The 243,793-nt window shown below is 39.0% G+C and overlaps 11 protein-coding genes across 16 annotated transcripts; 5 read left to right on the forward strand and 6 right to left on the reverse strand.

Annotated features, from left to right (window-relative positions):
- Positions 1-20,703: 20,703 nt before the first annotated feature.
- Positions 20,704-30,201, reverse strand: chrna9a (cholinergic receptor, nicotinic, alpha 9a). The gene is made up of 6 exons (XM_077203025.1): positions 29,973-30,201; positions 29,152-29,297; positions 26,336-26,490; positions 26,068-26,251; positions 25,085-25,436; positions 20,704-22,267 (listed from the first exon to the last, which is right to left on the reverse strand). The coding sequence occupies exons 1-6, from the start codon at positions 30,016-30,018 to the stop codon at positions 21,402-21,404; spliced, it is 1,749 nt and encodes a 582-aa protein (XP_077059140.1). The 5' UTR covers positions 30,019-30,201; the 3' UTR covers positions 20,704-21,401.
- Positions 30,202-34,607: 4,406 nt separating this feature from the next.
- rhoh (ras homolog family member H) lies at positions 34,608-35,984 on the reverse strand. Its single transcript, XM_077203517.1, has one exon. It carries the CDS (start codon positions 35,832-35,834, stop codon positions 35,247-35,249), a length of 588 nt encoding a protein of 195 aa, XP_077059632.1. The 5' UTR covers positions 35,835-35,984; the 3' UTR covers positions 34,608-35,246.
- A 3,733-nt stretch (positions 35,985-39,717) lies between these two features.
- On the reverse strand, positions 39,718-60,831 carry n4bp2 (NEDD4 binding protein 2). Of its 2 annotated transcripts, XM_077203538.1 has the most exons (17): positions 60,448-60,810; positions 58,316-59,246; positions 55,103-55,227; positions 53,814-53,902; positions 53,439-53,515; positions 53,079-53,231; positions 50,490-52,644; positions 50,231-50,411; positions 49,526-49,611; positions 49,344-49,389; positions 47,740-47,906; positions 47,528-47,652; positions 44,862-44,988; positions 44,590-44,772; positions 43,594-43,762; positions 43,347-43,470; positions 39,718-40,699 (listed from the first exon to the last, which is right to left on the reverse strand). In XM_077203538.1, exons 1-17 carry the CDS (start codon positions 60,719-60,721, stop codon positions 40,654-40,656), a joined length of 5,058 nt encoding a protein of 1,685 aa, XP_077059653.1. In that variant the 5' UTR covers positions 60,722-60,810; the 3' UTR covers positions 39,718-40,653. The 2 variants fall into 2 exon arrangements, with proteins under 2 accessions (XP_077059653.1, XP_077059644.1); XM_077203529.1 differs by having other exon boundaries at positions 50,231-52,644; positions 60,448-60,831.
- Positions 60,832-61,722: 891 nt separating this feature from the next.
- On the forward strand, positions 61,723-107,519 carry pds5a (PDS5 cohesin associated factor A). 2 transcript variants are annotated; one of them, XM_077203549.1, is made up of 34 exons: positions 61,737-61,880; positions 62,612-62,773; positions 86,111-86,314; positions 87,317-87,403; positions 87,609-87,706; positions 87,787-87,913; positions 87,993-88,073; positions 88,213-88,353; positions 88,441-88,556; positions 88,673-88,767; positions 88,884-89,029; positions 89,892-90,043; positions 90,172-90,285; positions 90,456-90,537; positions 92,670-92,718; positions 92,975-93,114; positions 93,275-93,390; positions 95,046-95,151; positions 99,450-99,610; positions 99,774-99,897; positions 100,076-100,234; positions 100,324-100,392; positions 100,480-100,616; positions 100,718-100,841; positions 102,533-102,737; positions 102,856-102,970; positions 103,195-103,327; positions 103,411-103,530; positions 103,612-103,680; positions 104,534-104,685; positions 104,826-104,910; positions 104,996-105,333; positions 106,323-106,557; positions 107,117-107,519. In XM_077203549.1, exons 2-34 carry the CDS (start codon positions 62,648-62,650, stop codon positions 107,156-107,158), a joined length of 4,248 nt encoding a protein of 1,415 aa, XP_077059664.1. In that variant the 5' UTR covers positions 61,737-61,880; positions 62,612-62,647; the 3' UTR covers positions 107,159-107,519. The 2 variants fall into 2 exon arrangements, with proteins under 2 accessions (XP_077059674.1, XP_077059664.1); XM_077203559.1 differs by lacking the exon at positions 106,323-106,557 and having other exon boundaries at positions 61,723-61,880.
- A 366-nt stretch (positions 107,520-107,885) lies between these two features.
- Positions 107,886-116,437, reverse strand: ube2kb (ubiquitin-conjugating enzyme E2Kb (UBC1 homolog, yeast)). The gene is made up of 7 exons (XM_077203572.1): positions 116,009-116,437; positions 115,137-115,230; positions 114,966-115,024; positions 111,338-111,420; positions 111,058-111,157; positions 110,822-110,950; positions 107,886-109,682 (listed from the first exon to the last, which is right to left on the reverse strand). The coding sequence occupies exons 1-7, from the start codon at positions 116,069-116,071 to the stop codon at positions 109,608-109,610; spliced, it is 603 nt and encodes a 200-aa protein (XP_077059687.1). The 5' UTR covers positions 116,072-116,437; the 3' UTR covers positions 107,886-109,607.
- Positions 116,438-127,843: 11,406 nt separating this feature from the next.
- On the forward strand, positions 127,844-134,044 carry smim14 (small integral membrane protein 14). Of its 2 annotated transcripts, none has more exons than XM_077203645.1 (5): positions 127,844-128,151; positions 130,246-130,326; positions 132,038-132,086; positions 132,178-132,326; positions 132,613-134,044. In XM_077203645.1, exons 2-5 carry the CDS (start codon positions 130,252-130,254, stop codon positions 132,649-132,651), a joined length of 312 nt encoding a protein of 103 aa, XP_077059760.1. In that variant the 5' UTR covers positions 127,844-128,151; positions 130,246-130,251; the 3' UTR covers positions 132,652-134,044. The 2 variants fall into 2 exon arrangements, with proteins under 2 accessions (XP_077059760.1, XP_077059769.1); XM_077203654.1 differs by having other exon boundaries at positions 127,948-128,151; positions 130,212-130,326.
- A 445-nt stretch (positions 134,045-134,489) lies between these two features.
- On the forward strand, positions 134,490-145,326 carry ugdh (UDP-glucose 6-dehydrogenase). Its single transcript, XM_077203588.1, has 12 exons — positions 134,490-134,893; positions 136,498-136,659; positions 137,575-137,676; positions 137,771-137,971; positions 138,693-138,890; positions 139,213-139,360; positions 139,498-139,592; positions 142,031-142,161; positions 143,648-143,787; positions 143,964-144,055; positions 144,941-145,051; positions 145,161-145,326. The coding sequence occupies exons 2-12, from the start codon at positions 136,498-136,500 to the stop codon at positions 145,260-145,262; spliced, it is 1,482 nt and encodes a 493-aa protein (XP_077059703.1). The 5' UTR covers positions 134,490-134,893; the 3' UTR covers positions 145,263-145,326.
- A 639-nt stretch (positions 145,327-145,965) lies between these two features.
- Positions 145,966-155,411, reverse strand: lias (lipoic acid synthetase). 2 transcript variants are annotated; one of them, XM_077203610.1, is made up of 12 exons: positions 155,329-155,411; positions 155,057-155,167; positions 154,620-154,792; positions 153,583-153,676; positions 149,760-149,840; positions 149,479-149,635; positions 148,947-149,004; positions 148,729-148,857; positions 148,144-148,289; positions 147,952-148,022; positions 146,987-147,098; positions 145,966-146,458 (listed from the first exon to the last, which is right to left on the reverse strand). In XM_077203610.1, exons 2-12 carry the CDS (start codon positions 155,144-155,146, stop codon positions 146,391-146,393), a joined length of 1,179 nt encoding a protein of 392 aa, XP_077059725.1. In that variant the 5' UTR covers positions 155,147-155,167; positions 155,329-155,411; the 3' UTR covers positions 145,966-146,390. The 2 variants fall into 2 exon arrangements, with proteins under 2 accessions (XP_077059725.1, XP_077059715.1); XM_077203600.1 differs by having other exon boundaries at positions 155,057-155,188; positions 155,329-155,347.
- Positions 155,412-155,413: 2 nt separating this feature from the next.
- On the forward strand, positions 155,414-162,511 carry rpl9 (ribosomal protein L9). 2 transcript variants are annotated; one of them, XM_077203632.1, is made up of 8 exons: positions 155,445-155,474; positions 155,953-155,999; positions 156,131-156,246; positions 157,647-157,742; positions 157,910-158,042; positions 158,586-158,666; positions 161,779-161,897; positions 162,351-162,511. In XM_077203632.1, the coding sequence occupies exons 2-7, from the start codon at positions 155,954-155,956 to the stop codon at positions 161,883-161,885; spliced, it is 579 nt and encodes a 192-aa protein (XP_077059747.1). In that variant the 5' UTR covers positions 155,445-155,474; position 155,953; the 3' UTR covers positions 161,886-161,897; positions 162,351-162,511. The 2 variants fall into 2 exon arrangements, with proteins under 2 accessions (XP_077059738.1, XP_077059747.1); XM_077203623.1 differs by lacking the exon at positions 161,779-161,897 and having other exon boundaries at positions 155,414-155,474.
- A 2,465-nt stretch (positions 162,512-164,976) lies between these two features.
- rfc1 (replication factor C (activator 1) 1) lies at positions 164,977-177,380 on the forward strand. The gene is made up of 24 exons (XM_077203667.1): positions 164,977-165,092; positions 165,669-165,776; positions 165,969-166,035; positions 166,332-166,433; positions 166,558-166,865; positions 166,956-167,030; positions 167,357-167,434; positions 167,692-168,024; positions 168,209-168,316; positions 169,282-169,461; positions 169,611-169,715; positions 170,372-170,759; positions 171,441-171,550; positions 171,752-171,866; positions 171,980-172,068; positions 172,659-172,796; positions 173,227-173,322; positions 173,432-173,530; positions 173,638-173,792; positions 174,341-174,458; positions 174,726-174,871; positions 174,981-175,194; positions 175,405-175,587; positions 176,624-177,380. The coding sequence occupies exons 1-24, from the start codon at positions 165,090-165,092 to the stop codon at positions 176,717-176,719; spliced, it is 3,414 nt and encodes a 1,137-aa protein (XP_077059782.1). The 5' UTR covers positions 164,977-165,089; the 3' UTR covers positions 176,720-177,380.
- A 2,452-nt stretch (positions 177,381-179,832) lies between these two features.
- LOC143711855 (multiple PDZ domain protein) lies at positions 179,833-242,538 on the reverse strand. Its single transcript, XM_077203938.1, is given in 43 exon segments — positions 179,833-180,345; positions 180,549-180,672; positions 181,689-181,798; positions 181,917-182,021; positions 183,257-183,367; positions 183,476-183,519; positions 183,604-183,652; positions 184,944-185,006; positions 185,106-185,253; positions 185,364-185,587; positions 185,878-185,961; positions 188,836-189,195; positions 189,295-189,372; positions 189,692-189,737; positions 190,113-190,204; positions 194,081-194,289; positions 195,760-195,940; positions 197,306-197,365; positions 197,452-197,517; positions 197,637-197,735; positions 200,394-200,571; positions 200,655-200,918; positions 201,001-201,132; positions 202,360-202,558; positions 206,165-206,276; positions 219,689-219,769; positions 220,739-220,948; positions 221,236-221,382; positions 222,005-222,193; positions 223,876-224,022; positions 224,233-224,312; positions 224,897-224,956; positions 225,139-225,406; positions 227,338-227,411; positions 227,508-227,610; positions 228,225-228,416; positions 228,535-228,660; positions 230,471-230,684; positions 230,792-230,928; positions 231,126-231,326; positions 240,535-240,704; positions 240,871-240,923; positions 242,381-242,538. Coding segments are annotated over 43 exon segments (5,913 nt in total). The 3' UTR covers positions 179,833-180,180.
- Between the last annotated feature and the right edge of the window lie 1,255 nt (positions 242,539-243,793).

The raw sequence follows: 243,793 nt of genomic DNA on the forward strand, positions 1-243,793 counted from the left end.
GCAGGTTTTAAAGTTGAGAGCAACGAAATACACTCACACACACATACATATACCGCATATTATATATATATATATATTTATTTGCAACAGTTGTTAACAGCAATAATAAAACATTTCAATTATGTGAACAGCTTATCAGCTGATGAACATCCTGCTGCGTTGTCATGGGAACATCCCAGGTGAAGATAATGAGGAAATTGCGTTGTCTTTCATTGCTCTCTTCGCCAAGTGCGTTTCAAACAGCTACATAATGGCCCGCAAGTACCCCTGCTCACTTCAAAGTCCCCACTTCAAGGGCTCTGCCCTTCGAAGGGAGTAGGGCATTGCGATGCTCACTTCCTTTTGGAATTTGCCCCAACTCAGAGTTCAAGTTTTAACTCCTCCGTATTGAAACGGGCCGCTGTTCAAGTGTTTGCTGTTAGTTTGTAAATTTGTTTAGGTTTTCTCCATCCCTGCCTGTTTGTTTCTGTATATTGATTTGAGTCCTCAGGTATGTTTCGATAATTATCTCGTTAGCTCCTTTGTTTGCCCTTGTATTTAAGCCTTCATTTTCTGTTAATTCCTTGCATTGTTTTATTTTTATGGTTACGTGGTAGTTATTTCTCCAAGTTCTTTCAAGTGAGAGAAATTCCCAAATCTGTTCTAGTGAAACAAATTCCAGAGACCGTTCTAGTGAGTGTAATTCCAGAGTCCATTTCATTTTCATTGAGGAAATTTCCAAAGCTCAACCCAGAGAGTGTTGCACTGTCCTTAATGGCTCTAGCATTTATGTGTGTCTGGGCTACACACAGATTGGCTCCAGCCCCTGAGTCCATTCCAGTGTTGGCTCCAGCCCTTGAGCACAGTCCAGTGTCGCCTCCAACCCCTGAGCACAGACCAGTGTCGGCTCCAGGCCCTGAGTCTGTTGTGCTTCAGGCCACTAACCCGCCCCAGGCTCCCTGAGCTGCCGGTGCCTCCATGGGTCCCTGAGCTGCCAGCACCTCCTTGGCTCCCTGAGATACTGGCACCTCACAGGCTCCCTGTGCTGCCGGCACCTCCATGGCTTCCTGCACTGTTGGCACCTCCCTGATTACAAATTGATTTTGAGTCCTTCACTTAATCACTAAACAGATAACGAGATGGGAGGGGCCGACAATAGACAGAAGAGCACATGGCACAAGGAACAACATAAGAGCCATTTGCTCACAACAGACTAGACAAGACACAAACACACGACAACCCAGAGTGTCACAGCTCTGTCACGAAAACACAAGGAAACCCAGACAAGGAAGACAGAGCTGTGACACTACCCCCTCTCTATGGAGCGGCTACCAGACGCTCCATGCCCCACAAGAAACAAACAAGATAAAAATCCAGGAGTGAAGTTGCAAGGAGGATCAGGGGGAGGGATGGGGGGCCGGGTCCATGAAGAGAAACAGGAACAGGGGTCGACAAACCGGCTCAGGAACAGACACCAGAACAGTAACAACCACAAGGACAGACACATACACAGAAACAAACATTGGTTCAGGAACAGACACTGGCTCTGGCTCAGGAACAGACACTGACACTGGCTCTGGCTCTGGAACAGACACTGACACTGGCTCCGGCTCAGGAACAGACACTGGCTCCGGCTCAGGAACAGACACTGGCTCCGGCTCAGGAACAGACACTGATTCCTGCTCTGGAAAAACAACCACAGGCATGTCCAGGATCCGAGCCAGACGCTCCAAATAGTCCATCAGTTCCCTCGCGACCACGTGAATGGGCATCTCCTGATCCGTCTCTGACCAGGCAGATGTGGCGTGAACAGTCTCAGGCTGAGCAGACATGACATGAACCGTCTCTGACTGGCCAGACGGGACGTGAACACTCTCTGGCTGGGCAGACGTGACCTGAACAGTCTCTGACTGAGCAGACAGGACGTGAACACTCTCTGGCTGGGCAGACGTGACCTGAACAGTCTCTGACTGGGCAGACGGGACGTGAACAGTCTCTGGCTGGGCAGACCTGACCTGAACAGTATCTGACTGGGCAGACGGGACGTGTCTCCTCCTTCTCCGGATAACCGGACTCGGAATCACCAGACTCGGGACCACCGGACTCGGGAACACCGGAACAGGGACCACTGATGAAGTCCGTCTGTCACCTCCTCCCCTACGACCTCTGCGGGTTCCTGAGAACCTGGCCAACCGAGTTCCCTCAAATCGCTGAGTGTCAGCAGGGGTCTTAACATGACTGCCAGTCACAGTCCTGGTCTCACCTCTTCCCAACTGATCACCGGCTGTCGTGATCTCCTCATTCCTCTGCGTGCACATGGCAAAGTATTTGAATAGGGAGATCCCGTTCTCCCTCTCCGCAGGACAAAGTTCACTCCGCTGAATCCACATGTTAGGCTGGTTCGTTCTGTCACGGAATGGTAGACAAGAGACGTGGATTCAGATGCAGAGTGATTTAATTACAAACAGGGTAGGTACAAACTTCAGGACTTAGACACCACGGGAGGAACACGAAGACACGTAACATGTACAACGAACCAGCACTGGACTGCAAACACAAAGGAGACTATATAGGAACCAAACACAGGAGACTAACGAGACAACCCAGGTTAAGAACGTTAATCACTAAACAGATAACGAGATGGGAGGGGCTGACAATAGACAGAAGAGCACATGGCACAAGGAACAACATAACAGCCATTTGCTCACAACAGACTAGACAAGACACAAACACACAACAACCCAGAGTGTCACAGCTCTGTCACGAAACCACAAGGAAACCCAGACAAGGAAGACAGAGCTGTGACATAAACACAATAGAACAAAGATGCTAATTAAATAAACTGTGTTCAGGTTTTTCAGGTAGTTCTAACAGTAGTTAGATACAGATTAGGTAGTGTGGTGATATGTGTAGCGTGGTTTTTTTCCCCAAACCACTTCAGCGGAAATCCCGCCCTGCAGCCGATTGCACAGATCCATATATTGATACTATAACTCATGTGTTTTCTCTCTCGACGGTTTACTTTCACTTAAGACATATGTTTACTAGGATACTCACCAAGACAGGCATTTTGTCATAATTTTGTGTGAAACTGTCCGTTCAAGCACAAGAAGATGTGAACACCTATTGTAGTACTCTGCCACATTTCTCACTGATCTCCCCAACTCGTAAACTCAGGCTTAAAGTAAATCCTGAGCTTCCCAATCGCATTTACGACTTGGTGTTCAACTCCTAAATGTGATATTTCTGACATGACTTGAACGCACCGTTATAGACCCACTACTTTTTAGCGCTGTGCTCATTGGGCCCTATTTTTACAATCCAAGAGCAAGGTCTAAAGCGCAGGGCGCAATTGCACTTAGGGCATGTCCAAATCCACTTTTGCTAGTTTAACGACAGGAAAAATGGTCGGCGCGTGTAGCACATTGTCTAAAAGGGTTGTCTCTATTCTCTTCATGAGTAATGGGTGTGTTTTGGGCGTAACGTGAAATAAACCAACCAGAGTCTCATCTCTCATTCCCTTTAAAAGCCAGTTGCGTTCGTGCCTTGGCAGATTGCTACTTTGTTACGACCTGTGTTTATGTAGCTTATTGTTTTCTCTATTGCTCTGTTCCTCTTCTCTCTTTTTTTTGTTTGTCTGATTTCTAATAGGTTGCCCAATGATTGGGGTGTACGAACGCCATTGGTTGTCCAGTCGGGGCGTGGTCTTTATAAGGACGCTGTTGGCACTGTCTGGGAGCTCATTGTTGGTTCGTCGTACTCGGGTTGAGAGCTCCGGAATCCCTCCTCCGGCCGATGATCAAATTGATTATGTTAAATTAGTTTAAGTGAACGTGCATCTTGGTGTAACATCTGAACCTATCTTCCTTATGTCTAACAACACATCTTTAACAAATGTGGAGCGTAGGGGTGTCCTGCCTTTTTATTTTGAAACTAGTTTGAGCTCTGTTTCTTTGGTAGGGAGTTAGGTAAGCTAAATGCATTTTCTTTTCATATTGGGTTAGGTTACTTATTCTCCACTCTTTTCTTTTTATATCTGTTCTGTTTGTTATTTTGGCATTTGGGACACCCTGAAGAGATGCTCTTTATTCCACTTGTTATCTCTTAAATAAATGTATTATCTTTTCTGCTTAATTTTGTGTAATTTGTTTGATTATCGACCGGAGTGATTCGTTCCTGGGATTCCATACCACAACCCAACATTATTTATAACGCCTCTTAAAGGTTTTCTGATTTCCCCTATCCACGGGGCGTAATAATTGGGGGCATGTCCGTCCAATTTTATTTTTCGTTCGTTCGATCCAAATTGAGAAGTTTGCGACTTTGCCGGTGAGTGCCATTTTAATTTTGTAATGTTTTGATTGGCAGTTTATTCATGTGTGTCGGGGAAGTTGTACGTTGATAAATGGAATTTAGTATTGAGGCATTTAAACAGGCTCCTTCGTGTGAAGTTTTGGAGTCCTGTCGGAAAGTTGATCTATACTTAATCGCTGACTTCTATGATATTGCAATTTTAAAAACTGCTAGAAGCAACTGCGAGACATAATTCAAACTGCATTAATTAGGCAGGGTATTTGAGCTAAGTGATGAAGATAGCGTTGATGTTGCGAGTTCAGATCCCGTGTTGCGCTCACTTAGTGGTGTAAACTCTGAGAATTTAAAACTAGCTATTCAGTTAAAGCAATTAGATCTCGAAATAAAAAGCCAGGAGCACACTATTCAACTGTTACGTTTTAGGCAGTGTGAACTGGAAACGAAGGCTGATGATCGCCGTCCCAGTTCAGTTAAGACTCAATTTGATGTACTCTCCAATAGTGTTGACCATCATTCACCTTCTGTGCCTTTGTCTGGGGCTTCTGGTCATTCTGCTGATTTTGATGTTAGTGGTCATCTAACCCTAGTGCCCGCATTTAGAGATAATGAGGTAGATTCGTATTTTGACGCCTTTGAGCGTATAGCTGCTGTGTTGCGCTGGCCGAGAGAGGTTTGGTCTCTTTTGATACAGTGTAAATTAACTGGGAAAGCCCAGAAGGTTTGTTCGACCTTGTCTGTGGGTGACTGTCTGGACTATGATAAACTGAAAAGTGCGTTACTAAGGGCGTACAAATTAGTGGCAGAGCCATATAGGCAGAAGTTTCGCGCACATGTTAAAACTGCCTCTCAAACTTATGTGGAATATGTATGGGAGAAGACTGTGCTTTTTGATAGATGGTGTCACTCCAGCAGAGTCGCTAACTTTGAAAATCTCCGTGAGTTGATTTTAATTGAAGATTTTAAAAATTCATTGCCAGACAGAGTTGTTGTCTATTTGAACGAAAAGAGAGTTTTGACTCTTGCTGAGGCTGCCGTCTGCGCAGATGAGTTTACTCTTAAAAATGCGTTTGTTGTACATCGTGAATTTTATACTCCGCCCTCAGAGAAAAATGCTAAACCTAAGCAAGTAATACCAGTTGAAGCCCGTGAATGTTTTTACTGCCACGGACTTGGTCATTTGATTGCGAATTGTCCCTCATTGAAAAATAAAAATAAAGGGAAGTCAGCCAAAAGTGTTGGTTTTGTTAAGAAAATTGGCAGTCAACTTAGTTTGAATATTGATGCCGCGTATGATCCTTTTTTGTGTCGGGGGTTATTTCTCTTAGTGGATCTGAGCGAGACTTGGTTCCTGTAACCATGTTGCGGGATACAGGGGCCAATCAGTCGTTTGTGATGACTAGTATGTTGCCATTCTATGAGAAAAGTTATTGTGGATCTGATGTTCTCATTCAAGGGATTGAGTTGGGGGTGTTGAAAGTACCATTACATAATGTGTACATTCGATCCGGTTTAGTAACAGGCTGTGTAAAATTGGCAGTGCGGCACAAGTTACCTGTGAATGGTGTGGGGTTAATTCTAGGTAACGATCTCACTGGAGGGAAAGTAGTCCCATTTCCCGAGGTCATTGAAAACCCAGTGTATGATTCTGTTACTTCCAGTGAGCTAGCATCAGAGTTTCCGTCAGTGTTTGCTGCATGTGTAGTTACGCAGGCTCAAGCGCGTAAATTTGGTGATTCGATTGATATTTCGGATACCTTTTTGGCAGCTAAGGATCAAGTTAAAGGTGAAGTTCGCATTGTACAATCTGAGCTGTCTGATTTTGAGTCGCTGTCTGCGACAAGTAATGCTGAATTAGAATCAGCTGATCTGTCGCTGTCCATTAATAAAGACGTGATTATTGCTGAACAGAAAAAAGACACTACGTTATTGCGTTGCAGGAATGTAGCGTTCAATTTACTGTCACAATCCAGTATACGGGATATCTAACTTTAATTCGCTATATTACTGTTAAATCCTAATCTAATTATGACAAACTATATATCGTTGGAAAGGTCTAAGACTCCTAAATAGGTATTTTAACTGTGTTTATTTCTTACAAATTATGTATGAACAGTAATATATGAATTTATGACAAGAGTGCGCCTCAAAAAATCGATGTCATTACAGGAGTTTCTGACCTTTGTCACAAAAAGTCGACGCACACACTTTTAATAATTGAAACTTTGGTTCTCTTAGGAGAGTATCTCTCGTACTGTGTAGTATCTTACGCTATGGGGAAAACCTCTTTTCCACGAGATATTGAAGCCAAAAATTATCCTTAATTTTGAATTAATGTAAAACGCTGTGCGGCAGCATGCAGACATAGGCAAGACGGCTCGCGCGCCTATTGGCTGCCCTGCGGCAACAGCAGCAGCCTATCGAGAGAGGCCCTGCGTGACACCATATCCAATGGGGGCATTTCGCGCCAATTTCGTCACGTCCCGCCAGAAAGGGCGTGGCCTCATCCTATAAATATAGCTCGATGGGCTGATACAAACTGTTTTTCATCTCTTCAGCGAAGCTCACGCATCGCTGGATCCAGTGTGAGAAGCTGCGCCGTTGACACAAGCCTTCTGCGGGACGAGCCCTTGAACCTGAAGCCGCTGGTCTTCACCTCGCCGCCTTCAGTCGCCGTACCTGCTACACTTTCCGGTGTCAATATCCTTTTACTCTGCTGAGAGTGTGTGTTCGCCGTCGTGACTCACACTCTCTCTCTCTTTATCTAAAAGAGCAGCGTCTTTTTTAAGATGCTTCGTTCCTGTGGCTCGTGCCGAGCTGCACTCAGCGGCGGGCACCGCCATTTCTTCTGCGTTTCCCGCCTGGGTTAGGATCATGCAGCTCTCGTGCTCGCCGACGGCGGCTGCCATCATTGCGAGCTATTGCCAAGGTGACTCTGAAGACTCGCCTGGCATTTTTTCTCCGAGTCTGCACTCCCGCCCGCTGTAGTGCCGCGCCGTAAAGCACCCATACTCAGCGGGTCCCTGAGCCTTCTCCAGCCCGTGAAAGCTCGCCGGTTCGCCCGCCAGCTTCACCGGCTTCAATCGAGTCGCTCACTGACGGACAACGGCCGCCGCGCGCCGCCGCCTCCGCCATGACAGAGATAGCTGCATCTGTAGAGAAGGCCAGCTGCTCTACCCTGGCGTCAGAAATGTCAATATTGCGCCATTGAGCCTGTTGTATAACACGCACGCCTGCAAACAAACGCCAACACACACAAAACTGTGATGACGCTCTCTTATCTGCTCGAGCTAATTTAAGCTTTTGTCGTTTCCCCCTGTGGCTCAATGGCTCAGTACCTCACTCAATGTCCATCTCCGGAGCTGCAGCACCTAAACCTTGAATGTCCTCACCCTGGGCGGCTGCACTGTCCATGCCCTCAGCATCCAAGACTCGCAGTTGCAGAAAGTCACAGTTTTCAAACAGTCAGTTCAACAAGCACCATCCTTTGCGATCTCTTAACATGCAGCAGTCCTAGTGTCCTTGGTCCTACCGCAGCTCCTGTGAGGTTGATACACAATCCTCTGCAGGTCATTTTAGCACTCAGACGCTTCTAACCACAACTGTTGTTTGCACCCTACTACTTTAGCACTGTTTTGACAAAAAGGAACCAACCCCAAACGAAAAACGGCTTCCCACTTCTGACACCAAAATTAGATGTGGTCGTTCAACGTCTTTCTATGTTATGTCAGGGAATAAGACACAGCCATGACATGTAAAGAAAAATTATTATTTTATTCCTGACTGCGCCTCAAATTAGACACAGCATTAATGTATTATTTGTTCAGGGAGAAAAGCAGTTTTGGAAAACAATCTCAAAAATAAATAAAGGTTGTGCAGAAACAACGGTAGGGGCTTGTATGTGCCTAATTAAAGAAATAAAACAGCATACATGAGAATTATGCTCATTTCACCACATGAATACATTACAATTCACAGTTTAACCCCTTTTGTTCAAATCAATCAGTAAGAATCAAGGAAATGGTATACACTTGAAACAGGGTACAAATACTCTTCATGACTTATTATAAACCTTTTAGGAGAATAAAATGAGCAAAACTCACTCTTATTGAAATTCTGAAGCATACAGAAAAGGCTCACGTGGTAGCTGGCACACGTGCGATTTCACGTATTGTTGTTCTCCCCTCTAAAATGGCATAAAGAACAAGAATTATTGGATGTTCCATAAATATATTAAATAAACATGTGGTGGTGATGGCGCAGTGGATAAGACACATGCCTTTGATGTGAGAGACCCGGGTTCGAATCCACTGTGATACACCAATGTGTCCCTGAGCAAGACACTTAACCCCTAGTTGCTCCAGAGGCGTGTGACTTCTGACATATAGCAATTGTAAGTCGCTTTGGATAAAAGCGTCAGATAAATGTAAACAGCGTTATTTAACCTTTTAACAATTGTAATAACATATTTTAGATTAACTCACGCTCAATCTCCGCCAACGTGGCCCAAATTCCCCTCCCCCACTGGAGATCCCTCACATGCAGGAACCACTCGTATGAGCGGCGAAATAAACTATACACTCAGTACAATCACTCAACTGTAATCACCACAGATTAGCAAGTCAATATCAAACTGAAATTGTCCTCTCTTTAACAGTTTATTCAACTATTTCTCCCTCTGTGTAACTGTGCTCTCTTTCAGTCTGACGCACTCTATATCACTTTTGTGCATGCACAAACTATTAAAGGTGACAGCTCACGCAGCTGTGTCAAAGCAAACATAAGGGTGAATCACATGGGAAATTAATCAAATAGCAGGCTATTCCTATAAATAACTGTTTGCAATTACGAGGTTAACCGGTGTTTTTGGGGGAAGATCAATTTCTCTTTCATGACTTCCTGTTCTTGGCCGGGTTACTATAATGGTAAATGGTTTCTCCATGTCATAAACTCTAGGGGCGAGGCTTCTAAACCGTGAATTTTTAGGGGCGTGATATCCAAATGACGATTGTTTTCAGCCGCCACATTTATCAACGTACAATATGAATATTTCATGATAAGCATATGAATCATAATCATATGAATATTTCATGAATTACACGTGAACCCTTTTGTAAGATGATATCTGCGCTCGGATCTGCGCTTGTTTCTAAGTTAGATTGATAAATGAAGCCCACTTAGTGTAGGTCTTTTCAGGGCTTCTGTGAAGTTCAGTCGATTTATTAGAATTTGATTTCAATTTTACTTTAATTTCAATTTTACTTAATCTGACTCCAATTTCAAATGATTATTAAAGTTAGACTGTGTTTTGAATTAGGAACTAAACATAAGTATTGTTTATGTATTACAGTTTTTCTGAACTGATAAAACACTAAATCCCATTCTCTGAACCAAATTCTCAATAACCTAAACCAATTTGGTGAATAAATCACACTTTATGTAAAACATAAGTCCATTCTCACTCACTAAAACACATTTTGCACTGTGATGCATTTATGTTTCCAAACGCTAAACACAGGCAGGCAAAAGTTAAACACAACTACAACACATTTGTCAACGTTTAGAGTGCAAAAACTGACTCAAAATGTTGCACTGAAAGTTGATACCAACAATGGATGGAAACAATATAAGAGGGAGAGGAGGAAAAGTATGTGTAAGTGTTGGTGAACAAAGAGGATGAGGATGAGAAAGAGCAAGAGCAAGATGTAGAGGCTAGTTCTGTCACACCAGAGGGTTTTTCCCTTTGCTGGCATGAAACAACATTGTCTGTGATGTGGCCAGACCGAGCTTGAAGACGTGATGTTGAGGCAGAATGAATCTCTCATTGACCTTGATTTTGCAGTTGCACAACTCTCAGGATCAGAATCTCCGGATAATATTAATAGGGCCAATGGGGAATTATGTGCTTAGGAAAATGAATCCTGGTGGGAGACAAAGAGAAAGAGGAAGAGGAGAGGAAGAGAAAGATAAAGAGGACAGGGTCAAAAGACAGTTGTTCCTGATGAAAAACAAAGCACTATAGTTGACCATGTTCTTTTGCAGGAATGACCATGAGGGAAGTTGATCAACAGGCTCATCTACATGGCTTTTATTACTACTTACACATACAGTATAATTACAGTACACAGTAGCAGTACTTTAGATGGGAGAGCTTTCACTATTCTATGAGAAGTAAATACTGTGGCACATGTTGTACACCCTCAAACTCATAATTGTCAAACTGATTTGTAGCCAAGTACTTCTTACATTTAGTACTATTGCAGAACTGAGAGAAGACTGCCTAAGGGAGAGAGAGAAAGTCTTTTCCCAAAAGACTTACAGAAACTTCTCTAGTATGGCAGATATGGCCATATTCCATTACTGTAATTCAATTTGGCTGAGGATGCTTAATTTAATAATTTATTTATTTTATGTACTGTATTTGACAGTATAATGTATTGTATTGCAATTCCAAGTTCATGTTCAATTCTTTATTTCAACTTTTACTGCTTTTCATCTACTGCAAGATCTCTTTACAGAAGTGTAATGAAAATAAACTTTTCTTAAAGCTAATTGTTGAATTTCACTGTATCTGCACCCCTCTATTTATGTTGGATACTACTGTAATACTGTACTGTAAAAGACATCGAGATGTAAAATGAGACCTGATTGCCAAAAGGAAGTTTTTGTAACAGTGTTTTTAAATGATCTCACTAGTGTGTTAGACTATGTTGTAGTGTGTGTGTCTGTGTGTGTGTGTTTTTGTGGGCAAAGTTGTTTTTTTTCAGCAAGATGAAATGGTTTTGAGTGCAGAGCTTCATTTTGATATGAAAGGGGAACTGGGTGAGAAGTTATGGATTTGTGTTTAGAGTTTCTAGAAAAGGAGGCATAATTTCAAGAAATGTGGTTAATCGAGAAAAACTTGATAACAGAAAGAGTGATTTATTTGACAAATTGGTTTAGGCTATTGAGAATTTGGTTCAGAGAATGAGGTTTAGCTTCTCCTAGGCGTGGAGATCCCATGGTTCCGCCCCCGGCCTCAGATCCCATTGTGTCACCTTGGCCCATCGCCCTGACTCCTCCACCTGCGCTCATTCCTCCCTCAACTCCAACACCAACCATCAAGCTTTCGGCTCCGCCAGAATCCCTTGGACCATCGGCTAATCTTGGCTCAGACATCGCCATCACTTCACCACGGACTTGCAGGCCTTAGCTGCTCTCCGGCCCTCCACCCCTACGGCTCCATTTGGCTCCACATTCGCTCAAGCTACACCTTATCCCTCCTCAGCCCTCTGGTACCCTGTTTCCATTTCAGGTCTTTGCTGAGGCTCCGTTCCAGACTCAGGGACAATCAAGTCAAGTCAAGTCAAGTCATCCTCATTTATATAGCGCTTTTAACAATGTAGATTGTTTCAAAGCAGCTTTACAGAGATAAACATATAATTTAAGGTAACAGAGATTGGTTTGGTTTTATAGTGGCTCTTGAAAAATGTTCAAAAATGGGAGTTTGGGTAAGGCTGTGTCTTATGCTCTTTCTTTGAGATCTTCTCTCCAGATTAGTGAGTTTTCTTGTAGGATGTTAGATTTAATGTTCTATCTTAGCAGGAAACACAGTCTTACAAAACTCCAAAATCTGGTCTGTTTACATCCTTTGCATAATTTGTTTAAGGTTGTGGCCTGAGTGCTTTATCTTCACCTGTATGGACTACCCCCTAAAATGTACATAAAACATGTATTGTAGCGACCAACAACACATTCTCAATAAAGAATCCTGCATGTTGAAGATACAACTGAGTCTCCTGGTCTTCACTTCTGAGTTTCCTCCAATATATTACCTGCTTTATGGGGTCTTCTGAGAGCTATGTAGGAGCTTCGAGTCCTAAGTGAGTCCTCTCTTGCAGATATGGTCAGATCGTTGTCTTCAGTGATTCATATCATTTCATAATGATTCCTAATATTGGCTACAACAGATTAATTATTTCTGCTGATGTTGAAGCTATGCACTGTAGGAATGTAACCCTAGTAAACAAAACATCAATGCCTACTTATCATGACCAGTTAAAAAAAACAAAAAGAAAAACTATTTGATTAGACCAGACAAAACCATAGACTAACTCGATCACAGGATTATTAAATAAAACCATGTTTACACCTACTTTGGTATATATTGTATTTGTATGTCATACCCTTCCTTAAAGTACATGCAGAACACAAGCATGCACATGTAGCAGTCTGTAATTTGCACTAGTTACGCTTGAATCCATACATTATTGCTGTGATGGCTGATGGCTATTGTAACAAATTAGCTCAAAGGGGAAATATTAATAATAAATTATAACTTGTTATGATTAATTATGAATATTTGGATCAATTCATCGGATTAACTTGATGTAGCTAAATTAATATTACAATCAGTTAATCAGTTCGCCCAGCTAACACTTTTGATTAATAATTGATTCTAAGAAAAGGGTATTTTTCATGGCTACAGAAAAATTATTCTTTTTAGCATGTACAGCGCTTAGAGTGTGTCACAAGATCAGAAATCGTTAAATTGACTGTTGCAAGCAGAGAATCAGAGTTAAATATGTATTGTGCACAAGTTTTATTAACTAAATCACAAACACATCTAATCTAAACATACATACACACAATCAGACATACATGGGTAAAATGGTAAGTGACCGAATGAAACCAGAAATGGAACAGGGAATGAAGAGGTTCCACTTCAACGCATAGACATGTCTCGTGGACGATGCTCTAGCGGAAGTGATGGTAGCCGCCACCGCTGGTGGCAGGGTACTCAAACCTGCGTCGTCCCGTCCAGGAGCCACACGTGGAGCCTCCAGAGATCGGGTCGAGGGTGCCAAAGGGTGCCCCGTCTCTGAGAAAGGAGATCCTTCCTCAGAGGAATTGGCCAAGGAGTTGCTGTCGCGAGGAGTACCAGTTCGGAGAACCAGGTCCGGGTGGGCCAATACGGCGCAACCAGAATGAGCTGCTCCTCGTCCTCCTTGATCTTGCACAAGGTCTGTGTGAGAAGGCTCACTGGGGGAAACGCATATTTGCGTAGGCCCCGCGGCCAGCTGTGCGCCAGTGCATCCGTGCCGAGGGAGCCCTCGGTCAGGGAATAGAACAGGGCGCAATGGGTCGAGTCGTGAGAGGCATATGGAGGCGTCGAGCAGACGGGTTCGCTCGGTGTCCCGCATATCAGCCAGGTTCAGCCACAGGTGACGCTCCTGGACCCCAGAGGTGGCAATCACCTGACCCAGGGAGCGTGAGGCCACTTTCGTCGCTCGGAGAGCGAGGTCAGTGGCGGCACGCAGCTCATTGAAGAGCCCTGGGTCAGTCCCCGCCTCGTGCATATCTCTGAGCAGCTGGGCCTGGTAGACCTGCAAGGTGCTCATCGCATGCAGAGCGGCAGCCACCTGTCCTGCAGCTCTGTGAGACCTCGCCACTAGGGTGGACGAAAATCTACAGGCCTTGGACGGGTGCTTAGGATTACCACGAGATGAAGCACTCTGAAGACATAGTTGCATGGCAACAGAGCGTTCAACCGGGGGAATCCCAGTGTACCCATGGGCGGCCGCCCCATCGAGGGGAGGAAAGGCGGAGAAAGCTGACGAACGTACACGGGAGGTCAAGGGAGCCTTCCATGATTTCGTCAACTCCTCATGCACCTCCGGGAAGAATGGCATTGGGGTTGGCTGTGGCCGTGAGGCGGCAGCCGCACCCAAAAACCAATCATCCAACCGCGAGCGCTCAGGGCAGGGCGGAGAGTTCCACTCAAGCCCGATGCTCGCGGCGGCCCGGCAGAGCATGGCAGATCTCGGAATCTGATACGGGCAACCCTGGAGCTCCAGAAAGAGGCAACGCAGCCGCATCGTCACTTCCCGATGACTCTTGCCCGCCTTGTGATGCCGCGATCGACATCGAGTCTTCCTCTGGAGCGCCGAATGAAACACGCGGGGCATCGAAGGATGAACCCGGTAGAATCACCGCAGCACTCGCGGGTTGCAACACTGTAGAGGGGGGCATGGTCCGAGGACGCATCGTCGGATTGTCCCACACCGTCACCCTCAAGTCCCCCTGTCCACCAGCCGAAGTACAGACTCTCGTGGAGGATGTAGATCAAGGTGTGGATGAGGGGACTCTCTCTCGAATGAGATCATTGAGTCTAGACCTCAGTGTTGCGATGGCCATGTTCCCACAGAAGGAACATGAGTCATCCACAAGCGCTGCTTTAGCGTGTTCTAAGCCCAAACACGCAAAGCAGCGATTGTGCCCATCAAAGGAAGACAGGAAACGACCGCACCCAGAAGAACACGGGTGAGACATCTTTAAAAAGACGTGCCACGTGCAGCTCTTTTAGAGAAAAAACTCAGCGATGCTGAGGCGACCAGGGAGAAACACACAGACTGGCAGATCACTGCTCAGATCGCAGGCTATGTGAACTCGCTGGGTACCGCCGTCACACCAACACCGGAGAGTTCGCTCGTCACAGAAGATGAAGTCAGGATTGGCTTGTGGAGAGAAGAGAAGCTCTTGGCTCCGAAGCGAAAACATATCTGCATGTTGCCGAGCGTCCTCCTTTTATACCCACGAGGTGGGGCGGAGTTACGCTATGCAAATTCCGCAGACCCATGGCATTTCATCGCCATTGGCTCGTTTTATAATACACGAAGATGATTGGCTTTCTAGGCGAAACCCCCATTCGTCGTCATCCGATGTAACTCGGAGTGACTACGAAAGGGAACATCAGCTTCCTTCTTTCAAAGCACATCATTAAGAGGCGTCTACCGCTTATTATTTAACCTCTGTTTAAAATGTGCGATACTTGCATCTCCTTTGCAGTGGAAGCAGTGTGTGACATCTTTGAAGAATGAAGCTATGAAGGTACTTCCGTGAGTTGATGGTTGGAGTTGCGATTGACTTCTTCTGCATTGAATGAAGAAATTGTGGCAAACTCCCAATGTTGTCCTTGATTCTGTTGTGGTGGGGAGAGTCCTCTCTCTCCTTAATGAGCATATGGTTGGTTGTAAGTCAAGGCCTGCTGCCCTGGGGCCTGGTGAGGCCACACAGGACAGCGACCCGAAGATACCGAGAAGGGCCAAGGAGGGAAGAGCTTGTGTAGATGGTCTATAAAGCCTGAGAAAAGTCCCACCTCTCAGGGTCAGCTTGACTAATAAGAAAGGTGGAATTTCCAAGGGGGAAAATTCCTCTGTTGGGATGTTTTATGACTCTGTGTCAAGTGCGTGTCCCTTTATACTCAGATTAATTTAACAAACACAAACTGCATTCTATGAGCAGTTGATGTACACTAAAGTGTGAGTCGTTAAATTAGTATTAATTAGATAGGAGACATGATATAGGTGGGGTTACATTAACTAGTAGTTATCTCATAGACCATGCATGAAATAAATACAAATGCATGATAGACTATACAAGACATAATAATATCCAACACACAATGTCCTGGGATGCATGTTCATTTATCAGTTCGTTTATAAATCAATGCCGGAAAGTCTGTTTTAAGGACTATGTGTCTTTCTATTGGCTTCTGTTTTACCACATGACCACATTATTCACAGCAATAAAACCATCTTATCTGATGGTCGCCCTGGTGACTGAGGCCTTATCTGCTCTCGTGTTTCTTTTCGGGGGATGTTTCATTACTAAGAGTGGGCTTTAAAGCTTATTTGTTAAATGTAACAAACAATTATGTGTCTGATTTGTCTCAGGCATGTGTGTTTGTGTTGTCGACTCTGTTTTTTAAAGCGTTAGTTTAAAAGGATATCAAAAACTGTTTTTAAGACCTACGTTGGATTTCTATCTGCATTTCCAAATTTATCACTAATCCATTGCCAAAATGAGGGCATCTACACTTGTTTACCTGCTCGGCTGCTTGATACAGTGGATTCCTATGGACGGCATGCTTAATGCTAATGCTAATGAGGAGAGAAATACACCTGTGTCGTTTCTGTGGATTATTCCGAGTGCTGTGACTTCCCTGGAGCCGGTTGGTGGAGATCCTATTATGAGGCCTTGGGTGTTTGAGAAGTATCTTGTTGGTCGGGCGTCTTTTATTCTGAGGGATGAACTGAGAGGTCTGCGATGCCTGTGGGCCCATAGAAATGGAAAGCTGTCTCCCTATGCGACGTCCATCTGCAGGGACAGCTGGACAGCCGGCTCAGCACGGAGAAGCTGGTTGGTCTTTCTTCTGCTCTTAATATCGGGCAATATCCATCCTAATCCAGGCCCAGAACTTGCGCAGCTTCAAACTCCTGCTGAGTTCAAGTCTAGTAATGGTTTACGTTTTTTTTTTTCACCTTAATGTACGCAGTCTGGTAAACAAAATAGACTTAATAAGAATATGGGCTGATTCAACAAATTCTGACATTATTGTTCTATCGGAGACATGGTTAAATAAGTCAATTCCCAACACCATGATATATATCGAGGGATATCATGTTTTTAGATCGGACTGCACAAAAAAAGGTGGTGGAGTTGCAGTTTATATTAAGTCTAAGCTAAACTGCAGTTGTCACAGTGTCTGGTTTGTGTTCCCCGGGTGTCCACTAGAGGTCTCTTGCCCATACTGTCACCATTCACTCTGGAACTGCATCCCCCACAATCCTTGTCTGTACCAATCACTGTTCATTGCACTCAGCTGTTCCCCGTCATCATTGTACCCAGCTGTTACCTGTTATTCATTGTTAGTTCTTTGTTTTATACCCTGTCTGGGTCAGTGTTTGTAATGGAGTCCTTGTTTGATGTCCGTGCACTTCCATGTTTCCATGCCTGTACTGTTTCGTGTTTTCTGGACTGCCTTTGTTGGATTTTGACCTTTTGCCTGACTTGGATTATGATTACGGATTACCCCAATAAATTGCTATTGGATCTTACATTTCCTGTGTGTGTTCCGTGACAGAAGGACTCCATCATTTATACATCCAGCATTATGGGGTTTCGTATCCTTTCCCCCAACACGGAGAAGGAGAGGAGGGGACGAGTCAAGAATTTGATGACACTACGTCAGCAGGGCCAGACGGTGGGTTGTCTGCATCAGACCTTTTTGACTCTTTCAGGAGGCATGGGATATAATGATGCAGCTTTGAAAGACCTTTTTAATTGCTGCCTTGATGATCCCTTGCCAGCCTGGGAAATGAGGGGACTGGAGATACTGGACTTTGACGGCTTTGTCGGATATCTTCATTCCCGCAGCAGGTGGGATATATCAGTTGGGCTTAGATTTCCAGAAGGAGTGGCCAACTCGTTGCCGGTGTCACCAGACAAGATGGCTTCCAAACTGGAGCTTCCTACCGCCATTCCACCGCCTCACCCTTCACAGCTGGTTCCGGTGGTCCCTAAACGGAGGAGGAAAAGGAGGATTTCCTCCGTGACTGTTCCGGTGGTCCCGAGTCCGGTGGTCCCGAGTCCGGTGGCCCCAGTTCCAGTGGTCCCGAGTCCGGTGGCCCCAGTTCCGGTGGCCCCAGTTCCGGTGGCCCCAGTTCCGGTGGTCCCGAGTCCGGTGGTCCTAGTTCCGGTGGTCCCGAGTCCGGTGGTCCGGAGATGGAGGAGGAGGAGAAAGGTCTCCTCAATGACTTGTCTGGTGGCTCCTAACCCAGAGACCATTCCAGAGGTGACTACCATCCCTGACGCGCCACCCAAGCGTCTCGCCCTGACGGCGCCACCCAAGCGTCTCGCCCTGACGGCGCCACCCAAGCGTCTCGCCCTGACGGCGCCACCCAAGCGCCATGCCCTGACGGCGTCACCCAGACGCCTCGCCTTGCCAGCTCCGCTCAAGCTGCTCGCCAACGCTCTCCCAGAGCCTTCACCGCTGGTCCCGTCTAGCCCAGAGCCTTCACCGCTGGTCCCGTCCAGCCCAGAGCCTTCACCGCTGGTCCCGTCCAGCCCAGAGCCTTCACCGCTGGTCCCGTCCAGCCCAGAGCCTTCACCGCTGGTCCCGTCCAGCCCAGAGCCATCACCGCTGGTCCCGTCCAGCCCAGAGCCTCTACCGCTGGTCCCGTCCAGCCCAGAGCCTTCACCGCTGGTCCCGTCCAGCCCAGAGCCTTCACCGCTGGTCCCGTCCAGCCCAGAGCCTTCACCGCTGGTCCCGTCCAGCCCAGAGCCTTCACCGCTGGTCCCGTCCAGCCCAGAGCCTTCACCGCTGGTCCCGTCCAGCCCAGAGCCTTCACCGCTGGTCCCGTCCAGCCCAGAGAGTTCACCGCTGGTCCCGTCCAGCCCAGAGAGTTCACCGCTGGTCCCGTCCAGCCCAGAGAGTTCACCGCTGGTCCCGTCCAGCCCAGAGAGTTCACCGCTGGTCCCGTCCAGCCCAGAGAGTTCACCGCTGGTCCCGTCCAGCCCAGAGACTTCACCGCTGGTCCCGTCCAGCCCAGAGTCTTCACCGCCCTGGCCGCCCGAGGGGTCTTCACCGCCCTGGCCGCCCGAGGGGTCTTCACCGCCCTGGCCGCCCGAGGGGTCTTCACCGCCCTGGCCGCCCGAGGGGTCTTCACCGCCCTGGCCGCCCGAGGGGTCTTCACCGCCCTGGCCGCCCGAGGGGTCTTCACCGCCCTGGCCGCCCGAGGGGTCTTCACCTCCCTGGCCGCCCGAGGCGTCGTCTGCTTCGCCCTGGCCGCTGGCTAAACCATCACCCCCTGTTTCTGTTCCCTTCCATGGACCTGGCCCCCCATCCCTCCCCCTGATCCTCCACCGTTCCACCTCCCTCCTGGACTCTTGTTTTGTTTGTTCTTTGTGGGTCTTGGAGCGTCTGGTAGCCGCTCCGTAGAGGGGGGGTTATGTCACAGTGTCTGGTTTGTGTTCCCCGGGTGTCCACTAGAGGTCTCTTGCCCATACTGTCACCATTCACTCTGGAACTGCATCCCCCACAATCCTTGTCTGTACCAATCACTGTTCATTGCACTCAGCTGTTCCCCGTCATCATTGTACCCAGCTGTTACCTGTTATTCATTGTTAGTTCTTTGTTTTATACCCTGTCTGGGTCAGTGTTTGTAATGGAGTCCTTGTTTGATGTCCGTGCACTTCCATGTTTCCATGCCTGTACTGTTTCGTGTTTTCTGGACTGCCTTTGTTGGATTTTGACCTTTTGCCTGACTTGGATTATGATTACGGATTACCCCAATAAATTGCTATTGGATCTTACATTTCCTGTGTGTGTTCCGTGACAGCAGTTGTATACTATCCATCAGCAAACCAAACTGTTTTGAACTTTTGGCAATTAAATTTCTTTTTTTAAATGGTCCAGATATCATCGTTGTTGGATGTTATCGTCCCCCTTCGGCTTCAAATGAAGCTATTACTTCACTTACGGACCTTCTTCATAACTGGACTAAATCAGAGCTGATTTTACTCGGTGATTTAAACTGGGATTGGTTATCACAAATGTCTGATCCATTCAAGAGTATTTGTGACTCTCTTTGTTTGGATCAACTGATAAATTTACCCACCCGGTTAAATCATAAAGACCTGGTTAAATCTACGCTACTTGATGTTATTTTAACTAATGCTCCTCATAGATTTTCTGCGGTTGGAGTTTTTTGTAATGATGTTAGTGATCACTGTCTAATGGTATGTGTAAGAAATTGCAGGATTCCAAAGAGTAAACCACGTTTTATCTTGAAACGACAATTTAAACATTGTTTAACATCACCTGGGTCCCAGCACTCTCGAGACCAAGGGTCTCGAAGGTCTTTCCACTGTCCTCTGTGCTTCCAGGGGATGGCAACTCCCATTTTGTGTGTATGAGTGGCACACATCTCTCTCAAGATGGCTGCATCTGTCACGGCCACTGAGGCCATCTCTTAACTCTTTGTACTCCCTGCCACTAAGGCCGAGTTTGAACTCTCTGTGCCCTTTGATCGCCCCTTTATGGCCATGGAGGCCATCTCTGAACTCTGTGCAGCCATAGAGTTCACCCTAGAACTCTCTGTGTGCTCTGTCATGACCATGGAGGCTTGGCCCAAACTTTATGTACACCCTGGCACTACTCTGCCATGGTCCCCTGACTCCTGATGGTCTCCTGCCATGGTGCCCAGCACCACAATGGTGGTCTCCACCTCCAGCGGCACCATTGTGGTGGTCTCCAGCTTCATTAGCTCCACTGTAGTTGTCTCCTGCTCCACCAGCTCCAGCATGGCAGTCTCCTGCTCCGCTAGGGTGGTCGTCTGCTCTGGAAATTGGACACTACTTACGCTCCTATTGTAGTCGTGAACAGCGTGCCCACCCTAATTACCAAAAACGAGCACCAACCAATGCCAACAGACCCCAACAGAGGTAACACGCTGATCCGACAAAACTCAACAAAGTTTCTATTGCCATTGATCGCATCTGTTGGTGCAGTGTAAATTCGCCTTTTGAGTTGCTCTTTTTCATGCAAGGCTTGATTTAATCCTTACTAAGGAATTAAGTCATATCTGCGTATCATTTTACTTGCTCTCTTTTTATTTAACATTTGCCATTTTTGAACAGTAGTCTAAGATTCTAGAATTCTATGATTAATAGTTTTTATTAGTGTAGCACCGTTTGTAAAGAATATTTTAGGCAGAGAACAAAGCAAGGAACAAGTATAGCAAATCAAAGAAATAATTTAACACTAATAAATTTAGAAGTTGCAGAATGTAGATGTTAGCACTGGTCAAGGATGCAAGTTTTGCACTGTGTGTGTATTCGTTCAGCATTCAAGACTGGTCTATTTATGCATTTTTAATGTGCGATAGTGTGGATGTCTGTTCATACGCATGTGCAAGGTTAATTATGCATTATTAATGTGTGTCCATGCCAGACAAAGATTGTGTTACCCTATATACATGTGGGAACACGTCTACACCTGAAATATTAATGCCATTTCTTTAACTGTTACAACCAGATAATCTTCTTGAGTGGAAAAAATTAAGTAAACAATGAAGAAAGCGAGACATTCAAACAACTAACACTCATGGTGCAACTGGAATACACATATTAAATTGAATGTAGAACATGAGCCCATTTACCGAAAAAATACAGGATTATAGGAATTACTGTTTGAAAAAAAAAGAATAATCAGTAACTAAATGGTCTTTTGAAACATAGAGTTACCCATTATATAATCAATTGATTGCATCTTTAATGTGTAAATGGCTCTAGGTTGCCTTGGCCATGACAAGGATACTCATGAGGAATACCATAATGAAAAACACCCACATGAAGAACCTGTCCATCACCTTGGCAACCTTCTTCCACTCTGCCCCTTTTGCTTGGTGTGCCCTCTGCTCTCTGAAACAGTTAGCTATGTAGTCAATGTTTTGCACCACTTTCTGATGTTGGCCACAGATGCATACACATCCTGTGCCAGTGGGGGTCTTACTGTATCTATCTGCTCCAAAGGTTTTGCTGTAGCCATTATCATGGAGATAGCCAACTCCATTGAGATAGCCATTGCCGTGATTGTAGGTGTATCCACAAAGTTTTTCTGGAATTGAGAGTTCGCTATCTTTTAGTTTTTCCTGACTTGTCAGTGGGAGCTTATCGCTTCCATCTCGACCAATGTAGTGTGTGTATTTTGGATGATGGGCACTCTGTCGGATAGGGGAATTTGAAGATGAGCGGGTCCTCCTTTGATGCTGGTGCCTATGTTGCTGATAGTCACTGTTGTTGTGTTGGTACCCATTCCCATGACTGTGGTCTCTGTGATTGTACCCATTAAACTGACCGTGGTTTCTGTCATCATGCTGACCGTCTCCATAAAACCCTTTGTCAAAATACCCATCTCTCTCCAGGCTAGCCAGCGGGTCTTCAGAGAACAATGGGCCTCTGTCGCTTTCAGGTGTGGTGCAGTTTTCCCCAACCTCATACACAAAGAATATCTTTGACATGTAGTCTATTATCAGGACTTTGGCCCAGTGGGGCACAGGTTTTGCTTCCGCTCCACAGAAGTGTATATTCATGATGAAGATAGTCAATGATGTAGAGGCCGTTATCATGGTCATTGTTGCAATGTAGTATTTTCCTATAAGAAAGACACAAACAAGGGATAAATAAGCACTACATTAACACAATAAATGTTTGGGATTGACAACTGTATGTACTATCAGGTGTGACTTAATTGTCCTGTTCATACAACAATTTACAGGAGTGGATTGTATATTGTCTGCATAACAATTTTTAAATGCTGATGACAGGGGTTCTCAACTCTGGCCCTACAAGTCCACCTTCCTTCAGAGTTTTTCCTCCAACCCTAATCAAACACACCTAAACAAGCGAATCAAGGTCTTCAGGAATTCTAGAAAGTTATAAGCAGGTGAGTTTGATGAAGGTTAGAGCTAAACTCTGCTGGAAAGTGTACCTCAAAGGCAGAATTAAGAATATCTAGCTTATGACAATAGATAAACAATAGACCAAAAGTAGGGCTGGGAGATGAATTATCAATGTATCAAATATGATTTTAGGAGCATTATACAATAAATTTCATGAGCATCTCAAATTTTTAAGACACTTTTATTAGGGCAGTAAGGTTTAAATAAACTTAATTTTTCTAACAAGATTGGGAGCAGTAAGATAAGGGGAGGAGTTATTGATAAGTGTACTAAAATGGCTACAGTGGGTGTTTCTCATTTCTTATTTGTGCATCCTCGTTTCCTTTCCTCGTGTCTCAGCTCCAGCCCCTGTAGGATGTGAGGGAAGGCTGCAAGGAAAGAAAATGAGGACGAAGGAATCGAAGGAAAGCTTATTTGTATATTGGAATATTCTTGATCACTCAAGTTTCACTTCAAAGCGTCATCAGCTGTGCTCAAAGAATCTGCCCTTATGTTGTTAAAGTTTGGTTATTTAAGAAATTATTAAATAATAAAGATAAAGCAAGATGTCCTGTTGATATATGTGTGATATATGATTTATTTAAACTGCAAAGGTAAAGCATAAATTAAAATTATAGTAACATCTTAAGGGGGAGGAAAATTTATATGTACGTCAGGTTTCTTGACAAGAAAGACTTTCCCCATAGGATACATCTGTACATCCTCGCTCATAGCTGCCCTGGAAGCTTCCTCATTCCTCGTTCCTCGCCTCCTTGCGGTACAATTAGAGAATTGAGATGTCTTTCAAGATGGCTGAATTCGATCGGTTTCTGGGTCACGGGCTGTAGGACGGAGGCGCGAGGAAAAGAGGAAGCATCAATTTGAGGATTGAGAAGCACCCAGTAGGCCTGGGGAGGGAGGGCATGACATTGTACTATATTTTGCACTTATGAAAATTAATCATGATTTTATAGCAAAAATGTATTAACCATGTTTTTTGGTGAATTGTTCACCACTTCAATAATCATATCTTTACCACAAATACCATTGTTAAACTTTGGTTAGTGTAGCAAAACCATGGTTAATTTGTGCTTACCATGGTTTAACCACTCTAAAAAAATGCTGGGTTATTGTTTAACCCAAATGCTGGGTTCAGCCTGCCGGGTAATTTTTTTTTATTTTTTGTAGTTTTTCTGTAGCTCATCTGCTGGGTCATTTTTACTGTCAATAACCCCCTCACATACCTACGCAGCGCTGGATCAATGGGTCAAAGGGGAAACTTCCTGAATGAAATTAAGGTTGTATTACATTGTATTCATATGAAATTATTACTGTACAATGAGGGAAATGTCTGTAGTCTCACATTTAAAAATTTTTGTTTACATGTACGTCGCAGCTAACGTCTGCTGGGAACACTATCCGAACAGCACACCGATGTCACCATGGAAATTTCACCTCCCGCCAATCGAATGCGCAACCAGGGCTCAAACACGTCAAAGTTACCGTGAGCTCCACTGATAAAAGAAGCGCTGTTGATCTAGTGCGCTAGCGTCGCAGCTGTGTTCACACTATGCGTTTGACTGGTTGAAACTTAAAGCTACAATATGTAAGATTTTTGTAACAAAATATCCAAAAATCACTTGCACAGTGTGATAAATTTCCTGCAGTTGTGTTCTTACAATATCCCAAAAGTTCCCAAAGATTTTTAATTTCAGAGAAATTCCAATTTTAAATAATGCCTAGTCCCTGTTCAATTGTCGCCTGTCAATGACGTAATATCCGCGTTATCCCTGGTTTCCGCTCGTACTGCCATAGTAACCATGGCGACAGACGTGGACAACTGCATTAAGTATAGCGGCACGCTCACGCTGTTGTTGTTTCGTTCAAACATTATGGGATGGGGGGGTTGTAGTAAAACCATGATTAATTTTCGTACAGGATTGTTTGTCCCTGCATGAATATATTGGTAGATTTCAATAAAAATATAATTTAAAAAATGTAAAATAAAATATCTTTTCATCTTTGTCTTTATTTAGTGATTCGCGTCATAGAGATTTGCTTTTTTTTTATTCCTGAATGTATTTGGCAACAATGGTTGTTTGTTTAGTGTATGATTTTTCTGACAGAAAAAAATGCTATATTGTCAAAATTTATACATAGCATTTTGTCTATTGGCTATGTCCAGAAATCATTAATTTCCCATTTGAACTTGTGTGACAATGTAGATGTAATGTATTAAAATTCATTTAAAAAATTAGATATTAGAGATAATTAACTGATAGTTAACTGTTACTGCCACAAGAGGGTCGATTGAGCCACAAGAAAGGTCTGTAATCACAGTGACAGTGACAAAAAGCATACGGTTGTCACACTCATTTATAACCAAATTGTATCAACAGAACCACATTTAACACTCTAACCGGAGCGACAACCATATTCTGTAGCCAGAGAGAAATGGAAAGAAAGAAAAGGAGAGCTTGTTCAAATATTTTCAAAAGTGTGTCAACTATTATGCTCCACTGTAAACTCACCAATTAGTGGAACACTTTCTGAAGGTGGCATACTCTCTGCTACCATCAGTTGAAATACAGTCAGAGCCAGCAGCACCGTAACCCCCAGTGAGACCTTCTCCCCAGAATCAGCAGGCAGATAGAAGCCCAGCGGAGCCAGGAATGAGATGAGGAAACAAGGTAGAAGCAAGTTGAAGATGTAGAAGGATGATCGCCGCTTGAGGAGGACTGTGTAAGTAATGTCAGGGTAAGGGTCTGAGCAGCAGCCATACATAATGACGTTCTTAACAGCTGGCATGCCATGACACTCCCATTCCACGTTTTCCACAAAGTCTGAAAGGTCACCACTCTCCATGCCCATAGTGATATCCACCTGGGGTTAAGTGATAGGAGGTGATAGGATTTTCAGTAAGGGACAGTTCACAATTCTGTCTATATCCTTCTCAACAACTATACCTTCACCCAGAATAAAAAGGTTTCATTTGCATTATATATACATTTGTATGTTTATGTTTAAGAGTAGCAGAAATGAGGTTACAATGCATCAAGACGACACAGAGGCCAAGCCACCATGTATTTTCTATAACTTTTAATATTATTTAATAACATCCTTTCTATGTGTTCATAATCATATATATTCTGATGTCACTTCATAATTTGGGATGCTAAGGATGTACTGACTAAGATTTAGCATTTACAGCTATGTATTCACAGTATAGAGCTTTTTCATTTACCATTACATTTATCTAATCCTTTTATTAACAACTAAACATTTACTGTGTAAATAAGCAAAAACCCAAATGTGTTAAAAAATATCCTTGCTCTGCAGTTAGTGAGTTAGTGGATTACATATCTATTGTTACATAACAGTGTGTATATCTTACTTATGTTCAGATACAAAAAGCTTTTATCCAAAGTAACTAATTAGAATAGCTCAATACAAGAATATATGAATGTCTACTATTGCATTTCCTATGCGTGTACACCTATCAAATACATATTACCTGGTTGCCATTGTAGGTCCAGGAGCCAAAGGTAAGGTTGCACTCTTGACTATCAAAGGGGAAATAAGAGACGTCCACTTTACAGGAACTCTTAGTAATGGCAGGGGAGTCCCAAGTGATCTCACCATTATACCTCAACACCACATTAGTGCCTGGGGGTCCAGAGGAGTCCTCCTCATCTGCACTGAGTAAAAAAGAGATATAGAGGTTAATAATTCTGTGTAACCGACAATCAAAACTGGTAATAAATGTACTGAATGTGTTTTACTTGTTATACAGAACGATGTCTGGTCTCCAAACAAGATCGCTGGGTATTCGAATGACCTCAAGTCCATCATACTCATCTTTATCCCAGCTCAGGTAAGCATCATGCCAGATCTGACGCACCCACAGGTAGGTGGTCAACACCTGGTTCCTTTCATCCTAGCACAAAGAGCCAAGCACAACGGCACAACGTAACTTTTATAAACCTGCTGTAGCCAAATCGATGATTTTGGGCCCTATTTTAATGATTTAAGCACATGATCTAAAGCGCAGGAAAGATGGTCGGCGCGCCGCTTGGTCTAAAACGGTTGTCCCTATCTCTTAATGAGTAATGGGTGTGTTTTGGGTTTGCGTGCGATAAACCAATCAGAGTCCCATCTCCCATTCCCTTTAAATGCCAGTTGCGTTCGCGCCTTTACGGATTCGCAATTTACATGACGGAATTTGAAAGTGGAGACCAACACGCGTCTCCAGACTGCAAATAGATCTGCGGGCAGACCATCTACGGGACAAGCCAGATTCCTCCATATCTTTATGTACACAATAATAATCTTTTTCATTGTAATCCTTTAATGTTTAATATTTGGCATGTTTGTGTGCTGCTGCGCGTCCCCGTGTTTAATAAGCAAAGTGTACGCGTGTTGTGAATCCGCCTAGGCGCACATTACTAACGCACTCTTTAAATAAGAAAAAAAATATTGCACCATTGACTTTAGACCAGGGGTGCTTCTCAATATCCCTCCTGGAACAGGTCGGAAACCAATCAAGCTCAGCCATCTTGAAGCACATCTCAATTATCTAATTGCACTGCAAGGAGTGGAGGAGTGAGAAGGCTTCCAGAGGAGTCATGAGCAAGGATACACGGGCCCTGTCCCACATGTCACACTTCATGCACTTTCGGTCTTGTGGAGCGCGTTTGTCGTTTAAGGTCTCAGAATGGTGCCCGCGAGCGCCCCCTCTGCGGTCGAATGGCACCCTCGATGCGCACTTTTGCCGAGGCTGCACTGATTCAAAATAGCAACGTGCCAACAATGCGCCAGCGCCTGAACAGATCTCGCATTCAGACCAGCGCGCACAGACGGGCGCAAATGCATTTGCTATTTAAACAACGTGGCACATGACGTGAAAATATTTTGCGTCAAGCTAACAAACAAAAAACAATCGCGTCGCGCCTGGCGCTGCATTGCCCCGGGTGTATAGGGCCCTTTATGTTATTGGAGTGATGGCCTTTTTTATTTCACCTGTGTATAGGCTACATGAGTTGATCAATGTTTTGCAAGTGAATAATCACTAAAAGTTTGGTCATACAAACTGATCATAGAACACTTGTATTATGCCACTTGAGTTGTATATAGTTTTGTGCTAACTTTATGTATTTTGGGAGCGTTACTTATAGCTGAAATATCCTTCAAATATATTCTTTTGTGTTCCGTTGGAGAAAGAAAGTCATATGAGGTCAGACTCCTTTGTCAATAAAAATGATTAAAAGATACTGTGCTTACTGTAAACATGTTCAGTGATGTGATAAGGTAAGAATTTTTTTTACAGTTAAAAGTATGGGTTACTTTATATGTTAGTCTTTATATTCAGTCACACATGGTCTTGATCTGCAAGATAAAACCCTGTTGTTCTACATGGAACACTTTCTCACAACAATGAAGAATGAAAGGGAAGAAAGTCTGAACCCTTAGGTTGCACTTAATGCCTTCTACATATCACATCTCATTGGTTAAAAGTACTCCTCAGGTTCAGTAAATTAATATTTGATTGAGTTTGATCAGGGCGGAAATTCAGTGTCTTTTAAATGAGAAATTCATTGTCTCTTTCTGGAACACGAATAAACAATGACCACCAGTGCCTTAGGCTATATTATCATCATCTGAGAGAACACACAAACACTGAATGTAAAATCATACAATTACAATTGGATTTCATCATTTACAGTGACAGTTCCTCTAAAATTAAATTTCTGTCATAATAATAGTTTTGTTTTTTTAAATAAATGAGCATGTTCTAATGTTTCTTGTTTTAAACCAGACAGTACTTTTGCACCAGCAATGAGTAAATAAATAAATAAATGATCTAATTAGAAAAAAAATAGAATAAATAATACAAATCTTATTTTCCAGGTTACTTAAAAACACATATATACTATGACTATAAAACACTTTAAAGTGAGGAGAAAACATGATCCGCAGTGGCACACTAGCTAGGAACAGTTATACATTAGTCACCCTGCTCACACTATACATACACATATAATGTTTACAGTGTCACAGGATACAGAGAGTTAATGAGAAGAGGATCCACACAATAAACATTTGATAACTTCTGACACCGAGTTATCCACTATAACTGCAACTGCAGTGAAGACCGCAGCTGGTAGTCCATTGGCGGCAAGTTTGCCTGGTTGTTTACTATTGGCAATTCTATACATAATTGTTTGGGCAAAAGCATATACTGTATATGCATTTGAGCCATGCATGTATTTCCAGAGGTTAAAAGTTTGGGGCCATTGAGTGATCTGTGCGGCTTCCGTGTTAAGTCGCAAAAGTATGCGCCGAAATCACACAAGCCATGCCACATCAAGGCCAGTTGGACAGTGTGTGGGTTTTTTGTTGGTGTGTTATACAGTATACCTTGATCTCAGAATCAGCGGCTATTTCAGACACACTGTCTCTGCAGTATAGGTCTGATGTGTGTGGCTATTAAACTCATTCTGCTCTATTATTCAGTAAAACATTTAATTCTAATTATAAAATAGGTACCAGATTAAATGTCAATATTCTGTAGACTTGTGCGTGTGTGTTTAGTGCTCACCATATCTTTGATCTGAGAGAGTGTGATCTGTAGAGTAACGTTAAGAGCTTTGTCTGTGTCCTCCACAGGCCGTAAAGCATTAGAATAGTTCTCCATTAGGTCATTCAGCAATTTTTGAGCAAAACGACCCTGAGCAGAGAAAACAACTAGAGAGGAGAACATATTTTATTTATTTAGTTGTTTTTATACAATATATTTGAGCGTAAAAAAGAATATGTTGAAATTGAAAAAATCATCCCAAAATTATCACAGGTAATTATGGTAATTTTGTGGAAACTATGATTGTTGGTGATTTTTTTAAGGCACCAATTAAGATTACAGAAAAAATAGCAAAACATTTTGTTTTAGACATGCATTATATAACATCTCAGTACTTTAATATATTGGCATACTGTTAATTCATTCAGTAACATAATGTTTAACAAAGTATTATATAAATAAATAAAAAAAATGTAGCTGGATGTAAATATAAGAATATTTCTTAATCAGTATTTTCATATTGTTTTGCGAGAAAATATAGTATGTTATTATATATATAGTATATTATATATATATAGTATGTTAAGTAGTATGCTTTTATTTTTAATTTCAGCATAAACTCAAGAAAAAAAATGTAGTATATTTAAAACAAGAAAAGCCCATCTTTAATGAGGTATGAAAATTAGGCTTAATTCAAAATATATTCTCTAAAAATCTATTGTTGTCTGACAATTTTGCTTATAAAATAAATGTATCTTGTTTTAAAGATGTTTTACTGGTAAACAAAACAAAAATGCTGATTAAGAAAATGAACAGCAGTATTAAAAGGAGCATGAACTTACCATGTAGCAACATGCTAATGTGAATCACAAGAAATATGATCTTCATTTTTCATAAGAATGGCAAAAATAAAATGCAATTTGCCAGTTATTATTTGCTGTTGCTCCTCATTTGCTCTTCATTTTGAAATGTTATTATCTGCAGAGGAGGAAAGAGAAATTGCGAGAAGTCCCATAGCGTTCTGAACGTTGAGAGTGATGGTGAACCATGTACAACGCTGAAGGCCTGAATGTCATTCTTACTGCTTCTCTGGAACAAGAGCCGAGGTATCACATAGCATGCACACTAACACACACACACACACACACACACACACACACACACACACACACACACACACACACACACACACACACACACACACACACACACACACACACACACACACACACACACACTTACACTTCATGTCACTGTGGAGATATTCAACTATGAATAAAAAGAATGTGTATTTATAAAACTGGGGATCTTCTGTTCTTTCAAGAGCAGAAACATCTTATGTGTTCTTTTCCAGACTTGTAATGGATTGTTCGTTGTGATTTAGTGTGATTGAATGTGTTTGTCCTGTCAGTCACAGTGAGAGCCGATCTGACAAGGGTGTAGTGCAAACAGGTCAGATGGTTTGAATGTTACACACAATTAATTTTAAAGGAAGAGACAGTCTCCCCTCTTACACACGCACACACTTAATTTCAAGACAGCAGAGATTAACTGGTAAAACATTACAAGGACTAGATAAAACGCACTGACATTCTGATCTATTTTTCAGTCGTGTATTGTATGTGGAAATTAAAAATATGCTTTTTAATCACCTTTTCTTTGTATCTGTGTTCCATATCAACTTTCTTATCTCATTAAAGAGTGAGAACACGTAACATTGTTCCCTGTATTCATTTACTAGTGTATATTCTTTTCTCAATGGCTGAGGCACTGAAATGAAAAGAGTATATCACATTAATACTACGGGTCTGCATTTATTCAGAACAGCGCAGTAATTCTCATTTTACATGAAATAGAGAAGGCTATGAAAGAGTTTATGTATCAGACTTATTTTAGATAAGTTCACTTTTTAGCTTAGCTTAGCTTAGTTAGTTTTCTCAGTTTAGTTTTCTCAACACTATAAACTAATATATATATATATATATATATATATATATATATATATATATATATATATATATAAACTAACGATTGAAAACAGTTAAATAATAGAGCTCTATTTACTGGCAATAGCTTTTAACATAAAAACAAAACTCTTAGGATACTTGGCAAGACATAAACAGAACATATGTGATGATAGCGGAAAAATAAATTAAACAAAGCACAAATACACATTTATAAATACTTATAAATACACTTATAAATACACATAACCTAACAAAATGAACATCAGGTGTAAATCATTGAAAAACCATGGAAACAAACTGAAAGCAAAGAAACTGAACAGCTCCCAGCCCCCCAAACACAGATTTCCCTTAACGGCATTCCAAATTTTCTAGTGCTGGAAAAAAATCCGATTTTTCATATTACATTTTGCATGTAAAACAAATAAGTTAATTAACTACTTCTCTGTAACAAATTTATAGCATTCTAAGTACCTTTGAGGAGCTGTTTGTAACTGAATCTCTTTAGATTGTGTCACACAGCCCCCTCATATTTCCCATCACCTACGCAGGAATACAAGCACATACACACACAAGGACTGTGGGGTCTGAAATGATGAGAGATGAGAGGAATAAGACAGGAAGTGGTTCTTCTCGAGGCGTCTTTATATCTTTCTCTTTCTTTCTCAGGCGTAGGAGAGTTTCATATCCTGTAGTGCACTTCGAACATTATATGCTGCCAAACTACATTACCCATAATGCTCCAGCATAGAAAATTACTCTCAGGGACAACTAAATAAATGTTGCTTAAAAAAAGAAAGTTTTTTTAGATCATTATTCTTTCTTCACCCTGTTTTCTTTCTTAACTGTTTATGTTACACTGCAGCAGAGCAGGTCAGTATCATTAGACAACACTTTAGAGATAAAATGACACAATGAAATGACATAATGACTCAAAATGACTCAAAATGAATGTGTATTTTCTTTGTGCTTTCTGAAATTAAGGTGATTCTTTCAGTATCATTTTCAGGGGTATCTTCCCTGTCCTACACACTCATTCCTCTCTGACTCACCATTGGCCAGATAAACCAAAGAGTGGAAAATCCTAAAGGTTCAACTAATGATTTTTAATATCTCTGACTATTTTTGACTTGGTTTGTTGGTGTTTTAGCATCACCTCAGCAATTGGAACTTAAATGCATATGTAACTTATCTGATGATGCTCAATCTCTTAAGTTTTGGCTTAACTGTCATAAAGAGGTGATTGTGCAAGGCTTTGATGCTTTGGGTGGATTGTCTGTGTATGTGTATCAGAGCGTTCGTGTGGTAAGAGAACGATGCAGGTGTTTCCTGTTGTAGAAAAGAGAACAGACTGTGTGGTAGGGTCGCATAGAACGAATGTGTATATGTCTGAGTGGATTTATTTTGTGTGTTGTGCAGACCACAGCACTCTGTAAATTTACCAAATATGGACAAAGGCATATTAATAATATATATAACATCTCCAGTAATCTGTCTCACCCACATATTACAGTTTCAAGTCTATTACTTTGGTTCACACAAAAAGAAATATTCTGTCATCATTTGCAAATTTTTCCTGAAAATAAAAGAAGATATTTTGTGGAATGTCTCAGCAGTTTTTGTCATTTAAAGCCAGTGAGGTCCAGAAATAACACTGGACCCTGTTGACTTTCATTGCAAGGGGGGAAAAAACAGAGACATTTTTCAAAATATCTTCTTTTGTATTTCACTGAAGAAATAAAAGCATAGTTTTATTTTCTGAAGGAAATTTCATAAATGTAACACAAAACCTTATAACGTTCATTATTACGTCCATTGTTAATATTCAATAATTCAACAATTCATTCATTAAATATTCAAAGATTCAACAATTCAATTCATTGCATAAACCTGTTTGCTTCACATGTACGCTCAACTCGGTGTCGTATTAAATAATCTTTTAAAAAATTAAAACTTTTCACTTCCTCTTTTCTGGTATATTTATTGCAGTTTGAGTACAGTCCTGTTGATCGCATTAGCTAATCCCACTCTTCATTTGATTAAAAGTAATAATAACCCATAAACTACTAAAATAATCTACTAAAATGTTGAAAAAACCCCATTCAAATTGTAACTGTATAAAAATATAGGTAATTTTCACATTTTTTCATTCTTCTCAATAGCAACTTTTCATTGAACTTCTCATTTTGATTTCTAGAATCAGTACTGATCACGTAGGAATACATTTACTTAGAAAACATTTGGAAAGAGATATACATTTCACAATACAATTGCAAAGTTTTTCTATAGAGCCACCAAGCACGTGTATTCAGCAAGTTCAGAGAAAGACGTTCTCCTGCTGGGATGTGGTTTCGGTGTCTGAACTCTTCAGTTCTCCAAAAGCAGCAGCCTACATCACCTCATCTCCATAAACCACATAACATATACTTTTTCTTTATGATGCCCTGTCTACTTCTGCTCCTCTGCCAACTTTTCCTTTTATGTAGTGTGTGTAGTAGCACACCATTTCCTTTGTTTTATTGCCTGTGTATTTGATAATTTTATAAAAACATTCTCCTGCTTAATAACGTATGACATGAAGGTTCAAAATGTCATAGGCTATATTTTGGGAATATTATAAATAACTGTATACTGGACATTTTCCTCTACTCTCTTCAATGCATCAAGCCTTATCCACATGTCGTGTTTTACATTGTGTCCAAACATGTACAGTGCAATCGGTTTTCTGGACAAGCAAATTGTCAGTCCACACAAACACAAAACTGCTGTGTGATGTGATACACTCACAGCCAATCTAAACATATCTGATGTAAAATATATATTCATTGTCAAGGAGGTTTGTAATATCTGGAGTAAGAAAGTATCTGGTAATCTATTAGCATTTTGTATTGTATGGTATTAGTTTCTGTTTAAACTGATGTAGACTTCAGCTCAAATTCATACCATGTGAACTCTGTCTCTGTTGTCTTTATGATTGTTCTCACCAGACACTAATTATATTGACGAAGGCTAGAACCTCAAAACAGAGTGTTTCAGAATGGCTATAAATAATATTTTCTCTTTTTATCCTGAACATTTTAGAAGACATTATGTATTACATATTATCTGAGTGCTCTAGATTTTTCCAAGCAGTGTCATAACATCTTACATTAGGTAAAGATAAAAAAAAAATAAAAAAATTGGTGTGTGTCTGATAAACTGCTCGTATACCCGTTGTTACGTATTGAGTATATGTCTACAGACTGTCTCAGACACCAGATGCAGATTTTTGTTGTATAACGACAGAAGACAATGTTTGTTTGTCAAAGGCTTTGCATGGAATACAGTTCCACTGCAACTGTTTTTACCAAGGCATGTTCAGATTGAGGTCTGGGGGCCTCAAGCAGAGGCTACGCTGTCCACAGAAAATTTCAGCATAATATTGTGTGTAAAGGAGAAAAAAAATATTTTATTAAAAACTTATACATATTTCAAATAGTACTACTACTAATAATAATAAGAATTAAAAATATATATTTATTTATTTTATTTAACACTTTCAATCATTTATTTGTCTTTAGTACGACGATAATAGCTCTGTTCACTGTGCATGACAGACCACACAGATACATAGTACCAGCTTAACTCTTTAATTAATTTTTAATTAAAACAACTTTCATAGTCTTTCATATAGACTATGAAATCAATCTTTTAAGAATAAAAACTTCAGGACTGAAATTCTCATTTTATCTTTTCCTAAGCTCCATTAACGGCATATCACAGGAAAAAAACGTTGTCAGCAAACAAGAAATACATAACCGAAGTGATTTATTTGCCATCTAAAATGAAGATACAGAATGTGATCTCAGTGTTGCATTATGAGCTAATGTGAATCCTTATTTCAAAGGTCTAGGACAGGGACCAGCTGACAAAGAGCAAGTTTTAAGGGTCTATTTCAGTTCCTAAGAAACCATGAAAATAAAGCTAGAAGAATGACACTTAAAATAGATTTCCTGACTAGAGGACTCAAAATCAAATAGTCTTTTAGGTAAACAGTATTAATACATCAGTGTTAAGAAGTCTTTGTTGAGGCTTCAGTTAGTTGGTTTTGTGTGTGAGAAACAATTTTATCTTAGTGATAAGAATTTAATTTCATCCATGTTTTAAAAGCATTCAGGAGACTTTACATGGATTAAAGTCTTGGAGTCTCCGCCTTGTCCGTCTTCGTGCCCGATTAACAGCCGTTCGAACGGCACACTCAAAAACCTGCTGCACGCCACGATTGCTGAGAGCCGAGCATTCCAGATATCCTTTGGCACGGATCTCTTGTGCCACCTGTTTGCCCTCCGAGGCCGTGGTGCAGTTGGCACGATAAGGGCCCATCTCACGATGGTCTGTCTGTGTGGCAACAACCAGCACAGGTACCTTCGGAAGAAATTCCCTCACTTCGGCGATCCATTTGTGCCGCAAATTGTTTAACGAGTTCGGATTTGCTACCGAATAACATAGCAGAACCACATCTGCCTGCTGATAGGACATGGGGCGGATTTGACGGAATGTATCATGTCCTGCTGTATCCCACAGTCCCAAGCTGATCTGGATTCCATCCATGAATACATCAACTCCAGTGTTTTCATAGACAGTGGGTCGATAGCTGTCTGGGAATGTTTCAGAAGTAAACCGCACAAGAAGTGCAGTTTTACCCACTGCACAGTCCCCAACCAGTACGCATTTCACTGAGGTCTCTGTCAGCCCGTTCATCCTTCTGTCTCTGGTGTTGAAGATATTTTAAGGTGCAGTCTAATAGGTCCAAAAAAATTCAATAAAAATTCAGTGGTGTCCAAAAAATGATGAAGTCATCATTGAGAATTTCAAGTTTGCAGATCTATAAAGACCAAGAGTAAAACCCCTGCAATTCACATAGCATTCTGAATTGCTCCTCACGCTCTTCGTCTTGTGACGTGGTGATTTATTCCTCTGTTCTGTAATCCAGTGAAGGTTTAGAAACTGAGGTCATGATGTATCATTAGAGATATTCAAGACGTAGAAATCCAGAAGTGAGAAGTCTTGCAGCAAGCTGTATCTCTTGTTCTCGTTTTACTCTCTCTCTCTCTCGAATCCTGCAATATTCATAAAGAATAAAAAAGTAAAATATCTATTATGCCATCACAAAACACCAATAAATGTATTCATAAAACGAGATTATTTTATACGTAATTTTAAATTTCATTTATATCTAATTTAATTAGTCTTACATTTAAAGAGACTAAAAGTTTAGTTTTTTTTACTCAAAAAACTAAACAAACCAAAAAAAATTGACATTTTCTCATCCTCATGTAGTTCCAAACCTGACTTGACTTACTTTCGTCTGTGGAACACAAACAAATTATTTTGAAATAACATTGTGTGTGTTTGTGTATGTTTTTTTTTGTTGTTGTTTTTTTTGGTCCATACAATGGGGCCTGATGTGGTTTGGACTACAACGTTCTTCGAAATATAATCCTTTGTGTTCCACAGAAGAAAGATAGTCATACAGGTTAGGGTGAGAAAATCATGACCGAATTCTCATTTTTGTGTGAAATATCCTTTCGAAACTATCCTGAACTAAATCTTTAAAATTCCAAAGAAATACTAAAACATCATGCAATGGACTATCACTAATTTTTTCCTTGTGAAATACAATACAATATCTGCTATTCCACAGAGCAGTGGAGAAAATACCTCTCAACACAGGGCCAGGGACAATGCTTCCCATTTTACCCCTGTGATGACGGCCTTGCTATTAATTAAAGTACAAGTCTTTGCTTTGAGTGTTCTGAAAAAAATGTAGTTTAACAGAAATTCAAGAGCTTATTCATTTGTTTATTTAATAACTCTATTGGCTAATGCTGAAAAAGGACATTTTTGACATGTTAAAACTACTTCAAAGATTATTCACGAAATAGCAATGGCTTGCACTTCCTAGGCCTCAATGGCAGTCACGAGAGGAAAGTACGCTGATGATTCAAACAACTGCTCCAGTTAATACCACAAAAGGCCAAATGGTTCTAATATATACTCAGAAAACACTTTTCGATAAAAAAAAACACTTCTCTGGTATGCAAAATAAATAAATAAATAGATAGATATTTTGAACATTGTCACCCAGATCATTCTTGAGAAGTAGGCCTATAATCTGACCAGTATTAGCCTTTATGCTTAAGGTACATTTCTATGCTAATACAGAAGATGCTGTATTATAAAATGACTTTAATGCATCTAACAATTATATCTTCATCAAGTATTGGAAAAATAACCTGAATTTAGAGGGTTACAATTCTTTCGGAGATTGACCCAACACACACAAAAAATGTGTAAATCAAAAAGTATCAAACATTTAACCACTAAAGCCCTTCCTAACCATACAAATTAAAATGATTTTCCTTTTTTAAGACGAAAAAAAAAATCAATAAAATGATTAATTTAAGTTTTAACCGATTAAGAACCTTACAAATAATGAACACTATGCGTATCAAGTTTGGACTGTAGCTCTATTTATTCAGAAATAAGTTTGTAGATAGAAAATATATTTATATAAAAATATATATCCACTGAGATCACGGTTTTAAACTGAGAAACAGTGTAATTCATAGATGTATTACAGAGTATATAAAACGACTCACCTCTTTTGAGCTCTTCAACCATGAGATTGACAGACATGTATAAGGATCAATTTAGCATCTGTTCGTTTGTTTTAATTTAATTAAACATGAAGAAGAATGAGTTCATATCAGACCTCAGGCCAATTCAGCATATTTCTCAAAAGTTCAATTGTTCAACACAGGAAATTCAGGTACTCTTGAGCACAGAGAGATAATATACGTCTTTACAGACAGAGCAGATGTTGTATCCTCTCGTAGAGGGAAGTGAAATGCGAGGCTGGGCTCTTTTCTTTGTAAAATCGTACATCAAATCTCTTCTAAGCTTCCGCTGCGACTGTGTGACGTTCTCACATCTATGGCGTTGAGTCTTGCTTTTGCAGTCAAGTACTCACTGTGCATGAAACGGTCTAATGCAGTAAGCAAAAGAAACAAAGATGCTAACAAGAACAAGATAAAGCCCAATGCTAAACCTGATGTCCTGATGAGATTGACTATTTGTTCTTTACGTTTGGTGTCCCAGAGACCACAAATGATGTCTGTATTAAACGTAAATTTAGCAATTTTGAAATCAATCTTTATTTCCCGTTTAAATTATTTGATCACTGAGTAGACATGCACATTTTATGCAATTCAAGTGCGATAGTATTGTTTTGGACTTTAAATGTATGTTGTTGTTTTTTAAATAAATGCCTGAAATAAGGTCTGTGGACTTTAAATGTATGTTTTTTTTTAAATAAATGCCTGAAATAAGGTCTGTGGTTAACAAGTTCAAGATATTTCAACGTTTTATTCTACAATAAAACACATTAATAATACCCCCTTGTGATTTTTAAAAAAGCTTTCTTAAAAGTGGAACAAGGGACCCTTCTTTACATTTTTGAGTTCTCAGAAGTGGAAGTTGTCATAGTTTGGTAAACTTATATAGCTGTGAATGGGAGACAAATACAAATATAATTTTTGTTTTCATATTTGCTCCAATAGCAAACAACGTTCCAAAAGAAGGGAAAATATATAGAGACTGATTACTGTAGTCAGAAGAGAGAACTATTTCAAATTGGCTGTCACTTCCTCAGCTGTAGTATTAGAAACACCTTGCAGAAGTGTTGATCATTTGTATTTTTGTATGTTCCTGCCAAGGTTATATAACACAGTATAGCATTATAAATCTATATAAAAAACTTTACTAGATTTAATATGTTGATAACTGGAAATGCATTATCATAGTCAGTGAAAAGGGTCCAGTGGCTAAATGGGACTACAGAGGTTGTCGAGGATATTAAACGCCATTATACCAAACAGGAAAACTAATCTACACACTAGACCATTTTTTTTTTCACAATAGCATTGTGTATTTAATAACACTTTAGCAAATTATACTAACTCAAACTTTCAGGGAAATGTTTTTAAATAAATACTAAAAGAGTTGACGGAAGCTTAAAGGAGGCGACGCGAAAGTGCTGTAGTTTGTTTATACCCTAATAAGACTTTTACTTCTGCTAATTGTATTTAGGCTTCATAAAAGCTGTTTTGTGAAGATTATCGTGAAGAACATCATCAACTTTTCTTGGTCACTGAGCTCATTTCTCCAGTAATTAAAAAGCCAATAGAAAAATCCTAATGAGTTTTTTTTTCAAGGGAAACACGGTGTTGCTAACTTCAGGGTTGGCCCTCAAAAATACATCACTGCAGCGCTCTAGTGCCAGGTTGTGTGTAAGAGTGTACACAGCATCGCTCTCTTATGGAAAGGAAGTGCACTGCATTCACTTCAACAGCTGCCACTTTCATCATGGAGAAATCTGACCTTTACTAATTGAAACGTCAGCAACTGAGTGTTCAACATGCTGAGTTATATTTTCCCCCACCAACGGTTTCTACAGATTAAAGGGGAAATGGAGAAACGAGGATGTAGAATATGTTAAGCTGTGTTTGAGCTCCAAGCACATGCTACGCTAAGCCCTTGAGCTGATTACACATTTTCATTTCACCAAAAGAATCAAAACATGCACATGTCAAGTCTTTATTCTTCTCTTCAGTTTTTTTCCCCCAACCATAATTTATAATAACAAAAATAAAAATGTTTTTAGATATAAAATCTTTTGAGGTTCAAAATATACAATATCACAAAAATATGTTTTAGAACAATTCTCACACATAAGAATTGTGATTTGCATAGCAGCATTAAGATGTCTATAAAATATGTCTGGCATCAACATTTTAAACTGGAAATATAAAAAACAAAGCTGAGCTAAAAATTAAATACCAGCAATGCAAAGCGACATAAAATGTATGCGTTCCAATATATCTGTCCAAGCTGCTCACAAACAAACTAAAATTCAAAGCTGATTGAGGATGAGCATTTATATTTCTAGAAACTCCATTCATATATTTCTATATACATTAACACTGAAGAGAATAAGCCATCCTGTGACATCCCCACTACTCTAAACACAACAAGCTAGATCTTATAAAACTTACGTGGCGCTGCACTTATAATGCAAAAAAAATTTAAATAAAATATCAAACATCTTTAGCACCTAAATAATATCCCCCTTTTCTTTTATATGGTCTAACTAGGAAAAATGTGTGGCCATTATCCATTTAGGCAAAAGGCAATTTAAACTTATTACATAAAAATATAGTGATTATGGATCAGTTGAACCTTAATAGCCTCACAAGTGAGCATCAGTAAACTTTCAAAAAAGTATAATATGTACAGGTCAATACAATATAAAACACGGTGTAAATATGTAGTATCTTGATATTTTTATGTCTTAGATAAACTTTTTAACAATTATTGAAAGAAAATAGAGGTGTATGTAGTTGCATACACAAAACAACATTATAATTACTGGCACTATTATTCCCCAGAGAAGACATTTTGAGTTGAGGCACTGGAAAGACAGAAATCTAAAAGTAAATGCCTCATTGTAGCAACTCTTTCAATGAAGTGTGACCAGCACCAATCCGGTCTTAGGCTCAGTATAGCTGTAAGAAAGATAGAAAAAAAAGATGGGGTAAAAAAAAAAAAATTTCATAAAATGTACATGTAATGACAACTGGTTCTACATGTCAAAATATGCCAAATGAAGTACCTAGTATGCTTCAAAAAAGCTTCTGGCTTTTTACTATTTAGATAACATAGTATATACATTTGTTTTTAACTTAAATTAGGGCTTTGTGTTTACATAATATATGTGTGTGCGCTGAGTATAATTATTTTGTATATATATATATATATATATATATATAATACACACACATGCATGTATATATTTAATACATATTTGCATGTATATACTGTATATATATAAAATTTATATTATATATAAATATAAATATTTTATATATAAATAACAATTTTTTCTTAAATGACAACATGCATGTGTGTGTATTTATATATACAAAATAATTATACACAGTGCACACACATATATTATGTAAACACAAACTTTTATTTTGGATGCGATTAATCACGATTAATCTTTTCACAGCCCTACCTTAAATATATATATAAAAAAATATACAGGTCCTTCTCAAAAAATTTGCATATTGTGATAAAGTTCATTATTTTCCATAATGTAATGATAAAAATCAAACTTTCATATATTTTAGATTCATTGCACACCAACTGAAATATTTCAGGTCTTTTATTGTTTTAATACTGATGATTTTGGCATACAGCTCAAGTCAACCTTCAAATAATTATGTTCAGTTATGCACTCAATACTTGGTCGGGAATCCTTTTGCAGAAATGACTGCTTCAATGCGTCGTGGCATGGAGGCAATCAGCCTGTGGCACTGCTGAGGTGTTATGGAGGCCCAGGATGCTTCGATAGCGGCCTTAAGCTCATCCAGAGTGTTGGGTCTTGCGTCTCTCAACTTTCTCTTCACAATATCCCACAGATTCTCTATGGGGTTCAGGTCAGGAGAGTTGGCAGGCCAATTGAGCACAGTGATACCATGGTCAGTAAACTATTTAGCAGTGGTTTTGGCACTGTGAGGAGGTGCCAGGTCGTGCAGAAAAATGAAATCTTCATCTCCATAAAGCTTTTCAGCAGATGGAAGCATGAAGTGCTCCAAAATCTCCTGATAGCTAGCTGCATTGACCCTGCCCTTGATAAAACACAGTGGACCAACACCAGCAGCTGACATGGCACCCCAGACCATCACTGACTGTGGGTACTTGACACTGGACTTTAGGCATTTTGGCATTTCCTTCTCCCCAGTCTTCCTCCAGACTCTGGCACCTTGATTTCCGAATGACATGCAAAATTTGCTTTCATCCGAAAAAAGTACTTTGGACCACTGAGCAACAGTCCAGTGCTGCTTCTCTGTAGCCCAGGTCAGGCGCTTCTGCCGCTGTTTCTGGTTCAAAAGTGACTTGACCTGGGGAATGCGGCACCTGTAGCCCATTTCCTGCACACGCCTGTGCACGGTGGCTCTGGATGTTTCTTCTCCAGACTCAGTCCACTGCTTCCGCAGGTCCCCCAAGGTCTGGAATCGGTCCTTCTCCACAATCTTCCTCAGGGTTCGGTCACCTCTCCTCATTGTGCAACGTTTTTTGCCACACTTTTTCCTTCCCACAGACTTCCCACTGAGGTGCCTTGATACAGCACTCTGGGAACAGCCTATTTGTTCAGAAATTTCTTTGTGTCTTACCCTCTTGCTTGAGGGTGTCAATGATGGCCTTCTGGACAGCAGTCAGGTCGGCAGTCTTACCCATGATTGCGGTTTTGAGTAATGAAAAAGGCTGGGAGTTTTTAAAAGCCTCAGGAATCTTTTGCAGGGGTTTAGAGTTAATTAGTTGATTCAGATGATTAGGTTAATAGCTCGTTTAGAGACCCTTTTCATGATATGCTAATTTTTTGAGATAGGAATTTTGGGTTTTCATGAGCTGTATGCCAAAATCATCAGTATTAAAACAATAAAATACCTGAAATATTTCAGTTGGTGTGCAATGAATCTAAAATATATGAAAGTTTGATTTTTATCATTACATTATGGAAAATAATTAACTTTATCACAATATGCTAATTGTTTGAGAAGGACCTGTTTATAAAAAAAAAAAAAAAAAAAAAAAATATATATATACACATTCTGAATTCTTAAAGTCACCCTGTGGTGAAAATCAAGCTTTTAATGTTGTTTAAATGTCTATTTGGTGTTTTTAATATGCTTTAAGATCAACCATGGGCAAATTCATAAATCAACACCATTGCTGAGTATTTTCTCCTTAAAACTTCAGTGAACCAAAGACAGTTTAAAAAACGTGGTTTGAAATCGCTGGTGTTTCTGACGTCACAAACTACCTTGTAACCAATCACGTCAAGGTGTGATCATCAATGAGTGGATCTCTGAGCTGGTGTGAGTGAGTGGAGGCTAATTTGCATATTCATAGAACCACATACTAAATGAGGCAAGGGTGTAGAGTTACATTCAAGCTTCTTAAGGCATAAAGATGTTTTTCAGGAATTTTTGGTGATAAAATGATTGACTACAGGGGGACTTTAATTGGTAGGACATGGAACTTGTTTACACTAAAAGACGTTTCATGGAATGACAGTTGCATATAGTAAATCTATGTACCATTCAGAAAGACACGTTGCAAGAGCACAGGATTCAGTTAGTATACCTGTAGTGTTGGTTTTTGAGGTAGTCTAGTACAGCAGGCCTGATGCGTGGCACTCCCCCTTGGCTGTGATTGCCTCTTCCCGTGATGATTGACAGCTGAGACCGACACAAACCCTGACGGCATTCTACAAAAGACACATAACATTACAGATAATGCAGACTCTGGAATCTATACAATCCATCTGCAGTCTACATTTGAAAAACTGTTATTTTCAGAAATGTTGTTTGTGTGTTTGTGGTTCACGTACCCAAATTCTTTTCAGTGAGCACCTGACTGAGATGATAAAGGGCCTCATCCACATGCAGTCCATGGAGATCTAGAATATTCTGAGGCAGGAGTGAAGCGTTCACTCGCTGAAATATCTGCATGGCTGCTCGGTGGTTCGCTTCATGCATCTTCTCTCCATGCATGTGACCCTAAGCATTTACACAAATGCATAGAAACTTAGTAAGAGTTCTGATCTAAGAACAGCAATGCACTCTGCATGCATTGTTTAAAAAGGGGTCAGAAAGTGTTCAAGTTTTAAGCTAATTTTAGTTTAAATGAGATGTGACACAAAAATTCTGATTTTACAACATTATTCAAACTGCTTCATGGGAAGAGTAGTTCAATCTGCTAAAATAATCTTTAATGCCCTCCCACTCCCATGAAGAACTGTGAACAGCGTAATTTAGTCAATCTCCCTGTGCTTTCTAACTACTTAAATATTTTCATTTATACACATTTTTGCAAGAAACTTAAATATACTGTTTCTATATCTATAATCACCATGTTTAAATCAACAGTTTTGTATTTCACCAACTTATATTTCTCATCAAAGTACATTAAGTAGAGTGTTGTACCTTTGTATTTTTGTCTGATATTGCTTGAAATCAAAATTTGTAATGCTGTGATACCTTGTATGCTGGTTGATTTGGTTCACGGCTTAGAACTCTTAAAGAAGACTTTAAAAAAATCCCTATGGGAAAAATGAATGGGCCAAAAAATGGGCACTGTTGGACCCATCCACCAGAAAAATCTAATTGGCAATCCTTCTTCCTTGTATATTAAATATATAAAATGTTATTATTGGTGTCATTGTCCACAGCAGTTCAGTGTTTAATTCGGACAGACAAATAGCTTGTCCTCAAAATGATGCTTCGCACCTTAGGACACGGTTAAAAACAAACTTGTTTCTCTCTCAAAACTGCTGTTATTTTTACAACAGCTTTTCAGCACACATCTTAATGTTCATCTCTTTAACCTGTTGTGCGTAGAAACTAGCCACGTCCTTGCGTCCTTGTCGATGGGCTTCAGCAGCCTTGTTAAAACACTCTATCTGCTGACGTCTCTGCAGTGTCGCCTCTGTGCGAAAGTCCTCATATTCCGGATCCTCCGAATCCTGGAATTGAACAGCTTCCACCTCCCCATCTCTCGGTTTCCATCTCTAATTTAATGAGGCAAAAAGTGTCAACAATCAACTCAAGGTTTTTGTTTAATTTCAGTATGCCATATGGTCACATGAAGAGTGCTCACCCGCTCTTTGCTCGATGCTCTATGTGCGCCACTGCGCTGAGGGGCAGGTTCAGGAGCCACTACATTTTTGACTGGCCCGTCATCCAATAGAGCATGCAAAAACTGTTCAGTCTGCTCCAGAGAGTAACTACACAAACACAAATAAATGGTCGAGAGACATTTCCTTTTAAGTTATGTCTGCTTTTTTAATAATTGTTCCTTGTAAAACTGTGCACAATCCTTCAGTTCATATTGTTATAAAGAACAAACAATCAATCTTTTAAAAAAAAAAGCAACACTTTAAATGAACTTTCATGAAGAAATCATTAACATACATTATACTGTATGGCAATATAACGGGCAATATATGAGAAACAGATCATTATTTTTTTTAAATTGAAATGCTTACAAATGTCATTAAACTTTCAATTCATATAATCATGTACCATTCTACATTTTTTCAGACTGAATGAATAATTCAGTTTCACTCTTAATTGCATCACATTATAATCATTAAAAGCATTGTAAATGCCATATCATGTTCCAATAATTAAATTTTATTTATTTATTTTATTTAAATAGTCAAGCAACTTTTTACAGGGTTACAGGGGTTCTCACATAGATGGCTCATGTCTTGCTACCAGCTGGGTTCTCAATTGCCGATTCAAACACCGTTTTCTAGAAAGTGAAACCACAGTGGCCGATGGCTGATATATTGCTGATATATACAAAAGACTTTAGATATACAAAGACTCGTATTACTTCGAATGCGAAAAAGTGCAACATGCAATATGGCGGAAAAAGTCCCGCCCAGTGACGCAGTAAAAGTCACTGCGTCACTGCAGTTGCAGAAGCTCCGGCTGCTATAAAAACAGTCAGTGTTCCGAGATGCTCTTAGGACTGTACGTGCACAATTAATAAATATAAAAAATTTATAAACATTAATTTTTTTGTCATGCTTTGAGCGTTTAGAAACCAAATTTATGGGACAGTTGTCAGCTGATTTCATTGGTGATTTCAAATATGGGATTTAATCGTAAGCTTGGTAAACAGCTTTGGAGAATTTGGTGTTTTCATATTCAAAGAGTTAGGAGCATACCTGTCAAGTTTTGGATTTGAAAATAAGGGAAATTTTCCGGCGCCCACCGCGAGCAGTCCCACCACCCCAACCAAGCTCCAGTCACGTTATCCCTTACATTTTAAGACAAATGTTATAGCTTAAAAGAAAACACAAAAGGGTATATATGAAGAGCATTTATTTTAAAGGATTATTTGCTTGTCTCTACATTTACATTTTATTTTCATTCCACACATTCTTTTAATTTCATATTGCTTTTCTTTTACAGTTTTTCTTTACATGTCACATAACTTTTCTTTACTCTTTTAGTGAGTTATAGTTCAAATTTGTTGCAGACTTTGCATTCTTTAACCTGTTAGGCTGCAACCCCACTTTTGAAAAATCCTCAGAAATGGCATAACCAAACTGAAACAGATAAGCTACAGTTCATAAACACTTTGCACTAAAATCACAAGTATGATCTCATTTGAAAGCTGACACCTGGCAGTTTATTGTAAATGTAGAATTAATTATTGTCATAATGAAAAAATAGTTATTAATAATAGCTACAAAGTTTTGTAAAGTTATTAGAAATTTATTTTGTATGAAATATCTTCAAAGTTTCTGAGAATACAATAGTGGTCAAATACTGAAACTTGAGTGTTATATCTTTTTAATGATGTATAGTTTGTCAAGGTAATAACATTAAATCTGATAGTAACTTTGAACTATTTAAACAAACAAAAAACGCTTCAGTGCGCCGGTGTTGTGCCGAATTCGACCCCCTGCCAAATTATTACCCCCCTCGTTGAAGTCAGTACCTGATTGCCTAATCCTAACCCCACCCCTAATCCTAACCCCTCCCCCACAACTACTCCTAAACCTACCAATGCTAGGGGGGTAGTAATTTGGCGGGGGTCAAAATTCGGCACAACACCGGCGCTCTGGCAACGGTTAACAGGTTTTAAGATGCTAAAGTCGCAGTTACAAAACGCGTGACTGTCCCCTACCCTGCTCCTCTTCAGAAAAGTAAATTCGCTGTCCCATTGATCGCGGTATTTACATGAGGGTTTTGGTTTTGTGGCAGGAGTGCCTTCCGTCTCTGTCGTAGCGTCCATCATCCGTCTCCGATTTTTTTTTCTTTCCCCCCCCCGCGTTGTCACTCATCATCTGACCTCACTCACACACTAACCTCGCGACAACTGTACCTGTAGTAAGCTACTGGAGGTGACAGTAATCGCGTGGCTAGTGACAGAGCTCAGATTGCGAATGTTTTTTTTTTTTTTTATCTGCCCGGGCCATTATTATTTTTTAATAGCGCAGGTTAAAATACGGGAGATTTACGGCAAAATACTAATACGGGATGACGGCGGGAAAGAAGGGATAAATACGGGACTTTCCCGGCCAAAACGGGATACTTGACAGGTTTGGTTAGGAGCTGCATTTGCATAACTGAAATAGCTGCCTGAGTGACGTTTCAAAGATGGCTGCTGAGTGAAATGACTTGCTTGAAAGGGACATTGAGAGAGAGAGAGAGAGAGAGAGAGAGAGAGAGAGAGAGAGAGAGAGAGAGAGAGAGAGAGAGAGAGAGAGAGAGAGAGAGAGATGTCACTATGTATCATATTCTCACTTGTGATCTCTGAAGATATCCCTGAGGAAATGTCGGTCTATGGTGGGGAACGTGGAAAACAGCTGGGTTTCCTTCAGCTTGGCTGCGCCATCTTTCTTATCCAGGTCCCTCAGACTTGACCTGGACTAAAACCCAAATATTGCTCATTTTCACTACTTACTTTTACAGTTCTAGGCAGTGATTGAATGTGAGTGCCTAAGTGTGACTCATACCTTCTCCATGCTGTCTTGCATGACCTGCTCTTCAATCATGATGTTCCTCAGTGAGACAGGAGCAGAGGATGCAGTCCAGTGATCCATAAAAGGAATTTCTTCACGCAAACCAAATTGGTCCCTGAGCCTGGTTTTGTTTCCCTGCGATTCACCCCATTGGACAGGAACTTCGTTACCATGAATATAGAAAGATTGATAAAATAGATAAGAGGAGCAACAGAGAAAATGATTTCCAGTTTGGAGAAGTTTCCACAAATTGGGAACAATTTGGTATCTCATTACATTTTTTTAAATCATCATAGACAAATCAATCCCTTATTTTTTGTTGTGAGAACTATTAAGATGTTAGATAAACTATTATTAACATAAAATAAACACAGCATTGTCTCCCATTTTGGACTTTCCCACCTTAGAGGTTCCCAACAAAATCAAACGACAATGTAAAAATGTTTGACATAATCAGTTCTAGTAAAACTGTTTTTTTTTATCTATTAACAATTTTTTATTAGCAAAAGCATAATTAGTTATTTCCCTAATTTTGTGCACTATAGTGTTGCACCATGGAGGGACCTCTTCTGTCACTTTCACATATCATTATATTTACATTATACCAATTTTGTCTATGTAATTTTGATTTTAATTTAATGTTTAGTAGAAAACAAAATCACACAAATCACTGTTTTAAACTATTTAGAATAAACATTTAATTTGACCTCCTGAGGTTAACTACATTTTGTGTTTGTATTGTGTGTATATAATAAATTTATATATATATATATATATATATATATATATATATATATATATATATATAGAGAGAGAGAGAGAGAGAGAGAGAGAGAGAGAGAGAGAGAGAGAATTCATAAGATGGTTTAAGAGTCTGAAGCAAGAAAGTGACTGTGATTTCAGACTTCGGATTCAGACAGTATTCATACAGACATTAGGTTTGAGTACTAATTTAAGTTTAATTTACTTTGCAAAGCCTACATTAAATTAAAATGTGTGACACAAACTGTTAAGGTTTGTCTGAAATGATTGGGGACATTTCTTTTTTCAAGATTATGTTGTTTAGATGACAGAAAGATGTCAAAATTTGCTATCACTCCCTCGGCCATTGTATGTAATTTAATGTCATGGCAATATAACACAAAATATAGTGTTATAAATTTACATTTAGATTTATTTTTTAAATGAACATAAAAAACTTTGTAAGATATACGATGTTAATAACTGTGGAAACACGTCATAACAGTGTATGATAAGGGTCCATTGATATTCTTCAAAGGAACATGCAGAGATAGGTGCTATTCACAGCCAGGAACACCAAAAGATCGACCAAGCACTGCAAGTATATGATTGTTATGGTATGATTGGCAAAGAAACAAAATCATGGCCGATCATAGCATACCAATCATACCAAAATGGACCTTTAAGATTTCTCTCTGGATGTGATTGGCCAGCAAGGTCACAGCTGGATTGGGAGATTAAAATGGAAGAGATGTAATTTATCTCTTAATGTTTTATTGTATTACTACTGGTTAGGACATGCTGTACATTTACAATCACTTCGTGTTTGTGTGTACTACGAGAATAAGCTGTCTCACTCATGTGCATTTGCTGATAGGACAGAGCTGCCTGCCTGTGCTTCTCCTGCCAAAGACAACAGACACCAGGTAAGTTTTACATCAAGATTCAGAATTAGTCACATTAAAAAACAATTATGCTGTTCGTTTTGTAGGTTCATTTCCAAAAACTGTAAACATAAGATCAAAATATGTGAACTCACTTGAATAGTCTCTTTCCATTTCTGGTGCAGAAGTTTGGCCAAGTTCAGGTCTATTTGCACTGCACAGTCATCTGATGAAAACGCACCTGCAGCCATATGGAGTTCAAAGAGATTTTAATACACTTCAATGAGTGTGAATTGAGGGTTGATGTGGTTACTTCTTTGAAAGTGATAGCTTTTCATAGCAATAACTAGAATTACAGTTATTTTAAACCATTTACACAACTTAGTTAAGTGTGCTGGTTCTCAACTGGTCATGATGACAGTTCTGTTCAGATAGGTTTGTGAACGGCAGGGAAAAACATTGCTAAATGAAAATAATAAAATACAACTAACCATATAATAACACACTTATGAGAGCAAAATAAACGGGCATTAACTTTTAAAGGAGAAAACAATTCTCAATATATTTTGCTGTTTTCATTTAAAAGCCATGGGTCCTGCCATATTTTGTGGTAAATTCATGTTACTTGGTAGAAGCTAGCAAAATTGGACAAATTCCAACATGGGTCGGTCATGTGCCAAGCCGCAATCTTCAAAAAACATTTAAAAATAAATAAATAAATAGACCCACACAATATTAACTACAAGTTAGGGGTTTGGTATTGTGTTGGGATGCCACTTGAGATCACTGGATTTATTGAGTGATACACTGAATGAATAACAGAATTATTTATTTGACGTATTGATTAGATGTTTGATTACCTGGACTGACCCCAACAGGTCCAAAAAGCTCAGTGAGCTGCAATGCAAGTTCAGTTGGAAGTTTAAGCTCCAGGGTTTGTATGTCCATTGAACTTGGCTCTCTTCTTCCCTGTCCAGTTTTCTTTTTCTCATTTTCTAGTTCCTTCCTCTTCTCTTCCTCTTTGCGCTCCATTTCAACAACCTGATACAGTATTAACTGTGTTATGGCATTTACCTCTTCTTTTGTCTCATCATACTCCTTTAATTTCTCTCCTCGTACCTCTTCACTCCATTCCTTCAATGCTCCCTCCAGGCATTGAACAACTTGCACACTTTGTGTCACTAATATCTCTTGCTGCCCTGGACCTTGCGGGCAAGTTTTGTCTGGCTGTTGTGCATTAGCTGCTGGAACCTCCAGTTGTACTTTAGTGTCTTCTGTCGGCTGCTTTAATGATCCAAAGGAAGGTTCAGGCTCACATTTCTCATTTGTCATGCTGGCTTCGTTGGATCCTTCAGCTTCACTTTGTGAACTTTGACCTGGGTTCCAATCATCATCAGCTTGGCTAACGTCACTAAGGTTGGTTTCTTGGGACTTGGGACTGATGCTACTTGCTGAGCTTTTGCTGGAGTCATCAGAGCACACAGCTCTAGCCTGGTCACTTTCTGAGCCCATCATGGTTTCTGACGGTTCTATAGATGGCTCACATGACTCTTTCTCAGGAAGCAAAGACCCCAAAATACCTTTATCATCCTCATCATCTTTATACAGCTGTTCTCCAGAATCTAGCAACAAGTTAGTTGTCCACTCCATATCTTGATGACACTTCTCATAAAGGTCCTCCAGAATATCGATGGAGACACCTCTAAAATGGCAGCTCAGAATCTCAAGGTGTTGTTGTTTAGAGTGGGATTCTCTAAAGTCATTCTCTTCCACCTGAGAACCTTTCTCATGGACCACACGGTACGGAACTCTCTGCTGGCAGGCAGACTCCAATTCATTTGTTTTTGGGGTGAAACGAAAAGAGTTTCCCTCCAAAACAAACATGCTACTACTAGATAAGTCCAAAGCTAATTCAGAACATTTCAGCTGGTCAATTCGCCAAAGCAAAGCAAAGTCCTGAGGGTTTGTTTGGGCTGAGGCACTGGCACATGGTACCATGGGCAATGAAGTTGTTTCCCCCGTAGGTGGAAGATCAGAGGACAGATGTGAAATAACTGGAGATTGTGAGCAGGGTGACGAAGGACTTTGATTGGTGAAGGTAAGTGCCAGTTTACAAGATTTCCCCACTCTTCGGCTAAGACCTCTCCGTCTCTCTAGACTGCTCTCTGAGTCTACGGCAACCTTTGAACACAGAGTTTCTTGGGCATTTGGGCTCATTCTGCATTTCTCCTCTGAGGCAACATTGTCCTCCTGCTCAACCTCTTCCTGTGTGCTCTTCTCAGCAGACACTTGACTAGACTGCTCAATCGTGTCTGCTCTCTGTTTTGATGTACTTGGAGAATTAGAGTAATTCTTTCTTGGGTCAGAGCATTCAGAGAACATCCTTCCCAGCACACAGTCAGGAAGTTCAGGGCAAATCACAGTCTCTGGGTTCAAGTTACCCTGTTTTCCACCAAAGGAAGGGGAATGCAGAGTAGACAGTTTGCTTAGAGTTTGATCTTGGTAAAAACCAGGAGAGTTTCTGCCACCTTGCAGTAGATCTACAAGTTTTTGAAATTCAACTGTATTTTGCTTCTCAGGATCAGAATGTTTCTCTTCATCAGAAGAAGTATTATCTTTGTATTCAACGACACTGGATTCCAAAACAGTGTTCTGAACAGTTTTATTCCTTAAATTCTGATGTCTTCTCTGACGTTGACCTTGAGATTCCAGTGGCCAGTCCCCCAAAAAATCCAAAAGCTCTGGCCTCACTACTTTGTCCTCAGGAAGAGACTCACCTTCAGATCCCTCCTCCTTATCTTGCCCTGGAGAGTCAACACTGGGGTCAAAGTTCACAGGTTCACTTGTTCCAAGGCCATTTCTACAATACACTCTGTCCCTTCTCACACGCTGAGCAATGGACTCTGCAAATGCCACAGGCAGCTCTGAAAACTTCTTGTGTGCTGACTCAACTAATTCTTCAGTTTTCCCACTACTCAAATTTCCAATGTTTTTTTCTGTGTCCAGAAGATCTAGCTCCAAGTCCAACACTTCAGCATCAATCAGATCAGACTGAGGTGTTCCAGACCCATCCAGAATGTTCTCATGCAAAATCACAGACTCCTTGGAACTGTAGGAGACTATTTCACCTTCTTCCTCACCTGCAGAAATGGTACTGCAAGTCTGCCTAACAGAGGACACATCGGGCAGAGAGGAGGAAAGATGTGTGCTCAGTTTGCTCAACCCAGAGTCACCAACAAGATCAGGATGACTGAGGCCAGGGGGTACAGATTGCCTGAAGGAATGTGAAAAAATATATTGTAGTTTAATTACATAGATGTGCATGATACAAATACATAGTTATTTATGGCTTCACACAGTCAGTCTTTTCCTAGTTACTGAAAGGTAAATCTTTACTAACTCTCAAATAGTCCTGTACAGTTGGAGACAATCACTATCTGCAGCTGTGTGAACATGGCCCATAACTTTATTTCAAATTGAAAATACTCAGTAACATGAATATAATGCAGAGGTCTTCAACCTTGCTCCTGGAGGGCCGCTGTCCTGCAGAGTTTAGTTCCAACCCTAATCAAACACACCTGAATCAGCTCTTCAGGATCGCTTGAATATACAAAGGCAGGTGTGCTGAAGCAGGTTGGACTAAGCTCTGAAGGACAGTGGCCCTCCAGGAGCAGGATTGAAGACTTCTGATATAATGCATATACTCACTGTGTTTGCTCAGTCTCAGTTTGGGTCAGTTCCAAAACACTTGGCACTGGTACTGGTCTTTGTGAATTCATGACGCTCTGTACAGAGACAAATCGGTCATACCGTTCTAATATGCGCCGGATCTTCTCTTTTGTTACTTGGTGCCTTGTGCGCCTTCACAGAGAGGATGAATAGAGAGAGGTGGCAAACACTTGTGATTGTGTCATTAAAGCAATCGATCAAATGTGTGATTGTACTTTGTTTATTTAAGACTACCAACAAAACAAGTGTAAAGAGAACTGTTAATAAATTAGTTGAATGGATTTTGTTTAATGTGTATAGAAAGTAGTTATTTCTGGTTTGTGGTTATGTTTAACATACTTCTCCAGCTGTCTAGGTTTAGTTTTCCACCAGGTATCTGGCTCACGAAACAGCACCTTATACCCATGTTTCAGTGCCTAGAAGAAGGAAAAGGAAAAGGAAGCCCTACAATCAGCATAATTTACCTGTATGAATCTGTTTGTGGTTCATGTTTTTGTACACTGTAAAGTGTTGAACATTCTAAAGTTAAAACAATAAAAAAATAAGATCTATAATAATATATACTTGTGTAGCATGATACAAACTTTCAACGTGTCAAATTTAATCTGGTATATTCACAGCAAATTTTAACAATACAAAAACAATATGTTCATTGTCTAATACTGCAAATTAATAACTTATTTCATACTACGTGTTTCAAAATAAATTGCTCACCATGGCAACGTATGGTTTCATCTCCCAACATTGCATATTGGTGTTGTCTATTATGATGGGTGACTGGCGTTTTTCAAAAGCATCTTTTGCTGAAATGTTGATCACCACAAAGACATTGCAGAAAGATTATATAAAGATTAAAGGTGAAGTGTGTAATTTTATGTGGCATCAGTAGCACCAAGCAGAATTGCAAAAATAATGACATGATCGTTTTCAAAACTGTTTTCCAAACAATTCAACTGTCTGCCATTTGTCAGCCAAAGAGGTAAGGCCCCACTATACTAATAAAATGTTATTCTTTGCTTAGGGGTAAAAAGTAGCAAACACGGTTTGCTATACGGTTAGCAAACACCCTGACCCGACCCAGGCTAACCAGGAGCAATGTTTAAATAAATGTGTTGTACTCTTTCTTCTCCATAAATAAATAAGTGTTTATAATAAATAAACACAACAAAAATGACAGTGGTGCAGTTAAGAAAACGGTTAAGAAATCATCTGATCGTTGCAATGTGGATATGTTTGCACAGGCTCCTCTATCGGTACTCTATTCAAGTCATGTTTATTTACTTTATACAATAAATTGCTTTAAATAAAGAAACATTACAGTATTGAACATGAAAAAATGGTGTCAGTATCGTTTCAATTACAAGTAAAGCTTCAATTTCTACTATAAAGCAGCTCTTTAGTGTGTTCATGTTTTTAATCATGTCTGACCGCGGCGGACTGAACAGAAGAATTGAAGATTTTGACAAAGAAGGCAGAGCCGCAAAGCGCACCTTGACATGGAACAATGGTAGTTTTAAGGTGTTTGCAAGACAGAGCAAAAGTTTCCAGAAAGTTTGCTTTGGCAAGCTGTATTGAACTGCCGAAACGAATTCCAAATGAACATTTTTTGACTGATTTTGTTCGAAATGATGTCTCACCATTTCAATTTCGCTTTAAGTATAATGGGGTCTGTTGTCCCACACCAAACTCATGCATGCATTGGTTGCGCCAATGTTGCTATGTCAGGCTCTCAAAAAAATCGAGCAATGTTTTGACAGCGACATGGAGTTGGAAAGTTCATAATTTTTATGGAAATTGGCATACAAATGGCTTATATTTGTTTCAGCATATTAAGCTGGAATATGTAATCAATTTTGAAAAAGATTTCAACAAATGTGCACACATCACCTTTAAGGCCGGTTTGTCTAGTCAAATGGGTAGCAAATAATAAATAAATGGAAATTATTTAATGTACACACCTGAAATTTTGCTTTGGCTTGAGCAAACATGCCTGTAATACTCACCTCTTTGGTGATTCCACTCATGGGCCTCTCCTAGTAAATTTGGTTCAAATTGGTACTGTCCATTTTGAAAGAAATACTCATCAGTGCTCAATACAACTCCTCCAGGATTTTGTGCCACCATAGCACTGGACAGCAAGGAGAGAAAAAAAATGTTATACCTTATACAAAAATATATATACTTTCTCTATAAACATACTCTAAACAGTAAAGCGGTCACCATAATTCTGTTGAGCATGGTTATCTGCCAGTGTTGTTAATCTCAAAACAAAAGTTAATTACGAGCAATATATGTGGTGGTATTCTGTAGTATGGTATACTTTGATAACTATCATGCAAAATTGCTTTCAAGGTCTGGATGCATACTAAAAAGAGCTTTTGCCCTTCTTCTCCACGGGGGGTTCAAATATTTACAACCCCAAATCAGAAAAAGTTGGGACATTTTGTAAAATGCAATACAATCAATAATCTGTGATTTGTTCATTCTATTAAACCTTTTATTAGCTGACAAAAGTACAAAGAAACGTTTTCCAATGTTTTCACTGACCAACATAATTGTATTTTGTAAATATGAACAAATTTTGATGGCTGCAACACACCCCAAAAAAGTTGGGACAGAGACCAAATAAAAGTGAAAAGATTATCCAAATTAAATTATCCAACTATTTTGAAACAGTCCACAATGAACATGTGAATTGGTAATAGTTGAGGGTATCATGTTTGGGATTAAAAGTGCTTCTCAGTATTTTAAAGCAAAGATGGGTCATGCCTCATCACTTTGTGCCAAATATCTTGAGAGAATTGTCAAACAATTAAAAGATCACATTTCTCAATGCAAGATTGCAAAGCATTTATGCCTTTCATCATCTTCCATACATAATATTGTCACAAGATTCAGGGAATCCAGAGAAATCTCAGTCTGTGTTGGGCAAGGCAGTAGACCTCTGTTGAATGTGCGTGACCTTTGAGCCCTCAGATGGCATTGCACAAGAAACCATCATGCAATTCTGTCAAATACAGCCACATGTGCTCAGGAATAATTTGGAAAACCATTTTCACTGAACACAGTCTGACTCTGCATTAAGAAATGCCACTTGAATCTCTGTTACGCAAGGAGAAAGCTTTACATCAGTTCTATGTGGAGATGCCGGCGAGTTCTCTGGGCCTGAGCTCATCTCAGATGGTCTAGAAGAAAGTGGAAAATGTGTGCTGTGGTCTGATGAGTCCATGTTTCAGCTTGTTTTTTGTTTGGGAGAAAATGGACATCGAGTTCTCAGTCCCAAAGACGAAAGGGACCATCCAGACTTTCATCAGCGACAGGTGCAAAAGCAAACATCTGTCCTGGTATTGAGGTGCATCATTAGAAACGGTATGGGTAACTTGCATTATTGTGAAGGTACCATTGACATGGAGGCATATATTTGGATTGTACAGAGACATAAACTGCCATCAAGACGACATCTTTCCTGGGAAGCAAGACGATGCCAGGCCTCATTCTGCACGTGCTACTACTGAGTGGTTTCTAGACTATCTGCACTATAGAAGGGATGTGCCTGCCTGTTTACTGCAGTCCAGATATGTCTCTTATAGAAAATGTATGACCCATCATGAAAAGGAGAATCAGGCAACGATGACCACAGACTGTTGAGCGGCTGTCTTGTATCAGACAAGATTGGGCAAATATTCCACTTGCAAAACTCCAACGATTAGTATCCTCAACTCCCAAATTATTAAAAAGTGTAATTAAAAGGAAAGGTGACGTGACACAGTGGTAAACATGTCTCTGTCCCAACTTTTCTGGGGTGTGTTGCAGCCATCAAAATCAAAATTTGTTCATATTTAAAAAATTATGTTGGTCGGTGAAAACATTGGAAAACTTTTCTTTGTACTTTTGTCAGTTAGAGGAGAACTCTGGCGCAAAATGAACCTGGGGTGTAATAACACATTGGTACCGAGTCGACTGTTCTCTGGGATTTGTTTTCATGATAATCGAGTATAAAGAGTTTTATCTCTAAAAACTGTTTAGCTTATAACACTAGTATATGGGGGCATATAATAAGTAAAAAGAGATCGTTAGTTAATACCACTAACAACAAGGCTTAAAATAGCCCCACACTAACACGGTAGCTTAATGAGGGTCTCAACATTCAAACCGAAGCACTGAGAACTTTGTAAGTGTACAGACAGTTTAATAATAATATACTTTATAAAGACAGTACCATCGCGTATACAGGCAGGAGCCATCTTTGGGAAACAGCCTCGACCAGTCAAACCACGAACGCCGTGCTACGAGCTGAACTGTGACTTGGAATCTCACAGTTCAGCTCGTAGCACGGCGTTCGTGGTTCGATTGGTCGAGACTGTTTCCCAAAGATGGCTCCGCGATGGTACTGTCTTTATAAAGTATATTATTATTAAACTGTCTGTACACTTACAAAGTTCTCAGTGCTTCGGTTTGTATGTAGAGACCCTCATTAAGCTACCGTGTTAGTGTGGGGCTATTTTGAGCCTTGTTAGTGGTATTAACTAGCGATTTCTTTTTACTTATTATATGCCCCATATACTAGCGTTATAGCCTAAGCTAAACAGTTTTTAGAGATAAAACTCTTTACACCCGATTATCATGAAAACAAATCCCAGAGAACAGTTGACTTGGTACCAATGTGTTATTACACCCCAGGTTCATTTTGCGCCAGAGTTCTCCTTTAAAAAAAGGTTAAAAAGAAATGAACAAATAACATATTCTTGATTTTATTGCATTTTACAAAATGTCCCAACTTTTTCTGATTTGGGGTTGTATTTAATTTTTGCTTTAATTTTTGTATTCATTTAAAACTTCATTTACATTTTGAAATGCTCTTCTCAAACTTGTTTTCTATGTGATATTTTCATTAAAAGGCTAAATTGATGTTAAGAAATGTACTACTAATAATAATAATAATAATTAAAAAAAACTTTATCTAAACTATCAAAACATTAAAGTTTGTCTTGCAACCTGTTCATTCCCAAGATAAGTCATTATAACTTCCCCCTAAGGAAAACTATTCTCTTATAAGGGAGTGTTGTACATCATGAACTGCTCTCATGGACTAAGTTGTTTGACGAAAATGAAAAGAACATTATATGCCAACTTAAAACTCCAAAAATAGAAGAGATTTCCTTTGTGCTATTCCACCTGTTTTCAATAAAATGACAGCTATGAGTTTTCTTGCTTACTTGGCAAGGGTGGTTTTGCCTGATCCAGGAGCCCCTCTAAGTAACACCAACACCTGCCCTTCCAATTTGAGTCTGTTCCAAGTGGGCAGAGTCCATGACTTTGGTACAGTTGCAGAAGGCTTCAGAGGTGCTTGTCTGATAGGTCCACGAGCCAACCACTGAGCAGCAGGAAGGGGGTTAGTGCTCCAACGGGTGGGGTTAGGAATGACAGGTGTAATGAAGGACGGCCCCACAGCGTGCGGATGAAACTCAGCAGCCTGGGTGTTCCAGAACATGGCAGGTGTGCTGAGTGCTTCCTGATCCTGCATTGCCACTGTGTGGTTATGTTGGTCAGGTCTACGGTAAACCTGAAAGGCAGAGGGCCGTGGTTCAGTAGAGCTGACCTCCACTGTTAGGTGACTGAAGTCAAGAGATATGTTTTTTGTCTCTGGGATATGGACCCCACCAAAACTCAATTCACTCACGGGTGAACTACCGCCACGGGCCTCACTGAGCCCGGGGTCAGAGAAAGAGGCCGGCTCAGCCTGCCCTGATCTTGTTTGAGGAGCTGGAAGCTGAGTCTGGGATGTAAGAGGCAGCGCAGAGTGAGGGATTGATTGAGAAGGAGGGGGTAGAGAAGAGAGAGGCACGGAGGGCATTACAGGATGGGAGCTAGCTTGTGTCTGCTGTGACGTCAAAGTCTGAAGTTCCTGATCTATAAGAGTGTCAAACTCTTCTGTCAGGTGTGTTTCACCAGGAATGAGCTCTGGCTGAGATGCAGGCTGGTTTGAAAAGGCAAAGCTCTCTGCCGTTCCACTGCGGAGGTCTGTCTGAGTAATGTTAGTACCCAGGAGAGCAGCAGCCTGCTCAAACCCTGAGACAGGAGGAGGGGGTGGGACTATGCCCTCAGCAGCATCTGACAGCTCCAAAAGCGAATCCATCGCATTGTCCACTAATGCAGAGATTAAGAAGAAAGAACATTTATGAATTAAAAAATATCTATCCAAAATAGTAAAAGATTTCTGCATTAAAAAAAAATTAAAAGTAGTGCCTAATCTAGCTAAAATGCAACATACACCACCGGTCCAAAGTTTATTAAGATGTGGTTTAATGTTTTTGAAAGACGTCTCTTATAATCACCAAGGCTAAATTTATTTGTTCAAAAATACAGCAAAAACAACAATACTTTGAAACAGTCTTTATGATTCGGTCACATGATCCTTCAGAAATAAGTCTAATATGCTGATTTGTTGATTAAAAAAAAACTTATTGTTGTCAATGTTGAAAACGATTTTTGCTGCTTAATATTTTTTTGGAAATTGTGATCCCCCAGACTTAATGGTTGTCAAAAAATAGTATACATATATTTTTATTTGGCAAGGCACGCACAACGACACATTTTTTATTTGTTTCAAATAAATGTTCTTTTGAACTTTTTATTAATCAAAGTATCCTGAAAAGTATCAAGGTTTCCACAAAAAAATGAAGAAGCAAAAACTCTCTGCATCATTGATAACCATTATTAATAAATGGGCACCAATAATAATTAATAATAATTGAGCAGCAAATCAGCATACAATGATTTCTGAAGAATGATGTGACTGAAGACTGGAGTAATAGGTGCTGAAATTTCAGCTTTGTCATTGCAGGAATAAATGACATTTTAGAACATATTACAATTGAGAACAGTTTAAAATTCTTGTAATAATATTTCAAAATGTTAGGGTTTGGCCAGTAAAAAACCTTTGAACAGTAGAGCATGTCATCATGTATATTAAGAATCATACAGGGCTCCATGACAACGTCAACTTGAAGCATAATATAATACAATAATAAAAAATAAAAATATATAGAAAATAATCGAGGTGAAGTTGGTAGCTTTTGTTACATGTAACAATTAGCTGGTTTCTAGGAGGTCTAAAATGGTCATTAGGTGGTCCAAGTTTATCTTTAGCCAGCAACAAACCTGCTAACAGTTGGTGTCATACCCGGTTAAGGTGATCGAAGCTGGTTTTAGAACATGGTAGTTGATCAGCCAGATATATGTCTGCTTTCACCAAGTGAAGATCAGCGAGAAACCATCCACCCAGGTCCAAAACAAATCTACCATATTAAGATGGAAAGAGTAACTAACCGTTTAAAATGACCCGTACCTTTAAAATCTGCCTCTGAGAGTACCATGTAAATTACTTCTGGATCCAAATGTGAAAACATCTCCTGCATGCTCTGGATGATTTCGTCTCGTCTTTGAGATTCCAACTGACCACCCCTGGAATGTGTGGAGCCAAAGTTGTTATATATTGAGTCCGCACGGGTCACAAAAGATCCATTTGCTCCGTGCGCTCGAATCTCGGAACCGCTCCCGTACTCAGCCGCCTGCATCGGGCCACGGGAGGGACTCAGTCCGTTTTTCTTTTTCTTTGGCATTCTGTTGTACCCCGTTTAAAAGACACCGACGACAAATCCACTGTTTACAAGTTTTTCCTAGAGGAAGGAAAGTAAAAGAAAACCAGACGAACAACTCTCCACGGAGAAGCAAAAATACTGTAGCGCCTCTAGTGGATGGAAACAACATGACAACAACTTTTGACCTATTGAGTGAAAGTTAAATAGGCAAGAGAAAACTACATGAAAGAATCTGAGGCCTGTTTTCTCCGAAACAGATTAGATTAAACCTAGATTAAGGCTCAGATTAATTAGGACATTTAAGCAGCCTTTATAAACATGCCGTAAAAACATTGCTGGTGTGCATCTTGAGACAACATAATGGCAACTAACAAGATGTCAGTGCAAGTTGCTCTCAGTTAAAACAGCTCAAACATGCATTTTAGTCTGGGACTAGATTTAAACCTTTTCTGTGAAACCGGGTGTGAGATTTACAGTACGTTTACACAAGCATTGTGTGTTGAGTTTTTTCAGATGCCTCAGTTTAAACACAAATATCGGGGAGGCTTCCAGATAAACAAGATAAGCAGAATATGTATGTAAAATAATATATATACAAATACAATTATGCAAGGGAATGTGAATAAGAAAGGGTCTTTAATAAAAAAAGAGGCAGGGGATTGTACCAAACCTAAAAAATAAATATAGGTTACCTCTGAACATTTTTCACAAATGTATCCAAAAATAATGTTATGTTCCATAAACAAATGTAACCTGTTTTGTCCCGTCTCAGTGATAATAATAATAATATTATTATTATTAATAAAAAAAATCACCCTTACATATTTCTCACACTTCAATGTACACTGTTATTTTTCACCCTTTCCAATACATTTGTTATGTATTTTATCTTCGAGTATGGGGCTTTTCTTTTCTAATATTTACGGTAAACCAAGTTCAGTGCCAAGTAAACCACTATTGCAGGCGGTTGTTTTCTAATATATATGGTAACGTTTCTCCCTCCATCGGCGCCCGGCTATACCGTCTTTCAGCCAACGGGGTCGCTGCGCCTCCACTTTCCACGCGAGGACGTACACAGCCCTGAATGAAAAAGACGGAGCTTTGTGCCCGAAACTAAAAAAAACATCCAAACCCGAACCCGAGCCTGACTCATGAATTAAAACAACGACTTGTCTGTGAGGTAATGACCGGGGAATTGTTTGAAAGCGGTTGTGAGGTGGCTGGGGTCGCTCGAGAGAGTTTAATTCACACAGTTTGTGTGGCATGATGAAGTTGGTGGTCGCTGTTTGCCTCGCTGAGTGAACTTATACAGAGAAAACAAGTAAACAATTCAGATTTCCTACCGTCTAAAGTTAGGATAACGGCCGCAATGGAGTAGTGTCGAGTGAGAGATATGGGATAAATGCTTTTGGGGTAGCAGGAACCGGTGGGCTGTGATTGTAATAGGTAAATGTGAGTGTTGGCTGGATGTTTGTTGAATAGTTTGAGGCCTGGAGCTGACGGCTAGGCCATTAGCCGCTCACAGAGGCATTTTACTCTCTGAGGTGCTTTTATACTATACATTACTATCCGAGTTGTGTGGTTATGTCTGGACGTGCATAATATGTGGAGACCCTTATCAGACGAGCTTTAAATGCCTAGATAGTAATGCGTTTTAGAGTAAAAGCGCGGTTGCGGACCTGATCTCGTTAGCTCTCAGGCTAGTGTTGCTATTAGCTTCATTAGCTTCGTGGTTTTATTCAGAATTTTCCCGAAAACTGTCGCCTGTAAGGTTTCCGTGTCATTCCATGGTTATAGGGGGCTTAACTACACGACCAGAGAGCAGGAGGGTGAAGTGCATGAGGTGTATTTTAGTGTTTTTGTAGTGGTGTGGTGGGTTTGTGTGCTGAACTTTAGTGTTGTTGCCTATAGAGGCCAGTAGAGGACCGTCTGTCTGTCTGGAGAAGGATGATGGAGTTCCCGCAACAGCCTCAGCAGCAACGACCAGCGGGGGACGGAAAGATCACCTACCCACTGGGTGTCAAAGAGATAACTGATAAGATCAGCAATGATGAAGTTGTCAAACGACTCAAGGTAAGAGCCAAAGTGGTAACAAATGCAATAAAATCACTTGATTTCATATTTTTCAGTTAATTTTATATTATATTTATTTAAAAAAGCATATTAGATGCTTTATTGGAAAACAGTTGCACATATTTTAACTATTGAGCTGTTAAGTAGTATTTATATAGAATGTTTTACATGTCCCCTACCAAAGAAGACTTGGAATAATTGAGAAGATTGGATTACCATCTCTATACTGTACTGATGTAATTGTAACATGATTTCCTGGCTGTAACATACAGCTGTGAGCCTAGTTTAGTTCTAGTTATATGCTTTTATTCATAAAGGGATGCCTAGGTGAATGTAAGTGTACCGATGTTACTAGTGCTTTAATAATGTTTGCAAAATGCAACCATTATATATTCCTATTGCCCATGCTATGAGATAGAGGCGTGGTAACTTATTTTGCAGTTTAGCGACAGAGAGTAATTGATTTAATGCTGGACTTTTTTGACCCTTTAACCAGAAAGCAGCCACAAATATTCATTAAGAAATGCATCCTTTTTTTAAAGAACTTTTTAATTTAGCAGATTTTATCTGAAACAAAATACTGCACATATGATTTTTACAGAGGCTAGAATGAATGTAATCTTTTTTTTTTGCAATCAAATTGAATGCAGTTAAAGCTGGTTCAATAAAAGTATGTCTTGACATGCTCACATTATGTTTTTTTCAGATATTACCTTTCATGTAGTTTGTAATATAGCTGTTTGTGAATGTAAAAGGTCTGCCTAGTTTCAAAGATTAAAGTGCACAACCATTGAAGTTATGGTCTTGCAAAAGAAAGAACTGAATTTTGAACTGCCCGAAACGAGTCACCAGTAATTCCAGCCTGGAAGAGTTTGGTTTGTGTTGTTGACTAGACATGCTGAGAAGATGCTGTTTTCTGTGCTGCGAAAGCAAATCCATTTTTCATTCGACAAAACTAAACATAAACTTACTATTTTGAAACATCCTGCTCAAGTCCGATGTTTATTGTTGATTGTAGATGTTGATAGACTTGATTGAGTTAGCAATTTTTTGACATATGGGCAGTAACCAGTATGATGCAGCTGCTGAGATAGTTAACTGGACTATAACTTAGTCATTTATTTATATATCCCCAATAAAAAAATAAAATTAAAAAAACAGGATTTGGATAGACCAGCTATTGTTTCTAAGCACATTCAAAATGTTTCAAGAACAAAAACACAGTTAAAAAAATATTAAATTAACATGTAAATGTAACAATATGAAAAAAGTGCATTCTAACATAATACATTTTACACTGCAACTGAGCTAAATTATTCAAGTGTTGCACAAGTTTTTAGCTAAGAACACAAGCCTAGCAGTGGTTTCTGGTTTAAGAGATGCTCTGTGGCATGACCCTTCCCACTGGCATTAAAAGCTCTTTCGGATGGGAATCTAGTTGCTGGAACAATTAAGTACTTTTTTACTAGTTTTGAAGGAGTGTAATTGCCTATTGGTGCCAGTCTTTGGCACATTATTCTTAATTTTCAATTTTAATTTTGCAGGTATCAGAGAGCTGCTATCAGTATGCTTGTTTGCACATGACGTCATTACGTTAGCTAACCTGATCTAATTAAATGCGCCTCTATAGCACACATTGTTTATCATGCAATTTATACGCAAAAATTAGTTATGTTCATATGATACGCACTGTAAACCCCTTGGGTAGGATTAGGGTTTGTGTGTATTATATGTTTGGGTAGGTTTAGTGGTGTAGGTATTACACTCAATAAAGGGCGTATCTTATGCACGTAAAAACAAATTTTCGCGTATAAATTACACGATAAAACACAATACGTGCAAATGTCAGAGGCTGGAGGTAGCTACTACGCATCAGGTATCGCGTAAGGATCAAAGCCACCCTAACGACGATATTTTTTGAAAGTAGTGTTTCATTTCATGGTAATCTAGGTGTGAAATGTTGTCTTTCGTAGCCATTTACTGTATCCATATGAAGCTCTAAATCGTAGCAAGCTAGATAGCTAAGATAGCTAGCTTCCAGTCAACTGGAAAAAGAGCGGATGACGTAAGAGGTCACGTGACTGACATTCATGAATAGATACGCATTTCATAAGGTCTAGCGCAGTATCTAGCACAGTGGTACGGTTCTAAAAGGTGGAGCTAGACTCACTGCAGAACGTTGATTGGTTGACAGAATATCGTTACTTGCGCGTGCTACAAGGGCATTAGAAGCGCCATTTTTTAATATACAGTTGATATATAATACTACTGTTATTGTCACGAAATGTAGTTTTAAGAGTTTTCAGGCGAGAATGTAGTTTTTTAAAGCTCAAATCTGTGGTTTATTTATTGATTTATAATAATTTGACTGAGATCCATTCCAAGCAATCACCGGGCGCTCGGCGCTCATGAACCCTGCCTGGAACAGCCTTTCCTCGGCTAGTCGTTCTGATGTTTGCCGCTGACTCTGACGTCTCTGTAGTGGTTAAACATGAGATATAATTCGTCTTGTATAGACCTAACAGGCGATCTTGTGAATCTATAATTCGTTCCCTGGCCAATAGTTATAGCAGAAGGCTAAGTGAAGTTTCATATATTTCAGCACTGAATTTGTATATTTGACTGAATTGTTTGCTTTATGTTATTAGAGCTTTACTGTATAGCTTTTTGTACCTTTTACTTATACTTTAATAATGGCAATTATTGATAAAACTGAAATTTAACAAAAAGACATAGGGTTGAGTTTTGTCATTTTTTTATTTTATTACCAGATCATCTGTAATGTTGTTTATTGCAACATTTGTACCAATGCACATATTGCCTGGAATAGGTTTAATATTTTTTAATTTAAACGAAAAGAGGCAGGGTTGTGTTTTATATTTAGTTTTGTTATAAATATAGGCTACCGTATACATGCAGTCAATATATCCTAATCAATAGGCTATGCGTTGCCTAAACCACATTTGTGTGCTTTTGTTTAAAATGTATTTAAATGAAATCGAAAAGCAGCAGAGTGGTGTTTTATAACATATTTCGTTTTATTGTTGCCTAAAATGTACATACAGAGATAACCAGAGTAGTAGAGCGAGCTGAGTGGCGCTTTAAAGAACGCGCTGTTCCATTAGCAGAATTACTGGACTCGCGTCCTCGAGAGTCATTCTCCTGAGTCGGACTTTGCGTAGGCTACTTGGTATTGAGAAACGCCTAATGCCGGCGCTTGTTTCTTGTGACAAACATGCCGAGAAGCAAGAACAAGATCTGCTGTATGTCATCTATTTTTGTTTACTATGTCGCTTTTTTCTTCGCGCGAAAATGACGTCAATCGCTTCTTTCCGGCAAACACCACGCCTATCAAGTAAGGGTACTGTTGGTGGGTGGTAACGCTAGCCGGATCATGGTTTACCGAACCGTACTGTACTGTACCGTACCGCACCGCTCAGTGGAAACGAGCCACAAATGTATGCTCACTCCATGTATGTTTTAACAATGGGGTTATTTTGTTGCGCATGAGTTTACACACAGGACTCAGCTTGAGTTCAATGTTGAACTTGAACAATGTTGAACAGAATAAACAAGAACAAATAAATTAAAAGCAGACGCATAAATAAACACAATAAAATAAGAATACAAATGTAATGCAGAGTGCTTTAAGGTTTTCAGGTAGGTCTAACAGAATTCAGGTACGGGAATACTGTAGAAATTGAATAAATCGAATGTTTCATAGTATAAATTAAATAATAATAATAATAATAATAATAAAAATTTATTTCTTCAGCACATTTAAACACAACACGAGTTGACCAAAGTGCTTTACAGATTCCACATTTCAAAAAACATAAAAAGGACAGACATAAAAAGGATACAAATCATTCCGAGCCACAAAGACTAAAAGCAATTAAACGCCACAGTAAATAGATAAGTCTTCAACGCAGACTTAAAAGCTTCAATGGAATCGTAAGCCTTGATGTAAGCAGGGAGACCATTCCAAAGCCTCGGTGCAGCCACCGAGAAGGCTCGGTCTCCCTTCGTTTTCAGGCGAGATTTTGGAACCTTTAGCAGTGAGCTTTGCGATGATCTTAATGGTCTAGAGGTGCAGTGATGCTGCAATAGCTCAGAGATATAAGCAGGGGCTTGTCCATGTAGACCCTTATACACCATTAAAAGGACCTTAAATTGCACCCTAAACTCCACCGGGAGCCAGTGTAAGGAGGCCAGAACTGGAGTGATGCAAGAATATTTACTGGTCCCAGTCAGCAATCTGGCCGCTGCGTTCTGCACTAGTTGCAGACGCGCCAGAGATTTTTTGGACACACCAACATACAGGGAATTGCAATAATCTAATCTGGACGAGATAAAAGCATGGATAACAATTTCCATATCTTTAGTAGACAGAAAACCTTTCATTCTGGCAATCCCTCTAAGCTGAAAGAAGCTGCCCTTCACCACTGCATTTATCTGTTTGTCGAATTTTAATTCGGCGTCAAAGATCACTCCGAGGTTTCTAGCATGAGTCGTGACCTTTGAGCCAAGAGTACCAAGCTCCACTGAAATCTGTTCAGCTCGCTTCGGTGGGCCAAACACCATCACTTCAAATTTTGATTCGTTCAGCTGAAGGAAGCTATCTGCCATCCATTGTTTTATCTCATCCAAGCAATTCAACAACGATGACCCTCTAGCCTTATCCTCAACATTCAAAGGAAAATACAACTGGGTATCGTCAGCGTAACAGTGGTATGCCACTCCATGTTTCTGACAGATCAGGCCCAGGGGGAGCATATATAGTGAGAATAGGACTGGACCAAGGCATGAGCCTTGAGGTACCCCACAAACAACAGGGCAGACAGAAGAGGTAGAGGTCCCTATTTCCACCGCAGCGGTCCTCCCCTGAAGATATGAGGCAAACCAGGATAACACAGTCCCCCCAATACCCACCCACTTACTCAATCGTTCAAGAAGAATCCCATGGTCCACTGTGTCAAAGGCCGCGCTAAGATCCAGTAATACTAGCGCTGTGCAATTCCCTGCATCCACTGATAACAACAGGTCATTCGATACTCTAAGAAGGGCAGTTTCTGTGCTATGTTGCGATCTAAAACCTGACTGAAAAGTGTCAAAAATGTTATGTTTGTTTAAAAAAATAGTGAGTTGCTTAAGTACCACCTTCTCCAGCAATTTAGATAAGAAAGGTACCTTAGAAATAGGTCTGTAATTGCTTAGCACCGTAGGGTCTAAACTCGATTTCTTTAAAAACGGTTGAACAAGAGCATGTTTGTAATAAGATGGCACCATCCCCTCTGTTAGACTCTGGTTAACTAGGACTGTAATAGTGTGCCCCACCGCACCCCAAGCCTGAGTCAACAAACGAGGTGGTAAAATGTCCAAAGAACAAAAAGCTGGCTTCAGGTGTAGGGCAATATCTAGCAATTCGTCCCCGGAAACAGACTCAAATGTGGTCATCACACCCCGAGCACACACATCATGTGAAGGATCCAGACTGCTTTGGGCACTGACAGAGTGCACAATGCTGGCTCTGATCATTGTGATCTTGTCCATAAAATACTGAGCGAACTTTTCACTGGCTCTCCCCTCGTGATCAAAAACAAAGGGGCTAGCAGGACTCATCACCGAATTAATCACACGGAATAAAATTCTTGGGCTGTGTTGATTTTTAGAGATTAAGTCCGAGAAATGTTTCTCCTTAGCCACTTTTACAAACTTTTGATAAGAAAGCATACGCTCTCTAAGGATCTCATATGAGACCTGCAGTTTGTCCTTCAACCATTTCCTCTCTGCCTGCCTCCATGATTGCCTCAACAATCGACTCTCATTGTTAAGCCAGGGCTGGTTTACAGTTCTTGCTTTAACCTGTCTCCAGGGGGCAATACAATCCAATATATTGTTGCATTCTGAATTAAAATCTAAAACACGATCCTCTACACTCTGGTTTACATCATGGAGATTCATTGTTGACTTGTGAATATTATATAGTTCTGAGAACCTAAGAGCTGATGCAGTATTTATTGCCCGGGCACGACGACCCACTGTTCCTGGAGCCGCAATCCGCCTGGCAATAGTGACATTAAATGAAATGACAAAGTAATCAGACAACCCCAAGTTCTCTATAGTCAGATCCCCCACCGGGACACCCCAGGACAAAACTAAATCCAGAGTGTGCCCCTGTTTATGTGTTGCACCGGTCACCGATTGCGTAAGGTTAAAGGAATCGAGTAATAACAGAAAATCTTGAACTAAGGGCTTCTCAGGGCAGCAGATATGAATATTGAAATCGCCTAAAATGACAAGATTGTCATCACAAGTCATCATACATGATAAGAACTCTGAGAACTCTCTTATAAACTCCGTGTTAACACTGGGAGGTCTATAGATTATTGCAAATGTGACTGGCTTAATCAAATCGACTATAAAAACATGTACTTCGAAACTAACATAATTATCAACTGACACCAGCCGACATTTCATAGAATTCTTAAAAATAGACGCAATCCCCCCTCCCCGTCCCCCCGTCCTTGGAGAGTTCAAAGCATTATAGTCATTAGGTGAAGCTTCAGCGAGGGAGCCACGATTGTGATCACTGAGCCATGTTTCAGTCATTAAAAATAAATCCAAGTCACGAGAGGAGATGAGATCGTTAATTAAAAATGTTTTGTTATTAAGAGATCTTAAGTTCAACAGGGCGATCTTAATGATTGTACCTTGGGTTGATTGATTATCAGGGATGGGAGCATATTCCAGGCACCGGAGATTCTCGGGGATACTCGCTCTCTTCCTGAAACGCCGCTGCGAGTCTTTAATCCCCGCTGACCGCGCCCGGCGCCGCGGGTAAACCTCCACCAGGCAAGAGACCCTTTCGTCCCGATAACCCCACGAGAGATGCCGGGGAGAGGAGTCGATGAAATCAATGAACTCCACCGCTGGGCCCGTAAACACACAAGGACGCGCCGCTGATGCACGCGCTATCGCACGCGCCCGTCTCCGAGTCACAGCCGCACCCGCCCGCTTGCCTCGTCTCCTGTTCCGTTTCCTTCTGTTGCGACGGAGTTCAGATAGTCCACACAGGTGCGCCGAAGCTCGAACAGATGATGGGGGGTTACAGGACCACTGACCACCTGAAGAGCCTTTGCAAACATCCACCGCCGACTCTCGCAGGCTCAAAAGAAAGTTTCGCTCATATACAAGAAGAGAGCTAGCTCTCTGAACCAGCAGTACTAAGAGGAGAATTAACATATAGAGGAAAAAACAAAGACCGACGGCATGCCGAGCGAATCACAGGCGCCATCTTTACCAAAAAGAAAGAAAATGCAGATTAATTCTCTCTATCTTTTGTTCTTTGATTAACATTATAAGGTATATTCATATCACAGGTATATTAAGCTGCTGTCACTTTAAGAGCTAATGCATGGATTCACTTAAGACATCATTGACTGTGTTGATGTGAATACTCTCCAAGACGGGCATTTTGACAATTTTTTGCATTTCTGAACATTTAAGCGCAATAAGCTGTGAAAAAGCACTCAGTTTGGTACTCGTGAGCTGTTTGAGAGGCAGCTTTATGTGTGCGTGCTCTGGGTATGAGCGTGCAGAGAATTGTCTCTCAGAGAGCGAGTACTACTGAATGCTTTAAAATTGTTGAATGTTTTAATTGACGAGTCGTGCATATGATACATTTTTGTAACAATGCAACACTGGCCTGTTTAGGCAAGTGACAATTCTGTCCCGAAACACGAGCAAAGTCTTGTATCGCAGCATGCAGCTTGCTTGTACAGACTCTGTGGTGATGTGAAGCCATGTGTGCATTGTGAAAGAGAGGGAGAAGACTCAGTAGCGCTGAATCACTCTCTCTGTTTGTCAAATTATATCTCACAGAAAGTTTTTAAATGACTAATTTGATCTGATAATCTGTGTGCATTAATTTGTATAGACATTTAAACAACATTTAAAAACTTGATTTTAACTACTGGGCGTCTGTAAAAAAATGTAATTAAAGGTACAATATGTAAGAATTTTGTATCGAAATATCCAAAAACCACTTGCACAGTGTTATATATTTCTTTCAATTATGTACTAACATTATCCTAAATGTTTCCAAGAATTTGTCAATTCAGAGAAATTCACAATTTTAAAAAGTGCCCGTCACTTGCCGCCTGTCAATGATGTAATATCCTTGTTATCCCTTGTTTCCGCTCGTATTGCCATAGTAACCATGGTGACAGATGTGGACAGCTGCGTTATGTTTTGTGGCACCCTGTTGTTGTTTCGCTCAAACATTATGGATCATGACAGGCAGACTTTGGGACAAAAGGAGAACTATAACAAGGATCAATGTCGGATCAATGTTTTCGAGATGCTGAGTTTCGCGGCAAACTTCGACTTGACAGAGATGCCGCTCTTGCATGTACTTTTTTAGACAGGTGAGCAAATGTACGTTATATAGCTCAACTTGATGAATTGTTAGAATATGATCAGTATGTTATTCTAATGTTGATCTAGCTTACTTCTAGTCTCATATAACCAACAAACTAACACACATAATAACATAACATTCAACACACTCAAAAGCTGTTTATGATAGTGTAACGTTAGACCAAGTGAAACAACGAGCAGCACTCGTGTTTGGTGCTGATATCTTGTCTTTCATTAGCAATCGCGACCTGCTTTATACCAGTCATGTTAAAAACATGAATGTTTTCATTCATCCATAAACATTATTAGATCCATCAGCATGACGGCAAGTTCCATGATTCTGCTTATCACTGCGTCATCAACCTACGCCTTCATTATTGTAAGAGGTTGGTGAAAAATATTACATATTGTAGCTTTAAAACAGAAATTTGAGTTTAAATCTCACACAATTTTAAGTTAAGGTAATGATGAGCATTAAGTCTTGCATTAAAATTGAGCATTAAAATTGACAACATTATGTCAACAGAACTAGGCCTGTTGCCTTGAGGCAATTTTTCCTTACGGTGATTTTTAATGGCAAAATAGACACTGAATTCAGTCAAAATGTGTCATTGGAGGAGCATTAATGAAAAGTCTATTAATCGTTTCGGTCACTGATTTCGTCCCTCCAAAACCATTTTGGCCCGAAGCCGAAACAGCTATTTTCGTTTGAATTTTTGGTAGCCTAATTTTCTGTGCATCCCTGGTAACAGGTTCCCTGAATTACTTTTTTTAGAGTGTAGATGTAAAGTGGAAATCTGGAATCGAACACACCTACTTGAAGTATGACATTCAAGCCTGCGCTGCAGTTAAGGCAGTTGCATTCCGATCTGCCTACATTCTAGTATACAATGTTCACTTCGCAATCCAATCAACAACTGATGGATTGATGTTTTTCTTATGTTTGATAAGTTGTTTCACTCATAAAATGCCACAATACAGAAGGAAAAATTTACTGCCAAGTGCCAACCTTTAGTACACATCATTTTGAGTCTTCTGCTTTTTTTCAAAAAAAGAAAAGAGAAATCAGCATATCACACACTCATTTGTTGAGCCATTATTCAGGACGGAAGGAAAAAAAACTGGATAATTTTTGATGGTATCTCAGTCTCTGCTCTGCATATTACATTTTTAACATTGAAAAATTACGCACTTAAGCTCTGTTTTATCCAACTAAAGTTCAGCATATGTGAGACAAGGCACTTCATTCAGTGTGGAAAAAATAGTGGAGATTCACATGCATTGTTTTCTGGACAACAGATTTGAAAGACAATTTTCTGTCTTCATCTGTGTGGTTTATTAATTCTCATCTATATGTTAGAGCAAATACATGTGTCTGTGTGTGAGTTTTCCTGCATTGTTTGAATTAGAAAGGAAAATGTAATGCAGTGTAATAGCATTGTTGTGCTTCCTCATCCTTAAATTCTGGGAAGAGTTTGGGTGCATTAGATTTCAGTGTTAAATTCATTTCAATTCAAGTGCAACAAAGCCTCCTCTTGTAGAGACTGTCTCTAATGGCTCGTTTCCACTGTAAGCCCGGCTCGATCGGCCCAAAGAAGGTTTTCCGATCAGCGGGTGAAGGTCTCTGGGCGTTACCATCTTTCTGCGTGGCAAAGTAATTAGATTAAATGAAATATATATATTCTCATATGTATAACTCGTTATATCATCTGACTCCATAAACGAAAAAGGTTTTAATGATATCTGTCATTGATCATTAAGTGTGAGCGAATGTTTGACTATTATTTTTAACTCTTTACTGAAAGTAATGTCAGAGTCGATTAGAATGAAATCAAATGTTTACAATTTATTATGTCAGGTAAATGTATCACGCCAATTGCATAATCAGTTCAAAGATAATAGATACAAACATCAAATGCTCTGGAATAAAGAGAGATTCAATACCTTGACATTATAAAATACATGATGCAAACTTGCAAAGTGTTTTCCTTACCAGTCGCACTGAGATATTTCAAATGATATCAATCATGTAATACCATATGATAATTATTCACATAAACCCATAGAGATTTTTGGGTGAATTTCAAGTGATCTCAGCATGATAGCACAAGAGAAATTCAAATGTTGATTTCCTTTGTTCTCCCAGAGAGTTGCGCTCTCTTCCAGTTTCTCCAGTCTTTCACCACCGAGCGGAACGGTACAGTATAGTACAGTATGGTACGCAATAATTTCTGTTTCCACTGTCAAAAGTTGTGAAAGGTACCAAAATGCCGAACTATACTACTTTTTCAGTACCCTTCCGTGGAGGTACCTAGCACAGTGGTACCTAAATGGTGGAGCTAGACTCAATGCAGAACACTGATTGGTTGACAGAGAATCAGTGATAAATAAAGATTTATGAAAATTTGATCCAGGTTGTGAGCTCCATTTCAGGTGATCACCGGGTGCTCGCCGCTCATGTATCCCGCCTGGAACAACCTTTTCTAGGTTAGTCGTTCTGACGTTTGCCGCTGACTCTGACGTCTCTGTAGTGGTTAAACATGAAATTTGTCTCGTGTAGACGTAACGGGCGATCTTTGGTTTTGTGATTGTTTTTTTTTTTCCCTGGCCAATTGTTTTGGCTGAGGGCTAAGTGAAGTTTCATAACTTTATATATTTAGGCTATTTAACTTTACCGTTGTGACATTAGACTAGAGCGCCGACTTTGTATGTTTGACTGAATTTTTTGCTTTCTTATTGTATAGCTTGTACCTTTTATTTATACTTATATAATGGCTATTATTGATTAAAACTAAAATTGAACAAAGAGACAGGGTTGAGTTGTCATATTTAATTTATTACAGTAAAGATGATCAGAGTACAAATGACCATATTAATATGTTAATTATTTTTTAAATTTAACTAAAAGAGGCAGGGTTGTGTTTTATGTTTAGTTTTGTTATAAATACGTTATACAGTGAATATAATCAATACGCGTTGCCTGAACCACATTTGTGTGGCTATAATGTTTAAGATTTCTTTAAGGTTATGTTTACACTGAAACGATCCGAAGAGAAAACGCAAAAGTGGCGTTGCGATATCACTTTTTATTCTGCGTTTAGACCAGCGTTATCGGGGGGAAATCTGCGTGCAAATGGTGACGCAAAAGTGTGTGAAGTTCAATGTAGTATGCACTCCAGGCGGCTAGGTGGCAATGTGAAGCGCTGCCACACAACAACACCAAGTCTGCGTACAATCTTCGTACAACCTTCCTTCTACTTCTCAAAGAAGTTAGTGGAGCGTTTTTAAGATTTCCACTCTGGAGGGTGGTTTAACTTTTTTGGGTTTTTAAGCCGAACTTTGCATACTTGGAATTGAGAAACGCCGAATGTCGTTGCTTGTCGTCTTGTGATAAACAGCCACATGCCGAGAAGCAAGAACAAGATCTGCTGTATGTCATCCATTGTTGTTTACTATGTCGCTTTCTTCTTCGCGCGAAAATGACGTCTATCGCTTCTTTCCGGCATAGGCTACACCACGCCTATCAAGCAAGGGTACTGTTGACGGTGGAAACGCAAGCCAGATCAGAGTTTACCGTCCTGAATCAGACTGTACTGTACCGTACCGTACCACTCGTTGGAAACGAGCCATAAAATGCATTTCAACTTGTTATTTTCTCTTAATGTGTTGTATTATTACATAACCATTATGGCAGTGAGAATGGTTGGTGTATATATGGATACATTTTCAACCCATCAGTTTGATTTAGGCCATTAACTAATACTCTTCAAGCTCTCCACTCTACTAACAAAGATTTTGTGGAAAATAACACTGTACCCTCATAGAGGTTTTCCTGTTCATTAAGTAAACATGAAATAGCTCCCCAAAAAATTCACTGACAGGGTAAATAAATGGGAAATCCCTCACACACCCCCCCCCCCCACCACCAAACACACACCAAAAAAATATTGTGCTTACTACTTACATTTGCCAAATCAAAAACACAGCTTCATGAAGCAGAAAGACAAATCCACATGTAGATATACGTTACTACATGTATTTACTATTGTAATGACAGTAAATTATGCATAATTACAAGTAACTAACCCTAACCATAGCTCTATAGTGATTACATGTAGTTAATTAATATTAAAGTTGAGAGTAACCCTTTTTCTTTTTCTCATGTCCCTGAAGAACTAACTAAAGAACTATATAATAATAATAATTTGTTACATTTATAAAGCGCTTTTCTGGGTACTCAAAGCGTTTTACATAGAACGGGGAAATCTCCTCAAGCACCACCAATGTGCAGAATCCACCTGGATGATTTGCAGGCTCTTTGTGAAAATCATCTCATACACATTTCCTGAGATTCTTTTACTCTAACTTTGCATAATATTCACTTAATAAATGTGCAAAAATTGTGCAACTTGTGATTGTTGGGGAGAGTTTGAGAGTCTTTTGGAGGGAATTGGAGTGACTGCTGGGCTTCCTGGTTTTGCCACTGTGCTGTTTTGAGTCTGAAGCTCAACTCAGCACTGGCTGACCATCCCCCACTCCACCAAGCACACACTCTCTCTCACACACAGGCACCAGAGAGAGGTAGAAAGTAGGGAAAGTAATTTCTCCTGGGTCCTAGACCTAGAAGTGTTTAGTGCTGCTTATGAAAGATGATATCTGCAGGGAAGAGTGCAAGCATGTGGAAAGTCACTGGCTATCTATTTTCCTACAGATTAGCATTAGGGGTTGACTGATATGTGATTTTCAGGGCCGATACCGATTATGACAGATCAAGTAGACCGATAACCGATATTTTGAACCGATATATAGCCTATGCCTGGTGTAAAAATGTAAGTTAATGTCAAAATTAAGAATAACAAAGGGTTTTGACAAATACTTTCTTTAAATGATTTTTAAACGTATCTTTAAATCTGATAGCTGTTAATAAACACATTATTAAGTGCAGGGAGCACCCATCAGCATTCTCTAAACATTTTGTAAAAATTAAAGACTATTTTAATGGTTAAAATTTAGTAATCAAAAAGCAATTCTAATTAATTTAAGTCATCAAACTTATTCAATTTATTTACAGTTTAACAATAAAATTTTTAGGGCCCTATGAAAACCCGAACTTTTTATTTTGACGGGTTGCCGTGGAGATATTTGAGTTTCTGTGTGTTTATGATATGACGATAACTTTTCTTAGTTGATGTGTTTAAAAGCTAATGAAGTAACTAAGCAGCTTTGGAGATGATGTTTATGCAATCATGTCCTCATATAATGATACGGCTGAGGCTGAAAACAGTGCGTGTGTGGGTGTTAAATGAAATCACGCGTCTGCGCCATTCATTAAGAGACACGCAAGATTCATATTTAAATAGTCTTTTTGCGATCTGAAATTCGATTTGATTTGTACAGACCTGCTTTTTATTAATTCATCAAAAAGTTGACAAATTCAGTGACATTCCGCTTTATACAGTTAAATTCCTTTTTATGACTGGATTCCGCGATTCCGTCCGTGTTTTCTGCATCACTGAAATCAAAGGGCCCTATTATATTGAGGTGTTTTGCAACTTCAGTGTAGTAATTTATTGCTACTTCAGCAAAGTCTGCTGCTGCCTTAACTTTGTAAGACAACTGATGCGTGATCAGTGAAGCAGCTCCAGTTAGCAAGTGCTTTCTGTGTGAGCGCAAAACTTTCAGTGCCTTCAGCTTTCTGCGTTGATTGGCCGGACTCGTGACTCCCAACAAATCAAATGGGCGGGGACATTGGTCTAGTCTACAGAGTGGTGAGTTCCGACAGAGGTGGCTGCGTCAGAGCCAAATATAGCGCATTTCAAAATCAAATTCTTATATCTGCAAATCGGTTTTGAAAATGATCAATACCGATAACCATAAAAAGGTTTAATATCGGCGGCGATAATCAGTGGACCCCTAATTAGCATAATTATCTGTAGCAAAGTATGACTATTACTGTTATGAACTGGTAATAAATAGAGTAACTTGTGTGTATGGGGGAAAAATGACTAGTCAGTTTGTATGTTTTCTTAGTTGCTATTTATTTTCAAACTTAATGATAATAGGCTTAATTAAAAGCGAGTCTTGCTGCTCCCTCCCCGTTCTGTGACTGCTCCCCTCGCTGAGGCGAAAATCTGGTACATGGAATCCAGGCTGCTTAGCAGCGTGAATAAAATCGCACTGCGCGCAAGGCAGCAAGGGGAAACCCAGGCTAGGACAATGGCCGCTTGTCGCCAGTCTCGCACAGACAGGCAACAGAGACGCAGCGTGCATTGATTGATTATAATATTTTAACATTTAAAATTGTCATTCTTTAATAAATCAACAATTACATACACTCACCTAAATGATTATTAGGAACACCTGTTCAATTTCTCATTAATGAAATTATCTAATCAACCAATCACATGGCAGTTGCTTCAATGCATTTAGGGGTGTGGTCCTGATCAAGACAATCTCCTGAACTCCAAACCGAATGTCAGAATGGGAAAGAAAGGTGATTTAAGCAATTTTGACCGTGGCATGGTTGTTGGTGGCAGACGGGCCGGTCTGAGTATTTCACAATCTGCTCAGTTACTGGGATTTTCACGCACAACCATTTCTAGGGTTTACAAAGAATGGTGTGAAAAGGCAAAAACATTCTGTATGCGGCAGTCCTGTGGGCGAAAATGCCTTGTTGATGCTAGAGGTCAGAGGAGAACGGGCCGACTGATTCAAGCTAATAGAAGAGCAACTTTGACTGAAATAACCACTCGTTACAACCGAGGTATGCAGCAAAGCATTTGTGAAGCCACAACAAGCACAACCTTGAGGCGGATGGGCTACAACAGCAGAAGACCCCACCGGGTACCACTCATCTCCACTACAAATAGGAAAAAGAGGCTACAATTTGCAAGAGCTCACCAAAATTGGACAGTTGAAGACTGGAAAAATGTTGCCTGGTCTGATGAGTCTGGATTTCTGTTGAGACATTCAGATGGTAGAGTCAGAATTTGGCGTAAACAGAATGAGAACATGGATCCATCATTCTTTGTTACCAATGTGCAGCCTGCTGGTGGTGGTGTAATGGTGTGGGGGATGTTTTCTTGGCACACTTTAGGCCCTTAGTGCCAATTGGGCATCGTTTAAATGCCACGGCCTACCTGAGCATTGTTTCTGACCATGTCCATCCCTTTATGGCCACCATGTACCCATCCTCTGATGGCTACTTCCAGCAGGATAATGCACCATGTCACAAAGCTCGAATCATTTCAAATTGGTTTCTTGAACATGACAATGAGTTCACTGTACTAAAATGGCCCCCACAGTCACCAGATCTCAACCCAATAGAGCATCTTTGGGATGTGGTGGAACGGGAGCTTCGTGCCCTGGATGTGCATCCCATAAATCTCCATCAACTGCAAGATGCTATCCTATCAATATGGGCCAACATTTCTAAAGAATGCTTACAGCACCTTGTTGAATCAATGCCACGTAGAATTAAGGCAGTTCTGAAGGCGAAAGGGGATCAACCACAGTATTAGTATGGTGTTCCTAATAATCCTTTAGGCGAGTGTATATATATTACTATATTATATCACAAATTATAATTTTTGTAGTTGAAATCAAAGTATGCGCTCTGTACGGAACACCGTTAACGTCTGTGAGCATCCGAACTAGGGTTGGGCGGTATTTCGGTAATATCGTATACCGCGGGGTCTTAAAATAGCAACGGTATCAGTTTCAATACCGTCATTACCGGCACTTATATATAATAAATAAATATAATTTATTCAATGCCTAAAAATGCTTATGTAGTTGTCATCAAGTGACAGTGTGGAGGAGAAAGAGAGAGAGAGAGAGAAGGGAGAGGCGGTAAATACTGACGAGGCAATTTGTAAATGTTGCAATAAAAAAGGTGACTGCGAGAGATGGAAACACCTCTAACCTAATGTCGCATCTCCGAAACAACCACCCACTCACTGCTGCGAGGATGCATTTTGCCCCGAGTTCATTAAATAAGCGCATTAGTTTATATTTGTTAAAATATTATAATGTTATTTTTTTTACGTTGATAATGAAAACTGAAGAGCACTAGTAAGATGGGATGCATCGGGAGTCAGACATTGACCAATTAATTAAGTTTCATTTTGTAAAAGGCCTTTCTTTAAAGTGAATTTCGTTTTGTATAAATTGTATCCTAATTTTTTTTTTTTTATCAACCAATAATAAATAAGAATCAAATATATCAGACAACATAATCATGACTTGATCATGCGCTGGCGCGCCGCGGTCACTTGCATTGAAATCTCATTATAAATTAACCGAAACTCAGTGTATGTCTCACAGACATGACAGATATCTAAATAAAGCTTGAAATTTCATTAAACGAAACAATTCAAAACGAAAAGAAATAGGCCACTCGCTGATTATTTAATCCATGATGTGCATTTCTCTCTATGCGCGTTCATACGGAAATGGCGATCATCAAATTAAACGAAACTATTCCAAACGAAAAGAAATAGGCTAGCCTACTCTCTGATTATGTAATCCATGATGTGCATTTCTCTCTATCGTTCACTATGGAGATGGCGATTCATCAATGTCTTTAAACTAAACAATTCAAAAGGAAAAGAAATATAGGCAGCATAGGCTACTCTCTGATTAATCCATGATGTGCATTTCTCTCTATAGGCGCGTTCACTACGGAGATATCAATCGTCAATTTCTTTAAACGAAACAATTCAAAAGGAAAAGAAAAAGGCTAGCCTATACCTTCTGATTATGTAATCCAAGATTTGCATTTCTCTCTATATATGCGCGTTCACTAGGTGATGGCGATCGTCAGCTTAATCTTTGCAGCACTGACAGAAAAGTTGTATTAATAAAAATCAATGGACGCGTGTCACCGGATTTACAAATGCACTTGTTGCTTGTTGCTTGTTAATTTAATTTAAATGAATTAATAAAATGAATACAATTGTCATAATTAAAATAATTAAATATTATTAATTGTCCCATTTTTGCTCATTTATAAATAGTATTTATATCTACCACCCCCTCAGCATCTGGGTTAAACAATTATTTGGCGCCACCATATTATAACGGCCCACATATTAAAAATAGTCGAGTCTAAATAGGGCTACGGCTCATATTACATTTAATGCCGTCAACAGGGATCAGACACAACGTGCAAGGGTTGGCCTTGATTTTTTTTGTTGTGTTTTTTATGCCCGATCTGGTATTCAGTTTCTGAACGGTGTAGACACAAGCCAACAGTTTGGTGACGCTGTCTGAGCCTTATGTCATAATTTTTAATTAGTCACGGTAATACCGTATACCCCGGTAAAATGGGGAGGAGGTTTGACGGTATCAAAATTTGGATACCGCCCAAGCCTAATCCGAACCCAGGCGAAGAAGGTACTTTACCCCACTTTTCTCAAATTCTATTGGTCCAAAAGACATCAATCAAATAATAGATCCTCCGATGGGATATTCCCCAGAGAATGAGCACTCACACCAGCTTGTCTGGCTCTCAGCAACAGAGTGGCGGCCGTTGACATGTGGGGAAAGGCAAAAAGTGTATGGAACATGGTTAGTCTACGTTACTGGTTAGCTTTGATTTAAATCATTTTACTGACTCATGTCAAAATGAACAAATCTTTCTTCGAGTTATTTCGTTCATTTAAGTGGCTTTAAATGTTATACTCTTAACAGCCAAATTCCCTGAACACGTCCACCTACTAGGGCTGGGACGGTTACCGCATTACCGGGGTACCGCGGTCACGTGACTCCAACCACGGGTCTGAGCTCGTTACCGTCATTACCGCAAAAAAAAAAAAAAAACATTGGCCTGCACACGTGTGCATGTTGTGTCTAATGACATGGATTCATTGATTCTAATGACATGGATTATGTCTAATGATATTGTGTCTTACATGGATTCAAGGTTTTCTAAACAAAACTTATCATCAAAAGATGGAGCAAATCCGACCTTTCGCGAGTTGGGGAGCGCAATGTTCCATCACACATAATAACATTACATTCGTATTAGAGATGCGCTGATGGGCTATTATCATTTCATCCGCAACCGCATCACAAAACTCATCATCTGTCCGCACCAACGTTTTTTTATCAATTTTCGCTGACTGTTGTCGATGCAAGGCGCTGCTGCCACGAGGCTAGATCTTGGCTGTTCTAGAAAGGAGACTGATCCAATGCAGCAAGGATATTTAAAGGCTGAAGTCCCTAGTATAGCCTATTGGCTATGTAGTATTCCCAGAATATCAGCAGTGAACTCCAATCGGCGCACAGGGATAAAAATAAATAAGAAATAGCCTATAACGCACATCGGCAAACCTGACCTTACTTGACTAGGCTACTGTAGCCTAAAATTTTATCATTTCGTTTTGAATTTTGTTTAAAAGTAGACATTTTAAACTTTCTAATTATTTCTAATGTCTGTGAGGCAAGTAGGCCTATAGGCTACGCTGAGTTTCGGTTCATTTATGAGACGAGCTCCAGTTCACGCGCAAGAGATCGCACCGGCGATTCCACGTCCTCCTGATTATATGTCTGCTATATTTGCTTATTATTTGTTAATTCTAGGCAATTAGTTAATGAAACAGTGATTAAAATTAAGATACGATTTATGCAAAACAAAATTTAATTCAAAGAAAGGCTTTCTACAAAACAAAACTTAATAAAGTGGTCAAAATCATGTCTGACCCATCTTATGATTCTATCTTACTCATGCTGTTCACTTTTCATATAATCGACATAGATTAAATAAAAAATAACATTATATTATCCAAACATAAATATGGAATATAATTATTGTAATTTAGACATGCTGGAAAAGGTGTTCATCTTTCATTTCCAATGTGAACATCATAATGTATTTAAAGCGGTTTACCGCTATACCGCAGGAATATCTTGCTTTTCAACCGTGGATAGAAAAAATCCATAATGCCCAAGCCCTACCACCTATGCAATCTTGATCATATTCTGAATTAAGAAATCATAATGCAGTCAAAAATAATTTACAGGGAACATAAAAAATTACTTTACCTTTCGAGTCTTTCGTTCATTTGTCACGTGACCGACACAATGAACGGATCGTTCATGAATGACCCATTACTACTGTGGGCTGGGATAAATACGCTCATTGTGTGTAGCATTCATATGATGGTATTTTGACCAGTTTAGAACTCGTGAAGAGCATTTAAAATGTGTAAAGGAGTCAAAACATCAGCAGGAATCCCTCTGTCAGACTTGCGCACACACAAACGATCTGCTGCGAGGAGACAAGGTTCTGATACCTGTACTGATCTGTGATGGGCAACATCACGGTTATGACGAGAAATAACAGGTATGCTTGAGCATTCTGTCCTTTTTAGGATTGTAAGGCCGTCTAACTCGATCCAATGGCGGTATTCGAATTAGCGGTGAAGGTCTCTGCGTGTTACTGTCTTTTCTCGTGGCAAAGTATTTTTGGTTAAATGCAATACATTTTCTCATATGTATTTACTCGTTACTTCATCTGACTCCATAAATGAAAGGATTTAATAATATCTGTGCCTCACTAAAAGTGAGCGAATGTTTGACTATTCCGTTTAACTCTTCAATGAAAAACAATGTCAGAGTCAGTTAAAATAATCAAATGTAACAATTTATTATGTCAGGTAAATGTATCATGCCAATTTCATAATCAATTCAAAGATAATCGATACAAAACATCAAATGCTCTGGAATAGAGAGAAGATGCAAACCCGACTTTAAGAAATACATGAGGCTGAGAGGTCTTCCTCTCAGCCTCACGGACCGATCTGAAGTACAGAAAAGGCCCTGAGCTCTCGCTGCGTTTCATTATATACCCAGACCTCATTTCAAATCTAAACATCATTCACAGTGGAAATTTACCTGTAAGTCACCATTTGCTAGCAGTGGAAAATTAGCATTCAGTCAAATGGTCGAAGGAGTTAACTCAAAGAAACACCCTCCAGTATTGGAGGGTGTGGAAGATATTTCTTAACTTCCTAAGAACTTAATTACCTTTTGGGTTTACTTCTTTGGGAATGAGACATTTTTACCAGTCGTACCGAGACATTTCAAATAATACCAAATATGTATAAAACTAGATTATAATCATTCACATTAAACCATTTAGATTCTTGTGTGAGTTTGGGAGATCTCTGCCAGGATGAAGAATGGGGGACAGAAATGTAGATTAGGATGAGGGAGGTGAGACCTTCGTCTCAATAGTGCATGAGGGGGAGTTCAAATGTTAATTTCCTTTGTTTTCTCAGAGAGTGGCCCTCTCTTAAAGTCCTTCAAGTTTTTCCAGTCTTACAGGATCACATCTTCCTGTTTTTAGTTAGTTTACATGGCTTTGGTGCATGTTGTTCATATATCATTTCGAACTGCACCAGAGTTCGTTTGGAAGTGGACCAAGACCCATCTTTTCAGCTGTCTTGGTCCGCTGGTTTGGTGCGAACCAAGTTTCGGATGGCAGTGTTTACACTTAGGGGGCTTTCACACGGGCAGTTTAGTTCGGAACGGGCACGGTTCACATGAAAAATCGCAAATGTGAACCTTGTCATGGGACACGGGTGCGCACTGGGGTATCGAACTCGAGACTACCTGGAGGAGGTGGTCTGAGTTCACTTGCTCCCGAAACCGTGCTGCGTGTTCGCGTGTATGTGAAAGCAACACGGACTCAGGTGCGCAATTGTTCAGGAAGTGAAGTATTCTGCGCATGCGTTTTAGCCGATTATGATGTATTTAGTTAAATAAAATGCACGTAAGGTATGAAGATTTACCTTGGACACGAGAAAGAGTGAGTCTGCAGTGTATTCGCGCATAGTGCGTGCAATCAGGGCAACACATTTATTAATGGAAATCCACTGTCTCCTCAAAAGAGTCCATTTGCAAGCAGCAGAAAGACAGCTTATGTGACACACACACACACACAGTAAACCTGTGTTGTTTACTCTGCTAACATTATGCATAATAGCACCAAATTAATAAAAAACACAATATATTGACCCCCGTGTTCGTGTTTTCTATCATGCGTCGTGCATGTTTGCAATGAGTTAAGATGCAGGCAAACACACCAGAGTTCGATGGAATCAAGTTGAGTGTGAAACCAGACCAACGTTGCGGGGGGCGCCGGGAACAATGGCCCTGTCCCAAATGGCACACTCCGGACTTGTGGACTTCCTCAGAGTCCACACTTTCGGTGACGTCATGTAGTGAAGACCTATAGGGCCCTTAGCGTGAGGGCGCATTGAGAGGTATTTTTGGGTCAGACTCGATCGTCACGCCGGAAACAGGAAGAAGGTCTCAGCTCAGACGTCGAAGCTGAATAAACTTAAAGGTCATCTCATCAGTCCCTTTATTAGAAAAATATCACAAATATCATTAAAAAAAATTACAGTCTTTAGCATCGAGAACAGGATTTATTTTATTTTCCCAAATCTTATGTCCATGTGAACTACACAGCCTGCTTTTACAGTTCTATAATTGTATATGCCACCTGGGCATTAGAATAGATGTCATGGTTATGTAAATGATCAATACAGTTGTACATAATACATAATGTTCAATTTCAACACAAAATTAAAATGTAAATGAGTTTAAGAAAAATGTATAGGTTTCAATATTCATACTACGTTTATATGACTCAGTAAAGCCATGACATTCGGTTCTATTTATGTAATGAATCATAATGCGATCGAATTATTTAACACACTATTATTATGTTTGAGATATCAACCACTGGTCGATAATGTTTGTATAAAACTGTAAATAACAACTGGTAAAATGTACGCCTATATCATAAAGCCATGTTAACAGTCCGTCAGCGAAATCTCCTCCCATCCGTTTTCTGATTGGCATTTCGCAAGGATTCCTGGGTAGTTAAAGTGCGTGGAGCCTGCATCTATGCGGGCTTCGCGGAAGACCGCTTCATGGGTACAAAGGGGGCGCTGCTGAGCACACTTCAGAGCGTTAAAATGCTAAATGGGACGGCCTACGGACTCGTAGACTCGCCGAGCACGCGCATTTTAAGTCCACGAGACCGAAAGTCACAAATGATAATGTTATACATCTGATACACAGATACATCGAGTGTTTTAGCCTGTAGCCTTTACTTTTCGCAAACCTTGTGAGCACGCGAACCCAAACGCTGTGACCTCGCGCCAAATGTTTTTATTGGTTTATTACGTACAAACAGGCCAGTTATGAAAAATTGAGTGTGAGGGATTTGTTCACTTCACACAAAAATATCTTAGAATGAGATGGCTAACGGTAGTAGCGTTTAGTCCACTGTCTATAATAGCCTAATTTAGAGATCACTTTTTTTTTTTTTTTTTACCGACAACTTTGATCGGTTAACGTTGATGCGGTCAACCATCGGTCAAACGGTCATCGGTTAGCACTGAGTGTAAAATGCACTCATCAACTATTTCAGCAAGCCTAGTGTCTTCCTCTCTGTCATAGTCCTGTTTGAGAGTAGTCATCTCCTGGCACAATGGTGTGTGATGAATCAGCTGCAAAGTTGCATATGTCTGAAAAATGCAGTAAAACAATTTGTGCTCTAAAGTATTTCGTTTATTATAACTATAATAAATAATATAATATTCTTTGTTTTACAAATAAGGTAGATGCTTTACCTTCACAGGAGCTGCTGTATGTCTGAATAGTGGCTATTTGTCTTAAAATGTTTTTTTTTTGGTTAAACTCATACAGTGTGTCTTTTGAGGTTTTTAGTGTTTAAAATTGTGCTAAAAAGATATGCAATGTGTAAAAGATGATGATTTTTTAAAGTTTAGAGGAATTTACCTTTTAGAATATGTTTAATTTTACAAAATGATTATTAAATGGTTTGTGATTTTACTTGTGTATAAGAGAAACTACAAACACCTGTCTGTCTAATAGCTGGTGGTCAAGACATATATGGACATGGATCAAGACTCGGAGGAGGAAAAGCAGCAGTATTTGGCTCTGGCTCTTCACTTGGCCTCTGAGTTCTTCCTGCGAAACCCCAACAAGGATGTACGGTTACTCGTGGCCTGCTGTCTCGCTGACATCTTCAGGATCTACGCTCCGGAGGCCCCATACACCTCACATGACAAGCTCAAGGTATGAAATGTACTCCTGAAAAGATCAACATCTCATATATGAATTTCTTGATAAACTGAACTCCTGCTTATAGGGGCTTTTGCATCGGAAGAACCTTTTCATAGTTCCTAGAACTATTGGTGGAAGTTCCCGGATTTTGGCGCATTCACATCGCAGGAACTAGGAACGATTTTAGTTCTAGGAACTCTTTTGGAGGAACTAATTTAGCTCCTACTTCAGAGTAGGGTCTAAACCAGCACTATAGGAACGTTAGTGTACGCTGTTTGGCCAAACGCACGCGAAACACCAGCACCCGCCATTTTTAGAAAGGCTGTGTAAACCATAGACTGTAAACACACAGATTATAGCCTTTATATTTATTTCAATAAGTAACTTTACGAACATGGAAAACAGTGATAGATGGGCCTCTTAACCTTCATGCTGAGGAGAAAATCCCACACAACTTTGAGAGGACCAGGAGAAACATGATTATGTATTTCTGCTCAGCTAGCAATACTGGACATCAACCACACGGCATACGCTACTAACTTTTCATTACTGTCTACTTACTACGTATAATAGTTCTGTCTTATAACATATTAGACAGGACTGTCAGACAGATCGTAAACTAATGAACACGGAGAATGCGAGCACTGTTTGTTTGCTCAGGCTCTGCCGTCAAAATAAAGGCCCGCCGCCAAAATAAAAGTCGCATAAATAAAAGCGCGGCTTACGTCACTTCAGAGTTCCTACTGGTGGTGCGAATGCAACCAGAAAATGTTCCTGGGGAACCATTAGTTTTCGGGGAACCACCCTGGTGATTAGTTCCTAGAACTATCTGGTGCGAAAGCCCCTTTTGAAACGCACTAAACGTGTATGACTTTAAAACTGATCACAAACTTGCACCTTATGTCAAGCTGACTTTTTTTTTATCCTGCACATAACCCCATCACCTATCTGAGATAAGCTTTATACCTCAGGCACACCAATGTCATTAATTTTCACTTTTTTCCCCACATCTAGGAAATTTTTCTCTTCATTACACGGCAGTTGAAGGGATTAGAGGACACTAAGAGCCCTCAGTTTAACAGATATTTTTACTTGCTAGAGGTGAGATTCAATCAATCAGTTCATTTATTTATCTTTTTAATTCTGCATTTTGAAATCTTTTTGTGTATGGATGTTTTAAATAAAAATGTCATGCTCAGTTTTTTATCAGCAACATAGCAGCAATAATTACAAGTTTGTTTTTCATTTAATATTTAGCATGTAGTCTGATTGTCATAGCTGAAAATTTTAACTTTGATCTGCACAGAACCTGGCATGGGTGAAGTCTTACAACATCTGTTTTGAATTGGAGGACTGTAATGAGATCTTCATCCAGCTCTTCAAAACCCTCTTTTCTGTCATCAAGTAAGTTTAATTTAAGTGAGTTTAATCATATCTTCTGTTACGCAACTGGGCTCTTTTTAATCAGGACTTCTCTCTTTCAGTAACAGCCATAATCAGAAGGTGCAGATGCACATGTTGGACCTGATGAGTTCCATCATCATGGAGGGAGATGGAGTGACGCAGGAGCTACTAGACACAATCCTCATCAACCTCATCCCTGCTCACAAAGTAGGCAAATGACTTCTTACATCTTATTTCCAAGTTCAGTCCCAGATAGTGTGTGATTCGACCTCTTTCTGTGCTTTAGAACTTGAATAAGCAGGCATATGACCTGGCCAAGACTCTTCTGAAGAGAACAGTTCAGACCATCGAAACCTGCATCGCCTCAGTGAGTCACAAAATCATCTGTTTGTATTTTGTCTTTTCTGAATTTAATACAGTTCAGTGTTATAATGTTCAATTCCCATTATAAAAAGACAAAATACTATTTCAGATGTTGTATTAACTTAAAATCTCTTTCTCTGTAGTTTTTTAATCAGGTGTTGGTGATGGGAAAGTCCTCCGTGAGTGATCTGTCTGAGCATGTATTTGACCTCATTCAGGAGCTCTTTGCAATTGACCCACTGCTCCTTGTCTCTGTGATGCCACAACTTGAGTTCAAATTGAAGGTGACTAAATGCACATATACTTGTGCACTTGCTTGCATACAAACATATTTAGATCAAGAATAAATCTGTTTGTTGTTGTTTGTATAGAGTAATGATGGAGAGGAGAGGTTGGCTGTGGTGAAACTGTTGGCTAAACTCTTTGGAGCAAAAGACTCAGAACTGGCCACTCAGAATCGCCCACTCTGGCAGTGTTTTCTTGGCAGGTGAGGCTATCCTACCATTAATAAAATTGGACTGGAAAACTGATTTGGAATATTTATAATTTGAGCGTTTATTGAATTCAGATTTCCTTTTTTTTCTCTCTCTCTCTTTCTAAAAGGTTCAATGACATTCATGTTCCTGTGAGACTGGAATGTGTGAAGTTTGCCAGCCACTGCCTAATGAACCACCCAGATCTTGCCAAGGATCTTACAGGTGTGTTCAGGTTAAATGTGATTTTTGCTGTTTTTCCATCATTTTTCCATTTTAAGCATCACTTGACTCGTAAGCATCTTGTGTAGTAACTTGTGATGTGCTATTTGTCACATCAGATTTTCTAAAGGTCAGGTCACATGACCCGGAGGAGGCAATCAGACATGATGTCATTGTTACCATCATCAATGCAGGGAAGAAAGACCTGAACCTGGTGAATGATCAACTGTTGGGGTTCGTCAGAGAGAGGATGTTGGACAAGAGGGTGAGACAGATACAGAGTTACTCTGAAGTACACAAAAAATAGATCTGTGCTCAAATCAAGTTAGGTCTGCATGATACTGGAAAAAAACTGACATTGCGATATTTTGTTTTTCCGCAATCTACATTGCAATATGACAAAAAATACAGGATTTTTTAATAGAACACTTAAATAGCTATATTTGGAAAGAGTGAATCATTCTAGAACGATTACTTGGGTGATTTATATTAGGGACTGCATCTGCATAGAACATTAATTTTAAAAAGCTGAAAAATTACTTTTTACTCTGAATAATTTTTTTGTCTCAACCATCCTTTTAGGACTAAACAATTCTGAAAAACTTGAAATAACTTTGGGTGTTGACACTTGGGTATACTCTGTACAAGAAAAAACTCTTTCATAGGCTAAATTCCCACTATATGTGACCCATTTATGACTATAAAATAATTCATATTTTATTGTGATTATTATTATATAATATTAAGCCAAATAAACTATTGTATTGTAAAATAAAAAAAATCTATTCATTAATAATTGTATAATAATTAATAAATTTTTAAATTATCTAATTTTGGCGGCTTGGTAATATCTTGGTGGACTGAGATGCAGAAACACTGTATCATGAGCTGCACATTTAAAACCTGCATATATTTATTTAAATTAAATCCAATCCAATCATGCATTTGATAATTGCACTCAGCCACATTGCAGTATCAGATTTGTTTTGATATTTCGTGGAGCCCCAATTCAAATCCTGCTAGAATGTAAACGCAAAGAGAACTGAGAAAACATGTAGAACCCCACATATCCCTCAATTTTAAGCCCTCAGTTTTTTAAAAAAGTAAATTTGGATGTTTTGTTTCAGTGGCGTGTCCGTAAAGAAGGAATGATGGGTTTGGCTCAACTGTATAAGAAGTACTGTCTGCACCATGAGGCCGGGAAGGAGACCGCTTTGAAAATCAGCTGGATCAAAGACAAACTCTTACACATCTACTACCAGAACAGCATAGATGACAAGTAGGAACCACACACGCATGTACACACAAATGATTTCATGCGATTCATTAAAAAATGTATTTTCATTAAAACAGTGCAGCATGTCTAAAATGGAAACTTCAGATTCTTAAAGTGTGTTTGTGTATTAGGTTGCTGGTGGAGAAGATCTTTGCACAGTACATGGTTCCTCACAGTCTGGAGACTGAAGAGAAGATGAAGTGTCTGTACTACCTTTATGCCTGTCTGGACACTAACGCAGTCAAGTGAGTCTTAATCGACTGATTCCCGTTTTTCAAAAGCCTTCATCAGATTGCCAAGAGATTCTCTGGTTCTCATCAGATAATTTTGGCCAGTATCACAGTACTTCTATTAACAGCAATCATCCTACTGATGTGTTCAGTTATATCAAGAAGAGTGTCTTTTTGTTTTTTAGAGCATTGAACGAAATGTGGAAGTGTCAGAATATGCTGAGAGGGCTGGTTCGAGAACTGCTGGACTTACACAAACTGCCTACAGTAAGTCACACAAAAACACTACGGGCCGTTCACACAGAATGTTTTATTCCATTACACTGCATTTTTTTCCCCCATTGGTTTTCTATGTAAACACGAGCTAGAAGGAAATATTTGACCATTGTGCTTGCGTCTTCCGTCTTTTGTGCTTTTAAAAACGTGGAACTCAAGTTAAAAGAACTTTAACTTAAAGGGAAAAAAAAGTCTCTCAAGATCGTTTTTTTTTCTTTCTCCAATCCGATGACTCGTGTTTTGTGTGAACTGTCCCTGATACTGTCACCTACATATGTGAATCTATTATTAGAACATGCACACAAAAACACACAAGTGTTTCCCATTAATTACCTAGACCCTAGTCGGGGTTTAATGGTTCTCGGTAAATATTGACCCATACCGTTCTCCACCCGTGATTTGTGGTGCATCTATAATATGGTTTGTTTAAAAAAAAAAAGGCGTGAAACAAACAGAATCCTGCCGATGGTTTTTTGTTTTGTTTTTTGTTTTGTCGATGGATACGCTCCGCATGCATTTAAGACAGAAACAGCACACATTGCCTTCTGTGTTTAAAAAGGCACTAACTGCGCTAATTCAGACAGGCACAAAACGATAACGCTGGGCAGGGATCGACAACAAGGACTGCCTGATGGCATGGGGCCTGCGTGAAAGATGCTTGGGCCAGTGCTGCATCATCACGAAAGTTTATCATTTGCATGTTAAGCCTTGCCAATTTAAACATTCAAGTGCAAGAAACTTGAAAAAATGCATGTGCTGTGTGAAGTTTTGTGTGTGCACATCTTAAGCGCACACACAGAAAGCCGCATCTAAAGCCTGGAACACACCAAACCGACGCCGACCAATTAGCGCTGATGAAAGCCGACTGTGTTATCGCCTCGTGTTGGGGTAAAAAGCTGCACTTGAACACACCGAGAGAACTACAGCCGACTGTCAGCTAGCATGTGTTCTTCTTTCGCCTGCGTGTAAATGAGAAAACTGTCTATTTTTGCAGATATATGCGTCTATATTCGTCATTCAAAAAGGGAAACCGAAGCTGCAGATACACATACCGTAAACAAAACAGTGTATGCTTGCCGTTCTGAATATCAATCCTGCTAAACACTTCCTTTATTCCACTCCGCTCATGTTAATATTTAAATATTTGCCAAGGAACACTAGGTAAGATGATGTAACACAAGAATAGCCTTTTATCTGTAGCGTTTTGACTTCTTTGCTCGCCGTTTTGCTGTTATTCTCGTGCACTGACTCCTTCACTAAGCTGAACAGCCAATCAGAGTTCCCTCTTTCACCGACGGCCCGACGCCAAAAGGCGAGCCGACGAGGACCAATTTCAGCCGACAGTGCGGAACACTGAGAAAACTTAGTCGGCCGTCGCACATAAACTGCCCGAATGCAATAGTGCTAGCAATTATTATTATATTAATAATAATATATATTATAATTATAATATTATAATTTTACTACTGTTAAAGTACAAGAATATACTTATTATAAAATATTCATTTTACAGTGTAGTTGAATTATTTACAATAGTAATGTATTATTATAATTATTATCAAATCTCACTCAGAGGTATCAGGCCTGAGAAATTTTTGTTGAAAGAACTGTGACTATGGCCAAAAGTAAATTAACTTACTGTTAAAATTTTATGCTGTTAATATTGTGTCAGTTTTTCCCAGTGGTATAAAATGTGGTATTGAATATTGATATTTTCACAATCAAGGTATTGTAACTAAGTATAAATCAAGCTGTTTTTGCGTGTAGATGTCAGCCATGTCCACAGCAGGTCCTATTATACTGGATATTCATTTATATGAAAAATATTCTTGAAGACATGAAAGTGCATTATTATATTTACATCACTTTTACATGCCATAGCATATAAATGACAGATACAGTGACAGACAAAAATATGTAATGGTACAACACTGGCTTATAATAGCAACTTGTACTAATGTTAAAAATATACTAGTCAAACAAATGTTCAGCTAAAAACTATTGAAAGAGACAATTGTGGTGGTGATCAAAGCAGCAATTTGTTCTTATTTTGTGACTGTGTACAATGCACATATGAATCTTGCTGCTGTGGAGGAATGACTGTTGTTTTTCTCTTCCTGCAGTCTGAAGCAAACACCACAGGCATGTTTGGGAAACTTATGAACATCGCTAGTAAGTACACACTATAAATATATATATATATATATATATATATATATATATATATATATATATATATATATATATATATATATATATATATATAATTTTTTTTATTTTTATAAATTAATATTTATTGAAACCAACAGGTTTTACAATGTGTGCTTTTGTCACTCTCTCTCTCTCTCTCTCTCTCTCTCTCTCTCTCTCTCTCTCTCTCTCTCTCTCTCTCTTTCTCTCTGTCTCTCTCTCTCTTTCTCTTTCTCAGAGAATCTCCCAGACCCGGGCAAAGCTCAGGACTTTATGAAGAAGTTTAATCAGGCTCTGGGTGAAGATGAGAAACTACGTCTTCAGCTTGAGCAGCTTATCAGCCCGACCTGCTCATGTAAACAGGCTGAACAGTGTGTGGTGAGTTTAAAGCAATACCGCTCACATTATAACTGATTATAAGCTTGCTGTATAAAATGTATATGATAAAGACATGATTCAGCCAACACTTTAACAAGCTATCTAGGTGTATTTAATATTATAAAGATACAAGTTATCTGAGAGTGGAGTTTCCTTTCAGAGGGAAATCACACGGAAGCTGACATTCCCCAAGCAACCCACAAACCCATTCCTGGAGATGGTGAAATTTCTGCTGGAGAGAATCGCACCAGTTCACATTGACTCTGAGGCCATCAGGTAGGGAATGAGGTCAAATGGCAGAGGAGAATTTTTTGGGGGGGTTAATTACAATCGGGGTTTCAGATTAACAGGCTTTGTTGACACTGGCACCCCAGGTATCTGGCTGAATCTGTTTTGTTTTGTAGCAACAAAAAAATTTACATTCATGCATTGAAGATTTATAACTAAATATTTTTTATTTATTTACGAGGAATAGGTCAATGATCTTGAGCATAAATTGTTTTGGACATAAAGAAATATAACTTGAATAATATTTTACTATATTTATTTCTATTTTATTATATTTACTATCCACAGTATGGGTGAATTATGGGTGTAACTTCCGTTAAGCTGTAAACAATCAGTGAAAGACTAGCTCTATGTACGCAATAATATATATATTTTTAAACCGTGTACGATGACATTACATTATTCTCCTCGCCCTTCAACAATTGAACATTAAAAGGAAATTTAAAAGTGTAAAAGCATCAACAAGGTACTTTCAACAGACCATGAATAATCCCAAAAGCATCTTTCCACAGCAAAATCGATCGGTTAAATATCACTGTGGTAATCTGTATTATGTAACATACATTGCCTTAATAATAGAAAAATGTTTTACTTCAGCATTGCGTGTTACTATTTTAAAGTGATTTCAGTCATTTTGACAGATGATAAATTATTATTGTATTTACCTGTGAAACCAAACCTGGAAAGAGACGTGAGGATTTGGGGAGGAAAAAAAAGAGATTCTTTGTGCATTCCAGTGAATTATTAATGGTATACATTGTAAATTAAATCGGGTGAACAGACCACAAATGTGCAGTATATGTTGACCTTTATCATACCATTACAGCGGAATTCAAAAGGAAAAAAGAAAAGAATCATGAGGAAAAGAATGCAGAGTAGTATTATGTTTCTTTGTATTTGTATATGTCCACTGGAAGCCTCAGTACCAAAACAAATTCCTTGTGTGTGCAAGCACACTCGGCAATAAAGCTCTTTCTGATTCTGATTCTGATTCAGAGCTCTTACTGTAGATATTCTTGTTATAACATGGCACGTTAAAATACCAAGTGTTACGTTATTCTCATGTTATTCTTAGATGAAACATGAAAGAAAACTGATAGCTCATTAAGTCAAACTGACGGATCAGCTTTATTTGTAGGGCAACCTTATGATTTTAAATGATTCGTTTCAGTCTTTTTGAATGGAAGTTCCCCAAACCGGAAGTGCCACCCATAATTCAAAACGCAGTAAACTCGTCAGGAATAAGGTGGGTAACAACTATGTGGACTACAATCCCGAAATAAAATCTAATTTGAGCACTTGCAAAATAACTGTGCAGACAGTTAGTCCTAAAAATCGTAAATGCTGTGCAGGGTGAAGCACAAAGAATGTATTCTCTTTTTTTTAAACAAAAGTATCCGATACAGACTGTCAGTGCACCTGCAGATGTAAAGGGAGAACATGAATAAGAGAGAAAGAGAAACTGACTGAGTGGGAGAGAGATAAGCGCAATATGGGCCATGTGCTTGCCCCCCCCCTTAACGGTTGTGTAACCGTCTGAATAGCTTTTTAACAGTGAGACATCTTGTGGGGAAGAAGTGTAACTGCAGGTATTGTGCAGACTTTTTGGATCAATAATAATTTGTTTGTTTGTGTATATACAGTGCCCTGGTTAAGCTGTTAAATAAGTCAATTGAGGGCACTGCTGATGATGAAGATGAGGGAGTTACTCCTGATACTGCCATCCGCGCTGGACTTGAGCTGCTCAAGGTACTGTTCGTAATTACAATGTACTAGTTTAAAGTTTTCAATATAAGGGAAAACAGGATTTCTAGCTCTTTTGAAATAAATTTTAAGTACTATTTAGACATACAATCACATTTAAAATTAATATAAATAAAAGTAAATTGCTACAAAACTTAGGCTATTGTTCCATTTAATACCAAGTGTCTTTGACTCATTTAGTAATTTTCTTAAATAATTTAGGGTGTGTTCACACTTTGCATGTTTGGTTAGATCAGTGGTAGGCAAGTTCGGTCCTAGAGAGCCGCTTTCCTGCAGAGTTTGGCTCCAACACTGAAAAAAACCTCACCTGCCTATAGTCTAACCCCTAAAATCCACTGGATCGGTCTACGGCGCGGAACGGCAGCGCCACGTTTTTGATGCGTCCCTAGCTCGTCGTCAAAGTCCACTGGAAGCGTCTCAGACACGTTTCAGCAGCAGAGCGTTGGTCTCCACAGGTTGTTTTATTTTGAAAATCGACCGGATCCTCTATGCCGTTCTGTGTCTGACTTCCTGCCCGGTACGATGTATTCTGTGGCGAAAATAGACCTGCTACCTATTCTCTGCGGAGCGGAGAGACGCTTCTGGGACGCTTCTGAGACGCGCTGCGTCCGCAGCTGGTGGACTTAAGAGCATTGACTATTGGCGCTTTTCCACTGGATGGTACGGCTCAGTACGGTTCGGCTCGGCGCGGTTCGGCTCGCTTTGCTTTTCCACTGCGTGGTACGACTCGGTGCGGCACGGCTTGGTTCGCTTTAGCTCGGTTGCTTTTCCACTGCAGTTAGTACCGCTTCAAAGTGGGTGGGATTATGACTGATCGTTATAGTTTATCCGCTCCTCGGCAACTAACAAGAGGAACGTCTGCGGTTCTCGTCCACTGACCACGATTCAGCCATTTCTTTTTTGGAAGGTTTTTTTTTCTTCAAGTCAAGCAAGTAGTTTTAAAACATTGGAGGCTGTTACTGGCTATTTAAATCTAGCGGGTTGGATGTCTCGCTAGGGCTGTCGTGATAACCGCAATATTGCAGTACCGCGCTACTGACAGGCCAACCGCAGAGGAATGCAAGTATCCGCAGCAACCGCGAACCGCGTTTTCTTTTTTCATAAGGCCACCTTTCGTGGTTCGTACCATGTGTATTGAATGTTAAATAAGTAAATAATGATAACAAGTAGGGATGCACCGATCCACATTTTTTCACTTCCGATCCGATCCCGATACCTGAATTTGGATATCGGCCGATACCGATACTATTCCGATACCAGAGCTGTGTTTGCTTTAATATTATTATTATTATTGTTGATTTTATATGATGCTGCAATAAACTTGTCTCTTCAGGCAAGTATGATATGTATGCATGTATGTCCCAAAAGGCAACTTGAGGTAAGTATAAGGTTAGAAACAAATAAGAGACAATAAGTGTAGGCACCAGCACCAAATCTGGTAAAACGTTACACATTGCTGTTTGTATTGTTGTAAAATACATTCATAAAAAACAAGATAACAAAAATCAAAAAGATAAATTATTTTATATATAGTCTAGCTACTATAAAATTAAGACATTTTTTTAATGTATAGCACAGCTGTTTATTGAGGCAGCAACATATGATAGATGGGACATTTAATAATCTTTCATTGCGCAAAAGTATTATGATATGATTATGAAAGACAATACAGTGCGGCACGAAGCGCTTATGCGCATCCCGAGCGCAGAATGATGCGCTTGAAGCAACATGGAGTCACAGCGCGCAGCGCGTCGAGTCCGCATTGAAAAGTTCAACGCACAAAGGAAAGACATATTGATGCGTAGTGTATTGTACAGTATCTATCTATGCAATAGTTTATTCAGCCTTTTCTTTTAACAGTTTTAAATTTCAGTTACTGTGTGCTTGAAGAACAATTATAGTGCTCTCCAGTGTTGTGATCTAACAGACACGCGTTAAAAAGTAACATGATTAAGGTACAGCAAGTCCAGCAAGATAATCATTTTATCCGAAACCATAGAGCATTATCTACAGATCAAGTATAATAATAGTAATTGAATCATCTTGGAGAGTTTCATCGAGTTGACTGTCATAACCGAACGCGACGCGCTGTTGAATGCTGAATGAAGAATGATTGACAGCCTCGGCGGAGGGAACAGTTTACGTGATCTTGAATTTAATGACTTAAATATTCATTTCTATCTCACATTATACTATAGAATGGCTTCAGAACACTTATAATATAGTGCACGAACACTTAATGGTGCTTTATAATACTTTTGTGGGGCTTAACAATAACACAATAGTAAACACACAATATCGGATTTAGATCGGCCTCGTCTGACCGATACCCGATCCGGCAAAAATGGCTGTATCGGAGCCGATACCGATACTGGATCGGATCGGCCCCATCCCTAATAACAAGACTGTTTATCATGGTGATTTGTACAGAGGATTCGTGGATTTGGACTTAAGCCTAAACAGACAGTGAATGTGTTCGACTGAGCTCGTGAGATTACCTGCGTCTGTTTTTGAAGTCAAGTCATGTATATTCGTGAAAAGGTTGCCGTTTCCAAGGAACGCAAAATATTTGTCGTAGGCTATTATCCTTTTAACGTGTAAGGGTATTTACCATGAATGGTGTCAGCGCTGGTCAGCATTACACAGCGCGAGGAAGCCGTGGGGGGAAAGCAGCGAGTCACGCATTGAATCAATGCCATTGGTCTCTATAAAAAAATAAAAATAAAAATTTAAATATTAAGTGAAGCATTGCTTCAGCTTTGCCCAAAAGTGAAGCATTGCTGCCCAGCTGAGCCTTGAAAAGTGGAGCTCAAAGTTAAACAATAATTAGCACCTTGTTTCATTACATCCATCATTTAGGGATTAGCTTTTTTGAAAGTTTTCGTTGAATGAACGGTTTAATGACTCACTCAGAGACAGTCCGTTGGCGTAACAACTGCGCGCTGATTGACAGCCTTTCAATGCGCGGAGACGCTGTTTAGTTTCGGTTACATTGGTTACATTGTTTTTTTGTATGCTGACCACATCATAACACGTATTTATATAGCAACAAATAAATATAAATAAATAAATGGCGGTAAAACCGCATATCGCACTATTGAGTAACCCACAATTACCGCAAAGGAAATTCCTTCACCGCGACAGCCCTATGTCTCGCAAATACAGTGACGCTGGTAGTGACGATTCTGTCTGTCTGACCAATCAGTGATCTACAGTGCTTCCACGTCACATTTTAGTATCGGTACGGTACGCTTGGAACCTCAACAGAGGTGGTACCATTTAAAGCGAGCCATACCGTACCGTACCATGCAGTGGAAAAGCGCCACAAGTGAGCCGAGCCGAGCCGTACCGTACCATGCAGTGGCAAAGCGCCAAAGCGTGCCGTACCGAACCGAACCGTACCATGCAGTGGAAAAACACCATATAATGGCCGCGATTAGCTCCGGCATCCGCGACGCTAACGTTCCGCGACGTAGACGGATCCAGTGGATTTTAGGGGTTAGTAATCCTGAAAACATTGATTAACTTGTTCAGGTGTGTTTGATTAGCGTTGGAACTAAATTCTGCAGGACAGCGGCTCTCTAGGACCGAACTTGCCTACCCCTGGGTTAGATTAAAAGGAAACCTGGTGCGATTGCTCTGTTAGTGCGGTTCATTTGAATAAGTGTAAAAGCTGCCATCCGAACCTTGGTGCGCAGACCGAGACAGCTCGAAATATGGGTCTGCTTCCAAACGGACTCTGGTGCGGTTCGAATGAAATATGAACACAACATGTTCCAAAGACATGTAAACGAACCAAAAATAGGACATGATGTCACAAGTTGCAACCCTAAAAAGGACAGAATGCTCAAGCATAGCTGTTTTTTCTCGTCATAGTCGCGATGTTGCCCATCACAGTTCGGTACAGGCATCAGAACCGCATCTCCTCACAGCAGATCGTCATTTGTGTGTGTGTGACGGAGGAATTCCTGCCGCCGTTTTTAGACCATTAAACCTTTTATAAGCTCTTCATGTGTTGTCAGCACCATCATATAACATCAATTGTATGCACTTGCAGAGAGCGCATTTGGCCAAGCACACAGCATTGTTTTGGATGTTCGACAATTTCCGTCACAAAATATATCATAAAATCCTCTCTTTTTTTTTATTCTTCTTCTTTAGGTTCCCTGTTAAAAATGACAGTGTGAACACTAAGCGAACCAGGACTGAATGTATTTTCTTTCTTGTTTTTTGTCCGGACCAAAAAAAGTTCTAAGTTTGCTGTTCTGTTTTCCCTACCTCAGGTTTTGTCATTTACTCACCCCACTGCATTCCACTCAGCTGAGACTTATGAGTCTTTGCTGCAGTGTCTGAAGATGGAGGACGACAAAGTGGCGGAAGCAGCAATACAGATCTTCAGAAACACAGGACAAAAGATTGAGACAGAACTGCCACAAATCCGCTCGTATGAACACCTCCTAAATGCATACACGCAACTGTTTGGAGCCAGTAACATCTTAAACTCATTATATACTTAAAGATACAAACTCTTCAGTCTCATCAACTTTATTAATACCAAATTCAAAAGTAAAAATATGTAGTTAAATGTTCTCTAAATCTGTGTACAGGACTCTAATTCCCATACTACATCAGAAGGCAAAACGAGGCACCCCCCACCAGGCCAAACAGGCGGTCAACTGCATCCATGCCATCTTTCACAACAAAGAGGTCCAGTTAGCACAAATATTTGAGGTAAATCTATGTGCATAAAAGCATTTTCACAAATGCAGTCTTTGCTTAAAATGCCACCAAATGTATTACACATTACGTTTTTTGACCGCCAAATCCTGTGAATGTTGCGATACTGAAAGAAATTGAGTTTTTACTGCATGCAAGTTTTTCAAATACCTTTTTGTCTCGGTCTCTTTAGCCATTGTCTCGCAGTCTGAATGCAGATGTGCCTGAACAGCTGATCACTCCACTCGTGTCTCTTGGACACATCTCCATGCTGGCCCCGGATCAATTTGCATCACCCATGAAGTCAATCGTAGCCAATTTTATCGTGAAGGACCTTCTGATGAATGACAGAGTGAGCATATTGATGTATTATTTCTGTTTTAGGCATGTAGGAATTATTTTTTTGCCTTGCATGGTAAACTAACCCTCTTTCCCTGTCAGTCTGTGGGAAACAAGAATGGGCGGCTCTGGACAGCTGATGATGAGGTTTCCCCTGAAGTGCTGGCTAAGGTAAATGTCTTTGAGTAATTAAGTTGAAAACAACATATCTTGTTGATTTGTGTGTGTATACATGTGCATGTCTGTCTGTGTTTCCAGGTGCAAGCCATTAAGCTGTTGGTGCGCTGGTTGCTGGGAATGAGGAATAATCAGTCTAAATCTGCTAACTCTACTCTCAGACTCCTCTCAGCCATGCTGGTCAGTGAGGGAGACCTCACAGAGCAGAAGAAAATCAGGTATAAACTGGGTGTCAAGACTCCCCCAAGTAATTTTCTGCAATTATGAAAGCGGCCCTAGTCTTGTAGAAGGCCTCTAACCTGTGTGTTTCTGGACACAGCAAGTCTGACATGTCTCGACTGAGGCTTGCAGCGGGGAGCGCTATCATGAAACTGGCACAAGAGCCTTGTTACCATGACATCATCACTCCAGAACAGTTCCAGCTCTGTGGACTCGTCATTAATGTGAGTTCTGCACAAGACTACATGGACACGTATGGAACACATTAAAAAAAACTTTTTAGGGATGTGCTGATTAAAGTTATTAAATTATATTAAAATTACAATTTTGTTTTAATGGCTTAAAATTCTATACTGTCTAAATAAAAATGATCTATAAATCAGTTTAAATGCTACAAGTGAGTTTAACATTATTATATGCAGTCATAATTTAATTTGTGTTACCTCGAATACAGTGAAACTTTAGATGAAAGAGTCTTGCAAATGCATAATTGTAAAGTCATTTTATATATAAAGGTCTTAAAAGTACAAGAGCAAAAACAGTTGAAAAATAGCTGAGAGCCTAAATTACAACAGTTGGTACATGAAACATTGACTAACATAAGTGGATATTAGCGCATGCCAGAGATGTGGGACTCGAGTCACATGACTTGACTCGAGTCTGACTCGAGTCGCAAATTTAAGGACTTGAGACTTGCTTGACTAAATTAAGAAAATGACTTGACTTTGACTTGAGATCCAATGACTCGAGACTTGACTTGAACTGTATGACTCGAGAATGACTTTATATAAATGTTGATATAAATTATCCCATTCGCAACATCAATTGATGAACAAAATGAAAGCAACGGAACCATTGACGCCAGTCATCAGATTCTGCGCGATTGCGTGACGCAGCAGAAGCCCAGAAAAAACACATCGTGAATTGACATTTTAGATGTAATATTGTAAATATTCTCTGTTTTTGCTCTATTTCTCCAATGACAATAGTTCCAAACTAAATCCGGGTTTTTTGTGATTCAGTGACCTAGTTGCTTAGTTCCAGAATGAATCTGCCGTTTTGAACGAATCAGTTGAATGAATGCTTCTATGACTCGTACATTAAGACGGGGATTTGGCGCCACCTATTGGTGGTTTTAATTTTATAATTAAAAATATATAATTTATTATATTTTTATATTATATTTTATAAAATTATCTTATTTTTTCTATATTAAAATGATTATATTTAAATCATTAATCTCATAAAAAATGTTAATGGTGTTGTAATTGCAGTGTAAATGCATGGTTAGAACATCGTTAGAAAAAAATGCCCCTGGATATCAATTTATGGGGTCAAATATTGGCTCTAAATGGGAAAGTTAATAAAGTCGGCCGATGATATTCCTTAAAAAAAAATACGAAGTTAAACATATGACATTTGCTATGAAACCAATATAATTAATGCATCACACTTGTGAATTTACCTACAAATGTTTTATCTTCTACATTTTTCGTATAATTATAATAATAATTCCAAATTTTGATAATCATGAATGCATGCTATAATAAATTATGAATATTATTACTATTATTAAAATTTAAATGTATAAGAAAGGTAATCATTTCTGAGAGAAAAATATATATGGTTGAGGCCAATATAAACTCTACTTTTTCGTCTTTGGTATTGTAACTTGACTTGACCCTTAGCAGGACTCGACTTGACTTGCTTGAAGTAAACCACTGACTTGACTTGACTTGGTTGTGTGTACTGCGACTTAGACTTGCTTGAGACTTGATGGTAGGGACTTGAGACTTACTTGTGACTTGGACATGTGTGACTCCCACCTCAGGCGCATGCTACAAAATCATATATTAGCCGTACTTTCAACTTTGCATTTTTTCAGAATTTCCTTCCCTTTCCCCTCTCTTCATAGGATGAGTGCTATCAGGTGCGGCAGATCTTTGCTCAGAAGTTACATGTTGCTCTGGTGAAGTTGTTGTTGCCACTGGAGTACATGGCTGTGTTTGCTTTGTGTGCTAAAGACCCAGTGAAAGAGCGACGTGCTCATGCCCGACAGTGCCTACTCAAGAACATCAGTGTCCGCAGAGAGTACATCAAACAGAATCCCATGGCCCATGGTAGATAACATTTCTGTTTTTTGGTATAACACTTGAGGCAGTAACTATTTTCTGCAGGATTGCATGAATGACAAAGACCTAAATATCCTGCCTGTTCTCTTATTATTATTTTTTTCAGAAAAGCTGCTGTCTCTCCTGCCAGAATATGTGGTTCCGTACATGATCCATCTTCTAGCTCACGATCCAGACCTTACCAAGCCACAGGATTTGGAGCAGATCAGAGACGTCAAAGAGTATGTGTTAAACACATTCACACACTTTTGCAGTTTCCACCTTCTACACACAGATAGCTACATGATCTGACCAATGCTCTCAAATTGTATTATTAAACCTTCTCTTTTTATTTCTGTGAGTAGTCGATAGTAGTAGAGTGAGTAGGTGCAGACACTAAGGTTCTCACAGGATGTTTGTTTGAAAACTTTTTTTAAATAATTCAAATGAAAATGTATTTTACCAGGTGCTTGTGGTTCATGCTGGAGGTGTTGATGACAAAGAATGAGAATAACAGCCACTCATTCCTGAGGAAGATGGTAGAGAACATCAAACAAACGAAAGATGCACAGGCCCCAGATGACCCAAAGGCAAACGAGGTCCGTATCATTAACGAATTATGTATAGTGTTTATGTATTTCTGAATCCCAGTGTGTTTTACTCTATTTCCATGCATTTACAGAAACTTTACATTGTGTGTGATGTGGCATTATTTGTAATCGCAAACAAGAGCACTTCATGTCATCTGGACTCTCCAAAAGATCCTGTGCTGCCTAGCAAGTTCTTTACCCCACCTGATAAGGTAACAACCACTCTGACTATCATAATTACGCTTTACATGTGTACTGACTACAAAACTCATTCCATCTATTCCTATGTACAGGATTTTGTCAATGATAAGGAATATCTCTCACCAGAGGCAAAAATAGTTCTGCAGACAGGGAAAATCCAGGTAGGTTTTGTCACCTCTGTAATTATATGTGAATGATACCCGGATGACACGTTTGTCTAAACATTCATTAACGGCAAAGGCATGATTGCTCAGGTTTTAAAAATAAACTTTAAAATGTTTTTGGTTGACAAGTTTCTTGTTTGTTTGTTTTTGTTGTTGTTGTTCATAAAGAAATGAATATATTTAGCAAGGACACATTAAAATGATCATAGTGACAGTAAAGTCTTACATTGTTTCAAAAGTTTTCTATTTACAATAAATGCTGTTTTGAGGGGGGAAAAATGTATGGTTTCTATAAAGCAGTACATCTGTTCTCAACATTGATTTTAAAAAGAAATGTTTCTTGAGCACCAAATCCACTTATTAGAATGATTTCTGAAGGATCATGTGACACTGAAGACTGGCTGCTGAAAATTCAGCTTTGCCATCTCAGGAATAAATTACATTTTAAAATATATTAAAATAGAAAATAGTTCATTTAAACTGTAAACATATCACACAATATTGTTTTTAGTGTATTTTGAACAAATAAATTTAAATGTAAAACTAAATATTAATATAGAAATTCATTTTAAATTGTAATATTTCACAATATTACAGTTAATACTAGTGCATGCATATATATTTCACTACATTAGAACATTACTTATAATCTCCAAGTAAATGTATTTTAGGTTCAGCAGACAAAAAGTTTAGGAACTCCTAGTTTGTTGGGAGTTATTTTGCACGCAGGGATAGATCAGTGACACTGTGTTCTTTTAGGAAAGTTGTATTGAAATGATGCAACTACCAATTGAATTCCTTGACTGCATTACATAGCTCATTTGTTACTTAACACATTAATATTTTTCAGCAACCACCAAAGCAGACAGGTGTTTTGGGGGCAGTGAACAAACCTTTAACGGTAACCGCTCGGCGACCGTTCATTAAAACCACCACCTCCGACACAGGGAGCAACGCAAGCACTAACTCCCAACCCAGCTCGCCTGCAACAAATAAGAGCAGGTTTGTGCTTATCACAATTGATTTATTTTTACTTTTCATTCACTATGATGTGGAATTTATCCAGCGTTGATTAATCTTTACTGCAGGAAGTGTGTCATCCTTATCAAGAATTTACAACTTTCTCTTTCTCTGTCATAAAGGGATGCGAGTTCTGAGGTTTCAGAGACGGGGGCAAGAGAGAATGAAGAGAATCCAGTGATTACAAAAGCAGGAGGTGTAAAGAAGGTCAGAAATATCCCATGTAAACACTGAATGAGGGACAACAGAAGTGTGAAAGTCCAACATTTTCAGTATTTTTGCTCTCTTTTAGGAAGAGGCTGCTCAGCCCAGTGGGAAGAAACGTGCTGCACCTGCAAGTGACGGCACAGAAAACAGCGTGTCTTCAAACCCCTCTGCAGTGTCAGTTCCCCCCGCCAATAAACCACGACGTGGCCGACCCCCTAAAAACCCTGCGGGTGTTGCCACACCAGATAAAGAGGCTGGAGCTACGACAGGGGGAGGGTCTGGGCGGGGCCGTAAGAGAGCAGCACCTGCTCAGGATCCCGTCACCACAGCGTCAGCTGATTCAATCAGTGTCAAGACACCAAAACAGCAGAAAGAAGCAGAGCCCAAAAGAGCGGGGCCGCAGAGACAGATTGACCTGCAAAGGTAACAAAGGAGTGACTTTTCTGTACATTATGCATAGTATGATATAAATCACTTGTAGTTTTACTGGAAATTAATCTAGAATTTCCACTTTACCACTAGGCCTGCATTTGATGATCTATGAATGCTTTCACACCATTTCCGAAGATTAATTTGTATTTATTATTTTGTTTTCCTGCATGCTGAAAAGAACTCAAAAGCTGTGATATTTCATTTTTGGTACCATGAGTGCAAGCAATTATATAATAACTCTGGCAGAGCTGGTTACAGAATAGTGATGTGCTATCGAATGGGGAAGTTTGGCCTTGGTTTCTAATTGGTAAACGCAGTGTTCCAGCCAGGCTAAGATACATGATATACAGTTCCACCTATCATCGCACAGAACCCATTTATTAACCTTTGTATGTCAGGGACTTTTTCTAGCAGGAGGATGGCATCTAATGAATTTGCTTTCTAAAACAATCATTCAATGTAAATAATAAAAGTATCTTGTAAGTTTAAATGTGCAGTATACATTTCTAGCACCACATTGTTGTTTATAAGTAGTAGAGGTACTGTATGTGGTTGTTTTATGAGCATAAGTATAATTAAAATTACTTAGTACTGTTATTAGCAAGCAGCCTGTTACTCACAGGATACTATAATTTTCATTTATACTTTTTTGTACACTACAATTCAAAAGTTTGGGTTCATTAAGATTTTTTTAATGAATACTTTTATTCAGCAAATGGGTCTAAAATAACAGTAAAGTTCTAAAAACTGTTTAAACAGTGTATTAAGGTTTCCACACAAAAAAATCAACCACTTTCAACATTTATAATAGCTGCTTAAAAATCAGCTTTGCAATCACAGGAATTAATGAAAGATCATTTGAAAACTTGTATGCGACATTCTGGCATCGGACTTGGTGTGAACAAGCCATAGCTTTGTCACCTTTAGCAGTTATTGAATTCTTTTATGTGGAGTTGAGGCAGGTGTTTCTTTTGTTTAAGATCAGTGAGGGTAGCACAGCGAGAACAGCATGTGTACCAAGACACCCGCCTGTCTCAGAAGACTTATGGGAGTGAAGGGGAGACAGAGAGAGAATTTGAGTCCAGCCCAGAGTATGTACTCTCACTCACACAGCTACAGGAGCAGCAGGAAGAAGCCATTCTCGAACAGCTCAGGGGTGCAGCAGGCCCCAAACTGAGAGAATCCACCTATGCAGCAGAGCAGGGGGAGCTGTCAGTGAGTGTCTGAGGGAGAGCTTCATTTAGCACTGATGTCATGCTGTAACCTGGAGCACTTAAACAGTTCATGTTTCTTGTAGCTTTTGGCATGAAAATTGTCATTTACTTTACCCTAATGTTGTTCCAAACTGTATTCAATGTTGTCATTTTTCATTGAATAGGAATACTATGATAAAGTTTGAAGAATGTGATCAAGCAACATTTCTTCTTTATCAATGTAGAAAACAGAAGTGATGCTTAATTTTTTGTTAAATCTTTTGTAACATTTTAAGCTACTTTTGATCAATGTAATGCATCCTTACTGATGAAGCAATTCATTTCTTTACTTACCCTATCTGTTCTAAATTTCTACTTTTATGTTTCATGGAAAATTGTAAAAACAAAAAAACGGTTCACTGGTTTGCAATGACATAGGGATAAGTAAATATTGACAATTCTTTCTAAGGTTTCCTCAGGCCCACATGGAATCTCACCTGGCCTAGATATCAGTAATTGTCTTACTTTGTCATAATCTGCTATCATGCAAATTGTTGATTTATGTTTTGTTTCTGTTTCAGGTAAAGCGTCGGTTCGTGAAGACAAGGACGGTCAGGCAGTAAATGTTTGAATGACCGAACGAAGAGACACATCTACTTAAACATCAAATGCTCTTCACAAACCTGAACTGTCTTTACCCCACACCTCAGATGAATGAGGAATGAATTCTTTAGATTCAGATGTTCAAACTTGTATGTAGAAACACAGATCTGTTTCTCTTCATTAGTTTTCTTTTGTTTTCTGTTGAAATTGTTGCGCTCTTCCTCTGTCCGGAGCCATTTTTAAAAACAAACATTTGAAAGAAAAAAAAGTTGTTTTAATCTGCTCTAAGGTTGCTTATTAAATACATGGAAAGATTTTTTTTACTGTTTTATCTCCCTCTCCTCTTTTAACCCTCTATTAAATCCAAATATTGTCATCAGATTTCTTTGATTGCAAGGTTTCATTGAGGCTCCTTTCCTGCATTCATTTAGTTTACCTCTACGTTTACAGTGCAAGGACTGTAAGACTTTGATTAGTAATGATGCTATTTATTCTGTTGGGTGTATGAGCATAAATTCCTCATTTGGACACCCTGCATTTGCTACATGAGATTTGTGTTTGGATTAATTCCAAATATTGTTCCAATATTCAAATTGGATATATCAAAAAGGCTATTCCATTTAATTCACACACACACACTTTTAACCGTTACAAAGCTGTTTTTTCACAATTACATTCATAGAATATGCATTTGACATCTACTGACATAATGTAATAACTTGCACAGAACAAAGATTCACAGATAAGTTAATTTTTCACTTTTTTAATTCAAAAGAATGACAGTTTCACAATAAATAACCATGCTTGTACGGCTCGAGTAGGGTTTTTTCTGTCTCATTTTGTGAAGGAGCTTAAAGTGACTAAAGCCAGAGCCTATGACCTGCATTTCTCCTTTGACAGAAGTTTTTGTCCTTTTATTCACTTCGTGCAATATTGAACCAGGTGATCACTACAGGAAGACAGTCCTTTTTGTTTTTGTTTCATTTTTGTTTTTCATACAAAATATAAATCCAGCCATCGATGGTGCATTCTAGAGATGAACAGTTCTTTATCCCCCCCAAAAAATGTGCTATATGTACATGAGAAAGGTGTATGAAAGCAACTAGTTGTGAAAGTGGGGGCATTATGAAAACGGATGGTATGTGGGAATGCTAGCAAATAGAGGGAGGTCAAGTAACAAAGGGAGAAATAAACCTTTTAACAATTCACCCCTGCAAGAAAAGAACACTAGGTAAAAAAACAGGTTCACAAAGCATTGTGTGGCAGTACTTGCTCTTGGCCCGTTTGCTTTGAAGCATCTTTGTAGAATAGAAAACTCTAGCTGTTTGATTCATGCTTGCAACGTCAGTTTGAAACGTGTGAAAAATGAAATAATATCAGCAGCCTCAGGTGGAAAAAAACACACCCCACCTCACACACAGAGACTTTTAAACCTCTACACCAACTAGTTCTGTGCCTTAACAGTTTTTGATGCACCTCACCATCTTGATTGTTCCACAAAGAAAAAGCCAATCATTATTAGAGGAGAAACTCTTGGGTCTTCACTTTCTCATCTCTGCATGTACAAACTTTTTATACTTCAATGCAAGTTTTATACAATACATTCTTCAAAAAAAAAAATTCGAGGCAACTCGAGGTATATCTGTCCGTGATCAAGTCGCACCCCTACAGCTGCCTTGAAAAGAAGTAGAGAAAGGATTTGTGGTCACCAATACCACATCGACCCCTTTGTCAAAAAGAGGAAAAGTAAGAAGGGGCATCTTCCTTTGATTTAAAAAAAATTAACACTTCACCCAGTACGTTTGAAACCATGTCTGCACTCACAACGTAACACCATGTCATCTGGCCATTTCAACTACTATACAGACTGATTAGTGCAAAGGAAAGCCAAAAGAAACGTTAAAAGAATCAAATGAGCAAATAAAACACACATTTGTTCATTGTAAGAGCGTCAAATAGAAAGGGACTAATTAATCTCAAAATTTTTGTTTTTATATACTAAATATCCCATTCAAATAAGCATATCCCAAAACAATTTTATAGTGTACAGATAGAAGAAAAAAAAACATTCCTGCCAATTTTCCTTTTTAAAAGTACACAACCTTAAATATACTAATTTACATGTTCTAACACTGTTTCACAGATGCAAGTGGGAGTTTCTTTTAGTGTGAAATGACAGTGATGCAGGCTTCGTCTTTGTTGGGTTCCTTTAAAAGGGAAGTGACGTCTTAATTTTAAGAGGGAAAATTAGTGAAAATGATGGGAGGAAAAAGACAAGACACGTGAACATTTGCTAGAGATAGAAGATGACTAATTGTCTTGCGGTCTAACTGCTGATCTTACCCAAACATTCACTCTGAACACAAACCAAGATGGCTGATGCACGTGTGGATGGTTGGGTGGGAGTGAACGGGTCATGAAGCAGGAGGGGTTTGAGGGAAACATGGCCTGATGAAAACAACTGGATGATCAGTTGCTTAGTAGCAGTTCTGTCGCTGTCTCCACATCCCATGATTTTGATGACAAGGCTACTATTACTGCATTCTGTTTGGGAGAGAAAGACTGAATGTTACACTCCATTTCTAAGCAACAGTAAATTTGTTAGCTAATGCTAACAGTTCACTTACTTGACTGAACAATATCACACTGAAATTACAGCCAGACTGACTTAATCAGAACATCATAAAGAGCTATTCCACAAGTCAACTGAACATACAAATGCCAAATTTCATTCTTTCCAATAGTGCCTACAAACATCACAAGAAAAAAAATCATTTTAAACTATATTAAAGTAGAAAACACACATATACACACACATATATATATATATAGAGATAGAGAGAGAGAGAGAGAGAGAGAGAGAAAGCTGTCAATTGATTAAAAACATTAATCACACATTTTCTGCAATTGATCGCACATAAGCTTTTAAAATATTTTTATATTGTAATAATTGTACCGATACCAATACTGCTACTGATCTCTGAAATGTATTTATTTTTCTCAATTTAAGCCATTATAACCATTCAGCATTACACTAATTAAAAGTTATCGATTTTAGCATTTATTAGGCTTTAAAAAAATTACAACATATTCTAATTTAAGTGAACTTAAAACAATCTTCACATAAACCTATTTTAATAAATGCCAAAATGTAAAATAAATTTTACCTGTGCCCTTCAATATATCAGGGCTCATTTTTTTCTATTGGCCACAGTCAGATTTTTACTGGCCCTGTCAAAATGCACAAAAAGTTATTGTTTTCGTCGTTGTTTTTTTGGTTTTTTACCCATGTAACCTTGTAAACAGTGCTTTGAGATTTTCAGGTAGGTCTAACAGGTAGGATATATACAGAAATTGAATAAAATTATCATACACTTCATAGTCTACACTACATAAATTATAAATTAAATATAGATGAATCCTTATTAAAGACACAAAAGTGATTCAGCCAAGAGCAGTGAGTGATTTTCTTTTTTTCTTTTGTTCTTTGACTATCGTACATTGTGTTTATGCACAGACACATTTCAGTAGGTTCACATTGTTTCCACGCATTCAGGATAATGTTTTGATTTGTCTTGCCGTGTGCCGATAGTGCCACGCGCCCCTAAGGTTGCCAACCCCTGCTGAAGTATGTGCATCTCTAAATTTAACCACACTAGCAGCTGTCCATTTTCAGTACTTACTTTGTCAAAGCCCATTGCACAAAGTTTGTCTATTTTGCGTGTGTACTCAGGACTGGAAACGGGAGCACCAGCGTAAACGTGAGACCAGAGACGAGCAGTTTGTTTGAACATTTCTGGATTCTGCTTATACTGCAAAAAACCACAACAGTGATGTACTTGAAAAGTTTGCAATGCTTTGTTATTGCACATTCTCAGACAGACACACTGACAGCTGCATGTTTTACACACATGTGTACCTGATTGGCTACCACAGCGTCTTGAGGATCATCTGGCTCTGCTGCAGCTAACAGAGCCTGTAGTGACAGCAGGACTGTTCGCAAAGTCATAGCAGCAGCCCTGTAACAGGAAGTCAGTAGTAGTTGAAGAATAAGTATGAGTACAGAATCTTTTAAAAAAGGAACAGGAAAGAGACAGTACAATAGTTTAGAGTACAGTGTCAAAAGCATTAGATGATGCAGGATATGCTAGAGGACAATAAACTAGACATATCATACTCATTAATTAATAAGCACCCACCATTGGTCTTTTAAAATGTCCAAACATATCGCTCCCGTAACTGAACTTATATTGGGATGCCAGATTTTAGTAATAAACCGCACCTGAAAAAGATGAAAAAAAAATCATGTTTTAACTTCAACATCCTTTGATCTCTCAATAAAAGTCAAGAATAAATCATAATCGACCACATCTTCTGTGTTAGTACACGTTCCGGCTCTTCTTGTGCACGATTCATCAGTGCTAGAATTAAGGGGGAATTGGGGAGACCGGGGGGGTCTTTAATAAGTTAAATTAAAAATAGAAAAATTAAACTCTTGTATTGGAACTAAAATATTTAAGTTGAATTATTACACTGATATAACAAGACTTTAATAATTTGTGATTACAAATTTCTGTTGTCATCTCTGTGTTTACAGTCCCATTTAGAACATACAAGCAGGTATTTTTATATAATATCAGGAGTAGTAATTATCGCATGAATAGGTTTAGCTGCCACAGAAAATACGGAGTTCTTCACTGCTTAGTTAATCAAGTCAAGTGTTAGTCAATTTAAGGCTGGAAGACTGGTTAAATCTATAGACTGTCTTTGAATTTTTGCAACAAGTGTTGACTCCTCTTGACTGTAAAGGCCTGTTCACACCCAGGATGATTACTATAATGATAAAGAAAGAGTTGCATAACAGTAGACTCCACATCACAACAATAATGATAACGGCCCAAAGAAACAATGTCATTCTAATCACTTTCAAAACTATTTTTCCAGCTAATGAACAATAAAAACAATGACAGCCCATAAGAATACATCCAGCTTTAAGAGCTTGAGCATTAAAGTGGCAGATCAAAGAAAAGTTGGTAAATTAGTTTATTCCATGGAAACTTAATAATACTTCTCACTCTGTAACTTTCAAATGGTGCAGAAGATGCTAACAATTTAGTAAGTTTTTACTATTTAATATCAAGTGAACATGGGTGTGTGTCTTAACTGTCACCCCCCCTTTTGATAATGGACAATAAAATGCACTATACAAACTGAAATGATTGTAATTCAAGAATGCTTTGGAATATAGACCTAAGTGTGGTCTTGTTTTAAAGAAAACACTCAGCAGATTATTGCTGAAATGAAAGTATGAAAAAGTTATGGAAGTTTAAATTTACAGTAAATCAAATATACTGTATTAATATTTTTTCTTTTATATAAAATAAATATTTTACAAAATATTTTTTACTATAAAATTACTATAAAATGAAAGCCATATATCTAACCAAGTTGTGTTCCAAATTTAAAGTTGATGATATCACAAAAATTGAAGTTCCCACGAGATTTTGTTTATGCCTGGCTCACACTACAGGAGTTTTAGGCCGATTTCTGCCCGATTTCCCCCTACTGAGAATCTGAGAAAATATCTTGTCGAGGACCTTGATCGGTTCCGATATTTGGCGCAGATTATCTGGTAATGTGAGGCGTTCACAGATCGAATCTTGCACCTCCCGATCTGCCCTCACACAAATCGGGCTCGCCCCGATCATATCAAACATGTTTGATATTTATCGGGATGAGCAAGATTGTGATTACGTCAGTACTGTCACAATAGCCAATAAGAAACAAGTAGGGCTGTCGTGGTGAAGTAATGAAACCGAAACAAAAGAAAGTGGAGTAAACAGAAGATACAGTGTCAAAATAAGGGTCCACATAGTATAACAGAACATAAACCTGACACAAGCTTGTTAGATCATTGTTATACAACAGTTAGTTACGATCCTGTAATCTCACAAACGAGAGGCTCGTCTCTGCGTGTTATAGACAGGCTGTCACTCAGTCCAGTTACACAGTTAGGCCACTAGGTGGCGGCAAGAGACTGCCTTTGAGTGAGTCATACATTTCCGTTGAATTAAAAAGAAATTCGGATTCATTCTAATATATATGTAATGAAACAAGCTGTTAATTATTTTAACATTTAATTTTAACTTTGAGCTCCACTTTATAAGGCTCAGCTGCCCATTCCGGCGCATGGGCAAGGCAACGCTGGAGCTGACACGTCACCTCATAGAGATGACGCCATTCATTAGAAATATCCTTAAATGTTAAAAGGATGATTTTTTTTTTAAAGATTTCACTTTCCTTGGTCACTGCATATTTTTCAAATATGACTTGATCTGAAGGACAGATATTTAGTTTACATCCACTTTTCCGCTTCCGATCTGTTGCGTGAGATCACGTGATCATGGTGGAATCATATCTGGCATGATAATCTTATTAACATTTTGTAGTGTGTGATGCGCCACGATTTTCAAATCTTGTAGTGTGAGCATGTTTAAGATTTGAGGGAAGAAAATCTGCAAAGATTCTCCTTAAGTGTGAGGTGCAACCAGATTTCAAAATCGGTTAGGATTTTAAAACTCCTGTAGTGTGAGCCAGGCATTAGGCGTAATACCAGAAATTGCCACCGGGTGACATACATTCCATTGAATTTAATTGTATGCATTCTGCCGTAACAAATTAATAAATTTCTATCCAAATACCACTTCTGTCACTTGTGGTGCGTTCACGTGCTATGGAAAATATGATATTTTCCACTTGTGAACTGGTATTTACCAGTGTGTTGCGTTCAAGTGCTTTTGTTGTCGTAATGTGTTAAAAAGATGGAGATCCAGACCTGTTATTTAGCTAAAACTATTTTAGATTGCTTAAGTCATCTGCTACAGCAAGAAGATGATTTATCAAAACTCAAACGGTAAATAATATGCTGTATATTTTCTAGATCATGAATAGTACATATTTTTACCATTCACGACTCTCGCGTTGCTCTCCGCCATTTTGAAAAGGTCAAAGGTCAATCTCATCTCGGCAACTCGTGCATCAAAATATTCTACGAGCTGCCCAGTGGAAATACCACATGAGGGGGTGTTCATGTGCATTTTCCAGGTCGGCTTTTGGTATTTACCATAGCACGTGAACGCACCATAAATATCGAACCTTGAGACTCAGACCTTTCTGACAATTTGTGTTTTGTCAAGATTAGAAAAGGTTTTGATAATAAATTATGAAACATAACACATGAAACATAAAACATATATATATTACACTTTTTAGAGGATAATTTTATTTTATAATTTTTTATTGACAATTTCTAGATTATGTTTTATTATGAACTTTTAGCATTAAAAAACAAAGTTTCAATTATTAATAAGTGTGTTCGACTTTGCGTCGACTTTTGTGACAAAGGTCAGAAACACCTGTAATGATGTAGATTTTTTGAGGTGCACTCTTGTTATAAATTCACATAATTTGTAATAAAAAAACAGAGCTAAAATATCTATTTAGGAGTCTTAGACCTTTCCAGCGATATATAGTTTGTCATGATTAAATTAGGATTTAATAGTAATATATTGAAGTAAAGTTAGGCATCCCGCTAGCTGGACGGTGACAGTTAATTAATACGTGCCTTGCATCATGGTATGCAAGACCCACTATTAACTATCCAATATATTCCTGACTGGTAAAATCAAGTCCAACCTACATGCTTTCCTTAGTTTCCTATTGAAAATCCTGTTTCACATAGAATTACACTAGATCATTTGTTACCTTTAAATATTAACCACAATAACTAATAATCATAAAAACATCAAATATTAAAAAAAAGATTACCTTAGGTGGATTAAAAGGATATGTCTCTGGAATCTTGATTTCTAGCTGATATCGGCCCCCTGTGGGGAAAAATAGCTTGTAAATTACAATCATATCCACAACATTAATGTATTTGCAAACATCAAGGCAGCAATAGAGAAGACTGAAGAAAAATAGTCACACTAACGTTACCTTCATATGGTGTGTCCGGTGGTCCTGCTATTTCACCCTTTAACTCTGTGAAGTTTTCATCCACCAGATCTACTTTAATTTGATTTTTACTTGTCTGTTATAAAGCAAAACAAAAATGGATAACGATTAACAAAAAGTTAACTATTGTGCACTTTATGTAACTGTGATCAGGAAAAAAAATCAGAATCAAACATTTAGCTAGTGAGACAAGGTAGTTTACTTTAATTCTATTGCCCAGAACAAAGAAGTGACCAGTAAGTTATATAGTCGTGAGACTGGCTCAAAACATAATGAGCTGCCTAGGTAGACAGCATTATAGGAGCCTAGGATTCCCAAAAAGTTATCTAGGTAGGCAGCTCAAAATGTTTAGAACAGCCATGGTAACAGTTAACTTACTGCACTACTGAAAACTACTCAAACAGCCTAACAGCTAACTGACACTAATCAAACATGTCTGGACACGACAAGTAAAAGAATAAAAAAAGTATTTTGAAAGATAAACACGAGTGCTTATATTATTATAGACCACTAAACAAGAGTTAGTGAAGCTAGCAGGCTAACTATGTCAAATAGCATGTAAGCTCCATAGCTATCGCTCGGCGTGTGCCATCACAAATCTAGCCGTTCTTAGACGCGTCTATAAAGTATTTACGCATTTCGGACTAGGATTTCGTCTTAAAACATCAAGGGAAGTAAACATTTTTTCATGTATGACTTCCGTAACTAAAGGCCATCATATAACAGCTCATGCTAACATTAGCGTAGCATGCTAAGCAAGCTCATTGGCTTCTGAATGTTTATCCCCAAAAGTCCCTTTGTTTGTTCTCAACGGGTAACGTTAAGAAAATAGAGTAAAGTAACGTTTTGCAAACCTCTTCACTCTTCAGCACTTCTTTAAACTCTCGCTTGATCCTCTGCACAGCGATATTTGCCATGGCTGATTAATTCCCCTCTCTCACTCTTTCTCTTCCGCTGTTTTTGAACCTCCAGTCCGCAAAGACTGATAGAGCTTCACTTTCACACCCCTCTCTCTCTCTCTCTCCTAAACAGTATGATGAACTCCAGTACAAACACTGGCAAACACAACGAGAGCCTGGAAAACTCAAACGCTGCACTAAAACACTGCGTTTGTCCTCTTTGTTGAATCAGGTGGAGATATTATGCGTAGAAAAGCAGCGCTCTTGACAGATCCAGAAAGCTTTCAGATCTAGTATCAGTCCCCTACGGAGCTGCTGTCACATGATATCGTGGATGCATCTGTTTCACTCACTCCCACGTGATACAAGCAAAACACATCTGTCCATCCTCACCCCTGCAATGTGTTTGCTAACAATTTATATTTTTAATTAACAAATCAAATAGTAAATCATATAGGCCTCAATTGTATATGAAAAATGAACATAAATTAACAAATTAACCGATTTGAATGTAACCTACACAATGATCAGTCAATTATGAAAATTAACATAAATTAAGATATTTTAATGTAACATACACAATTATCTATCAAACATTACCATTCAAAAGTTTTGGGTCAGTAAGATTTTTTGGGGCTGAATTTTTATCCATCAAATGTGACAGAAAAGACATTTAAATTATAATGTCACCAAAGATTTCTGCTTCAAATAAATACTGTTCTTTCTATTTTTTTATTATTATATGTAATCATGAAAATCGGTTTCCATAAAAATATGAAGAATCACAACTCTTTTCAACATTATTAATAAGAAATGTGTCTTGAGCACCAAATCAGATGATTTCTGAAGGATCATGCGACACTGAGGTTTTTTTGTGATCAAACAACTGCAGCCTTGGTGAGCATAAGACTTCTTTCAAAACATTACAAAAATTCACTAATTTGAGATCACAAGAGATTACTAAAATAGCAAACCACAATGATCCAATCAAGTCCCACCCCTCATTTTTCTTGTTCACCACAACAGAGAAGAAAGACAACTTAAAGGGATAGTTCACCCAAAAATGAAAATTCTGTCAGTATTTACTCTCCCTCATGTTGTTCCAACCCCGTAAGACCTTCGTTCATCTTCGGAACACAAATTAAGATATTTTTGATGAAAGCTGAGAGCTGGATCACTCCTCCATACTAGTCCATAGGCTTCTTCAGGGATTGAAACTTGCCAGCCACGAAAGGTCATTAAAGACATTGTTAAAATAGTCCAAGTGACTACAGTGGCTCAATCTTAAGTTTATCAAGTGTCGAGAATACTTTTTGTGTGCAAAAACAAACAAAAATAACGACTTTATTTCAACTATTCATTTCCTTCTCTGTTGGCCTCTAGTCAGGACTGGGGATAGACTGCCTGGACCAGGAAGTTGATGCGGTGTGGCTCTGCCCGCCAAAGGTCAGTCCACGTGATCTTCCTCTCCACCGCTTGTTCCCATCTAATCCAGGCACCCTGACGTGCCATTCCCACTGCTTTGCTGGACCTCTCCTCCTCCACCGCTGCCCTCACCTCACTTTGAACTAGCTTCCTCCTCTCCTTCCCCCGAGCCTTGTCGAACCGGGGCCCTTGAAAGGTTCCTAGCCCAGCCCTTCCTCTGGCCACTGCTCCCACTAGGACTCCATGGTGCAGCCGTGACTCTGCTTGGTCTACTGCCGCCTCTGCTCTCCATTTCCTGCCCGTCTTGACCTCTACACCTGCCCCAGAGACTTTGGGGTCCCTAGACTCGCGGAGCTGCAGCACCTCTCTTGCACGCAAGACCTTGAACTCCTCTTCGATGGATTTTAGCGGGAGCTGCAGCTTGCAGGTGTTTCCATAAAGGGCGATACTGCTTAAGCTCCTCGGGAATCCCAGCTATCTTCTTAGGTATCGGCTGACTCTCCTTTCTAGTTCTGAGATGGTGGAGATCGGAAACTCATACAGAAGCAGAGGCCACAGTATTCTTGGCAGAATCCCATGTTGGTACACCCATGCCTTAAATTTTCCAGGGAGCCCAGTTTTATCGACAATCTTCAGCCACCTCTCCAGCTCCTCGCAGGTGTTTTTGATGGATGTTGTATCCCTGAGGCTGCTGTCGAAGATCTTTCCCAGGCTTTTTACTGGTTTTTCAGACAGGGTCGGGATTTGAGTTCCTGAGATGATAAAACGAAACTTCTCCACCATCCTGCCCTTCTTTAGCACTAAAGATCTGGATTTGGTTGGCTTGAATGACATCCTGGCCCATTCAATTACCCTCTCCAGACCCTTCAGGATCCATCTGGCTCCAGGCACTGACTCCGTTGTCACTGTGAGGTCATCCATGAAGGCATGGATTGGTGGTTGCCGCATTCCAGTCTTCGATTTGGGCCCTCTGCACTCCGGTTCAGCAGATTTCACCAACATGTTCATTGCCAGAGCGAACAGGATCACTGAAATGGTGCAGCCTGTGATGATTCCCACCTCCAGCCTGTGCCACTCTGATGTTGTTGACCCAGATGAGACTCTCAGCTTGAAATCTCTATAGTAATCCTGGATAAGGTCTCTCACTATGGCAGGAACATGGTGCCTCTCCAGAGCCTCCTGTACCAGCTTGTGGGGCATAGAGCCATAGGCGTTGGCCAGGTCTAACCACAGCACCACCAGATCGCCCCTATTCTCCTTTGCTTCTCTGAGGAGCTGTGTAACCACGCCTGTGTGCTCTAGGCAGCCTGGAACACCTGGTATGCCGCCTTTCTGCACAGAGGTGTCAATGTATCCATTTTTTAGGAAGAACTCTGCCAACCGCTTCGCAACTATGCTGAAGAAGATCTTTCCTTCAACGCTTAAAAGCGAGATGATTCTGAACTGGCTGATGGTCTTGGAGTCTTCTTCTTTTGGGATCCACACTCCATCTGCACACCGCCACTGTTTTAGAGTTTTCCCTTTCCTCCAGATGACTTTTAGGATCCTCCACAGCCGATGTAGCAGCTTGGGGCAGTACTTGTACACCTTATACGATGTTCCGCTTGGTCCTGGTGCAGACCTAGACCTTGCCTTCCTTACTACTTCCTGTACTTCTTTCAGGAGTGGCTCCCTCAGGTCGAATGCCTCTACAGGCTCTGGTGGTGTTATCAAGGCATCGCACTGCCCCAACTCTTGTTCTCTGGAGGGGTCACTAAATGTATCTGCAAGGTGCTGGTCAATTTCACCCTTAGATGAGACTAGGCGTCCACCTTTCTTCTGCCCGAGGAGCTGTTTGGTGAACTCGAATGGGTTTCTAATGAAGGCTGCTCTCCTCCTAGCCCTCTCCCTTCGCCGCCTCCTGTGCCGTTCGGCTCTGCGCTGGGTAACAAGCTTCTTCCTTAAGATGCTGCGCAGCTCTGTCAGTGGCCCACGCTCCTCCTCACCAGCTTCCTTGTACTGCTTTTTTAGGGTTTTCAGCTCTATTCTGATGTTATGAATTTTGACTGCCCTCTGGTTTTTGGTGTACAGCTTTGTTACTCCTCTCACCTCCTCCACACCAAACCTCTCAACCGCCATGCTCACTATGATGGTCGTTATAGTTTGCAGCCTCCTCTCCGCATCACCTTTGGCCGTTACTTCCAGCACCTTGTCCACATCCTCATCAAACTTCTGCCACTCGGCTGTTTTACATGCTTGAGGCCACCTGATCCTCCTCTTCTCGGGCTGCATGACTGGGGGGACAGTTTGTACCACATGGAGGCTCTGGGCTCTATGGGGTGCTTCCAGGCCCTGCTCCTCCTCTGACTCACCAGGCACTATGCCTGTGCATTGTGGTACTTGCCGTGGCTCCAGACATTTCATCCGTGACTGATGGATCTTCAAGCCTCTTGCATTTCTATAAATCTTTCCACACTGACAAACCGCGCTCGTAGTCGTTTTTCCTTTGCTGTTGGTCGATAACCTTAGGTCCGTCTGACTGGGGTTCTCTTTCTCCCCCCCTCTCGGGCTCCCCTGGGGGTATTGCTCATTTAATTTTTCCGTAGCTAGCTTTGGGTTCCTCTTCACAGAGGCTGCGGCTAGGGGTGCTAGCCCATACCGCCCCGGTTGCCATCTTCCCGAGCTGCCATCTGTCTCTCCAGATGTCCCCAACCTATTCTTGGTTGTCAACCAGCCTGTTCCTGGAAGTCACTGATTTCTTCAGATTGAGAGTTGTAATGATACATCTTCTGATGCTAAGCTAGGGCACATCATCAGTGATGTTCCTGATCTCATTGGGTGTTTCGGGTCTTTCGAAACATCAGACACCCTCCTTCAGGCGACCCAGCTGAGGTTGATCAGTATTCAGTTGGTCATGTGACCTTAACATGGTGGCTTCCCATTAGGCAACCCGCTCCAAGTAAATTAAATCCTAAAAGTATTACTTTACCTGACATGTACTTTTTAAATATTTCAAGTAATTCCATCACTAATAATGCAATCACTATAATGTTTCTGAAAGTTCTCTGGATGTTCAAAACGTACATTTTTTAAAAAGGTTTTGGTTATGCGAAAGTTAAGGGAACATACAATTTTGAAAACATTATGGGATTGTTACTTTTGAATGTTCTCTGAACAATCTGAAACAAGAAGAACCATGTTAGTTTACAAATGTACTAAAAATGTTTCAGAAAAAAATGTGCCATGCATGAACGATGTATAGATACATAGACCAGATAACTTTGAACGAATGTTCTATTAACATTACTGGAAGAACGTTTGTTCATTACTTTAAGATAATCTTGCCAGAATGTTAGGGAAGTTCTGAGAATGTTCCCTGTTAACTGGGATTGTGTCTAACACAATTCTGGAATTTCAGCAAAGCAGAATTATGTGTATTTCTGGTGTCACTGTTGCCTTAATTGTGCATGCGGGAATGTTACCACAAATGCAGTAATTATTCACATAAATGTTTACAGGTAATTGTACTCTTAATGTCAGTAATATACATAGCCTAGTCTACATCATTGTTATAAGTTTTCACTGTAATACACAAACATGTCACAAATATGGATTTAAAATTATGTTTATTTATTATATTAATATATTTATAATTGTTTTTTTAGAAAAGAGGCAGCAAATCGACTCGGTTACTAACGTAACCTCGGTTCCCTGAGAGGAGGGAACGAGTATTGCGTAAGTAGCTTACGCTATGGGAAAACTCCTTTTCTCGAGAATATTGAAGTCTTTATGTAAAACGCATTGCAGCTGCACAGCTGACAGCAATGAACGAAGGAAGCTCGGTCATTGGCTGTGCTGCGGCAACTTGCTCGAACCAATGACGGGGCGACTCTGAATGCGCGACCAATGAGCGCGCTTCGCGCCCGCGCGCGTCAGAGCCCGCCAAGATGGGCGTGGCCAAGAGCTATTTATTGGGCGCCCCGTCATGAGAGTTCTTTAGGTTAAAACGACTGAAGCGAACTAACCAAGCACAAGCACGGCAGCTTACGCAATACTCGTTCCCTCCTCTCAGGGAACCGAGGTTACGTTAGTAACCGAGTCGTTCCCTTTCGAGAGGTCTCTCCTATTGCGTAAGTAGCTTACGCTATGGGAACACCATGCAAAACGCCGTGCGTGCTGAACTTCGCCTTATGATAGCCAGAGGCAGGTGCCTGAGCTGAAAAGCAAAGTTATCATCCAACTAGCTGGCAGAGGCGAGCTTTATATGTGGGAAAAATACAGAGCGGCTAGAAGGCGCTCAGTGTGACACAAGCACATACATAATCTAGATACGAACTCGTAGTTCAACTAGTATCATGCTGATAGTACATTGGAATGCAATGTCGGGACCTGTAGGTTGTAGAACCTGATAAATGTGGACGGTGAGGCCCAGCCTGCCGCCGCACAAATATCCTCGATCGGTATCCCGCTCGACCATGCCCAGGAAGAAGCCACACTCCTGGTGGAGTGTGCTTTGACTCCCCAGGGGCATTGAAGTCCCTTAGCTTCATAAGCCAGCGCTATAGCCTCAACTATCCAGTGAGAGATTCTCTGCTTTGAAACGGCGGAACCTTTTCGTACGGCCGCCAAAGCATACAAACAGTTGTTCTGTCTGTCTGATTAGGGCAGAACGCTCCAAATACACTCTGAGAGCCCTAACGGGGCAGAGTAGATTAGCGTCGTGTTCGTCTGCTGGAGACGATAGCGCAGTTAGGGAGATAACCTGTGCTCTGAAGGGAGTGGTGAGCACTTTAGGAATATACCCATGTTTCGGTCTAAGGACGACCCTGCAGTCGTTAGGTCCGAATTCTAGGCAGGCAGCGCTTGTCGAAAGCGCGTGCAGGTCGCCCACTCTCTTGACCGAGGCGAGTGCCAGCAAGAGCACAGTCTTGAGCGAGAGCTGTTTAAGGTGCACGGTTCGGAGTGGTTCGAAACGGGGGCCCTTTAAGAGCGTCTAGGACAGTAGCTAGGTCCCAGATCGGCACTGAGGGGGGGCGTGAAGGGTTCATCCTCCTAGCGCCCCTTAGGAAACGAATAATTAGGTCGTTTCTTCCCAATGGACGTTCCATTACAGGGTTGTGTGACGCTGTGATGGCCGCCACATATACTTTGAGCGTGGAGGGGGTGCGGCCCGCCTCCAGAAGCCCTTGTAGAAAAGCGAGTACGTTCGTAATCTCGCATGTCTCAGGGTTCAGGCCCTTGGCATTACACCAGTCACTGAACACTTTCCATTTCTGGGCATATAAGCGTCTCGTGGAGGGCGCCCGCGCCTCAGCGATGGTTTTTAGCGCTCCACTCGTGAGGTTCCTGGGAACCCGTTGAGGGGCCATGCATGAAGGGCCCACAGATCGGGGCGGGGATGAAATATCATCCCGCTGGCCTGACTGAGGAGGTCTGGCCTCAGTGGAATCGGCCGTGGTGCAGATTGCATTTGCATCAGATCTGGAAACCATGTTTGGTTCTTCCAGAGTGGGGCTATCAGAAGCACTGCGTTTTTCTCCTCTCTGACCCGACTGATGACCTGTGGCAGCATCGCGATCGGGGGAAAGGCATATAAGGGGCGGCTCGGCCAGCTCTGGGCGAGCGCGTCCGTGCTCTTCGTGAAGAAAAGAGAGCAGTGCGCGTTCTCCTTGGAGGCGAAGAGGTCGATCTCCGCTTTGCCAAAGGTTTTCCATAACCATTGAATCATCAGCGGGTTGAGAGCCCATTCTCCTGGGAGAATCTTGTCTCTGGATAGCATGTCTGCCCCCTGGTTCAGGGCGCCTGGCACATGCGCTGCTCTCAGCGAGCGCAAGTTGTGCTGGGACCATAAAATGAGTCTCCTGGCCATTGAATGCATGGAGCTCGACCTGAGTCCACCCTGGCGATTTATGTACGACACTACCGTCATGTTGTCCGTTCGGACCAGGACGTGTTCGTTTTTTAGATGTGGAAGCAGGGGTCTGAGAGCCAAAGCGACCGCTTTCATCTCCAGACAGTTTATGTGTAGGCGCTTCTCCGAGTTTGACCAAAAGCCGGAGACAGGCCTGCCCTCGTAAAGGGCCCCCCAACCTATTTTGGAGGCATCTGTCGTTATCATCTTTCTCCTTGTGTTCACACCCAGACTCACGCCTGACTGGTACCAGTCGGCGGCTTTCCAGTGCGTCAGGGCTTTTATACAGCCGTGGTTCGCTCTGATTAAAAAGTGGCCCGAACGCCACGCGTGAGTAGGGACGCGGCTCTTGAGCCAGCGTTGGAGAGGGCGCATATGCAACAATCCTAGCTGGAGTACGGCCGATGCTGAGGCCATGAGACCGAGCATCCTCTGAAACCGCTTGACGGGGGCGCGCGCGCCCGCCCTGAATGATGTTGCAAGGCGCCGGATGGTGAGCGCGGTCTCTGATGAGAGACGCGCTGTCATTTGCATCGAGTCTAGAACTATTCCCAGGAAAGAAATCCTCTGGCTGGGAGATAGTATGCTTTTTGCAAAATTGATTCTTAGACCCAGGCATTCTAAATGGCTGATAATCCAAGATCTGTGTGTTATTAACTGACTCTCTGATTGTGCTAGGACCAGCCAATCGTCGAGATAATTCAGTATTCGCACTCCCCTTCGTCTCAAGGGGGAAAGTGCTGCGTCCATACATTTCGTGAATGTACGGGGAGCCAGGGACAGGCCGAACGGAAGTACTGTGTACTGGTAAGACTGTCCCTCGAAAGCGAATCTCAGAAACGGCCTGTGATGAGGCGCTATTGGAATGTGAAAGTAAGCATCTTTCAGATCCACTGAGAGAAACCAATCTCCTGGGCGTACTTGCGCGAGGATATGCTTGGTTGTTAACATTCTGAACGAGCGAATCATTAGTGCTTTGTTCAGGTGTCTGAGATCTAGGATGGGGCGGAGACCACCATCCTTTTTCGGGACGAGAAAATAGCGGCTGTAAAAACCTGCCTCGCTCATAGAGGGGGGAACAGTTTCCACAGCGCCCTTTTCTATTAGTTTGCGCACCTCGGTGCGTAGAACCTGTGAACACTCCTTTCTCACTTTCGTCTCGACCACAGTCGTAAAACGTGGTGGTCTGCGAGCGAACTGGAGCGAGTATCCGTGCTTTACTATATTCAATACCCATTTCGGCATATCTGGAATGTTTTCCCATGCCGCTACGTGTACAGATATGGGCTGAATACAGGCTAGGGGTGGGCCGCTGTGACGTAGGGACCCGGCCAGCGAATCGTCTGAGCTCGTAGCTCTCAGAGGCGCGGGCGCGCGCTGAGCAGCTGAGTGAATGGGCGCGTGTGTGCTTACAACAGCGCGCGCTATGTCTGTAAAACTCGCAGCCTGAGCTGGGGTTGTGTTTGACACTGTAAGGACAGTGTTTATAAGTGGGGGTGCATAAACAGTGGTAGGCACACGCGTCACTTTTATAATGTTTCCCGCTTTTACTGGGGATGAATTCATAACTGTGTGAACAGTGCTTGTGTGTAGTGGTGCGTACATGACCGTAGGCACGTGATCTACATTCATGGGGCGCGCAGCCTGAGCTGGGAATGAATTTGGCACTGTTTTGACAGTATCTGGGAATGCACACTTTGTGGACATGTGAACCCTTAGTGACACAGGCAGAAAAAGACTCTTTTTGTGTTTTCTGTGCGTCGCCGTAAAAACGGCGTTTGTTTGCAGGTGAGCGAGCTCTGTGACTGGCCCATTGACTGCTGTATGGACATTTCCAGCCGCCTGTAAGGGGATTGGGTAATGTTTGAGCTTTTGCAGAGAGAGTGGTCCGGCTTTTGCGAGACACGCACTCTCTCTTCTCATTCCTGTGGCTAGGACGGCTTTCGAGGCTCAGGGTTCAGCACAATCTTGGGCCGAGGACCCCATCGCTCAGGAGGCGGCTTGGGGTTGTGGGAGCGCGAGCGGCGTCGAGCGTCAGCATGAGGCGCGGGCTGAGAGGCGGTGGGAGCTGTTCTAGCCCGCTGCGGCTGTGGCGGTCTCTGTCTGCTCTGCGATGAGCTGGAGCGCTTGGGCAGGAAATGGCGCATAGCTTGTGAAGCGTTCTGGGCCTCAGTGAAGCGTTCGGCGAAACCTTTAACCGCCGGTCCAAACAGCCCGCTGGTGGAGATAGGCGCGTCGAGAAACGGCGCCTTATCCGCGTCCTTCATCTCCGTCAGAGTCAGCCACAGATGGCGCTCGAGAACAGTCAAATTAGCCATGGCGCGGCCAATAGACTGGGCGGTGGCCTTCGTGGCTCGCAGAGCTATATCAGTTGCGCTGCGTAGGTCCTTAAAGGCTTCGGGTTCGGGGCCAGACTCGTCCATAGAGCGGAGAAGCTTAGCTTGGAACACTAGAAGTACCGCCATTGAGTGAAGCGCTGATGCAGCTTGGCCGGCGGCGGCGTAGGCGCGACCGGCGAGAGCAGAAGTAGTGCGGCAGGGCTTCGAGGGGTGGGAAGCTTTGGCTTTCCATCCGGTGGTGGAGGGCGGGCAGAGATGATTGGCCACGGCCTCCTCGAGGGGCGGCGTTCCCTCGTAGCCTCTTTCCTTCGCGCCGTCCACAGAGGAGAGCGACAAAGAAAAAGAAGGCTTCAGACGCGCAGAGTGGGGGGCTTTCCATGACTTGGTGAGTTCGTCATGAACCTCCGGGAAGAAGGGAGAAGGCCTTTGCCGAGGGGCCTGCTGGCGCCCCTGCAGAAACCACTCATCCAGTCGGCTTCGGGTTGGTTCTTCGGGAGAAGACCAATCGAGCCCGAGGTCCTCTACGGCCTTCGAGAGGACGCGGATAATCTCCGTATCCATGGTGAAGCCCCCGCTCGTGCTAGCTAGCGTCGACGGGGCGGGGTCGAGCTTGGAGCCCGGCCAGTCGTCCGATGCAGCGTCGATGGACAAGCTGTCATCCATTCCCCCATCGTCCTCGGACGTGCCGAAAGTCACAAGGCCCACCGCTCTGCTAGAGGGGTGTGGGTCCGACTGGGTGAACTGAACCGGCGGTGGGGAAGGTAAGAGCGGCGGTGAAGCACGCGGAGACTGGCTCGGCGTGACGTCACTGAGCTCCGGTTCAGGAAGCCTCTGTGAGCGGCGCTTTTTCTTAGTGCGCGGCTCAAACAGAGGGGTGGGGGCGATGGGCTCGCTCACGGCGAAAACGGCGAGGCGAGCCCGCAGTGCGGAGAACCCAGGTCATCACATTCCGGGCATCCGCCCTTGGTCAAAGCAGCTTCTGCGTGGTCCCGGCCCAGGCAGCGAGCGCAGATGATGTGACGATCCCCGTCCGGGAGAAGGTCTCTGCACGACGCGCAGGAAGGCATTTGAAACAACGCCTCAGAAAATTGCTCTTTTACAAGTGTCGCGGGGCGAACAGATGTAAAGATACTTGCGTGTGTGGCACGCCGGATGGCTCAGTAGGATGGCGTTCGAAGGCGGCTGAAGGTGCCGACGTCCTCGTATCAATCCCGCTGGTATGCTTTTCGACGGCGGCGAAGGCTTCAATAATCCGGAGGATCCAGCGAAGAAGGTGTTCGCTGAAGGAGATTAAATCTAAAGAACTCTCATGACGGGGCGCCCAATAAATAGCTCTTGGCCACGCCCATCTCTGACGCGCGCGGGCGCGAAGCGCGCTCATTGGTCGCGCATTCAGAGTCGCCCCGTCATTGGTTCGAGCAAGTTGCCGCAGCACAGCCAATGACCGAGCTTCCTTCGTTCATTGCTGTCAGCTGTGCAGCTGCAATGCGTTTTACATAAAGACTTCAATATTCTCGAGAAAAGGAGTTTTCCCATAGCGTAAGCTACTTACGCAATAGGAGAGACCTCTCGAAAGGGAATCAGTAATTGTAGGCATATAAATGAGGAAAGAAAGTCGAACGAAATCAAGCTGGGACTGATTATGGCACTGAGATAAATGGAGTCTTTATTTTTGTTATGTTGTTTTTAAAAACATTTTCCAAAATAACTCTTCGTTTATTTATGTGTACAACTTTTAATGCAGCTGAGGCTAATCTATTTCTCTAGATTATAAGAACACACACACACACACACACTGCAATTATGCACTTCATTATCTACACCCCGCCGGCAGAATGCCGATAACAAATGAATATGTGATGCGCTCTGCGAACGGTGAGAAAAGCAACGGCATTTCAGTGTTTACCAAAATCTGCGACGTTTCACGTCATGTAGCGACGTGGCTCCCATCTGTTAGTTCCACCCATAGACAGTAAAAAAAATATTCCACCGCACGAATGTACGAATCCTACTATGGTAAAGGCTTCTCTCATTAATATTAATTACTAGGTGTTATGTTCGCCCAGTCGACCTTGCTGATTTGCTGAAATAATGTAGACGTTAAAGCGACAAAGACTTACCTCATGAATAATAATTAAGCTACGCAATTCGAAGCCCCAGGAAGGATCCAAAACAACCGTCAGCGCAAGCTCATTACAATTCATGAACCAATCCTTCGTCATAGTAACATTCCTAATTTTGCTTCCCTGATCCTTATCAAAACATAGACGGAACATTAGCCGGAGCTGCGGCCCTTTGCCAAACAGCAGTGTACACAAGGGAGCATTTGCACTGGATTCGGCCTGTGCGACCGGAGACTATCTGGGCTCAATATTCACATATCGGTCCTCCTGGTTTGAAGCGAATGTTTTTAAATCTCTTCGAGTGAGTTGTCGAAGTCATTGGTAAGACATCTGGTTACCCAAATCTTGTATTTTCCATTTTAGTTAACTTTTTATTTAATTTTGTCTTATTATTTTTTTAATGCGGTCTGCAGATTAAATTAATTACGATGCTTTAATGAAAAATTATAATTCCCCCATCCTCCTCGAAGACTATTATATCCCAATAATATATTTTGGGCATCTCATGATGTGAAATGTGTTTTATTCTTTGTTTATATTACGTCAATGATATGGATTTTCTGTGTATGAGTGGTTTATATATATATAGGATATATATATATTTTTTTTTTCTTCTGATAGTTTATTCAAGTCAGCCGGTTGAGTGTGAAGTTATCGAAGGGGAAGCAACAAAACCGAACAAAGTTTCAAAAAACGTAACATTAGGTTGAAAAAACAAGAAATTTGCATCAAACGTCTTTTTGTCGTGCTGTTTTTTTTAATAGTATATTAAATCATCGCTTTGAGTGAGCGTCTTTCTTCCCTGAAACCTACCTTTTGTTTACAGTTTCGTATATTCGTAATGCTTAAATGCAATAGGCTACTCCCACTTATTAAAACGCACCAAACAAGCGTTGAGTTTTGAGATAGTTTGTCTATATGTTATTAAGTTAGGACCTGACTGCTCTTACAACTAAATCCAGGAATGTAAATTTTGACTAGTAGTAGGCTACTCGATTCTATCGCGTGAATCTAATTTAATGGGAGCGCGCACACATTTTCATATTTGACAATAGCGCCCATCACATGTAATTAAACATATTAATACAGCCTAATGAGCCTATGCCATAAGCACATTTGAACTTATGTTAACATTTAATTGTAATCAAGTGTAGCCTAATCTGTATGTGGGATTTTTTTCTTTTTGTGTAATATATATTAATTAAAGGTTATATATATTATATAACCATTATATATTATATATTATAGGTTATATATTATATATATTATATAAATCGTTTTACTCCAACAGCATTCTCATTAAATAATTTTTTTGAGTGAATTGGGCCAATATGAAAGTGAAACAAGATAAAAGAAATTTAGGAGCAATTTGGTGCTTGGACAATTTTTATTTTGTTTGTTTCAAGTAGTCACACAGACACATTTTTATCCAGATACACCGCATACATATACATATACATATATTATATATATATATATATATATATATATATATTATTAGTGCTGTCAATCGATTACATTTTTAACTAGATTAATGACAATTTTGTTCTGTGATTGATCGCGATTAAAACACTTACGTTTTTAATATAATTTATAATGAAATAATTTCACATTTAATCTGCAATTTAATGTAGAAAGAACATAAAGACAGTATATTTTAAATACTTTTCATGAATGAAGGCCAGAATCACTAATACTGCTAATGATGTCTCTATAAAATTGTATATTGTTTTTCAATTTTCAACATTAATTATAGCCATTCAACAATACAGTGTAATTAACAGCCATTAACAGCTCTTTTAAAAAAAAAAACATTTATTAGGCTTCAAAAAATATATCAATTTTAATTTAAGTGAACTTAAAACAATCATATAAATGTCATATTTACCTGTGCCCTTACTGTCTAACAGGTAGGAAATATAAATAAATTAAATAAACTTATCATACAGTCTGGACTGCATAAATGATAAATGTATCAAATGGTTTAAACGCATTTGCATGAATAAAATATAATATAATGTAACGCTAGCCAAAGAATTACAGACAAATGGATGCTGCTTTAATTGTCTTAAAAAACATTACGCGTTAAACTGGAAAAAATGTATGTGTTAACGTTGACAGCACTAATATATATATATATATATATATATATATATATATATATATATATATATATATTCAGTTAGTCTAGACTCTAGAGATCATTAACTGCAGGCCAAAAATAGAATATTTAAAGTAGCTAGTCTACCACATATTTTTGTTTATTTGAATTTCAAATGAGTCCTATAGACCTTACCATGTGAAACCTTTCTAATTCACCACACCCATGTAGATTGGAGCTATATGTGTGTGTGTGTGTGTTTAAAATAATTTATTATTAGTGTCTGGAATGTGTGTGAATTGTGTCTTATTCAGGAGAGGATGGCAGAGGGAGGTTATGACCCCTGTGAGTGCATTTGCTCTAATGAACATGCCATGAGGAGACTTATCAACCTGGTGAGTTCACCATCAAATTGTAATGATAGCAAAACAATACATGCTTAATTTGTGTGCCTTCTCTGGATCTGCTATTAGAAACTAATCAGATGAATTCTATAGAAACTTATTGATACATTGATCTGTATGATCTGAAATAAAAGTGAAGAATTAAGATGGAAGAATCCAAAATGAGGACCCTGTCCTGTTTCTTGGTACAAAAAGATACACTTCCGGTCAACAGTTTGGAATAATTATGTCGTTGTTTTTTTAAATGGCTTTGAAAGAAGTCTCTTATAGGCTACATTTATTTGATGAAAATTCCAGAAAAAAATCCAGAAACATTTCTTATTATTATCTATTCTGAAAACAGTTTGTGCTGCTTAATACTTTTGTGGAAACTTTGATACACTATCATACAAAAGTTTGGAGTAATAAGATTTTAAAAAAGATAAGAAAAGAAAAAATGAATACTTTTATTCAGCAAAGACACATTAAATTGATCAAAAGTGGCCGTAAAGGCATTTAAAAAAGATTTTCTATTAATCAAAGAATTCTGAATCGCATTTTCTCAAAAACATTAAGCAGCCAATAAAAAAACATTATTAGTAACTGAGCACCAATAATAATTGATAATTAGCACCAAATCAGCATATTAGAATTATTACTGAAGGATCATGTGACACTGAATTGAAGACTAGAGTAATGATGCTGAAAATTCAGCTTTTCCATTATAGGAATAAATTACATTTTAAAATATATTAAAACAGAAAACAGTTATTTTAAATTGTCATCATATTTTATTAATATATGATCATTATTATTCATCATATTTACTGTATTTTTGATCAAACAAATGTATCCTTTGTGAGCATAAGAAACTTCTTTCAAAAAATTTCAAAAACTAATGTCAGGAATATTTATAATAGAGAGAAAGAGTTGTAAGTGAATGAATTTAACAGTTGCTAATGAAGCTATGATACTTATTAAAACAGTGTAGAAAGGCATTTAGATTCAATGTCATTTGGATGTGTGCCAATCTGACAGGGCCTCCATGTTCCAGACAGGTTTGAAGATTTTGAGAGCTGTAGTGTCCAATGCAATAACAGAAGGAACCTCATATACAGGACCAACTTCATCTAGGCAATTTATTTAAAAAAAATATCTTTAAGTCTTTATTAAAAATATACTTAGAAAAAAATCATAGAAAATACCTATCTTTTTAAAACGATACTAGGTGTTTAATAATTTTGCTGTTGTGGTCAGAATGAATGACCAATAGAGGGCGCTAGTGATTCTTTGGTTCAGGCAAAATAACACTTGATTCAACTGTGTGTAGAGGAAACGTTAGAATAGTTTTTGCCCTTTTAAAAGCAACATATATCAATGCTTTTTGCGGTATAAAAACAGAGATACAAATATGATATAAATTAATATTAATATATGTATGTATATATATATATATATATATATATATATATATATATATATATATATATATCATATCATATGCAGGGAACTGGCATTTTGCAGAAGGATACACACGTACACGTTGATTGTTTTCAGACAAGTAAAATTTAATTTTAATTAATGTTTTATGAATTAATGTAATTTGTCCTAAAACTGCTTCAAGGGAGAATCCCAATGTTGTCATTCCATCTATATAGTATGTTTTTTTTGTGTTTGGGTTAGCCTGTTTGATAAAATACTGTCTTTGTGATTCCTTTCCAAGCTGAGACAGTCCCAGTCCTACTGTACAGACACAGAGTGCCTTCAGGAGAGTAAGTCTGTCCGTCTAAAAAAAAGAGGCCAAGAACACATAGCACACATACTGTGTGTTATTTTTTTAAATTGAGCTTTGTATGTACGCAGTACCAGGCCCCAACTCCTCAGTAGAAGGGGACATCACTCTGCCCATGATTATTATGGGATGGCTAGTTCTAGCTCTTGTGATCTTTCTGTTCCGCCCAGCCAGCTTGAGGGGCTCTTCAACCGGCGGCAAGCCCTCCAGTCCCCATGGAGTAAGTCATGCCAGACAAACTCCCTCAAAACATTTATGAATGAGCGTTATAATGATTAAACTGTGTCAGTTATCACTAAGATATCAATTAAGACGTAATCAAACTCAATGACATCAATGACCAATGACCAAACTCAATGATTAACGGTAATCAGAAATTGTAGCAAATTATACATCCTTAATAGCTTTTAACCATCTGTAAATCATCTCATTTGTATTATGGGCTGCTTTAACTTTGAATCACTTGATTAATATTTTAATTCTTGTAATTCTTTCTTCTGATTTAGAATCATGGCAGAGAGCCACCAGCACCTCCAGTGGACTAGAACCCTGCACAAAAGAATTGATCTTTTAATCCAGCTTCCACCTGATCAGCTACTGTGACCAGTATAACTTGTTAATTTCCTATCTGTTAGTATTTCTGATTCCAGATTCTTTAGTCAATATCGAGAGGGTGATCTACGCAGACGCTTGGATAACAAGGTGTTTCTACAATGCGAGTTGTGTTTCAAAAGAGGGAGCTAAAAAAGAAAGTTGTCCAAGTGGTGAATTGTCAGAGTCTGATGATTTTCAGGTTTATATATCTCTTTTTATTATAAAGCCTTATTATGTATTTAGCAAGTTGTTAAAATAACATATACGCTTATTTAATGACACTTAACCTAGATCAGACTGAATATAAATTGCAATCTAGAGTAAAGGTTACATAGTTATAGAGTGTCATCAAGAGATTTGGGTTGTTTTCAAGTAGACTGAGGTGGAGAGAATAATATTTCTTGTCTGTAGCTTATACATTCCAAAGCTATGATGACTTCACAGACACAATGTCATTAGTCCATGTTGGAGCATGAGCCTTGGCTTTGCATTAGGTCATTCTGAATACAGATGTACTTGAAATGATTCACACATTTGAGGTTGACAAAGACTACTTCTTAAATTTCAACATTTTGTGCAAGAGGAAATAATGAAATGGGAGTATTCCAGTATTTACTTGGCACTCATTTCTGTAGTCATGGCTGTATGAATGTTTGGGTGTTCGGGAATGGTCTGAGATCTGATCTAAAGCAGACATCTCCACCCTGAAGACTATGACAGCCTATTTATCCTTCATGCATAAAAACCGTTAGTGCAACTGCTATTATAGACTGTTAAATGCCAATCTGAACAGAGTTTTGTTGCGTTTGCTCCAGAATCATTGTGTTGCTATACTTTCTAGAATAGTTAGGCAAATGGTATGGGGAATCTGCCAAATTTCAGTGATGAAAATCTAAAAACAATTTTATCTTTCAAAATAAGATTTGAATGGGTTACTTTTGAATTGTGGTAGTATTTGTGAAGAGCATAAGCTTAAAGGCAAATCTACCAACTAGCACTTTGGTTTTGGCACCTATACGTTTGTGTACACAAGGCGAAGCTCCAGAAAAACACCAAAGATACAATGTTAATTGCTCGATTTCAATTGTGGTTGAACTTCCAGGGAAACTTCCCTGTCTGTTCAGTTCTGTGAAAAATTTAAATGTCTTAATGGCACAAAAGTCAATTTGATTAATTGGACAGACTAATGATTTCTGGAAGGTTCAGTTAAGGTGGTGGTGTGGATTTCAGGGCATGTAAATTGAATTCTGTCTATGTACACTGTTCTAGTGAAACTGCTCTATATGAAAGGGCTTGATCTATGCACTTTTGGGTACTTAAAAATAAATATAAACAATAGCATCACTTTTTTGCCTTTCTTTTGTTTAATGTAGGTATTGGGGAGTATTTATTGGTGGTGGTTAGTGTCTTTTTATACGTTTCTAATTCGAATGGGTTAGTATGACTCTACTCTCAATAATCATTTCTGCGTCAAAAAAGACCACTAATGATTTCCTATGATATTACGTCAACCATACGTCTCAGTCACTGATTGGCTGCTGCTGAAACGTCTCCGTCATTCACACGTATGTTTCGCTGTAATGAAATTCATCCATGTCAAATGAATATTTTTATTTAGGAGCTTGATAAATTACATTTAATTAGTAAAAAATAAAACAAAACAAAACAAAAAACGTTTTGTTCTATGACTTTTCATTTTCTCAAACTAAGATTTAGTTTGCTCTTGCTCAAGTTAACGAGGCTCTTAGTTTGAAAAGACTTTATGCCCCGGAAGCAGACGCCCATGCCCGCCCCTCTCAGAAGTGTTTACGTTGCTGCTATCATCCCAGTGTGTGTGTGTGTGTGTGTGTGTGTGTGTGTGTGTGTGTGTGTGTGTGTGTGTGTGTGTGTGTGTGTGTGTGTGTGTGTGTGTGTGTGTGTGTGAGAGAGAGAGAGAGAGAGAGAGAGAGAGAGAGAGAGAGAGAGAGAGAGAGAGAGAGAGAGAGAGAGTTTGTGTACGCACGCATGAATGTGTGTGCGTGTGTACGCACGCGTGAATGTGTGTGTGTGTGTGTTCTCCGTGAGTTTATGTATCAAGGATATAATAGTTTTATTCATTCGGGAACAAGGCACCTCAGACGGCGGAACCTCACCTGCACAGCCTTGATTCACACTGAGGAGTGTTTTACCTGAAGAACTTTATTTTGACACAAGGTAGGCTAAGTTTGTGTGATTTATTTTTAGCTATTTCTTTCTTTCTTTTAAAAAGATTTTAAAGCGGATCTTATTGAACTCATTGAATTTAAAGTTCGTGGTTGAAGCTATAATACAGAATCTGAACTGATCATATTCTTTAAGTCTATAAATGATTGAACAGATCAGTTCTAAAAGTTGAAAGAGTTCAAATAAACATGTATTCATCATGAGAACATAAAACAATCAAAGAAATAATACATTTCATTACATTTTACATGTTTAAAGCATCAACAGGCATCATCTATAAAACTTTTATCTTTAAAAGTTGATCTGGTTCTACTTAGTCATTTTATGCCTCTTAAAGAAGAGCCATAAACGTTCATTACGTTAACGGTTCGTTCTTTTGAGTCGAATATTTTCGATGAATATCTTGAGTTATTGTCGAGTCAACAGCCGCTGAACAGAGGATTAAACTTATGGGATGAAATATAATTTATATACTCTTTTAATTTCAATTTTATTTTATAATTATTTTGAAAAATAATGTAAAATGTTTTAGGTTTTACAAAATTAACAAACAAACAAACGAGACCGAGTTGATTTTAGAATAGGGATTCATTTAATATATTTTTTTAAAGAGATAACTGAACATATCATATATTACATACTAGAATCACTGAATCTGATTTTGGGACGCTGAGTGTTGTAAAGGAACCGGACTTCTCATCACCCAAAAATGTACATTCTGTCATTAATTACTCATCTCATGTTGTTCCAAATCTGTAAGACTTTCATTCATCTTTAGAACACAAATGAAGATCTTTTTTAGGAAATCTGAGACTTTTCTCTCCCTCCATTGACAGCTAACTGACACTTTGATGCTTCAAAAAGTAAATAAAGAGATCGTAAAACTAATCCATATGAATTGAGTGGTTTAGTTAAAATTTTCTGAAGAGACGCGATCACTTTATATGACGAACAGATTGAATTTTGGCTTTTATTCAGATTTAAACATTCATCAACTCACACATCAGTTATAGGAAACGGAAGCTCAAGCATGTTTGCTTGATGTGTGAGAACCAATGAGGTTAATTCTCGTGTTACGCAGCACATTTGAGCTTTCAGAAGAACCAATGAGGTTTGTTTTTGCTCGTCAAGCAGATTCGGTTGAGCTTGTGTTTATTTTTGCTGATCAATGTTTAAATGTGATTAAAAGCCTCAATCAAAACTGTTCATCATATAAAGCGATTGAGTCTCTTCAGAAAATCTGGACTAAACCACTCATATGGATTTGTCTTATGATCTCTTTTTGAAGCATCAATGATTCAATGTGGTAGTTGTGTCTGGCAATGGAGGGACAGAAAGCTATCAGATTTCATTAAAAAGATTTTCCGAAGATGAACGAAAGTCTAACGGGTTTGGAATGACATGAAGGTGAGTTCATTTTTGAGTGAACTATCCCTTTAATGTCCCCTGGGGTTACTAATATGATACTTCCCACTGACCTCCTCATGAGCCCCTGGATCCCTGCTGAAGAAGAGGATGAATTGTATTCGGCTGGTTAATAAGAGGCCATTCATAATCATCACAAAATCTTTGATTCCATCTGTCTCTCTTCTCAGATGTTTCAGATTAAAAAGATTTGCTGTATAGGCGCTGGGTATGTTGGTGGTCCAACATGTAGTGTCATTGCCAGCATGTGTCCTGAGATCACAGTAACGGTGGTGGATGTTAATGAATCCCGGATCAAAGCCTGGAACTCTGATACCCTGCCCATCTATGAGGTAACAACGCAAAAGCAATAATGCAGTTGACCCGTTAACCGCCACCCCCTTTGTGAGCATAAATCTGATCTTAAATGTTTATAATTTATGAATTCCTTGGAATACAGACCTATTTTAAGTGTAAAAAGGATTTACCATATTGTACAAACTAAACTTTTTTATATATATTTAAAACAAAATACATATTTTACAAAATCGTTGTCTTTAAAATGTCTAAAATTGCAAGAAAATCAAAGCAACATGTCTAATCAAGTTTTGTTTTCCCAACTTTTAATTTGATATCATCTAAATTGAGGCCCTGTAAAAGGATTTAAAGTACTGTTCCCATGGTAATGCAATGTCCAAATTCAAAATGTTTTTCACAGGATGGATTTTAAGAATTTAAGCTTTCGAATGATACCTCATTTATGATGATTACAAAAATATTCAAATAAAAAGCGAGCCAAGTGTCCCCCGTTACAGGGACTCATCCAAGTTAAAGGTGCAACACAAATATATTTTCCTCATTAAAAATATTTTTACCCCCAAATATTTGTATAGTACATTTGGTAGATGTGTTTAAAAATGTAAAGACATACTTCAAATAATTACAGATTTAATTTAAAGGGATAGTTTAGTAATTTACTCACCCTCAAGTTCTTCCAAGCCTGTATGAATTTCTCTCTTCTGCTGGACACAAAATAAGATATTTTGAAAAATATGGGTAACCAAACAGTTGATGGACACCATTGACTATTTTGTTGCATACATTCTTCAAAATATCATCTTTTTTGGTTCAGCAGAAAAAAGAAATTCACACAGGCTATATGGCTATGATAAATTTAAATGATAAAGTAAATGAGAAATCTTCTTTTTAATGAGAAATGACCATAACCAGTTGTGTTGTAAATGTGTCTCTTCTTCTTGCTGTTGTAGCCGGGTCTGAATGAAGTGGTGTTGTCTTGTCGTGGGAAGAACCTCTTCTTCTCCACAGATATCGATTCTGCCATTAAAGAGGCTGATCTGGTCTTTATTTCTGTGAGTGCAACAAACTATTTTAATGTGGTTGTGCATATACCTGTAGGTCTGTAGTGTGCTGTGCACAGACTATAATATCTTTCTCTCTCCTCAGGTAAACACCCCAACTAAGACGTACGGTATGGGCAAAGGTCGTGCTGCTGACTTGAAGTTTATTGAGGCATGTGCACGCCGCATCGTGGAGATGTCGGACGGGTATAAAATTGTTACGGAGAAGAGCACAGTGCCGGTCCGTGCAGCTGAGAGCATCCGTAGGATATTTGATGCTAACACCAAACCCAGCCTCAACTTACAGGTGTGTATGTGTGAACGTCTAAATATTCCTGTGCTTATATATGGGGTAGGTGACAAATAAAAAAATTATGTCCATGAGATATTTTTTTTTTTTTACATAAACATTTTAGGTTTAATTGTAAATAAATATATAATGTGTTTTAGGTGCTGCAACTTTTTTGCAGTGTGATAAATTTTCTCAAGTACAAGTATTCACTGTAATCATTCACATTAAACTGATTTACTTTGTTAAAGACATTTCTATTTCAAATACATGCTGTTAAACTTTGTATTCATCAAAGAATCCTAGAAAAATATACCAGTGTCCACAAAACTTACAACTTAGGACAACTATTTTCAACACTGATAATGAGAGCACACACACACACACACACACACACACACACACACACACACACACACACACACACACACACACACACACACACACACACACACACACACACACACACACACACACACTAGATAGATAGATAGATAGATAACATGAAGAAAAATTTATATATAATATGCATATGCTTCTACATCAGTTTGTCATTTTTACACAAAAACCATCTACTTGTAAATATAATCAGGATTAGGCTGTTGTTTTGAAAGGAAATTTCTGCGAAGTTTTTTCCTCTCCCAACTCTCAAGGGAATTTATAAAACTGGGTTTGTGGACCTTCACAGTTTATTCTATTCTGTGTTAATGAGCAACCTTTTTCCCGGCTTTGATTACAGGTTCTCTCTAACCCAGAGTTCCTTGCGGAGGGTACAGCAGTGAAGGACCTGAAGGACCCAGATCGTGTCCTGATTGGAGGAGATGAGACTCCAGAGGGTCAAAGGGCTATCAGTGCTCTCTGTGCAGTTTATGAGCACTGGGTCCCCAAATCACGCATAATCACCACCAACACCTGGTCCTCTGAACTTTCTAAACTGGTATGTAAATGTAAGGTGTATAATGAGGGTGTGTTCACAGTCATGTTTAGAACCTAAAGATAAAAAAAACAAAAAACCTGTTCTTGTTGTATGTGCGTACACAATAGTATTTTTACCAGCTGAGACCTTGGGGTCTTGGTCGACTTGTTTAGTGCACACCAAGGTTCAAACTTGTTCACATTTGTTCAAATGAACCGCACTAACAGAGCTCCAGAGTTCGTTTTAATCGAACCAAACCTCCCAGGTGATTGACTTAAATTGTAGCCAAGCCTTTAATTTGTTATAGAAAATTCATTCAATTCATATTTTGTGCTTGTATTAGGCAGCGAATGCATTCCTGGCTCAGCGCATCAGTAGTATAAACTCCATCTCTGCCCTGTGTGAGTCCACTGGCGCTGATGTTGAGGAGGTGGCCAGAGCCATCGGCATGGATCAGCGCATTGGGAGCAAGTTCCTCAAAGCCAGCGTGGGTCAGTGCATTTGTTTTCACCCCATCTTAGTTCCACATTATTGGAACTTTTTTGCTTTGTAATAGTGTTCAAAATGAAATAATAGAATGAGATTAAAGAGAATTCAAATTACCTTAATATGTATGTGTCTGAATCAGGTTTTGGAGGAAGTTGTTTTCAGAAGGATGTGCTGAATTTGGTGTATCTGTGTGAGGCACTGAATCTCCCAGAGGTTGCTTCATACTGGCAACAGGTAAACCTCAATTTCAATACTGATTTAATAAGTCTTGGTGGCAGGGCCGGGTCTAGATTCTCAATGTGCCCCTCTATCATTATCCCCAGGATACTTTTCTTTTTTTTTGTTATAGCACACAATATTTAAAAAAGATATCAGCACTAAATTAGTTACATACACAAATTACTAGAAACATTGTGCGTTTGTAATGTTCTGGCGCGAATCCTTTTACAGTTCTCCCTCATAGACACGCTCAGCACTTCAGATGAGTTATGCCAGAATTGCCATAATCAAAGATTTCAACTTGTAAAAAGAGGCCACATCCTTTTTCTGACCAGTTTTTCAAGGCTTTTGCACACCTCATATCTGATCGCTTCTCAGACAGCTCCTTGCGCTCTAGTCTCTATTAAAATGCTCACACATCATTGAACACTTGGAATTTTAAAATTGTGATTTCCAGGTCATGGAAAAAAATCTTGAAAAAATAAATAAATAAAACTTTTAGAAATATGTAACTATTCTAGTAAAATATTGATTAGTTTTGCTCAGCTCTAAAAATATTCTATATCAGCATATTGCACTCTTTGTTGATTAGTAGCCTATCCATTGTAAGTCAGAAGTTACATGCACCTTGCAGAATCTGCAAACTATCAATAATGTAAAAAATAAATAAATGAGATTATAAATTACATGTTTTTTTTATTTAGCACTGCTATGAAAATGTTTTTGAAGATGGTTATATATAGTCCACAATATATAAAGATATCAGCATTTACACAAATTAAGCAGTTCAAAAGTTTACATACTTTTAAATTGATTCCCAGTAGTGTGTGTCATTACTGTAAACATTTACTGATGCTCCAGAAGGCAAAAAGCATTAAAATGCAGGGGGTGTAAACATTTGCACAGGATGATTGTAGGGTAAATTATTCTTATTTTGTCTTCTGGAAAATTGGAAAAAAAGTATTTTATGTAGCTTTTGCAGGGAAGTAAAATGAGAACAATTTCCAATCATCCCTTTCAAAGGTTGTGTGTTGCCTTGAGCATCATTGCACGTTTGCAGCTTACGATCATCCAGGTAACAACTCACACTATTAAGAATTAAGAATCAAGCATATGTAAACTTTTGAACTGGATCTTTTGTATAAATTCAGTTATTATTATGTCTTGTGGTCTATATGTAAACAAACATAATGTGACTTAAACTGTACATATATTTAAATTTCCTCTCAAATTATTTTTGGTGCAATAAACAATCCTAAGTAGTTTATTTTTCTCTTAAGACAAGTATTTAATACAATTTCATTAGAAATCAAAGTGAGTCATTCTGAATTTGCACAAAAAAAAGAAGCTTTTCTTTGCCAAAACCTATGAATCATAAATCGAATCAAGTGTGACCAACCAACACCACTAAATAATGCTGCCCCACCAAGTTTTGGAAATGCCCCCCTAGTCATGTAAAACCTAGAACCGGGCCTGCTTGCTGGCATGTGTTGACTTTGTTCAATGAAAAGTTGCATCAAGGCAGCTTTAATCTCACCAAAAGTCATCAAATGGTCCCAAACATCATTGGTTGTTACATGAAAAAACAGCAAATCTAAATATGTGCGGTGCACTTGAGATTATTTGAGAACTGTGATGGGGATGATTTTTTTTTTTAGCAAATACCGACTTGCACTACCATTCAAAAGTTTGGGGTCAGTAAGATCTTTTTTTTTTTAAAGAAATTAATATTTCTACAAGGATGCATTAAATTGATCAAAAGTGACTGTATAGGCCCTCGAGATCCACTTTCGTGCATAGGCCGATCAGTGTAGGACATCAAAGTACAGCGAGAGTGATTCGAAAGCATACCGAGTTTTATTTACGGTAATTACAACATGGCGTGAGCACAGCAAAACTCTTCTGGAAAGTGCCAATGTTGAGAACCCCTGGTATATGCATTTGTAATCTTACAAAAGATTTCCATTTTCAATAAATGCTGTTATTTTGAACATTCTATTTATCAAAGAATCAGGCAGATCTGTTTCAACAAACTTCTTAATAAGAAGAAATCTTTCTTGAGCACCAATCAGCATATTAGAATGATTTCTGAAGGATCATGTGCCACTGAAGACTGGAGTAATGAGGCTGAAAATTCAGCTTTGCCACCAAAGGAATACATTACATTTTAATATGTATCAAAATTAAAAACAATTATTTTAAATTGTAATATTTCACAAAATAACTATTTTTTACTGTATTATTTTTTTGATCAAATAAATGCAGCCTTAGTAAGCAGAAGAGACTTCTTTAAAAAGCATTTTAAAAAATCATACCATCCTCAAACGGTTGAAGTCTAGACTAGAGTAAGTTATGATGAACTTTCAAACAGCAACTATAGTAACAATTTGTTATCTAAAAATTATTTTGATTGTTTTTGTCTAATCTTTTACTTTGTATTTCTGTATCTGCAGGTGATAGACATGAACGAATATCAGAGAAAGAGATTTGCCTGTCGGATCATTGACTGCCTGTTTAACACAGTTACAGGGAAGAAAATCGCCTTGTTAGGTTTCTCCTTCAAAAAGGACACGGGAGACACCAGGTAAATGCAAGGACACTTTGAACCAGTCATTTTCATTTATGACAGCTTTATCACATATTATTATGTGAGAAGTCAAAAGCTGTCTCTTTCACCTACAAAATAGACAGACTGTGAGATGTCAGAGTTAATCATCAGCTTTGTGTAATGAAGGTTACACAAAGTTTTCTTGGTTTGAACTATCTCCTATTTAAATACTTGCACACTTAAAACAACACAGCACATGCTAAGCGTGCCCATCCCACCCATGACCTTTATCTAGAGTTAATGAGAACAAGTCATGCCTCTGCATATGTATCGTCTCAGAAACATGACTCTGCAGATTATTTTTTCATTTAGGAATGGGGCAGTAACAAATCCATTCAATAATACAGTAGGGTCCAAAAGTCTATTTCCAAAAAAATCTATTTTGCTATTTCCCATCCCCAAATTCAACAGTTAATTCTGATTTTCAGAATGTTTTAGTATTTGATGTCTATATTTTCCTAATGGCTGCAGCGTTTGTTATGTGAACTTATGTGAACACAAGTTTATGCAAAGCCAGGTGATCATGTTATCCAGCATGATATGAAAATTGATCTTGATCAATATTGATATTGAAAATTGAGTCAATGTCATTTCTGAATTAGAACTAGTAGAACATAAATGTTCATTACACTACCGTTATTTCCGGTGACGAATTTCATGTTCATTCCAGAAGTGCACTGGGTCTTGACTCTTCACTGTTTTTGTCACTCCGTTTGTCTTTGTTCCAGACAGACAGTCAGCCTGTGCATTAGTGGTAGGAATTTTTGCATCGGAGGTCTTCATATATATATATATATGTATATATATATATATAATACATATTATAATATATATATATATATATAATACTTCATACATATATATATAATAACAATGCCAGATATGCGCAGATTCTGCGCTCTGACGAGTTGAGAATTTGCGCTAAATCTGCGCAGATTTGGCTTTCACGAACTTCCCCAGCAAAGTGAGTAAATTTAAGTTACCTGCCAAATTGGCTAGTGATTTGACAGCGTTATCCGCCACAATTGATTTTTACCCGCATTTGGTGGGTGTTTAAAAAAAAAATGTAAACCCTGATTGGCTTTCTGAGTGAGTCACTCAATCATCCACTCAGTCAATTCCTCCACACTGATTAATTTAGGAGGAAAACATGTCTAATTTCTGTTGCTCAAAGATGTGCCACAGTTAGTTTATTCTGTTTGGAAGTATTTTCTTTGGTAGCTCAAAAATATGCATATTAAATAGTGATATTTGTTTTTCTGAATGAAAGTTACTCTATAAACTAGTTAATTTTTTTTCTCAAACAATATAACGAAAACGATTGATTGAGATTTACCTTTACCCAAAATGACTTGAAGTGCATTTTTTGCTACTGTTCTCTACTAGTTTGCCTATGGAATCATAATTAGTCTAAACGGGAGTCTTGTGTTCTAAGTCCATCCTATGTGCATGTGTGTTTCAGAGAGTCGTCCAGTATCTATATCTCTAAGTATCTGATGGACGAAGGTGCCAAGCTGCATATTTATGACCCTAAAGTGCTAAAGGAGCAGATAATCCAGGACTTGTCTCAACCCAGCATCTCCGGAGACAGCCCAGAGAGAGGTATGTGTGTTGAGCAGATAAAACTGTGCTTTAGGTCTCTTTGAATGATAGGAGAGAAAGACCGTGCTGTGTCATGCTGAACCTCATGTAGGGGAGAAACTCATGTCTAGGAATGCGGGACAAAGTTTATTGTGTCTGTGTGTTTCTGTCTAATTTGACACTCATTCTGTCTGCAGTTTGTGATCTTGTTACGGTGACGTCAGACCCATACGAGGCGTGTGAAAGTGCACACGCCCTAGTCATCTGCACAGAGTGGGACATGTTTAAGGTACATGGCACACGCACAAAAAACACACTATTGTGTGACATCACTCTACACCCCGTGTTGTTCAAACAGTTCCAAATAGGTGCTGTTTATTTGTGCTTGGTTTGTGGTTAAAACTGAAACCCTGGGTGAAAGTAAAATAAATTATTTTTAAATATTTAATGAACATAAAAAGAATGACATAAAAAAAATGTCCCTCACCCCATGTGGTCTAAATGGTTACCAGGGCTATTCCTTTATACTCAATTTGTGTCGGTTTTGTGTATCTACTGATAATGTTCAGCATTTTTTAGCCTTAATGCATTATTTTCCAGGTATCTTTGCAAATTTTCTCAATCTTTTATTAGTAAATCTTTTATTTTCATATTAATGTATAAATGTAAAAAACATTTATAATACTAACTTCATATGTTTAAATAATTTTAGTATAAATACCAAAGAAATTTCAATTTAAACTTTTATAATACTAGTTTGTTTGTTTTTAAAAGAATTTTAGAATAAATTCTAAATTAGACAATTAAATGCAAGTATAATATTATAAATTAATAAATGTTTGGTTATGTATTTTATATATTTAATTTAGAAATGTAAAAATGTAGAGCTGTTTTTTTTTTTAAATGATAATTTAGAATATATACAAAATTATACATTTAAATTTATAATGTATAATTTTTGTTTTGTAGTTGGTCCAGTGAAAACATTGGTGCGCTATAAATCTGTATTGGCAAAAAACTGCTTATTGTTGAGCCCTGTAATGGTACTTTGATAAACGCCAGTGTACTGAATTATTAATCGTTTCGTATATATAATAGAATACATGGTACAAAAAGAATTCCATGGTACATTGTGCTACTTATTTATGGTTAAGTATTATGTGTTTGTTTTTAGGATCTGGATTATGAGAAAATATATCACAAGATGTTGAAACCAGCATTTATCTTTGATGGACGACGAGTCCTGGACCATCTGCACCCCCAACTACAGAACTTTGGCTTTCAGGTCAGTAGTTATTTGTGCACTTAACACGTTTATGTGTGGACCCACTTCTCTGAATCATAATCTTATTCACTTCATTAGTTCACATGGTTTAATGTTGTGTTATGCATAGATCGAGACCATTGGAAAGAAGGTAACGACCCGAATCCCCTTCACACCATCTGGAGGAGTTCCACGAATCAATGAACCACCCACCAAGAAAGCCAAAGCCTAAGACACTGACACACACATGCATGTGCACTTTATATTGATTAAAGTCTTTTGCAAAAAAAACCAAATGAATGTGTGACCGTTCCTGGAAAACTACGGACTCCTTTGTTTGTAAAAATGCATGTGCTCTGTGTGTGTTGAGCTGTTTAACAGAATGTTTTGTTTTTTCAAAGACAGTTTATTCTCTCATATCCGTTAGCAAAATGCAGTGTTTTAATGTGTTAAAGACTTCATCATCTGTCTTAGTTTGTTTTAAATCATGATTTTTAGAATTTATATATATATATATATATATATAAATAACTGTGCTCAAAGCTGGTGTTAATGCATTTCAACATTCCACTACTGTTCAGTAGAGTATTATTGGTTATGGCTATCAGTGTTATGGATTTTAGTGGCAGAATTACCTACTTATTTGAGAGCGATGTCTGAGGGAGCAGCAACATGAGGAATGGTAATTTTGATATTAGGATGAAGTGGGACACAAACAGTGTAAAACATTTGCCTTAAATTTGGCATGCGAGTACACCAGCTGTTTGTGTCACCCAGTTATTAGTCTTTTGATATATATTGGACCTGCACTGTCTATTAGTTATTGTAGAGTCACATCTGTAGCTTTTATAAAATCATCTCTTACTGTACAGGTTTGTAATTGTCATGTACAATGATTGCAGAAAACTCATTTCTTAAATAAATATGGACCAATCAAAGAAGCACTGTCGTCTATTCATTTCACAGACTTAAAATATGGAAGACAACCACGGCTGGAAAAAAATGCACAATTAACATGTTTTTTTGACAAGTTTAAATTGACCATATTCTATTTATATTACTTCGATGATGCATAATATACAGATCTTAAATCCATTTCTAAAACAATCAAATATGTTAATTTAAAAAAATGTATTGCCACAATTTTATTTTGTGATATGTATACTTGAAGGAATAGTTCACCAAAAAATTAAAATGTACATTTACTCGCAACCTCGTCTTGTTCCAAACCTGTATGGTTAAAAACAAATGATATGAGGATGAGTAAATGATTACAGAATTTTATTTTTGGATGAACTATCTTTAATAGTGTTTATACTGTAGAGAAAGAGAGAGGATAGTCAGGTGATGTTTAGCAGTTTTACTCCGCTGCTGCTGTGGTGTCTTCAGTCTTTCTCTTTTCCAGCAGATTCTTCAAAAAGAACTCGCCTAAGAAATATATATATGCATGAGACAAAAAAAACATGAGATGAAAATTTAACAGTATGTGCAAGTGTGTGAGCTTAATGATAGTTGAAACATGGAAGTCAATGTTTGGCTGCCCTGATGGTCAAAACTACACCTTCTTGTTGTAAAAGAACTGATTATTTAAAAGTAGATTAAATGCTGAATGGAAACGACAAGATGCGCATAAAAGCTTGAGTACTCAATTCAGGTAGATTTTTTTCTGGCATCTGCATCCGAACGTAAAATAACACAAGCCACAGTTCCTTCCTGATTGCAGCAACTTACTTTTTTTTTTTTTACAGATATTTTGCTGCAATTTTCCAGGAAGTGAAGACTTTGTTCTCTTAAACACATAGGATGGAAATGGTGCTTTATTTTGCGCAAAAGTTAAATTCAAAACTTTGGATGGAAACATAGATATTGAGAAAACAATGGTACTGCTAATGAATAGCGTTTTGTACACTAGGTATTATATAAATCTTTATAAATTTAAATATGCACTCAGATTACCTGCTTTGTAAGAGGAGCGCACAAGTGGCCCACTGGCTGTGTAGACAAAGCCCATCTCCTGGCCAACCTTCTCCCAGTGAGCAAACTTCTCAGGAGTAACATATTCTTCCACCTTCAAACAGACACAGTTAGAATGATGTGTTCAAGAAGGTGCCATTCTATAAGTGCGTTATGAGTGATGTAACAGAATGAAACTAAAAATGATCTATAAAACAGGAAATGTGGCCTTTTAAGGGCGAGTTATCTATAATAGATTACTTAAGGTACAGTCATATATTAACATTGTTTTGCAAATATTTATAGGTGAAATCTAGTCAATAGGGATCCACTTTTTCGTGTGAGGGCAAACACTACATTTTTTTTTAAGGGTTCAAGTTGGTCACATGGATTCACCGTATTGATCAATATAAAGCTGCTTGGTTTAAAAGTGACTTCAAGGTGAGATGTGCTTCATACATTGCTACACTTTTAAAAATAGACTATAGACAATTTCGCTGACATTTTGCTTATGTGACCACAAATTTATTCCTGAAATTTGCACAAAACCAGCCAATCACACTGTAACTGGTGATGTCAGCCAGCATACGCCACTGTGTGCAGAATGCATCAGATGGTCACTGAACAGACTGTGAGTGTGCCATCTAAAGGCCGTTCACACCAAGGACGATAATAACTATAAAAGTTGTAAAATTCATTCTAAATGTAAAAGAATAGCAGAGTCCGCACACCACAACTATAACGGCACAGAGAAATGATATCCTAGCTGATGACTCATAAAACATTGACAGCCAATCAGAACGCAATTAAAGCGACAGACGAGATGACATAACTGCCGAGCGTGCTTATAATAAACAGAAATATATTGTGCATTTGTGTGGGTGCTAATAAAGCTATAGTTATCGTTCTTGGTGTGAACGGGCCTTAAGACAGCTTGGTTGTTGTATCATTATGTATTGTTGTTGTACCTTGAGATGGCGTTTGGTTGGCTGCATGTACTGGCCAAGTGTTAGACAGTCCACTCCAGAGTCCCTCAATTCTGCAAGAAGACAAAGAACTCTCATATGCCAATATATTATGAATATTTATTTACCTCCTATTATAAACATAGAATACATGTGAAACTCTGGTATGAATTAGCGTAGGTTAAGGCACATTACCCTTAAGAGCAGCATGTATCTGTGCATCTGACTCTCCGAGACCCAACATGATGGAAGTCTTTGTGAGCACACTGGATTTCGCTTTTTTAGCATGTCGTAAAACACTCAGTGATTGGTCAAGGTTTGCACGGGGGTCACGCACATGCCTTAAGGTCAAAGATCAAAGGTGAAAGTGAGATCTGCAATGAAATCTCCAAGCTTTAAACAGAAGTGAGAATCATGAAGGATGAGAACTACTGTTACGAATTCACTTGATAAGATAGACTAGATATTTCTGCCATCTGGTGGTGACTACAAAAAAACAACAGAATTTTTTTCTACAAAATAAATAAATAAAAATAAAATATGTATAATTATTATTTGGAAATATTTCAATATTTTATGAATATTTTTATAATAAATATTTTTTGCTTAAAAATAAAAATGCACAGAACTTTATCATATTAAACAACACTTTGTTAAAGCTGTCTGTATTTCTTGACTTTTAAACTGCATTAAAAAGAATAATTAAAAAACACACACACGTATAAGAAAAATGTAACAGACATGACAGCATTTTTAAGCGAGCGCACAAGATGCACCGACCTCTGTAGTTCTCTAACTGTCTCTATATTGTGAGCATAAACATCAAGCCCAGACAAAGCAATTTTCTCCACTGCTGCCAGATCACCGCGGAAATCAGGAGTCAAACACTCTACCAGGATTTTAGGGTTCCTTAGAGAGAAAAGATCATGTATGAGAGAAACGAATGAATGAGTTGATTCTAAAAAAAAAAAAAAACAGAGTAGGCCTATCCTCTGTACCTTTCTTTAAGGCTGGAGACGGTCTTTGCAAAATGTTCAGCTCCACCATCAGGAATATCTGTCCAACATAATAAAAATATTGTACGGATAAGGAAACATTATAATACAATGGAGAGTTTTAAAGACCCATGAAAACAAAATTACAATTATGTTATTCTTGGTCCACGTCTATTCGCTTCTATATGCTATATGCTTTTATTAACAGATATACACTTTTTTTTTTAAACGGGTTTTCTGCTTTTAGGAAAACGACCAAAAATATTAAATGACTCTTTTGACTTGGAAGATTTTCTTCCAATCAAATGCGTTCTAGAAGGAGGAGAATGCCCCTCCAACAAATACAACTTGCAACTGACTAGTAAGTAGCAAACCATGGATCATCGCTATGACATAACTAAAGCTAAACTGGCTATTTCAAAACAAAGATGTCCTTTTTCCAAAAGCAAATAGGTCAAGAAGAAAGGAAAATGTCTGTGAAGGCATTTTACAGAGTGTTTAACTTTGGTTTGTTGTCGTTTTCATGTTTCCTCACCATCTCTGTCCACTGATGTGAGGACTACATAGTCCAGTCCCCATGCTGCAATGGCTTTAGCTGTGTTATATGGCTCATCAGGGTCAAGAGGTGGAGGACGTCTCGCCGTTTTAACGGAACAAAACCTACAGCCACGTGTGCATGTGTCCCCCATTAACTATGGAACGAGTAAGGGAAATCAAGCAGAATCAAATTTCCTCTGTTAGGGAAGAAATACTGTTTGAAAGACCATTACATAGAGACATTATCCTTGTATGTTTGAAGGTGTTTTTCAGACCCACCATAATGGTTGCTGTGGCTGTGGCATACTCTCCTCCCCCCCAGCATTCCCCAATGTTTGGACAACGGGCCTCCTCGCAGACCTGTAACCAAAGAAACAGTGTTAATTTCATGTACCACTGGTCAAGAAGAATAGGAATAATAATTCACCTTCAAAATTAAATTATTGTCATCTTTTACTCTCCCTCTATTTTGAAATCGTGGAACACAAAAGGAGTTATTTATAGCAGAATGTCCAAGTTGCTCTTTTACATACAGTAAAAATGGATTTTCAGTGAATAGCAAAATAACATCTGTTTATCACAATACTATATAGCTATCCAGGCAGATCCTGCAGACAAAGATACGTTTTACTCTGATCTACGCAGCCTTTTTCAAGATGTCCCAGCTGACGACAAGATTGTTATCCTTGGTGCCTTCAACGCCAGAGTGGGCAGAGACTCAGAAACCTGGAAAGGCATACTTGGAAGGCATGGTGTGGGCAGCTGCAACAATAATAGACGCTTGTTACCTGAATTCTGTGCTGAACCACAGCTTTCCATTACCAACACCATCTTCCAGCAGAAAGACAGTCTGAAGACAACCTGGATGCACCCTCGGTCAAAACACTGGCATCTCATAGACTACATCCTAGTGCGCCAGCGTGACCTAAAAGATGTCCTTCACACCAGGGTAATGCCCAGCGCCGAGTGTTACACAGACCACCACCTTGTCCACTGCAAAATCACATTCCACTTTAAGCCCAAACCAAGGAAAAGTGGCGCCCCTGAGGAAGAAGCTCAAGGTCTGCAGACTTCAGTCTGCCGCAGTCAGAGCAGTTTTCCAGGAGAGCCTACAGTCTAGGCTAGAGGAACCCATCTGCCTGGCCGACTCGCCTCCGGCCCCAGAAGTGCTGTGGAACCGCATCAAAACTGTTGTTCTGAAAAACGAAGCAAAACAGGGACTGGTTCGATGAGAACAACTTAGAAGTCCAAGAGCTGCTGTCAAAGAAGAGATCAGCACACAAGGCCCACCTGGCCCAACCGTCCTGCCCGCATAAAAAAAGCAGCCTTCCGCCTGAAATGCAGCACCCTCCAGCATAAGCTTCGAGAGATTCAGAACGAGTGGTGGACCAACCTCATAGTAAGAACTCAGCTTTGCTCTAAAAGCGGTATATGGTCCCTCCAAATCCTGAGCCTCCTGCGGAGTGCAGACGGAAAAGAACTGCTCACTGAAAAGGACTCTATCCTGAACCGCTGGTATGAACACTTCTACACCCTTTTCAATGCTAGCCGCTTAGTCCAAGAACCAGCGATTGACCACATCCCACAACAACCAGAGAAAACTGAACTGAATGTAGCACCAACATTACAAAAGACTGAGGAAGCCATTAAACAGCTGAAGAGGAGAAAAGCTGCAGGAGTTGATGCCATACCTTCTGAGGTATGGAAGAATGAAGGCCCAGCGCTGCACACCAAACTCCATGAATTCTTCGTCTGCTGCTGGGAGCAGGGAAAACTCCCTCAAGACCTCTGTGATGCAGTCATCATCACTCTGTACAAGAACAAAGGAGAGAAGTCAGACTGTTCCAATTATCGTGGCATAACACTTCTGTCTGTCGCCGGCAAAATCCTTGCAAGGATACTGCTGCATCAACTGGTAGAAGATCACCTTCCAGAGACACAGTGTGGCTTCAGAGCCAACCGGGGAACCACAGACATGGTGTTTGTCCTGTGGCAGATTCAGGAGAAGTGCCGGGAACAAAACAAAGCGCTGTACGTCACCTTTGTGGATCTGACAAAAGCATTTGATACCGTGAGCAGGCAGGGACTTTGGAAAGTTCTGGAAAAGCTAGGCTGCCCACAGAAGTTTGATCATCCATCTTCATGGAGACCAGCTTGGACAAGTCAGAAATAGCAACGTCCTCTCGCAGCCCTTCCCTATTGCAAACGGTGTAAAACAGGGATGTGCTTGCTCCCACACTGTTCACCATTTTGTTCAGCATGATGCTCCAGCAGACCACAGAGGACCTTGTCGACGCTGTTGGCGTATATAAATCCGTTTTCGTCTCGACGGGAGTGTGTTCAACCTGAGGCGTCTGCAGGCCCACATAAAGACCATCGAACTACTGATCCGGGAGCTGCTGTTTGCTGACGATGCCACCCTCCTTGCTCACACAGAGGCAGCTATGCAGCGAATCACTTCCTGTTTTGCAAAATTGCTCAGATCTTCGGCCTTGAAGTCAGCTTGAAGAAGACTGAAGTTCTGCATCAGCCCGCACCACAAAAAGAGTACCATCCACCAAGCATCTCCTTCGAACAAACAGAACTGTAGGCTGTCCACCATTTCAGCAACTCGGGGTGCGAGATCTCGTCTGACACCAAGATCGCCTAAGAAGTTGACAACAGGCTGGACAAGGCAAACAGTGCATTTAGCAGACAATACGGACGTGTCTGGAACAACAACAACCTCAAAAAAGACACGAAGGTCAGTGTATACAAAGCTGTTGTGCTGACCACTCTCCTGTATGGCGCTGAGTCCTAGGTCACGTACCGTTATCACCTGAGACTCCTCGAGCGTTTCCATCAGCACTGCCTCTGCACAATCCTCAACATTCGTTGGAGTGACTTCGTCGTCAACACTGCAGACCTCGAGTCAGCAGAGGTCACTGGCATCGAGGCCATGGTCCTCAAGGTACATCTTCGCTGGGCAGGGCATGTCTCCAGGATGGAGAACCACCACCTACCTAAGATCATACTGTACGGGGAACTGTCTTCTGGCTACCGCAACATCAGGGCACCACGAAAGCGGTACAAAGACTCCCTGAAGAAGTCCCTCACTGCTTGCTGCATCGATCACCGTCCGTGGGCAACACAAGCAGCTGATCGCGACTCTTGGCGGCGCACAGTCCATCAGGCCACCTCCTTCTTTGAAGATATCTGCAGGGCCAGTATGGAGGACATAAGGAGAAGAAGGAAGAACCGTGTCCCCTCAGCACCCATCCTGGACCAGACCTTTACCTGCAGTCGTTGTGGCAGGACCTGCCTGTCCCGCACAGGCCTCGTCAGCCACCAGCGTGCCTGTAGATGACGTGGATGTCCTTCCTAAACCTTTGTTTGTTTGTGTAGCCAAGCCATGAATATAGTTATTCACTACCTTTCAAAAGTTTGAGGTCAATATGATTTTAATGTTTTTGAAAGAAGTCTCATGTTCAACAAGGCTACATTTATTTGATCAAAATATAGTACAAATTTGTTGGATGGGTTGATTATAACCGAGACGCTCATGTTCGCTCTAGACAGTGTTAGTCTACTCAATTGCTTACTCATGACACATAGCAACTCAGCTAAAAGTATTCCTACTATGTTAGTCCTTCAATTGAAAGTAGCTAACTTTTACCTGTTGAGACAAGCCTTCACAAGCATCTGAGAGCTATATCTTCGATGTACAATCTGCATTAATGTCAATTTGGGTGGGTGCGATGCGTGAAAGAGCCGTTAGCAAGGTTGTTTGAAAATATGCTTTGTTTTTGTAATTCAGTTAGTGTCGCAGAAACTTCATACTTCACCTTTAAAAAAAGTATGTCCCCAAACTTTTAAATGGTAGTGTATATAGTGCTTGTATGGACTACTTTTATGCTTTATGGTGTTTTTTAATTCTTTTTGTAGCTTGACAGCCCCTGGTTCTCTTCCACTTTCATTGTACTGAAAACTTCTCTTGTTGTGATAATTTTTCAAATTCATGTGTGAACTTTCATTTTTGAAAGAACTATTCCTTTAATTGAACTGTAAAATTTTCCTTATTGTATTATGAGTTGAAATGTCAGGCATATTTTCAGCCACTTACTGTGTGTAGGTTCAGTTCTCTAAGTGTGTTCTTTAGTTTGTTGTAGTTCTTTCCTATAGGAATCTCTGTCTTTAGCCATGGTGGTAGCCTTAGCCTGGGAAAATAAAACACTGGTTAAATCCTATGGACTGAACTTTATACATGTATACGTAAATGTTCAAAAAAAATCCCAAGTTATCTATCCATCTATCTTACTGGACTGTAGCTACTGAGGTTTACTTCATTATCCAAACATCCTTTTTTAGGAAAATCAGGTTAAAACGTAGCAAATTTTTTTTTAAATATGATACATCAGGCTTTTGAGGGATGTTTATCTCTATCATCATTGTATTGTATTGTATTATATGTTTTGCCACCCACAATAAAAACTACTGAGCTTTGATCCTAAAACTAAACATTTAAATATCCTCTTACTAAGACATATTATTGGGAAAAATAGAATAACAACTTATATGTATTTTATGCAAGATGGCTGGTATAGACCACTGTTACAATAATCTCATTGATATACATTACAAGCTAACAGATTTTTACTTTTTGGTGCCAACTACACCAAGTTGTATATTTTTGCTCAGTTTGGACCTCTGAATAAAATGGGTGTTTTTTTCACCTCCTCGGTTATGAGCACCATATTCAAATGTTTGTCTAAACTAAAGGGTAAACTGTTCCATTAAAAAAAAAAGATTTTTCTGACTATTATTTCATGTCAAGCTTGCTTTACAGGCTTAATTTCATACATTTTACCAGGCAGGATATAAAAATTAAAAGTCTGTGTACATTCAGTAATTAAATCACACATCTAATTTGTTAACAAATAACATCTATGTCTAAAGGCACAATTGGACAACACTGATAAAGTGAACTTTGCAAAGTGACCACTGTGAATGAAGTCATAAAAATAATAATAATAATAATAATAAAAATCCTAACAATTACAATAAGGTTTCAGCACTTCGTGCTTGAACCCCTAAATATTTTGATGGCAATGGCACCATGGATAAACATTGAAAATGTTAAAGCGGTGTCCATTCGTTTACCTTTCTCCCTTCTCTCTCTTCAGGTTGCCTCTGTATTCCTCCCACTTGCTCTTTTCTGACAGTTCTCCTGATATGAAATCCTGGAGGTTCAGTCGATCCTCTTTTATGTCTTTCTTCCTCTCGGTGATTGTGGATGTGTTGGCAGCAGTGGTCAGTCTGTTACAGTAGTAAACCTGCGACCAGGAGCACGATTCGAGCGTGACCTCAATTTAAAAACTTTTATAGTAATATCATCATCAAACAGTTCAGTTAGCTCAGCATAATATGCATATAAAAAACACTAACAAATTTTAAAATATTAAATCGGAGGACATTACACTGTCATATTGCTGCAACTTCTGTACTGGCCTGCACCGGTAGGTTAGCACTTAATTATTTGACGATCTACTTTTGTACAGTCAGTCATAAAACTAAAACAGAACGAAGAAATCGCTTACATTAGACGCCTCAAAGCATTTTGATGGTAAAAACAGATGATTAGAAGAATATCGACCCGCAGCACAACAACTTCTCCTGATCAACGCCATGACTTTAGATTCAGCATGAGCCTGTCATTGACAACAATAGCTCTGTAATTGATTAACTTTAAGACCAGAGCGTTATATACCATGACAAACATGTGAATGTGATCTATTTTATTGTCAACATATGCATAATAAATGCATAAATATATATTTCTAAAATGTAATTTAAAATATTTACTGATAACCTCGGTTGTTTTGCTTCAGTAACGTGACATTCAGGGTATCTGTAATCGCTTGGTCGTGCCTTTCAGACTGGCTTGTGACGCATGACGTACGGGTTACATTTACGTCATCACGTCCTTCCTCCTTCCTTTCCCCCTTATTCAGCGAGGTAAGAACATGGCGCATCCTGTTCTTGGTCATTTTAATCAAGTACCATCTGCACTAATATGAAATGCGTTAGGTTTGCCTAGTGTCTAGAGACTTTTTTTATATGTTCATGAAAATATCTGTGGCTATATTAGTGTTGAAAACCCGATGCTGTATGATAAACGCCGTATGTCTGGTTAGTGTTTATCGGTTAGCCAGACGTGTAGGCCGGAGCAATTACAAGTCATTCATTAAGCACATTTATATTAAACCATGTTTGTCTCATCGTGACATTATTAATGTTCAAGTAGCATTAAACGGACTTAAAATTCACAAACACGTAAACGGTACCACCCTGGTGTAATTGACTAGAATCCTTATAGATTCCACCGGGTTTGTACTAGTCTATCAGTTTTTCTGTTCTAATAAGTGATAAAACTTGGTATTTGTGATACACAGAATATGCTTTTTGCTGACCACTTTGTGCTTGTTTTCTTCAGAATGAAGACCATTCTCAGTAATCAGACAGTGGACATCCCCGACAATGGTAACGTTATGTCAAATATCATGCATCACGTCCTATCCATTCACACACTTCTCGCGTTTATGTTTTAGAGAGTTTTCTCTTTAATCCACTTCATGCTTTCATGTTTACTAAATGTGTCTGTTTCCTTACAGTCGAGGTGTCCCTCAAGGGCCGCACAGTTACAGTGAAGGGACCCCGAGGCGTTCTCCGCCGGGAGTTCAACCATATTAACCTGGAGCTCAGTCTGTTGGGCAAGAAACAGAAGAAGGTTTGCAGTCTTGATACATACTGTACCGCCAACTCATAAGAGCTATGGATAATGGGGTGTTCTCTTAATTAGCTCAAAACTATGGAACTATCTGCCTTCTAAGATTAGGCATGCGGTAGTGTTTTTGAATCTTACCTTTAAGCCCACTTTTTATAGGGTATCTTATATTAAATATACTATCTGGCAGGGAAAAATAACTATGTAGTGTAATGATGGGTATGTTTGTTTTACATCTTCTGAACATGTATATTTGTCTTGAACTGGTCAGTTGAGGAGACTGAATATTAATATTTTCTAAAGTTATTCTGACATGTCAGGTGTGTGTGTGTATATATATAAAATCATGAAGGGGAAAACAGCAATTGACCTATCCGTAAGCCCCATCCATTAAGTTACTGTTGCAATCACGAACAAACAAATAGAGTTGCTAACTGTCTTACAATGACATCTGTCAGTGTGAAAACCTTGTCCCAAGATGTTTTTGATCAATTTTGGACACAGAATGACCACCTCTCGTCGAGGAGCGTTCAAGTGGGACTTAAATATGCCATGGAGGGATATATAAAGATTTTTAAAATAAATATGGTAGGTAACGGTTAATTTGGAAGCGAGTGTTTAACGGCAGATCACAATGAGAGCAGGAGAAGCCTCATGTTACGGTTGTAATAATCGCAGATGGCTGTTTTTGACCTACACTTTACACGTGAGAACAGTAAGCTATTTAAGTTTGTATGTTAGCATGGACGTGCTAACTTTAATTGTAACGAAGTATGAGTATGAAAAAAAGATAATGAACGTTTCCGTCTTCATTGGGATTGGGTTTTAATCCTTAGGGATCCAGGTTACTGCTCTCACATCATTGATATTATAAATAAACCGGGCTTCAGTTGTATTTCGCAGATAATTGGTCCGTTCCCGCAAATCTTATCACACTTTTCGCTCTGGTGAGCACGTGCACAGTACGGTGATTCAATGCATGAATACCAGTGCCCATCCTCTCAGGATACCTGGAATCAGTGTTACAAGTACCCCAGGCACATTGTTTTACCATTTTTATTTTTAGTAGCATAAACACCATAAAACCGATGAGAGCTTCGGATCTTCCAATGTTTCTCTATGGCGTTGAAACCTAAAGATGTCTGCGTTCCGGTCCCTGTGCAACTGATACTCAACTGCCATTGGCTCATCTGCGTTTGAGGGGAGGGGCTTACCGATAGGTCAATTATGCTTGCAGTAGCTCAGGTGACAATGACAAGGAAGTGGTGTTCTGAATACATGTGATGAACACGTAAACAAATGTGATTCTGAAATGGATTAGATTAATTCTGATAAATGCATGCATGTAAACATACCTTGTTAATGTGTGTCGAGTTTCAGTGGATGATCTGTGTTTGTTTTAGCTGCGTGTGGATAAGTGGTGGGGTAACAGGAAGGAGTTGGCCACAGTCCGCACCATCTGCAGTCATGTCCAGAACATGATTAAGGGGGTCACCCTGGTAAGTAAACTCGATTTTGTTACATTCGTACGCAATTCTTTATGCTCATTATCTAAAGCAGCTTTAAAAGGACTGTTTTAGTGTCCTACGCTATAATCTCGTTCTAGTTATATTGAAGAGGAAAAGATATGGACTGTGATGTAATGCATGTTTCATTTGTTCTCTAGGGCTTCAGATACAAGATGCGATCTGTATATGCCCATTTCCCCATTAACGTGGTGATCCAGGAGACTGGCTCTTTGGTGGAGATCAGGAACTTCTTGGGAGAGAAGTACGTCCGCCGTGTTCGCATGAGGACAGGTATGTGTAAAGGCTTTTCGTCTGAATTGGTGTAATGTATGTCATCACAAACCCCTTAAAGGGGTTATCGGATGCCCATTTTCCACAAGTTGGTATGATTCTTTAGGGTCTTCATGTAAAGTTTGTAACATACTTTGGTTAAAATTCCTCAATGGTTGTGTAAAACGACACCCTTTTTACTCACCCTACCCCACTCTTCCATGGGGTGTCACACAAGACACATAAAGTGCTGCCTTGGTGGACAGTATACAAATGGCTTAGGGCGGAAATATGCTAATACGGGACAATCTGTCAGTGGTCGTGGGCGGAGAATGAGCAATACGACATTGCTCAGAAAATCCAAACGGCTTGATTGAGTTTAGACTTTTTGGGGATTAAAAAAGAGTGAATGGATTTTTTTCATTGTATGGTGGTTGTCCACATACTGCAAAAACAAATTTATATGCAAACACCATACAAAATTGAATTTTGCATCTGATGACCCCTTTAATTCTGCTGCAGACATGCCTGGTTACAGAATTAAGGCGTTTTGTTTTTTGGTAGGTGTGGCGTGTGCAGTGTCTGCTGCTCAAAAAGACGAGCTGGTTCTGGAGGGTAATGACATTGAGCTGGTGTCAAACTCAGGTGAGCATCATTTTAAGATGTACTGTGCCAACTAGGGGTGTAACGGTTCCCTGTAAAAAAATCGAACTAGGGGTGTAACGGTTCCCTGTAAAAAAATCGAACTAGGGGTGTAACGGTTCCCTGTAAAAAAAATCGAACTGTACCCACGGTTTGTGACGCACTTGCTCCGCGGTTGATCTCAAAACTGATGACTCATCTATAATCTGGTTTGTTGAAAAAAACACGTAAAACAGACAGTTTCACTATCGATAAATTCACTTGCTGGCTTCCCAAATAATACATTACAACAGCGATAATCAAAAAAAGTTACTCTTTAGTAAACTGTTCAATGCGAGTGCCAAATGCTCACACATGACCAGTCATTTACGCTGTCATCACCACCCGGGAGTTGATAGCTCACTCGCGCAGGCGAGATCTGAACTGCACATGTTACTATCGGTGTTTAAAACTAAACTCATTTAAGCTTTGCCAATGTAAACATTCAAGAGCAAGACGTGAAAGAACTCGTGCGCGCTGTGAGAAGATGTGTGTGTGTCGTCATCTCAGACAGCGTGCAGATATTGAGTTCTTTCAAGTCTTGCACTTGAATGGACAAATTCACACAAAGTATGTCAACATGTCTGGCTTTAGTATCCTAGCAGACATATACTGTTATACCTTAAAGGACCTATTATGCCCCTTTTCACAAGATGTAAAATAAGTCTCTGTTGTCCCTAGAGTGTGTATGTGAAGTTTTAGCTCAAAATGCCCAAAAGATAATTTTCTACAGCATGTTTAAATTGTCACTTTTTGAGACTCAGAAAAACGCACCGTTTTAGTATGTATCCCTTTAATTGCAAATGAGCAGCTGCTGCCGGCCCAGAGGGCGGAGCTTCACGAGCTCGCAGGACGTGTGTCAGGACAATCTCTCATCTCACGGAATGATAACATAAACTCTCAGTAGCCGTGTTAGTTTTGACCCGGAGTCGGACAATAATGCCCACAGAGCCAGATAATATATGCTGTATGGAGACTGAACAGGTATAGTCTAGTTTGATTATGGTTATAACTTGTTTTTCCATCTTTCTTTTATCCACTATTAGTACAAGCCTGTTGTAGCGGACCGCGTCCGAATGTTGTAAAAATATACTGATGACTGATGAGTTCAATGAAGTTTATTGTACATTACACAAAAGATGATGCGTCAATTTCACTCTAGAAAATCACTGTAAGAGCTGAATAAACACTGTAACGTTATAAGAAGTCTGCATTAAAGTATTATCCATAAACTCTGTCCCTCTCCCTTTCATTATTATCAACATGCACAGGGAAGTACAAAAAACACTCGTTACAACTAACAGTAAACAAATATTATACACACCTTTTCAGGGGGTGCTTAAACTGTGTATCCGTAAAACAACTATGAACTGTAATAAAGTGCACGCTCTCACTTTCATTACTGCCATGATCAATAATGTTAGGTCTATCGCTCCAGTAAATAAACAGAGCTATGTGGATTAATACATCCAGCTACACGACAACGCTTGGGAGACATTCTTGTAAGTGCAGCAATGGCGGATGTGTACAACTCTCAACTCGCTGTGAACTCGATCAGGGCGGCTCTATGTTAGAACGGCAGTGTCGGTCAACACTCGTGGGCGGGGCCTGTGGCTTTAGTGACGTCACTAAAGCCGCATTCTGAAAACAGGCCGTTGGGAGACACTGCTGATGATTTATGGGGATTTTAAAAAAAGGAGTGGGTGGATTTTTATCACTGCTGGGTGGTTGTGTACACACACTGCCATCACACATTTATGTCCAAACACCATGCAAAAGTGAATTTAGCATGATAGGTCCCCTTTAAGTGAACTTATACAGTCAAGAAAGACAACTGACTTGATCAGTGTAGGCCTACTGAATCAGCTCTGAATTGAACAGCTTTTGTAACCTTAATAAGGATTCATTTAATTTATACAGTCAAATATGCAATGTTATTTTACACTTGATTATTTTATTCAATAATGTTCACTAATGTTAGATCTACCTGAAAAGCATAGTTTATTTAATTAGTATCTTTGCTCTACTGTATTTATTTGTGCTTTTGCTTGTGGTTAGATTATTTATTTTATTTGACTAGTCTTTTTCCCCCTGAACATAGCACATACCGTGACCCTAAAACCGTGATACAAACCGAACCTTGAACTATTTGTACCGTTGCACCCCTAGTGCCAACATATAAGCATGACTAGAGTGATGCATGCAACTCAATTTCTCCTTGACATTGAGTGGTTTGCATTATTTTAAACCAAATGATGGTCTGTTTGCACATTAAAGGGTCTATGAATTCTGTTAGTATTAGCACAATTTGAATTTTATTTCACATTAGCAAAGACAACTTGGATTCACTAAGAGGTCCTCTGGTTTCTGTCAGTGTTTTACTTAATCCCAGTATTGTGCGCGAAGATGTTGTTTTTGTGATTGAGCATCCGTACATGTACACCAATATGCGGATAACAGGTTATTGAAATAATCTGGATTACCAGTTTACATGCAAATCAATAACCTGGCAATGCAAGTAAACTGCATTTAAAATACTATATTATAAAGACCGATAATTGCCTGCTGGTGACGAGCGTAAGCATTCATGTATTTCACTGTTTATTATGCGAGTTAAGATGTTAAAGCATTAAAAATCCAAGAGTAAATAAATTATCAAAAGTGACTCAGCCTTTTTATATCTTTTTTATTTTTGCCATTTGTTTGTCCTAATTTATTTCAAATGTTTTTTCTTCCTTTACTGGACTCGTTGTGGCAACCCTTAAATCTAAGCCTAAGCTGTACCCTCCCTCACCTTGTCTGTGCTAGACTCCAGCAACCCTGTTTCCTCTCGGAGTTAATTTGCCATTACCGGTCCTGATTTATGTATTGTTTTGAATTTTTTTTTCTTTTTCTGAATTGAACAATTTTAGCCTCCTTTCCCCCATCTGACATCCTTAACCCCTGGTTGCATTGTGATTGAAGATAATGTTCCTGATTGGGTTGTGTGTGAAAGATGTGTGTGTGTGTGAGAGACTGTGGTTATGCAAGTCTAGTTTGTGTGCATGCCTCACCTCCCCAGCCTTTCTTGTTTCAGCGGCCCTCATCCAGCAGGCAACCACAGTGAAAAATAAGGATATCAGAAAGTTCCTGGATGGTATTTACGTCTCTGAGAAGGGCACTGTAGTGGAGTCGGAGTCGTAGAGAACACGAGAGGTTAGAATGAGACCGCCGCGCAGGGTGACAGAAGCTGCTGCCGCCCCTCGCCTTTCTATCGGCTCTCTTCTGTTCTAGTTTTCCTGCTTTTTGTCCTTGAACATGTCTCTTATATGTTGTCAGTTTTCATGTCATCTCTGCCAAAGTGCCAAATTTCAAATGATGCGATGTTTAGAATGAATTAACCATCTCCTGCACACCAAACAGCTTTACTTCACTCCATCTTTTATAGGGCTTTATTGCACGTTCACCTTGATCCAAGCATGAGAATACTTCAAACGTTTTAGTCCACAGCTTTAACAACTGGCTAGGTTTGCATGTTACATGACTGTTTTCTGTACAGCTCTTACATCACATGGGAGTTCTTGGGTGCACCACCTTGTCATATCAACTGGTTTGTCTTTACAATTGTTTTTGTCTTATTCTCTTCTTTTTTTTCCCATCTCCCCTCAGCTGCACTGATCCAGCAGGCCACCACTGTGAGAAAGAAGGACATCCGGAAGTTTCTTGATGGGATCTATGTTAGTGAGAAGGGCACAGTGGTGGAACAACAAGATGACTAAATTAGTCTGTAAAATCTGTCAATAAAGACCAACTCCCATTTTTCAACAACATATACTTGTGCAATTGTTTTTGTTAGCACAGTTTGATCATAAATGAATGACCGGTTATGGTAAATGTGAAGGGCTTCATGTGTGTAGTAAAGTGTGGGCTGATGCAATCTATTATAAAGCTTAATCACAACTTTATATTTTAGCTAAAACTATATTGTATCTGATCAATAACTTCTCAATGAATGTGCAAAGTTTTCAATGGTACTATAACTATTACCATTTTACTACATTTTAAAGTAATAACTGTTCAAAAACAATCCAAATTTCTAAGTAGCATCAATATTACTGTGGGATGTTTTTAAACATTTATTTTACTTGCATAAACATTCAGTTTCAAATGAACTTTTTATGCCGCAAAGGGTGTGCATTTTCCTGTTTATCAATGAAATTCAGTCCCATTAGTGTAAAATATGGAAAAGAGCCTAAATATATTTTACAGAAGTATTTTGGGTAAAATCTAACCCAATAGGTAAATTTTTTAAATTTGTGTGGCCCATATGTAAAGATCCTAAGAATGGGCTGAAGTTTTTTACTATTTTATTTTAAGTGTAGGAGCTATTTATAAAGAAGCTAAAAGCAAGATTGAGGTGTCAGTCCACAGCATATTAAAAACAACAAAATTAAATCTAGTGAATGACCAAGAACAACGGATTTCAATTATGTAAATCCAATGTTATATAAAAATAGAACAAAATCAAGAGGATTGAAATTGAGACAAACTGTTTAGATTCTTAAAGTGTGTGAGTTAATAGTAAATGAAGTGGGGGGAAAGTCAAATCTAAATAGAGGACATTAAGAGAATACTGGTATCAGTATAAAATGAATGAGTTCCATCAATAGCTCCAACAACTTGATTGTAATCCTCATAAAAGTGCCTTGCTTTTGCTGCACTGTTTAAAAGTCAGTTAGGAAGTCAATGAACTGCCTGACTGTTAAGTGCAGAAATAATGCTATTTAAGACCCTGCTTACTGTGGACTGATGGGGCCAAGTCATCACTGATGCACTGCTGCAATTTTTCCATTCACCAAAAAATTCATTACTTTTATTTCTGCAGTTAGAGCATTGTTTCATGGAGTGGCAGAAGTTATTACATTTCTTACTATAGGTCAATTACCAAAAGAATATCTTGACTATCAAGCTTGTATTGTTTTATTAACTCCCTGTCATCATATAACTCCAGTACATTGTATCATAATAGGAAAAAGTGTCTCCACTTTACTGCTGCCATCTTGTTACTTCAAACTAAATTAGGATAGCTCCCTAGCACTCTCAAATAAATTAGGAGCTGAGAATGTCTTAACACAGAAACTTTTATGAATCATACTTAAGTGTAGGAATGAGACTAAAATGACGTCACAGAATTTTGACTCACCTAAGACAAATTGGCCCCTGAATGCCTTATGAGGGTTAGATTTGTCACCATTACGCATTTAACACGGGGGTCTAGCTTGTTGTTGATTCTTCAAGAATTACCTTTTATTTGCAATGTTGGCAGTTCAAAATTGAAGATGGACACTGGTCTAATAGTCAGGTTACTCTAGAATAAGTAAACTTCAATGGGATCAGCATGTAAACGCTTTACTTAACCCAGGTGGATATTTCCCTAACCTACAGCGGAGGTGGAGACACACACACACACACACACACACACACACACACACACACACACACACACACACACACACACACACACACACACACAATGTGCAAATAGTAATTTTCAAACATTGAGAATTATGATGGCGCCTGATTGGTGTGACCAGTAATTTTCAACAGGAAACTGAAATAACAGCAAATAAATTGTGCAGGTAAAAAATACGTTACATTTGTGTTTGTTAGCTAATCATTTATGGTGAAAAGCAATGTTTCGTAAATAATCTGTAAATGATTTTATGACATTTATGTTTTGAACATACATATATAGACTATGGAGACTTAAATTCCAGAACATAAAAAATGTCTGGAAATGTTTAGAAAAACTGTAATATATATATATATATATTACAGTATATATATATATTTACATACATCTAACAGTAATGTGCTATTATGTGTAGAAATGCACTTGTTTACCTAATGGAAAGTAAAAAAAAAAAGCATAATAATAATATTGTGATTAATTTTCTTTCTTTTTAAAAAAAATTTGATCTTTATACAGAAACAATATATGCCTTTTAAAATTTTGAGGATGGAGATCCCTCGCACAAGGATTGCATATAGTTTGGGGTCAAAAAGTTTCAGGGTCATTTTCATCTTTACAGAGAGCAGTTTTCATTCAAATTAATTTCTAATAATGGTATTAGGCATTATATTTTTTATCAACAATCATATACGATACCTCTAAGTATGATTTAATTTGTTATTTGTTGCACTGAATTGTTATTGTATTTTACAATGTGGAGTATCAAGACGCTAGCCGAATCTGATCCGCGCGTTTGTCTCTCTCTTCCTCCATCTGTGCTCCGTCATCACGCTGCGCCTTCGTTGAGTATCGTTGGCGCCAAAGAGGACCGGAGAAGCACTACTGTCCCGCAATCTGTCCAAAAATAAAGAAACGGTATTGACACATGCTCAAAAATGGTGAGTGGCCTTATTAATGCACCATCTATATAAAAAATGCTGCGATCAGAGACGAACTCAATGCAGTTAATAAGGCTGTTTGGATAAAGAAAGAGCAGTTAGCTCAAACTTGCAGCCTTAACGTTACGTGCTTGTTAACTGACCAGAGCTACAAAAAGAAGAAAACATACAAAGGCTATTCATAAACTTGGCAGCCCATGTTTACGTCATTTAGTATCACGAGAGCATTTGTTTACGTCTGGGTCGAGCAACATTTAAGCATTTAAAAAGTGTGGAGAACTTAACGGTCCAAGTCGAATGTATCCCAACAGACTGGCCAATATGAGCTGTTGTGTTAACGTTACTGTAGAACAATACAGTACAGATGTTTGTGTTTTTGGTATCAACGAAACACCTGCTTCCTGTTTGGTATTGTCAACTTTGAAATGTAAACATGCAACAGAACAAACTCAGCCTGGGGTGTCTATGGTAGTTGCTCTCCGCAGCGCGTTTAAGAACCTATTTTATCAGTGATGCAACTTATGTAAAACTGCATACAATGTTAATAGTATATTTTTCACATCACTTATTTTTCAGGACATCCGGAGGTTTTTTCAAACATCCAAACCTGCGGCGCCCAAACCTTCAAATGAAAGCACCAGCACTGATGAAGAACAGAAGAAGAAACAGAAATCAAAAACTAAGGTACAACAAAGGTCTAATGTACATTTGTCATTTGTTTCCGTGAAAGGTCTGTGATTGTACAATATCTATTAATATGAGATGGCACCTACAATATAAGTTCATTCTCATATTCTCTTTATAAACATGAATTTGCATGCTGATGTTTAATGCATCCTGCAGTGTTATACAATCACTCTTTTTCTCTTGCTTTAGGTCAAAAGTCCCAAATCTGATGAAAAACCCACTGGAAAACGAAAGAAAAGAGTCATAATTGATTCAGGTTTGTAAACAGCATTTATTAAGTATTGGTACAATTATGATGATGACCATTTTGTTCACTATGTTAAGACATGGTGGTTATTAAGGATTTAAAAAATACCCTAGACCAGGGGATTTCAAACAGGGAGTTGCAAGGAAGTGCTTGATTGTCTGGAATACAAATTCCATTAAAGTAAATAAATACAGTACTATAATGAGTTGGGAAAAAATTTATAATCTAACTTAATAGAAACTAAACATTTAATTTCATCAGTCTTGAAATCTGATATCTTAAATATTTCTCTCATCTTATTTTAGACTCTGAGGAAGACAAGAAGGAGAAGAAGACCAAAAAGAGCACTAAAGAGACACCTGCCCCCACATTGAAGAAACAACCAATAACTTTCGTGTCTGATTCTGGTGAGGGAGTCAGCGAGCAAATTGCCTCATGTATAATATCATGCTGTGAATATGACGTGTATATCACAATTAGTTTTCCTTTTTTTTGTTTTTTTGTCTTTTTGTCCTTGTTTTATTTTTTCAGATTCAGATGATACATTTGTGACTCTGAAACAGCACAAACCCAAAGAAAATGGAACAGCTAAAGAAAAGAAGGTCTCAAATTCAGGAAAAGCAGAACAAGCGAAAGTTTCCCCTAATAAATCTCCAATCAAAGCCCCAAACACGATCTCAAAGGGAGGTGTGAAGAGTTCTCAGCCCACCGTATCAACAAAGGTCACACCAACCCCACCTAAACTGAAGCCCACCTCAGTAATGGCATTCTTTGGGAGCTCAAGTGTTCAGAGGTCAGAGAAGAAAATGGTGGCCAGTACCAGCGCCAAAAGGAAGGCAGTGAGTAGATAGAGTGAATAGAAGTGTGTGTTTGCGTGAGTGCTTAATGTGTTGTAAAATTCAAACTCATCAGTGTTCGGTCTCGTCAAGCCCACACAGGAAACTGATGAGTCGCTCAGTGATGAAGCCATTGCAAAAGAACTTCAGATGGATGAAGACACTGAGGTTGGTTCAAAAATGTACAGTATTATATTCTATAATCAAGGACATGAATGGAAATTAATGAGCTGAATTATAATTCAGAATTACTAAAAATGAATTGAACTAATTATCAAGCACAAGAGATTTCCACAAGAGCATGCAATTGTGAATCTTCATGACAATAGCTTTTTCAGAATAAAGGTTTATATAGAATATACCGTAATCTGAAAATGCATGTTAATGTAGTCAATTTTTCATATCTAGTTTATTATCATGGAGAAATTGTTAATTTTCTGTATGTATAAATATGCGTAGTGCATAGAACCTGTTTGTGTGTGTTTTTGTGTTAGTTGGAAAAGCAGATTCATGAAGATGAGGAATTTGCAAAAACATTAGCCATGCTGGATGAAGCTCCCTTACCAAAAAAGGTTGGTGAGCTGCATACATGTCTATAGTTTGTCTTAACTCAGTGTCTCATTCTGATTTAAATATGCATAGTAAACATACACATGCAAGTAGTTATTCATAATTTATTCTTTCACGAAAATATTTTAACAAGTTTACTGCTTTATTAATATTTGAAGACCTTTTGTCTGCATAATCAAATGTCCACAAAAATCATATGGTGTGGCCAACGAAGCCATGTTTTTTTCTGGTTTGTTACACATTTCTGTCTGTTTCCTAGGCTCGGGTAGACTCTCTCTCCCCTTCCAAGAGCAGCTCTCAGGCAGTTGCCTCAGACACCAAACCTAAAAAAGACCCATCACCTAAATCAAGTCCTGTGAAGACCAGCTCCAAACTGGCTCAGATGAAAAAACGACAGGATGAAGAGGATGAGCAAAGGAAAAGGGGTGAAAAGAAAATTAAGATCTCTCCTAAGAAAGAGCCCATCTCACCAGCTAGCTCAGAGCAGGCAGCTACGCCCAAAACAGGAAGTGTTTCCATGGGAATGACAAAATTAAGAAGTATTTCCACACCTAAAAGTGAACCCAGTAAAACTTCACCAACAAAACCAGAGGTATTTAATTTGCATATGCTGCTTAAATGCAGGATTGTTTTATATTAGAAGATATTTGAAATGACAATGTAAGATTTGCAAAAAAAAAATTTTATGAAGTTTTTATTTTGTATTTATACAATACTTTTCTATAAATATGGCAAAAAACCTCTAGTGTGCAAAACCTTTGTCTCTAATATTTCAGAATACAAGTCCTGAGGATCTTGAGAAAAAACGGGCAAATTCATCAGCCTACCGTAACTTTCTGAACAGAGAAGGACCACGAGCTCTTGGGTCTAAAGAGGTACCACAGGTAAAAACACCTAAACCACTCATGTTGACAACTGAAGGCCTATCGTCTCATTGCTATTTATGAATATATTTCAGGAATCAAATTATACCTTTAAAGGGGCTATATGTAGAATTCAGAAACTCCTGTTGATAGTGACACTAGTGGTCATTAAGTGAACTGCAGCCAGCAACTATTGCCTGTACTTGCGCTCGTGCACACACTCTGTAATGTACAAGAGACTGAACGTGATTCAAGGCCCTGATATACTCACGGCGAACTTCTTTTTCATTCTTCGCTTAGAAGCAATAGTTGCTCCTGACATTTAGGTAGGGCAGATTCTGGGTCTTAGTGCTATTTTATGGTAAACATTTAGTAAGCTCTATAATATATTCTAATCGCTGAACTCATGCAGACACGCTTTAGGAAGATGTCCTTGCGTTAATTAGCCTGAGGATGGCGCTCAAATTTTGATTGACATATAAACACAACAAACGCATAGAATGCTTTCTTAGAATTGCTTTGATGTAGTTGTGGAGGAATTCCTGTGAGGAAAAGAAAATCATGTCTATTCTCAGAACAAATATCAAACAAACATAGCCAACTATATCAAGACTATTTATACGAGCAGGTTTAAACTAAAGGATTTTATAGGATTTTGTATATTTCATACTTTCATTAATTTGATATGCTACTCCAAAAATAGTAGTGCAGTGGAATGGAAAAACGTTTTAATTAGTTTTGCTGTGCAAAACTAATTATTGGGCATGTAAACGTCATAATCCTTTTGATTTTCCCGGAAAACATTCTCCACATAAAAATCAGTCTACATGCTTTCATAATAGCCTAGGAAGTCGGGGAAGACCTATTTTTTTAAAGTTTCGATACTAGCTGTTTATACAATGGCAATAAAAAAAGCGATTAATACATGGAAATTCTTACATATAGCCCCTTTAAGCTGCTTAAACAATGTTATGTGCATGTTTTAGGGAGCAGAGAACTGCCTGGAGGGTTGTGTGTTTGTGTTGACTGGTGTGTTAGAGTCTATGGAGAGGGATGATGCTAAGTCACTAATAGAGCGATATGGTGGCAAAGTCACAGGAAACGTCAGCCGTAAAACCAATTACCTTGTTCTGGGACGAGACAGTGGAGTTTCCAAGACTGAGAAGGTCCTAATTTTTATTGTTTCTCTTTATTCGAACTTGAGTGTTCTGTATGTTTCTTTTTCAATGTTTTTATAAATTACCCTTTTAATAAAATTTTTAGTTGTTTAGCTATAACATTATGTGCTAATGTAACTTCAATGTCTATCCTTTAGGCAGAGAGTTTTGGCACTAAGATCATTAATGAAGATGAGTTGTTGGAACTCATAAGAACTAAACCAGGCAAGAAGTCTAAATACGAGATTGCGGCAGAGGCAGAGGTAAAGTAGCTCCCATCAACCCTCCTGTTCTTTCACTTGCACTCACTGCCCACTGGAGCCTCACAATATTTAGCCAAATAAAATCGATATTGCGGTATATGGCTTAATGCGATAGTCATACTGTGAAGGGTGACATTTTATATGAATATGCGTCGTATTGCTACTGCTGAGACATCCAGACAAAAAAAAAAGACTCTATTGCTAATGGACATGCTTACTTTTAGGGGTGTTTTTACACAAGTTCACACTTTACAAGAACCCACTAACACTTTGAGTTACATTACCAATATCCAACCTTGTTTTTTTTTAAAGCCTTGTGCTTTTCACATCAAAACCTCAACCTTTTATCTAGGCAGAATATTGGTATACCATTATTTTGAACACCCAAATGTTTAAAGTTTTAACAAAAAGCCCTAAATAGATGGTTCATACCCACAAAGACTTAAATGTAAAAAGTAATGTTTTTATGCACTGCCTAACGAAATCACCCCAATCAATAATCATTTCCAAATATAGCTATTCAATTGATCTAGTCAAAGTGTTCTGTATTTTTTCATATCGCAATATATATTGCAGAAAAACTAAATAACACATACAAAGTATGTCTGTTTTTCCCCATATTGTGATGAGCTGTCTGTCTGTCTTCAATATTCTAGAATAAATCCTCTAAAACAAGGACTCCAGACTCTAGAGGCAAGCCCACTCCTCCAGCCAAGAAGGCCACACCACAAGGGCCCAGTCCCAACAAGAGAAGCCCTTCAGAGCGGAAGTCTAAGCCTGGCTCTGCCTCTAAATCTGGAGCACGTGGGGCCTCTCGTTCAGAGGTCAAAAAGAGTTTGAGCTATGATCAAACCAAGGCAGCATCCCCTGTATCCCACTCTACCCCACCGAATGATGGGAGCAGCCTGTTGTGGGTGGATAAGTACCGCCCCCGCAGTCTGAAGAACCTGATTGGACAGCAAGGGGATCAGAGTTGTGCCAACAAGCTTCTGCGTTGGTTACAGAACTGGCATAAACATCACAGCGGCAATACAAAAGCACCACGTCAGTATTTAAAGTTTGTTCTTACTGTGTTCACTTTACAGTTTAGATTTAGGTAGATGACATAATGTATAATCTATGATCATCAACATAAAGATTTTAAGTTAAAATATGGATTTGGAAATTTGTATATTATTTTTATCTTTAATAGTTTTTCAACTTGACTTGTTTATATGAAATGGTCCCGTAGTAAAGTACTACTGATTTTCTCTTAATGTAGTCTCTCAATTAATATGAGATATTATTCATTGTATAAGATAAGAATTGTAAATGTTGTTTTAGATGGTTTATACAGAGTTTAGCAATTCATGTCAACTACCCGTGCCGGAACGGCATACTACCAGTATATGCAAGTTCTATATGCTTATAATACATCAATTCTACTTTTACCATTATATAACCAGAGTACAGTTTCCAGTTTCCTATAATGCAGTGCACTTGACTTGACCACTGACAGATTTTACACTCAGTCACAGCATAATATTTATTTTAATGGTGCATGCCATTTCAACCATACAGAATGTGTTTATTCAAATGCACTGTTTGCTGTTGTTGTCACAAATGTCATTGTTCATGCGTCTCTCTCTCTCTCTCTCTCTCTCTCTCTCTCTCTCTCTCTCTCTCTCTCTCTCTCTCTCTCTCTCTCTCTCTCTCTCTCTCTCTCTCTCTCTCTCTGTGAAACAGCCAAATTTGGTAAGTTTGGGAGTAAAGATGATGGTTCTGGATTTAAGGCTGCATTGTTATCTGGTCCTCCTGGTGTTGGGAAGACCACTACTGCTGCTCTCGTCTGTGAGGTCAGTTCAGTCTCACTCGTAAATACATATAGCATAACATTTAGTTTGAGTGTGTTTCAAAAACAGTCTGTGTAATCGTTTTAAAGTGTTTAGCATTGGGTCAAGGATTAAGTCATTAGTGAATGATTGTAATTGCTGTGTCTGTTTTACAGTTTCGTTGCATTGGGTTAAGCATTAATAGAGTTCCATATGTGCTTGTAGGAGTTGGGTTACAGCTACGTGGAGATGAATGCGAGCTGCACCCGCAGTAAGAACAGCTTAAAGGAAGTGATCGCAGAATCACTCAACAACACCAGCATTAAGAACTTCTATACCGGTAATTAGCTTAATTAATAGCTAATTCAGCAGGTAGCATCTGTAAAATGGCTTGAAGTTAAACTTGGTGATTATAATGTAAACACATTATGTTTTTGTGTTTAATGGTGTCAGGTGCATCTCAGACAGTGAGCAGTAAACATGTCCTCATAATGGACGAGGTGGACGGGATGGCAGGAAATGAAGACAGAGGAGGAATACAGGTAGACATATACACTCACATTCAATTGCATTATCTCTCTTTACCAGAGGTGGTGCTCAAGGAGCAAAAATGGTCATGATGGTGTTTAAATACTTATGGGTTCAGTTGCTGTGTGGAATGGAGCACTAGCTCAGTATATATTATATATTGCCTACAATTTTTAAAAATAGAATGTGAAACTGTTGGCTTTGTCCACAATAAATGTTTCAAACTGTAGAATTCTACTTCTCATTGCCCTGGTATCATAGATACAAATAAAAATGGTGATTTAGGAATTTTTATTTATGAATTTGGTTAATTTGGAGTTTGACATGCAGTTATGCTGTACAGGAAATAAAAGGTCAAGTCATTGCAATGTGGAATACAGTAATCCATTCAGTAAGCTCTGTTGAATACTGCTCATTTTGAGCAAATGGAGTTGGTCATCTGGGTATTCTGTGCACACAGAAAATGTACATACTTTGCACAGTGTATATATTACATAGTGCAGTCTTGGTAAGAGTATTATGCTATTCTGAACCGTGAACACCAGTGGATTCAGAGAGTTATTGTGGTTCTTGACACTTGTGCTTTGCCCTTTGACCCACACAGGAGATGATTGGTCTGATAAAGCAGTCAAAGATTCCCATCATCTGCATGTGTAATGACCGCAATCATCAGAAGATCCGCTCTCTGGCCAACTACTGCTACGACCTGCGGTTTCAGAGACCCCGTGTTGAGCAGATCAAGGTACTCACTGGCATTTGAAATGATTGTCAGATCCAATCACTGTTGATCTGTGTCACACACTTGCTTATTTAATTAGTGAACTAGAAATATTGCAGAATCTTAAGTATTTCTCATTGATTTTGCATCATATCCTTTAGAAACATTATATTAAAATAAATCCCAGATTTTCACTGTTTTTAAACCCTACTTTATATCATTGCTGAAAAATGTATCATCACTTGTTACATGTTCCTACTATAGTAATAATAACCGTAAATGATGCATAATTACAAGCAGTTAAACTTACAGGTAGTACATGTTTTTAGTTTATTACTCAGTACTTTGTATAATTACACTTTACCAAGGACACTTTAACTTAAAAAGTGTAGCCCAAAAATCTTATTTTAGTAAATTTTTAAAAAATGTTTAAGCTGCCTTTTTGCCCAATCAGGGGGCTATGATGTCCATAGCTTTCAAAGAGGGTCTGAAAATCCCACCCCCAGCACTGAATGAAGTAATCCTGGCTTCCAATCAGGATATTCGACAGGTATGATGTTAACAAACAAATCTGTTGACTTTTATCACTGGTTCAGTGTCTACTATAGAAGCCTGTGTTTTACACTGCAACATTTGTTATTATATTTTTCTACATCTAGATCCTGCACAATCTGTGCATGTGGTCGGCTAAAGACAAAGTCATGACCTATGACCAGGCCAAAGCTGATGCTAACAACGCTAAGAAAGATATGAAACTGGTACATGCGCACACTGTTAAATACATTATAGACACTTTATGAGCATGGGCTCATTGATGACATGAGTAGACTGTATAGAATGACAATATCTGTGTTTTGTTATGCAGGGTCCGTTTGATGTGTGCCGGAAGGTGTTTGCTTCAGGAGAAGAAACCGCCCACATGTCTTTGATTGACAAATCAGACCTTTTCTTTCATGACTACTCTTTAGCACCACTATTTGTCCAAGAAAACTACCTGCATGTCCGACCAGCTGCCGCAGGGTGAGTTTTAGACATGCACAATAGATGATCTCTATATTTTCCCAAATTATGAAGATATTCCATATTTATCTCAATACATTTGCTCTCTGATCATTTAAAAAGGTGTTTTTAATTTGATCCCCATGAAAAATACATAGTGAGAATAGAACAGACAAAATGTTGGATGCAGAATAAAACAAAATTAGATTTTTTGAAGAACAAAGAAACAAATTACACATTATGTAGAACAAAGGCAGATCTATTAGTTTGTATTTATACTTAATGCACAGATCTATTTTGACATACAAAATTGAAATTTTACAGATAAATTTGTCTATAGAAAATAAGCTAAACTTTTAACATTACTGCAATATTCACAAATTGAATCTTGCCAGCACAATTCTTGCAATAATATCTCTTATATTCTATGTATCGGTCAGCCTTAGCTCACACCAACAGTTACAGCTTGTACACTTTGAAGACATTTTTGTTTCGCAAGATTTTAAAAAGTCTATTCTAACTGCAGATGAAAGCATGATTGTATAATTGTGACATTTGATGTTTATCAGGGGAAATCTGAAGAATCATTTGGTGTTGTTGAGTAAAACAGCTGACAGCATTTGCGATGGAGATTTAGTGGACAAACAGATCCGTTCCAAACAGACCTGGTCTCTGCTTCCTACACAGGTAACATACTTCCAGCCATTGTCTTCTCATCAGTGTTGACGTACAAATCCTCGGTCGACATCTTTACATGCTGTAGCAGCTCAAAAAAAAATCAGGCCCTGAAGTGTCCATTTTCAAAATTACATTTTGTGAGGCAGAAAAGATGAATAAAGTCATATTACAGCACTGATTTTCAACATATTACAAAACTTGTTTACATAGTAGTTTTGCATAGATCAGTGAAAACAATCTAAGGTTTTTCATATATCCGTGTGTATTTATTTCCAGGCAATTTATGCAAGCGTGTTGCCGGGGGAACTGATGCGTGGCTATATGAGTCAGTTTCCAACCTTTCCCAGCTGGTTGGGCAAGTTCTCATCAGCTGGCAAACACAGCCGCATCATACAGGAGCTGGCTTCACACATGAGCCTAAAGTGAGAAAACACACTTTTCTCTCCCTCTCTTTTCCTCCATGTCTGAAGTATGAAGTCTTTAAACCTCATTTTCGCTTTCTTAAAAGCTTGCCTATTTCTTATCCTGCAGGACGTTAAGTAGTAAGGAAGCAATAAATCTGGATTACCTGCCATATTTGCGCTCCGCAATATTAGAGCCTCTTCAGTCCCAAGGTTCAGAAGGAGCCAATCAGAGCGTGAAGCTCATGGATGATTATGACATCATTAAAGAGGATGTTGATAACATGATTGAGATCAGCACATGGGGCGGACAGCCGGATCCTTATTCTAAGCTAGACTCCAAGGTGTGTGTGTGTGTGTGTGTGTGTGTGATTTTCTTAGCATATTGTAGAGTTATCCTCCAGGACAAGAAAAACCGGTGGTCCAGTTGACAGTTCATTGCTTTGACAGATGCCTGCTCCATCTGAGTTAATTGTGTTTTAACAGAAAAACATCTGGAGGTGCTGTATGCCACACTTTATCCCCATCAGCTCCGTTTTTTTCCCTTTCTGCAGGTGAAAGCTGCATTTACAAGAGCCTACAATAAGGAATCCCATCTTATGCCGTACTCCTTACAAGTGGTTAAGAAAAGCCGTAAAGGTGCTGTTGACCCTGAGCTTGTAGGAGAGCTTGACAATGAATCTCAGGCCCAGGAAGAGGAAGAAGATGATGGGCTTACCAGAGATGCAATGATCAAGGTAGATATCAAAACAGCAATCCAGTAGCTTTCATTTCGACTTGTATATCAGTTTTCCAATCATGTTAACTTAATAACATCTCATTTGGAGAACACTTTAAAGGCATAATTCACCCAAAAATGTAAATGATGTCATCAATTCTCAGCCTGATGTTGTTTCACTTTTGTTCATTTGTCGAATCTCATGAAGTTATTTTTAATGAAGTTTAGATTTCTGTCCTTCCATTTAAAGTCAACTCATCCAAAACTTTGATGCTTCAAAAAATGTAATCCATCCGTAAGTGGTTAAATCCTGAAGAGACATGATCGCTTTGTATAATGATCAGATTTAATGTAGGCTTTCAGCGCTTACGTCATCATATTGTTCCAAACCTGTATGACTTCCCTTGTTTCTTGGAACTTAAAAGGTGAATTTTTGAAGAATCTCCACTCTTTTTCATGCAATTACAAAGAGACTGAAGCTTTCAGGCATTAAAAGAGGTCACAAAAGCACCATAGAAGTTGCTGTCTATTGCTCTATATTCCAAATCTTCTTAAACCACTGTGACTTGTTCATAGTCAGTGAGTTGAGAAACGGATCTGTTATGGCTTCAGAGGAGTCATAATAATTTAAAGAGAAAGCTTGGAACAACATGAGGGTGAGCTTGAGTGATAAATGATGACGTTTTTTTCCTTTTGGGGTGAACTATCCTTTCAAACAAGTATAGTTTGTTGCAAGTGGTTCAGAACTCACAGAACCCACAGAATTCAAACACCCATCATTGTGAGACTACATGTAACTTATTAAACATTTTGGCAAATTTTATTGTGTACAGCACAATTTAGAGTACTACACTCTTATGAGTGTAATAATAGCATATTTTACCATGTTCAAATTTATTGTACAGAATTCCACACCTTTTCCCAAAATCAGCACAGAAAATGCAGAAGTAGCCTTCATATTCCATCAGCGCCTACATATAGGCAAATTTCCATTATAAATCACTCAAAATGCTACACCGTTATTCACCAGATTTTTTTTTTCTTCACTCTTACAGCAGAAGAAAGCCAAACCAGCAAAAGACGTCAAACTAGAGAAACCAGGGGCTTCTGGGAAGGGGAAAGGCAGGGGTAAAGGAAAGGCCAAGAACTGAGATAAACATAGGAGGGTCTGAGACAGAAACCCTCACACTCTCTGCTTTCATAAAGATGTGAGTGGCTGAATGACATCAGCTCTATAAACAGAACTTTTTTTGTCTGTGAGTCATACTCGTGCACTTCCTGAAAGCCATCACTCAGCTTAAGCTGCTTTCAGCAGAGGGACCAGGCGCTGGGGGTGGACCACACATTTTCACAGAAGTCATTATATGGTTCACAATTCATCAAGCATATCAGACTTGACACATGCATCAAACTGTTAACACATGACGTTAAAGCTATATTCATCTTAAAGGTAAACAGTATTAAGGGCACTTAATGTCATCTCACTCATGTAACACCCATGACAAAATACATGAGCATTTTAATATATTACCTTCTGTTGTTCACAATTATACACCCTCTTCCACTAAAGATGTGGACACCCACTGTACTTTGCTGCATGTCAGCTTAGTGATCACAATGTAAATATGTATCTGTCATATTTGCTTTTTTCCTTTGTTACTTTGAATACTTGCAGATATATAAATAATACATTTCTTAATGTTTTCTATGGCAGCACTGTGGGATCTAGATTTATAGAGTGTTATAGAGGTTATTCTGTAAATGACTTAATGTGTGCTATATCAAAAATTAAAACAAGAATTATGTTGTAGAGATTTATTGTGTTTTGTCATCATTATCGGTCCCACTTTATATTAAGTGGCTTTAAGTACTATGTACTTACATCGAAAAATAAGAACAATGTACTTATTGTGTTGACTATAGTACATAGTACTTAAAGCCACTTAATATAAAGTGGGACCTAATTATCTCCATGATTCTTGATGATGCAAATCACAAGTATTGATCATATGGTTGTGGCGCAGAATTGTAAACAGATTAATTACTGATATATATATATATATATATATAGTATCTGGGTAAACAACAGTACATAGGTCCAGGTATTTTATTTAACAGTACTTAAAATTGCAGAATATTTTCAGTACTTAATTGTTAGTCTAACATGAAGGCTTTAATAGACAATTATTTACAGCAATAAAATGATGTATTTTGTATACAGGTAAATTTACAGTAGAAAAAATGTTGAATGTTGAAAATACAGTAGTTGAATGTCATTCTAACGGACACAGTGAAGTGCTGATTTACATGTAATGCATCTGACAACATATACAAACACAATGTTTATGATTCATTACTGGGTTACAGTCAGAAAATACTTTTATAATATCAGTCTTGCTTTAAATAGTTTCATAGACATTTTTTTGCATGATTTATGTAACCTAAATGTCTAACTGAACCAGTCTTACAAATAATTATGCTTAATGTGAGCTCTCATTGTTAGTTATGCCATAAGCTATGCCAGTTATATTTATATAACTCATACTGAAGACTGAAAATTAATGTACAATGGTACAAATCTAAAGTACAAAAAGACAGCTGATATGTAGTATGTCAAAGACTCATAGTTTAGCACAGTGGTTCTCAACCTGTTTGATGAGGATAAATTATCCACAATTTAAAGTTTCTAGTTTCTTGAGCTGTTCCTCAATAAAAACATTTATTGAGAGAAAAGACAATTTTTCCAGTTTCATTTTGATTGTATGCTTTTTAAATCAATTAAGATTTAAAGGGGTCATGAATTGAGAAATCCAATCTTCCTTGAGCTTTTGACATATAAGAGGTCATTATAAGTTTCAGAACTGAAAACTTCCTTGTTAGTCCAAAAACAGCTTTTATTGGAAACCAATCTCAGAAAATGACTAGTGGACACTGATCTATATAGAATATAGTCATTCTATATAGATCAGTGCTAGTGGAATGTGCCAATTTATGACGTCATAGATAGATGAAAGAGAAAATCAACGCCTACTTTTTTTGATAATGTTGTGTTGCTCATCTTGGCCAGGTCACTTCTGTAAAAGAGATTTTTTAATCTCAGAAAGTTTTATCTGGTTAAATAAAGGGTAACTAAAAATACATATAATAAACGCCTACTACTTCATTGCCCACTGGCGTGTTAGTGAGATGACAAAGTGAGGAAAGCATAGGATTACTGGACTGAAATACCTTCCAGACTATCCTAATGCTAACGTATTCTGTACATTTCACTGTAGATTATTTGGTAAATCATTTGCAATTTCGGTGCAGGCTTTGTTTTTACGATATGGACTCGACAGTAATGCAACAACATGTAAGTAACTGTGTTAATTCTAAAGCCTGATCCGTGACCAGTGATTTCTGATATGTAACGTTAGCCTATTGATTCATGTACAGTCAGAAGTTCTTTATCTGTGTCAGCAAATCAAACCAGTGAATAAATGGTCAACTTCACATTGTTTCTCTTATTAGGATGAAAATAAACTGTTATTTAAACTGTGATTAAGTTATATATAGAAAGCGATCAAAGAACGCTCCCTTTACAATCGCTTGAGCTGTCACTCAAACAGCGCGAGTTTATCATCGACTGAGTTCTGGACTCTCGCCAAAACGTTAGAATCAACGAATCTCTTTTTTAAAAGTTTGAACTTTTAGTTATGATGAAACCATTCGCGAGAGTGCAGAAACAAGTTGTAATGATTCATGTTCTGCATTCATAATAATAAAAGGCTAATAATAAATTATTGGCATTGCTATGATACAACCAGATTACATTAGAACAACAATCGACAGATCAATTTTATGAAGTGAGATCAACAATAGCACATTTTATAAACCGGGCAAAGCGACATAACAAACAAGGAAAAGGGTATACAATGCGAAGAATCACTAGTTTATTCATTTACTCAACATGTCTGTGATCGGCTACAATGCTCATCCACTGCAACATTTTACAATCTAAATATAATGCTATAATCAACACTTTTCACGATTAGTTAACTTTGAGAGCTGTAATAGTAAAAATGTGCTGAATGTTTTTGAGGGAGTTCCACATGTGATACTCAGCTATTTCACTTGCAAAGATGTTTACGATGTTTTGCGTTTACACTGAAGTCTCATAGCAAATTTTTTTAGACAGAACGTTCAAATCAGAGGGCTAAAATCAGGCTAGGAAAAATGTCTTTCATTTCTAATGACAGTTTTTTATGTAAAAATCATACTAACATTATAAGTGCACCCCAGGAAACATTATAAAATAATGCAGTTCATGACCCATTTAATATATTAATAATGTTATTTAAATAAAAAAAATATTAATAATATGCCACCCTGCAGCCCCCTGGTTGAGAACCACTGGTTTAGCACTAGTCTCTATTGGCTTCTCCCACTTTACACACTATTTAGATTCACATTTTATCTGAAATACTTTTTTTTGTTGCAATTTTGGGAGATGTTTTCTGAGAAATACAGCTTGCAGAATCTGTCTCCCTCTGTGTTTAACAATCAATCATGCATCTCCTCCTTGAGGTCTAAGAATCGTCACGACAAGGGAAAGTGACATTGTGTGACATTATCAGCATGTTGGTAGTCTTTTTGGAAGTACTTGTAGAGTAACCGTCCCGCTGGTTTGTCTAAGGAGCTCGACAGCCTCGGAGTGAGTGACACCCTTCAGACTCTGTCCGTTTACTGTCAGCAGCTGATCCCCGCGACACAGACGCCCGTCCTCCACCGCAGCTCCCTGTGGAAACAGCACTGTCACATACGCTTCACGCTCAAATTCACAAATAACATTCCTTTCTCAGTCAGAGGACTCTATGTCGTGCACATGCCGCAATCCTTGCAAACTGAACGTGTGTTTGGATATGTATTGATCTCTGTGGCTCACTGCAGTCAATATATTTACTCAAGGCAACTCAACGGCAGTGTCTCTTTCTTGTGTACCTTGGGAAATATGTTCTTGACATAGATGGGCAAGTCACCATGGGAACTGCCAAATCCTCCTACAATACTGAAGCCAAGCCCAGCAGAGCCACGTTCAAGAGTGACAGTCTGGAACTGAGGAGAACTTAAACACACACAACAGACAAATAGAATTAAACCCCTTTTTTTTTCAGAGACACCCTACTGGAAAACAGGGCAAAGATTAATCTCTTAGTGCAGTTAAGTGAAAAAAGCAAGCATAACACTTCTATTGAACAGGGTTGTCTGAATAGTCTGGGTGCCCTGAGGGGAAGTCCTTTATCTATGTGTAGAATTCTGCTGACTCTAGAGTCTCACGGCTTTAAAGAACTGCACTCGCACACTTGCTCCGAAATATCCACAAGCAGACATTTCAGTAAAAAGGGCAATTTTAATATATTTCATGGACTCATTGAAGGCAGCGTTGGGATGAAACCAGTAATAAATCTTAAATGCTAGCATAAATCAGAGCCATCGTCAGCATAATGTGAGCATAGTTGACTAAAGGTTCTGTATGATATAAACTACTCATTTGTTCCAGTGACTCACACATAAAAAAATTGTCCTGGGCCGCATTAATTTTAGTGATGAAACTTTTCAGATAGAAAGTGTAATATTGAACGAAAATGAAAGCAAACTGAGGCACAGCTCGCAGTTAAATAAAATTACTTTCTAAATCTTTTTGGAGTTCTTTACATATGAATAATGGGTGAATAAATATAATTTGGGATATTGTTTGTTTTTAACTTCTACAATTTAATGTATAGATCAGCGGTACCAAGTGCCCTAGATGGAATATGAAATAAATTTGATTGTACCCAAATGAAAGAATGCTCACCAAAAATACAGTAATATACAGTAAAAAAAAACTAACACTGCTGCGAAGGTGTTTCTAATACAATAGCTGAGGGAGTGACGGCAAATTTAACATCTTTATGGAAACCTAAAAATTATATTTGCTCCTGTTCACCACTATAGAACTATGACGACATCCACTTCTGAGAACCTTGGAAATGTGAAAAGTATCCATTATCTTAATTATTTATGAGACTATTGCCAATAAAATAGGACTATAGTTTGGCAGTTTCTATATTGGAAACTATAAATATTTATTTCTCGTACCTCTGGTGGTTCAGGGTAGAGTCATTTTCTGCGAGTCCAGGTGAGGAGTGAATTAAAGATGAGCGATCTTTACTGAAGCTAGCTCCATCTGCACAGCCACTTGGCATCACCTTTAATCAAACACACAGAGTGTGACATTCATGGAAAGATGAGCTCTGTGTACAATGATTGAACATTTGATTATGTTTTGTATCTGAAATGATTTGATATGTGTCTGATGATACACACCTGCAGTGTGACGGCTCCGCTGCTGTTTCTCAGGAGGGAACTTGCCTCAGTGACTGAGAGACTTTCTGTTGATGTACCGTTAATGCTGATGACTCTGGCACCCAACTGAAAATTCAATTCAATTCAGTTATTTATTTATTTTTGAAGATAGTGGGTTGTTGTTAGTAGGGTATTCAGTTTGGTGTTTCCCCCCCCCCCCGTTTTTTGTTTTTTGTAGTAGTAGTACCAGTTATTTGTTTGATAAACTAGTATGTAATATAAAATAAAACTGGTATGAAAAGTAGCTTGTTTTAGGAAGTTCGAAGTCATTCAGAAGTTCGGAGTCAACTTTTGATTGGTTTATTGGTCATTGGTCTCTAACGCTCAAGGCTACTTTTATTTGATCAAAATTACAGTAAAATGGTAATATTGTGAAATATGATTACAATTTAAAAAAAACTGTTTTCTGTTTTAACGTGTTTAAAAATGTAAATTTTTCAAGATTCTTTGACGAACAGTTTAAAAGAACAGCATTTATTTAAAAAGAAATGTTTTGTAACATTATAAATGTCTTTACTGTCACTTTTAATCAATTTTATGCATGGATAAAAACTTACTGAGCCCAAAGTTCCAAATGCTAGTGTACATACAGTTTGATGTATATCTTGAGGTTTACGATGATCAACACTTTCTCTTTTTTTGGAAATAATTTGTTGGTATTTTTGCCTTTAGGCATGGCAAGTTTATTTAGCACATTTATGGCAATTCAAAGTGCTTTACAGAAAGGAATTAAAATAATCACAAAATAAAAGCAAGGAAAATTAAAACAGTTATTGAAAATAAATTAAATGAGATATACGATACAGTTATAAAATGAATTAAAAGAGTAAAAAGATGATACATAGATGGGGTTTATTGGGATAGTCCACTCTTAAAAATAAAGGTTTCAAAAAAAATTTTTTTTTCAGAGATACCATAGAAGAACCATTTTTGTGTCAATGAAGAACGTTTCAGTGAAAAGTTCATAAAGGAACATGAAAGAGTCTGTCTCTTTTCTTGGTTTGAAGAAAGTTTTAACAATCTTAAGTACTTTTTCCACTATTAAGAACCTTTAGGTGAATGGAAAGTTTCCATGGATTTTAAAGGTTTCTCATGGAACCGCAGATGCCGGAACCTTTATTTTTCAGGGTGTACAGAGAAATTCCAGGAAATGTCTCTACACAGAAATGTCTGTGCACAGAAAGAGAAAAAGGGAAAAGAGACTGGGAAAGAACCAAAAGCTGGGACTTAAACTCATGTTGCCCAAAATGCTTTCAGGCCCAATTCCCACAAAGACTCAAGCGTTCTCATTCTCTCTCTACCTGCAGAAGTCCTGAGCGTGCTGCAGGTGTGGTAGGGTCCAGGTTGGAGATGTAAATCATTGGATCTCCCAGTGTTTCCCTCAATCTCAACTCCACAGACTCACACTCATGCTGGGACAGAATCATACCAACCTTATACATTTACTACTGGATCATACAGTTACTGCATCAACATGCCTTAAATTACTGCATTAAAAGTGCTTAGAAAACCAAACCAACCTTCTGAACGGTGACAGTTCTGATGTCAACGTTCCCGTCCAAAGCTGTGGAAAAAGATGAAAACTCATTGATGGTACTGATGAATAGAACTGAATAGTGAATAATTATCATGTGACAGACACTCTTACAGTCATATGTGCAGAGAGAGGAGAGAAGAGGGACGTCCACCTCGCCCACCTGCCACAACAAAAATAGAACACTGACTCTCAAACACTGCCTATAGATTGCGCACTGTGTAGATCTGATAAGTTGTGCTTGTGTGCTGTAAATATTGTATGGCATGTGTATGGTATGCATACTTAAATCTCCATGATACATTAGCATTCAAAAGATTTGGGGTAGGTGAGATTTTTTTAATGAAGGAAGGCTCACCAAGTGCTCACTAATGCTGCATTTATTTGATCAAAAACACTGTAAAAATGTAAAAAAACAAAATAAATAAATGATTTTTCTAAATATCATTTATTTATGTGATAGCAAGGCTGAATTTTCAACATCCATTAGTTCAGTTTTCAGTGTCAAATGATCTTTCAGAAATCATTCAAAAGTGGATTTGGTGCTCAAGAAACATTTATTATTATTATCAATGTTGTGCTGCTTATATTTTTATGGAAATCATGATATAAGTTTTTTTTTTCAGGATTATTTTGAGAATAGAAAGTTGAAGTAGAAATCATTTGTAACATTATAAATGTCTTTGTTACTTTTAGTCAATTTAATCCGTTCTTGCTGAATTACAGTATTAAATTATTTCAACAACAAAACAAATCTTACTGACCTCAAACTCACAATTTTTTTTATATTAGTTATTACAATGTAGATATACAATGTATTCTAATATCTAATTATCATATTAGTCTTTTTGTGGTATCAGCTGGTCTAACTCCACCATGTTTGAAAAAATTCTAACAATCGGATAACAAAACAACAGCAAAAGATGGTTGAATATATCAACATTAACAAAAAAAAGTTAATGTCACCCTAATGTCAACTCAAAGTCACTGAGTAATGGCTAACTAAAACTTTTTATTTCAATTCTGTTGGGAGTTTTTTTTTTTTGCCATTGACAAGTCAAGTCACCTTTATTTATATAGCGCTTTTTAAAAATACAAATTGTTTCAAAGCAGCTTTACAGTGATAACAGGAAAATAATGCAACAAAGTTTGTTTAAGTTGTACAGCAGATCAGAAGAAAATAGCGTAATTGTCCATCTTAAGTAAGTTCAGTGATGGTTCATTTTTGTTGTAAAAAGTTATTAATTTTGTTTATTTATGGCCTGAACTTAAAACAGAGCATATTTTTAATAGAAATATTTTCTTAAATTATAACACATATATATATATATATATATATATATATATATATATATATATATATATATATATATATATATATTATTTATTGTTTTAGATCAGAGAGTTCAATGCATAGCAGGAATAATCCATAATGTCTTGTGTAATGCGTTTACCTTATCTCCATATGATAAAGCTTTAAAGCGCGCCACCTCCAACAACACAGAGCCACTACAGCTCTGCAACACACACACGGAGAGGACATAATTAGTCCTATTATGAATATGAAAGAAATGCATTAATTACTGTATTCATGAGTGAAGTGTGTTTGGGTGCACCTGCAGTAGTGCGCTGGCGTATTCCTGTGATGCAGCTCGAATGTCCTCCCCATTCACAGACAAAATCTGGTCACCTAGCAACAGTCTTTCATTCAAGTCTGCAACCCCTCCCCTTGTTATCTCAGACACAAAGATTCCAGTGTCATTCCTGCAAGACATGCAGAAAATTATGAATTCTGAAAACACCTGATTCTATGTATTATTCATGGCCTATAGTGTGCAGTTCTGTAATGTAATAATTCCTTTAGAATAACCCACCTTTTACCCACAATGCAAAGCCCTAGTCCCTGTCCTGGTTTGCAGTTCAGTTCCACACTGAAGAGGTCCCACATGTCCACGGGTGTGTGGTTCTGCAGGGTGTGTGTGGAGTGGTTCTCTGTCACAGGGTCTCTGTAGATACACAATCGCACACGCTGCGGACTCAAGCGCAGGACACTCAAGGCCTCCTCATGAGTGGCCATTCTCAGATCAATGCCGTTCACCTGGAGGAGAGAACAGTGACTACACTCAAGGGCCATTCAAAGAACCTTGGAAAGGACAAGTAGATTCAATATTTGCCTGTTTGGATACTAAGTTCAGTTTAATCAGCCCATAAATATGTGCACTGTACATTGTTGATGTAATTTTTTATAATCTAAGCCATGAGTTTACAGTAATGACAGTTCCTCTATGTACTACGTTTATGCACACTTTGGGTCAATGGAAGTTCTTTTGAAAAAATCAATAAACTACATTCTGTTCAACTTCACTGGTGAATGTTGAAGTTCTGTACCTCTAATATATGATCTCCTGCCCACAACCGGCCATCTCTGTGTGCCGCACCATCCTTGTTCACTTCATGAATCACTATTACTCCCTGGGGAAGGAAGGAAAGAAAGAAAGAAAGAAAGAAAGAAAGAAAGAAAGAAAGAAAGAAAGAAAGAAAGAAAGAAAGAAAGAAAGAAAGAAAGAAAGAAAGAAAGAAAGAAAGAAAGAAAGAAAGAAAGAAAGAAAGAAAGATTATATTGTCAGCATTTAAGTGAAAAGTTTAATTGGAAATTTGACAGTTATTCCTAGAAATAGTGCAAAATTTTTAATAATTTTTAAAAAATGTTTTAAATTCAAAAGCTTTGTTTATCTCCACATGAAAGAGCCCGAAATATATGTGGAGAAAGAAAGAATATTGATTTTGCTCCAATTTTGATTTCTGGTGATTGCAACATTACTTCAAAATTCTTTTTTTTTTATTTAAAGGAATATTTAATATGTTTTATCAAGAGTATTTCTAGCCTTCTGTCAATGCCACAATTTTTTTTTTTTTACAAATTAAGTGAAAAAGGGACGGGCGCCCTAGGACGGGCGACCCGGAGATAGATTGGACTGCTCTTCAGGAGATGGTGACCGCACTGCTCCCTCCCCCACAAGAGGGCCAGAAGGAAAATCTTTTGTTCCCTTTTATTTGTGTGTCGCCGCTGGCCTTAAAACCAGCAGTACCCAAATTTTCAATAAAAGTGCAGTTTCTGTCATCTCTGGGTCCAAAGAGGGCCCGGAGAACAGTGGGAGGAGAGAATCCTCACCACTCTCATCCCCCTCTTCTATCGTCAGCGGGCAGCAGCGTGCAGTTCGAGAATGCAACCTAGCTGCCTACTGCCCCGTGGAACCAGGTAAGTGTTGCACAGCACACTCAGACCCCGCTTCGGGCCACCTCCCAGAGACAGCATCCCGAGCCGCGTCCCTGCGTTCCACCTCGCTGCCCCACTGCGGGTACGCCAACGGTCCCTTTGGTCCCGCTCGTACAGTCTCTGCAAGCCTGGTTAGCGCTCCCCGGTCCATCTCGCTGGCTCATTCGGACCATCAGGCTTGGCTATGCGAATCAGTTCGCCCGGCGTCCCCCCAAGTTTCAGGCCATCCACTCTACTACAGTGAGAGCAGCCGATGCCCATGTCTTGCCACCTTGCTTCTTCTCGCAGAGAGGTGCTGGCCTCTATCAAGAGGGTAGGGCACCTGCAGGCATTTTTGGTCGACGAATTGTGCCTAGAGTTCGGGCCGGGTGACAACCATGTTGTACTAGGACGCCGGTTTGGTTATGTGCCCAAGGTTCTTACCACTCCCTTCAGGGACCAGGTGGTGAACCAGCAAGCACTGCCCCTGGAGGAGACAGACCCAGCCCTGGCTTTGCTCTGTCCCGTCCAGGCTCTGCGTTTGTACGTGGACAGAACTCAAGTCTCAGCACCTCAGACCAGCTCTTTGTCTGTTAAGGAGGCCAGCAGAAGGGAATGGCTGTCTCCAAGCAGAAGGTGGCCCACTGGATAGTGGATGCCATCGCCTTGGCTTACCATGCACAAGGCGTGCCCTGTCCGCTCAGGTTGCAGTCTCACTCCTGGGCGCTGGCACGTGGCTCCTCGCTAACAGATATCTGTAGAGCTGAGGGCTGGGCGACACCTAACACGTTCGCTAGATATTATAGCCTACGTGTAGAGCCGGTCCCCTCCCGTGTTCTCACCCTAGACGGGTAGAAGCACTGAGTGGCTCGGCTCTGTTGGCTTGCTGCACCCTACTGTGCACCCTTATTGCTCCATAGTGAAAAACCTGTTGGAGAGCCCTCCAACACCCTCTGCCTGGACATGGCGGAGTGTCCGGTGCCAGGCCTGTTATCCATTGAATCCTTGAGAACCGGGTCTAGGCTGGGTCCCATATGTGTGACCCTACGGGGATCCCATATGTGCGTTTCTTTCATGGCTGCTCCTAAACGTAAGCCTGTGTCTTTCCCTTGGGCTAAGTCACCCAGTATTCATATGCAGTACAACCTTCGGGTTAGTCCATATGTATATCTCCACATAACTCTTTCGGGGAAGAATGTGGGTTCCGCAGCGTTCTCCTTCCTAACAGTAAGGGCACACTTTCCCAGCGTCTCAACGTGGTGTCGACTAACCAACTGAAGAGGAACGTCTAGGTTACATATGGTAACCCTCGTTCCCTAAAGGAGGAAACGGAGACGCCACGTCCCGTTGCCACATCTGCTGCGGCCCGCCAGCTTATCGGCATTGGCTCCTCAGCAAAAAACTGAAGTGCAATTGCACGGCTGCTCAATATATACCCACGCTGCGTGGCTGAACAGCTGATGCAAATGATTGCAAGCCAATGTGCATTGGCTTGTTTATTTTCACTCAAAGTAGATTGGCCTCTCTAGCGAAATTCCTATTCGTCAGTCTCGAAGTGGCATCTCCGTTCCCTCCTTCAGGGAACGAGGGTTACCATAATGTAAGCTAGACGTTTCATTTGACCAGGAATATTTATTTAAAGGGATAGTTCCCTCCAAAAAAAAAATTAGAGTAGTTTCAAGAAGAACATCATTTAGTAATGATGAGTCAGTTTCCCACTCAAAGCTATTGTACGGCTTCTGAAGACCTGCGCTATAGTGCATTAGCCACTTTTAAGGTGAATTCCATTAGAGCATAACAATTACAATGCAAAGGTCTTGGGTTCAATTCCCAGGCAGTGCATGAACTGATAAAATGTTAAGTTGCTTTGGATAATGCATAAATGCTTTATGTCATTTTTGCAGTGCGACAGACCCATATTCAATATAACGATTCATTGTAAAGAAAAACACAGTGTGAACTTTCTTCTAAACTCCTTTTGTGTTCCAAGGAATAAAGAAAATTCAGGTTTGCATTCAAGTTGCTTCATTGTATTTCAAGTTTCGCCATAGTGAAGTCTAATATACTCAGTTTCCTTTTTAATTTCTCACCAGTAGTGTGTTGCAGCCTCCAACTATGCTGAGGCCGAGCCCCGTGGAGCCCTTGCAGATATCAATAGTATTTATACAGCCAGCTATGATGGGACATGTAAGGGGGTCCGAGCTCACAGAACACTGGGCCAAGTAAGAAGTGCTGTGAGGCCCCGTGCGAGAGCTCTGATTGGCTGTTGAGCTGCAGTCAGCTGATGAAATGCCAGATGATGGAGGAACAAAGCAGCTGAGGGGCATGTGACTGGCGGGATGACAGGAAGGCTTATGATTGGATGTGGCATTGACTGGAGCAGGAAGACCAATGTTGAGGCTCTCTGAGGAGCGGGATTTCAGTTTATCCTCTTTGCTGATCCTTCCATCCTACCGGCAAACAAAATCATGAGAACAAAGACAATGAGAACAAAGCAGGCAGATATTTTGTGTCATGTGTTTGTCTAACATTTGGTTTGACTGTTTTACCTGTGATAAAAATGAATGTTGACCTTCTCTGACCATATTCATATGCATGCCAGGAAATTTAACAGGACAGTTGTCCATCTAAACAGATAAAACTGTCATGAGATGACATAAGATATAGAAGATCTTTAGTGAAGCAGACATGTGGTAAATGAAGTTAAATTAAAGAGTATTTCAGAATAAATTAAATAATTAAAAAAAGATTTTCAATGAACTTGTCAGACACATACAGCTAAATATGCAAAATTATTGTAATGAACTTGTTAAGAATGTTTTTTTTTTTGACAATGATTTGTTTTGTTAATCGAGTATAGCTCTATAATTATTATGACTTTTACTATTTTAAGAAGTATTTTAGTTTATTTATATGTGTGTGTATGTGTGTGTATGGCTCCATTGCCTCCTTTACTGGTCCTGTAGTCATTTGTTTCTGTGCATCTTTATTCCTGATGAGAAAATTAAATATGTGAATCAAAATATGTTACATATAAACTACACATGCAAAAAAAACTCCAAAAAAAGAGAATTTTAGTGAAAATACTTCTAGTTTGATTTCAAATTTCATACAGAATTTTCATTACAAATGACAAATATCAGCATTAAAATTTGAGAGAAATGTTGAATTGAAATTCGTTCATGGCACCATGCATTTGAGCTGGCCTAGAAATATTGCAGAATCTCTTCCTCTATTTAAAATTTTACATTCATCTTGGTCTCACACTTTTGGACATCACAGTAATAATATACATAGGCTACCTACAGTATATGATGAGTATATTATAATGCATGTGTTAGTCTGCATTCATGATAAAATGTCTCACCTTGTGAGCAGAATCTTAACTTTAGCTGGAACATTGTTGATGATTGCTGTTGCATTCTGGTGACTGCGTCCATACAGCACTTGTCCATTTATCTGCAAAATATACACATTACCATGAAGACGACAAACCTCAACCTTTGATAAGAGACATATTTCACAAGTTTTGCTCTTTTAGTTATGTTGAGAAGATTAGGGGCAATTGTAACATTTTACATTGTCCTTTATTACTCACAGACTAATACAAAGCTACATACCATGTTTTATAACTTTCATGTGTGCCAAATACATGTAGAATTAATAGAATTATAAAGAGAAAGGCTAGATCATATTATCAAATTTAATCAATAAACCAAACACAAAAAAATCGGTGTTTACAATGGTAACAATTGAAAAAATATATTTTTATTTTATACGTGTATATTTAAAAAAACTTAAATAAGAGACTAGTAGTATTAAAATGTGCTACTATACTAAAATTCCTTTATTTATTTATTTCTAATACTGATTAGTTCTCACTGTTAAATGGTACTAATTCTTATATCTGTCAGTATTTAAATTAAAAGGCTGATCGGGATTGATTGTATTTATTGGCTAATGATATGACGATTATAATGATCTGAAATATGTTAAATCATTGTTCACTATTCACTATATATATTTATTTTTTGTTTTGTTTTATGTATGTCACTATTTCACTCATAAATATATTATTTTATGTTAATTAAAGATGATTTCCATTACACGAGAGTAGATGTTAAAACTTCATGCTGATTTGTACTCGGCTTTCGCCAAGATAATCACCAACTAAGACGTAGCTTTACAGTAACCTATGCTTCTCCATCCATTTACGCTTCTTTCCATCTGGTGACGTGAATCTTCTGTCTGGTGTTAATACAGTGTATAGCGCGTCAGCACACACAACGGCTGCAACCTCAGTGCGGTCCCCCCATAACAACCCTCTGGATTGAGCGGAGTAGGGAACATCTCTAGGGTCTTCAAGTGGGCACCTTCCGTCCTCAGTGTTTCGTCGACTAGCCCACGACACCTCAAGAGGGCTCGACAGTGACTCTGGCGTCCAGAGTCACCCCCCTCCGTCCCCCACTCAACTCAGCCCAGGTTACTGACCTCTACTTCCCTCTTGCTGCTGAGACCTAACCACAATCTCACAATCTCTCCGCAACCCAACCATACGCGCCAACCCGTTTGACTAAGGCTGTCGAGCCCCACTGGTGCGTTAATATGCAGTTTCAGTGGCAACGGTTCCGTATGGCATACCACCTACCACAAAACACAATATCTGCCCAACCACCCGTCATTCACGCAATATACACAGGAACGTAATGACTGTAAATACTATACAACCTATACAAATAAACCAACAGTTGCTGCTGAGACCTAACCACAATCTCACAATCTCTCCGCAACCCAACCATACGCGCCAACCCGTTTGACTAAGGCTGTCGAGCCCCACTGGTGCGTTAATATGCAGTTTCAGTGGCAACGGTTCCGTATGGCATACCACCTACCGCAAAACACAATATCTGCCCAACCACCCGTCATTCACGCAATATACATAGGAACGTAATGACAGTAAATACTATACAACCTATACAAATAAACCAACAGACCTTTCAAGTTTTCAAGAATTCTACGAAACCGTAGCATGGCGGCCTGTACACAGCCAGCTAGAATCTTTCCGTCTCAACCACAGCCAGTTGCTGCTCCTTTCTGCTGCTTCAGATAAGTTCTTTACTGTACGACGCAACTCTTGGCCACTGAATCCGACGTCTCTGAGGAACCGGGTTGTAGAGTGTGCCACAAAACCACGACAACCCACTTCCACTGGATAAACCTGGACTCTCCATCCTCGCTGTTCTGCTTCAGTGGCCAGATGAGCATACCGCAGTTTCTTCCTCTCATATGCCTCATCTACCGCGTCCTCCCATGGCACTGTTAACTCTATCAGTTGAACAATGCGTGCTGATCCAGACCACAAAACAATATCTGATGAACACAAAGGACAAGATGGATCCTCTCCTACCCAGAGGTTTAGGTTCTGCGGTGATGGGAGAACATCATATGTTGACCTAATAAGGAAACTGATCCTACTCTCTTCCATTGACCAAAGGTCTTGCCAGCCCATTTTGCGTTGTTCCACACTCTCCCATCTCATCCACTCTCCCTGCTTGGCCTGGGAAATGGCCTTTATACATCTCATCCTCTCCTCCTGCTTTCGCACCTCGTTGACTACCAGCTTCCTCCTTTGGGCTGGGCCTGCCTTGTACCATTTAGGAGGAGCTAAACTGAGCCCAAAACCCCCTCTTCCATGCTGTACCTATCCCCCGATATCCCCAATTTGAAGGTCAGCCTTTGCCTCTACTACAGATTTCTTTGCTGACCACTTTCTACCAGTTTTTACCACAGGGGCTGTCTCCCTTACACATTTGTCGCGTGACTCTGCTAACGTCATTTCCAGTCTGACCTTGGCACACTTAAACTCCTCGGTTAAAACAGAGACTGGCAGCTGCAATACTCCTTTACTATAAAGTCCCATTCTGCTGAGGCAGCGTGGAACTCCCAACCATTTCCTGATGTATGAACTTATTAACGCTTCCAGCTTATCCACTGTTGTCAAAGAAACCTCATACACAGTCAGTGGCCACAGCAACCTTGGCAGTAGACCAAACTGAAAGCACCAGAGTTTCAGTTTGCCTGGTAGAGCACAGCTGTTTATGCTCTTCAACCCTTCCACTGCTTGTCGTCTAACTTCTCCCACTCGAACTGTGTCCTTTAGATCCCTAAATTGCATTCGTGCCCATTCAATATTATCTGTTAACTTCCCCAATAACCGATTAGTGCAGGCTACTGTTGTAGTCATGGTTGTCATGTCATCCTTGTATGCTCTGATTGGTGGTAGTCGCATCCCAGAAACCAAGCGCTCGCCTCCTACTACCCATCTTGATGCCCTAATGATTACTTCCATTGCCATGGTAAAAGCCAGTGGAGAAATGGGGCATCCTGCCATTATTCCAACCTCTAAGCATTGCCATGTAGTGCTGAATTTTGGAGTTGAGAAACTAAATTGCAAATCTCCAAAATAGGCTTTCACTAAATTTGTTATTGACATTGGTACTCTAAAAAAATCAAATGCTGCCCAAAGAAGCTCATGTGGCACTGAACCTTATGCATTAGCCAAATCCAGGAATGTTACATGGAGCTCCTTCTCCTTTTTAGCTGATTTAATTTGTTGCCAGATAACATTGATATGTTCTAAGCATCCTGAGAACCCTGGAATGCCCGCTTTTTGAACTGAAGTGTCAATGAAGCCATATATAATATATAATGATGTAATATAACCATTAAATGAGTATTGATCATTTTTTTAATAAAAATATTTTTATTACTATTTGGATAATTAAAATATTATAAGACTTGACCAATTCAAATTCTGTTGCATTACTTTTGTTACAATCAAACCTCAATAAAATATTCTATGTTAGTTGCCAGTGACAGTATAAGGATCTGTTGTTCATGGTAACCTTTAATCAACAACCTACAGAAAAAACAATAATAGTTTGAATTCAAAGACATTACACATTGGAAAATTTACGTTAAAATCAGTGTTTGCTGAAATGATCTCAATTTAGAGTGTTACACTGGACTTCTGTCTTCCTTGCATCACGAGAAACTGAATGGGTTTGCTTTCTAATAATATATATATACAGCATGTCTGGAATAATTTGGATAAGAATTATTATCGCAGTGGATAAGACACATGCCTTTGGTGTAAGAGACCCGGGTTCGAAACCACTGTGAGACACCAATGTGTCCCTGAGCAAGACACTTAACCCCTAGTTGCTCCAGACCTCTGGAGGCGTGCGACCTCTGACATACATAGCAATTGTAAGTCGCTTTGGATAAAAGCGTCAGCAAAATGAATAAATGTAAATGTAAGGAGGTGGTTCTCACCTCCAGTAGTTCATCTCCCACTCTGACCTGACCATCTGCAGAAGCAGCCCCGTCTGGTTTGATCTCTGACACGTACACGCTCATTCTTCCACGCACTCCATCTCTGTTTTCTGACAAACACAGTCCTAGTCCAGAGCTGTATGAGCCACAGTCCAGATCAAACATGTGAAGCTCTCCAGGCAGACTGCCATACCTCTGCTGCATACGGCCTGCTTACACACACACACAAACATGTCAAAACATCCAGAAAAAGCAATACAGACACATTAGTGGGCATTGACCTGTATTCTGAGCTAAGGATATTTTTGATTCCCTATGATTTACTCCTAAGGCTCATTTAAACCTTTCTGCAAACAAAACTGCAAGCAGTTTTCATGGTGAGGACGGTTCCTCACAATGTAGGAGATTTCAGGTTTGGTCTTTAGGGGACATTTGGTCCAGTGTTGCCAAGTCTCGCTTATTATAAGCGACTTGGGGCTTGTTTTTCTGTAAAGTTGCTTACAAATATTGGTAGTTGCGGGTCGCGTTTGTTTTGGGCTTGTTTCTAAAGTGTAGTTGCTTATTTGGGCTTGTTCTCAGCTCGTTGTCAAGCAGATATTTTCTATAGCTTATGTTATGTAAACGTAGGAGTTTGTCTTGCCTGTTCCCTCTGTCTCTCCCCTTTCCCTATACACAGAGTTTTTTCCCACCCACATCCTGCTTCTAATTGGCTCTGACCCAGATGGCAATGAGTACTAGCCAATCAGAGGCAGAGCAGGGCAATCGGGTTTTTTTCTGGTTAGGAAAACGTCAGTGAGTGACGTTTACATGAAAATACGTGCGAGTCGCGATCGTCACGACTGATGGTGACTGGACTGTAGTAGAGTTTTAATATATTAATTATATTTGAGATATTCTAGATATAGATGTTATAGTTTAATATCATTTAACCCTTTAACTGTCACTCCCCCTTTTTTCGCATAGACATGAAAATCACTATTCAAACTTAAATGGTTGTAATTCAAGAATGCTTTGGAATATAGACCTATGGTTGGTCTTGTTTTAAAGAAGACATTTGCCAGATTATTGTTGAAGTGAAGTATTATGAAATTATGAAAGTGAAACAGAAAAAAAGTTATACAAGTTTGAGTTTATGAAAATGAACAATGTAAAAATATAATTATTTATATTTTATATAAAATATATATATTACAAAATATATTTTACTCTAAAACTGCAAGAGAAAATGTAAGCCAAAAATCTGAAGTAGTTGTGTTCCAAATTTTAGGTTGATATCTCAAAAAATTAGCTTTCAGTGAGATTTTATTTGGCCGCAGTACCAACATTTTACACTAGATGGACAGCCAAGCTTCATTACAGAAGAAAAATAAACTGTACCGTGTGCACAGTTTTACAAAACTGGGCACAGTTTACCAATCTGTTCACATTGATGTAAATTGACAATCTGTACCCACAGTTTAAAACTATCCGTCCCCACGGATTGTAAAACCGTGCACAGTTTATTTATTTTTCTCTTCCCGGAACCTAGGGGGCTCCGTAAAAAAAGCTCTTTCACTGTCTATGAGAAAAAGTCGCTTGTTTTGGGCTTGTTTTCACGGGCCTGGTTGCTTATTTGTCTCGCGAGATCTGGCAACACTGATTTGGTCCCCTTTGTGTAACACACACAGACACAAACATACTCCAGTAAGAGGCTTGCTCCTGCTCGCTGTGATGATGTGAAGCCTCTTCTGGCAGGGGTGGTCTCTCTGGAACCTTCTGCACTCCATCTGTTTCTGTGTTCACTGGCCTAGAGGGCAGTTTCAGGAGGAACGGGGGAGGAACGGGATGCGGAGGTTTCCCCAATTTGCAGTCTTCTGTACGCTACAAATGCAATATAAAGAGTGATTATATTCTTCAGAAAATAAATTATTTAATCAGTTCTCTCAGTTATACTCAACAGTATAGCACAAAAATCAGATATTTTCTTGTTAATAAATACTGACGCAGCAATATAAAGAAACATGATAAATAAAATGTTTTCATTAAAAAAACATGTTAAGAAAAAAAACACGCTTTTATTAGATTTTTATCATCTCCATAGATCAGGAAATGTTGTGTTTTATTGCCATTTACCCTTCTGAAAAAAAAGTACTCACAACTGTATTGAATGTGTACTTATAGTGTAGCCTCCTTCAAATCTTAAAAGAATATATTTTTTACAAAATGGTACTTGCAGATAATACACTATTACTCAAATAAAAAGCCACTTCACACCAATAACGATAACCATATGCATAACATCGTTCTGTTTATTATAAACATGTTGCAGTTTTGTCATCTGCCGCTTTAAATGTTCGAGCTTTTGCAGCAGGATGGATTCTGATTGGCTGTCAATGTTTTTTCAGTCATCAGATGGAAAAAAATTATTCTGAAAGTGAGTCCAACAATATCGTTTCACAGTGTCGTTATCGTTGCATTTGTGGTGCGGACTCTGCTATTATTTTACATTTAGAATTTGTTTTAGAACTTTCTCGTTCTAATTATCGCCCTTGTGTTGGTGGGAACAGGCCTTAATTACACTTCCATGACTGTTTCTAATCACACTTCAGTACACTTAAAAAGTGCACTTTGTAATAATTTAAAATTAAAAGTATTATTTAAAAGTACATTTTAAATAATGTTTAAAATTATGATTCTTCATACTTTGGTGTGTTGACTAATATTACACTATAAACAGTAAGTAAAACTGATTCGTATTATTTGATATAACATTTAAAATTACTATATCGCTGTATTAAATCGCAACTTCAATACAACATCAATACAAATGTGTAATTAGAAATGTATTAAAATACATTAGACACAAGTTTTAATAGAAATGACAAAGTATAATTTTAGCTAGCTATAAATGCTCTAAGTACATTACACTTTAACCATATTTCAAAGACAATGAAAGTAATTATGAAATTATAAAGTTGTAATACTTAAGTGGGTCAAAAAGCACTCTAAATTGCATTTAATATAATTTTAAACTACATTTTCATTTAATTGCGATTAACATAAGTGTTCCAAAATATTACAATTAGTTCACACTTGAGTATCTTTATTTTTCCTATAAGTAAATAAGTATTTTTTAAAGTATTCTTATGAGTACCTCTTTTTCAGAAGGTTAGTGTTCAGCATGTAGATAATATGTAACTTATATAGATATATTAGATCATTACTATGCAAACACACATTACAGACCTTAAAGGGAATGGGGCTGAAGGGGTAGGTTGGGGAGAGATTAATGGGGATCTTGGGATCCTAAAGAGGAGAAAAACTTTCATATTACCATATACATCTACTAAAAGACATTAATGATACACACAATAGCATAAGCAGAAATATACCTCATGATTTTGACAATTTGATTTTGATACATTGTCATCTTCAGCGCAGTTGCCAGGGGCTGACACCTGGGGATAGAGAGGAAATAAATGTGTACTCATGTTTTGTCTTGTCTATTGTATATTCTAGCACTGAGTATGAGTATTTGTGAAGTGATAATGTGTGTCCATGTGTGTCTCTGTGTTACCTGAGGACTCTGCACTAGTAGCTCTACTCTGTCTCCTGCCTGACGAATTGTCTCAACGGCTTCTTCATGAGTGTAATCACTCACATCTACACCTTGAACCTGCCAAAACACATATTAAAAATGCAATGTGTGAAGTTCCTTCTCCCGAGTCTCTCATTCCTTTCAATATACTTCTACTTTCAAGTTAACCAGTTTGCCCCAGATTTTCTTTAAACTAATCTTGTTATCTAGTTTATTTAGGTCAGAGTAGGAGTGATGCATTAGCTTATTATGACCAGCAGATGGAGATCATTATGCGTCACCCAATTCCCATCACTGTTCATCAACACTAACTAGTCTCAGCCTCATGCCGTCTGATGAATATTTCACACAAAATTTAAAAGAGCAGAGTAAAATCACCAATTCCAATCTGACTATCTGATTGGGATTTTTTCTATACCCACTTTCAAGTTGTTTCAAACTTGAATTTTTTTCCTTTCGCAAAAAGTGAATTTTTGAAAAATCTCCTGGCCTGACCCTTTCAGTATAATGAAAGGGAACGAACTAGGGCTGTCAAGCTCCAAAATTACAAAAAAGGGGAAAAAAAAAAAAAGAAAGAAAAGAAAAAGAGTAGGTATTACAGAAATAATACACATTAAGAGTATATACGGTTACACTTAATTTTAAAGTGACGTTGTTACTGTAATTACACAACATGTAATGTATAACATTAGTTAACCCCTATAGTAAGTACATGTAGTTAAGTTAGGTTTAGGGTTTGGTTTAGGGCTAGTTGCTTGAAATTATGCACACTGAGAAAAAATTATATGATCAATAAGTTATGAAAACGTATGTTTTTGCTTTAACTCATCAAAATAAATTAAGCAATTTTCAACTTTTTTAAGTTAGACAAGATTTAACTCATTTTTTAAAGTCAGTTTTAATGTAATTTAAGTTGAAATGACTTAAACATCCAAGTTGATTGTACTTTAAATTATGCACTGTAAAAAAAGTTGCTGCCTTAAATTTTTCTATTATTATAGTAAGTACATGTAAAGTGTAACTACACCATCAAATAAAGTGTTATAAAGTGCTAATTAATATTTTTTCTATTGAATTTAAATGACAATTATAATTAAAATTTATATTAAATTTTTTTAGGAATTAGCTAAGTAGGATTTAAGTACGTATTTATATGTAATTTCATAATTCATCAATTGTCTCTGAAATACTGTTTAAGTCTCCTGCCGAATGTACTGTCAAGCATATATGGTAAACTAAAAATAATTTCATGTCATTTCTTTAAAAACTTCTATGCCATGTATAACTAAGCACATTCATGTGCTTTAGTATGTTGATCAACACATCAAATAAGTGTCTATAAAACACAACTAAGGATTAAAACATACTGATTTAAAATGTACTTTAAAGTAAAGCTTAATTTGACATTACAAAGTTCACACTTTCAAAACTGTACTTGAGTGCAGTAAGAAACAGTCATGAAAGTCTATTCTCTTTAAGGACATTTAAGTGGCATTTACATTTTTAATTTATATTATATTATCTGCATAGCACAGTTTTTGCAAAAAATATACTTTGATTTGAAGTACAGTACAAGCGTACGTTCAATACATTAAAGTCCATTTCATCAGATAACTGAGAATGTACTTTTATGATATCTTTATGGTGCCTTCTGCATCCTTTTAAATGCCTGGCAGCCCGAGTTCTCATTTACTTTTTGTGGTTATTGTGAGTGGTAAGAATAATAAAGAAAAAGAAGAAAATAAAAAAAACACTTTTTTTGGTGCAGGTTTGGAATCAGGCAGATATTGACAGAATTTTCAGAATCATTTTTGGTGAATCATACTTTAAAGTCATCTTGAAATTAAATGGACAATTCTTATTTTTTATGGAAAACTGAAGTATTTTTTTTATAAACAATTTGTCAGTGCACATAATTTTTTTACATTTTATAAATTTTTCACATTATAAATTCATGCGCCCTCGAAATCTTTAATTAAAATAACTTCCCCTCCCTCTTTCAACGACATCTCTTTTCTTCTCTAATGACGTGTTTACTGGCACGAGGGCGGGACATCCTGTCACTCACATGAGATCACAGCAATAACAAACTAAAATGATCCATCAATTCCATAGGCAAAATCAAGTCCTGCCCTAAATATTTTTTTTTTCTTCGAGAAGCTGTTTCACTCAGATTTGTATCACAATAGGGCAAAATAGGCTATCACAACCTCCTTTTCATGCTAGCTTTAATCATAGGATTATTTTCAAGGTTTTCATGGCATCAAATCTGAGAGGATATTAATTATATTCTGCTTTGTGTTTTGGGTAACACTTTATTTTACAGTGCCCTTGTTATACAGGTTACATGTACTACTTACTATAGTAACAGTGACATATTCATAATTACAAGCAACTAAATCTAAACCAAACCTTAAACCTAACTCTAACCCTATAATAAGTAAATGCTGTTAAATTATATTACTCAGTACTTATATTTGTAATAATTACAAAGTAACAAATAAACCTTAAACTAAAATGTTTTGATTTACGTCTGAGAAATAATTGGTACTTTCAATTATTGACTCGTGTGTTATTATTCGACCAAGGTTCTTTCTGTTATTGGTATTTCACACATTATCTTCTTGTCTAAGTGAGCAGTTCTTGGCTAGAATAAGCCCTAAAGTAGAGCAGACCAACAGTTAAAAGCTACTCTTTAATAAAAACACATGCACACACACACACACACACACACACCTGAAGAATTCTGTCTCCTTTCTTTAGAGTGCTGTTGTGTGCAGCTGGACTGTCCTCAGCGATATGTTTTATGAAGATGCCTCGTCTCATTTCTCCATTGCTCAATCGACTGCCCATACCACGACCCCCCACCACACTGAAGCCAAGGCACGTGCCCCCGGCCCTAAATAATGTTACTCTAGGACACAGGAAAATATCCCCATTATTACACATGAACATGTTAAATGTGAATGCTGGACTATTTTGTTATTTAATTGATACCTTCTAGGCTGACTCCATGAGTTACAATCTTTCCCATGAGTCTCTTCTTCATCTTTTCGTCTGTCTTTTCCTCTCCCTCGTCTTTGTCCGTTCTCACTCTTCAAGGCCGTTTTTTCATCCTTCACCATTTTTCCCAGTCTTTCACTGTCCTCTCTTTGTTCTATTTGACTGTGGTTATCTATTCGTTCATTCTCTTCTTCAGCTTGAGTCTTTCCGTTTACTCCTTTTCCATCTACTGTATTTTGTTGTTCCGAAATGCATTCTCTAACACAAAGCAAATATGCATTAAAACACCATAAGAAACAACAAAACATATAGAAAAAAAAAATAGTCTCAGATTCCATACAGGGGTTCAAAAGGAAGGTTCTGTGAGAGCCGGGATTGGACAGTAGCTGTTCTGTGTATTTCCATTTCCTCTTTTGATTGGGCGTAGCTGGCTCTGTGCATGTCCAGGAAGGCAGCAGGTACGTACATCACACTGAAATACACCAAAACACACAGAAACAAGCAAAAACATGGTTTGACTGAGGCTGTATTGATGAAAAATACAATTCCAGCAACAAATGAAATGTGCTACTTGTTAGATCATCACCTTTCTTTAAATTTTGATCTCTCCAACTAAATCAATAAATCAATAAAGATTAAAGTACTTATGTAGTCTAATAAAAATGTTTGTTATAAGAAACTAACAATCAAAAGTTTAGGGTCAGGAAGTTTTTATTTTATTTTTTTAAATAAATGTATACTTTTATTCAGCATGGATGCATTTTATTGATCAAAAGAGGCAGTAAAAACATTTATAATGTCAAAAAAAATTATATTTAAAAGAATGTTCACGGTTTCTACAAAAATATTAAGCAGCATAACTATTTTCGGCATTGATAATTATGAGAAATGTGTTTTGAGCACCAAATCAGCATATTAGAATGATTTCCGAAGGATCATGTAAAACTAAAGACTGGAAAATTCAGCTTGGCCATCAAAGGGGTAAATTACCATTTAAAATATATTTAAATTAAACATATCTTTTTTCAAAATTGTAATAATATTTCACAGTATTATTGTTTTTACTGTATATTTGATCAAATAAATGCAGCCTTGATGAGCAAAAGAGACTTAATTCAGACCCCAAAATTTTGTAATAAAAAATCTGTGTGTTTGTTCATTTATAACGGAACAAACTTATTGGTAACACTTTACAATGAGGTTCCATTAATTAAGGTTTGTTAATACATTAATATAAACTAACAATGAGCATTTTAGTTCAGGTTAATTTACTAATGTTAACAGATGAAACGTTTGATTTTAATAATGTATTAGTAAATGTTGAGATTAACAATTAACAAAGATTAATAAATGTTTTAGAAATATTTTTCATTGTTAGTTCATGTTAACTAATATAGCTATACAAATTAAACCTTGTTGTTAAGTGTTACCAACTTATTTTGTGGAAATAAAAATAACACTATTTGTTTAATATAATATAATAAATGTTATTGTAAATATATTATAAATATTATTATGTTATGGTTATCTTGTAGTCATTTAAATTAGCTTTATATAAAAACAGAACTAGAAATCAATGTTACGTTCTCATTTAGCCAAAGCTAGGTAAACAAGTGTGTGTGTGTGTGTGTGTGTGTGTGTGTGTGTGTGTGTGTGTGTGTGTGTGTGTGTGTGTGTGTGTGTGTGTGTGTGTGTGCACCTGAGATCAGGTCCAATCAGTGAAAGTCTGCGTAGCATAGCTCTGGCTTGTGCATTGGTCAGGTTGGTGGAAGATTCCCCATTGATGGCTATGATTCCATCCCCCACTGCCAGTCTCCCGTCTTTACTGATCGACCCGCCATGAACCACAGAGCGGATTATGATGCCTGAACCATCCCTTAAAGCACTCACTGTCATTCCTACACACACACCACACACCCACCCACCACACACACACACACACACACACACACACACACACACACACACACACACACACACACACACACACACACACACAGACACACAGACACACACACACACACACACACACACACACACACACACACACACACACACATTTACAAAGTAAACTTAGGCTATGTGCTTGTATTGTCACGAGTTTTCAAAAGTATTTTGATTTTATATTTTTTGTGCATTACCTTTAACATCTTTGATGTTTTTTTAATTGTTACACCTTTTACATTTTACTTCAATGCCTATAACAGGCTGTTTAATGGCAGGTTCCATTGTCACAGATTACCCCATATGGTGTAAAAAAGGTCAATGTCCGTCCAAAAAACTGGATTTTGTTTTGTGGGCAGTAACCGTGGAAATTAATTGTATGTAGCCAGGACTATAAGGTATGTACCTGAACAAAAATAGGCTTTCAAAAATAAACCTACATTGAAAAATATTCACTAAAGTAAAAAGTGTGACAATCAGCCCCGGGCCATTCCATATGAGTTATTTTAATATATGTATATCATAACCAACAAAAGTGTGTGTTAAAGTGTGACAGTGAGTGTGGGTGTGATGGGAATTTTAACCACATCAGACATTCTCTTATTTTAAAAGTAACATCATCCGCTAGATGTCATTTACATACCCCATGAATTCAATCGTCTTACCGATTCAAACTCTCTCATTCAAAGCATTATGAGATTTTTTTCTCCTAGAAACAGTGAAAGTGTCGGTGCACCATGTAGAGTCAGTGCGTTTGATAGAGTCTTAAAACCCCTCACTTACCTTTCACGACATATTAAGTTGTGGCTTTGACTCAGTGTTGTATTAAAATCACAGAGTATTCCTTCAACAAATCATTTCACGATTATTAAGCTGAGATTATTTTCTACATAATGAACGTCAAACCATGCCGTTGACATCATTGTGGGTTTAAAGTGACTGGTTGGCTTTGTACTACATTTCAGCTGTAATAAATCTGTCTAAATTGCTCTCAATTTGAATAATGCACCATGCAAGCCTATTTTAAAAATAATAACATGCAGCTGATTTATGAATAATTAGTAGTCCACGCAAAGAGAAAAGAAAGGCAAAATAAACAGATGTGAGAGCTAACATGCAAGGAAACACACCAAACATGGAGACAACACTATGGTCGTAAAGAATTTGAGATTTGTTGCTTTTTAAGTTTTTATTTTCAATTTGAACATCCATTTATCATGTTTTGTGTCTGAACAGTCAAATTACAGTACAATCATAGTGCGCTAGTTACAGCAGTGCACATCTGACCATGTAAAGCACAGCACAGGACAGAGATGACACAAGAGAACAACAGAACAAAAGACACACAATAAGAGACAACACATCACGATTTATAATCTCTATTTCATCATTCAACATAAATGACTGACTCATAAATTACTGATTGTAACGTCAATTTAAAAAAATGTAAGATGAAACCGGATGCTGGAATTGATGAATTAAATAACACTCATGCAGAGCTCTGTGTCAAATTGGATGTATATTCAACAAAAAGAAAGAAAAAGAGAAAGATCAAGTTTTAATTGGAAGCCATGACTTCTATATTCTTCACCGAGCCTTATGATTTATAAAAGCTTTATAAACACTGCAGGGCTGAGCAATTTGGATGGCCTGAGGCCAGTGTGTGCTTCGGGCAGCTGACAGGACTGTCACTTACCCTACTAAGACATGTATTCTGTGATTTATTCAACATCATTGTTGCAAATTCTGCTAAAATATATCTCCAGTATAAAGTTATGAAGCTGAAGTTTGGTTAAAATTGTAAATGATTGATTTGTGAAAATCTTAGATGCATTAGTAAAAATGGGCTTCAAATGTTTAACAAATCACTGTGTGCCATAACTTTCTGGTCAAAAATAATAACTGTAATATTATGAAATATAATTACAATATTATTTAAAACAGCTGTTTTCTATTTTAATATATTTTAAAATGTAATGTATTCCTCTGCTGGCAAAGCTCAATTTTTTAGCATCATTACTCCAGTCTTTAGTGTCGTGATCCTTCAGAAATCTTGCTGATTTGGTGCTCAAGAAACATTTATTATTATTATCAATGTTGAAAACAATTATCCTGCTTTATATTTTTGAGGAAACCATGATACATTTTTATTTTTTCAAAATTCTTTGATGTTCAATTGAACAGCATTTATTTCAACTGGAAACATTTTGTGACATTTTAAATGTCTTTTTTGATTGATTGAATGTGTCCAATTTAATATATTTAAAGGTATAGCATACTATACTCAAAGGGACAGTTCACCCAAAAATGAAAATTCTGTCATCTTTTACTCACCCTCATGCCGCTTCAAATCTGTAAGACTTTCATTCATCTTCAGAACACAAATTAAGATTTTTTTGATGAAATCTAAGAGCTTTCTGTCCCTCCAGTGACAGCTACGCAATTGACATTTAGACGCTTCAAAAAGTTCATAAAGAGATCGTAAATCTAATTCTAAATGAGTGGTTTAGTCCAATTTTTTTGAGACTCAATCTTTTATATTATGAACGGATTGAATTTAGGCTTTTATTCACATTTAAACATTCGTCAACTCATACATCAGTTATAGGAAACGGAAGCTCAAGCGTGTTTGCTTGGCGTGTGAGAACCAATGAGGTTCATTCTCGTGTTACGCAGCACATTTGAGCTTTCACAAGAACCAATGAGGTTTGTTTTTGCTCGTCAAGCAGATTGAGTTGAGCTTGTGTTTATTTTTGCTGATCAATGTTTAAACGTGAATACAAAACTGAATTAAATCTGTTCATCATATAAAGCGATCAATCTCTTCAGAAAATCTGGACTAAACCGCTCAAATCATGTGGATTACTTTTACGATCTCTTTATGAACTTTTTGAAGTATCAAAGTTTCAGTAGCGTAGCTGTCAATGGATGGACAGAAAACTCAGATTTCATTAAAAAGATCTTGTTTTGTGTTCTGAAGATAAACAGAAGTCTTACGGGTTTGGAACTACATAAATGTGAGTAAATTATGACAGAATATTTATTTTTGGGTGAACTAACCCTTTAATAATATCTTACTTTTCCTTGTAATAAGAATATATAAATATTGTATTAGGAACAGGGAAAATAATGGTACTACTACCCAGCAAAAAAAAAAAAAAAAGTTTTGTTGAGCTCTGCAATGCATTATGTATAGTTTGACTTGGCTCAAAACATCAGAAAAAAAGAGAGAAATCACTACTCTTTAAAAACCATAAATACAAACATGCAAACTAAAGTACATGCTAAATAGCAAAAATACTTCTGCAAACCATCACATCATATACTAATACAAAATGTTACATCCCTACTTAATATGTGTAGCTTCATCTGGGATAGTTTGTGAGGTGTTTTAAGATCCACACCAAGAGCTGCACCACATACACACACATAAACAACATCTATACACACATGCAAACACATATTTTACAGGTCTCTCACAGAGTTCACTTCTCTGTGAAACATACTGAGGATGTATAAGAAGACAGACAGGAAGAGTGTAATGAACAGGGTTAACATACCCAGACTGGAGTTTCCCCTGACTATAGTTATGCTTCTCTCATAGCCACTTGTGGGGATGGAGACGGTTTTAGCATCAGCCTCCATCTTGCTGTTCTGACAGAGGGAATTTGTCTGGAACACAAACAGAGAAAAGCATCAGGCATATTTATTCAGTGAAATGGCCTTTTTTTTTTTTTTTGCATATGCGATAAACGAAAAGCAAAAAGGATCTCTGGAGCTGCTAAGGACCCTTTTAAGGATCCTTCAGCAATGCTTCATTTCCAGTGTTGGAAGTGTTTATTTAGTACACAGGCATCCAGATCTCGAGAGACATCCCAGGAGAGTTGGTGCCAGCAAATGTGTGACTGAATGACATTCATAGCAACAAGAACAATCCTCCGATGAGTAATTTCTTACACTTTTTTTATAGTCATCAACAGATGATGCCAGATACAGTTCTTGTTGTCAAGACAAGCAAAGCAATTTTCTAATGCTCACAAACTTATACAAAATCCAATGCCTGGCTCAATGTATCAAACCCAGAACAGCCAGGTTCCAAAATGACCTCTTGACAAGGGCCAAATACAAGTAATATGTATTTGGTAAATATACTAACATTAAAAAGTTTGGTGTCTGTAAGATATTTTAAAATGTTTTTCAAAATAAAAGTGTCTTCACAAGGGCTGCATCTGATCAAAATACAGTAATAATTAAAAACAGCTGTTATTGTTTAAAAACTTAATAAATGATTAAATTGTTAATTTATTAGATTATTGAAAAATAAACAGATAAATACAGAAAAAATACACTACTGTTCAAATGTGATGGGTGGGTAAGATTTTTGTTTTTGAAAGAAGATTATTTTGCTCATCAGGCTGCATTTATTTGTTCTAAAATTAAAAGTTAATATTAATTTCAAAATTTACTAATACGTTATTAAAATCAAAGGATGCATTTGTCAACATTAGTTTCTATATTACTATATTTTAAAATGTAATTTATTCCTGTAACGGCAAAGCTGAATATTCAGCAGCCATTACTTCAGCCTTCAGAAATTATTCTAATAAGCTGATTTGGTGCTCAAGAAACATTTATTATTATCAATGTTGAAAACAGTAATGCTGCTTAATATTTTTTGCTGAAACGGTGATATTCTTTTCAGGATTTATAATGAATAGGATGAACAGAAAGTTCAAAAGTACATCATTTGAAATAGATTTTTTTTTTGTCCAATTTTTTGTGACACTTTCTGAATAAAAGTATTTCTTAAAAAAATTCTTACTGATTCCAAACTTTTTGAACGGTTCATGTTAGTACACGATAAATTTATATGGTAACATACAATAACATTACATTTGACTAACATTAGTTAATGCTTCAGGTTTCATGAACTAACAATTAACATTTTTACAGCCTTTATTAATCTAGCTTAATGTGATTTAGAAATATATCATTGTTCATTTTTAATTCATGTTTGTTTACAATACATTAACCAATTAATAAATCTTGAAATGTTAAAAATGTATTAGTAGATGTAGAAATTATTAATAAATACCATAAAAGCATTATTTTATATTGATCATTTATTATAAATATTGCACCTGTGCCACTGGCTTCAACTTCCAACTTGAAAGCTTTGTCGAATTGAGGGGCAGAAAGTACAGGTGCACTACACAACAGAGTTTTCAATGCTTCAAAGGCAAACAGAAATTCAGGAGTCCATTCAAAAGAAATCACTTTTCGGAGTAAACCTGTGAGAGGATTACCCCCATCTGAAAAGTTTCTACAGAAGTTTCTATAGTAGCCTGTCATACAAATAATTTGAACTTTAGTGCTAAGTGTCAGGGTCCCCCTGACAGTCTTGTCTGTTTTGTCATAGTTTAATGTTTCCTTGTTTGTCTTGTGCCTGAGTACATGGCTCTATCTTTGTTTGTGTTGGCCATGTGCTCTTGTTCCGCCTTTCTTGTTACCATGGCCCCTTTTTAGTCCACGTCTAGTCCTCGTTTCACTAATTTTGCTAACCTGATCCTCATGTGCTCTGTTCCCTTTATATTGTGCCTCTTTCCATCATGTCTTTGCTGGTTCTATTTGTGTGCTTTGCAGTGTAATCCTGTTTGCCTGCCTGTGCTTATGGTTAAACATTGGTCTTGTTCTAGACGTGAATTTGATCGTTTCTAGCTATAGTGTATCCTTTTTTCCTTTCAGTCTTGTTCTAGTTAGTTTTTGCCCTTGTGCAGCCAAGTCTTTTGTTTTTTTCTCTTTTAGTTTTATTTCTACTCTAGATTATAATCTCCAGTATCTAGTTTATAGTTCCCTGTAAGTTTGTTCTTTTGCTTTATTTTTTGATCGCAAGTTCCAGTCATTTTATTCTTGCTTTTCTTTTGCTTCTCTAGTAATTGTTCTGTTTCAGGTTTTATTTGGCCATTTAATTACTCTCTTGTGCCTTGCCTGTTTGTCTTGTCTTTTTTATTGTAAGTCTTGTGTTTGTTCCTGCCCTGCCTTGTGTCCCGAGTTTTCCTAGCCACTGCCTGGCAACAAAGTCTGGATCTATTTCTGAGAGATCAAGCATCAAGTCTCGTTTTCCTACCTGGTCCTTCCCACTGTCGCGCCTGGTGCTGTCTTCTAGTCTGTTATCACCCAAGACTGGTCTCAGTGGTCATCCTTCCTGCCTGTCACCGTGTCATCTGCCCTGCCCTACTGGTTGAACTGTATTGCACATCTCACTCTCCTCGTTGTGCTTCGTCTACAGTCCTGTTAGTAAAACTTTCCCTCATGCTCATTCTGCATCTTGTTCCTCTCTCACTCTTGCACTACCGTGACACTAAGTGGCCGAACTTTGCCGTTTCCGACCTTCTTTTCTATATGGGTTACGGTTGCACAAGTGAATTCACATTTCGCCAAATTTAATGACAGATTGCCATCTTTCAAACGTGCAAAAACACTTTTGAGAAGTTGGACATGTTCATCCCAAGAATCTGAATAACAGACCAAATCATCCAGGTAAGCATCACAATTAGGAACATTAAGTAACACTCTTGACATTAAATGCTGTAAAGTCGCACCAGCATTCCGTAGTCCAAACGCCATCACCCTATATTGAAGGAATGCATCAGGAGTAGCAAAAGCAGAAATTCCAGAAGCCTTCTCAGTAAGTGGAACTTGCCAGTATCCTTTTAATACATCAAGTTTAGTGACAAATGTTTGAATTTCCAACACGGTCAACATAATCTTCAACACGAGGCAACAGGAATGAATCGGGTTTAGTCAATACATTGACTTTCCTATAATCTGTGCAGAATCTGGACGTACCATCGGACTTGGGGACTAACAAACACGGGGAACACCAGGGACTACTACTGGGAACTACTAAACCATGTTCTAACAGATACTGGGTTTCCTGTTTCATGAGATTTATTTTGACTGGATTAACCCTTTAAGCTTATTTCTTAACAGGGGCATGTGAGCCCCTGTTAAATGTGATAATGTGGTGGACAGATTTTTCAAGGTTTTAATTTGATATCCAGCATTAAAAAAAAGGAGTTCAAAATCTGATTGCTGACACTTTCATGTGTCCATCCTTAAAAACCTATGGTTTTTATTTTAAGGGTGGGGCTGTTATGTCTTAAGGCAGGAACACACCAAGCCGGCCGACTAAGTTTTCTCAGTGTGCACCGTCAGCTGAAATTGGTCCTTGGCGTCGGGCCGTCGGTGAGAGAGAGAACTCTGATTGGCTGTTCAGCTTAGTGAACGAGTCAGTGCACGAGAATAATAGCAAAACGGCGAGCAAAGAAGTCAAAACGGTACAGATAGAAGGCTGCTGTTATGTTACGTCATCTTACATGAGTGTTCCTTGGCAAATATTTAAATATTAACATGAGTGGAGTGGAATAAAGAAAGTATTTAACAGGATTGATATTCAAAACGGTAAGCACGCACTGCTTTGTTTATGGTTTGTGTAACGTTATCTGCAGCCTGCAGCGTCGGTTTCTCTTTTTGAATGTCGAATATAGATGAATATATCTGCAGAAATAGACAGTTGTCTCATTTATACGCAGGCGCAGAACGCGCATTCTAGCTAACAGTCAGCAGTAGTTCCCTATCAGGGTACTCGAGCTGCGTGACAACCCTTTGGGAACGCCCCTGCGTGAGTGCGTCATGAAGCACGTATGAAATCAGTCCAATCGCGAGACGGAACGTCATAGGCGGGTGACTTCATCGACCAGGAAACTATATAAGCACCCCAAAACACAAGCGCGTCAGCTTCTGAGTCTTCAGCAAACGCTCTGTGTGTGAATATATCAGTCTGTGTCTCAAAGTGTTTTTGTCTGTCCTTAGAAATTGCTAGGCAGGAGTTTTTCACATATAAAAAAACTATAAAGAGCCGATATATATATATAATATGGCGAGCGAACAGCAGTTCAGAAAGTGTGTTCATCCCTGCCCACGTTATATCACGGGTGGGGACACTCACGATCTGTGTGTTGTTTGTATGGGAGTGAAGCATGCCCAGTCAGCTCTCGAGGGAGCTGGTTGCGAGCATTGCGAGTGCATGTCAATGAAAACGCTCCGCTCCCACCGAGCCCTCTTCGAGGAGAGTGGTTCGGTGCGCGCTCCCCGCGGTTCGAGTCCCGCTGCTGCCAAGGCACAGCGGAGGCTTCAATCGTGGGGATCGCAAATGGATCTATCAGCGGGGATTGAGACGGGCTCTGCCTTATCTCAGCCTTTACCTGGTAGATCCAGTGCCTCAGATCCGGGTGTGGAAGCACGCGCTGCGGTTTCTTCCCCCCAGGCTGAGGCACCATCACTTCAATTATCCAGTTCTGAGGATCTGGATGTTGAAAGTATTGATGCAGCAGAGACTGGGGACTCGTCACTTCAGTCTCCTGCTAGTGAGGAGCTTATGGAGGTGCTCACTCGTGCTGTAGAAAAATTAAGCATCGAGTGGCTAGCTGATAGACAGGAATCTCGTTCAAGAAGTAAACTAGATGAAAGATTTCTGCCGTCTCGTGCTGCACCTCCACGCCGGTGACTTCCATTCTTTCCTGACCTCCACACCGAGGTGTCGAGGTCATGGAAAAGACCAGTGTCATCCAGAATATTTAGCCAGCAAACATCTGTTTATTCAAATATTTCTGGGGCTAAGAATTATGGTTATGGGGCGATAAGGCTGAAGAAACGCTAGCGAGCCATCTATCTCCAGATACGGCATCGTCATTTAAGACACTGGCATTGCCCACAAGGCCATTAAGAAATAACTCGGCTTTGGTGGGCAAAGCTTACTCGGCGGCAGGTCAAGCGGCAGCGTGCTTACATACTATGTCGATATTACAAGCATATCAAGCAGACCTATTAAAAGATATGAGTGAGGGGGATGAAATTAGTGCTGACGTAATTCGAGAATTACGTCAGGCAGCAGATCTATCTCTCCGTGCCACCAAGGAGACGGCCAAATCAGTGGGGCGTTCTATGGCAGCCATGGTGGCAACGGAGAGACACTTATGGTTGAATTTATCCAACATGAAAGAAAAGGAAAAATCTTTTCTCCTGGACGCCCCGCTTTCAACTGCTGGCCTCTTCGGTGACTCAGTGAATTCGGTCATCGAGAGGTTTCAGGAAGAGAAAAAGCAGGCGGCGGCGCTCCAGAAATTTCTCCCCCTCCGTGTTCATGTCTCCGGGGCTGCTGGGCGGGAGCAGCCCTGGCCGTCGAGTAGCTCCTCACACCGGCGCAACAGAAAAGGAGCGTCGCGTCTCGTGCTCCTCCCCAGCAAGACTGGGCCGAGGCGCGGCGCTCTCAGACGAGGTCTTCCAGGGACAAGGCCGATCTGAGGACGGTTATTGTCGCCAGGAAGGCTTCGTCGAAGAAGAAGCCCTGACGCCAGAAACTTCAGGGTACTGAGGGTGGTCCCCACCAAGAGAGAAAGGTGTTCGCTGCAGTACACAGCGCCCGTTCTCTCTCAGTGCCCTCAGGGGCCCGTTCTGCCAACCCCGCCTGCGTGCCAATGCGTAGACGGTCCCAGCGAGCGCTTTCCCGAGGGACGCTCGCCCGCTCTAAGGAGCGGTTTAGAGTGGTCAGACCAGTTGTTCCCTGCCGGTGCGCCGTTACAGGGCACTGTGTCTGCCACTCAAAATATTCCAGAGGCCAGTCTCGAGAGACTGGTACCCTTAGTAGATTTTTTGGCAGAGTGGAAAAGCCTTCCAAATGTATCTCATTGGGTCCTGCAGACTATCGAGAAGGGGTACGCGATTCAGTTCAGATCACGCCCGCCTCGCTTCAGAGGGGTTCTGCCCACAGTGGTGGGCCCCGAGCAGGCTCTGGTTATGGAACAGGAGGTGAAAACTCTCCTGCTGAAGGAGGCTATAGAACGAGTTCTTCCTCCCAGCAGAGAGTTGGGTTATTACAGCCGATATTACATCGTTCCAAAGAAGGATGGGGGGTTGCGTCCAATTTTAGATCTGCGCCTGTTAAATCGCTCAGTAGGGAAGCTCAAATTCAAAATGCTTACTCTCAAGCAGATCGTGTCTCAGATCAGGTCCGAGGACTGGTTTATCACGATAGATCTAAAGGACGCGTACTTCCACATTTCCATCCTTCCACAACACAGGAAGTTCCTGAGGTTCGCTTTCGGGGGCGAAGCGTACCAGTATCGGGTTCTTCAGTTCGGCCTAGCACTGTCTCCCCGAACTTTCACGAAATGTATGGATGCAGCTCTGGCTCCGCTGCGACTCCAGGGCATCCGCATTTTAAACTATATCGACGATTGGTTGATTCTGGCTCAATCGGAGCATCAGGCGATTCGGGATCGAGATGTCGTTCTCGCCCATATCAAAAAGTTGGGGTTGAGGCTCAACGCCAAGAAGAGTGTGCTTTCTCCAGTACAGAGGACCACTTTTCTGGGCGTGGTTTGGGATTCTACGACGATGCAGGCACGTCTGTCTCCTGCTCGTATAGCTTCGATTCTCTTAGCCGTCAAACAGGCAAAGCTAGGCCAGTCACTCACTGTAAAAGAATATCAGAGGATTCTGGGTCTGATGGCAGCAGCGTCCAACGTTATACCTTGCGGCCTGCTGTACATGAGACCACTGCAGTGGTGGCTCAGGACCAAGGGGTTCTCCCCGAGTGGAAACCCGCTCCGCAAGATCAGGGTCACGCGACGGTGTCTCCGTGCTCTGGCTATGTGGAAAGAACCTTGGTTCCTGTCCCTAGGTCCTGTGTTGGGGGTTCCGTGTCGTCGTGTAACACTAACGACGGACGCCTCTCTCACAGGCTGGGGGGCGATCATGAGTGGTCGCCCGGCCCAGGGTCTGTGGCAGGACCATCATCTTCATTGGCACATAAATTGTCTAGAAATGATGGCGGTGTTTCAGGCTCTGAAACACTTCCTCCCAGACCTGAGAGGTCACCATGTTCTTGTCCGGTCAGACAACACATCGGTGGTCTCTTATATAAACCATCAGGGGGGTCTGCGTTCGCGCCAGTTATACAAGCTGGCTCGCCAGATCCTTCTATGGTCCCAGGGGAAGCTTCTTTCACTGAGGGCGATTTATATCCCGGGGTATTTGAATCAGGGGGCAGAAATCCTGTCGAGGCAGGGGCTGAGGCCCGGGGAGTGGAGACTCCACCCCGAGGTGGTGGAGCTCCTATGGAAACATTTCGGTCGTGCCGAGGTAGACCTATTTGCATCCAGGGAAACATCACACTGCCAACTGTGGTTTTCCCTAAGTCCTCCAGCCCCTCTGGGGTTGGACACGATGGTACAGGAGTGGCCGAGGTCACGCCTGAACGCATTTCCCCCGATTGCTCTGCTCCCAGGAGTTCTGGAGAGGGTTCGCCGGGACGGGGTCAGTCTACTGTTGGTAGCCCCGTACTGGCCGGCCCGAGTTTGGTTTGCGGACCTAATTTCTCTCCTTGACAGCTCTCCTCTGGAGATTCCGATGAGGAGGGACCTTCTCTTTCAGGCGAGCGGGTCGATACTTCACCCCGCCCAGATCTATGGAGGTTGTGGGCTTGGCCTCTGAGGGGGCCCAGCTCATAGAATCTGGTCTCTCGACTGAGGTCGTGGAGACCATCCTCCACTCCAGAGCTCCGGCCACTAGGAAATTATGTGCCTTGAGGTGGAAAATGTTCAGCTCTTGGTGTGGAGAACACCAGCTAGACCCAGTTAACTGCCCGGTGGGTGCAGTGCTGGAATTCCTTTGGGAGCGTTTCTCCACAGGGTTATCCCACTCCACACTGAAGGTGTATGTGGCGGCCTTATCTGCTTACCACGTCCCTTTGAGTGGTGCTTCTCTCGGGAGACACCCACTTGTTACCCGTTTCCTTCGTGGCATTCTGAGGCTGAGGCCAGCAGTTCGCACGAGGGTGCCGACCTGGGACCTGGCGGTTGTTCTAGAACAGTGGTCACCAACCTTTTCAAGCTGAAGATCCCTGACCTCGGCCTTAATGAAAGGCAAGATCTACCTATTGAAGAATAGATAGAAAAAGACAAAAGAAAAGACTTCTCTCTGTTGACAAGTCCCCAAAAGTCACTGTCCCTTGATCTGGCTTTCAGCTCAATGTCATTTTGCAAATCAACCATCTCCATGTCAACTCCACTTGACAAAGAAAATACTTGCTGGAATTTGGCTGCAACCTGTTCTATATCAATGAGCATGAACGGGTTTGAAACAAACGCAGCAATACATTTCATTTCGTTTAACTCACCAAAACGCATATGGAACTCTGTTGCAACTTTTTCCAAGTAAGCACAGTATTTCTCAGGGTGAAAAACATCCTTGTCTTTAATGCTCTGTGACATTTTTTCCAGGTTGGGAAAGTGTGTTAGCCTCCCATTTTTAAGATGTGTGATCCAAACACAGAGCTTAGACTTAAAAGCATTTATGCGCTGATCATGTGGGGCAGGTTTCGGTCTTTTCCCTGGAGCTCGTTGTTGAGTGTATTCAGCTTTGCGGTCAAGTCTGTGAGGAACCCCAGGTCACACAGCCACGCATCATCTGACAGTTCCTTGTGCTCCTCGTTTCTTGCAGACAGAAATGTCTTTATTTCAGGCAGTAAGTCAACAAACCGCTGAAGCACTTTCCCGCGACTCAACCAGCGCACATCAGCATGAAGTAGTAGGTCTCCGTACGCGGCATCGAGCTCATCCAGTAACGCCTTGAATAAGCGACGCTGAAGTGCTTTTGCTCGTATCGAGTTTATTAGTTTGACCACCAATGACATTACGTGAGAGAAGTCCACAACTTCCCCTGCCAAGGCCTGCTGATGAATTACACAATGATAATTCTTGAAGTCGGGAAAATCAGGGTCATTACGGCACAGTGCTATAAAACCAAGGCGCACACCACGCATCGCCGGTGCTCCGTCGGTGGTAATTGCTACCAGTTTATGAATGGGGATATCATTTTCTCTTACATATTTTTTAAACTAATTGTAAATATCCTCACCTCGTGTTCTCTCCTTTAAGTGCAAAAGAGTGAGGAAGTCCTCTTTCGTTGTAAAATCCTGGAAAGCCATTCTAACAAAAACAACAAGCTGAGCTGCGTCCACTGCATCCAGAGATTCATCGAACTGCAGTGAAAAATATTCACAGAGTGACAGATCCTTTAACACCTGTCAATCCACGTCCTCTGACAGTGACTCGACCCTCCTTGTCACTGAATCAGGGCCGAGAGCAACAGCACGGAGTGAGGCTTTTATGTCGTCTTTGTTTTTGAAATCCTTGAAAATAGTCTCTGCAGTAATGGACATTGCTTCCTTGAATATTTCGCCATCCGTAAAAGGCTTTTTGTTTTTAGCCAGAAAGTGACTTACACGAAACGATGCTTCAGTCGCAGCCTTATTTTGATCAGAAGATTTTGTAAAAAGTGATTGCTGGGCCTTCAACTCAGATCTCAGCTCGTCAACTTTCCTTGCACGGATGGCGCTCTTTGGTGGGTAGCGATCTTTAAATTTCGGGTGGTTGGTATTGTGGTGACGCTCCAAATTAACTCTTTTACATAATGATTGTTTTTGGTGGCACAACATACATACACACTTATCTTTTACCAAGGTGAAAAGAAATTTCTGTTCCCATTCTGGATGAAAATGGTATGTTTTTGCCTTCTTTCGTGTAGCCTCCGGCATTCTAGTTTGACTGTTACCTCACGGCCACGGGCTATGACCATGGAGATCCATATTGACGTTTGCGACAGTTAACTTACTGGCGCTCTTCTCTTATCTGATTCGTCACTTCATTGAAAATAAATAAAGCAGTTGGATTAAAAAAAAAGATGCATGCAAAACGTAAAACTATTTTTTTCGGGAGCTACGGGCGCTCTTCTCTTGTCTGATTGGTCACTTCATTTAAAATAAATAAAGCAGTTGGATTAAAAAAATGTTGGATTTTTTTTCGGGAGCTACTGGGACAGTGATAAAGATCTACCAGTTGATCGCGATCGACAGGTTGGCGACCACTGTTCTAGAAGGTCTCTCTCTAGCACCGTTCGAGCCCATTAAAGAAGTTTTGGAGAAATTCCTCACTCTTAAAACTATCTTTCTTCTGGCTATATCTACATTAAAAAGAATAGGAGATATCCAAGCTCTGTCGGTCTCTCCCTCGTGCTTGGAATTTGCACCAGGCATGGTGAAGGCTTTCCTCCTCCCTAGGCCGGGATACGTTCCCAAGGTACCAACTAATGTGGTCAGGCCTATTGTACTGCAGGCTTTATGTCCTCCTCCATTTCTGACGTCGGACCAAGAGAAACTAAATCTGATTTGCCCTGTTAGGGTCCTAGATGCGTACGTATAAATGAAAGAGTGAACAGCTATTCGTTTGCTTTGGACCCCCTAAGAAGGGCTGTCCAGTATCTAAGCAGAGGTTGAGCAAGTGGGTGGTCGAGGCCATCTCACTTGCCTATGAGTCTGCCGGTCAGCCTTCTCCTTTGGCTGTCCGGGCTCATTCAACCAGGAGTATGGCTGCCTCTAAGGCTATCCTGTCAGGAGTATCAATCCAGGATGTTTGTGATGCGGCAGGCTGGTCCTCACCGCACACATTCGCGAAGTTTTATCATCTCGACTTCAGCTCCACTCCAGGGGCGCAGGTGCTTTCGTCCGAATGTGCGCTCTGACTTCACACGACGGATACTTGCTCGTATGGCGACGTTGGTATTAGCGTTCCCAAAGCGTTGTCACGCAGCTCGAGTTCCCTGACAGGGAACGTCTCTGGTTACGTATATAACACCAGTTCCCTGAAGGGAACGAGACGCTGCGTGTCTATGCCATACTCCCAGCATGCCCGTGAGCACTTGCTTCAGTCTTATCAGAAGCTGGCGCGCTTGTGTTTTGGGGTGCTTATATAGTTTCCTGGTCGATGACGTCACCCGCCTATGACGTTCCGTCTCTTTCCCTTCAGGGAACTAGGGTTACATAAGTAACCAGAGACGTTCTCTCGGTGTGTTCAAGTACAGCTTTTTACCCCGATGCGAGGCGACAACACAGTCGGCTTTCATCTGCGCTAGTTCGTCGGCGTCGGCTTGGTGTGTTCCTGCCTTTATGTCTTTTAGAAATGTGTGTTTGTTGCAGGAGAAGGTGTGGCCTGCACTCAAGCCAGCAGAGGTCCTGATTGGTCTAGTTTTGGTTCCGGTGGAAAGGACCACCCCAAACACTCTATGAAGGTCGAATGTGTGCCATTTGTTTTGCTCTGTCTTGGTTTTCTCTGTGATTGTGTGCACTTTGTAAAAATTTCTTTTGTTTATTCGAATTATAATTCTTAGTTTGCTGTTTTGAATTACTTTTGCTTTAATTTATATTTTGTAAATATTATTTGTAAATACCGAGTTTAACTCTCTGATGGTCTTCAAAATAAAGTCACAATCGTGGTCTTCAGGGTCTGTAGGACCCCAGACAACAACATTTAATTTTGTAACCGAACAATATATTTTTTTTTTAAATATAATTTTACTCGGTTCATTAATGTTTTTACTCAACATTTGTGCAGTTTTTGTAGAATTTATGATTTTTAAAAAATGTCTATAAATAAATAAAGAAATATTTAATTAAATAGGATTTTTACAAAAAAACAGCATTTTATGTTAAATAAACTTTATAAAAGACCCAGATTTCTAACTTTCATTCCTGGGGATACGATGGATAATTTTACAAGGTTTAATGTAAGATTTTTGCCCATTTTTTGGAAAATACATGTTAAAATTTGTAATAAATCACTTTAACCACTAGATGGCTATAGAGCTCCATTATATGCTATTTGCGTGTGTGTGTTTCCGCGCACATTTTCAATGCGTCTAAGTGTTACCAATTTATTTTTCTGGTGGTTCTGCATTTTAGATTATTTTATTTTACAAATGATAAGAGAACAGTTTTTATAGTCTGTATGTATTCCTGTATAAATGTATTCCTCTTTATGTGTGTGTTTGTGTGTGTATGTGCGCCTGTGGTGAGCATGATAATTTTGGATTGTGGATGTTTTTTGCATTGTTGGAAGTGTGCCACTTTATTTCTGTCATTTCTGTCTATGTGTTCTACGTTGTTTCTGATTTTGATGATGTTATTTTGTCTATTTTGATTGCGGGGTCCAATAGACCGCGAAGACCACGAGTGTGACTATTTTTGTCACGCCAACATAAAAACAGATATCATAAAAAAAAGAAATTTTTGTTGTAGATCTAGAAAGTGTTGAGAGCCGTAGAAAGTTTCAAACCATTTGGACAAAGATATTTTTTTTTTTTTAATTTGAGCAAAAGTCATTTGGGGTCCAATAGACCGCGAAGACCATCATATTAAAGGAAGTAGGGAGTGTGATGCCATTTCTTTTACATATATTGTTTGTTCTATGTTTTGGGTTAAGGGAGTAAGGGAATATTTGTTGTATTTTTTTTTAATGTGTTTTCTTTTAGGGAATTTTGAAGGTACTAATACTAGTTATTTTTGTTTGTTATTTTGGCCTTGTCCACTCCTGAATTTAATCCCTTTGTTTCTGGTTTTCACTATATTTTTGTTAATAAATTTATATTTGTTTTTACATTATCTTTGTGAGAGAGTGCACATTAATTTGTTACGGCTGGCCCAGAAGTAGCAAAAAGTTTTATTCAAAATGTTCAGATTTACTCTCAACGAGCCAATCAGACGGCAAATGCTGTACACACGTGTGTAAACCAAAACCATCATGTGAATAAGAGATGATGTCACACAAATCCTGTCAACAAATATCCTCCCCAGTTAAACCCTGGCAGCTAGAATGACCAAACTAAATTAGGTCAGTGGAAAAAAAAAACTTTCTCTTTGGCCTACTGACTGCTTAAGTGCAAATAATTAAAAACAACCAATGTTTACAAAATCGACGGCTGTAGGACACCACAATAGTCTATCATTTTGAAGTGGGAAATCTAAACTTTAGACTTTGCCTTAAACAACCAACAAATCTACCATGTTGAAGCTTGAAAAACAAAAGCCATTGTGAAAAGAGCTGGTGGTCAGATGTTAAGACACCACAGAACTGTTATGAAACAGATCACATTAGTATTATAACAGGTAAAGCAAATATGTAGCCCACCTGCAAATTGCTGTGCTGGTTGTTATGTTCTGAGTGGCAGTTGCCTGTTACATCTGCTCCTGTGTCCTGGGTGTCATTTTCCTGTCAATGACAATGTCATAATAAATCTCCCACTCAAAACTCTTGTTCCACTCAACTCTCTGCCTGGATACAATCACATATGCACTCTGCAGACTCTTAACTCCAATAAGAAACAGAAAAGACGTTTCCCCAGGACTAGCTAAACCAGATTACGGAACCACGGAACACATAAACACAAATGCACCTCTTGTTTTAGGAGGCTGGTGTTAGAATTCAAGAGACATTAATTATTGAAAGATTCCAGTAATCAGAGACTCATGAGCCACAGTGACTGAGACCAGGTTCACAAAAGAGAGACTAAAAACAAAGACCACCATCAGACTAAAGTAGATCTAGACTAATAATACCAGAGCTCAGATCATAAACAGTAAACTGACTTGGAATATAAACAAGATGACACAGGCAAAACTGTGATATCATTCTAAAACAAATGAGAAGATGTTCAGTACATAGAAAGCTTCTTCTGTGGGAACTTTGATAGCAGACAATTAAAGTTGGTTTTATGTGAGTTTAATTTCTTAAAGATCCAATGTCCAATAGTACATGAATGAATGAATGAATGAAGTCACTTCCAAGTCAACCAAATCACAAATTACCATTCATTCTATGGTGGAAGTGATGATAATGAAAATAACATAAGAATAAAAGGGCTGAATGCTTTATCTTGCGAATTTCATAGCTAGCATTTTTTGTATTATACATACACACAATTAAATAAAACTAAACATCTTCACACTAATTACAGCTTGATTGGAAACAAATAATAATAATAATTACTAATAAAATTACTAATAAGAATAAATAATACATATTTTATAAAAAATGATCTTTTAAATTTTTAATCTTAATAAAAATTATTTTAGTAAGAATATTTTACTTGATTTTTCATTACATACAAGTACAGTAACTTATCCTACACTGCCCAAGGTTGAGATTGATGCTGTCTGGCTTGTGATTGGAGATACTTACTAGTAAGGGTTTGGTAACTCCAATGCGTACAGTGCCCAAAGCAGTGCTTTTCAGGACATGAACGGCCTGAGCTAGACTTCCGTGGCTCAAGTCAGTCCCGTTTACAAACATCAACCGGTCGCCTGGCAACAAACGGCCATCTCTCTCTGCCAAACCGCCTGCTACAAGAGAGCGGATCACTATCACAGTATGCCCTGGGTTCATGGGGTCCTGAGAGAGTTTCAGAAAGTGACAGCGCAAGAGAGAAAGAGAAGAATAGTAATAAATTAGGAGACACTGCTGCCATGTTGTTGAAGGATTTCAAACCAACTGGGACTCTCCAAACCAAGAGATGTGGAGCTCAAACTCTGCTGCTCTCTTGTTATTGTTGTACTGGTATATAAACACACGCGCACGCACGCACGCACGCACGCACACACACGCACACGCACACGCACACGCACACGCACACGCACACGCACACGCACACGCACACACACACACACACACACACACACCTGGTAGTCTAGTATACTGAATCCCAGGCCAGAATCGTCTTTCTGCAGCTCATAGACTTGAATCTCATTCTCCCACATGGCCTTATGGGATAGCACAGGAGCCTCTGTCTTCCATTCATGAGTTCTCCCAAATGAGTTCTGCTCGGCCTGTGAGAAAAAGTGGACAAATCAGTATTATTTTGCAATGAAACGTGTGGAATCATGTTTGCTCATTTGAAAAAGGAAAATGGTATCAATTTATATTTAATTTATCTTTTTGTATACTAGATGTTTCTTGGGAATACTTGTTTCTGAGTGGTCGTTCAAGGCATTCTGCTTTCAGTAAGTATACTTTAATGGTGCTTTTTTTTTTAAAGCTCCAGCCTCTATTCATTGCAATTCCTCATAAAATACCCAGTAAATGTTTTCAGACTTCGTGTTCCACAGAAGAAAAGCTTTAAAAGAACTTTACATGTGCTTTAATAAGTGTCAAAAGATTATTAGAACATGATTTAAAACATACTTTAAAGCAAAACTTTTAATTTGACATTAAGTGCACATTTTAAAAGTGTACTTAAGTGTGTTAAGAAACATAGTCATGAAAGTTTACTCTCTTATATGGTCTTTAATCTACAAGAACAGTTTTTTGAAAATGTACCCTTAAGATTTGAAGTACACAATAAGTGCACTTTACAATTAAGCACACATTATTTTTCACAAGAGTAATAAGTTGCACAAGCATATACATTTTTCTTTTAAATATCATGATGCACAAACACACACAGCAAACCTTTTCATTAAATTCTGCAAGCAGCTCCTTGAGGGTGAGTTGTACATCATCACCATCATCATCGTCGTCTTCCTCACTGACTGTGGGTGGGATGAGACGACTGCAAACCACACAAACATTCACAGGAAGTTCCTTCAGCAAGCACACAACTTCCTTGTGTGTCTCACCAATCAGAGAGAACCCGTTCACCTACAGAAAGAACAAACACATCAACTCGCTTATTCTGCTGAACTGATCCTCTGGGCTTTTCTACTGACAGGAAGGGCTATTTTTAAGCAGCTGTGATGATTGATATTCATGTGCAGTCAGCATTGACTAAAGTGCTATGCATAAAAAACAGAATGCAGAAAGGAAGATGAGCACTTTTGGTTATTATGCATGCATGTGTTAGCAGGGTTTATGATAAGGGATTACAACAGCGTAATCTATAAACAACAGTATTATCTGTGTGTAATGCTTGTTTGACTTTGAAGTGTAACCAAATATACATTAGCTTACTTTTTCAGGTATATAAAAGATGTTTATTAATTATTATATTCCACACGAATTATAATCCACACGAATTAATTTCCACTGTTATGCTGATGACACTCAATTATATATCTCATCACGACCAGATGAAAACACTAACTTATCTAAATTGACAGAGTGTCTAAATGATATAAAATGCTGGATGACGTGTAATTTCCTGCTATTAAATTCAGATAAAACGGAGGTACTACTTATTGGTCCAAAAAACTACCCACAAAATCCCTTACAATACAACTTTAATTTAGAAGGATGTCCTGTTACTTTGTCCACTACAGTAAAAGACCTGGGTGTTATACTAGACCGCAACTTGACTTTCGAAAATCATATTTCATATATTACAAGAACAGCCTTTTTCCACCTTAGAAACATTGCTAAGCTACGCAACATGCTATCTGTTTCTGATGCAGAAAAGTTAGTTCATACTTTCATGACCTCGAGACTAGATTACTGTAATGCTTTATTAGCTGGCTGTCCTACATCCTCAATTAACAAGCTACAGTTAGTGCAAAATGCAGCTGCTAGAGTTCTTACTAGATCAAGAAAATATGATCATATAACACCTATTTTATCATCTCTACACTGGTTACCTATTAAGTTACGTATCAATTACAAAGTATTCCTACTGACCTATAAAGCCCTAAATGGTTTAGCTCCTGTGTATTTAACAGACCTTCTATCGCCATACAATCCATCGCGCTCTTTAAGATCACTCAATTCGAGGCTTCTGGTCATTCCTAGGATATCTAAGTCCACTAAAGGAGGGAGGGCGTTCTCGCATTTAGCTCCTAAACTCTGGAATAGCCTTCCTGATATTGTACGAGCCTCAGACTCGCTGTCCCAGTTTAAAACTAGATTAAAGACGCATCTCTTTAACCAAGCATTCACTTAATGCTTAACCTTTGATACTGCTGAATCGGTTCGAATGCATTAACATTATGAACATCAGCTATGCTAATTATTTCCCATCTGCCTTTCTGCTGTTATCTCGGGACGCTAGTCCCGAGGTAAATAGCGTTCGTCAGCTCCAGTTTGTATCCAGCCTCTCACGGAGACTTCAGATGCCCCAACGCCTGTGAAGAGACGACTCGACGCCTGTGAAGAGACGACTCAAAGCCGGCGATATGTTATGCCATAAATTAATACTTGATTAACTAACTGTATTTTTCTATGTACATTTCCGAAATGCAATTTCTGTAAAGCTGCTTTGAGACAATGTGTATTGTGAAAAGCGCTATACAAATAAATTTGAATTGAATTGAATTGAATTATATATATAAAAATATGTGAAATATACTACAACTATGTGGACATTCGCTTTTAAATTATAATATCAGGTGAACCTCTATCAGTTCGTCTCCAGGCCGTATGACTCCTGTCTGTCCCATCGGACCCTCTGGCAATATAGAGCAGATATAGTGATGACCTTCCTTAACCCCCAAACTCACACCAAGACCACCGCTCTCAATGAATTTCTGTACCTGGGCCACCTGCATACATACATGATACAATGTAAATACAGTATAAATACATGGATGGATGGATGGATGGATGGATGGATGGATGGATGGACGGAACACAAAACGGCATATACTAAATAAGCACACAATGAACATAAATATATGCGGAGACACACTCACAAATCTTAGCTGTGAAAAATAACTGTCAGCTAAACAGGAGAGAATACAAATGAGACGCACCATCACTTCATACTGAGGACCCAGTTTGCTTTGCCACTTCTCCTTCAGTGTTTTCTCCTCTTCGTCAGACAATTTGCAAACTGAAACAATAAATGTTTCACACAGCTAATAAATAAATGACAAGTTGACTGTGGAGAACAGACTACAAATTTCGAAAGACAATGCATGCAAACCAAAAAAAAAAAAACCTGTAAGGAACATTCTGGGCTTATTTATAGCTTGCAAAATGGCGTCGATTACCATTGACCAGACAGCAGGGAATAATAATAATAATAAAAAAAAAAATCTAAATAAATAAAATGCTAAAAATATAATGGTGCACAGTTAGGATATCACAATAAATATATGTTTTATCTTTTAAGGTTTAACTTTAGGTTTAACATGGACAAAAATTCTTTGTCAAATTCATACAATTAAACAACAGTATTTTGTAGTAAAAGCATTTATCAGTTACTTGGTAGAAACTATTAAAGACGCCTAGCTAAAATTATTCTTTTTTTTGTTGCAAGCAATGCTTAAATAGCAAATATTTCAGTATATTATAGTATATGTTTTACCAGTGTACTAACAAACCTGAGGTACGAGTATAAATGAGTGTTAATCAAATAGTCCATAGACATTCAAGTTTAAATAACCTATAATACACAATGTGTTCAGTTCTTACATGACGACCAGTGATTTCTCTTCATCTTGGACTCAAAATAACAGGCTTGCCTCGACTCAACTGAGCTCATAGAAAGAACAAACAGAAACAGAAGCTGTTATTAGAATCAAATAAGGGCAACAAAGTTACTGAGACTTCGCACAGAGAGTGAACAGACTTCACACAGAGAGTGAACAGAACTCATGAATCAAACACAGTGTGAATGAGTGTAAATAAACCGAAGTGACAAGAGTTTCACTTACAGCACTTTCTGTTGAAGTTGAGGTCCCGGCGTTCAGTATAGAAAACTTTCCCTAGGGCCAGAACGGGCTTTGGCTGAACTACACATGGAGGCAGTGGTGGGGGATCGAGACCCAGAGGGGTTAAGGGTCTCTGGGAGATTGTGGACATGGTGGGGGTTGTTTGCGTTTCAGATGGTGAGCCTTTTCTCAGAAGAGAGATCTCCACTTGTTGGCCAGTCATGTTCAGAATCTCCTCCGCTTTCTGTTTACTGCAGAACTGCCCATTCACCTGAAAACAAACACACACGCACACACACTTGAAGATTTGTCTTTCAATAAAAAAAAAGGTTGTCATATTTAGTTCCTTAGTTGTCCCTTAGTTGTCATATTTAAACCAAAAAAATGCAAAACCTGTGATTTGTTACTCATTAGTTAGTATTATTCACAGTTATTGTTGTCAAGTTATTGTTGTCTTTATCCCTCATGTTCTTTAACAAATCCTATTTTCATGTCAAATAAGTTCCACTGTCCTAATCAAAACCCAGACGATTAGACTATTATTACTGTAGCCTTGGGCAATATCCCTTATTTTCAGTTCGATCTGATATCAAGTACTATAAGGCCAATAATGCAGATATTGAAATGGAAAATATTTGCAACTTTTGAGGATAAAAAGTGTAATTATAGCCTTTTAACATTATATTTGACATCCATCCTTTCCTTTATCATTTAAGGGGTCTAAACTGCTTCTGTTTTTGTTTATCATTAACAACAATTATAGAACTGTTCAATCTTGTTATTTTCTTTCTCCAAAAACCCATTATAATATCACATTTTTATTATAGTTTCACATTTAGCTTCATCTTTAGTGTGAAATAGCTCAGATGATGTATGTGGAGCCATTTATCTTAACACACAGAAATGCTGAAAGACATAAGCAATCTTAAACAACCATTGGCTAACACTATTCATTTTTTCACTCCAAAGCATTGATTTTTATGCTAAATAACTCTAGCTACAACATCAATATTGAAAATATTGATACTTCAGGAATGATCTACCCATGCCTAAATGCTTTATCCCTCTGTTTTACCGCAAAGCAGGTATGTATTTTTCATAAATGTGACTAGTATAAATTCATTTAACATTGCTTGTGGTCAATTTGACTTTGGTAAAACACATCATGTATGTAGAAAAAATACAATTAATGAAATGACAATAAACAACTGACAGAAGTGTATTTCTACAGTATACTGTGCACCAGTCAGAGAATCTTATCATGTGAAAAGTCATTGAATTATTTATTATATAAGTTTCATATATGAGATCTTTAAAACCCTAAACCTAAGTAATGCAAAAAATGTTATCAAAGATGTTTGAAGTGTGTTATTGAGGCCAGTTCAAATTCTCTTTATAATAAGCTTTCATTAGAAAAGTCATGAAGTATTAATCTAACACCCTACTGTTAAAGGTATGGTAGGCAATTACAAGCGGTTAGCATTCGCATGTTAGCTTAGAAAACATGAGATCCCACCCTCCCTTCAAAGCACATAACATTACAAAAATAATGAATATAAACAACTTACAAAACTCTAAAGCAACTTGCGGTATGCAAATGCATACCATCGCACTCGGTATGATGGTATGATGCTATACCATAAGTCCTTAGACTTACACAGATGATATATGTACATGTTTTAATATTTAGACCACTTCTATTATTGATTGCTATCAGGGTGTAAAGAGAGTTCAACCTGTATAACAAAAAGTGTTTATAAAACAAATTGCCTTTCCTACCTTTAAGTATTACTTCAAGATAACAAAATGGCCTTAGAGTCTCTGAGACCCCAAACAGAATATGAGGGTTGGACTAATGACATGAACACAAATACAAACACAAAACAATTAACAATGTAATTAATCTTACATAGTGCCACCATTTAGCCTAAAAGCAAACACTACAATGCAAACATCACGTCACACAGTACCCCCCCATCCCCCCACCCCCCACCCCCCCCCCCCCCCCCCACACACACACACACACACACACACAAACACAAATTCAGCAACAACAGGATTAGTAACACAATTCGAAAAATGTATACAAAAAGTAAAAACATTGGTTAAAACCATTAGAACTACTGTACTTTGCATGCACAGACAAGGACATTAAAAATATCTAAAAAGATGTGAAAAATAAGATTTAATTTTGTAACTCACAGCAATGATGTGATCTCCATCCTGATTCACTGCACTTCCTTTCAGAAGGCTCTTTACTTCAAATCCACTGGCCTCTAAAAAACCCATTGTTCATTTAATGTTTAACATTCTTAGACTGAATGGGAAAATAATCTCTCATCTTACTGAAAGAAAACAGTATGAAATCATACCTTTGTACATGTTTTCCACAGATTTAGAGATGTTGATGCCCAAACCATTTTTGCTGTCATTGAATCTGACACTGAATTCTCTTTCCTTTTGCTCTGCTAAATCCTGTAGAAGGATAATGTTTAATTTATTATTGGCTCATCATCATCATTTTTATTAATTTGTATTTTTAAAGACATAATACAGTATAATACTTATAATTTTTTATGTGTGTTTTTTGTGAAACACAAGATAATTAAGGATTGTTACACAGCTCTTTTCCATACAATGACAGTTCAGAGTGACCTGACAAGCTTTAAAAAAAAAAGACAAAAAAGCACCATAAATGTGGTGAGGGAGGAAGAATGAACATTAAACGCGTTACGAAAGACATAAAGGTGAATAAATGAAAACAGAACTTATTTATTTTGGGTGAGCTCTTCTGTTAACATCAAAATTTACATATACCGGTATACCAAATTTAAAAAAACATCACTAAGGACGATTCATAAGCTATTTTCCTCATGGGGACCAAAAATGTCCACATAAGGATTTCAGATATTGGCATCTTTGTGGGGAAATTTTGTCCCCATAATGTAGGGTTTACCAGGACACACACACACACACACACACACACACACACACACACACACACACACACACACACACACACACACACACACACACACACACACACACACACACACACACACACACTCAAGATCAAAAGCATTCTGCACCTGTTTCTTCTGAGTGTCCTGTTGCTGGGCGATAGTAGGTGAGAGGTCACCATCAGTGGTTTCTCTGGCAATGATAAGTCTCACATGGGAACCAGCCAGACGGAGCTCACGTGCCACTTCCTCACTGCCCATGGTGGACACGTCCACATCACCAATTGTGAGAAGAAGATCGCCGCTACGCAATCTCCCGTCCTGTGTCCACAAACACACGTCAAGGGATTTGGCCACACTCCTTTTAATTTGAATCTGTTTGTACAATCCAAATGTCATAAATTCTAGTGTATGTGTATCCATGACAATTCTCTCATACCCTTCCAGCTATACCATCAGGTAGGATGGTTTTAACCATGGTGCCAGTAGTCCTCCCTCCAACAATGCCAAAGCCCAGACCCGATCCGTCATTCTTCAACTCAATGTGATGAATTTGTCGAGGCTGCTAAACCAGATTTAAAATATAGCCATTTATTTTATAATATAACCATTTTATAATAAGTCATTTTCCATATAGCCAAATACCTTAGTTATAGCTACAAACAAAACAATTAAACATTTCCACCATTGTTGCCAATGAAAACATATACAATTCATTCAACAGATGTTGACCTTGTGTTCCCCATTAGCAGTGCATGTCACACTATATCGGGTAGGTAGTCACAGTGGAACCTGCCATTAAGAGTCTATGGTTCCCATTCGAAGTGGAACTCAACACTGCATCTTGGAGTTGATGCTAAGGGAACGTTCCTCGTAAGCCTGTTACATGCCGATTTTGGCTACTGCAGTCATGTGATCTCACAGGATCGCCGACAGAGTATATAAGGGTGCCTAGAAAAAACCTCATCAGCTTCTCTGTTTTCAGGAACCCCGTTGTTTGTCAGTGCGTTTGTTAGTGGTTTGAAGTGAAAAAAAAGATTGTCGAAGTTTAGGAGATGTCTCACGCCGTGTCTGAGATATATAACGCCTGATGATGGCCACGATCTCTGCGTTATATGTCTTGGTTGCTCCGCACCGGGTTGCCTCAGCAGCAGCGGGACCTAAACCATGGGGTGCAGATGCCTGGCTCCCATACTCTTTAAAAAGAGCAGATCTTTTTAAAGAGTTTTAAAAAGGCTTCCAGATCAGGGCAGATTTGGAAGCCCGCTCAGCGGCTTCTTCCGATCCGGCAATGAGTATGCTAATTGGCCCAATCTAGTTTTGAGGAGCTAGATGTTATGGGAGTTGAGGCGGATGTATTGAGTGAACCTGTCTTCTCCCTCACTTCCATATACAAGGAGCTAGTGGATGTAATGACCAGTGCCATGGCAAAGCTGAAGTTAGATTGGTCAGTTGAAAGAGTGGAATCTGGATGAGCGATTCCTTGTGGTTCATAAGCATCCCACTCCAGTGAGCCTTTCTGATGATGTTATTTCTAGGCACCCTTACATACTCTGTCTGTGACATCACCTGGCTGTAGTAGCCAATCAAAATTTCAGAGTTTTAATCTCAGACTTTTGAAACCATTTACACATTCACAATACCAATTCAAAAGTTTGGAGTATGTTTTAAAAAAAGAAAATAAATGAATACTTCTATTCAGAATCAGGATGCATTATATTGATTAAAAGAGACAGTCAAGACTTCTACACTGTTACAAATGCTGGTCTTTTGTGAAGGATCATGTGACACTGAAGAGCGGAGTAATGCCTGCTTTGAATTCAGCTTTGCCATCAAAGAAATAAATGACATTTTAAAAAATCTTTTAAATAGATAAAGTTAATTTAAAGTGTATTTATAATATTTAAAAAATGAGAGCTTTATTGTATTTTTAATTTTAAATGCAGCAATGCATAAGATAATTCTTTCAATTTTTTTTAAAAATCTTACCAATTCCAAACTTTTTAACAGAAGTGTATTATAATAGTCTTGCTTATAGGAGAAGGCTCCATTTTATCTTAATTGTAAAAATGAAATCTTTCAGTGGAGTACTGTCACATGAGACTGCTTTCACGGCAAACACCAATCCTATCAACCTCACATAAAAAAGCTAATGTATAAAATTTAAAACATTAGATGTAATGCATTTGTGGTTATGTAATCAAATAACTGTGGATCAGTAACAGATTTAAGCTGTGTTTCAAAGTGAGGCAGCTATAAGGCATAAGTATAAGATACAGTTCAGGATATGAAGCAAAATATTCTTCATAATCAGGCTTTTTTACACATTCTGGGAAATTCAAAGATATAATAAAGATGAAAAAAAAAAAACTTACACTGAATTGTCCATCAAGGGCAGAGAGATTTTTGGGAAGAGTGTGGCTCATCTGTGGGGGGCTGAATGATGAGGTTGGTTCCCTGGCTATAGTTAAGGTTACCATGGAAGCAGCTTCCTGAAGAATCTGGACAGCTTGTTCCTGTGTTACAGAGGATTCAAACAGCTTGCCGTTCACTGCTAGAATCTGATCAGCCTCATGGAGACGTCCATCACTAAGACAGGAGAATGGGGTAAAGAATGGTTTCAAATCATCCTAAGAATAATACGATTCTAATCAGTAAAGTTTTGCTATACTGAATGCATCCTTGTCAGTTTATACCTGTATGCTACAGAGTCTGGTTGAATCTTCTGTATGAAGATACCTTGACCTCCACCGCCTTCAGTCTCCAAGCCAATAATGCTGATGCCTAAAGCACTTTCACCCTTCTCCAGATCAAAACTAAGCACAGACCGACCCTGAAAGAGCAATACATTAATTGGGATAAGAAAGAAGAACAGATTCAATCTGTTGGTTTTAGGAGACAGTAGTACTGAAATTATAGTATTTATTAAAAGAATGCATGATAACGTATCCCAGTTGGTTTTAACGGCTTGTGTTTCCAGTTTAGAGGCACAGGATGAGAGGATGTTTAGGGTGTTTAGAGGAACAGTACCTGGGCCATGGACTGCAGCACTGAAATGTCCTCTGTGATGCAAGGGTCAAAAGTCATATGATTGGAGGATTGACATCGGTCATAGTGCCGCTGGGCCGAGAGGTAAGAATCTCTGTATCTCAGAGTGCATGAGGGGTGGGACTTTCTCACACCATCCGCATCATCACTCACAGACTGAGGCGGCGGCGTTCTGGGGGAAGCCTGTACAAACAAACAGCTAGAGTGATGTAGGTAGCTGGGTTGCACCAGCAGTTTGCAAGCCCTTACTGGGATGTAAGTTCGGATGTAAAAATTCACACTATTAAGACAGGATTTATCAGATTAGATGGTGTTTATCTTTACTGATCCTTGTGCACTTTAGTTTTATCTATCTATTTATCTATCTTATGGTAAAATCAAAATTGAGTATAACTGATAGACAGGACACACTATAGATAAATAGTATAGTAAAAATAGTATATTTACATATTTAAATAAGTGATCAAATATTTAAAAATTGCAGAAAATACAGAAAATACTTTATAACGTTACAAAAGATTTCTTTTCAAATAAATGTTGTTCTTTTGATCTTTCTATTCATCAAAGAATCATATCACAGTTTCTTTAAAAATATTAAGCAGCAAAACTGTTTCAGAATTGATAATAATAAGAAATGTTCTTGAGCACCAAATCAGAATATTAAAATGATTTCTGATGGATCCTGTGACACTAAAGACTGGAGTAATGGCAAAATTGTAAAAAAAAAAAAATTGTTTATGTATTTTTGATCAAATGAACAAAGCTCTGCTGAGCATAAGATAATACATAAAAAATACATATTATAAAAAATCTTACTGACCCCAAACTGACAGTAGTGTATTTTTGTTTAGGGGCAACGTAACAAAGAAAGTGCAGTGATTAGATCAGTTTCATACCTAGAACCGTTAATAGCTCAATTTTTCACATACAGTAACATTCTCTCAAAATATAAACAAGGGTACATGTGAACATTGTATCATATGTCTAAATGACTGAAGTCAGTCGGTTATAGCATTACCTCATTATTGTAATTCAGTCAGTTTGCCAACTAACAGTTTATTCCAACCTGGTTGGTAGCTTGCGTAAATATATTTAATTTAAAAAAGTGGGTTACATTACAATGTTTCAAGTTTAATGGTGAAAAGCACAAATATTTTGTAGTTCACAAACCAGTGCAATCGCTAAAATTGATTTAAAAAATAATGTTATTTCTTGGAGATTTACACAGTTACTGCTGTTACGTACTGCTCGGAGACACAAAGGTTGAGGATCCAAATGCAGTTTATTTGAGTAATTCAGAACCATAATCAAACACAGGCAAAGGGTCAAGCACAGGAAGGCAGTCCAAACAAACAAACAAACAGGCAGGGGTCAGAGGCAAAAGGGAATCCAAGAAACTGACAAAAATCCAAGAACCAAGAGACAAAACGAGGTAAAACGAGGTAGTTAATAGTCTTATTGGCCTGTTTAGCAGAGCCATTCATAGGACAAACAAAACAAACCATAACAATTGATAAAAGAACACGTTTACACATGATAATCTTTTTAGATGATTAGATAATTGCATTTGAAAGATTTGACTTTCAGTAAAAAATTTGCAATAGATTGTAAAAGGTGTTTTTATGCATGTTTGACCCGGGTTTTTGTTGCATTTACACTGTTCTGACCACTAGGGGTCACCGTTGAGACGGGTGGCGGATTGTTTCGAAGCCTCGGCACAATATGGCACATTTAATTCAACAGTTTCAGTGTTTCACGAAGCCTCGATCTGCCCACCACTAGTGAAAACCAGGCTATTATAAGGCTGTTGCGTCGCACAGTAAAGAACTTATCTGAAGCAGCAGAAAGGATCAGCAACTGGCTGTGGTTGAGACGGAAAGATTCTAGCTGGCTGTGTACAGGCCGCCATGCTACGGTTTCGTAGAATTCTTGAAAACTTGAAGAGTCTGTAGGTTATTTGTATAGGTTGTATAGTATTTACAGTCATTACGTTCCTGTGTATATTGCGTGAATGACGGGTGGTTGGGCAGATATTGTGTTTTGCGGTAGGTGGTATGCCATACGGAACCGTTGACACTGAAACTGCATATTAACGCACCAGTGGGGCTCGACAGCCTTATTCAAACGGGTTGGCGCGTATGGTTGGGTTGCGGAGAGATTGTGAGATTGTGGTTAGGTCTCAGCAGCAGGAGGGATGTAGAGGTCAGTAAGCTGGGCGGAGTTGAGTGGGGGACGGAGGGGGGTGACTCTGGGACACCAGAGTCACTGTCGAGCCCTCTTGAGGTGTCGTGGGCTAGTCGACGAAACACTGAGGACGGAAGGTGTCCACTTGAAGACCCTAGAGATGTCCCCTACTCAGCTCAATCCAGACGGTTGTCATGGGGGGACCGCACTGTGGTTGCAGCCGTTGTGTGTGCTGACGCGTGTTAACACTAGACAGAAGGAGATTTTCATCACCATACAGGTCCTTCTCAAAAAATTAGCATATTGTGATAAAGTTCATTATTTTCCATAATGTAATGATAAAAATTAAAGTTTCATATATTTTAGATTCATTGCACACCAACTGAAATATTTCAGGTCTTTTGTTGTTTTAATACTGATGATTTTGGCATACAGCTCATGAAAACCCAAAATTCCTATCTCAAAAAATTAGCATATTTCATCCGACCAATAAACTAAGTGTTTTTAATAAATAAAAAAAGTCAACCTTCAAATAATTATGTTCAGTTATGCACTCAATACTTGCTCGGGAATCATTTTGCAGAAATGACTGCTTCAATGCGGCGTGGCATGGAGGCAATCACCTGTGGCACTGCTGAGGTGTTATGGAGGCCCAGGATGCTTCGATAGCGGCCTTAAGCTCATCCAGAGTGTTGGGTCTTTCGTCTCTCAACTTTCTCTTCACAATATCCCACAGATTCTCTATGGGGTTCAGGTCAGGAGAGTTGGCAGGCCAATTGAGCACAGTAATACCATGGTCAGTAAACCATTTACCAGTGGTTTTGGCACTGTGAGCAGGTTCCAGGTCGTGCTGAAAAATGAAATCAGATGGAAGCATGAAGTGCTCCAAAATCTCCTGATAGCTAGCTGCATTGACCCTGCCCTTGATAAAACACAGTGGACCAACACCAGCAGCTGACATGGCACACCAGACCATCACTGACTGTGGGTACTTGACACTGGACTTCAGGCATTTTGGCATTTCCTTCTCCCCAGTCTTCCTCCAGACTCTGGCACCTTGATTTCCGAATGACATGCAAAATTTGCTTTCATCCGAAAAAAGTACTTTGGACCACTGAGCAACAGTCCAGTGCTGCTTCTCTGTAGCCCAGGTCAGGCGCTTCTGCCGCTGTTTCTGGTTCAAAAGTGGCTTGACCTGGGGAATGCGGCACCTGTTACCCATTTCCTGCACACGCCTGTGCACGGTGGCTCTGGATGTTTCTACTCCAGACTCAGTCCACTGCTTCCGCAGGTCCCCCAAGGTCTGGAATCGGTCCTTCTCCACAATCTTCCTCAGGGTCCAGTCCCCTCTTCTCGTTGTGCAGCGTTTTTTGCCCCACTTTTTCCTTCCCACAGACTTCCCACTGAGGTGCCTTGATACAGCACTCTGGGAACAGCCTATTTGTTCAGAAATTTCATTCTGTCTTACCCTCTTGCTTGAGGGTGTCAATGATGGCCTTCTGGACAGCAGTCAGGTCGGCAGTCTTACCCATGATTGCAGTTTTGAGTAATGACACAGGCTGGGAGTTTTTAAAAGCCTCAGGAATCTTTTGCAGGTGTTTAGAGTTAATTAGTTGATTCAGATGATTAGGGTAATAGCTCGTTTAGAGACCCTTTTCATGATATGCTAATTTTTTGAGATAGGAATTTGGGGTTTTCATGAGCTGTATGCCAAAATCATCAGTATTAAAACAATAAAAGACCTGAAATATTTCAGTTGGTGTGCAATGAATCTAAAATATATGAAAGTTTTATTTTTATCATTACATTATGGAAAATAATGAACTTTATCACAATATGCTAATTTTTTGAGAAGGACCTCTATGGAAAGAAGCGTAAATGGATGGAGAAGCATAGGTTACTGTAAAGCTATGTCTTAGTTGGTGCTTATCTTGGCGAAAGCCGAGTACAAATCAGCATGAAGTTTTAACATCTACTCTCGTGTAACGGAAATCATAAAGTGAGCTAAACAGGATAATGAGACACAGGTGAAAGTGATAATGGATGATGGTCTGGGCAAAGGATTATGGGGAATTAGTCCAGTCATTTTAAGCCAAAATGGGGGTCAACCTTGAACAAATTGCAAAAGAAGCAAACTCAACTGATTTTGTATCCTCAATATGTCCTGAATAAGGGAAAAAAGCCCTGAAGCATCCCATTAGGGATTATTATTCACGCCCTATTCATTCTTTTTCTCACGTGAATAGGGTAAAATTTTTAACCTTTAGATATCACCATGAAAATTACTGAGTTGATTACTTACATCAAGACAAACAAAAAATGTATTACAAGTTTTTTTTTAAATTGTTTGTTAACATGGACAAACGGTGCATAATCTAGATTATGCACCGTTTGTCCATGTTAACAAACAATAAAAAAAAAAAACTTGTAATACATTTTTTGTTTTATATGTGCTAATTTGCATAAATACCCAAACAGACCTGAACATTGGGTATAGCCAGGTGAAAATGTCTTGTTGAATCTTGTTGACATATAACAGTAAAAGACTTAAGGTCTGAATGGAACCCATTTAGGCTACCCCTGAACATTAATACATAGAGGCAGGAAGAAATACTTTAGAAACCAGCCTTTATTAATTATTATTGCTGAGATGGGGTTTGGGCATTGAGTGCATTGTGTACGTAATTTGATTTTTTGATCCAGACACTTTTTATTTTACCTACCTTTTGTCTTCTGCATTCTCCTTACCCTTGTCTCCTGTTCTTCCCTCAGACTCATCCCCCAGAAACAGTCCCACTGACCCAGCCCCAAACCCCATCTCTGCAATAATAATTAATAAAGGCTGGTTTCTAAAGTACTTCTTCCTGCCTCAATGTATTAATGTTCAATGGTAGCCTAATTGGGTTCCATTCAGACCTTAAATGTAAGTCTTTTACTAATATATGTCAACAAGATTCAACAAGACATTTTCACCTGGCTATACCCAATGTTTAGGTCTGTTTGGGTATTCATGCAAATTAGCACATATCAAAAATCAAAAACCTTGGAGTGATCTTGGACTCTTCACTATTTTTCGACAAACAAATTAGTGCTGTTATTAGAGGAAGCTTTTTCCATTTAAGATCATTGCAAAGTTGAAGAATGTTCTTTCAAGCAAAGATTTAGAAGTTGCAATTCATGCATTTGTAACATCACGATTAGACTATTGCAACTCTCTTTATTGTGGTCTTCCTCAATGTACACCATCACGATTACAAATTGTTCAAAATGCGGCTGCAAGACTTTTGACTGGGTCTTAAAAAGAGGGATCATATTTCTCCTGTTTTGGCATCCCTTCACTAGCTTCCCATTAAGTTTAGAGTTGATTTTAAGATCCTTATGTTTGTATATAAGGCGTTGTCTGGCTGTGCACCAAGGTACATTTGTGATCTTATTGTGCCATACTGTCCTGCTAGGGCACTTCGATTTTCAAATAACTTGCTTTTAAATGTGTCACGATGTTGCTACAAATTAAAGGGTGATCAGGCTTTTTCTGTCGCTGGGCCTAAGCTTTGGAATGCTCTTCCTTATGTGATGTCTGCTCCTTCATTGGATATTTTTAAATCTACTCTGAAAACACATTTTTATTCTTTAGCTTTTGGAAACTTGTAATTGTTGTTTTTATAGCGTAGTTCTGCTATGCACTATGTACAGCACTTTGGATCAATTTGTATTGTGTTAAATGTGCTTTATAAATAAAGATTGTTGATATGTAATTAGATTATGCACCGTTTGTCCATGTTAACAAACAATTTCAAAAACTTGTAACACATTTTTTGTTTGTCTTGATGCAAGTAATCAACTCAGTAATTTTCATGGTGATACCTAAAGGTTACATTTTTTACCCTGTTCACATGAGAAGAAGAATGAATAGGCGTATGAATAGGCTATATTTGGGTCTTTTTAGAAACTTTCCCCTAATGGGATTCTTCTGGGCTTTTTTTTCCCTTACTCAGGACATATTGAGGATACAAAATCAGTTGAGTTTGCTTCTGTTGCAATTTGTTCAACCTTTTTTCATAAAATTACTGGACTAAATGGGGTCTGTGGATGTGTTGTGATTGTCCAGGTTGGAGTGCCTTCTGATGATAATCCCGGGCACTCTCACTGGTGATCATTACAGTTGCAGACTACAATGCCTGCAGGGCATTTCTGTCACTTTCTACTTGGTGTGTCGCGGTCAGGTTTAACATAGTAAATAATCTTAATTAAAATATAAAAAATGCAGATTTGTTTCAGCAAAGGTAATCTTTAGGGGTTGGGAAAAGAAAATCCATAGCTCAGTATAAAAAAAGAGATGTCAATGGAAAGTCCCCACCATTACAGAAACTTCTGGTGACTTGTTGACCCCTGCCTCTCTCTCCTTTCAGTACAGATTAATTGGTCAGCTCAGGTAAGTAGCTTATACAACCCCAGTTTGGTCCCTGCTGCTGTTTCAAAGCAGTTATCTCTCTAAATACATCAGACACAATACACACAAACACAGACACCAAGGATATGCTACGAAATTAGACCAAATATACAAATCTATGTTTCGATTTAGAATTAATACATTGCATACATTTTTATGACTTTTAAGGTACTCAATCTCTAGTTCCAGTTCAATTATTTGTCAACCAAATGACAAATATTATGGATGTCAAGTTTTGCCTGTGTTAGTAACCATGACACTCATTAAAATTCACACCTGACTATAGTCTTTGAGATAATCATCATTGTGTATTTAAGTTCTTCATTTCTTCCAGTTTTTTAATCATGTGTCATGATTACATGCTATTTAGGTTGCCTTCTTTCCCATGGACTATTTGAGTTTGTTTGACTAAATACATACTTTTGTTTTTAATCTTTTGCATCATGATTATCTTGCCTGAGACGTGTCACGTGACAATGGATATTTCAGAAAGTTTGCAAAAACCACTGTACAAAAATAAAGGTCTTTTATGGCTGACCATATGGCAAAACAGCAGGATAACAGCACAGCTGGCAACTCTGGTTTTATTTCTGCTCAATTATAGTTAAATCCAATAATTAAAATAAGTGTTTGAAATATAAATATATTTGTTGTTTGATTTCAGCTATTTTCCTTTATATTTAATAGTCTCATTACATTTGTTCACAAACACGTGTGTGAAAAAACTAGCCTGTTACATCAAAGAAGTTAGCAAGACAGGAAGTGATAGGCTTGATTAAAGAATGACTCATAAACAACTTAATATAAAGCTTATGATTATCCATGGCAAGTGGCCTGACCAATGCACAATAAGCACAAGGATTATCTGGTATATAGTTTTGCTGAAGTAGCTACACCTCATGGCACATCAGTAGTACACTCACAAAAATGCAGTTTTTCGTGACAAACAGCCAGTTTAGAGCGTTATTTATTGAAGTCGCTCATCTGGCGTCTGCTGCTCCTCTCATTTTGGCCTGCTAGAAGATTCTAAAAAATCAATTGTAGTTGTACCGAATAAATCTCAATGTAACATCTACTGTATCTATTTTTATGATGATTTCGGAGAAGCTAAATTACCTGAGCTGCTCTTTGAAACCTTGGGCTAACACAGGCTATTTTCAAAGGATTATTTCCCATCATTATCCTGCACAGTAACACACTCAGAGACACAAATACACACCTAATTCACATACTGTGAAACCAGACCACCTTTCAGACCCATCACTCTATCCTTGAATAACCTCTCATATCTTCTGGGTTTCTTTGACCTCTTTATGCTCTGGAAATGCAGCCCCCTAGTTCATTATGGTTATTACACTGGGAAGAGTAAAAGATGTCAAATACAAGCTCAACTAGTAAGTCAATGCATTCAACTATTCTTACAGGAATATTCAGGAGCCCAATACGTTATGCTCAATTGACAAAATTTTGGGATAATGATGATGACCACAAAAAATTATTTCGACTTGCATTTTATTATAAAAAGAAGAAGAAAAATCAAGGGTACAATATGGCACTTCTAATGAAAGTGATTTGAACCAATCATTTTATAAAAGCACTTACAGTAGGGGTGTGGTCACGCTTAAATTTGTACAGTGACACATGCAGTCATCTCAAACGGAAACCGTGCTATCTGGAATTCCATGCGAAGGACGTGAAAGACGAAACATTTCTCCACATGGATATTGCATTGAAGTCAAGTTTGTTAGACTTAACATGAAAAGTTACTGTTGACCAATACAAAGCTGCACAGTTTAAAAAGTGACCCCTGAGTGAGTGATGTTTCATGTATCACTGCACTATTGGCTTGCAAAATTTTGAATAAATTTAGCTGATGTGACTTCCGTTTATTATTGTGAGCTGTTAAAATCAGAATTTTTACAGTTGCTGGCATTCCATTGTTATTGCAACAAAGCTGTAAAAATGGGCATATCTTTACTTTAGAAAAGGTTAGTATACTTTTTTTCACACTAAAATCATAATATTGAAAAAACATAGATATTGTTTATGTGTCGTCATTGGATGTACTATTGATACAGTGAGTATTTTGGCCCCATTTCCATTGTTTTTGCAGCAGTCACACAATTATTTTCTTTTCTTTTAAGAAAAGGAGGGACATGATTACACCCCAAATGGTGTCCATCGAGCTTGGCACGTAATGAACCCGAAATATTCCTTTAAAACAGGTTTGCATCATGTTTTATTTCAACTAAGAATAGACCCTGAGCCAGACATGATGTAGAAAGACAAGCTGTGAATCAAAGCGCTGTTTGCATCAGGGAATATTTGAAATGATGCTGAAATGTACACGTCCATTTTCTAAAGCATTTAAACACCATAAATGATTTATAAAGTGGACTTGCATGTAAAATTCTATTTCAAGTAATAGTTCTGGAGTTGAATATCAGCATAAAATATTCTTTTGTTTAATGCACTTCACATCTGGGTACTAAGGATTAGTTATGCTAATGAAAGAGACGTTAGAGGTTAGCTGTATCGTTATGCCACTATCATCAGCCAATCAGATTTAAGAACTGCAATCATATTTTTCTTCTAATTTGTCATAATGTGATCATGAGAAATGTATTTACAAGGATTAATAATAATTTAATATTTTATTTAATTTTTTAATTACTATATGATGGTAAAGCCCACTCCTGCAACAATGTGTGCCTGATTTTTGTCATGCACTGGGATGATGATGCTATATTCTCTGACCTGTTGTTGCTGATGCTGTTGTCCAGTCTCTTGCATGATGAGTATCTGATGGAACAGAGGACTCTGTAAGACACTCTTGAGCAGACTGAGTTTTTCCTCAGCAGGCAGTTCTCCCCTCTTCTTCAGCCTTTGCTGCAGACGATCCACTGCCAGCAAAGCACGCTGTGTGTCTACACATACACATAATGACATGGACACATGCAATGACATCAGCTCCATACCTTACACCAGAGTGTGTACAACAAGCTGCATTTGATATTCATACAGATGATGAACTCAGATTGAATGACACACGCCATGGCTAAAAATAATATTGTGTTAAGAGTTCATACATACCCATCATTTTCAACTATTTGAGTATTGAATTACCACCACTCTCTTTCTGACATCTACAAAAAAGAGAAGCAAATTAACATCAGATATAAATGTCAATCAAACTCTTGAACATGTTCAAGATACAAATCAACAAAAACAAACAGATTTGTCACTTTCTCATCCTCAAGAGGGATTTACGTGGATTGCAGAATCTTAATCACTGGTAAGCACATGCACACCTGACAGTCCTTACCTGTGACGTTTGGCAGTAAGTGAGAGTGACGCAATTCGGCAGTCTTTATAAGCGATGACAGGCTTTATGAATTGTACTGACGGTTTACTTCATATCTCGCTGATGCTCTGATAACGCCAGCTGTAATCTGTTATTCATGCTGATGTAATCTGGGTTGGAGACTCGCGCCTCTACGGGAGGTTCTCGCGGTCGGCACGCGCTCATCAAGTACTGCGCGAGCACTTGTGTTTGCGCTGCGCTGCTCTGGTAATGCGCTTACCGGGGAAGCTTAGCAGCTGTAAACGGACTTAAACTGTGAACGACGGTAATTACCCGGGACAGATGTCCTTACAACCTACCTGATAGGGTTTTCAGCGCCTGGTGGTGGGCGGTGTTGAGCACAACAATAGTAATGGAAAACAAAGCAGGAGGGTTATTTTAAACGGGCGAATCACAGTGAAGCGGATTGATGTGTGATAGATGTGTAAATACGAATATAAATATGTAACAGCAGTAGCCTAGTTCTCGACTCAACCAGGTGGCCTCAGCAAACTTCCAATGGCGTCGCAGAAAAGTTATAGCATACCCGCTACTGCAATCCAGCATTTTAACGTTATTTTTTCCACCGTTCAAAATAGGCAAGTGTGGTGTAAAATATTTTCAATATAGCATTAACAATTTTAGGGTGCACCGTGCAAATTATTATGACTTTTTATGGAGTGAGGGAGCACAAATGAGGCCAAAGAACAACGAAAAGGGGTTACGTTTCAGTAACCACAAAAGTTATTTTACAAGTTAAACGAACAGAAATCGTCTGTGAGTGAAGAGGTAACCATAGAAACAGATGCTCGATTGTTGTCTCCATCGGATGCATAATATGCATAAGTAGGCTACTTTCATTATTTATCAAGTTATTATAGATTTACACCTTACAAATATATCACAACAATCGTTTTGTTTAAAGCATATTCGCATTACGTTATTAGCTATTTAACCCTCATGGCGGACAAAAAAAGGTAATCAAATATGCTAGGCTAACGTTACTTGTTATCCATCATTAGCCTAATATAAAAATATCTCCTAAACAAATTGCGATTAAAAAAAAAGTCTGTTATAGTAGGATATGTCATGTAGGTTCACACGATAGCTAAAAATAGGTAAAATCAGCATTTTATGGTTCAGGTGTAACTGACAGGTGCGATATGCCTTCCCTTGAATGTTTTATCGCTTGCTGTCTATCAGTCTTATTTCGTTTCGTTCTCTCTCTGTGTCGTAAAGATCAATATGCTGATTTCTCACCGCACATTTACCTTCAGATCAACAGGTTCCCCCCGCAGCTCTTTCGCGGACGTCTCATCGGATGACGAAAAGCCCGGGGTCTCTTTTAAACATTTTCGAAAGTCGAAAGTCGCATTATAGAGGCATCCAACATTATTTCGACAGCCTAGGGTTTGCATGAGAGTGATTACCGACTGTCAGCGCGCATGTCCGCGATGCGCCTTTGATCCTCGTGAGTTTAATGTAAATGGATGCCCGGGCCTCTCCCCCCTCATTTAATGAAATAACACAGACATCAGCTCGCATTACTAATGCTATTACTGCTCCACAAAATAAAATTCAGCAATGTGTTATTTGATCTCAGGCCTCACTAAAACCGATGGAAGCCAATGTCAACCAATGTGTTTAAATTCATTAATATCTTGGTTTAATTGTAATTATGAATATCGAATAGACCTAACTGCACGACCATTAGGCTATACGAAAAAGGTTCCTTGTGTCCCTCATATACGCCTATAGCTCCCAACATACCTGTGACTTTATTAACAATGTAAATTCAGAAAATATTCCCTCATTTTTTCACATTTTGTTGCAGCCATGCTAAAATATATATTTTTAAAAATCACATCAGTCTACACTCCATACATCATAATGACACAAACAAAACAGATTTATGATAACTTAGTGAATTTATTAAATAGACAAACTGAAATTGACATAAGGATATATTTATTTGGGTGCAACCCATACATTTTTTAAATGTTTCTACTCTTTAATTGGAGTCTAGTGGCAAATTCAATTGGACATGAAAGGCACACATTTGTCCTGTCCACATAGCCTAATATTGTCAGGTGTGTGTCAATAATGCTATTATTATTAGTTTTATAATCTTTTTTAATTTGTCTTTTTAACGCTCCATGTAGATACATCGTGTTTCCAAAATAGATATATGGAAATACCAGCCATATGTTTGTAGGCTATTTTATAACAGTCTTTTATTTAAAAGGCTTTAAGTTATGACACTGGGTAATGCATCAATGCTATTACCATCACAGCTCCTCCTTATTAAAATTATGTAAAGAAAATTCCATAAATAAAAATATCATGAAGAGATAAAATGGTAAAATGGGCCACATGGTTTCAGCTAAAATGGGCCATCACATCACTCACACACACACACACACACACACACACACACACACACACACACACACACACACACACACACACACCCCCCACTGACATCAGTTTACTGATCTATGCTGTTCCAAAATGGACTTTATTTTTAATAGTCTAAATGACTATTTCCCTTTGCAGTTTGACTGGCCCATTTTACCTGAAACTGCTCATGCAAAAAGAGTTGGCACAGCTGATGTTTCAAGAAATGCAGGGCCTAAATAATTATATTTAATACATAATATCAACACAAAATCA

This window comes from Siphateles boraxobius, unplaced genomic scaffold (assembly GCF_051911475.1).
Source record: "Siphateles boraxobius isolate OS27281-9 unplaced genomic scaffold, OSU_SipBor_1 119, whole genome shotgun sequence".
NCBI classification, from domain to species: domain Eukaryota; kingdom Metazoa; phylum Chordata; class Actinopteri; order Cypriniformes; family Leuciscidae; genus Siphateles; species Siphateles boraxobius.

Bases quoted from the DNA above. Each gene is read 5' to 3' on its own strand.
- ube2kb (XM_077203572.1), bottom strand. From the start codon at position 116,071: ATGGCAAATATCGCTGTGCAGAGGATCAAGCGAGAGTTTAAAGAAGTG. The intron at 111,421-114,965 runs GTAATCTTTTTT...CATCTTTTTCAG, and splicing joins ATCCTTTTAATCCACCTAAG to GTGCGGTTTATTACTAAAAT. The intron at 110,951-111,057 runs GTACACATGTGT...GGTTTTTTGCAG, and splicing joins ACGCTGTGGTAGCCAATCAG to TATAAGCAGAATCCAGAAAT.
- pds5a (XM_077203549.1), top strand. From the start codon at position 62,648: ATGATGGAGTTCCCGCAACAGCCTCAGCAGCAACGACCAGCGGGGGAC. The intron at 87,914-87,992 runs GTAGGCAAATGA...TCTGTGCTTTAG, and splicing joins ACCTCATCCCTGCTCACAAA to AACTTGAATAAGCAGGCATA. The intron at 92,719-92,974 runs GTAAGTACACAC...TCTCTTTCTCAG, and splicing joins GAAACTTATGAACATCGCTA to AGAATCTCCCAGACCCGGGC.
- rfc1 (XM_077203667.1), top strand. The intron at 167,435-167,691 runs GTTGGTGAGCTG...TCTGTTTCCTAG, and splicing joins AAGCTCCCTTACCAAAAAAG to GCTCGGGTAGACTCTCTCTC. The intron at 171,867-171,979 runs GTAATTAGCTTA...TAATGGTGTCAG, and splicing joins CATTAAGAACTTCTATACCG to GTGCATCTCAGACAGTGAGC.
- rhoh (XM_077203517.1), bottom strand. From the start codon at position 35,834: ATGAACGGGCTGACAGAGACCTCAGTGAAATGCGTACTGGTTGGGGAC.
- n4bp2 (XM_077203529.1), bottom strand. From the start codon at position 60,721: ATGCCAAAGAAAAAGAAAAACGGACTGAGTCCCTCCCGTGGCCCGATG. The intron at 44,773-44,861 runs GTGAGCACTCTT...TCATTAAATTAG, and splicing joins GAGCATCGAGCAAAGAGCGG to AGATGGAAACCGAGAGATGG. The intron at 43,471-43,593 runs GTACGTGAACCA...TGTCTTTTGTAG, and splicing joins GCTCACTGAAAAGAATTTGG to AATGCCGTCAGGGTTTGTGT.
- smim14 (XM_077203645.1), top strand. From the start codon at position 130,252: ATGGCAGAGGGAGGTTATGACCCCTGTGAGTGCATTTGCTCTAATGAA. The intron at 130,327-132,037 runs GTGAGTTCACCA...TTCCTTTCCAAG, and splicing joins TGAGGAGACTTATCAACCTG to CTGAGACAGTCCCAGTCCTA. The intron at 132,327-132,612 runs GTAAGTCATGCC...CTTCTGATTTAG, and splicing joins AGCCCTCCAGTCCCCATGGA to AATCATGGCAGAGAGCCACC.
- rpl9 (XM_077203623.1), top strand. From the start codon at position 155,954: ATGAAGACCATTCTCAGTAATCAGACAGTGGACATCCCCGACAATG. The intron at 157,743-157,909 runs GTAAGTAAACTC...TTTGTTCTCTAG, and splicing joins TGATTAAGGGGGTCACCCTG to GGCTTCAGATACAAGATGCG. The intron at 158,667-162,350 runs GTGAGCATCATT...ATCTCCCCTCAG, and splicing joins TGAGCTGGTGTCAAACTCAG to CTGCACTGATCCAGCAGGCC.
- lias (XM_077203610.1), bottom strand. From the start codon at position 155,146: ATGGCGTTGATCAGGAGAAGTTGTTGTGCTGCGGGTCGATATTCTTCT. The intron at 148,023-148,143 runs GTAATGTGCCTT...GTCTTCTTGCAG, and splicing joins GATACATGCTGCTCTTAAGG to AATTGAGGGACTCTGGAGTG. The intron at 147,099-147,951 runs GTACAACAACAA...GTCTGTTTGAAG, and splicing joins CAACCAAACGCCATCTCAAG to GTGGAAGAATATGTTACTCC.
- chrna9a (XM_077203025.1), bottom strand. From the start codon at position 30,018: ATGAAGATCATATTTCTTGTGATTCACATTAGCATGTTGCTACATG. The intron at 26,491-29,151 runs GTGAGCACTAAA...TCTTTGTGCTAG, and splicing joins TCTCTCAGATCAAAGATATG to GATGAAAGGAACCAGGTGTT. The intron at 26,252-26,335 runs GTAAAACACATT...TTTTTTACTCAG, and splicing joins GACATCGTTCTGTATAACAA to TGCAGATGAGGAGGACTCCT.
- ugdh (XM_077203588.1), top strand. From the start codon at position 136,498: ATGTTTCAGATTAAAAAGATTTGCTGTATAGGCGCTGGGTATGTTGGT. The intron at 136,660-137,574 runs GTAACAACGCAA...TTGCTGTTGTAG, and splicing joins ATACCCTGCCCATCTATGAG to CCGGGTCTGAATGAAGTGGT. The intron at 143,788-143,963 runs GTATGTGTGTTG...TTCTGTCTGCAG, and splicing joins CGGAGACAGCCCAGAGAGAG to TTTGTGATCTTGTTACGGTG.